The sequence below is a fragment of the Trachypithecus francoisi genome, unplaced genomic scaffold, assembly GCF_009764315.1.
Source record: "Trachypithecus francoisi isolate TF-2019V2 unplaced genomic scaffold, Tfra_2.0 Lachesis_group8, whole genome shotgun sequence".
Lineage (NCBI taxonomy): Eukaryota > Metazoa > Chordata > Mammalia > Primates > Cercopithecidae > Trachypithecus > Trachypithecus francoisi.
In genome coordinates this window covers 7,234,897-7,485,582 of record NW_022681473.1, presented here as the reverse complement: position 1 = coordinate 7,485,582, position 250,686 = coordinate 7,234,897, and the positions used below count along the sequence as shown (strand labels likewise).

The 250,686-nt window shown below is 48.7% G+C and overlaps 5 protein-coding genes and 1 non-coding gene across 19 annotated transcripts; 5 read left to right on the top strand and 1 right to left on the bottom strand.

Moving 5' to 3' along the window:
- The first annotated feature begins 11,117 nt into the window (after positions 1-11,117).
- Positions 11,118-103,507, top strand: CUNH11orf80 (chromosome unknown C11orf80 homolog). Of its 5 annotated transcripts, XM_033207664.1 has the most exons (16): positions 11,120-11,274; positions 14,337-14,475; positions 25,861-25,914; positions 53,561-53,670; positions 61,682-61,765; positions 64,121-64,176; positions 64,509-64,580; positions 67,799-67,994; positions 68,762-68,912; positions 71,088-71,234; positions 77,204-77,325; positions 78,120-78,230; positions 83,065-83,163; positions 98,161-98,236; positions 103,031-103,251; positions 103,351-103,504. In XM_033207664.1, exons 1-16 carry the CDS (start codon positions 11,245-11,247, stop codon positions 103,414-103,416), a joined length of 1,734 nt encoding a protein of 577 aa, XP_033063555.1. In that variant the 5' UTR covers positions 11,120-11,244; the 3' UTR covers positions 103,417-103,504. The 5 variants fall into 5 exon arrangements, with proteins under 5 accessions (XP_033063554.1, XP_033063553.1, XP_033063555.1 ...); XM_033207663.1 differs by having other exon boundaries at positions 11,118-11,274; positions 67,802-67,994; positions 103,031-103,507; XM_033207662.1 differs by having other exon boundaries at positions 11,118-11,274; positions 103,031-103,507.
- RCE1 (Ras converting CAAX endopeptidase 1) lies at positions 102,404-106,681 on the top strand. Of its 2 annotated transcripts, none has more exons than XM_033207667.1 (8): positions 102,404-103,818; positions 103,951-104,053; positions 104,141-104,224; positions 104,473-104,551; positions 105,048-105,215; positions 105,342-105,413; positions 105,675-105,737; positions 106,009-106,681. In XM_033207667.1, exons 1-8 carry the CDS (start codon positions 103,634-103,636, stop codon positions 106,242-106,244), a joined length of 990 nt encoding a protein of 329 aa, XP_033063558.1. In that variant the 5' UTR covers positions 102,404-103,633; the 3' UTR covers positions 106,245-106,681. The 2 variants fall into 2 exon arrangements, with proteins under 2 accessions (XP_033063558.1, XP_033063559.1); XM_033207668.1 differs by having other exon boundaries at positions 103,619-103,818; positions 104,145-104,224.
- A 1,858-nt stretch (positions 106,682-108,539) lies between these two features.
- On the bottom strand, positions 108,540-219,404 carry PC (pyruvate carboxylase). Of its 7 annotated transcripts, XM_033207654.1 has the most exons (24): positions 219,315-219,398; positions 218,867-218,994; positions 215,269-215,456; positions 213,119-213,157; positions 131,742-131,877; positions 131,406-131,590; positions 131,034-131,199; positions 130,772-130,917; positions 130,496-130,613; positions 130,050-130,201; positions 128,595-128,713; positions 126,037-126,199; positions 123,614-123,796; positions 113,265-113,409; positions 112,758-112,847; positions 112,450-112,671; positions 111,799-111,955; positions 111,046-111,286; positions 110,688-110,937; positions 110,234-110,478; positions 109,954-110,133; positions 109,628-109,876; positions 109,247-109,387; positions 108,540-109,164 (listed from the first exon to the last, which is right to left on the bottom strand). In XM_033207654.1, exons 5-24 carry the CDS (start codon positions 131,875-131,877, stop codon positions 108,916-108,918), a joined length of 3,537 nt encoding a protein of 1,178 aa, XP_033063545.1. In that variant the 5' UTR covers positions 213,119-213,157; positions 215,269-215,456; positions 218,867-218,994; positions 219,315-219,398; the 3' UTR covers positions 108,540-108,915. The 7 variants fall into 7 exon arrangements, with proteins under 7 accessions (XP_033063545.1, XP_033063546.1, XP_033063544.1 ...); XM_033207655.1 differs by lacking the exon at positions 215,269-215,456; XM_033207653.1 differs by lacking the exon at positions 218,867-218,994.
- LRFN4 (leucine rich repeat and fibronectin type III domain containing 4) lies at positions 116,027-120,351 on the top strand. 2 transcript variants are annotated; one of them, XM_033207660.1, is made up of 3 exons: positions 116,027-117,168; positions 117,608-118,966; positions 119,511-120,351. In XM_033207660.1, the coding sequence occupies exons 2-3, from the start codon at positions 117,618-117,620 to the stop codon at positions 120,067-120,069; spliced, it is 1,908 nt and encodes a 635-aa protein (XP_033063551.1). In that variant the 5' UTR covers positions 116,027-117,168; positions 117,608-117,617; the 3' UTR covers positions 120,070-120,351. The 2 variants fall into 2 exon arrangements, with proteins under 2 accessions (XP_033063551.1, XP_033063550.1); XM_033207659.1 differs by having other exon boundaries at positions 116,027-118,966.
- Positions 184,293-184,354, top strand: LOC117081837. Its single transcript, XR_004436314.1, has one exon. It is a non-coding gene; the product is annotated as a U7 small nuclear RNA (small nuclear RNA).
- Positions 219,405-237,761: 18,357 nt separating the features above from the next.
- On the top strand, positions 237,762-239,584 carry CUNH11orf86 (chromosome unknown C11orf86 homolog). 2 transcript variants are annotated; one of them, XM_033204751.1, is made up of 2 exons: positions 237,762-238,202; positions 238,761-239,584. In XM_033204751.1, the coding sequence occupies exons 1-2, from the start codon at positions 237,927-237,929 to the stop codon at positions 238,830-238,832; spliced, it is 348 nt and encodes a 115-aa protein (XP_033060642.1). In that variant the 5' UTR covers positions 237,762-237,926; the 3' UTR covers positions 238,833-239,584. The 2 variants fall into 2 exon arrangements, with proteins under 2 accessions (XP_033060642.1, XP_033060641.1); XM_033204750.1 differs by having other exon boundaries at positions 237,770-238,202; positions 238,758-239,584.
- Positions 239,585-250,686: the final 11,102 nt, after the last annotated feature.

Sequence of the window (250,686 nt, the reverse complement as noted above, 5' to 3'; positions counted from 1 at the left end):
TTTTATTGTTGATGGTGGTGTTTTGTCTAGACCTTTTCTTATTCTGTGCACTCTTCCTGGGCCATTTTATCTACTGTGCGGCTAGAGTAGTCTCTTTAATACAACAATCTGACAGATCATTCCTCTTCTGAAAACCCTTTAGCGACTCCCCACTGCCCTTGGGACAAAGTCCAAAGCTGTTAAGACTTTGTTAAGACAAAGTTTGCACACCCCGTTTACCTCTCCAGCCTGGTTTCTCACCACTCTGCACTTGGCACTCTATGTCCTCGCCATAAGGAACCTCTTGGAGTTTCCCCAATGTTTATGGGATTTTGAGCATGCTCTTCCTTCTGGTTGGAATCACTATTCCTCTTCCATTCACCCAATGTTTACTCATCCTTCAGGTATCAATTTAGATGTTACTTCCTCTGGAAAGCCTTCCTTGAGCTCCAAGTCTGGGACAGGGACATTCTGAGAGCACTCCACACTGGATCGTCACTGCCCACTGGTTGTGTTCCCTCTTAGAGCATGAGCACCATGAGGGAAGAGAACACAATTATTTCACAGTTGTATCCCCAGCAGAGCAGACACATAGATATCTGTGCAGTAAACTAATGATGGAAGAAAAGACCTTGGGAGAGAAGAGGACTCTTTACTGTAAACAGATGAAACGAAATGTTTTCATATCGAATTATGTGTTTCCCTTTCTTTTATCCCTAATCTATCTCCATCACTTAAGCAGCAGCAGCAGCAGCAATGGCAACAGCAAGTGCTTTGTAGATGCACTGCCGTCTGCATAGGGATGATACAGAGAGATCAAAGTTAAATTCTTCGCTTTGGAACCCTTAACTAGACCCTTTAAAATCTATAGCAGAGAGCTGGGCACGGTGGCTTACGCCTGTAATCCCAGTATTTTGGGAGGCTGAGGCGGGTGGATCACCTGAGGTCAGGAGTTGGAGACCAGCCTGGCCAACATGGTGAAACCCTGTCTCTACTAAAAATACAAAAAATAGCCAGTCATGGTGGCGCATGCCTGTAGTCCCAGCTACTCGGGAGGCTGAGGCAGGAGAATTGCTTGAACCCGGGAGACGGAGGTTGCAGTGAGCTGAGATTGCGCCACTATACTCCATCCTGGGTGACAAAGCAAGACTGGGTCTCAGGAAAAAAACAAAACAAAACAAAGCAAAACAAAAACATCAGGAGAAGGGGGCTGGGAGGAGAATCCTAAGAGACTGAGAGACTGAGTTTAAAACTTGCAACGACTGACGGCTGGGCATGGTGGCTCACGCCTGTAGCCCTAGCACTTTGGGAGGCTAAGGCAGGAGGACTGCTTAAGCCCAGGAGTTCAAGACCAGCTTGTGCGATAATAGTGAGACCCCTATCTTTACAAAAAATTTAAAAATTATCTGGGCATGGTGGTGTATGCCTGTGGCCCCAGATACTTGGGTGGTAGAAGTGGGAGAATTGCTTGAGCCTGGGAAGTCGAGGCTGCAGTGAGTCATGACTATGCCACTGCACTCCAGTCTGATCAACAGAGTAAGACCCTGTCTCAAACAAACAAAAACAAAACAAAAAAAACTTGCAATGATTGCATTATTTATTTTTTAATCATCCATCCCAAAATGTCAGATTACGTTATCTTGATTGGTGAGGTTAATTCTTTTTCAGCTATCAATAGAAGTGAAAGCTGACAAACTAAGTTGAGAAATAAAGAAAATGACGTATTTCCTCACCTGAGTCTATGACTTGAAATTGTAAACAAGTATGCTGCACAAGGTCAGAAAGGTGGCTTGCTAGGGGAGCTTGATACCTTCCGAGGACTGACCTGATTTCCTGTGATTACTTAGACCATGATGTCAGCTTGGTCTTGGCCAACTTGGGGCATGGTTTGCAAAGGATAATGAAGTATTTGAAAGCAAAAGTCTGCAAGATAAAGTGTCACATCAGATGAGGAATTCTGATGGGGAGGTAGGTGGAGGTGGGGTACAGAGGACCAAAGGGAGTCATGCCTCGAGCTCTCTTACACAGTGTAGAAAAGTGTGGGTTCTCAGAGCCTCACGGAATGTTCTATGCTGAGCAATGCTGTGAGTGCATGCTGCTGTTGACGAAATTGGAGAAAGTAGAACCGATTTGAGAACACGGAAATATTCTATCTATTTATCTTTGTCCAGTTGGGACTCAAACCAGCACTTATTTATGGACCATCCCTCTCAAACTATTTTCAACTTTCAGACCTAAATGCCATTAAAAACTGGGCCCATATGAATGATTCAGAGTCATCTGGGAGCAGTCTGCAACCAACCATGATTCTCAATACCTTTGACTTTACCAGTCAATAATGAACCACTTTTTCTTCCAAGCTCATGCCCCTAACCCCTGGGAATACATAGACCTTTGAGAAAGTGTCTTAATTTGTTCAGCAGCAATAAGAAAAACAAGAAAAGAAAAAGTGTCTGATTACACCCATCTGCTTACAATAAATTTTAATGGCATCTGTTTAATACTAATAACTGAGGGGAAGGCTTCAGGGTTCCTCAGTTGAATCACCCTGGAAACTGAGTTGTACTAGCAAACCCAGAGCACCCAGAAAAGAATAGGTTTTATGAACATCTTTGAAGCTATAGACATTTGAGGTCAGTTTTCTATATCTCAGCCTAATTTACTTGTGCTGTGGCACACAGCTAGTAGCTAGTCATGTCAACTATTATGGCTTCTGAAACTTCCAGGGTGTGAAGATATCAGATCTTGTTTGAATTCTGGTCCATCTTTTTCTAATTGTGTGAACTTGGACAAGGTATTCAACTTCTCTAAGCATGGGCTTCCTCATCTGTAAATCAGGGATAATTTTACAGAAGGAAGTTGTGATGAGAAATTAAATACTGCATGTTAGGTGCATGACATCTGGTGCCAGATAAGGGCTCAATAAGTGTTAGCTATTACTGTTATCATTATTTTATTTGTTTTGTACGTAGGCAAACCTTGCCTTAGGTAAAGCATAATGTACAAAAATCTAGATTTGTATAAAATGTTAATGGGGGAGATTATTTGCATTACAAAAGGAGTCTTCAGTTTATGAAAGAACTGATAACAGGGTTTCTTTTAAACAGTCAACTTCCCAGTATGTCTAAAATGATTTGATTCACACAAAACTTGGCTTATACAATGTTTTAGGAACACAGCTAGCATACAAAGCACAGGATATCTGTAATACAATCATTCAGGCCAGGTCTGAGCCACTGTGACAAGTTAACAATTACACTCCTGGGTATTCTTCACGCCCCTTTATAAAGGGATTAGATGGATTCTCTATGGGCTCAATGGGCAGATCTGGGACCAATGGGTGGAAGACATGGGGTAGAGAGAGGGAGTAGACTTTAGCTTGAAATAATGAAAAACTCTCTACCAAACCACTGCTGCCCAAAGCTGGAATGGGTTGCCTCTGAGGCGGCAAATTTCCCAACACGAGATATTCAAGTAAAAGCTAGATACCAACTTGTTATAACTGTTAGAATGATTACTGCATGAAATAGGGAGGTGAAGTAGGTCAGTGTTTCCCAACACTAAACACACTAAATATACTATGCAAACTGGACCAATGTTCTACCTTGGATACCACAAAGAGGTTGAGGAAGGAGGCAGAGAGGCTATTCAGGAGAAGAGGTGGGGATAAAGGACATGAGTTGAAAAAAACATTGCTTCTCTGGCTGGGAAATGCTAGATTAAATGACCTTTAAGATTTCTTCTAATTTAGGCCAGGCACGGTGGCTCACGCCTGTAATCCCAGCACTTTGGGAGGCCGAAGCAGGTGGATCACCTGAGGTCAGGAGTTTGAGACCAGCCCGGCCAACATGGTGAAACCCCATCTCTACTAAAAATATAAAAATTAGCCGGGTGTGGTGGCACATGCCTGTAATCCCAGCTACTTGGGAGGCTGAGGAAGGAGAATCACTTGAACCCACAAGGCAGAGGTTGCAGTGAGCTGAGATCGCACCACTGCACTCCAGCCAGGGCAACAAGAGTGAAACTCGGTCTCAAAAAAATAAAAAAGATTTCTTCTAATTTAAATATTCTAAAACTCTGATTGTTTCATAGACATTATTTTAATTATATTTCTGAGAGAATTTTCCTATTTTAGGTATGGAAAACTAAAACATAACACCTAAAGAAAGAGGTAAAGTGGGAAAAGAATTGAGACATCCTGACCCTTTCAGACCTTTGATCTCATAGTCTCTTTCCAACTGGTGAGAATGAAAGTTGGGGAAACAGAAGTCAGAAGTGGCCTTAACGCCAGAATAGATGAAAATTAAATTGACTTTATTATTTTTACATTATTATTATTATTATTATTTATTTTATTTATTTATTTATTTTTTGAGACGGAGTCTCGCTCTGTCACCCAGGCTGGAGTGCAGTGGTGCGATCCCGGCTCACTGCAAGCTCCGCCTCCCGGGTTTACGCCATTCTCCTGCCTCAGCCTCCCGAGTAACTGGGACTACAGGCGCCCGCCACATCGCCCAGCTAGTTTTTTTGTATTTTTATTATTATTATTATTACTGAGGCAGAATCTCTGTCTCCAGGTTGGAGTGCAGTGGTGCAATCTCAGCTCACTGCAACCTCTGCCTTCTGGGTTCAAGCAATTCTCCTGCCTCAGCCTTCTGAGTAGCCAGGACTACAGGCGTGCACCACCACGCCCGGCTAATTTTTGTATTTTTAGTAGAGATGTGGTAGAGATTTTAGTAGAGATCCATGTTGGCCAGGATGGTCTCCGTCTCCTCACCTCGTGACCTGCCTGCCTCAGCCTCCCACAGTGCTAGGATTACAGGCGTGAGCCACTGCGCTTGGCCATTATTATTAATTTTTGAGACAGGGTCTCACTCTGTTGCCCAGGTTGGAGTGCAACAGTGCAATCTCAGCTCACTGCAACCTCCGCTTCTCAGGTTCAAGCAATCCTCCCACCTCAGCCTCATGAGTAGCTGGGACTACAGGTGCTCACCACGCCTGCCTAATTTATTTTTTGTAGAGGCAGGGTTTTGCCATGTTGGCCAGGCTGGTCTTGGGCTTCTGAGCTCAAGTGATCTGCCCGCTTTGGCCTCCCCAAGTGCTGGGATTACAGGCGTAAGCCAACGTGCCGGGCCTAAGTTTTAATTTTTTTTTTTAAGATGGGGTCTTAATGATGACATAATGATGCTGTCCAGGCTGGTCTTCAACTCCTGGGCTCAAGCAATCCTCCTGCCTAGGCCTCCTCAAATGCTGAGATTACAGGTGTGAGCCACTGTGCACAGCCAAGTCAACTTTTAGAGATCAGTGAAAAATCAGCTCAACTAAGGTTTCAGATAACTAGCTTTAAAGACTGTACACCTGTATCCCTGGCAAAGTGCTTCAGAGTACTGTAATCACACACAGTCAGGATGTCTCAATTCTTTTCCCATTTTACCTCTTTTTAGGTGTTATGTTTTAGTTTTCCATAGCTAAAATAGGAAAATTCTCCCAGGAATATAGTTAAAATAATGTCTATGAAACAATCCGAGAGTATTAGAATATGTGGCGTCAGTGTCCTCTTTAATGGGGCTGCTGGAAGAAGAATTTTTGTCTCAATTAGCCTACTTGTCTTTCAAATACAGTTGATCATCTGGTCTTTGGATCAATAGGTTTACTTGGCCATATGTGACCAGATTACACTGCTGTTTGCATTCCCAAGGCTTCTAAGTCACAAAGAACACTTCTCTTCCAGTGGACATCAGCTGGTAGGACAAATCCAGCCCTACTTAGAGACAAGGTAAAAAGCCAGTTATAGCCTGGGCACGGTGGTTCACACCTGTAATCCCAGCACTTTGGGAGGCTGAGGCAGGTGGATCACATGAAGTGTTCGAGACTAGCCTGGCCAACATGGCAAAAACCTGTCTCTACTAAAAATACAAAAATTAGCCAGGTATGGTGGTGCATGTCTGTAATTCCAGCTGCTCCTGAGACTGAGGCAGGAGAATCGCTTGAACCCAGGAGATGGAGGTTGCAGTGAGCCGAGATCGTGCCACTGCACTCCAGCCCAGGCAACAAGAACAAAACTCTTTCTAAAAAAAAAAAAAAGCCAGTTACACAAGGCAGAACCACTTTGTGACGTAGATTTTATTGGTTATCTAGGCAGAGGAAAAATTGGACAATAATAGGAAAGGAATGAAATCTCCTGGGCTGGCCCAGCACCTGCTACTGGTCGATGAGAAATCAGACTTTGTGCAAAGGGTGACTTGGCCAGGAAAAACAGGAAGTTAGTCAGTATCATAGTCAGTTATTCTAAGAAGAGGAAGAAAACAGGGAATGGGATGAAGAAGGAAATACTCTAGTTATACAAACTTTGGTACTATCCCAGGAAAAGAATCTCTCTTTCCCCTAAGTCTTAGAAAGAGGAAGAACAGATGCCATAGTCCAAGAACGGCACAAAAGTCAGCACCACTATGGCCTCTAGTTGCCCCCATTAGCCCAATAATATTCCTCTGCTAGAACATCCCTGTCTGACCCCTGATAAGAAAGCAGAGGGAGGTGAGTGGTGAAGCTGCCCCAGATTCTGTCCTCCAGGTGGAGAAGGCCTCAAGAAGGTGAAGGGATGAGCTAATCTGAGCCTCATGGCCCCATTTCCAAGGATGTGATTAGTGGAGAGGCACCTGGGACCTGCTCCATTTCAGGAAACCCGGTTATGGGAACTGGTAGGGGACAGACTTTGCTCAGGACCCGAGAGAAGCAGTTAACCCTTTCCTACGACCTGGATGGGAAACAGCTTCATAGTTGCTTGGTAAGGGGGACTTCTTTCCCAGGGGAGGGAGTCTTCAAATGGACTTCCTTTTGCATCAGCTTGGTAAGGGGGACCTCAAGGATATCTTCTACTCAAGTTCCTAGGGTCAGCCTCTTTAGGGCATCTGAATGCTCTAGGGGAGCCTAAGAAACAAGGTGGGGCCTAAGAAGTGTCTAGGAGACACAGAGAGGGCACATTGAAAAGGAAAGAAAGCTCAACAGTCCCTAAAATGTCATTGTTCATCTGGCAGCATTCCCTAGGATGTTCTGGTTCCACTCAAACCCTTGAGTTTGGGTCAGAATCAACCTCGGGCTCTTCTTGTAGGGGGGCAGGGAGTGTGTCTCAGACAGAGGGTTTCTTTTCAGAATAAACAGGATATCCAAAGTAGACATGTGATATAGTTTGGCTGTGTCCCCACCCAAATCTCACCTTGAATTGTAGCTCTCATAATCCCCATGTGTTGTGGGAGGGACCAGGTGGAGATAATTCAATCATGGGGGCAGTTTCTCCCATCCTGTTCTTCTGATCGTGAATGAGTTCTCAAGAGATCTGATGGTTTTATAAGGGGCTTTCCCCTTCAATGGGCACTCATTCTTCCCCTTCCTGCTGCCATGTGAAGAAGTATGTGTTTACTTCCCCTTCTGCCATGATTCTGTTTCCTGAGGCCTCCCTAGCCATGATGAATTATGAGTCAGTTAAACCTCTTTCCTTTATAAATTACCCAGTGTCGGGTATGTCTTTATTAGCAGGGTGAGAATGAACTAATACAACATGAAACAGTAGTCTAAATTCTGAGGTGGGTGCAGAAATGAAGGCAAAATCAATATGTCACCCAGTCAAAGGACTGGAAAGAACTGGCTCTCTACAGACACTGCCAATAAATGAGACCTGCAAGGTCAGGGCTGAAAATATCGAGAGCCATACCCAAAGCCTCTCCTTGGTTGGCCCAGTTAACTAAGGTGACCTTAACCAAGGGCAGGTCATTTAGTTTCTTTGGGCTTCAAATTTCTTCATCTTAATAGATAACTGATAATTTCCAAAGTCCCTTCTGCCTCTAACATTCTAGTGTTCTGAGGATGGGGTCTGAGCAAAAAGCAGTTTTTAAAATTTTAATTTTTTTTTTTTTTTGAGACAGGGTCTTGCTCTGTCACTAGGCTGGAGTGCAGTGACATAATCATAGCTCACTGCAACCTCCAACTTGAGGGGCTCAAGATCCTCCCACCTCAACCTCCCAAGTAGTTAGGACTATAGGCATGCATCACTGTACCTGGCTAATTTTTAAATTTTTTTGCAGAGAGAGGGTCTCACTATAATGCCCAGGCTGGTCTCAAACTCCTGGCCTGAAACAATCCTCCTGCCTTGGCCTCCCAAAGTGCTGGAATTACAAGCATGAGCCACCATGCCTGATATATTCATACAACTTCTTGGATCCTCATTTTTATCATTTCTAAAACAAAGATAACATCTCTCTTACAAGATTACAAGATTGGGAGAACTGCTTAAGATGAATAAGAAAAACTGAAGAACACTTAGCACAGAGTGGATTCTTACCATATATCAAGCCTATACTGCATGCTGCCTGAATACATGGGTTTATGCTATGGAAGTCCTGATGGCAAACCCTCATATCAAAGGCTTCCCTCCTTGCTTCTCCCTACATCCAGTAGGGAGAGCAGCTGCATCCCTGGCTACCTTTGAGAGGCCTCCACTGCCTCTAGGGTGGTATTGGGTGCTCCATTACACCTTTATCCCTGAGGCTCATTCCAAGGACAAGGGCTGAAAGCTAGAGGCTCATTTCCAAGGACAATGGCTGGAAGCTAGGAAACCGACTCATCTTCATTCTCAATGCCATTCTCAAGGTGGAGTATTTTCTGCTGGGCCAACACTCACAGTTTTTTTTTTTTTTTTTTTTTTTTTTTTTTTTTTTTTGAGACGGAGTCTTGCTCTGTCGCCCGGACTGGAGTGCAGTGGCCAGATCTCAGCTCACTGCAAGCTCTGCCTCCTGGGTTTACGCCATTCTCCTGCCTCAGCCTCCCGAGTAGCTGGGACTACAGGCGCCAGCCACCTCGCCCGGCTAGTTTTTGTATTTTTAGTAGAGACGGGGTTTCAGCGTATTAGCCAGGATGGTCTCGATCTCCTGACCTCGTGATCCGCCCGTCTCGGCCTCCCAAAGTGCTGGGATTACAGGCTTGAGCCACCGCGTCCGGCCTTTTTTTTTTTTTTTTAGACAGAGTCTCGCTCTGTCAGCCAGGATGGAGTGCAGTGGCACAATGTCAGCTCACTGCAACCTCCACCTCCTGGATTCAAACAATTCTCCTGCCTCAGTCTCCCAGGTAGCTGGGACTACAGGCACATGCTACCACGCCTGCCTAATTTTTGTATTTTTAGTAGAGGTAGGGTTTCACCATGTTGGCCAGGCTGGTCTCGATCTCCTGACCTCAAATGATTCACCCACCTGGGCCTCCCAAAGTGTTGGGATTACAGGCATGAGCCACTGCGCCCAGCCTTGATGGGAAATATTTTAAAGAACCATCCTCAATACCTTGGTTTCTCACCCCTAAAATAGTGATGATAACAATTTTCTTACAAGATAGTTGAGAGGATGATATCAGTTATGTAAAGAGCTAGTGGTGTCCGACAAGAAGCAGTCATTCAATAACGTCAGTGGTCCCTTCCCCTTGGCAACTCCTCTTCTTAAAAAGGACAAGACACGGGGTGGGGATAGGGAGCTCTGCGGGTGGTGATGGGGAAATGAAAGGAAGACTCCAATGATTCCTCAAATGCCAGCTGTTTATCAAGTTTGATGGTTATGATGGATTTTCCAGAAATAAAAGCTACCTTGCTCCAATAGGTCTACCTGTGAGCAACTGAGATGGGGAGGAATGGGGAGGAGCGCTGGGCATAGTCTCGTGAAGGGTATGATTCAGGTCTCGATAGACAATGTTCTCTGGAGCAGCACTAACGTTGTGTACTGGGCAGGCACTCCGCCAGCTCCCCAGCCTGTTCTGTCCAATCCTGGCGTCTTGGGGCTGGGGTGGAAGAATTTTCCCTGAAGGAAAGCAGCCAACACCCTGTCCCACCCTTCTCCGTGGGCAACTCTTTGCCAGGCAGGAATCTCTCATCAGGGTTTTCTTTTGGCTGTCAGATCACCAGCAGTTATGGGCTTAAGCCCCTGTCACCCTGCCTCTCCCAGAACCTGGCAGAGAGTAGCAGCTGGGACTCTGCAGGACCACCTTTCTTCTTCCAGCTAGGAATGCACTTGGAAAACCCCAGAGCTTCTCCTGTCAGCCAGAGTTCAGAAAAGCCAGCTCCTTGTCTCGGCACATTCAGTGCAGAGTCAAACGTGGAAAGGGTCCTAGATGGGGCCAGGTCGACTTCCAGGTCCCACATTTGCGGGGGAAGCTAATCCCCTTGGATTAGGCTGGGAGATGCTTGGGGCTGGTTGCCAGGTGAAGGACGGGGGGTCGTTTTTTCTTTTTTTGAGACAGAGTTTCACTCTTTTTTGCCCAGGCTGGAGTGCAATGGCACGATCTCGGCTCACCGCAACCTCCGCCTCCCAAGTTCAAGCAATTTTCCTGACTCAGCCTCCCAAGTAGCTGGGATTACAGGCGCCCGCCACCACGCGTGGCTAATTTTTGTATTTTCAGTAGAGACAGGGTTCCAACACGTTGGCCAGGCTGGTCTGGAACTCCTGACCTCAGGTGATCCACTCGCCTTCGCCTCCAAAAGTGCTGGGATGACGGGCGTGAGCCACTGCGCCTGGCCCGGGGCGTCGTTTTTAATTTCAGATTAATAATTTTTTAGTATATGTCCCAACAATTGCACAAGATATGTGTATAGTTATAAAAAAAATTCGCTGTTTATATGAAATTCAATTTTAACTTGCCGTCTTTTTCTTTGCTAAGTCTGGAACCCGGGGTTTGGCCTGGGGTAGCCCCCGCAGCAGGCAGGGCTGTTGGAGGGGCCAGGAACCCGCTTGGTAGTGCCGCGCCATCACCGTCGCCCCTACCGGCAGAGGGAAGGGTCTTGGAAAGCGCGAAGGGCGGCCAAAGCCCGGATAAGGCCTAAGGGCCGCATTTCGCCGCCACCGTGGGAAACTGTCTTCGAGAGGAGGGAGGAGTCGTGGCCTGGCCTCAGTCCCGCTTGCCTCCAGCCTCAGCCGCCTCTCGCGGGCTCTTCCCCGCCCAGAACCGCCCACCTGCGGGCCCACTAGCACCAGCGGCGCTCACAGGCTCTAGGCGGCTCCCGGCGGCGGCTCCTGGCCTCGGGGCGGTGCAGCGTCGAGTGCGCAAGCGCGGCGGTAGGTGGGCGGAACGTGCGCGCGCGACCTGCGCGCGCGGGTAGGAACGGGCTTGTGCAGCCGGGCGTAGGCGTAGGCGTGGGCGTGGGCACTGGAGGAGTTCCAAGCCCGAGCTGAGGAGGGGGCGGCGGCCGCGGGCGGGCACCCTTCGACTGGGCGTTGCCGCTATTCCCTGCGCGGCATGGAGGGGACGGCCGTGGCCGTGTTCGAGGTGATGCCGGGAAGGGAGAGAAAGCGGAGGACACTTTCTGAGGAGACGGGCTTTGTGAGGAGACCGCGAAGTTTGGGCAGAGGGGTCGGGCGTCGCCTAAGGTGAAGGAGGAAGGTTCGGGAATCGAGGCCCGTCTCCCACGGGGAAGCGAGGAAGTAGGAGCAGATGAGGGCTCTCGCTCGCGGGGTACTCTGGGTGGGGGGGAACGACGCCTTCTCCAGCGGACGGCTTAGAAGGCTGCGGCGTTTACCGAGTACCGGCGGACACCCAGAGGCAGAGCCTGACGCAGCCTCGGAGGTGCCCGCCGGAGTCCGGCACTTTCCATGCGCCGGGTGCTGGGAGGGGGCGCGGAAAGAAGGAAAGGAAAGGTGCAAGCCCTGGGGTGGGGTGGGGGAATCGGGGCGCCAGAGCAGAGGCAAGGAGGGACCCAGTGCAGACCGGGAGCAAGGGAGACAACTCCGGTGCAGGTGCAGGTTTCTGGGTTTGGAGCAGCTGGACGTGAAAGGGCGAGGTTCAGAGGCCACACCTGTGCTTGGGGAGCTGCTCTGGAAGAGGGCACTGAGCACCTGGCGCCGGCCACGCCCCGTGTGCTCATTTCATTACCCACTCTCACCGCCGGTGCCCAATGAGACGCTGAGCTGCAGTTTGTGAGGGGTACTGTGCAGGTGACAGAAGCACAGGCTCTGAGGGCACCTGAGAGAGTGCCCCCGGGCGTCCTGCCTGTTTGTTGTCATCAAAGAAGGCTGCGGGATTCCATTTTACGAATAACAGAATCTAAGCTAGAACCCAGGGCGCTGACTCGTAGGCCAGTGTTCTTTTCCCAACTGCGCTGTCATTACCGATATGGGAATATCTTTGGGGTTTTTGTTTGTTTGTTTGTTTGTTTTTTGAGACAGAGTCTGGCTCTGTTGCCCAGGCTGGAATGCAGTGGCGTGATTCCCGCTCACCACAACCTCCGCCTCCCGGGTTCAAGAGATTCTCCTGTGTCAGCCTACCGAGTAGCTGGGGTTACAAGCGCTCACCACCACACCTGGCTCATTTTTGTGTTTGTAGTAGACACAGGTTTTCACCATGTTGGCCAGGCTGGTCTTGAACTTCTGACCTCAAGTGATCCCTCCGCCTCCCCAAGTGCTGGTACCCGCGTGAGCCACCGTACCCGACCCGATATGAGAATATCGTAACAGGACGTGTGAAGGAAGAGTTAGACTCTACATGTACCTGGAAACCATTCTTGTTAACTGGTACAAATGAGGATCTTAGTTCCCAGATCTCCCTGCCTTTAAAAAGGGAGTAATAATTTTCCTTGTGTTGCCTCCCTGTAAAAGAAAAAAATCTGTTTGCATGAATAATAATGGGAGTTGGCTGGTTGCGGTGGGTAGCCTGTATTCCCAGCACTTTGGGAGGCGGAGGCGGGCAGATCACTTGAAATCAGGAGTTCAAGACAATCCTGGCCAACATGAGGAAACTCCGTCTCTGCAAAAAATACAAAAATTAGTGGTGGCTCACGTCTGTAATCCCAGCACTTTGGGAGGCTGAGGCAGGTGGATCACCTGAGGTCCAGAGTTCGAGACCAGCCTGACCAAAATGGAGAAACCCCGTCACTACTAAAAATACAAAATTAGCCAGGCGTGGTGTCACATACCTGTAATCCCAGCTACTTGGGAGGCTGAGGCAGAAGAATTGCTTGAACACGGGGGTCGCAGGTGTTTGGCACATCAGGTATTCAAATCCAGGTATGGAGTGCAGTGGCCTGATCAGGACTCACTTCAGCCTCAACCTTCTGGGCTCAAGAGATCCTCCTGCCTCAGCCTCCCCAGTGGCTGAGACCACAGGCACACACCACCACGCTGGGCTAATTTTTGTTGTTGTTAGTAGAGATAAGGTCTCAGTATGTTGTCCAGGCTGATCTCCAACTGGTGAGCTCAAATGATCCTCCGACCCCGGCCTCCCAAAGTGCTGGGATTACAGGCGTAAGCTACCACGCAGGGCAGCATTAGCACTCTTTTTTTTTTTTTGAGATGGAGTTTCGCTCTGTCGCCCGGGCTGGAGTGCAGTGGCCGGATCTCGGCTCACTGCAAGCTCCACCTCCCGGGTTCACGCCATTCTCCTGCCTCAGCCTCCTGAGTAGCTGGGACTACAGGCGCCCACCACCTCGCCCGGCTAGTTTTTTGTATTTTTTTAGTAGAGACGGGGTTTCACCGTGTTAGCCAGGATGGTCTCGATCTCCTGACCTCGTGATCCGCCCGTCTCGGCCTCCCAAAGTGCTGGGATTACAGGCTTGAGCCACCGCGCCCGGCCAACACTCTTAAATAGTATTCTGACCCTCAAAAGTGTTGATTTAATGAAAGATTAAGATGATTCATAACCAGATGTCACTCTTTTTTTTTTTTTTTGAGACGGAGTCTCGCTCTGTCGCCCAGGCTGGAGTGCAGTGGCTGGATCTCAGCTCACTGCAAGCTCCGCCTCCCGGGTTTACGCCATTCTCCTGCCTCAACCTCCCGAGTAGCTGGGACTACAGGCGCCCGCCACCTCGCCCGGCTAGTTTTTTTTGTATTTTTTAGTAGAGACGGGGTTTCACCGTGTTAGCCAGGATGGTCTCGATCTCCTGACCTCGTGATCCGCCCGTCTCGGCCTCCCAAAGTGCTGGGATTACAGGCTTGAGCCACCGCGCCCGGCCCAGATGTCACTCTTATTCATAGTCTTCATGTTGGCTTTTATTTGGGGCAGGAAAAAAGAAACAAGAAAAACAAACTCCCACTTAATTTTTCCCTAATTATTATTTCCAGATGAATTTATCTTCTGAATAAAGGAATGTATTGTCTCAATTTCCTGTCTTACGGGGCATTGTGTTGAGTTTCACTGTCTCCTTTCTTATGTCATTCTCCTAGCTATTTATTTTGTTTAGACATAACACTCTGAACAAACCTAAATCTGACATTTTAGAAGCAAGAATACAATTTTTGGGGGAAATTAGAGTTACTAATTTAGCTGGGTCGTAGAGATATATTATTACTGTGATTTCTAAAGAATATTATGTTTTCTTTGAATTGTGCTCTTTTCAGATTTTGAGATTTTTAATAATTCACTGGAAGTGTAACATAGATGTATCAAAGGGAGCATTGCTAGAAGGGCAGCTAGAGATTTCCATAGAAGGATTACATTCTAAGCACCAAGCAAATGCTCTTCATTGTGTAACAACTAGTAAGTAGAGAAAGAAAAAATACTGATTTTCTGTCTCTTTTGTCATGGTTTATGTCGTAGCTTATTTAAAAATTTCAATTAGTCATAATCTTTTATGTTATTCCAGGATTGTTTCATAATTATAAAATGAAATGATTATGTAATAAGTATCTGGTGGTAGATTTACAAATGTATCATACAGGAAAGGTGAGTAGAATGACTCTTACCATAGATTATTTATTTTACTGGTTTAAGTTAAAATTGCTCCAAAACAATCTTATTTTTCTCTTGATTTTAACCTACTTTTTCACAGCAAAATTGTATTACATTGAGCTTTACCTACTTTTTTTTTCCAAGTGTAAATTTTGGCAGTTGCAAAAAAAAAAAATTATGAATAGTGCATACTTCATTCTTTCTTTTTTTTTTTTTTTTTTTTTTTTTCTGAGACGGAGTCTCGCTCTGTTGCCCGGGCTGGAGTGCAGTGGCCGGATCTCAGCTCACTGCAAGCTCCGCCTCCCAGGTTTATGCCATTCTCCTGCCTCAGCCTCCCGAGTAGCTGGGACTACAGGCGCCCGCCACCTCGCCCGGCTAGTTTTTTTTTTTTTTGTATTTTTTAGTAGAGACGGGGTTTCACTGTGTTAGCCAGGATGGTCTCGATGTCCTGACCTCGTGATCCGCCCGTCTCGGCCTCCCAAAGTGCTGGGATTACAGGCTTGAGCCACCGCGCCCGGCCGAATAGTGCATACTTCAATAATCATGACCTGTGATTAGTTTGAAAATATCTCTTCCGTTTGGCTTTCATGCTTTTATCATTTTTGCCTGTTGTCTTGAGGGAAACCTGATGCATTAAGTGGCTCTGAAACATGAATTTTCTCAAATTTGAAGATTTAGCTTTTTTGTGTGGTGTGTGTGTGTGTGTGTGTGTGTGTGTAGGTTTATTGAAGGGTATTTTGGAATGAAGTTGTCCTTTCAGGCTTAGAGAAGTTACTTGGGCATCAAGTTGAGATTGGATAGTAAACTAGGCTTTACAAGACATTTGCTTACCTGAACAGGAATGACCTGTCTTCTCTTTGTATGTTAATATTAAACATTTTCAAGAGCAGTATGACAGGTTGGTTTGCTCTTACTCTGCATGAACTCCACTCTGGCAGGGTTCCCACTACTCATGAGGGAAATGCTTGGCTACATGTCTAGGGTGATGGTTGGTCTCTGTGTGGTTGTAATAATCTAATCCAATAAACTGGCCAGGTTAGCAAGGTTGATTTAATTCAAAGCAAAGGACTTCAGCCACGATAGTTTTTGGCAAGAAGCTCAATTCTGCATTTTGAGCCTAATGAACTTCTTTAGCCCACCTAGAATAGGGGGCATTTCTTTTCTCTTTATTGTTTCTGAGCTTTACATAATTATGGTTATAATTATTTATTTATTTAGAGGTGGAGTCGCACTCTGTCGCCCAGGCTGCAGTGCAGTGGCGCAATCTGGGCTCACTGCAACCTGTGCCTCCTGGGTTCAAGCGGTTCTTCTGCCTCAGTCTCCTGAGTAGCTGAGATTACAGGTGGCTGCCACCATGCCTAGCTAATTTTTTTTTTGTATTTTTAATAGAGATGGGGGTTTCACCATGGTGGCCAGGCTGGTCTCAAACTCCTGACCTCAAGTGATCCGCCTGCCTCAGCCTCCTAAAGGGCTGGGATTACAAACATGAGCTACTGCATCCAGCCTATGTTTATATATATATATTTTTTGGTAGGAAACATGGTGATACATGCTTGATAAAAAACATTACAGAGACATATATTGTGGAGAGTGAGACTTTCTACACATCTCACCCCTTGAGATGATTATTAACATTCAGTATATATTCTAGATTTTCCTTTTTTTCCCCTCTTGCCAAGGATAATCTATCTTCTAGATTTTTCTATGCATATGTTCATAGTTATTAATATCAATTTTTTAAAACTAGGACTATACTATACATATGACTGTGCTATGTACCAGTGCTTTGTGGGCAGCATTTCATGTTAGCATAAGGGATCTATTTCATTTTTTTTGTAAAAGTACATTTATTTAGTTTTAATTTTTGTCAGTTATACACACATGGTTTTGGCTGGGTGTAGTGGCTCATGCCTATAATCCTAGCACTTTGGGAGTCTGGGGTGGGCGGATCACATGAGGTCAGGGGTTCGAGATCAGCTGTCCAACGTGGGGAAGCCCTGTCTCTACTGAAAATATAAAAATTAGCAGGGTGTGGTAACACACGCCTGTAATCCCAGCTACTTGGGAGGCTGAGGCATGAGAATCACTTGAACCTGGGAGGCAGAGGTTGCAGTGAGCCAAGATCTCGCCACTGCACTCCAGCCTGGGTGACAGAATGAGACTCCATCTCAAACAAAACAAAAAACCCGACAGTACCCTGCTTGCTTCCCCCATCTCCCCCTTCCCATCTTTCTCCCTCCTAGAGGCTAATACTTTTAACTCTCTTAATTATTTAATATTTATCTTCGATCTAAGTAACATGTTTGTTTGTGTTGTTATATCCTTTTTTTTTTTTTTAATTTTCAAATAGGGTCTCACTCTGTCACCCAGGCTGGAGTTCACTGGCATAATCATAGCTCACTGTAACCTTAAATGCCTGGGCTCAAATGATCCTCCTAACTCAGCCTCCTGAGTAGCTAGGACTACAGGCATGTGCTACCATGCCTGGTTGTTATATTTTTGTATTTTTGTAGAGACAGGGTCTCTTGGTATGTTGCCCAGGCTGGTCTCAAACTCCTGGGCTCAAGCAGTCCTCTCACTTTGGCCTTCCAAAGTGCTGGGATTGCAGGTGTTAGCCACCGTGCCTGGCCAAGATGTTATTTATTTATTTATTTATTTATTTTGAGACAGGGTCTTTCTCTGTCACCCAGGCTGGACTGCAGTGGTGCAGTCACTGCTCACTGCAGCCTTGACCTCCTGGGCTCAGGTGATCCTACCACCTCAGCCTCCCGAGTAGCTGGGACTACACACACGTGCTACCATGCCTGACTAATTTTTGTTTTGTTTTGTTTTTGTGTTTTGAGACAAAGTCTCGCTTTGTCGCCAGGTTGGAATACAGTGACGTGATCTTGGCTCACTGCAACATCTGCCTCCCAGATTCAAGCGATTCTCCTTTCTCAGTCTCCCAAGTAGCTAGGACTACAGGTGTGCACCACCACGCCCAGCTAATTTTTGTATTTTTAGTAGAGACCAGGTTTCACTACGTTGGCCAGGATGGTCTCAATCTGTTGACCTCGTGATCCACCCACCTCTGCCTCCCAAAGTGCTGGGATTACAGGTGTGAGTCACCGTGCCCAGCCAACAAATTTTTTTTTTTTTTATGCAGATGAGGTCTCCCTATGTTGCCCAGGCTGGTCTTGAAGTCCTGGACTGAAGCAATCCACCTGCCTCAGCCTCCCAAAGTGCTGGAATTATAAGCATGAGCCGTTGTGCTCAGCCCTAAATTGTTATATCTTGATCTTCCTTTTTATAGGCATTTATTGATTTTCCGCCATAAAGGATGACAGCTCTCTTTAATATCTTCACCTCTACCATGTGTCTTTCTTTTAATATAATTTTCCAACCATGTAGATCAATATTTACTTGTTATTATGACCATTAAATGCAGTTTAGCCATATAGAAAACTTTGATTACTTTTCTTTATAATTTCCCTTCAGTTAATACTTAATTTGTTTTCTGTTTTTATCATCTAGTCGACTCCCAAACTTCCAGCATTTGTCTAAATCTACTCAGTATATTCCAGTACATCAGATAATATATCAGTTTCATCCTCCTGAAAAACTCTTTTCCAGTGTTTCCTGACCTGCTCTAATTTTGACTTGATGCCTTTTGTATCTGGTGCACAGCTGTTGTCTTGGAATCTTCCCTTCATTCAGAGTGTTTCTGTAGTTTTTTCTCTTGCATTAGATTTTGTGCTTCCGGAATCCCCCTCTCTTTTTTTTTTTTTCTTGGCTTATTCCTTGCTTTTTCCTTATGGATCTTTCCTGATGGATCTCAGGGTCCAGCAGCTTCCTTGGAAAGAGTGTTTGGAAGGTAAATTTCTTGAGACCTTACATCTCTGAAAACATCTCCACACATACCCTAATTGATAGTGTGGCCATATAGGATTCTAAGCCAGAATTCATTTTTCTTTCAGAATTTTGATGACATTGCAGCATTATTTTCTAACTTCAGGTGTTGCTATTGAAAATTGTAAAAATCTTTCTGATTGCTCTGTATGTGACCTGTTTTTTCTTTTTTCTTCCCCTCTCTGTAAGCTTTTATTTTTATTTTTTTTGAGATGGAGTTTCACTCTGTCACCCAGGGTGGAGTGTAGTGGCATGATCTCGGCTCACTGCAACCTCCGCCTCCCAGGTTCAAGTGATTCTTCTTCCTCAGCCTCCCAAGTAGCTGGGATTACAGGCATGTGCCACCATGCCCAGCTAATTTTTGTATTTTTACTAGAGTCAGGGTTTCACCAGGCTGGTCTCGAACTCCTGACCTCAAGCGATCTACCCACCTCGGCCTCCCAAAGTACTGGGATTACAAGCATGAGCCACCATTCCTGGCCTCTCTCTAAGCTTTTAGAATCTTCTCTCTCTTTTTTTTTTTTTGAGATGGAGTCTCGCTCTGTCGCCCAGGCTGGAGTGCAGTGGCCGGATCTCAGCTCACTGCAAGCTCTGCCTCCTGGGTTTACGCCATTCTCCTGCCTCAGCATCCTGAGTGGCTGGGACTACAGGCGCCCGCCACCTCACCCGGCTAGTTTTTTGTGTTTTTTAGTAGAGACGGGGTTTCACCGTGTTAGCAGGATGGTCTCGATCTCCTGACCTCGTGATCTGCCCGTCTCGGCCTCCCAAAGTGCTGGGATTACAGGCTTGAGCCACCGCGCCCAGCCTAGAATCTTCTCTTTATCTTAGTATTAATTACAGTAAATAAGGGTAGGTGCTATAACAAATAAACCCTAAAATCTCAATGACTTGGCCAGGCACGGTGGCTCATGCCTGTAATCCTAGCACTTTGGGAGGCTGAGGCAGGTGGATTGCCTGAGCTCAGGAGTTTGAGACCAGCCTGGGCAACACAGTGAAACCCCATCTCTACTAAAATACAAAAACTTAGCGGGCGTGGCGGCATGCGCCTGTAGTCCCAGCTACTCAGGAGGCTGAGGCAGGAGAATTGCTTGAACCCCGAGGCGGAGGTTGCAGTGAGTCAAGATCACACCACTGCACTCCAGCCTGGGTGACAGAGTGAGACTCTAACAAAACAACAACAACAACAACAACAAAAAACTCGGTGGCTTAACACAGAAAATGTTTGGTTTTCTTGTATCTCACAGTGAGATGAATGTGTGTATGCAGGCAAGCAGGCAAGTATCTTGTTCTATGCTATTTCTGTCTTGGGGGTGTATCCTTCTCTAGGTCCTCTAAGTTCATTCAGCTGAGGATGGGAAAAGTGAGCAAAGCTTATAAATGGAAGACTTCTATGGGGTAGGCTCAGGAATTATGTATATTACTACTGCTCATGTTCTATTGGCGAGGACTTAGTCTTTTATTTTTTATTTATTTTTTTTTTGAGTCAGAGTCTTGCTCTGTCACTCAGGCTGAAGTGCAGTGGTGCGATCTCGGCTCATTGCAAGCTCTGCCTCCTGGGTTCATGCCATTCTGCTGCCTCAGACTCCCGAGTAGCTGGGACTACAGGTGCCCGCCACCGCGCCTGGCTAATTTTTTGTATTTTTAGTAGAGACACGGTTTCACTGGGTTAGCCAGGATGGTCTTGATCTCCTGACCTCGTGATCCACCTGTCTTGGCCTCCCAAAGTGCTGGGATTACAGGCTTGAGCCACCACACCTGGCCATATTTTTATGTTTTTTAAGACAGAGTCTCACTCTGTTGCTGCAGTGAAGTAGCACAATCTCAGCTCACTGCGACCTCCATCTCCCGGGTTCAAGCAATTCTCCTGCCTCAGCCTCCTTAGTAGCTAGGATTGCAGGTGTTAGCCACCACACCCAGCTAATTTTTGTATTTTTTAGAGTTTCATCACGTTGGCTAGGCTGGTCTCGAACTCCTGACCTCAGGTGATCCGCCCAGCTCAGCCTCTCAAAGTGCTGGGATTACAGGCATGAGCCACCACGTCTGGCCAACCAGGACTTAGTCTTATTGCCACAGCCGTGCAATTGCAAGGAAGACTGAAAAATGTAGTTAAATAATGTGTTCAGGAAGAAGGAGAATGGGGTATTTGTTTGTGAGTACTAGCAGGCTCTGCTGTGGTCTCCACTGTCACAATGATGTGCCTGGGTGTGGGTGTGTTTTCAGACATTGTGCTCAGCACTCAGCAGGACTTTTAAATCTGGAAACCCTTGTCCTTTGGTTCTGGGAAATTTTCCCTTGTATTCTCTCTCTCTCTCTTTTTTTTTTTCTTTTGAGACCGAGTCTCACTCTGTCACCCAGGCTGGAGTGCAGTGGTGCGATCTCTGCTCACTACAAGCTCCACCTCCTGGGTTCACGCCGTTCTCCTGCCTCAGCCTCCCGAGTAGCTGGGACTACAGGTGACCACCACCATGCCCGACTAATTTTTTGTGTTTTTAGTAGAGACGGGGTTTCACCGTGTTAGCCAGGATGGTCTCAATCTCCTGACCTCGTGATCCACCCGCCTCAGCCTCCCAAAGTGCTGGGATTACAGGTGTGAGCCACCGCGCCCGGCCTCTTTTTTTTTCCCCCTTTCTGGAAGTTCTATTATTTAGATATTAGATTTCCTAGACTGGTTCTTTTTCCTTTTTAAAATCGTTTCTCTCCTAATTTTTATCTCTTCTACTTTCTAGGCATTATCTCATCTTTTTGAGTTTATAAAGATGTTTTTTTAAGTTTTCTTTTCTCCACCTAGTTCCTGTTTCCCTTGTATTGCTTTTCTTACTCAGTCGGGTGTCTGTTTTCATGTTGGAAGCTTTCTTCAAATATCTTAAAATTATTGATTGCTCATTTTTAAGAGAGACTTTAAAACTGATTTGAAATCGTTAGCATCACTGAAAGGTGATCTAATTGAGCTTTTAACTGGGGAACTTTCTCTTCTCTTCAATATCAATATCTTTAGGTCTTTGCTCTTGGAATGGCCAGATCTTTCAGTCTCCTACCAAGTCGGTAAAAGCCAGACTTGATTCTGGGAATGAGAGAGAAAGGGGGGTGTTGGGTATCTCAGCATTCAGGGATTCTGTTCACTAACTCCACTTGTTTTTAGTACAACTTTGATTCTCATCCCAAAGATCGACACCTGGACCATTTTGAAGTATCTTCTCCCCAGTCCACGCAAAAGTTAGGGAGGAGCCAATCCCTTGAATGCTGAGTGGAGGAGGGAATCTAAAGATTTATTTAGGCCGGTCGCGGTGGCTCACACCTGTAATCCCAGCACTTTGGGAGGCCGAGGCAGGTGCATCACAAGGTCAGGAGATCGAGACCATCCTGGCTAACACGGTGAAACCCCGTCTCTACTAAAAATACAAAAAATTAGCCGGGCGCGGTGGTGGGCGCCTGTGGTCTCAGCTACTTGGGAGGCTGAGGCAGCAGAATGGTGTAAACCCGGGAGGCGGAGCTTGCAGTGAGCTGAGATCCTGCCACTGCACTCCAGCCTGGGCGACAGAGCGAGACTCTGTCTCAAAAAAAAAAAAGAAAAGATTTATTTAAATTCATTTTTCAACTGACTCTTCTTAATTTATCTTCTACCTCACTCATACATTCAGAGGTTCCGATACTGCCATGCCTGAGTCTTTCCCTAAACACTTTCCTACTAGTTGTTCTGCTTTGTAGTTTCTAGTTTTTTGTTTTTTGTTTTTTTTGAGATAGAGTCTCACTCTGTCACCCAGGGTGGGGGTGCAGTGGTGTGATATCAGCTCACTTCAACTTCTGCTTCCCGGGTTCAAGAGATTCTCCTGTCTCAGCCTCCTGAGTAGCTGGGACTATAGGCGTGTGCCACCATGCCCGGCTAGATTTTGTATTTTTAGTAGAGACGGTTTCACCGTGTCAGCCAGGCTGGTGTCGAACTCCTAACCTCAGGTGATCCACCTGCCTCGGTCTCCCAAAGTGCTAAGATTACAGGCATGAGCCACTGCACTTGGCCTGTAGTGTCTAGATTTTTATTACAATCATGTTTGTCTCTTGTTTTCTATCCTTGTGGGTTGATGCCCTTAAAAATCTCTTCTCTTTTCTATTATTTTATTGAGGTTTCAGGAGGGAATGAAAATAAATTGTGTGTGTGTTCAATCAGCCACCTGCCTGGAACTGTGCAGTGGTATCTTGTAAGTTTGGTTTGAAATCTCTGTTCTCTAGGGCTGCTGTAACAAAGTACCACAAACTGGATAGCTTGAAACAAAATATATTTTCTCACAGTTCTGGAGGCTAGAAGTCCAAAATCAAGGTCTTAGTAGGGTTAGTTCCTTCTGGAGGCTCAGAAATCTGTTCCATGCCTCTCTCCTAGCTTTTGGTGGTTGCTGACAATCCTTGGTATTTCTTAGATTGTAGATGTATCACTCCCTGCCTTCACATGACATTCTCCTCTGTATTTCTCTCTTTCTTCACATGGCCTTCTTACAAAGACACCAGTCATTGGATTCAGGACTACCCTAATCCAGTCTTAACTTGATTGCATCTATTTCCAAATAAAGTCATAGACACTGGGGCTACTACTTAAAACTATCTTTTGGGGGACATAGTTCAACCCACAACAAACTAGCAAATTTGATATCTGAGATGATTCATCTATCAGAAGCTGAGAGATGACTAGTTTTTTTTCCATCAGTAATTATTGAAGGCTTTAACAAATATGATTTTCATGATGTTTCCCAAAATGTATGCCACAGAATATTTATATGAGTTATAAGAAAGGGGTTATGTAGTCATTTAAATTTGGGAAGTGTTAGTTAAAATGAATTTTTAAACTGTAGGTCTATTCAGGACCTCTCATATACCAGTGTGGACTGTGAAACATACTGTTTGGGAAATGCTACATACAGTTAACCTCCTTCCCTTTTTTTTTCTCAAGACAGAGTCTCGCTGTGTTACCCAGGCTGGAGTGCAATAGCACGGTCTCGGCTCACTGCAACCTCCACCTCCCAGGTTCAAGTGATTCTCGTGCTTCTGCCCCCGACCCTGGCCCCCACCGGCCCCACTAGCTGGGATTACAGATGCCCACCACCACGCCCAGCTAATTATGGGTGAGGAGTGCTTCCACCTGCTCCACATCCTATCCAGCCCTCAGTTTTCAGTTATACTTCTAATGCTTTTATATAAAAGCAATAAAATTCTATCCTCCAGATACAAAGATGACAGTAGAGACTTATCTATAAAATACGTATTTTAAAGCAAGCATTCCCCCAAATCCCCTCTATAGAACAGAAGATTATCTTTTTCAAACAATGTAAACAAAATTTTTTTCTGAAATGGGGCCTTGCTCTGTGTTGCCCAGGCTGGAGTGCAGTGGTGCCATCACAGCTCACTACAACCTGTTTCCCCGGCTGAGCTGATCCTCCCACCTCAGCCTCCTGAATAGCTGGACTACAGGTGTGTGCCACCACGACCAGCTAATTTTTTTATTTTTTTGTAGAGATGGGGTTTTGTGATATTACCCAGGCTGGTCTTGAATTCCTGAGCTCAAAAGATCTACCCACCTCAGCCTCCCAGAGTGCTGGGATTACAGGCGTGAACCACCATGCCTGGCCAAAAGATGGTCTTTATAAAGGGGAGGGTGGGGGATGGGGGTGGGTGCAGGCATGATGGCTCACGCCTGTAATCCCAGCACTTTGGGAGGCCGAGACAGGTGGATTGCTTAAGGTCAGGAGTTCGAGACCAGCCTGGCCAACATAGTGAAACTTCATCTCTACTAAAACTATAAAAATTAGTCGGGCATGGTGGCTCACGCCTATAGTCCCAGCTACTCAGGAGGCTGAGGCAGGAGAATCGCATGAACCTGGAAGGCAGAGGTTGCAGTGAGCCGAGATTGCACCACTTCACTCCAGCCTGGGCGACAGAGAGACTCTCTCAATTGAAAAAACAAAACAAAACACAAAAGACTATCTTTTGTTAAATGTTCTAGCTGCTTGGACTTAGGCCTTTGGAAGTGTGTATCATTTATCCAGAATCACTTAAAATCTGGAAATCTAGAGCATTACTATCCAATAAAACTTTTCGTGATGATGGAAATGTTCTCTATCTCCTATTTAGCAGACTAGCCATTAGCTGTATGTGGCTATGGAGCACTTGAAATGTGGCTAATGTGACTGAGGAACTAAAATTTTTTTTTTTTTGAGACAGAGTTTTGCTCTGGTCGCCCAGGCTGGAGTGCAATGGCACGATCTCAGCTCACTGCAACCTCTGCCTCCTGGGTTCAAGCGATTCTCCTGCCTCAGTCTCCGAAGTAACCAGGATTACAGGTGTCCACCACCATGCCCAGCGAATTTTTGTTGTTTTTAGTAGAGACGGGATTTCACCATGTTGGCCAGGCTGGTCTCAAACTCCTGACCTCAGGTGATCCACCCACCTTGGCCTCCCAAAGTGCTGGGATTACAGGTGTGAGCCACCATACCCGGCTGGAACTAAATTTCTAATTTAATTTAGCTAAATGTAAATAGCCACATGTAGTTTCTGGCTACTGAACTGGACAGCAGTTTACAGAATGATGTTGCCTCTCACTCTAGTTCCATGATTCTCAACCTTTTTTCCCTGCTTGAAAGATGCACATTTTCTGAGGGATAGATATATTTCTATTGGATCCTATGGCAATGATTCTTAGATTCTGAACTATGAGGTCACGTTTCTCTGGGGAAGGGCATATTCAGTTTGAAAATAAAAAGCCTCTAGGTAGTTCTGATCTTTTTGTCCCCTTCTTGGTGCCTGCTTCCTTATTCACTGTCTGCCCTGAAGAATTATTGCTCTAAAATTTCTAATATTTATAGTTAGAACTCTAGGTAAGAGAATTCTTACCTGATAGCCTGGTATTTTCTATTTAAGGGTAAAGTTGATTAAAAGAAGAGCCAAAGTTTTAATTGAATCTTATATTAGGATATGAGTTATTGACATGATATATTCTGATTACTAGCTGCAATTTTCAGTCTTCGCATAATCTTTTTCTGTCAAGTAGAGTATCATCCAAAGAGGCAGTCCTGATGTTGATTGTGGGTGGATGTTGAATATAGGTGAAAAGACTTGCTATTTGGTTATCTCTAAGAAGGTATTTTTCTCCAAAACAGTCATTGGACCATTATAGTGTTTCTTCGATGTTTCCATTTTTACCAAACTTATTAGTAGTGGTCACTTTTCAAATGTTCTGTGTCTATAAGCAGTTTTTTAGACTCCCATTTGATTCTTTCAGTAGAATACATTTACTTATTTGTGATATTTCTTTGTTTCTTACAGTTGCTTCTGCAGGAAGCCTTTTTGGTGGCATGGTCCTCAAGAAGTTCCTAAAAGGTAAAGAATTACCTAACTTCCATGAGTCTGACTTTCTCCCAACAATTAATTTGATATTTTCTGAAACAAATTTATATTGAAAGAAAGAGTTGACAGATTTATAAATACAAATATAGGACACCCACTTAAATTTGAATTTCAGATAAATAATAATTTTTTAACATAATTATGTCTCATGCAGTACTTTATCCTACATTTTATCTGGCTTCTTTACTAAAAGATGATCTATTAATATAAAACTGTATAGCATTGACAAGATACCTAGATCACTGTAGCTTTTCTGTATACTCTCTCTACAACTTCAGAGAAAATTTTCCCAGATGTAAAATAAAAATTTTAGTAGATATTTGTTTCTATCTACTTCAAAGAAAGAACGTGTGGAGAATGCTTTTACTATAAATGGTTGACTAGCAGTAATAATGTTTTCCACATTATATGCCAAAGTTGGTATGGTTTAGGAATTTTTGCTGACCTTAGTTTTAAGAATTTATTTATTTATTTATTTATTTATTTATTGAGATGGAGTCTCACTCTGTCACCCATGCTGTAGTGCAGTGGTGCGATCTTGGCTTACTGCAACCTCTGCCTCCTGGGTTCAAGCAATTCTCCTGACTCAGCCTCCTGAGTAGTCCTGGGACTATAGGTGCATGCCACCATGCCCGGCTAATTTTTTGTATTTTAGTAGAGACGGGGTATCACTATGTTCATCACTGTGTTGCCCAGGCTGATCTCGAACTCCTGAGCTCAGGCAATCCGCCTGCCTCAGCCTCCCAAAATGCTGGAATACAGGTGTGAGCCACTGTGCCTGGCAGAATTTCTTTGTATTTTTTTTTTGACTTAAGAATACTCTGCAAGCCGAAGGCCATAACATTTATTTTAAGGAGGCCAAAATGATCTTAGAACTCTAATGCTTTCATTTTTATTTCTTATGGTTGTTTGCTTCGTAAGTATTATCCATTGGCCTATTTTTTCCTAATGAATTGTTAATTTACGAGTTTTACAGAATAATTTTTTTTTTTTTTTTTTTTTTTTTTTTTGAGACGGAGTCTCGCTCTGTCGCCCGGGCTGGAGTGCAGTGGCCAGATCTCAGCTCACTGCAAGCTCCGCCTCCCGGGTTTACGCCATTCTCCTGCCTCAGTCTCCGTAGTAGCTGGGACTACAGGCGCCCGCCACCTCGCCCGGCTAGTTTTTTTGGTATTTTTAGTAGAGAGGGGGTTTCACCGTGTTAGCCAGGATGGTCTCGATCTTCTGACCTCATGATCCGCCCGTCTCGGCCTCCCAAAGTGCTGGGATTACAGGCTTGAGCCACCGCGCCCGGCCAGAGTAATTTTTTAAAACAAACTTTCCCAGACTAAATCTGGAATATTAGTAGATTTTTAAAAGTTTGCATCTGTCCTTGCTTTAAGAAAATATACTGTGGCCAGGCCCAGTGGCTCATGCCTGTAATCCCAGCACTTTGGGAGGCCAAGGCAGGCGAATCACCTAGGTCAGGAGTTCAAGACTGGTCAACGTGATGAAACCTCATCTCTACTAAAAATACAAAAATTAGCCAGGCATGGTGGTGCACGCCTATCTATAGTCCTAGCTACTTGATGGGGCTGAGGCAGAAGAATCACTTGAACCCAGGAGGTAGAGGCTGCAGTGAGTCAAGATCATGCCATTGCACTCCAGGGTGACAGAGTAAGAGTCTGTCTCAAAAAAAAAAGGAAAAGAAAAGAAAAGAAAACATACTGTGTATTAAAATGGCAACAACTGGCCAGGCACAGTGGCTCATGCCTGTAATCCCAGCACTTTAAGGAGGCCAAGGCAGGCGGATTGCTTGATCCAGTAGAACTTTTTGGAGTTCAAGACCAGTCTAGCACCATCATGAGACTCCCTCTCTACAAAAAAAAAAAAAAAAAAAATTAGCCAGGCATGGTGGTGCACAGCTATAGTCCTGTAGTCCCAGCTACTTAGAAGACTGAGGCGGGAAGATTGCTTGAGCCTGGGAGGTCAAGGCTGTAGTAAGCCGTGATCACACACCACTGTACTCCAGCCTGGGAGACAGCAAGACTTGGTCACAAACAAAAAAATGGGAGCAACCAAAAAGCTACATTGGAAAGGTATAATGTTATAAAATAAATGTTTATGAAATGTATTACCATTTTTTAATGACAAGTTTTCTTCGTGCTTTGTAAAATGCAAATCAATTAAAATTTAAATTTATACCCAAATTTATAGCAACTCAATTATTAAAGCACCTTTCTTTTTTTTTGGAGGACATAAACCCATTTTTTTTTTTTTTTGAGACAGAGTCTCGCTCTGTCGCCCAGGCTGGAGTGCAGTGGCCGGATCTCAGCTCACTGCAAGCTCCGCCTCCCGGGTTTATGCCATTCTCCTGCCTCAGCCTCCCCAGTAGCTGGGACTACAGGCGCCCGCCACCTTGCCCGGCTGGTTTTTTGTATTTTTTAGTAGAGACGGGGTTTCACTGTGTTAGCCAGGATGGTCTTGATCTCCTGACCTCGTGATCCGCCCGTCTTGGCCTCCCAAAGTGCTAGGATTACAGGCTTGAGCCACCGCGCCCGGCCATAAACCCATTTTATTGTCTATCGTGTTATACAAAAATCTAGAAACAATCGATTTGTATAGAAAAAAATTATAGGGCGGGTGCGGTGTCTCATGCCTGTAATCCCAGCACTTTGGGAGGCTGAGGTGGGCGGATCACAAGGTCAGGAGATCAAGACCATCCTGGCTAACACTGTGAAACCCCATCTCTACTAAAAATACAAAAAATTAGCCGGGCGTGGTGGCGGGCGCCTGTAGCCCTAGCTACTTGGGAGGCTGAGGCAGGAGAATGGCGTAAACCCAGGAGGCGGAGCTTGCAGTGAGCCAAGATAGCGCCACTGCACTCCAGCCTGGGCGACAGAGCAAGAGACTCCGTCTCAAAAATAAAGAAAGAAAAAAAAAGATAGTAAATGAGTGTGCAAAACATAGAATTTAAATTTGGTATTTTTTCTCCATGATATTAGGATGATAATCCTTTCAAAGCACATGTCTAGCTTCATAGTAGGATGTGTTCACTGGAAAGCCATAAAACTATGGCTTTCAGTGTCTGTCTGCTCTACTGGCTCTTGACAAAACTTTTGAGGTCTTCAAGAAAAGTAATGTACGCCTGGTGCTCTGGGGCTGTGCTGAGCTCCACCAACTCATCTGCAAAAGTGTTGTCCACCCCTTGGTCCGCAAGGAAATCCATCAGGTGGTAATATAAGGCCCAGTCCAGGGAATCTGTTTTGAGTGTATAATTAGTATCCTTACATTCAAACTCACTAGTGGACTGAAAGCTAACTTCCCTGATAGAGAAGATGTCGCTCAGCCTCCTCTTGTCCAACCTCATCAGGATCTTCTTGCCATCATTCTTTATAACTTCAACCACGAAATGGGGAGTTGATGTCAATTCAGGTTCTTCAACCTTCTGCCCTTGGGAGGGTTCCTCCTCATCATCAAATGTTGGTGGGATGCTGTTGTTAATGTTGAAAGTGACAGTGATCTTTTTCCCCCTGGCAACTTTCCGCACTAATTTAGCATCTGTCCCATTCAGTTCCGGCTCCGAAACTCCAGACATCTTAGGAAGGGTTTTATGCTTCTGTATTTTCCTTTCCTCCTTAATTTCATCACTCAGGAAATCAGTAAAAGCTTTGTCTCCTTCGCACGCCGCACCCCCAGCCGCAGGCTCAGTGCCCGCGAGGCGGCAGGAGGCCGGGCCGCCGAACCCATGCAAACTGAGCAGCCCAACGGGCCGGGCGCACAGCGGGGCGCGGGCTACAGGCACAGGCGGTGTGGAGGCCAGCGGCGCAGAAGCCCAGCACATGGGGCACGCAGCGCCGCAGTGACAGCATGGTGGAAAGGACCGCGAACACGTGCGGGTGCAAAGGACAACCCAGGGCTATGCGCCCAAAGTACCCTTTTCTTTTCTTTTTTTTTTTTTTTTGAGGTGGAGTCTCGCTTTGTCGCCCAGGCTGGAGAGCAGTGGCTAGATCGTGGCTCACTGCAATCTTCCGCCTCCTGGGTTAAAGCGATTCTCCTGTCTTAACCTCCTGAGTAGCTGGGATTATAGGTGTGCACCACCACACCCAGCTAATTTTTGCATTTTTAGTAGAGACAGGGTTTCACCATGTTGGTCAGGCTGGCCTCGAACTCCTGATCTCGTGATCCGCCCGCCTCGGCCTTCCAAAGTGCTGGGATTATAGGCGTGAGCCACCGTGTCCGGCCAGTATCTTTCTTTATCTTGGTCATATCAAAGAAAACAAACTATTTTTACAACTCAGTTGCAAGATGAATACTCTAAAGACAGAAATATATAGGAAACAATTCAACCTTTCGAAACTTCTTTTCTGAAGTAATTTTTAATTGAAGGATGGAGACAGGCCAGGTGAAGTGTCCCACACCTATAATGCCAGCGCTTTGGGAGGACAAGATGGAAGGATCGCTTGAGCCCAGTAGTTAGAGACTAGCCTGGGCAATATATTGAGATACCCATCTCTACAAAAAATTAAAAAATTAGCCATGCGTGGTGGCGCATACCTGTAGTCCCAGCTACTCAGGTGGCTGAGGCAGAATTGTTTGTACCCAGGCATTTGAGGCTGCAGTGAGCTATGATCACGCCACTGTGCTCCAGCCTGGGTGACAAAGTAAGACTGTTTCTAAAATAAAAAATGAGGACTTAAAAATGCTTGCTTGCTAAATGAAGTGATCAGAGGTATTCCCCTTTTCCTTTGTAAATTGTCTTGGCCCTCTGAATCTACCTTCCAACTGTCTGTATCCTTGGACATTTAACAGACTTCTGCTTTTGCTCTGTGACCCTAATTTTGTTTAGGTTCTACCTGGTGTGAGTACATTAATTTTTTTTTTTTTTTGAACGCATTTAAAAACTAATTGTGGAAGAAAAGTAAACAAAAAAAATGAGATTTTAGACATTATTATTATTATTTTGTAGAGATGAGGTCTCACTATGTTGCCCAGGCTGGTCCTGAACTCCTGGGCTCAAGCAGTCCTCCCACCTCGGCCTTCCAAAATGCTGGGATTACAGGCATGAGCCACTGCACCTGTCCTGTTACTATTTTTGAGACAGAGCCTTGCTCTGTCACCCAGCTGGGGTGTAGTGGTGTGATCATGGCTCACTGCAACCCCAAGCTCCTGGGCTTGAGCTGTCCTCCAGCCTCAGCCTCTTGAGTAGCTAGGGTCACATGTGCACACCTCCATGCCCAGTTACTTTTTAAATTTTTTTCTAAAGATGGGATCTCACTTTGTTGCCCTAACTGGTCTCAAACTCCTGGCTGGTCTCAAGCTCTCATGCAGTAGCCTCCCAAAACACTGGGATTACGAGTGTGAGCCACCCTGCCCAGCTAAGATTTTTATTTTAGCTCCAGAACATTCTGTATTTGGTAAGAATGTTCTGCCTTTAGTATTAATCACAATGATGATTTATTGAGCATTTACTATGCATTAGGCCTTGTGCTCGACTTAAAGACGGTTATAGTAGTGAACAAGATAGATTTGGTTTCTCCCTTTATGCCCATACTGAAGATATCTTAATTACTCTATTCTATTGCCTCCTTAAGCTTATGCCTAGAAGAAAGGGAACATCAGCTATTGTCCTGAAGAGTTTGCTCTGATTCTGAGACTTTTGGGAGATCTGAATCCAAGTTCAAGAATCATGGGCTGACTGCCTTCAAAACATCTAGATTATTTATAAGTTTTTCCTTACTCTTCATTTTTGAATTACTGTCTTTGGGTTGATGCAGAGAAGGGAAAGATCATTCCTAGTGGCCCTGCTCCAGTTAATATCTGTGAAATTGCTTTGAAAGATGTGAAAATCGGCCAGGCACGGTGGCTCATGCCTGTAATCCCAAGCGCTTTGGGAGACCAAGGCGGGAGGATCACAAGGTCAGGAGTTTAAGACCAGCCTGGTCAACGTAGTGAAACCCCGTCTCTACTAAAAATACAAAAAAAAATTAGCTGGGGGTGGTGGTGGACACCTGTAATCCCAGCTACTTGGGAGGCTGAGGCAGGAGAATCGCTTGAACCCAGGAGGTGATGTAGTGAGCTGAGATCATGCCACTGCACTCCAGCTCCGGCGACAGTGCAAGACTCCGTCTCCAAAAAAAAAAAAAAAAAAAAAAAAAAAAAAAAAAAAAAAAGAAGTGAAAATCTGACTAAAATCCCAGCACTGTGGGAGGCTGAGGTAGGCAGATTGCTTGAGCCTTGGGCAACATGGTGAAACCCCATCTCTACAAAAAATACGAAAATCAGCCAGGCATGTGAAAATCAGCTGAGCATGCCTGCAGTCCCAGCTACTGAGGGCTGAGGCAGGAGATCCATTTGAGCCCAGGAGGTCAAGTCTGCAGTGAGCTGTGATTGCGCCACTGCACTACAGCCTTGGTGACAAGAGTGAGATCTTGTCTCAAAAGAAAAAAAAAAAACTATATAAATAAAAGGGAATATATTATTAGCACTAGGGAAGGAGATAGGAGCATTCCCTGCAAAATAAACCCACACTTAATATGCTTGTACAAGGAGTGGTCAGATCATATATAAGGCTATTCGTTTGACTAATGTTTGTGAAAATGCTTTGAGAAAAGTGAAAAGCCATGTAACTACAAGGGAATAGTTTTATTATCATTGTTACTCTTAGGGAGTGGGTATTGAGTTGAGTATCATTTATGGAATAACCACATATTATGCCGGTACTACAAACTCTAGACAATTTTTGTCATGGTGACTTAGTTTTAATTGAACTGTTATTTTAAAAACTCAAAGCAATTTCATTTAATCCTTATTGTGATAAATTGTGAGTAGCTAACACTTTGTACAAAGAGGAAGTACTGCACATCAAGTACACGATTAAAATTGAATCATTTGCTCATGGTCAATCACATTTAGTAGCCAACTGCAGCCTAAGTCTTCTCTCCAGCTGTTAGGGCTCTTAATATTAACCTCCACTCAATAATGCTACTTACTCTTTTTGTTTGTTTGTTTTTGAGACGAAGTCTCACTCTTGTCACCCAGGCTGGAGTGCAGTGGCGGGATCTTGGCTCACTGTAACCTCTGCCTCCTAGGTTCAAGAAATTCTCCTGCCTCAGCCTCCGAAGTAGCTGGGATTACAAGCGCCTGCCACCATAGCCAGCTAATTTTTATATTTTTAGTAGAGTTGGGATTTCACCATGTTGGCCAGGCTTGTCTCGAACTCCTAACCTCAGGTGATCCGCCCGCCTCAGCCTCCCAAAGTGCTGGGATTACAGGCGTGAGCCACCATGCCTGGCCTAGTTATTCTTACTAATTAGTAACAAAAATTACTCAGTGAACCTCACAAAGGAAATTGGTGAAGACTAAGACAGGAATCCCTTAGCTCCCTGGTTTATGCACTATTAATTATGCCTTTTTTACTGTTATTATTTAGAGATTCTGACACTATTAAACTAGTAGCAAGCTGCTTTAAATTGCTCCATTTACTGATCTTTCACTGTTTAATTAGCTTCATCAGGAAGTCTCTGGCAGCTGGATTCATTACTCATCAGTTTTCTAGATGCTAAAAAATTATATATTTATACAAAATTAATATATCTCTGAATTCAGTTTATGTTGTCTTCATTATTTGGCTGATTTCTCTCAGTGTCTAAAACAAGTGGTCTGATCCCTCTTCAGGGGAGCTGAACTGTTGAAGAACTATCAGCTTCAGTTTCCTTTACTCTTCAGTCTATTCTACCAGGGTTGTATCCAGGTACTTTTTTCTCTGGATCTGGAATACTTTAGATCAATTCCTGTACAAAATAGGCTCATATTTCTGGGTATTTTATTTATGCTGGATTAACAAACAATGACCGTTGTAATCTCCTTACTCACCTACTTCTCTACTGGTTTATTTTCTCTTTTTTCCCCTTTCTTCTCTAGTCCTTAACTATTTATGCTTTTATTCAGTAAACTTTTATTGAAACATCTACCTTGCCACAAAGAAGTCACAGGAAATAGAGGCAGCTTTGCAAATAAAATGCAGTGTGATTAGTACTGTAATGGAGGTGTAAGTTCAAAGAGCTTCTCTCATAACCCAGAGGATATTCCCCAAAGTTCAGTCACTAAGGTGCCTTTCTTCCCTTCATTATTCTGCATCATTATTCTACATTCAATTCAGACAGCTTTTCTACTTTTTTTTTTTTTTTGAGACGGAGTCTTGCTCTGTCGCCCAGGCTGGAGTGCAGTGGCCGGATCTCAGCTCACTGCAAGCTCCACCTCCTGGGTTTACGCCATTCTCCTGCCTCAGCCTCCGTAATAGCTGGGACTACAGGCGCCCGCCACCTCGCCCGGCTAGTTTTTTTGTATTTTTAGTAGAGACGGGGTTTCACCGTGTTAGCCAGGATGGTCTTGATCTCCTGACCTCGTGATCTGCGCGTCTCGGCCTCCCAAAGTGCTGGGATTACAGGCTTGAGCCACCGTGCCCGGCCTCTACTTTTAAGACTTTAACTAACATTAACTATGCTGATGAGACTTATTTTTCCCCCTCTTGATCACTGACACATCTCCTAAACTCCAAAGGAATAGCTTTGAATGTCAATTAGGCTGTTCCATTTGAGAGTTCCTCTGAAATATCATGTGTAACATGTCTAAAATAGGGTTCATTTTCTTGAAATGAACTTACTGTATAATGTCTGCATTCCTTTCAGTGATATTGACATACTCATAATTCTCCAGTGTTAAAAATCTTGGTTTTTATGGTGGGGGAGGGGTTTCTCCTTTTTTGTTTCCTCATTATGTAATTGATTTTTTGTTAATTCTGCCTTTATAATATATAATTCTTATTAATTTAAACATAGCTTACATTCTTCCTTTTAGTGATTCCTTATTTATTATTATATTAGGTCTGAGTACCTCAGGCCAGATTTAAGGCCTTCTCTCAAGAGGATAGGCCCCTCTACTTTGAAGAATAATGCCCATTAAGATAGATAAGTTCTTAATGTGTTTAAAAAATTGTCACTGTGTCATACTAAATGTGTACTACTAGTCTGCGTTGAATACTTATCCACGTAGGTATAATTCCATTTATATATTCATTTATGTGTATACTTATCCATTTATATAGAACTGTTTCTATCATAAATGTCTGTCAGTGAAACATGATTGTTTCAGTGTGTCCTCCTTGCTCAGGTCTGCTTCCTATCATGTCTTTATTCAAGTGAGGGAAGGAAAGTGGATGGAGCAATATGAAAAAAATCCATGTTTGTAGATCTCTATTTTGCTACTGTTTCCTCTTTCTTCTATTCATATGATTTTTATTTTTATCTTTTTAAAATAGTTCCTTATTTCCATGTTTATTGACATAACTTAGCTCTTTATACAGTATTGCCAGTTATTTTAAAAAGATGTGCAAGTGTTTTTCCCAAATACAGTTTACAGCCTTCTTTTTCCTTCATAAGACTAGATAAGAATACCTGTCCTTGGCCAGGCACGGTGGCTCACGCCTGTAATCCCAGCACTTTGGGAGGCTGAGGTGGGTGGATCTCGAGGTCAGGAGATCGAGACCATCCCGGCTAACACGGTGAAACCCTGTCTCTACTAAAACTACAGAAAAATTAGTCGGGCATGGTGGCGGGTGCCTGTGGTCCCAGCTACTCAGGAGGCTGAGGCAGGAGAATGGTGTGAACCTGGGAGGTAGAGCTTGCAGTGAGCTGAGATTGCGCCACTGCACTCCAGCCTGGGCGACAGAGTGAGACTCCGTCTCAAAAAAAAAAGAATACCAGTCCTTGTAAACAGGGAGGACTGCTTTGCTGTTGATATATGGCTACATGGCTATGATAGTTCAGTTTTTGCCTCTTCCCTATACACCACCCTTTTGGTGTCAGGGAGACTTTTTTGTTGTTCATTGCTTTGTTTTTTGGAGACAGGGTCTTGCTCTGTTTCCCAGGCTGAAGTGCAGTGGCATGACCACAGCTCACTGCAGCCTTGACCTCTTGGGCTCAAGGGATCCTCCCACTTACAGCCTTCTGAGTAACTGGGACCACAGGTGTGTACCACCATGCCCAGCTAATTATTTTATTTTTTGTAGAGATGAGATCTCGCCATGTTGCCAAAGCTGGTTTTAAACTCCTGGGCTCAAGCGATCCTCCCACCTCGGCCTCTCAAAGTGTAAGGATTACAAGTGTGAGCCACAATCCCCTGTTTATTTCCAAGTTCACTTTTGTCCTCTTTGTTAATTTGTTGGGAAAGAAAGTGAGGAGTGGTGCTTTTCATGGGTTAGAGAGATTGACAGGTCCAGGCTTGCTCAACATTGAGTAAGAAACTCACAGTGGTGAACTCTTGAATGTCTGACATAATCACGTTTTTGTTTTTTTTTTAAGTCTGAGATTCTTGTATTCAAGAATAAAAATCTATTATAATTTTATATCTTACGAAATCAACAACTCTAAGGCTCAGAATTTATCTAACACGTTTCCCCCTGGGAGCTCATTTTGTAGACATGCTCTTATTCATTCTTGAGGAGCAGTCAGACATAAGGGTTATCATCATCTCTGTTTCAGAGATAAGGAAACTGAGACTTATCTCAGCCTCATATACTAAGAAAGAAAACGTTTGTAGACTCATAGATTGCTGGTTATCCATTAAACTATGAGAGACTACACTTAATTTTAAGCTTTTGATACATTCTAAACAGACTCTTGTTGCCAAATTTACCTAACACTTGGTGAGATTTTATAAAGGTTGGTTGAAGATCAAGATATGCTAAAACAAATAGATTTTTGTCTTTTTTTGCTTCCTTAGTATTTCTTTACTCTTTTCCTTGTTACATTTATCTAATTGCACTTCACTATTGAGAACATGTTCAAGATTTGATGTGACAGAAGGGGATGGAAAGGACAGAAGTGGTTTTCTTTTTTTTTTTTGAGACAGAGTCTCGCTCTGTTGCCCAGCCTGGAGTGCAGTGGTGTGATCTCAGCTCACTGCAAGCTCCGCCTCCCGAGTTCATGCCATTCTCCTACCTCAGCCTCCCAAGTAGCTGGGACTACAGGTGCCCGCCACCACACCCAGCTAATTTTTTTTTTTTTTTTTTTGTATTTTTAGTAGAGACAGAGTTTCACCAGAGAGCCAGGATGGTCTCGATCTCCTGACCTCGTGATCCGCCCGCTCCGGCCTCCCAAAGTGCTGGGATTATAGGCGTGAGCCACTGCACCCGGCTGACAGAAGTGGTTTTTACCAACCCTGACATAATCCTTTTCCTTTTCAACTTGGATAGATTAAACAGGAGGAAAAGGATAGCTCTTATTATTAGAGATCCTGGGAGCTGGCTCATGCTCTGGCTGAGTGGTACATAACTGCTTTTATTCAGCAGCCCATGAGAGCTAACCTGCCTTGTACCTAGCTGGCTTAAAATGCTTGAACTTTTACAATTCCTCATTGAGTAATCACCTGGGCACTTATTGTTCCAACTCTGTCCTTCTGGGTTACCACACATCTTTAGTCTTCTCAGCTGGGGACACAAGGAGAGTTATCTCCCTATAGTGGTATAGTGGAATTTGGCTGGAATGGGAAGAGGGGATATTGTGTTTTTTCTGGAGTAGACTTTATGGCCACTGACTTTATGGCTACATTCTGAAAAATGGACAGATGACATCACATACAAAAATTACCTCAAAAGGGATCAAAGAACTAAAACTATAAAACTGTTAGAAAAGGGCCGGGCGCGGTGGCTCAAGCCTGTAATCCCAGCACTTTGGGAGGCCGAGACGGGCGGATCGCAAGGTCAGGAGATCGAGACCATCCTGGCTAACACGGTGAAACCCCATCTCTACTAAAAACTACAAAAAACTAGCCGGGCGAGGTGGCGGGCGCCTGTGGTCCCAGCTACTCGGGAGGCTGAGGCAGGAGAATGGCGTAAACCCGGGAGGTGGAGCTTGCAGGGAGCTGAGATCCGGCCACTGCACTCCAGCCCGGGCGACAGAGCAAGACTCCGTCTCAAAAAAAAAAAAAAAAAAAAAAAAAAAAAAAAAAAAAAAAAAAAAACTGTTAGAAAAGAAAGAAAGGTTTAAATCTTCATGACCTTGGATTAGGCAATGATTTTTTGGGTATGACATTTAAAGCACAAGCAACCAAAGGATAAGTAGAGAAATTGGACTTAATCAGTATTAAAAACTCTTATGCTTCAAAAGATGATATTAAGAAAGTGAAAAGATTAATTATACCTAAAAAAAAAAAAAAAAAAAAGCTGGAAAATAAAGGTCTCTAGTTCCAAAACATAGAAAAAAAAAAGGTGAAAAAATAATCCACAGATAAGAAAAGTCTAGTATCCAGTGTACATAAAGAACTTATACAACAACAATTAAAGGACAAATAGCAAAATTCATATGGTAAAGCCCCAGCCCCCAAAGTGATAGTATTTGGAGATGGGGCCTTTGGGAGGTAAGTGGAGTTAGATTAGATCATGAGGGTTGGGCCTTCATGAGATTAGTGGTTTTATAAGAAGAGGAAGGGAGAGAGAGATTATTCTCTTTTTCCCTCTCCCTCCCTTGTATCCACTGAGGAAAGGCCATGTGAGCACACAATGAGAAGGCAGCTATCTAAAAGCCAGGAAGACAGCCCTCATCAGGAACCAAATCAACTGGCACCTTGATCTTGGACTTCCCAGTCTTCAGAATTGTGAGAAATAAATTTCTCTTTGTTTAAGCTACCTAGTGTATGGCAGAGTTGGGTAGTTGTGACAGTTGCAGCAGAAAGTATATGGCTCATAACATGAAAAATATTTACTAGCTGACCCTTTACCAAAAAAGTTTGCCCGCCCCTGATCTATGCCAGTGAAAGCTGTATCTGAAACTGAGCACTTCAATAATCAACCAGCATTTACTGAGCATCTTCCGTGCTGTTAGTCAGGTTCAGTGGAACCATTGTATAATCTAGATAAGACTTGGGTGAAATAGGAAACACGACATTATATGTAGCAGCATTATGTGTGACATAATAAAAACTTAAGTTGTACCAAATATACATTTAGAAAATAAGACAGGCTGGGCGCAGTGGCTCACGCCTGTAATCCCAGCACTTTAGGAGTCCAAGGTGGGAGGATCACCTGAGGTCACGAGTTTGAGACCAGCCTGACCAACATGGAGAAACCCTGTCTCTACTAAAAATACAAAAAATTAGCTGGGTGTGGTGGTGCATGCCTGTAATCCCAGCTACTTGGGAGGCTGAGGCAGGATCAGGAGAATGGCTTGAACCCGGGAGGCGGAGGTTGTAGTGAGCCAAGATGGCACCACTGTACTCCAGCCTGGTGACAGAGCAAGACTCTGTCTCAAAAAAAAAAAAAAAAAAGATTAGCTGGGTGTTGCGGCAGGCATCTGTAACCCCACCTACTTAGGAAGCTGAGGCAGGAGAATCACTTGAACCCAGGAGGTGGAGGTTGCAGAGAGCCGAGCTCGCACCACAGCACTCCAGCGTGGGCAAGACTCTGTCTCAAGGGGAAAAAAAAAGAGGCTGAGAAATTTAGAGGAACAGCATATGACTGTAACATTTAGAACCATCCTGGTTAGCCACTTACTAGCTTTGTCATGGGCAAGTTACATAACCTCCTTGTGCCTCAGTTTTCTCATTTGTGAAGAGGGAATAATAACACTTTGCGTTGTTAGGAAGACTAAAATGAGAAAATTTATTTTAAGTAATTCCTGTAGTGCCTGGAACATAGAGGGTACTGAAGGCTTCTGTTTATGTTTTTGACTGCTTCATCTCCCTTCCCCATATCTTCAGCCTCAATCTGTCCCCTAAGCATCAAATCCATTCTCCATACAGCAATCAGAGTAATTAAAAAATATAAAAGTAGATTGCATCATTCCCCTTCTTAAAACCCAATACTTAGCACTGAAACTGAAAAATCTACACCTCATCATAAACTGCAAGACTGAATGATCTGGCTCATTTCTGCCTCTCCAAACATTATATATAAAACTATTATTTCCTCAACTCACTTGTACTCCAGCCACATTGGACTAGTTTCTGTTCCTTGACACACACAAAGCCCTTTCTCTTCTTTGAGGCTTTGTACTTGTTCCCTTTACTTGGGATATTTCTCCCCTAGTTTTTTGTGTGACTGGTTGGTCCACTTCTACTTCTATATTTCAGCTTAAATGTCCTCTCTTCCGGGAGGCCTTCCGTGACAACCCTACCTAAGTAGTTTACCTCATTACTAGGCTTATTTCTTTTATAGTACCTATCATATTCTTCAGGAATTTTTTTTTTGTGGGGGAGGGTGTATTTGTTTGTTTATTCTTTCCTAATTAGAATGTAAGCTCCAGCCGGGCCCAGTGGCTCATGCCGGTAATCTCAGCACTTTGGAAGGTCGAGGCGGGTGAACAGCCTGAGGTCAGGAGTTTGAGACCAGGCTGGCCAACATGGTGAAACCCTGTCTTTACTAAAAATTAGCCAGGCGAGGTGGTAGGCGCCTGTGATCCCAGCTATTCGGGAGGCTGAGGCAGAAGAATCGCTTGAACCTGGGAGGTAGAGGTTGCACTGAGCCAAGATTCGCCACTGCACTCCAGTTTGGGTGACAGAGTGAGACTCCATCTCAAAAAAAAAAAAAAAAAAGAAAAGAAAAAGAAAATGTTAGCTCCATGAGGAAAGGAATATAGTTTGTCTTAATCACTTCTATATTTCCAGAGCCCAGCACAATGTCTGGCATATAGCGGGTGTTTAATAAATACAAGGCATACTTCATTTTATTTGTTTATTTTTTTTGAGACGGCATCTCACTCTTGTTGCCCAGGCTGGAGTGCAATGGCATGATTTGGCTCACTGCAACCTCCACCTCCCAGACTCAAGCAATTCTCCTGCCTCAGCCTCCCAAGTAGCTAGGATTACAGGTGCCCGCCACCACACCCAGCTAATTTTTTATTTTTAGTAGTGATGGGGTTTCACCATATTGGCCAGGCTGGTCTCAAACTCCTGACCTCAGGTGGTCCTCCCACCTTGGCCTCCCAAAGTGTTGGGACTACAGGTGTGAACCACCGTACCCAGCCCCTAGTCATGCTTTCAAAGAGATATTTGCCCAGCCCAGCCTGGGAGACTGCGAGCCTGTGGAGGTTGGTCAGGTGGTTGCCCATCTTCTTGATGAGTCTCACTTCTTCATCTAGGAAGTGACTCTCCAGGAAGTCACCGAGATAGGGGTCAGTGTAGGCAGAACCTAGGGCATGAAAATCCAAAAGGGCCTCGTTCAGGTTTTTCTACATGGCTGTGTTGGATTCCATGGCATCCAGGGTTTTAAAACCTACTCATCTTGAGATGGCTTATGAATGTCCTGGAATAGAATGTGGCTGCCCTGCTAGCTTTGCAACTTCAAGACATGCTCTACACCCTTACACTGCTCAGCCAATTTGTGGAAGAAGTGGCCCACGCCTTCTAGAGCCACATCATTGCGGTCAAAATAGAAGCCCAGAATGAGAGAGATGTAGGAGGCCTACAGATACAAATTGACCAAGCGATTGACAGCTGCCTCCAACTTGATGAAATAATTCTGATAAGTCTAGTTGGCAAGAAGGAGCTAACCACAAAAACAGTGCTGGCTGGTCCCAGAAGCAGGAGATGGCTGAGAAGATGATCCTAGAGGTTGCAAGTGGAGAGGAGATTGGAGGGCAGTTGGAGGCCGGAAGAGAGGGAGTCCCTGGGTTTGTTCCATCCAAGTACTATTGAAGCAAGAGACAGATGTGTGGGACTGCCAAATGCACTGCCAGAACATCCATGAATAGCCCATGGTTCAAGGAGTAATTTCAACTTTAAAGACATTATTTAATAAATACATTTTATAAGACTATAGCTGCCATAGATAGAGTATAGAGTCAATTGAAAACTTGGAAAGGAGTCACCATTCTAGATGTCATTAAGAGCATTTGTCATTCATCGGAGGAGGTCAAAACATCAACATTAACAGGAGTTTGGAAGAAGTTGATTCCACCCCTTATGGATGACTTTGAGGGGTCCATAAAGTGGAAGTGGAAGACTTAACTGCAAATGTGGCCTGGCCAGTAAGTGGTATTTTTTTTTTTTAAGAATTTCATTTTCCAACCGTTTCTTGCTAGTATTTGAAATACAATTGATGTTTATATATTTTTCAAGCTTGCTAAACTAGCCTGGGAAACATAGCAAGGCCCATATCTACAAAACATTTCTAAAAGTTAGTTGGGCCTGGTGCTGCATGCCTATAGTCCTAGCTACTCAGGAGGCTGAATCAGGAGGATTGATTGAACCCAGGAGTTGGAGGGTGCAGTGAGCTATAATTTTGCCACTGTACTCCAGCCTGGGAGACAGAGTAAGACCCTATCTCAAAAAATAAAAATCTTGGCCGGGCACTGTGGCTCATGCCTATAATCTCAGCACTTTAGGAGGCTGAGGCGGGCAGATCATCTGAGGTCAGGAGTTTGAGACCAGCCTTGCCAACATGGCGAAACCCCGTCTCTACTAAAAAATACAAAAATAGCTGGGTGTGGTGTTGCATGCCTGTCTTTCCAGTTACTCCAAAGCTAAGGCAGCAGAATCAGTTGAACCTGGGAGGTGGAGGTTGCAGTGAGCCAAGATCATGCCACTGCACTCCAGCCTGTATTGTTGGATTTGATTTGCCATAATTTTATTAAGAATTTTTGCATCTATGTTCACAAAGGATATGTTTAATTTTCTTTTCTTGTAATGTTTTTGTCTCGTTTTGGTACAAGTAATGCTGGCCTCATAGAATTACTTTGGACATATTCTCTGTTCTTCAATTGCCTAGAAGAGTTTGTAGAAGATATTATTTCTTCCTTAAATATTTGGTACAATTTCTTCCTTAAATATTTGGTGCAAATCATCAAGGAAGCCATCTGGGCCTGATTTTTTCCTTCCTGGGAAATATTTTAACTACAAATTCAATTTCTTTAATAATTATACGGTTGGTCTCTCTCTCTTTTTGCGACATGGTCTTTGTTGTCCAGGCTTGAGTACAGTGGGGCGATTTCAGCTTGTTGCAGCTTTGACCTCCCTGGCTCAAGCAATTCTCCTGCCTCAGACTCAGGACTATAGGCATGCACCACCATACCTGGTTTGTATTTTTTGTAGAGACAGAGTCTCACTGTGTTGCCCAGGCTGGTCTGGAACTCCTGGACTCAAGTGATCCGCTTGCCTCAGCCTCCTAAAGTGCTGGAATTATAGGTGTGTGCCACTGCACCTGGCTTCTTTTTTTCCTTGGTAAGCATGGGTAATTTGTGTCAAGGAATTTGTGCATTTTATCTAAGTTATTGAGTTTATTGACATAAAATTGTTCATAATTTTCCTTGCTATCTTTCTAATGTTTGTAGAATCTCTAGGAATATCTCCTTTCTTACTCCTGGTATTGGTTATTTATGTCTTCTCTTTTATTTTCCTTGATTAGTCTGGCTAGAACCAGGTTCTTCCTGTTGTTTTCTTTTTTTTTTTTTTTTGAGATGGAGTCTCGCTCTGTCACCCAGGCTGGAGTGCAGTGGCCGGATCTCAGCTCACTGCAATCTCCGTCTCCCGGGTTCACGCCATTCTCCTGCCTCAGCCTCCCGAGTAGCTGGGACTACAGGCGCCCGCCACCTCGCCCGGCTAGTTTTTTGTACTTTTTAGTAGAGACGGAGTTTCACCGTGTTAGCCAGGATGGTCTCGATCTCCTGACCTTGTGATCCGCCCGCCTCGGCCTCCCAAAGTGCTGGGATTACGGGCTTGAGCCACCGCGCCCGGCCCTTCCTGTTGTTTTCTATTTCATTCATTTACACTCTGATCTTTTATTCTTTCTTTTGCTTGTTTGGGGTCTTATTTGCTCTTCTGTTTCTAGTTTTATTTTTTTATTTTTTTATTTTTTTTTTTTTTTTTTTATTTTATTTTATTTTTTTTTTTTTTTTTTTTTTGAGACGGAGTCTGGCTCTGTCGCCAGGCAGGAGTGCAGTGGCGCGATCTCGGCTCACTGCAAGCTCCGCCTCCCGGGTTTACGCCATTCTCCTGCCTCAGCCTCCCGAGTACCTGGGACTACAGGCGCCTGCCATCTCGCCCGGCTAATTTTTTGTATTTTTAGTAGAGACGGGGTTTCACCGTGTTAGCCAGGATGGTCTCGATCTCCTGACCTCGTGATCCACCCGTCTCGGCCTCCCAAAGTGCTGGATTACAGGCTTGAGCCACCGCGCCCGGCCTATTTTTTATTTTTTTGAGGCGGAGTCTCGCTCTGTCGCCCGGACTGGAGTGCAGTGGCTGGATCTCAGCTCACTGCAAGCTCCGCCTCCGGGTTTATGCCATTCTCCTGCCTCAGCCTCCGAGTAGCTGGGACTACAGGCGCCCGCCACCTCGCCCGGCTAGTTTTTTGTACTTTTTAGTAGAGACGGAGTTTCACCGTGTTAGCCAGGATGGTCTCGATCTCCTGACCTTGTGATCCGCCCGCCTCGGCCTCCCAAAGTGCTGGGATTACGGGCTTGAGCCACCGCGCCCGGCCCTTCCTGTTGTTTTCTATTTCATTCATTTACACTCTGATCTTTTATTCTTTCTTTTGCTTGTTTGGGGTCTTATTTGCTCTTCTGTTTCTAGTTTTATTTTTTTATTTTTTTATTTTTTTTTTTTATTTTTTTATTTTATTTTATTTTTTTTTTTTATTTTTTTTTTTTTTGAGACGGAGTCTGGCTCTGTCGCCCAGGCAGGAGTGCAGTGGCGCGATCTCGGCTCACTGCAAGCTCCGCCTCCCGGGTTTACGCCATTCTCCTGCCTCAGCCTCCCGAGTACCTGGGACTACAGGCGCCTGCCATCTCGCCCGGCTAATTTTTTGTATTTTTAGTAGAGACGGGGTTTCACCGTGTTAGCCAGGATGTCTCGATCTCCTGACCTCGTGATCCACCCGTCTCGGCCTCCAAAGTGCTGGGATTACAGGCTTGAGCCACCGCGCCCGGCCTATTTTTTATTTTTTTGAGGCGGAGTCTCGCTCTGTCGCCCGGACTGGAGTGCAGTGGCTGGATCTCAGCTCACTGCAAGCTCCGCCTCCCGGGTTTATGCCATTCTCCTGCCTCAGCCTCCCGAGTAGCTGGGACTACAGGCGCCCGCCACCTCGCCCGGCTAGTTTTTGTATTTTTAGTAGAGACGGGGTTTCACTGTGTTAGCCAGGATGGTCTCGATCTCCTGACCTCGTGATCCACCCGTCTCGGCCTCCCAAAGTGCTGGGATTACAGGCTTGATGTTTTTAGTTTTATAAAGTGAAAGCCGCAATCATTGATTAGAGACAATTCTTTTCTACACTGAAGTCATAATGACATTTTATGTAATTTCTTTTTTCTTTTTTTTTGACACAGAGTGTCACTCTGTTGCTCAGGCTGGAGTGCAATGGTGCGATCTCAGTTCACTACAATCGCCGCCTCCCAGGTTCAAGTGATTCTCCCACCTCAGCCTCCTGAGTAGCTGAGACTACAGGCATGCACCACCATGCCCGGGTAACTTGTGTATTTTTAGTATAGACAGGATTTCACCATGTTGGCCAGCCTGATCACGAACTCCTGACCTCAAGTGATCTGCCTGCCTCGGCCTCCCAAACTGCTGGAACTACAGGAATGAGCCACCATGCCTGGCATATGGCTTACTTCTTTTCCTTGTCATATTGTATTGGATAGAATAGTACTAGTATTAAATAGAATAGCAGGGGTAATATTAGGCATCTGTGTCTTGCTTTCCTTAAACAAGGAAATTAAACAAGGAGGGATTATTTAAAAGTCTATCATTGGCCGGGACCAGTGGCTCATGCCTGTAATCCCAGCACTTTGGGAGGTCAAGATTGGAGGATCATTTGAGGCTAAGAGTTCGAGACCAGCCTGGTCAACACAGAAAGTCCTCATTTCTTAAAAGAAAAAAAAATTATTATTAAGTATATTTGCAATAGTTTTTGTACCTGCTCCTGTTAAGTTTAGGAAATTCTTTTCTATCCCTAATTTGCCAGCAGTGTTTGTTATGAATGAATGCTGTATTTCCTAAAATGCTTTTTCTAGGCCAGGCACAGTGGCTTATGCTAGTAATCCCAGCAGTTTGGGAGGCCAAAATGGGAGGATCACTTGACGCTGGTAGTACAAGACCAGCCTGGGCAGCATGGCAAGACCCAGTCTCTACAAAAAAATACAAAAATTAACTGAGCGTGGTGGTGTGCACCTATAGTGTCCCAGCTTCTTGGGAGCCTGGGACAGAAGGATAGTTTGGCCCCAAGAGGTGGAGGCTGCACTGAGCCAGCATCATGCCCATCATGTTTTTTTAATACTGTTGTAATCACAATATATATAATGTTGTCCTATGTCTTTTTTTAATTAACATAAGCATTTTTCATGTTATGACATAGTCTTCTAGTCATTATTTTAATGGCTAAATTATCCATCAAGATGTATCATAAATTAACCATTTTTCTATTAATAGACATTTAGATTTGTTCTTTTTTCCCCCATTATTATGAATAGCAGGATAGTTATAGTGGCTAGGAGATTATACGGTGTGGTCTTGAGCAAGTTTTTGATCTTTTGAAAGCACCTACCTCATAAAATTGTTTTGAGGATTAAGTGAAGTAATATGTATAATGCATGTAGCGCAGTGGTTATTCTGAATACACGGTTCTCAATAAGTGCTAATTAATATCACTGGAATGAATATCTTAATGCGTATAGCCTTTTACTATATTGAAAATTTTTGGATTAATTTTCTGAGATAGAATTAACTTGATCAAAGTTTGTGTACATTTTTATGGCCCTGAAATTGCTTTGTAAAAAGTCATGTCAGCCAGGCGTGGTGGCTCATACCTGTAATCCCAGCACTTTGGGAGGCTGACATGGGCGGATCACTTGAGGTCAGGAGTTCAAGACCAGTCTGCTAACATGGCGAAACCCCATGTCTACTAAAAATACAAAAAAATAGCATGTAGTCTCAGCTACTCGGGAGGCTGAGGCAAGGGAATCACTTCAATCTGGGAGGTGGAGGTTGCAGTGAGCCGAGATCGCACCACTGCACTCCAACCTGGGCATCAAAGCAAGACTCCATCCCCCCAAAAAAAGTTGTGTCATGTAATGCTAACATTTGTAGTAAAGTTACCAACTTCACCGTACTTTGCTGGCATTGGGAATTTCAATTACTTAAAATATTTAAGCTAATTTACAAGTTAATGAGATGGTTAAAAGTTTTAATTATATGTGTCTGAACCTTTTAATAAGTGTTTACCACCTCTATTTTCTGTTTTCTGAACTTTGTGTCTTTTCTTTTCTTTTTTTTTTTGAGGCGGAGTCTTGCTCTGTCGCCCGGGCTGGAGTGCAGTGGCCAGATCTCAGCTCACTGCAAGCTCCGCCTCCCGGATTTACGCCATTCTCCTGCCTCAGCCTCCCGAGTAGCTGGGACTACAGGCGCCCGCCACCTCGCCCGGCTAGTTTTTGTATTTTTAGTAGAGACGAGGTTTCACCGTGTTAGCCAGGATGGTCTCGATCTCCTGACCTCGTGATCCGCCCGCCTCGGCCTCTCAAAGTGCTGGGATTACAGGCTTGAGCCACCGCGCCCGGCCTGTGTCTTTTCTTTCTTTCTTTTCTTTTCTTCCTTTCTTTCTTTCTTTTTTTTTTTTAGAGACAGTCTCAAACTCCTGGGCTCAAGTTATTCTCCTGCCTCAGTCTCCCAAATTGCTGGGATTACAGGCTTGAGCCACTGCACCCAACCTTCTCTATGTCTTTAGGGACAAACTTATAGGATGAAATTTAGGATGAATTCAGTCATTAGCTTGATACCATGATGTACAAATCCCTGAATTTCAATTTCATTGTTAAAATGCCATTGTTTCAAGATGCTCAGTTGGCTATGGAAAGATAGGTCATCTATTCCAACTACTCAGGGGGATCTTTTGAGCCCAAGAGGTCAAGGCTACAGTGAGCCGCAATCACAGCACTGCACTCTAGCCTGGGCAGCAAAGTGAGACTGTCTCAAAAAATAAAATATAAAGTTTATATGGAAAGAAAAAGACCCAGAATAGCCAACTCAATATTGAAGAATAAAGTCAGAGGACTGGCACCACCTGACTTCAAGACTAATAAAGCTACAGTAGTTAAGACACTGGTATTGGCAAGAGAATAGGTAAATACTTTTTTTTGCTCAATTTTGAGTATTTTTAAATATTCAAATACTTATAATTCCCTACCTTATGAGATTATTTTTGCGCTGAAAAGTTAGCTGTCAAGAAAAATTCAAGGAAAAAATAGTCTTTTATATTCACTTATTTATGATTTCTGGTGCTCTTCATTTCTTCCTGTATAGCTGGGTTTCTATCTTCAGCCTGAAGAAAATCCTTTAGCAAATCTTCTAGCAACAGATTATTTCATCTTCTATCTTAAAATGCCTTTACTTTAACCTCATTTTGAAGGATATTGCACTGGAATATCTGGCTTGATAGTTTTCTCCTTTTTAACATTTTGAAAGATATTGTCAGTTGTCTTCTGTGCTTTATTTATTTATTTATTTATTTATTTATATTTTTTTGGAGACAGGGTCTCACTCTCTCACCCAGGCTGGAGTGCAGTGGCGCAATCTCGGCTCACTGCAACCTCTGCCTCCCGGGTTCAAGCCATTCTTGTGCCTCAGCCTCCCGAGTAGCACTGGGGTTACAGACATGCACCACCACACTTGGCTAACTTTTATATTTTTAGTAGAGACAGGGTTTTGCCATGTTGACCAGGCTGGTCTTGTACTCATGGCCTCAAGTGATCACCTACTTTGGCCTCCTGAAGTGCTGGGATTATAGGTGTGAGCCACCGCGCCTGGACCTGGCCTTTATTATTTATGGTAAGAAGTCAGCTGTGATTCATATTATACCTCCACTATATATAATGTGTGCTTTTCCTCTGGCTTCTTTAAATATCTTTATCTTTGGTTTTTATCATTTTGACTATTCTATACCTAGATGTGATTTTCTTTGCATTTATCCTCCTTGGGGTTTGCTGAGCTTTTCACATCTTAATATTTTTCATGAAATTTTAGGGAATTTTGTCCATGGTTTCTCGATGTTTTTCTTGTCCTATTCTCATTTTATTCTCCTATCCTCCTTCTGGGACTCCCATTACACATATTTTAGACTGGCTGATATTTTCCTACAGGTTTCTAAGACTTTATTCATTTTTCTTCAGTCTTTTCGTCTTTATTCTCCAGATTGGATAGTTTTTGTTATTTGTCTTCAGTGATTTTGCTGACTCTTCTGTCACCTCTAATCTGCTATTAAACCTATCCAATGAATTCTTCATTTCAATGATTTAACTTTTCAGTTATAGAATTTCTTTTTGATTCTTTTTGTATAGTGTTAATTTATCTGCTGACATTTCCTATCAGTTCACTCATTAAGGCTGCCTTTTAAGCCTTTGAACATATTTATAATAGATTCTTTAAAGTCTTTCCTAAATGTAATATCTGTACCGTATCCGGTTCTGTTTCTTTTCTTTTTTCAGAGACAGGGTCTCACTCTGTCAGCAGGCTGAAAAGTGCAGTGGCACAGTCATAGCTCCTGCAGCCTAAAACTCTTGGCCTCAAGTGATCCTTCCACCTCAGCCTCTTGAGTAGCTAGGACCACAGGCATGTACCACCACACCCGGCTAATTTTTAATTTTTTTTGTAGAGACAAGAGTCTTGCCATGTTGCCTAGGCTAGTCTCAAATTCCTGGCCTCAAGCGATCCTCCTGCCTTGGCCCCCCAAGTGCTGGGATTATAGGCATGAACCTGGCCCTCAGGTTCTTTTTCTATTAGTTGCTTTTTTTTCCCCTTGACTGTGGGTTATCATTTCCTATTTCTTTGCATATTTAGTAAATTTTTATTTTATACTGGACAATATGATCATATTCTATATTATGTTATCTATCTCTGGAGAGTATTAATTTTTGTTCTAGTAGGCTATGCACCTTGACCTTGTGCAGGCTTGTTTTTATGCATTTTAAAGGGTAGGTTTGTAGAAAGCCAATGCATTTTTCAAACTCTTCTAATTTGATACCATTTAGCCTCCAAACTCTGTCTCTTCTGTGGATTTTGTCAACACATGACCTTAGACTTTTTTCGGGTGGGTCTAGAGCAGACCTTCATCTACAGTATGGTTTTCATTACTAGAGCATTATCTGTGGGGCATCTCAGCTAGACACTAGCAGTTTTAACAAGGTCTCCCCATTTCTAACTAGGCCTGAAGGCCAACATTTTTCAGCACTGGAAAATCTTGCTAGTATCTTGTTACATTCTCAACTCCATAGCACCTGCTCTTTGGGGAATCGTATGTAGTCTCACTCTCTGCATGGATAGTCCAGACCTTGGCCAAGGACTCATGGGGAGCTACTACACATACTTTAGTACCCTACTCTGTGCAGCTCCCTCTTCTCTAGTGCCCTGCCCTGCAGATTCCAGGTACTTTCACAACTCCAAAATCTATTCTCTGCCTCCTCAGCTTAGTGGGACCACTGTCCTCTGCTTGGGTTCCATGTCCCAGTTCTGTAGATAGGAAAATTTCCCCAGGCAGACACCCAGGGCAATCACAGGACTAACCTGGTGACTTTCCCTTCTCTCAAGGGATTGTAACCTTGTGCTATCTGTTGTCCAATGCCTGAAAACAATTGTCTCATATATTTTATCCAGTTTTATAGTAGTTTTTGGTTTGAGGGCTCATTTGGTTATTTCATTAATGCTGGGAGGAGAAGCCCCAGTACGTGGTTTTGCCATGTGTTCATAATGTCATCTGATTGAAAATTTTCTATCTATTTCATCTTTAACAGTTGAAAACCTATGTGAAGAGGTAGCTTGATACTGATAATAATCTCTCATTCTTTCTCCTTGTCCCCACATGATCTCAGCAAAAACGTAAACTCATGTTTAAATGGACATGGTGGTTTGTTTAGTGGTTATTTGAGTGAGGACTTGTAGTTGGTAAACATTTTAAGTCTCTCATTTTGTAATGGTAGTTTGGCTCTCTTAAAAGTTCAGATTTGGCTGGGTGAGGTGGCTCATGCCTGTAATCCCAGCACTCTGGGAGGCTGAAGCAGGAAGATCTCTCGAGACCAGCCTGGGCAACATAGTGAGACCCTGTATCTACAAAAAATTACAAAAATTTCCCTAAGCAGTTTAATATAAAGAAAAAAAATTAGCTGGGCATTGTGTACACCTGTAGTTCTAGTGAGTCGGGAGGCTGAGGCAGGAGGATCCTTTGATCCCAGGAGTTGGAGGCTGCAGTGAGCTATGATCACACCACTGCACATAGCCTGGGCCACAGAACATGATGCTGTCTTGGATAGACAGACAGATAGATGATTGATTGATTGATTGATTCATTGATTGATAGATAGATAGACAGAGTAAGTAAAAGAGTCCAGATTCAAAGTTATTTCAGATCTTTGAAGATAGTACTGGATTATCTTCTGGCATTTAGCATTGCTAACTCATGGGGTGTTTTTGCTGATTTAATTTTTTTTTTTTGGTAGCTTGTAGAGTTTTCTGCGTATCCTTGTTATTTTGGATTTCATTGTGATGTGTTAACTATGTGGCTTTTTAAATTTTTTCTTTTGCCTTGTTTTTTAGAAAATTATCGTGCTTGAAGTTTGGTAAAATTGTTCAAATAGCACTTATATCTGTCTTTGTTTTATATTTCTCAGTCACTATTTCTTCTGGATCTATTTTTAATATCTCTTGCCTTTTCTTCTTTTAATTGATATAAAATTCATATACCATAAACAAAACCATTTTAAAGTATACAATTTAGTGGTTTTTAGTATATTTTCAGCATTGTATAACTAAAATTTTTTTGGCAGGGTCTCACTGTGTCACCCAGGTAGGAGTGCAGTAGCTTGGTTATGGTTCACTGCAGCCTTGACCTCCTGGGCTGAGGTAATCCTCCCACTTCAGCCCTCCGAATAGTTGGGACTAGAGCTGTGCACCACCACGCCTAGTTAATTTTTTGGTATTTTTTTATAGAGATGGGGTTTCGCCACATTGGCCAGGGTAGTCTCAAACTCCTGGGCTCAAGCGATCCTCCCGCCTTGGCCTTCCAAAGTGCTGGGACTATAGGCATCAGCCACTGCTTCTTGCCTGTATAACTGTTATCACTATCCAATTCCAGTACATTTTCATCCTGAAAAAGAAACCGTGTACTCATTAGCAGCCACTCTGCTTACTTTCATTCTCTATGCCTTGGCAAACACTAATCTACTTTCTGTCTCTGTCGATTTGCTTATTTTGGACATCTCATATAAATGGAATCATACAATATGTATAGCATTTTGTGTGTGGGTTCTTTAAGTATTATGTTTTCAAGGTTTATCCATGTTGTTTCATGTCACAGTACTTCATTTCTTTTTATGGCTGAGTACTCCCCATTTGGTTAAGCCATTCATCATTTGATGGACATTTGGGTTGTTTCTACTTTTAGCCATAATGAGTAATCCTGCTGTGAGCATTCATGTACTAATTTTTCTTTTAAATTTGCTCTTTTACTGTGTCCAGTCTAACCATCCATAGAGTTTTAATTTCAAACACTGTATCTTTAATTTCTAAGATTTCTTTTCTCTTTTTCTTTTCTTTGTTTTTTTTTTTTTTGAGAGTTTCGCTCTGTCACCCAGGCTGGAGTGCAGTGGCACAATCTCAGCTCACTGCAACCTCCACCTCCCAGGTTCTAGCAATGCTCCTGCCTCAGCCTCCCAAGTAGCTGGGATTACAGGCGCCTGCCACCACGCCTGGCTAATTTTTAAAATATTTTTAGTAGAGACGGGGTTTCACCACGTTGTCCAGGCTGGTCTCGAACTCCTGACCTCAGGTGATCCACCAGCCTTGGCCTCCCAAAGTGCTGGAATTACAGGCATGAGCCACCATGCCTGGCCAATTTCTAAGATTTCCTTTTTTTTTTTTTGAGGCAGAGTCTCGCTCTGTCACCCAGGCTGGGGTGCAGTGGCGCAATCTCAGCTCACTGCAAGCTCTGCCTCCCGGGTTCACGCCATTCTCCTATCCCCGCCTCCTGAGTAGCTGGGATTACAGGCACCCGCCAGTAGTCCCTAAAATCCCGATTTTAGGCGGATCACCTAGAGGCATGGTGTTGCATGCCTCTAATCCCAGCTACTTGGGTGGCTGAGGCATAAGCATAGCTTGAACCCAGGAGGCAGATGTTGCAGTGAGCCGAGATAGCACCATTGCACTCCAGCCTGGGTGACAGTGTAAGACTCCAACTCAAAAAAAAAAAAAAAGGTTCATGCCTGAGAGTCATTCTTGAATTTTTCAGCCCTCAGCTCTAAATTAGTTCATGTACTAGACTTGTGTTTATTACATAATGAGTTGATTAATTAAAAAATACAAGAATATCAGAACTATCAGTTCTGAAGCTTTCAGGCATTAAACATGACCTTGTGGAAATTAACAGAAAATAAAAATTGATTTAGCAAATGTAAAATATTGAAAAGATGAGGTTAAATGTCCTAATCTCATAAAGTAATTCTAAATGTTCAAGCAATTTGCTGATGCATAGCCATTTCCAGTCATATTTTAAATCTTGTAGATAATCTTTTCATTAGAGAAAAGCCTTCTTGTCTCACCAGTTTAATAAACAAATCCAGAAATCCTGGTTCTTACCCACACTGCTTGTTTGACTTTGTTTCTATTTTTTCTCACACAGAAATACAGTCCACACTGCCCGGAATCTCTGCAAAGCTGACTTGGACTTCAGAGGAAGGCAGCTCTCCTCAGGATATGACAGGGGTAACACCCTTCCAGATGACTTTTGAGGCAGGTTTTGTTGTAGTCTTATAAATTACTAATGATTTTATTCTTATTTTTCTGCAAATCTAATAACAGGAAAGAAAAGCCTAGGTCCCTCAAAGTTCCAAGCTGAAATGAAATAAGGCATTGGGTTCCCAAACTTGCCTGTGCAGACATTAGATCACCTAGGAACTCCCAAAATACTGTGGTCTGTGTCCCACTCTGAGTGACTGTGATTTAATTGGTCTGGGTGTTGTACTTATTAGTCTTCTTGGGCTTCGATAACAAAATACCACAGAATAGATGGCTTAAGCGATAGAGATTTATTTTCTCATAGTTCTGGAGGCTAGACGTCCAAGATCAAGGTGCTGTCAGGGCTGGCTTCTGGTGAGGCCTCTTTTCCTGGCTTGTAGACTACTGCCTTGTTACTGTGTCCTTACATGGCTTTTTTTCCGTGTGTGCATGAAAAGAAAGAGATCTCTAATGTCTCTTTATTTTTATTGAAATTTTTTTGGTAGAGATGTGGTCTTGCTATGTCGCACAGGCTGGAGTGCAGTGGCTATTCACAGGTACAGTCATAGCACACTACAGACTTGAACTCCTGAGCTTAAGTGATCTTCCTGCCTCAGCCTGCAAAGTAACTGGTAGCTGGGACTACAGGTGGGAACTACTGGCACCTGGCTCTGGTGTATCTTTTTATAAGGACACCAGTCCTATTAAGACCTGGGGTCAGGGCCCTACCCTTATGGCCTCATTTAATCTTAATAACCTCCTGAGGGCTCTACCTTCAAACACAGTCACTTTGGGGCTTAGGACTTCAGCATATGGATTTTGAGGGACACAATTCCATCCATAACAGGTATGGCCTAGGCTTTGGAACATTTTTTAGATCCCAGGTGATTCCTAATATGCAGATGAATTTGAGAACCACTGAAATAAGCCTTTATTTGAATTTGGATCTCCTGATAAAGAAAATAAAAAGTGACTCCCAGTGCAGATCCTACTTGGATACATTTTTATTAGTTTGGTTTAGAGATCTCTTTAGCGACTTATTTGTAGTCCAGATTTATGAGGGTGATAATTCACTCTCCATTCCCTTTAACAGTTCTCTTATCTCCTATTTTCCTTCCTTGGAGTTGGTGGAGACATAACAAATTAGAGTGCTTTAAACATTCTCCTAGAAGCCCTTGGGCAACCTTTCTCCATATTTGAATAATGATATGCTCATTCTGAAAGGAATGGGTATGGTATCAGGACAACAGATATCCCTAGCTGTGCCTTATCTTCTTTAGGAGAATGGAGGGTAAACAATCTGGAGCAATTAATGATTAGTCAGCTCTGAAACTATTCATGTCAAGTAGCAGTAAAATGGTGATTCCAGTGAACCAAAAAGGGCAATTCTAGGAAATGAGGTTCTGTGTTTCAGTCAGCCTGAGCAAGCAGTACTTTGTATACATAACATTTAGATATATTGTTTAAGCATCCTGACAAGTCTGTGAAGGGGGTTGGATGAGGATTATCACCCCATTTTACAGATCAGAAAGTTGAGATTCAGAGAACTTGACTGACTCTCCCAGTGTCATACAAAAGTTAAGTGGCAGAATTAGAACTTGAACCAAAGTCTGACTCATATAGATCAGGGCTATTTCAATATTTACTTATTCATCCAGACACGTGTGTTTGTTCAAGTCAGTGTCAGTGAGCTAGATACTATCTGTAGGTACATTGTCTTAAGATATATTACTTGATCCCAAGGAACTTGGAATATAAATAGAAAGATCAAGAAGTAAACACATAATTACAATACGGCGTGATTCCCAGGATGGATGATAGAAGTGAGCCCTGAATGCTATGTTAGCATGGAGGAAGGGCACCTAATCTGTGGGAAGAGGTCGAAGTCTGGAGGTCTTGAAAGACTGAAAAACGGATTTGCTGGCTGTAGGAGATTCTGACACTTGAAAGAATAGGAAGTTGTTATCAGAGTGATAAAGTTTCTCTTATTTTTTTTCTTTATTGCAAGAGTAGTGTTTCCCTCAGAAAAATCAAAGCATGATCAAAACAGACATTTAGAATACACATAATTTGGCCTTTCAGGGCAGCCATTATTAATACCTTGGTATACATCTTTTCACAATAGAGTGGGGCATTTCAATTTAAGATATTCAGAATGGAACAGTTCCAAGCCGTGGCCATGGAAATAGGTGGCTGGGAATGAGTGGAGGTCAAGGTCATTATTGTTGAAGAGGTCAGGGAACTGCGAGACTAAGTTATTGCTTAGGCTGGTTATCTGCTTGGATATGGATGTTAGTCAAGATGATGACAGCATTTAGCGTACAGAGGAAAATTGTGAGCTTAGTGACCAGGAGTCAGCTGGTGATGGAGATGAAAAGTAAAAGAATCGTGTAGTCAAATGGCATTAGCCTCAAGGGAACAAGGATTTCCTCACGGATTTCTTCCATTATATCTCATTGTTTTTGGTACTGTGCAGCTATGTAAACAATATTTGAATGAAGAGAATGGGAAGAGATAAATGGGAGATTGTAAAAGATTTCATCATGAACCCCTCAATTGAGGAGAAAAGTTAAGTAACAAGGTTCACAGCAAAGACTAATAGAGATATCCATGGAAAAGCTATAATAAATGATCCATTCATTTGGGCCTGCGAGGAAAGTTAATTGCAAGGAAGACTGAGGAAGACATTTCTTCATTTAGGAGAAATATTGGGTTTTGTGTTTACGCCCACAGCTAGTCTTACATCTTGGGGTTCATTAGGCTGGGTAACATGTCCCTCCAAAAGCAATCTGATTTTTTTTTTTTTTTTTTTTTGAGACAGAGTCTGGCTCTATCGCCCAGGCTGGAGTGCGGTGGCCGGATCGCAGCTCACTGCAAGCTCCGCCTCCCGGGTTTACGCCATTCTCCTGCCTCCGCCTCCCAAATAGCTGGGACTACAGGCGCCCGCCTTGTCGCCCGGCTAGTTTTTTGTATTCTTTAGTAGAGACGGGGTTTCACCGTATTAGCCAGGGTGGTCTCGATCTCCTGACCTTGTGATCCGCCCGTCTCGGCCTCCCAAAGTGCTGGGATTACAGGCTTGAGCCACCGCGCCCGGCCGCAATCTGATTTTATAAGATCTTCTCGACAGCTTTATCAAGTTTAATATTTATTTTTGTAATAATACTAAGTGATCAAGTGAATGGAGTTATACATATATACATACAAACATATATGCACAAACATATCTATATATTTATACATCTGTACTTCTGTGTGTATGTATCCAAGGTAAGATAGGAAGAACTGAGACTTTCTTCTAGAAAGTAATATAAGGGCTCATGACTGCATAAGTTCATATTTAAAAGCATACTTCTATATTCTGTCATATAATTAGACATATTTAAAGGTGAAGACTAAAACCGTATGATTCAATAGTGGTTTCTGTTCTGCAGGGCTGGCAGCATCTATTTTTTTCATAACAGTAAATAAGTAAGTTCACTGCTTCTGTAGGTATGTCAGGCTGGGGTACTGGGTCTCTAACACCCAACACCCAACTGTAAAAGGCTTTGTCGTCTGTCTCTTCCTCTCTCTAATAATTATTTCTTTTTTTGTTGTTTTTTTTGAGACGAAGTCTTGCTCTGTCGCCCAGGCTGGAGTGCAGTGGCGTGATCTCAGCTCACTGAAAGCTCCACCTCCTGGGTTCATGCCATTCTCCTGCCTCAACCTCCCGAGTAGCTGGGACTACAGGTGCTTGCCACCATGCCCAGCTAATTTTTCATATTTTTAGTAGAGGTGGGCTGTGTTAGCCAGGATGGTCTTGATCTCCTGACCTCGTGATCTGCCTGCCTTAGCTTCCTAAAGTGTACATCTTTAGGATTACAGGCGTGAGCCACCACGCCTGGCCTCCTCTCTCTAATAATTTTATGAGTAGACCTTAAAAGGGGCCTCTAACCCCTTTTAAGGGGTTAGTTGTGTTGTATTAACTATCCTCTCTGACCTGACATTAGTCACTTTATCCTAAGTCTGGGTTAGGTTCAGTCCTTCTGCTGTATTCCTTTAGCACCTCATTTATGTAAATTTCACATTGTCATCTAAATTAGTCTGTCTCATCTACTGAACTGTGAACTCTTCTAATTCTGAGATTGTCTTATTTATTTTTATAAGTCCAGATACATAATAAGACACATTAATATTTTATGAGTGAGTAAATGCATATATTAAATAGTCATACATAAGCATTGCTTATTAGGCTCTATAAAAAATAATGATGGATTATATATTACCCCATTCAGATAGCTACCTGTATACACAGAAAATGAACATTTTTGGAGAGGCAGCACTGCATTAGAATGTGGACTTTGGAGTTAGTCAGCTCTAGTTATGAATCCCACTGCTGCCACTTAACTAGCTGTGTGTGACCTTGGACAAATTAATTAGCTTATTGAGTCTCATTATCCTCTTCTATAAAATGGAGTTATTTCTTACTTGCATAGAAACTGCTTGGCATGTAGCAAGTATTCAGGAAATATCATCATTATTCATTGTAGCCTCTCTCCAGTAGTTGCTCAAGGAACTTTCACTTCGCTTGTCTTACTGTTAGATATAATTAGCCCTCTCTATGATACACCCTATAATCACCAAGGTTACAAAGCTTTGAAACTGTTCCAAGAAGTTGTTTTGGAAGTGGTAAGTACAGAAAACGCTTTAAAGACTATTGCTTTTTGGTTTAAACATTTTATACTAAAATTTCAAAAATGAAGGATGTGACTATGATATGTATGCCGACTGCAGTTATTATTTAATTACCACTGTTTACATGCCTGAATAATCCTAGACATGTTTACAGAATTTTCTAATAATCCCCTATTGATTTTGGTAATTTTTTTTTTTTTTTTGAGACGGAATCTCACTCTGTCACCCAGGCTGGAGTGCAGTGGCACAATCTCAGCTTACTGCAACCTCCATCCCAGGTTCAAGCGATTCTTGTGTCTTAGCCTCCCAGGTAGCTGGGATTACAGGCGCGTGCCATCATATTCGGCTAATTTTTTTGTATTTTTTTAGTAGAGGTGGGGTTTCACCATGTTGGCCAGGCTGATCTTGAACTCCTGACCTCAAGTGATCTGCCCACTTCAGCATCCCAAAGTGCTGGGATTACAGGCATGAGCCACCCTACCCAGCCCATTTTTGTAATAATTTTTTCAAATACTTTTTCAAATAATTTTTTTTTTTTTTTTTTCCGGACAGAGTCTTGCTCTGTCACCTAGCCTGGAGTGCAGTGGTGTGATCTCAGCTCACTGCAACCTCCGCCTTCCAGGTTCAAGCAGTTCTTTGTCTCAGCCTCCCGAGTAGCTGGGATCACAGGTGCCTGCCACCACTCCAGGCTCATTTTTGTATTTTTAGTAGAGACGGGGTTTCACCATCTTGGCCAGCCCTGGCCTTGAACTCCTGACCTGAGATGATCCACCTACCTTGGCCTCCCAAAGTGCTGGGATTACAGGTGTGAGCCACTGCACCTGGCCCAATTTTTTCTATTTTTAAATCCCAACCTATTGCCACAGTTTTTGACTTCTTTTTCAGTGTACTTATAAAAAACATTAAAAGGCCAGGTGCAGTGGCTTATGTCTGTAATTCTAGCACTTTGGGAGGCCAAGGTGGGAGGACTGCTTGAGGCCAAGAGTTTGAGACCAGCCTGGGCAACATAATGAGACCCTGTCTCTGCAGAAAATTAAAAAATAAAAATTAGCCAGGTGTGGTGGTACGCACTTGTAGTCCTAGCTACTTGGGAGGCTGAGGTGGGAGGGTCGCTGGAGCCCAGGAGTTCGAGGTTACAGTGAGCTATGATCATGCCACTGCATTCCAGCCTGAGTGACAAAGTGAGACCTTATTTCTAAAAAAAAAAAAAAAAAAAAAGTAATAAATAAAATAAAAATATTATAATAGCTTATCCTTCTATATTTGTGTGTTTCTTATTTTTGTGTTACCAAATTTTGACATCTGGGACCTTTTTTTTTTTTTTAAACATATACCTAGTACATGGCTCTGTATTCTCTGAGCCAACAATAAAAACCTACTGATTTCTGATTGTATTTCTTCTTTCACTTTTTTGGACTTCTGCATTTTCTAGGAGACTGTTTCTAACTTTGGTTTTAGGAACACTACAATAGTGAGTCAGTATAGGTAAGTGGTTAATGCTAAAGATTTAGAGCCAAATCGACCTGGCTAACGGACAAGCTGTTTAACCTTTTTGAGACTGTTTTGTAAAACACTTTTTTTTTTCCCTTCATTTTTAAAAATCCAGATCCTGCACAATCTTTTATTTATAAAATTTGGGTACCTAATAGAGTTTTTGTGAAGGTTAAATGAGATAATATAAATAAGATACCTTAGTACCATTCCTGCAGTAAAGTCTTCACCTAGTGGTAAATCTTATATTTGTAGGGAAGTGTTTGTAGTATATTGGCAAGAACATGGGCAATTGGTATTACAAAGACTTAAGGTCACTCAAAAAAACAAAAAAGAAAGACTTACAGTCAAGTTCTGGCTGTACCACTGAACAGCTAAGTGACCTTAGGCATGTTGCTTAACTTTACTGAGCCTCTTAAAAAAAATCTACAAAGAAGGGGCCGGGCACGGTGGCTCACGTCTGTAATCCCAGCACTTTGGGAGGCCGAGGTGGGCAGATCACCTGAGGTCAGGAGTTCGAGACCAGCTGGCCAATATGGTGAAACCCCATCTCTACTGAAAATACAAAAAATCAGCCAGGCATGGTGGTGCGCACCTGTAGTCCCAGCTACTCAGGAGGCTGAGGCAGGAGAATCGCTTGAACCTGAGAGGCAGAGGTTGCAGTGAGCCGAGATCATGCCACTGTACTCCAGCCTGGGCAACAAGAGCAAAACTCCATCTCAAAAAAAAAAAAAAAAAAAATCTACGAAGAAGAGATTGTAATACGTACCGTTCAGGATTATTGTGAGGTAGTATATATATAACAACTGCACAATACTTGTCACATAGTAGGTATTCAATGAGTGATATCTATTATTGTTACCATGTATAATATACAGTTTCTTTTTTTTTTTTTTGGAGACGGAGTCTAGCTCCGTCACCCAGGCTGGAGTGCAAGGGCACCATCTTGGTTCACTGCAACCTCCACTTCCCAGGTTCAAGCAGTTCTCCTGCCTTAGCCTCCTGAGTAGCTGGGATTGCAGGCGCATGCCACCATGCCTGGCTAATTTTTGTATTTTTAGTAGAGATGGGGTTTCACCATGTTGGCCAGGTTGGTTTCGAACTCCTGACCTCAGGTGATTCGCCCACCTCAGCCTCCCAAAGTGCTGGGATTACAGGCATGAGCCAACATGCCCAGCCTACACTTTCAAATATATGGATCCTTAAAACAGTTCTGTGAGGTCAAAGGGCTAGGTTTTATCCCTGTTTTGCAGATTAGGAAATGAGGTCCAGGGCAGTGATTTTTTTTTTCCATGAGCATTTAATTTTTCTTTTTACAGAACCAGTACTAAAACACAGGTCTTCTGACTTTTGAGCTTTTTGCTCTACAACTTTTCATTATAAATAAATGTTTGGATTAATGGATTGATGTCAAAAATAGGTTCCTTTTAGTGTTTGACTCCACTCCACTTTGACTCCACTCAAAGGATTCTTTTTTAAAAATTTCTTTCTAAAAAAGCATAACTCAGATTCTTAATACAGATTGTTCCAAAGCACATTAGGATGGTGGAGTTATTCTTATCAACTTCAGTCTGAATTACTTTTAAATTTGTCCCCAAAAGTGGTTTTGACATTGAGTTTTACTCTGATCTTTGTTCTCGTGTCTCCTGAAGTTCCATGTAACAGATACTCTAACCCAAGAAGTGATAGCTATTTAGATTTTCTTTTGCATACAATTCTCATTCCCAAAGATGTCTCCCTTTGGTTGCCCAAAAAGCTTTCTGAGGTATAGTTACTTTTAGAAGAGAAAAAATATCATAATTCAATTCATTTGTGCTCTTGAGATTGTGTATGTGTGGTAGGTGTTTTTGTTGTATTATTACAGGTTGATGAAAAGCCCAGAACCTTGATGACAGATTGTCTGGTTATAAAGCATTTTTTACGTAAAATCATCATGGTGCACCCTAAGGTAAGCTGTTGCTTCGTACAATAATGATTCTCTTGTTTAAGTCATTGTTTTCCAGAGACCTTTACTAGGTAGGACATGGACAGATATGATTGGTTTTTTTTCTTTCAATGAAGATGATTAAAATGTTTAAAATTTGAGGTCATGGTGACTCATACTTGTAATACCAACACTTTGGGAGGCCGAGGCGGGAGGATTGCTTAAGTTTAGGACCAGCCAAGGCAACATGGTGATACTCTGTCTCTACAAAAAAAAATTTTTTAAATTAGTCAACTGTGGTAGTTGGCTCCTGTAATTCCAGTTCCTCAGGAGAGTGAGGTGAGAGGATTGCTTGAGCCCAGGAGGTTGAGTCTGCAGTGAGCCATGATTGTGCCACTGCCCTCTGGCATAGGTGACAGAGTGAGACCCTGTCTTGGGGAAAAAAAAAAAAAAAAGACAACTTTCAACTTTCAATATTGCATTGATTTGGTTTCTATGTCCTTAAGACAGTTTTTTTTTTTTTTTTATAGAGACAAGGTCTCACTATATGGCCCAGGCTAGTCTCTAACTCCCAGGCTTAAACAATCCTACTTTGGCCTCCCAATGTGCTGGGTGCCCAAGGTGTGAGGCACCGCATCTGGCCCAAGGCAATCTTTTTTTTTTTTTTTTGAGACAGACTCTCACTCTTGCCTAGTGAGTGGCGTGATCTCGGCTCACTGCAACCTCTGCCTCTCAGATTCAAGCCATTCTCCTGCCTCCGCCTTCCTAGTAGCTGAGATTACAGGTGTGCACCACCATGCCCCACTAATTGTTGTATTTTTAATAGAGACAGGGTTTCATTATGTTGGCCAGGCTGGTCTCAAACTCCTGACCTCAGGTGATCCACCCACCTCAACCTCCCAAAGTGCTGGAATTACAGGTGTGAGCCACCACACCCGGCCAAGGCAATCTTTTTTATTTTTATTTTTTTTGAGACGGAGTCTCGCTCTGTCACCCAGACTGGAGTGCTGTGGCCGGATCTCAGCTCACTGCAAGCTCTGCCTCCCGGGTTCACGCCATTCTCCTGTCTCAGCCTCCCGGGTAGCTGGGACTACAGGCGCCGCCACCTCGCCCGGCTAGTTTTTTGTATTTTTTTAGTAGAGACGGGGTTTCACCGTGTTAGCCAGGATGGTCTCGATCTCCTGACCTCGTGATCCGTCCGTCTCGGCCTCCCAAAGTGCTGGGATTACAGGCTTGAGCCACCGCGCCTGGCCAAGGCAATCTTAATGATGGTTATGTGTTATAGCTGAGAAACCTCTGGATAGAGAGAGCTTTGTTTTGGGTTACAGTTTTTTTTATTATTATTATTGCTTTATTGTATCACTTTAGATACCTCTTCCCTCCTCTGTGCTTTGTTTTTTGTTAAACCTAGATAATAAACCTTGCTGTTTATCTCCTTTTCTAAAATGACTATAAGAACAAATAAGGATTTTTTTTTCCCCGAGACAGGGTTCTGCCCTGTCACCCACGCTGGAGTGCAGTGGCTTGATCTTGGCTCACTGCAGCCTCCACCTCCCAGGTTCAAGTGATTCTCCTGCCTCAGCTCCCTGAGTGGCTGGGATTACAGGTGTGCACCACCACACCTAGCTAATTTTTGTATTTTTAGTAGAGATGGGGTTTCGCCATGTTGGCCAAGCTGATCTTGAACTCCTAGCCTCAAGTGATCCACCTGTCTCAGACTCCCAAAATGCTGGGATTTTAGGTATAAGCCATCATGCCTGGCCAAGAAATTTTGATAGAATATCAAGAGCAAGACCCTGCCTCAAAAAATTAAAAAAAAAAAAGCTAACTGTATTCCATTGTGTATATACCACATTTTCTTTATCAACAGAAACACAAATACTATATGATTTCACTTATATGTGGAATCTGAAAAAATCAAATTCATAGTAGAGAATAGAATGGTGGTTACCAGAGGCTGGGTGGGAGTGGGTCAAGGAAGGAAATAGGGAGTTGTTAGTTAAAGGGTACAAAGTTTCAGTTAGACAGGAGGAATAAGTTTTTAGAATCTTATTTCACAGGGGGGTGACTATAGTCAATAATAATATATTATGTATTTCAAAATAGCTGAGAGTAAATTTCAAATGTCTCACCACAAAAAATGCTAGTAAGTTATGTGATAGATGTTAATCTACTTGATTTAATCATTCCACATTGTATACATATATCAAAACACCACACTGTACCCTATGAATGTATGCAGTTATAGTTTATCAATTAAAAGTAATACTAATTTAAAAATTGTTAAACTTATCCTTTTCCTTTAGGGATTAGATATGGAAGTTTTTAATCTGTATCTTGGCTCATGTTCAATCTCACTTTTAATTTATTGTTTTGCAGGTCAGATTTAATTTCAGTGTAAAAGTAAATGGAATCTTCTCCACAGAGATCTTTGGGTAAGTTCTTAGGTCTATGGCTTAAGATGATGCTGTGGCTCTGCAGTTTTTCTCAGCTATTATTGTCCTATTTTCAAAAGATTCACAGTTTGATATCTTGACCCAAAGTCACCTTGAAACTAATTTTCTGACACCCCCACATTTTATTATTTTAGTAGATTCATCCCTGTCTCTAGAGGGGGTAAACTTAAATATTACCATTTTTCCCTTGGCTAATTCGTTACGGAATTCTAGTAATCACTGGGGTGGTAGTAGTCATGGGCCAAAATTTGTGTCAAACAGATTGATTTTAGAATATTTGAGAGATGGCTTAGCTTTGCTTTGCTTTGCAGGGTAGAGAATGAACCCACTTTGAACCTTGGGAATGGAATTGCTCTTGTGGTCGACTCTCAGCATTATGTGAGGTGAAGGCGTAAAGCCTTGTTGTCCCTCTGCATGTTTTACTCTCCTCTCTTGAGTATGAATGTGGGTAGAAATTGGAAATCGTCTCACTTGTCATTTGTAAGTGCCAGGTGTCAGCTTCTCTATAAGAAAAGCAGAAGTAAAACTTTTTTTTTAATGTTGAAAACTACTATTTTAAGTTATTTATGTACTTGAATCTATTCTAAATGACCTGAAGACATGTGCCTTCTTCTCTCCAAGCCTTATTTTCTTCTGTAAATGAAACGAAACAGACCCTGCTAGTTCCAATCCCATTTAGGCATGAGAAGAGAAGACTGAATTTAAAACTTTACTTGAATTCTTGCCTAGAGAGATAGTATGAATACAAAGGAATTCATTGTATGTTATTTTTTGTGCATCAGCATTTTGCATAGATTTGGAAATCATCTCTCTGTCCATCTCCATCTTCTTCAGACTCCAAGAAAGTAAATCTAGTCAGGCACAGTGGATGATGCCTGTAATCCCAGCACTTTGGGAGGCTGAAGTGTATGGATCACTTGAGGTCAAGAGTTTGAGACCAGCCTGGCCAAAATGGCAAAACCCCATCTCTGATAAAAATACAAAAATTAGCTGGGCGTGGTAACACATGCCTGTAATCTGAGCTACTTGGGAGGCCAAAGCATGAGAATCGCTTGAACTCGGGAGGCGGAGGTTGCAGTGAGACGAGATCATGCCACTGCACTCCAGCGACAGAGCAAGACTCCGTCTCAAAAAATAGTAATAATAAAAAATGTAAAAAATCCATGGAGGAGGTGGTAAACAATATGGAACACACAGAGCCCTTCTGTCTTGCCTTCCTGTGCCATTTAACTACCACAGAATCCAAAGCGAAAATGAATTATATCAAGAAAAGACCTAACATATGCTTAAGTCCAATTAATTTATTCTTTCTTTTTTTTGAGACAGGGTCTCACTCTGTTCAATCCAGATGCCATCATAGCTTACTGCAGCCTCGAATTCCTGGGCTTATTTTCCTACCTCAGCCTCCCGAGTAGCTAGTAGCTAGGACCACAGAAATATGCTACCATATGCTGCTAATTTTTTTTTTTGAAACGGAGTCTCACTCTCACCCAGGCTGGAGTGCAGATCTCGGCTCACTGCAACCTCCACCTCCCGGGTTCAAGTGATTCTCCTGCCTCAGCCTCCTGAGTAGCTGGAACTACAGGCGCACGTGACCATGCCCGGCTAATTTTTTTGTACTTTTAGTAGAGATGGGGTTTCACCATGTTGGCCAGGATGGTCTCCATCTCCTGACCTTGTGATCCACCCGCCTCGGCCTCCCAAAGTGCTGAGATTACAGGCATGAGCCACTGTGCCCAGCCCATATGCTGCTAATAAAAAAAAAAATTTTTTTGTAGAGATGAGGGTGTTGCCTAGGCTGGTCTCAAACTCCTGGACTCAAGCAATCATCCTGCCTCGGCCTTTCAAAGAGCTGGGATTACAGATGTGAGCCACTGTGTCCAGCCCTAATTTAGTCTTTATTCATTAGTTTCTGCCTCTATTTATGTGCCCAGAGGCAACACTAGTAATCAAAGTCTCTTAAGGCTTAAAGAGACTGCCCTTGGTTTTTAGTCTGTTTTCTTATTCTCACCCAAAATTACATCTCAGATGAGAATATTTTTGTCATTTAATATACAGGTTATAATTTCCCCACCCCATATCTTTCTTTAGTGATCCTCTAATACTAAACAACCCTTACAGGTAGCAGCTTATCATCATAGTTGTACTGACACAAGTTTAAGCCTCTGAGCCAATTTTTGTAGATGTGTTTCCTTGGATGACCTGATTAGAGATAAAGGAAAAGGTTCATTAATATTTCCTCTCTTTTAATTAATTCATTCATTCTTTTTTTTTTTTTTTTTTTTTGAGACGGAGTCTCGCTCTGTTGCCCAGGCTGGAGTGCCCTGGCCGGATCTCAGCTCACTGCAAGCTCCGCCTCCTGGGTTCACGCCATTCTCCTGCCTCAGCCTCCCGAGTAGCTGGGACTATAGGCGCCCGCCACCTCGCCCAGCTAGTTTTTTATATTTTTTTTTAGTAGAGACGGCGTTTCACCATGTTAGCCAGGATGGTCTCAATCTCCTGACCTCGTGATCCACCCGTCTTGGCCTCCCAAAGTGCTGGGATTACAGGCTTGAGCCACTGCGCCTGGCCAATTCATTCATTCTTAATCAGCTCTCTCAGGTTGACTATTTTCTCTCTGTTTAGAAAAGAGCTATTGGAAAGTAACAAAATTTTACTAGATTCTTTCTAGGAGAGAAAGATGGCCTGATTTTTTTCTCATTGTTACTATCAAACAGCAACCTCAGACCTCTTCAGCGGAAGGTGTAGCATGTATGAGAGCAGACTTCTAAGTATCATGGGGCCAGTTTTAGGCCATTTGTGATTCATGGGCCCCCTCACACAATGCTGACGTTTGAATGAATTTGAAAATTTGTTCAGAACCAAAGATTAATTTTAGTGGAGGAAATATACTTGAGAATAAGTAACAGGCTGGTCATGATGTCTCACACCTGTAGTCCCAGCACTATGGGAGGCCAAGGCAGAAAGATTGCTTGAGGCCAGGAGTTTGAGACCAGCCTAGTAAACATAGTGAGACCCCATCTCTAATAAAATAAAATAATAATATTTATTTTTCGAGACAAAGTCTTGCTGTGTCGCTTAGGCTGGAGTACAGTGGCGCATTATCAGCTCACTGCAACCTCCGCTTCCCAAGTTCAAACGATTCTCTTGCCTCAGCCTCCTGAGTACCTGGGATTACAGGCATGCACCATCACGCCCAGCTATTGTATCTTTAGTAGAAGATGGAGTTTCACCATGTTGGCCAGGTTGGTCTTGAACTCCTGACCTCAAGTGATCCATCCGCCTCAGCTTCCCAAAGTGCTAGGATTACAGGCGTGAGCCACCATACCGGGTCTAAAATGCTTTTTAAAAGAGAAACTAAGAAGCATCCATTAGTGGCAGCAAAAGCAGGAGCCATGATACCATCTCTGAAATGCCAATTTTTCTACTATTTCCATTGCTGTGATTCCCTGAGTGAGACATAAGTTATTTATTCCAACAAAACTGATATGGCACGTTATATGGTTGTACATATGCTAGAGGTTATAAAAATAATTTTGAACGCTCTTTTAAATAATTAAGAGGAAAAAACGTTAAATTTGACTTGTCTGTTTTCTGACAGTAGACCAAATTTTGGTACAACTGAAGCACACTGCAGCAGAATTCACCCTGTGCTAGGACATCCAGTAATACTTTTCATCCCTGAAGACGTGGCTGGCATGGACTTGTTGGGAGAACTGATGCTGACTCCAGCAGCTGCACTGTGCCCCAGCCCAAAGGTTTCTTCCAACCAGCTTAACAGGATTTCTTCAGTTTCCATATCCTTTTGATGAAAAGTTCCATCCAATTATCTTTAAAATGGGTTTTTATATCCCAGTTTAGGAAAGCCTTTAGTATGTGAATTCTGCAACTACAAATATGTATGATTTGTGTAAAAACATATAATCTAATGTGAAAGCCAAGCTTGAAAATTTTGCCAGGGAACTGAAAACTGTCAAATGTGACACATGCCATGCATTTTTCATACAATCCAATATGACTGAAGCCTGAAATGAATGGTGCATGAGGAAGAGATGGGGCTAGAAAAGTAGTCTGGAGTTGAATATGGTTGATCTTGAGTGCCATACTAAGGATTGTGAACTTTATTCTCTGTACAGTAAGAAACCATTGAATGTGGCTGGGTGCAGTGGCTCACGCCTATAATCCCAGCACTTTGGGAGGCCAAGGCGGGTGGATCATGAGGTCAGGAGATCAAGATCATCCTGGCCAACATGGTGAAACCCCGTCTCTACTAAAAATACAAAAATTAGCCAGTCATGGTGGCATGCACCTGTAATCCCAGCTACCCAGCTACTTGGGAGGCTGAGGCAGGATAATCACTTGAACCCGGGAGGTGGAGGTTGCAGTGAGCGGAGATGGCGCCATTGCACTCCAGCCTGGGCGACAGAGCAAGACTATCTCAAAAAAAAAAAAAAAAAGTAATTTATGGGAGTGTAAACCAGGTCAGGGTTATATTTGTTTTTTATACAAGTGAATACATAGTCATAAGATACTAAAACTTGGCAGTTTTCTTTAGCAACTACACATATTTATATATGGACCTTTGGGTCTGCCTCTGATATTGTCAACTTGGGAGCAGCCAGTGACTACTTTCTTCAAAGATACCTCTTCTTTAATTGATTGGAAAAAATACCATTTGTGTATAGTACCCAATTTGGATCTCAAATTGGATAGAGGTATATCCTCCCTCTCTCTGCACAGGAATGAAGAAACTTGAAGAATATTAGAGAAATGAAAGGAAATATGAATAGAAAGTGTATATAAAAATATGACCAGAGATATGGCCCAGGTTGGGGTTTGAGGGTCAGGGTCTGGCCAAATGTGAGAGACCACTTGAAGTGAGGCAAACAGGTGTCAAACAGGCAAAGCTCTTTCAGAGCTTGTTTTGGCATTGCATGTTTTTTTGTTGTTTGTTTTTGTTTGTTTTGTTTTGTTTTGTTTTTTGAGACGGAGTCTCGCTCTGTCGCCCAGGCTGGAGTGCAGTGGCTGGATCTCAGCTCACTGCAAGCTCCGCCTCCTGGGTTCACGCCATTCTCCTGCCTCAGCCTCCCGAGTAGCTGGGACTACAGGCGCCCACCACCTCGCCCGGCTATTTTTTTGTATTTTAGTAGAGACGGGGTTTCACCGTGTTAGCCAGGATGGTCTCGATCTCCTGACCTCGTGATGCGCCCATCTTGGCCTCCCAAAGTGCTGGGATTACAGGCTTGGGCCACCGCGCCCGGCCGGCTAATTGTTTTTTGTATTTTTGGGAGAGACAGTGTTTCCCCGTTGGCCAGGCTGGTCTTGAACTCCTGACCTGAAGTGGCCCACCTGCCTCAGCCTCCCAAAGTGCTGGTATTATAGGTGTGAGCCACCGCACCCAGCCTGGCATTGCATGTTGATACTGGTTATCCTCTTACTTCCTCTGCTGCCTCCTCTATTCCTGGTCCTTCCGTTAGATACTTGTTCTGAAGAGTTCTAATGTACCTAATCTGTCAACTCTGGGCCTTTACAAAGGTAAGGGAGCAGCGATACTTCTGAACTACTGTGGAAGGGAAATGCCTCATAATGAACTGAGAAAATCACATAAAATTCCTTAGAAACAATTAAAACACACACTAGTGCAAGATGTAATAGTATTAGGCCTAGGAAGCGGACTGTAATATTCCCATAAGCTCTAACCACACCAGCTCTGGGTGAATCATGCTAAAAGTTGGAGGTTAATAACTGAACTAATAAAACTGTGAAATTGGAGTATGTGACCATGGGCTGATATCTAGGAGGGGTTGCAGTTTTGAGATTGACTGTCCTAACTAGAATCCTTTGAAATTTGGAAGGTAGTCTGGTCTTCTGGCTCCTGAGGAAGATGACCAATAGGGAAGAGGTATTCTGTGACTATGACTGGTATGAGAAGATTGAAGCCTACTGGGATGGGGCGGTATCTTAGAGGGAATGATAGACTCCACCGATTTCAAATAGAGATATGACTGGTGAATTTCTAGGGATCTCCATATCTCCTTTTCTCTTTCATTTTTGTTTTTGGGCTCTGCTGGTTTAGTTTTTTACCAATTCATGGTCCTGAACTTTCTCAGTTAACTTTGGAAATGAATAACATAGAAAATGTCCCCTCATCTCCCTCCCTTATTACTCTAAAGGACAGAACAAGGATCCACATGAAGGTACTTCTCTACATGGATCTGAAATATAGGACTATCCTGATTGTATTCTAAAGGATCAAGGTGCTAGAAAGTGACCACTGGGCAATGGATTACAATTGGGGATACAAATATATAGTAGTGGGGCTAAAAGCAGATTCTTTAGTCAGTCTAGCAAAATCTAGAACTCAGTTCCACCATTTACCTCAGGCTCACGCTGAATGAGGTATTTAACCTATCTGTGCCTCTTTTCTTATCTGTAAAAGGACATAAGAATAGGTCCTATCCAATAGTGTTGTTGTGAAGTCTAAATGTTGAAATAGTACATAAGCATTTGATGCAGTACCTGGCACGTAACATAAGTTAGCTGTTGTCATTACACTCAGGTGAATCTAACCTCTTACCAGCCATACCTGCCTTAGAAAGTTGTACAAGGAATCAATTAATTTATTGTGTAGTGCTTTTCAGTAATGTAAAGGAGTGTTGTTTGGTTTGCATTGTACATACGTAGTTACTATTTTAATGTTCTTCCTGTGAGTCATTATGATTTGCTTCCATCATGTGGATAGAGAAACAGGTTCAGGAGGGTAAATGAGTGTTTGAATTTAGATCTCCTATTCTCAGATCCTTCTTTGTTCAGAATACAGGTTCTGTAGTCACTTTGTATTTCGAGAGCTTTACTTATCTTAGAAATTCATGTAATATCTTGTCCTCTAGATTTGGTACTTCCAGATGTGAGTTATAGGGCGGAATCCAGTGAGGGGGATCAGTCTCAGAATATGGACCCTCAAGAACAAACTCTGCTGCTTTTTCTCTTTGTGGATTTCCACAGTGCATTTCCAGTCCAGCAAATGGAAATCTGGGGTAAGTATAAGAGAATGGGGTTGCCAGCTTGGGTGTGCCAAATGCTAAGAGAGAGGGAAACTTTGTGTAATGCACACATGTAAATTAGATATATTTCTGTAGAATAAAGAAGTTCAGTGAAAAACCCTGCTTAATAAAATAAATATATCCTATAGAAAAGATTCATATATTGATGCATTGCTTAAATGACGACATTTCTAGATCTGGTTGGCCAGAAATCAGCAGACACTTCGTATATATTGCTCCCTAGGGATCAGCAGTTCTCAGTGTTAGCTGCACAATATTACCTGAAGAGCATCTAAAATGCTCACTCTCCAGAGATTCTGATTTCCAGATGGACTGAGGTGGGGCTCAGGGCTCAGTATGTTTAAGAATTTTTTTTTATTTTTAGAGACGCTTTGTCGTCCAGGCTAGAGTGCAGTTGCGCGAGCATAGCTCACTGCAACATCAAACTCCTAGGCTCAAGTGATCCTCCCACTTCAACCTCCCAAGTAGCTGGGCCTATAGATGCATGCGACTGTACCTGGATAACTTTTTCAATTATTTTTTATATTATTGTTTTTTGTATGGAGGTCTTGCTTTGTTGCCCAGGCTGGTCTCAAACTCCTGGCTTCAAGTAATCTTCCTTCCTTGGCATCCCCAAATGCTTCTTGGTATGTTTTTAAAGTTTCTCAGGCCGGGTGCGGTGGCTCACACCTGTAATCTCAGCACTTTTGGAGGCCAAAGTGGGTGGATCACTTGCAGCCAGGAGTTAAAGGCCAGCCTGGCTAACACGGCGAAACCCCATCTCTACTAAAAATACAAAAATTAGCTGGCATGGTGGTGGCTTCTTGTAATCCCAGCTATTTGGGAGGCTGAGGCAGGAGAATCTCTTGAACCCAGGAGGCAGAGGTTGCAGTGAGCCAAGATTGTGCCACTGCACTTCAGCCCGGGCAAGAGATTGAGACTGTGTCTCAAAAAACAAAATAAAATAAAATAAAATAACTTCTCAGGTGATTCTGATGTACAGCAAGGCTTGGGAACTTTTCATCATCATGCTGCCTTTCCAGGTGGATTTTAAAAAAATGCACCCCTGTTCTTATTCAGGTATGCAACAAGGAACCTTTGGTGTTTATCTGTTAGATGGGTGATAATTTGTTATCAATCAGAAAGATTATCTATGATAGAGATAAAACAGTGGTTTCATTTTCTGGTCCGTGAAACATATGCATCAGAATCACTGGATGATGATGATGATGATGATGATGGTGATGATGGTGATTTTTTAAAGGTTCTAATTTTATTGACCAGGGTTCTTTTTTTTTTTTTTTTTGAGATGGAGTCTCGCTCTGTCGTCCAGGCTGGAGTGCAGTGGCACGATCTCGGCTCACTGCAAGCTCTGTCTCCCGGGTTCACGCCATTCTCCTGCCTCAGCCTCCCGAGTAGCTGGGACCACAGGCGCCCGCCACCTCGCCTGGCTAATTTTTGGTATTTTCGGTAGAGACGGGGTTTCACCGTATTAGCCAGGATGATCTCGATCTCCTGACGTTGTGATCCGCCCGCCTCGGCCACCCAAAGAGCTGGGATTACAGGCATGAGCCACCGCGCCCGGCCTATTATTATTATTTTTGAGACAGAGTCTCCCTCTGTCGCCCAGGCTGAAGTGCAATGACGCGATCTTGACTCACTGCAACCTCCACCTCCCGGTTTCTAGCGATTTTCCTGCCTCAGCCTGCTGAGTAGCTGGAATTACAGGCACATGCCACCACACCTGGCTAATTTTTGTATTTTTAGTAGAGACGGGGGGTTTCACCATGTTGATCAGGCTGGTCTCGAACTCCTGACCTCATGATCCACCCCTCCCCCACCCCCGCCCCGGCGCCCCAAAGTACTGGGATTACAGGTGTGAGCCACCGCCCCTGGCCATTATTATTATTTTTGTAGAGACAAGGTCTGAACTCCTGGGCTCAAGTGATCCTCCCACCTCGGCCTCCCAAAGTGCTGGGATTACAGGCATGAGCAACGCACTTGTCTCAAGTGATTCTTAAATATAGTAAAATTTGAAAACCACTGAGCATTAGCAGGAGTTGGCTTCTTCATTTTAATCCAGTAAACCCTGAGATGTAAATTTAAGTGTTTCTCAGTGCCCTCCTAATCTTTGAGGAAAGTTACAGGGAGAAGTGGAGCTTATACAAATTTGGGGAAAGGTTTGTAAGCCTCCCTTTTGGTGCTTCTGATATGTCTCTTTGTTCTCCTTTCTCTATGGGCCAGTGTGTTTTCGTGGGACTCTGTTCTTCAGGCACTCCAGTGCTATTTGGTGTGGCCCTGCTCCCACTGAGTCATAAGAAAAAAGACTGCTTACAACACCAGACCAAAAGAGCTCATATTGACTGGTGTCCATTATTTATTGAACAAACCATTGTTGGCTGTGGTATTCTTCCTGCTGCCTTCCTTCTGAGCCTCTCAGCAGTAAGATAAGGCAAACTTTTCCCTGCCTTTTCCCAAAACGTGCTATACACACTGTAGGAGAGAAGCACTGTTTCCTGGAACTCTGGCTTGTAGCTGTTTATTTGAGGAGCTAGTGGTCTTTGGTGCGCAGCCGTTCTGATGATTAATGCCAGGGGAATAGAAAATAGAAGATATCTAAACTAATGTGAGGATTCCTAGGGCTGTTCCCTGTGGCCTATGCTTACACAGACAGAGGCTGGTAAGAGCAGCAACTTATTATTGTGGAAAAGACATCAGGGTGGAATCAAGAGACCTGGGTTTAATTTTAGCACTGATACCAACTTCCTCAGTGATTTTTGGGAAGCACGTCACGTAAATATGAGCCTCCCTTTTCATATCTTTAACATGAGATTGTTAGGCTAGGCCCCATCAAAGGCCTTTCCAGGTCTAAAACCCTCTTAAGACTTAAGATCTGCTACCTTCTGGCAGGTTTTTTTTAAGGTCTGCCAGAAGGTAATCCTCAGATAATGTAAGCCTGATAACATGTTCTGAGCCCTAGTGAACATTCCTTAAGAACTCAGATTCCTCAGAAACACAGTATTATCATTCTTGTACTACTGTGATAATCTGTACACTTCTGTTTAGCTTGACAAGGCCTGCAGTATCTCAGTTGTTGTACTCAGTATTGGATTTAAAAGAAATTCATCAATGTATTAGTAAATACAGTAAGTCTCTCACATCTTACACATCTGGTAATTTAAGACTAGCCTCTGAAGAAGATGCACAGTGAGGGGAGGGAGGTAGATATAGACATAGTGATAATTTGACCTTACCTTCCCCCTTTTCTTTCTCATATCCTTAAAAGCTTTCTCTAGAACCTCTTCTTTTAGGAAACAGATTGTTCAAAGTTAGGCTGTTCCTATGTGTCTTTAAGAAAATTACTTAATTGGCCTTATGCCCACCTACCTTGTCATGATAACTTCTGTGATTAATTCATTTTTTTTTCTTGTGACTAACTCATTATTTTCCACAATGTCAAAAGCATTTTTTGATGGTCAAAATTTTAGGAATGAACTTTGACTTTTAAATTAAATGTCTGATGGGTGCAGCACACCAACATGGCACAAGTATACATATGTAACAAACCTGCATGTTGTGCACATGTACCCTAGAACTTAAAGTATAAAAAAATAAAAAATAAAAAAAATAAATTAAATGTCTGCTTTCAAAAGGGATCTGATTTCTTGAAACTATTCTTAAAACCAAACTATGGAAAATACCAATCTAGATGATATATTAACATAGCAATAGCAATATTTTGAAATTGTACAGTGTACATTTCAAAACACTTCATGGGCCAGGCACCGTGGCTTGGCATCTGTAATCCCAGTACTTTGAGGGGCCAAGGCAGGAGGATTGCTTGAGCCCTGGAGTTTAAGACTAGCTTGGGCAACATAGCGAGACCTCGTCTCTACATATAAAAATGTGCCAGGCATGGTGGCTCACACCTGTAATCCCCACACTTTGGGAGGCCAAGGTGGGTGGATCACCCTGAGGTCAGGAGTTTGAGACAAGTCCAGCCAACATGGCTAAACCCCATCTCTACTAAAAATACAAAAATTAGCTGGGCATGGTGGCAGGCAGGTGCCTGTAATCCCAGCTACTCAGGAGGCTGAGGCAAGATAATCACTTGAATCCAGGAGACGGAGGTTGCAGTGAGCCGAGATCATGCCATTGCACTCCAGCTCAGACAACAAGAGCAAAACTCTGTCTTAAAAAAAAAAAAAAAGGCCGGGCGCGGTGGCTCAAGCCTGTAATCCCAGCACTTTGGGAGGCCGAGACGGGCGGATCACGAGGTCAGGAGATCGAGACCATCCTGGCTAATACGGTGAAACCCCGTCTCTACTAAAAATACAAAAAACTAGCCGGGCGACGAGGCGGGCGCCTGTAGTCCCAGCTACTCGGGAGGCTGAGACAGGAGAATGGCGTGAACCCGGGAGGCGGAGCTTGCAGTGAGCTGAGAGCCGGCCACTGCACTCCAGCCTGGGTGGCAGAGCAAGACTCCGTCTCAAAAAAAAAAAAAAAAAAAAAAAAAGCCAGGCATGGTGGTGGTGCACACCTGTGGTCCCAGCTATTCGGGAGGCTGAAGTGGGAGGATCACTTGAGCCCTGGTGGTCGAGGCTGCAGTGAGCTGAGATCGTGTCACTGTGCTCCAGGCTGGGCAACAAAAAAGCCCACAAAACACTTCATGTACATTATTGCAGTTTATCTACACAACATACCTGTGAGAGCAGGTGGTATAAAGTCATTTTCTATATTGAAGAAAAGATTTCATCACCACTAGTTGATGGCAGAATTGACCCTAGAATCTATGTTCTCCCTGACTCCAGCTCCAGAATCCTTTTGAGCTTACCATATATTACCTTCCCTAACAGGAAAGCCTCATGGTGCCTTATGGTAGGAAATGTTCTTCTGGCTTGCATTTTTGATACAGTCCTGGAAAAAGCCAGCCACTTTTAGGCTGCTTCATCATATAATTCTGAACACTGTAAACAAAGAATAATCAAGAAGGATTTTCTCCAGGTGACCTGTAAATTTGGCTTCCTGTGCCTGCTGCATCAGGATCATTATATGGTGGCCTGTTGTTTGATGGCATAATTTTTTTGCCTGTTGCTCTCACGTTAGCTTTTCTGAATGAGGCTGAGCAGTGGTGCCCGTGGTTACTTTAACAGAGCTAATCCCCCATTTAAAAGGACCTCATACCAACAGTTCTGTGTCATCTTTGTGAATTTTAACCTTGTCTTTACCACAGTACATCTGAAAGCACTGCCACAGCAGTGATGTTCACATAGACGTAGAGTAGGGTTAGGCACACTCTATAGGACGTTTGCTTCTCCCTTTCTCCTCTCCTTTGGAGTCACTGGGATTGTTGTTTATAGTACATGGTACGTATATGAATTAAACAGGATCCCTTATTTATTTCTTTAAAAAATAATGTCATTCTTCACCTTAATTTTCCTGAGCTTTCTTAGATTTATAAGTGGGAATTGGTTAGGTTTGTAAGTTGCTGGGAGATTTTGTCTTAAAAAAGGTAATTATTTGTGGATATATAGGGGTCTCTTCTTCCAAGAGGCATCTTTTCCACTCCCAGTCCTGACTCAGAGCACATGAACAGCAATCTTGAAGTAGTTATCCTCACTTATGGTTAATTCTTGGATAATGCAAGCCTGATACCATGTTCTGAGCCCTACTGAACATTCCTTAAGAACTCGATTCCTCAGAAACCAGTGTTATCATTCTTGAACTACTGTGATAATTTGTACACCTCTGTTTAGCTTGACTCTGAGGGCCTGCAGTTTTTCAGTTGTTGTACTGATCTCAGTACAACATCTCAGATGTTATATAAGATTTAAAAGAAATTCATCAATGTACTAGTAAAGTGTCTTAAATCTTACACATCTGGTAATTTAAGACTAGCCTTTGAAGATGCACAGTGAGGGGAGGTAGATATAGTGATAATTTTACCTTCTCCCTCCCCTTAGGAGTCTATACTTTGCTCACAACTCATCTCAATGCCATCCTTGTGGAGAGCCACAGTGTAGTGCAAGGTTCCATCCAATTCACCGTGGACCAGGTCTTGGAGCAACATCACCAGGCTGCCAAGGTAATAAGGAATTCACAGCCTCTTTTCTCCTATTCTCTAAGAAAAAGATAGCAAGCATATATAGCAGGCACAGGGCCCAGGAGCCCTTCTTCCCTTAATGCCCCTTCCTCTGTTCTGTCACCTGGGTGATCTTATAACGCTGCATCTAGCCTACAACTCAAACTGTAGCTTAGATGGATCACTGTAACCAGCTTGGTTAGTCTTACCTCCTAGTAGGTGTGTTTGGGTAAATAAGGAAATAGTTAATAGGGGAAAATGGCTGATAACACATCTCTTCCTTATCCATATAATTCCCCTTCCCACACAGACTTCTGGAGCTGCTGCTTTGCTGTGTCTTACATTCCTCCCCTATTTTCCTAATTCTTTACACTATCACCTTCTCTTCTTACCTGATTTTCTAAATCCATCCATCCTGTGTACTTTTGGTAACACATTTCTTACCTCATATGGCCCACTTTTCAGGGAAAAAACAACCACACTAAGAGAGCGAACTAAAAGCTTTTTTTTTTTCAAATAGTGTGTCTGTTTTCTTGACCAGTGTCCTATTGCTTGTCTTCTCTAAATGTGTCTGTGTCAGTAAGTCACCTCTGTGAAATGCGAGAACATTTAAAAATGTTATATTAATTCCCTAAATGTTACGGTGTAAAAATATGTGAGGATCTCAGTAACTTTTGTTGATGGATAGGAAGAATTGTTGAAATCCTGCTCTGATGGAAATGTGTGGGCCCTCTGGGATTCTCTAAACCACATCCTGGGATTCACGCAGTCTTCCCCTTACTTGTTATGTTTCCCAGGCTCAGCAGAAACTACAGGCCTCACTCGCAGTGGCTGTGAACTCCATCATGAGTATTCTGACTGGAAGCACTAGGAGCAGCTTCCGAAAGATGTGTCTCCAGACCCTTCAAGTTAGTAGGAGATTGGGTATGGGGATGCTTAAAAGTGCCAGGGTTTGGGCTGGGTATGGTGGCTCATGCCTATACTCGCAGCACTTTGGGAGGCCAAGGTGGGAGGATTGCTTGAGCACAGGAGTTTGACACCAGCCTGGGCAACATAGAGAGACCTTGTCTCTACAAGTAACTAAAAAATCATCCAGGTGGGGTGGTGCATACCTGTGGTTCCAGCTTCTCAGGAGGCTGAGGTAGGAGGATCAACTGAGCCTAGGATGTTGAGGCTGAGCCATGATCATGCCACTGCACTCCAGCCTGGGCAATAGAGTGAGACCTGTCTTTAAAAAAAAAAATGTCCGGGGTGGTGGCTCATGCCTGTAATCCCAGCACTTTGGGAGGCTGAGGCAGGTGGATAACCTGATGTCAGGAGTTTGAGACTAGCTGACCAACATGGTGAAACCATGTCTCTACTAAAAATACAAAAATTAGCCAGGCGTGGTGGCAGTTGCATGTAATCTCAGCTACTTGGAAGGCTGAGGCAGGATAATTGCTGGAACCTGGGTGGGGGAGATTGCAGTGAGCCGAGATCGCCCCATTGTACCCCAGCCCAGGTGACAACAGCAACACTCCATCAAAAAAAAAAAAAAAAAGAGCCATGATTTTAATGACATTCTACTGCTTATCTTTGTAAAATGTACAGTATTTTTAGAAACATTATTTTATTTGCGCCACTGTGATGCTACATAGTACCAGGCTTAAGTTTTAAGAAATATTTGGGCCGGGCGCGGTGGCTCAAGCCTGTAATCCCAGCACTTTGGGAGGCTGAGATGGGCGGATCACGAGGTCAGGAGATCGAGACCATCCTGGCTAACACAGTGAAACCCCGTCTCTACTAAAAATACAAAAACTAGCTGGGCGAGGTGGCGGGCGCCTGTAGTCCCAGCTACTCGGGAGGCTGAGGCAGGAGAATGGCGTAAACCCGGGAGGCGGAGCTTGCAGTGAGCTGAGATCCGGCCACTGCACTCCAGCCTGGGTGGCAGAGCAAGACTCCGTCTCAAAAAAAAAAAAAAAAGAAAAGAAAACAAGTTATTTAAGATTTCTGCTTTAGGTCACACAGCTAGTTAAGAACAGAGCTAGGGTTGGGTGTGGTGTCTCACACCTGTAATCCCAGCACTTTTGGAGGCTGAGGCGGGTGGACTGCTTGAGGTCAGGAGCCCACGACCAGCCTGACCAATGTGGTGAAACCCTGTCTCTACTAAAAATACAAAAATCAGCCAGGTGTGGTGGTGGACACCTGTAGTTCCAGCTGCTCAGGAGACTGAGGCAGAATTGCTGAAACCCAGGAGGTGGAGGTTGCAGTGAGCCAAGATCACCCCACTGAACTCTATCCTGGGTGACAAAGTGAGATTCCATCTCAAAAGAGGAAAAAAAAAAAAAAAAGGAACAGAGCTAGGACTAGATCAGTGATTCCTAATCTAATTCCTTGTTGAAGAATGCTATCTCATGGCGACAGAATACACTGGAAATAACTGAGCAACCTTAACTATTACATGTATGTGGCAATACGGAATCAGAGGCTCACGTTCAAATCCTGACTCATTTACTTATTAGTTATGTTTAGGCCTGTAGTTCTGAGACTTGTCTACAAATTGGAAAAAATAATAGTACCTCACAGAGTTATGAAAGTGAGAGCTAAATGTGTGCTATGGTCTGAATGTTTATATATCCCCAAAATTCATATGTTGAAATCCTAACCCCTGAACTGATAACATTAGGAGGTATGAGGCCTTTGAGAAGTGATTTAGGTCATTAGGCCCTCATGAATGGGATTAGTGCCTTTATTTTTATTTTATTTTTTGAGTCGGAGTTTCGCTCTTGTTGCCCAGGCTGGAGTGCAATGGCACGATCTTGGTTCACCGCAACCTCCACCTCCAGGGTTCAAGCAAACCTCCTGCCTCAGCCTCCTGAGTAGCTGGGATTACAGGCATGTGCCACCGCGCCCGGCTAATTTTGTATTTTCAGTAGAGACAGAGTTTCTCCATATTGGTCAGGCTGGTCTCAAACTCCCAACCTCAGGTGATCCACCTGCCTTGGCCTCCCAAAGTGCTGAGATTACAGGCGTGAGCCACTGCGCCCAGCCGGATTAGTGCCTTTATAAAAGAGGCCCCAGGCCGGGCGTGGTGGTTCATGCCTGTAAGTAATCCCAGCACTTTGGGAGGCCGAGGTGGGTGGATCACCTGAGGTCAGGAGTTCCAGATCAACCTGACCAACATGGTGAAACTCTGTCTCTACTAAAAAAAAAAAAAACAAAAAAAACAAAAAAATTAGCCTGGCGTGGTGGTGGGCACCTGTAATCCCAGCTACTTGGGAGGCTGAGGTAGGAGAATCGCTTGAACCTAGGAGGTGGAGGTTGTAGTGAGCCAAGATCGCACCATTACACTCTAGCTTGGGTGACAAGGGCGAAACTCTGTCCCCCCACACCCCCACCGAAAAAAAAAAGGCCCCAGAGAGACCCTTACCCCTTCTGCCATGTGAGGACACAGGGAGGAAGTGGGCACCCTACAGCCCAGAAGAGGGCCCTCACCAGAACCTGACCATGCTGGCACTTTAATTTCAGATTCCCTGCCTCCAGCACTGTGAGAAATCAGTTTCTATTGTTTACAAGCCACCCAGTCTACAGGAATTTGGTATAGCAGCCCTAATGGACTAAGACAGTGTCAAAGTGCATAGCATATGGTAGATTCTTAATAAATGTTAGTGTTTCCCTTCCTTTAGGAATGTGTGCCGACCAACTGCTATTATCAATGCGCAATATATCATTCCATATTTGTTGCTTCATTTTTTTGGTATAGTTTTCTTGAAAAGCTAGTATAATACAAAAAAATTTTTAAATAATAAATAGTAAAATTTATCACTATAATTTTTACTCATTATCTCATATATAGTTGTAATCAAAGCATTCTATTTTCATATATAATTTGACATTTTCCCCATTTCAACAGTCTTAGAATTTTTAGTTAATATCCCACCGTATTGTTTAAATCTAATTTAATAAACGATTCCTCTGTTAGACATTTGTTTACATTCTTGATTATATAGTGTTTCAGTTAATACTTTTATGTAATATCTTCTTCCTTTTGAATTATTTTCTAGAACAAATTTCTGTAAATGGAGTTATGAGTCAAAGTGTATAACACATTTATAAGCTAGTGTATTTTATCATAACTTCAACTTTCTGGGTCATGTGAATAGCACAAGGTAGTGAGAAGAACACTATATTGGGAATTCTAAGGTATCCATTAAAGCCCTAACGTTTGTGCTAACTAGCTGTGAGATCTTGGGTGGGTCACTTCTTTTTTTTTTCTTTTTTTTTTTGGAGACAGCAGTCTTGTTGCCCAGGTTGGAGAGCAATGGCATGATCTCGGCTCACCGCAACCTCTGCCTCCCAGGTTCAAGTGATTCTCCTGCCTCAGCCTCCCTAGTAGCTGGGATTACAGGCATGTGCTACCACGCCTGGCTAATTTTGTATTTTTAGTAGAGACGGGTTTTCTCCATGTTGGTCAGGCTAGTCTCGAACTCCCGACCTCAGGTGATCTGTGCGCCTTGGCCTCCCAAAGTGCTGGGGTTACAGGCATAAGCCACTACACCTGGCCTTTTTTTTTTTTTTTAAACGGAGTTTTGCTCTTGTTACCCAGGTTGGAGAGCAATGGCGTGATCTCGGCTCACTGCAACCTCTGCCTCCTGGGTTCAAGCGATTCTCCTGCCTCAGCCTCCCGAGTAGCTAGGATTACAGGCATGTGCCACCATGCCTAATTTTGTATTTTTAGTAGAGACGGGGTTTCTCCATGTTGGTCAGGCTGGTCTCGAACTCCTGACCTCAGGTGATCCATCTGCCTTGGCCTCCCAAAGGGCTGGGATTACAAGTGTGAGCCACTGCGCCCAGCCCACTTCTCCTTTTTGAATTTAAATTTCCTCATCCATAAAATTAGTGTGTTGTATTAGGTTATTACCCTGGTCCCCTTTAATTCTAACATCCTATAATTATATATTTAAAAGTAGAAAGCTGTTACCTATTTCCTGTGGGTGCAAACTGTATTATTTTGTTCCTCTCCTCCCTAAAAGACTTGTCAGAAAAAAAAAAGAGTCTCATATCAGCCTCAGTTATGCAGTAGAACCTGTGCTGTCTTGGAAACTCTTCTTATAGAAGAGCAGTCTATATAACCCCTTCATGAACAGATGGATCTTCTGGATATTTATCTCCTACAGAGATGGGAGAACAGGCCAGGTGCAGTGGCTCACACCTGTAATCCCAGCACTTTGGGAGGCTGAGGTGGGTTGATCACCTGAGGTCAGGAGTTCGAAACCAGCCTGGCCAACATAGTGAAACCCATCTCTACTAAAAATACAAAAATGAGCTGGGTGTGGTGGTGCATGCCTGTAGTCCCAGCTACTCGGGAGGCTGAAGCAGGAGAATCACTTGAACCTGGGAGGCGGAGGCTACAGTGAGCCAAGATTGTGCCACAGAACTCCAGCCTGGGTGACAGAGTGAGACTGTCTCAAAAAAAAAAAAAAAAAAAAAAAAAAGATGGGAGAACAAAGACCTTCTTTGAAAGATCTTGCTTAGATGACAGAAGTGGGAAGACATATAGGAGTCACAACTGCTTGTCTTATACCAAGTAGCTCAGGCCTTCTTTTTACCTGTCCTACCTTCATGAAGACTAAGAAAACTCCTAACTTTAATGGCTTGCCTACTATCTGCCTCCTCTTCTCCCTGTATAAACTTTGTGTGAGAACTTCCCCCCTTGGTTTCCAGTATTGGAACTCAGCATGTTCTATTTCTGGCCCATTTTAGGCAGCTGACACACAAGAGTTTGAAACCAAACTGCACAAAGTATTTCATGAGATCACTCAGCACCAATTTCTTCACCACTGCTCATGTGAGGTGAAGCAGGTAAGTGTAAATAATCAGTACTTTGGTGGGAATCTTCCATTTTGATATATGGGAATCCTGAATTGAGGGTGGGTAGGTACAGGTGTTTCAGACTGCATAATCTGAGGTCAGCCTTTCAGCAAGGAAGTCTGTGAAACAAAATCATCTGTTTTCTATCTCTCAGGAATGACTATCCCACTGGTTGCCTGGTGTCCAATATCTTGAAAGCCGTTGTTTCATACGTTGTATCCAGGATTTTTGTTATTTCAGGCAGGAGGGTAGATTCAGTCCCTGTTACACCATCTTGTCCAGAAGACACTGTAGGATAACTTCATCTTTAATCTCTCTTATTTATTCATCCTATAATTTTAGTTCCAGATAAGTTGATCCTACTGACTGGAGCCAAGAGAGCCAGAAAAGTGGGCTTCAGTTAGACGACTACTACCAGCTACACCTGGAATCTGGAGAAACAGAATTTCCTGCTAGGATCTCCCTTCACTCATTAGAGGAGACCATCACAAAACCAGTTAAAAGCTATTTGACCTCCTTGAGGGTAAAGACCCCAACCAAGGAAATTCTAGATCTCCAGCATCCAAAAAGGTGAAAAGATAAAAGTGGATTTTCTTTTGGTTTTTTTTTTGGGTTTTTTTGGTTTGTTTTTTTTTTGAGATGGAGTCTCCCTCTGTTGCCTAGGCTGGAGTGCAGTGGCATGACCTCGGCTCACTGCAACCTCTGCCTCCCAGGTTCAAGCGATTCTTCTGCCTCAGCCTCCCGAGTAGCTGAGACTACAGGCGCCCACTAACACGCCAGGCTAATTTTTGTATTTTTAATAGAGACGGGGTTTCACCATGTTGGCCAGGCTGTTCTCAAACTCCTGACCTCAGGTGATCCGCCCACCTTGGCCTCCCAAAGTACTGGGATAACAGGCTCAAGCCACTGTGCCCAGCCCATAACTGACTTTTTTAAAAAAAATTATTATTATACTTTAAGTTCTAGCATACATGTGCATAACGTGCACGTTTGTTACATATGTATACTTGTGCCATGTTGGTGTGCTGCACCCATCAACTCGTCAGCACCCATCAACTCATCCTTTACATCCTTTACGTCCTTGCCATAATTGACTTTTTAAAGCACAAATAGTAACACTGTATTATAATATTTATTACCTATGGAGAAGTAAAATATATGACAATAATAGCACAAAGACCAAGAGGAAAGAAATGGAAATATACTATTGTAAGGTAGTATACTATATGTGGAGTGATATAATACTAATTGAAGGTAAACTGATAAATTAAAAATAAAAGGAACCAGCTGGACATGGTGGCTCACTCCTGTAATCCCAGCACTTTGGAAGGTCAAGACAGGTGGATCGCTTGAGCTCAGGAGTTCAAGACCAGCCTGGACAACATGGTGAAACCCTGTCTCTACAAAAAAAAAAAAAAAAAAAATTAGCCAGACATGGTGACATACACCTGTAGTTCTGGCTACTTGGGAGGCTAAGGTGGAAGGATTGCTTGAGCCTGGGAGGTCAAGGCTGCAGTGACCCAAGAATGTGCCACTGTACTCCACCTGGGTGACAGAGCCAGACACTGTCTCAAAAACAAATAAATAAAAGGAACCATGAAAATAACACAACAAGGCCGGGCGTGGTGGCCCACGGCTGTAATCCCAACACTTTGGGAGGTCGAGGCGGGCAGATCACCTGAGGTCAGGAGTTTGAGACCAGGCTGGCCAACATGGCGAAACCCCATCTCTACTAAAAATACAAAAATTAGCCAGGTGTGGTGGTGCGTGCCTCTCATCCCAGCTGCTCAGGCGAGTGAGGCAGGAGAATCACTTGAACCTGGGAGACGGAGGTTGCAGTAAGCCGAGATTGCACCATTGCACTACAGCCTGGGCAACAAGAGTGAAATTCTGCTTCAAAATAAATAAATAAAACAAAATAACACAACAAGGAGTTGTAAGTCAAAAAAGGAAATAAAAGGAAATAAAATGAGAATCATAAAAACTCAACCCAAAAGACAGAATGGCCAGGTGCAGTGGCTCACACCTCTAATTCCAGCACTTTGGGAGGCTGAGATGGGCGGATCACTTGAGGTCAGGAGTTCAAGGCCAACATTGTCAAACCCCATCTCTACTAAAAAAATAAAAAATAAATAAAAATTAGCCCAGCGTGGTGGCTCGCACCTGTAGTCCCAGCTCCTTGGGAAGCTGATGCAGGAGAATTGCCTGAAGCCCAGGGTCAGAGGTTGCAGTGAGCCGAGATCGCACTACTGCACTCCAGCCTGGGCAACAGAGTGAGACTCTGTATCCAAAAAAGAAGGCAGAAAATGAGGAAAAGAGAACAAAGAACACATGAGACTAACAGAAAACACTTATGAAGACGATATATTTAAACCCTATCATATCAACTATTCCATTAAATGTTAATGGTCTTGCCAAGCGCAGTGGCTCAGCCTGTAATCCCAGCACGTTGGGAGGTCAAGACAGGCAGATTGCTTGAACTCAGGAGTTCAAAACTAGCCTGGCCAACACGGTGAAACCCTGTCTCTACAAAGTATTAAAAAATTAGACCAGGTACGGTGGCTCACGTCTGTAATCCCAGCACTTTACGAGGTCAAGGTGGATGGATCACTTGAGGTCAGGACTTCGAGAGCAGCCTGGCCAATATGGTGAAACCCCGTCTCTACTAAAAATATAAAAATTAGCCAGGCATGTTGGCACACACTGTAGTCCCAGCTACTTGGGAGACTGAACCCAGGAAGCGGGGGTTGCAGTGAGCCAAGATCACGCTACTGCACTCCAGTCTAGGCATTGCAGCGATACTCCGTCTCAAAAAAAAAAAAAAAATTAGCTGAGGCTGGGCACAGTGGCTCATGCCTGCAATCCTAGCACTTTGGGAGGCCAAGGCAGGTGGATCACTTGAGGCCAGGAGTTTGAGACCAGCCTGGCCAACGTGGTAAAATTCTGTCTCTACTAAAAATACAAAAATTAGCGGGGTGTGGTGGCACATACCTGTTGTCCCAGCTACTGGGGAGGTTGAGGCAGGAGAATCCCTTGAACCCAGGAGGTGAAGCCTGCAGTGAGCCGAGATTGCGCCACTGCACTCCAGCCTGGGCGACAGAGCAAGACTCCATCTCAAAAAGAAGGAAAAAAAATTAGCTCAGTATGGTGGTGCACACCTGTAGTCTCAGCCACTTGGGAGGCTGAGGCAGGGAGGATCACTTGAGAATGGGAGGCAAAGGTTGCAGTGAACCAGGATTGCACCATTGCACTCCAGCCTCGGTGACAGGGTGAGACCCTGTCTCAAAAAAAAAAAAAAAAAAGTAAATGGTCTGAATAATCCAATTAAAAGGCAGAGATTTACACCTTATACAAAAATTAATTCAAGATGGATTAAATACTTAAATGTTAGACCTAAAACCATAAAAACTCTAGAAAACCATAAAAATTCTAGAAGAAAACCTAGGCAATACCATTCAGGACATAGGCATGGGCAAGGACTTCATGACTAAAATACCAAAAGCAATGGCAACAAAAGCCAAAATAGACAAATGAGATCTAATTAAAGAGCTTCTGCACAGCAAAAGAAACTACCATCAGAGTGAACAGGCAACTTACAGAATGGGAGAAAAATTTTTGCAATCTACCCATCTGACAAAGGGCTAATATCCAGAATCTACAAATAACTTAAACAAATTTACAAGAAAAAAAACAACCCCATCAAAAAGTGGGCGAAGGATACAAACAAACACTTCTCAAAAGAAGACATTTATGCAGCCAACAGACACATGAAAAAATGCTCATCATCACTGGCCATCAGAGAAATGCAAATCAAAACCACAATGAAATACCATCTCACACCAGTTACAATGGCAATCATTAAAAAGTCAGGAAACAACAGGTGCTGCAGAGGATGTGGAGAAATAGGAACACTTTTACACGTTGGTGGGACTGTAAACTAGTTCAACCATTGTGGAAGACAGTGTGGCAATTCCCTAAGGATCTAGAACTAGAAATACCATTTGACCCAGTGATCCCATTACTGGTTATATACACAAAGGAGTATAAATCATGCTGCTATAAAGACACATGCACACATATGTTTATTGTGGCACTATTCAAAATAGCAAAGATTGGAACCAATCCAAATGTCCATCAATGATAGACTGGATTAAGAAAATGTTGCACATATACACATGGAATGCTATGCAGCCATAAAAAAGAGATGAGTTAATGTCCTTTGTAGGGACATGGATGAAGCTGGAAACCATCTTTCTGAGCAAAACCATCATTCTGAGCAAACTATTGCAAGGACAGAAAACTAAACACCGCATGTTCTCACTCATAGGTAGGAACTGAACAATGAGAACACTTGGACATAGGGTGGGGAACATCACACACCGGGGCCTGTCATGGAGTTGGGGGAGGGGGGAGGGATAGGATTAGGAGAAATACCTAATGTTAATGGGTGTAGCACACCAACATGGCACATGTATACATATGTAACCTGCACGTTGTACACATGTACCCTGGAACTTAAAGTATAATAAAAGACACACACACACACACACACACACAAAGGCAGAGACTGTTAGACTGGGTAAAGAAACAAGAGCCAACAACATGCATGTACAAGAATCTCACTTTAAATATAAAGACAGAAAAAAATTCAAAGAATAGAAAAAGATACGCCATGCTTACCCTAATAAAATAGAGCTGAAGAAGCTACTGTAATATCAAAGTAGATTTCAGATCAAAGCATATTACCCAGGATTAAGAGAGTGATTTCATGGCCGGGCGCGGTGGCTCAAGCCTGTAATCCCAGCACTTTGAGAGGCCGAGACGGGCGGATCACGAGGTCAGGAGATCGAGACCATCCGGGCTAAACGGTGAAACCCCGTCTCTACTAAAAAAATACAAAAAACTAGCCGGGCGAGGTGGCGGGCGCCTGTAGTCCCAGCTACTCGGGAGGCTGAGGCAGGAGAATGGCGTAAACCCGGGAGGCGGAGCTTGCAGTGAGCTGAGATCCGGCCACTGCACTCCAGCCTGGGCGACAGAGCGAGACTCCGTCTCAAAAAAAAAAAAAAAAAAAAAAAATGATTTCATAATAATGAAAAGATCAATTAATCACAGACAATAGTCCTAAACATTCATGCACATTTTTTTTTCTTTTTTTCCTCTTTCATGCACATATTAAGAGAGCTTTAAAATACATGATACAGGCTGGGCACTGTGGTTCATGCCTGTGGGAGGCCAAAGTAGGGGGATCACAAGGTCAGGAGTTTGAGAGCAGCCTGGTCAACATGGTGAAACCCCATCTCTACTAAAATTATAAAAATTAGCCTGGCATGGTGGTGCACACCTATAATCCCAGCTACTCGGAGGGGGTGGGGGGGCTGAGGGAGAATTGCTTGAATACAGGAGGCAGAGGTTGCAGTGAGCTGAGATCATGCCACTGCACTCAAGCCAGAGTGACAGAGTGAGACTGTGTCTTGGGGAAGCGCAGGGCAGCGGTGGGGGGTGGAGGGAAACATGATACAGGCCACGTGTGGTGGCTACGCCTGTAATCCCAGCACTTTGGGAGGCCGAGGTAGGTGGACTACCTGAGGTCAGGAGTTCGAGACCAGCCTGGCCAACATAGTGAAACCCCGTCTCTACTAAAAATACAAAAATTAGCCGGGTGTGGCGACATGCACCTGTAATCCCAGCTACTTAGGAGGCTGAGGCGGGAGAATTGCTTGAACCCGGGAGACAGGTTGCAGTGAACCAAGATCACACCACTGCACTTCAGCCTGGGCGACAGTGAAACAAAACCATGATACAGGGGGCTGGGAACGATGGCTCACGCCTGTAATCCCAACACTTTGGGAAGCCGAGGCAGGTGGATTACTTGACCCCAGGAGTTCAAGACCAGCCTGGGTAACATGGCAAAACCCCGTCTCTACAAAAAAAAAAAAAAGAAAAATCAGCCAGGCATGGTGGCACATGCCTGTAGTCCCAGCTACTTGGGAGGATGAGGTAGAAGCATTGCATGAGCCCAGGAGGCAGAGGTTGCCATGAGCTAAAATCACATCACTACACTCCAATCTAGGTGGCAGCGAGACCCTGCCTCAAAAATAAATAAATTAGGCCGGGCGCGGTGGCTCAAGCCTGTAATCCCAGCACTTTGGGAGGCCGAGACGGGCGGATCACAAGGTCAGGAGATCGAGACCATCCTGGCTAACATGGTGAAACCCCGTCTCTACTAAAAAATACAAAAAAAAAACTAGCCGGGCGAGGTGGCGGGCGCCTGTAGTCCCAGCTACTCGGGAGGCTGAGGCAGGAGAATGGCATAAACCCGGGAGGCAGAGCTTGCAGTGAGCTGAGATCCGGCCACTGCACTCCAGCCTGGGCGACAGAGCGAGACTCCGTCTCAAAAATAAATAAATAAATAAATAAATAAATAAAATATACATAAAACTAATAGAAATATAAGGAGAAATAGACAAATCCAAAATTATATTTTGAGATTTCAACAATAATTCTCTCAATAATTGATAGTTTTGAAAAGTAGAGACAAAGTCAGAACAATGCTTTCAAACACTTTGACCTAACTGGCATTTATAAAAACACTCTGTTCAGCACAGAAGAAGAATATGCATTCTTTTCAAGTGCATAAGGCACTTTTAGCAAGATAGAACATATTCTAAGGCATTAAATATGTCTCAATACATTTTTTTTTTTTTTTTTTTTTTTTTGAGACGGAGTCTCGCTCTGTCGCCCAGGCTGGAGTGCAGTGGCCGGATCTCAGCTCACTGCAAGCTCCGCCTCCCGGGTTCACGCCATTCTCCTGCCTCAGCCTCCCGAGTAGCTGGGACTACAGGCGCCCACCACCTCGCCCGGCTAGTTTTTTTTTTGTATTTTTTAGTAGAGACGGGGTTTCACCGTGTTAGTCAGGATGGTCTCGATCTCCTGACCTCGTGATCCGCCAGTCTCGGCCTCCCAAAGTGCTGGGATTACAGGCTTGAGCCACCGCGCCCGGCCGTCTCAATACATTTTAAAGGATCTAAGTCATAAAAGTATGTTTCTGACTATAATAGAATTATTACAGCAAAATCAGTAACAGAAAGATATCTAGAAAATCCCTAAATATTTGGAAACTAAATGACACATTTATAAATAACCTATGAGTTAAACACAGAAATCAAAGCGGTATTAGAAATATTTTAATTTAATTAAATGGAAAAGCAAATTATCAAAATTTGTGGGATGCAGCTGATGTAGTATTTAGAGGGGAAAATGCCTGTGTTAGAAAAGAAAAAAAGGCTCAAATCCATGATACCACTTTCCAACTGAAACTGGAATAAGAAGAGCAAATTAAACACAAACAGAAGAAATGAAATAATAAAGATCAGAATGGAAATCAGTAACATAGAAACCAGAAAAACAATAGAGAAAAATCAATGAAACTAAAAGGGGGCTCATTCAGAAGATTAACAAAATTGATAAACATTTAGCCAGACTAATCAGAATAAAAAGAATGAACACAAATTGTCACTATCAGAAATCAGAAAGGTAGCATCAGATATTAAAAGGATTATCAGAATATTCTGAACAACTTTACATTTGACAACTTAGATGAAATGGACAAATTCATTGAATGATACGAAGTTCACTCAAGAAGTACCCCATGTACCTGATAGTACTGTATCTATTTTTAAAATTGAATGTTTAAAAATCTTACCATAATATTCCTCAATATATAAAGAACTGTTAAAACTCATTAATAACAACACAACCCAGTTTTTTTAAATGGGCAAAATATTTGAACACACTTCACAAAAGAAGCTACAGATACACAAATGGCAGATAAAGACATAAGATGCCGCCTGTAATCCCAGCACTTTGGGAGGTGGAGACGGGTGGATCACGAGGTCAGGAGATCGAGACCATCCTGGCTAACACGGTGAAACCCCGTCTCTACTAAAATATACAAAAATCTAGCCGGGCGAGGTGACGGGCGCCTGTAGTCCCAGCTACTCCGGAGGCTGAGGCAGGAGAATGGCGTGAACCCGGGAGGCGGAGCTTGCCGTGAACTGAGATCCAGCCACTGCACTCCAGCCCGGGCGACAGAGCGAGACTCCGTCTCAAAAAAAAAAAAAAAAGACATAAGATGCCCAACATCATCAGTCGCAACAAAAGTTCAAAGAACCACAATGAAGTAATCATTTCACACCACTGGAATAAAAGGACTGACTATGCCACATGTTGACAAGCATGTGGAAGAATGAACTCACATACACTGTGGAAATGAAAAATGGTACAAGCACTTCGGAGAACAGCAGTTTCTTAAAAAGTTAAATATACACCTGTCATATGACCAAATAGTTCTTTCACTCCTAGGTATTTACCCAAGAGAAATGAAAGCATATCTCCACACAAAGACTTGTACACAAATCTTCATGGCGCTTTTGTTATAGCCCCAAATGAGAACCCAGTATCAACGGAAATGGATAAACAAATTGTAATAGATTCATATAAAGGAATACTATGTGGCAATAAAAGGAAAGAACTATTGATACACACAGTGACATGGATGAATCTGAATAGCATGGCGAGTGAAAAAATGGAGAAATAAAGGAGTACATACTGTTTGACTGCACTTACATATAATTCTATAAAATGCCAACTAATCTATACAGGTCAGTGGTTACTAGAGGATGGGAGGTGGAAGAGTTGGAGGGAATTATCATAAAGGACAGCAGGACACTTGCAGGGAGATGAGTATGTTCATTATGTTGACAGTGATGGTTTCACAGGTATGCACATGTGTACTTAAAAATTGTACATTTTCGGCCAGGCACAGTGGCTCAAGCCTGTAATTCCAGCACTTTGGGACGCCGAGGTGGGTGGATCACAAGGTCAGGAGTTCAAGACCAGTCTGGCTAAGATGGTGAAACCCCGTCTCTACTAAAAATATTTTGAAAATTAGCTAGGCGTGGTGGCAGACCACTATAATCCCAGCTACTTGGGTGGCTGAGACAGGAGAATTGCTTGAACCCGGGTGGCAGTGGTTGCAGTGAGCTGAGATCATGCCAGTGCACTCTAGCCTGGGCGACAGGGTGAGACTCTGTCTCAAAAAAAAAAAAAAAAAAAATTGTACATTTTCTATATATGCAGTTTACTCTGTTAGTTTATATCTCAATAGTTATAAAAACTATAGACACTATTTCTAAGAAAATGAGTAACAGGGCCTTTGGTACCTCTACTGCATCTACTCTGCCCCTTGTACTTCTGCTTGCCTGATTGGGTGGGGAAGTTCAGGTGCCCAGGCACCCAAGAATCAAAGCATCTCGTGGACTTGACCATCTTCCTTTTCAGTGTGACCAGAGAGGCACAGAGCAGCAGTAAAGCCGTCAGTGCTCCCTTCACCACACCTTTCATGGCTGGCTGTGCTTTCTAGGATGCACTTCCCAGGAATGCGTCTACTGTTCCTTTCAGCTGCTTCACGGCACATACTCTTGCCAGTTTCCCTCTGACTTGGAAAGCTGCTGTCCATGCCTTGCGCAAATAAAGCTAAAATCCATTGTATCAGTTTCCTGGGAATGCTGTCAGAAATTAACATCAACTTGAAGGTTTAAGAACAACCCAAATTTATTCTGCCACAGTTCTGGAGGCCAGAAGTCCAAAATCAAGGTGTTCATAGGGCCACACTCCCTCCAGAGTTTCTAGAGGAGAGTGCTTCCTTGCCTTGCCTCTTCTAGCTTCTGATAAAAACTGTTCCTTGGTTTCTTGTAGCTTGCATAACTCCAAACTGCAACTCCATCTTCACATTGCTTTCTCCCTCTCTCTCAAATCTGTGCTTTTGTTTTTTTTTTTTTTTTGAGACTGAGTTTTGCTCTGTCGCCCAGACTAGAGTGCAGTGGCACCATCTCAGCTCACTGCAACCTCTGCCTCCTGTGTTCAAGTGATTCTCCTGCCTCAGCCTCCTGAGTAGCTGGGATTACAGGCCCCTGCCACCATGCCCGACTAATTTTTGTATTTTTAGTAGAGACAGGGTTTTGCCATGTTGGCCAGGCTGGTCTTGAACTCCTAACCTCAGGTGATCTGGCTGCTTTTTGGCCTCTCAAAGTGCTGGGATTACAGGCGGGTAATTAGGGATTTAGGGCCCACCCTAAATCCAGGCTGATCCCATCCTGCGATCCGGAATTACAATTTGAGACTTTTCTCAAGCTCACATTCACAAATTCTGGGGGTTAGAATTTGGACATATTTGGGGTGGGGGAAAATGCAGTTCACTACAGCCATCCGCATCTTCAGCTTTCTAGGGACAGGTTCAGGGTAAGGCATGTGCTGTTATCATAGGACCCAGGATATATGGGCAGAGGGACTCTTCAGGATCTAGGAGTGTTTCAGCCTCTGAATTTCTTTTACTTGGGCCTCTGTAGTATCCCAGTAAGACCTAAAAAAGGTAATCTGGGCCAGGCGCAGTGGCTCACTCCTGTAATCTCAGCACTCTGGGAGGGCAAGGTAGGTGGATCACTTGAGGTCAGGAGTTTGAAACCTGCCTGGCCAACATGGCAAAACCCTGTCTCTACTAAAAATAAAAAAAGTAGCTGGGCCTGCTGGCACACGCTTTGTAAGTCTCAGCTACTCAGGAGGGTGAGACATGAGAATTGCTTGAACCTAGGGAGGTTGCAGTGAGCCAAGATCATGCCACTGCACTCCAGCCTGGGTGACAAAGCAAGACTCTTGTTTCAAAAAAAAGAAAAAATAAAAAAGATCTGACCTCTTTTACCCTGTTCTTTTGCTATAGTCATGGCTCATAGCCTCAGGGCCATTCATAGCCCAATTAATTTGGCAGATGGCTAGTGAACTCAAGGTCTTACCAGCAGTCATAGGTCTTGGAAAGAAGGAACACTTACTGAATCCCTAATCTGTGCTGAGATTTTCATTTTAATCTCTGCAAAGATGTTATAAGTTAGGTCATAGTTTTCCCACTTTAAAGATGAGGAAACTGATTATAGAACTTTCATAATTTGCCCAGAATCACATAGTCAGTAAATAGCAAGGCTAGAATTTGTACTGAGATCTCCTGGCTCTGAAGCCTGGTAATATTGTTAACACAGAGGACTGGGTTGCAAGCCCAGGGCAGATGAGTGATCCAGGTCACTGAGTAGAACCGATGCTTCTCCACTCAACATCCTCATCAGGTTTCCCTCTGGTAATGGCCATTTAGTGATAACTAACTTGTTAGTGGTACAAGAGTGGCACCCAGTGGCTTCAGCTAGAACTACAAGACTAAGGATGATAGGTCAAATTCTTTCATCTCTGGGCCATTCTGTTTTCTAAACAGGAAAGGTAGAATAGCTGACCTCTTGAGTAATAGGGAAGAAAATCATCTATTATATGCTCTATTGAGGAACTGAAAAAATGAGGGAGTGTGTATTTACAGTGAATATATTCAGGGAAAGGTCATGCAGGAATGGAAAGGGTATTAGTTTTGTTTTTATTTTTTTAGAAACAGGTTCCCGCTATGTTGCTCAGGCTGGAGTGCAGTGACTATTCATAGGTGTGATCATGGTGCACTACAGCCTCGAACTCCTGGGCTTAAGTGATCCTCCTGTGTCAGCCTCCTGAGTAACTGGAACTACAGGAGTGCATCACTGCACCTGGCTAAGAGTGGATATTCTAAGCTTGAATGTTGGAACAGAGACAGTGGGCCAGGATGGAGTGAACAAGATAGTACTCCAGGGTTTAGTGTCATAGGTGTATGTAGGGACTGAGAATTTAAACCCAGAATGAGCAGGAGTAGTAACAAGGAGGCAATTTTCTAAGGAAAGGCATTGTTTCTGGTGGGTGGGGGGAGGGGTAGACTAGAAATAAATGTCCCATAGAATGTTAAATCCAAGGAAGTGTATCCTGAGGTCAGGGCTGTCTTATCTGGGGAACCAGGTGATTAATGAAGGGTATGCAAGGCTCCCAGAGAGGCCCAGAGCTTCATATCTCAAATGTGGGTAGTTCCTTGATAAGACCAGTTTCAAGATAGGAGAAAGATTTATCTATGACATGAGATTTTCCAAGCTAAAGCAAAAAGAAAAAAAAAAATTATCTCTCAAGATAAAAATGTTTAGAAAATATCCTGTTTCTTCACGTCTTTAGGATTACTTTTGCCCTTCCTATGTTCCTCGGAATGTAATTACTTGGGAACTAAAACTTATTTTAGTAAACAATATATGATAGGTCTCCTATGGAGATAATTCATATACCATAAAATTTACCACTTTAAAGAATAAAACTCATTAAGTATATTCACTGTGCTGTGCAGCCATCACCACTAAATTACAGAACATCTCCATCATGCCATTAGCAGTACCTGTTCACAGTGAGTCCCAGTTCCCGTCTCCCTTCAGTCCCTGGCAACCACTAGTATACTTCCCATCTCTGTGGATTTGCCTATTCTGGACACTTCATATAGATGGAACCATACAACATAGGGCCTTTATGTGACTTCTTTCATTTAGCGTGTTTCTAAGGTTCATCTGTGTTGTACCATATAACATATAACAACTTCATCCATTTTTATGGCTGAATAATAGTCCGTTGTATGGATATACCACATTTTATCCATTAATTAGTTGATTAACACAAGTTTTTTTCCACTTTTTAGCTATTATGAATATGCTGTTATGAACACTTTTGTGTGGACATGTCTGTAACTCTCTTGGGTATCTATCTAGGAGTAGAATTGCTGAGTCATATGGTAACACTATGTTTTAACTTTTTAAAGAACTTTCTAGCCGATTTCCATGGTCTGCACCATTTTACATTCCTGCCAGCACTGTGTGATGCTTCCAATATCTCTATACCCTCATTAACTGTTGTCATTATTTTTCTTATTGCCATTCTAGTGCATGTGAAGTAATTTCGTGGTTTTGATTTGCATTTCTCTAATGAATATTGATGCTGAGTATCTTTTCCATGTGTTTACTGGCCATTTGTATATCTTCTTTGAAGAAATGTCTATTCAAATCTTTTGCCCACTTTTAAATTGGTTTGTTAAATTACTGAGTTATGAGAGTTCTTTACCCTGGGTCAGGCATGGTGGCGCAAACTTGTAATCCCAGCACTTCGGGAGGCTGAGGTGGGAGGATCACTTGAGCCCAGGAGTTTAAGACCAGCCTGGGCAACACAGTGAGACCACGTCACTACAAAAAATATACTTTTTTTTTTTTTTTTTGAGACGGATTCTTACTCTGTCACCCAGGCTGGAGTGCAGTGGAGTGATCTTGGCTCACTGCAACCTCTGCCTCTCGGGTTCAAGTGAATCTTCTGCCTCAGCCTCCTGAGTAGCTGGGATTACAGGTGTGAGCCACCATGCCTAATTTTTGTATTTTAAGTAGAGACGGGGCTTCACCGTGTTGGTCAGGTTGGTCTCAAACTCCTGACTTCATGATCCGCCTGGCTCAGCCTCCCAAAGTGCTGGGATTACAGGCGTGAGCCACCGTGCCTGGCCTATAAATAAATTTTTAAAAGCGTTCTTTAATTTGGATAAAAGTTCCTTAACAGGTATGATTTGTAAACGTTTTCTCCCATTCTTGTGGATTTTTTCACTTTTGTTCCTGGGAAGCACAAATGTTATTTTATTTTTATTTTTTTTGAGATGAAGTCTTGCTCTGTCGCCCAGGCTGGAGTGCAGTGGCGCCATCTTGGCTCACTGCAAGCTCCGCCTCCCGGGTTCACGCAGTTCTTCTGCCTCAGCCTCCTGAGTAGCTGGGACTACAGGCGCCCGCCACCACGCCTGGCTAATTTTTTTTTTTTTTTAATTATTATACTTTAAGTTCTAGGGTACATGTGCATAACGTGCAGGTTTGTTACATATGTATACTTGTGCCATGTTGGTGTGCTGCACCCATCAACTCGTCAGCACCCATCAACTCGTCATTTACATTAGGTATAACTCCCAATGCAATTTTTTTTTTTTTTGTATTTTTAGTAGAGGTGGGGTTTCACCGTGTTAGCCAGGATGGTCTCTATCTCCTGACCTTGTGATCCTCCCGCCTCAGCCTCCCAAAGTGCTGGTATTACAGGCTTGAGCCACTGCACCCGGCAAGGAAGCACAAATTTTTAATTTTCTTTTTTTTTTTGAGATGGAGTCTGACTCGTCACCCATGCTGGAGTGCAATGGCGTGATCTCAGCTCACTGCAACGTCCACCTCCCAGGTTCAAGCAATTTTCCTGCCTCAGCCTCCTGAGTAGCTGGGATTACAGGCGCCTGACACCATGGCCAGCTAATTTTTGTATTTTTAGTACAGGCGGGGTTTCACCATGTTGGCCAGGCTAGTCTCGAACTCCTTACCTCAGGTGATCCGCCTGCCTTAGCTTCCCAAAGTGCTGGGATGAGCCACCGCGCCGGGCCACAAATTTTTAATTTTGAGAAGAGGATATCTATTTTTATACATCTGTATTCTTGAAAAGGAGCTGGGAGAATTGGGTCCTAGTCTCAGTAAGAATCTCTTTTTCTCTGTGCAAATTATTGAACTAACCAGTGTGGCAGGGCTCTAGGAGGCTACAGATGATACACCCTGTGGCTTCCCAGGTTTGCTTTCTCAAACTTACCTTGTGTAAGGCACTCAGGTAGCTGTAAAGTGATACAGGCATGATGGCCCTTGCCATTGAAGGGATTTAGGGTGTAGAAAATGGACATATGCACATTACTTGATGAACGGGCACACAGGATACTTGCAGAGTACGCAGAGCCCGAGGAATGGGCAGGCAGTAGCCAAGAGACTGGAGCTCAGAGAAGAAAGGATGTACCGTGAGTGGCCAGAGTGCAGAAGGATCCACAGAGGGAAACCTTGAAGACTGGAGGGTGGCTAGGGGGATTCATGAGCCAGGAGGAAGAAGGAGTTCCAGGTGAGGGCAGACAACCTTGTGAGTTCAGTGAAGCCACCAGGCACACTCCTGTTTCACTAGGGCTCATTCATGTTTCTGCAAAACTCACTTAGGACTTCTAATTTTTTTAAACAGCTAACCCTAGAGAAAAAGGACTCAGCCCAGGGCACTGAGGATGTACCTGATAACAGCAGCCGGGAGCTCCTAGCAGGTAAGGTTTTAGCTTTTCAAGTAAGCCCTGGACTGCAGCTGGGGAAGTAAAAAACGTGAGTTCAAACTTTCAAACTATTCCACTGTACCTACTACTACAGCGGCGTCCTTCTGCAATTTAGTGGGCTATTGCTGCCACTGTGGGTCTTCAAGGCAGCAGCAGTTATTCCCTCCAGAAGATGTTAGGACAGGACTAGAAATTTGTAATACAGTCTGTGCAGTTACAGATAGCTGCACACGATGGGATGCAGATAGGTAATATGCAGATTCAGTGCCCTGAATCCAGGTGGTTCCTTCACATCTTTTCTTGATCACTGGGGTTGACGCTGCAGCTCCCCTCATTTTGGTTACTATTATGATTTGGGATTTGGAGGCTGCTCCCAGGAGCAGGCACCACGTCACTCTTAATGTGTGTTATGGGGAAGTGTCAGTGCGTGTGTTGTGATGGCAATTATACCGAAGTCTTTTCTCCATACATGTCTCACAATACTTAAACAGCCTTCCCAGCCTGCAGCAGCAGGGGTACAGCAGCTCTCACGTTCAGTCACTAGCAGAGGTGCCAGGTACTATTCTGAGCTTTTAAAATGTACTAATGCTCTTAGTTCTCAAAACAATCCTAGGAGCTACAGGTACTGTTATTAACTCTCATTTTACATATGAGGAAATTGAGGCCCACAGGTATCAATAAACTTACCCAAGGCTACACAGCCAGTAAATGACAGAGCCAGAATTCAGACCCAGGCAGCCTAGCTCTGCTGTCTCTGGAAGAGCTGAATTAGCAGGGATGCCCTCCTACAGATGCTGAGTCCTTCAGATAAAACAGTATCTGGGTCAAGGGAAGTTGGGGATTGTGACTTCAGCACCAATGCTTGGTTGGTAAATCCCTCTTTCTAGGGTCACAACTACAACACATACACGTTTATGCTTAGGCCTAAGATGTGTCCCTGAAATCATTGTCAACTGAACCATGTTTTAAATGTTGTGGGGGCTGTTGCTACTGAAAAGAATCCTGCTGTGAACGCTTGTACAAAGCAAAGAATCTATTTTTATAAGTTTAGATTTGGAGATTTAAAAAAATGCAAGTATGATACATACAATTCAGTATTTATGCAGTCAGAAGAGACAAAAGAATAAGTATCTTCCCATATAAGGAAAAAAATTAACATTTAATTCTGTGGATGCTGGGAAGATGCTGGGGTCTTCCACAGACCATACCTCGTTTAGTCTTTACAGTGCCCTTCTGGGGGCGAGGGGAGGCATGGATCCTAACAAACCAGAGGACCCAGGCTCAGGTCAGGCAGAATGCTTAGCAGGAGGTAATGACTTTCAGCTTGCCGCCTCCAAAGCCCGTGTTTTCTCCAGTGCGCAACATGAGCTTTAAAATCTAGGCGTTTATAATCTGGTGGAACCCCTGGAGGATGACGGGCTATTCTGCCCTACAGACCTGTGGCTCTCATCAGCATCCATTCTGTGACTCACATGGGCAGCCCTGCTGAAGAAAATCGCCAAACTGGGTTGATGCCACCATCCATCCGGGGTCCACTCACTCAGGAGCCTTTGGTTTGTCAGTCCTTCCCCTTGCCTTTCTGGCCTTCGCCCCTCAGTGGCTACTCCATTCTTTAAAAAATCTACCCAGTCTCTGCCTCCTGCTTCCTACTCACTGATCTCTTTTCTCAGTAAACTCACCCAACTTGCACCCTCCCACTGCAGAACCTCATCAGTGTGGGATCACAGTGGGATCATCCTCCTGCTTTCTCGGGACCTGCTTGCATCAGTTATCACTGCTGCACCTTCAGCTCTCCTCTGAGTTCCTTTCCCTCAGGAGGTCAAGCTCTCATTTTGTCAGAAGAAAATCTCCCATGACCTTGAATTTCCTCCACCTCTTTCCATCACATCTCATCCAAGGGTCTCAAAACCACAAGCTGCATGAACCCTGTCTCCCTTTCTTCCTCTCATTCTCTCCATCACTTAGGGTACTTGCTTTCTCTGTGGCCTCTGAAACTTCTCCCCTTAGGGAAGGCCTCTTAATTACCAAATTTTGCATTTATCTTCATTGTATCTGAACTATGTGCAAAATTTGGCACTGTAAGGCTATGACTCACCTGGTTTTTCCCTCTGGGCTTTTCTCTTCACCTACTTTCTTCTGGTCATGCCTAAATAGTACTTATCCTGCTCTCCCACCCAGCTATCTTCCATCCCAGCTGCTGACCCCTGCCTCTGGGCTCAAGACTCTCAAATTGGTGTGACCAGCTAAGGCCTCTGCTGAGCGCCAGTTGGGAGATTCATTTGCTCACTAGGCAGCTCCTCATGGAGGTCCCATTGGTACCTCAGTTTCCTCTCTCCTGACTAAAGAGACTTTGGTCTCTGTCATGATTAATAGCACACTATCCAATTTATCACATCTGAAATCTTGGATTAATTCAAGAGGCCTCTCATTTTTTTTTTTCTTTTTTTTTTTTTTTTGAGGCGGAGTCTTGCTCTGTCGCCCAGGCTGGAGTGCAGTGGCCGGAACTAAGCTCACTGCAAGCTCCACCTCCCGGTTCCCGCCATTCTCCTGCCTCAGCCTCCGGAGTAGCTGGGACTACAGGCGTCCGCCACCTCGCCCGGCTAGTTTTTTGCATTTTTTACTAGAGACGGGGTTTCACCGTGTTAGCCAGGATGGTCTCGATCTCCTGACCTCGTGATCCGCCCGTCTCAGCCTCCCAAAGTGCTGGGATTACAGGCTTGAGCCACCGCGCCCGGCCTTCTTTTTTTTTTTGAGACAAAGTCTCCCTCTGTTGCCCAGGCTGGAGTGCAGTGGCGTGATCTCAGCTCACTGCAACCTCTGCCTCCCAGGTTCAAGTGATTCTCTTGCCTCAGCCTCCGAGTAGCTAGGATTACAGGTGCCCACCACCATAACCAGCTAATTTTTGTATTTTTAGTAGAGATGGGGTTTCACCATGTTGGCCAGGATGGTCTTGATCTCCTGACCTTGTGATCTGCCCACCTCGGCCCCCCAAAGTGCCGGGATTACAGGCGTGAGCCACCTCACTCAGCCAAGAGGCCTCTCCCACATCCAGGTGCTCACCAAGGCCTGTCACTTAGGCCTGATGAACACTTCTGATTCCTGGTGACGCCTCCATCCCCACTGTCTTCACTTTTGTCGAAGTGGGCTCTTTTTTTTTTTTTTTTTTTTTTGAGACGGAGTCTCGCTCTGTCGCCCGGTCTGGAGTGCAGTGGCCGGATCTCAGCTCACTGCAAACTCCGCCTCCCGGGTTTACGCCATTCTCCTGCCTCAGCCTCCCAAGTAGCTGGGACTACAGGCGCCAGCCACCTCGCCCGGCTAGCTTTTTGTATTTTTTAGTAGAGACGGAGTTTCACCGTGTTAGCCAGGATGGTCTCGAACTCCTGACCTCGTGATTCGCCCGTCTCGGCCTCCCAAAGTGCTGGGATTACAGGCTTGAGCCACCGCGCCCGGCCGAAGTGGGCTCTTAAGGTCTTCCTGTCTCTAGTTTGATCTAAGCCACGCCTTTGAAAGAACAATCTTTCTGAAGTACAAAATTACCAATATATTTCACCAGTGCTTAAAACTCTTTATTGGCTTCCTGTCTCTTACAGATGAAAATCTGTTTCTAGCCCAGCATGGTGGTGTGTGCCTTTAGTCCCAGCTACTCGAGAGGATGAGGCCAGGAGTTCAAAGCTGCAGTGAGCTATGATCGTGCCACTGCACTCCAGCCTAGGTGACAGGCGAGACCCCATCTTTATAGAGTAAAAACTTATGTAGGAGGTTGTTTTATGCCTTTGCATAAAGATTACTTGCATAACTTTCAGCATGAAATTCACTTTCTCTCCCTTGTCTTCTGGCATATCACTCTTCATACTTCAAAACCCAGCTCTGGGACAGGAGTGGTGGCGTATGCCTGTAATACCGTCACTTTGGGGAGCTGGGGCGGGAGGACAGCTTGAGACCAGTCTGGGCAACACAGTGAGACCATCTCTACAAAAAGTAAAAAAATTAGCTGGTGTGGTGGCACGCGCCGGTGGTCCCTGGTACTCGGGAAGCTGAAGCTGAGGCAGTAGGATCACTTGAGCCCAAGAGGTCAGGCTGCAGTGAGCCAGGATTGCGCCACTGCGCTCCAGCCTGGGCAACAGAGCAAGACCCTGTCTCAAAAAAACAAAAAAGCCCAGCTCAGGTTATCTCCTCAGGGAAACCTTTCTTCACATGCAGAAGTGGTCAGCTCCCTTCTCTGTTCTAACCCTGGGATTTGTACACAGGTTTGCATCCCTCCTAGCATCTGTGAGCTTCTCTCAGTGAAAAGCTCACTGATCTGCATCCCCAGGACCTGCTCTGGAAGAATCTATCCATCTAAACTCGCTTTAAGTTGACAAATGAATTAGTTAAGAGTAGGAAAGCTGCCTATGGGCACTGCCCAATGCAACGTTAGCAACTAAGGGAGACGGAACTGAGGCCAGAGAGGTGAGGGGGGGACAGGCTGGCAGGGAGGGGAGCTTGTCAGTGCAGACTCCAAAAGAATCTGTGTGCAGAAAGCTACTCAGCGGCCCGAGTCCCCCAAGTGAGGGCTCGAGACAATCTCCTGCCTGGGTGAGAGAATAGGGAGGCCCTGAAACCTCTTTGAAGCCTCAGGCTGCTCCTGAAGCGCCCGGAGCTGCAGGGTTTTGGTGTGGATGGGACCTGCTGACAGGGATGCGGTGGGAAGAGCCCCTCTGCACCCCTTCTCCCAGGCTTCCCCCTACCCAAAGGTCTTCCTAACACAGGGCCATGAAAGTAAGATGAAGGTGGCTTGTTTTCTCCTAGGTACCAACGGGCAAGCAGAAAACAAGAGGCTCAAGAGGGGCAGCCTCCGCATGGAGGAGATGCGAGCTCTGCACTCCGCCAGGGCCCCGAGCCCGTCAGAGACCGCTCCGCGCCGCCCAGAGGCCACCGCGGCCCCCCTCACTCCTAGCGGAAGGGCGGCCCTCAAGGCTCACGGCAGAGCCCTGTCGCCGGGCAGGGTGAGCCTTGGGAGCCGCCTGGAGGTAACTGAGCGAGCGCTGCGCAGGGAAGGGTGCGGCGGGAGGTGCGGGCCACGGGCCGCTGCCGAGGGGTCCTCACCCTGGGCCCCGTTGTTCCCGCAGGACGTGCTGTGGCTGCAGGAGGTCTCCAACCTGTCGGAGTGGCTGAGTCCCAGCCCTGGGCCCTGAGCCGGGTCCCTTTCCGCAAGTGCCTACCGATCCGGAGGCTGCGGGCAACCGCTGTCCGGTGGTTTAAATAAAGCTGCTCCGCGCTCACGGAGTCCGCTTCCGCGTCTGCTTCCGCGTCGGGCCCGGGTGGGGCGGAGCCTGGAGCCGCGCCGCGGCGTGACGTCACCCACACCTCCCTGGGATTGCGTCACTGGTGCGCGCCGCGGGTCAGGGCGCAATGGCGGCGCTGGGCGGGGACGGGCTGCGCCTGCTGTCGGTGTCGCGGCCGGAGCGGCCGCCTGAGTCGGCGGCGCTGGGCGGCCCGGGCCCCGGGCTGTGCTGCTGGGTGTCAGTGTTCTCCTGCCTCAGCCTCGCCTGCTCCTACGTGGGCAGCCTCTATGTCTGGAAGAGCGAACTGCCCAGGTGCGGGGGCTGCGCGCGGCCGGAACCCGCGCCCCCGCGAGGCGGGGTTGCAGGCGGAGCTTGGGCGAGCCGGGGGCGGGGCCGAGCTGATGGGCAGCCATGGGCCCCCTGAACTTACTGTCCCCTCCGTAGGGACCATCCCGCCGTCATCAAGCGGCGCTTCACCAGCGTCCTGGTGGTGTCCAGTCTCTCACCCCTGTGCGTGCTGCTCTGGAGAGAACTCACAGGCATCCAGGTGCGAAGGAGGCAGGGCAAAGGGGGAGACAACTCTGGGGTCTTTGGGGGAGGAAGCAAGACTGATGCCCCCTTTCCTGTGGCTCAGCCAGGCACATCCCTGCTCACCCTGATGGGCTTCAGGCTGGAGGGCATTTTCCCAGCGGCGCTGCTGCCCCTGTTGCTGACCATGGTGAGTGCTCCTTTTGTATTTTTTCTTCTGGTCTTTGTTAGCCTGATGCGCAGTGCCTTGGACTCCTCTTGATTGTATTCGGTTTTTGGCTGATGGGAGACAGGGCTTTTGAGATGGCCCCAGGGTTCTCCGGTATGCATGGTCTGGAAATCCTGGCTGAGAGGATTTCAAGCTTGGAGTCTCAGGGGCATGGGCAAGGGTCTGGGCAAAAGCGGTGGGTTGTGGTGAAAGTGTTTTCTTGCCCTCAGATTCTTTTCCTGGGCCCACTGATGCAGCTCTCTATGGATTGCCCTTGTGACCTGGCAGATGGGCTGAAGGTTGTCCTGGGTGAGTCTTAACGGCTGAAGGGAAAGTAGGCACAGGCACTCCAGGACAATGGGGCAGTCAGCGGGCTCAGAGTGTGATCTGGACACGTGAAATGTTCTGTCTCTGGGTGTGTTTTCTCATCAGTAAACTGGAAACAGAGCTAGATGGCCTCTAAGGGTTGATTCCCAACGTCCAAGGAGTTCCCTGGGAACCCCCAGCTGTATTTGGTGTGGACCAGAGAGCACTGTCCCCTGCTTCCCCAATCAGTGCTGGTCTTGGTTAAATTTTGGTGTGTCCAGAGTTTACTTCCAGGATGCCCTGCCTCAGCTAATGCCTTCCCTTCAGGTCGTCTCAAGACATTGGGTTTATGTTGGGTCCACACCCCTGTCCTCAGGAGTACTGATGCCTAACCTGAGTTTGACCAGGGTGAAGTTGTGAGAGAGGAGCCCTTGGAGCCTCTGGGGTCTCATTGTCCAATAGCCCGTCACTCACAGCTTATCCTGAATTCCTTCTGCAGCCCCGCGCTCCTGGGCCCGCTGCCTCACAGACATGCGTTGGCTGCGGAACCAAGTGATCGCCCCCCTGACAGAGGAGCTGGTGTTCCGGGCCTGTATGCTGCCTATGTTAGCACCTTGCATGGGCCTGGGCCCTGCTGTGTTCACCTGCCCGCTCTTTTTTGGAGTTGGTGAGTCTGGCCAACTTGGTCCTGGTGTGTTCTCAGCATGAGCTGAGAAGGGGGCTTGAGGTGAGGGGCAGGCCTAGAAGGGAGGCTGGGAGGAATGAATGACTGTGATTGTCACCTTTTTCCCAGCCCATTTTCACCACATTATTGAGCAGCTGCGTTTCCGCCAGAGCAGTGTGGGGAGCATCTTCTTGTCTGCTGGTGAGTCCTGGCTAGCTGGCCTGGGTTAGGGTGTGTGATGATGTCCCTAATGGCCACTCTGGAGAAGGAATTGGGAACTGAGGGCTACAGTATTGGAGGGGCCACTGACCGTGGGAGTTGGGGTGCAGGACAGCTGTAGGTGGTGGGGCAGGCAGCCACTGCCCTGGGTGGAGGGGATGGTGGATCTTTGGCTGATGGGTGTGTAGTGCGGGGGCAGGAAGGGTGTGCAGGTGTGGTCACTCGCGGCCTCCCCGTCTCCAGCGTTCCAGTTCTCCTACACAGCCGTCTTCGGTGCCTACACTGCTTTCCTCTTCATCCGCACAGGTTGGTCCTCAGTCCCTCATGGGTCCCTGGGGGCCCACAGGAGCGGGTGGGAGAATGGGAATACTGTTTGTTCTAGGAACAAGTTCTTCTATTCCAGTCCTTGAGACAGGCTGGTCTGAGAGGGGGAAAGGAACAGAGGCCGTGGTGTGTGGGTGGATGGCTGGGGTAGTGGGATCTTGATCTCCTGTTTCAGGGGATGAGGGTCACTAACCCTAGAAGGGCCAGAGGAGGTGGTAGGGCTGTTCCCTGAGTTGCTGTCTCTTTTCCCCAGGACACCTCATTGGGCCAGTTCTCTGCCATTCCTTCTGCAATTACATGGGTTTCCCGGCTGTTTGCGCGGCCTTGGAGCACCCGCAGAGGCGGCCCCTGCTGGCAGGCTATGCCTTGGGTGTGGGACTCTTCCTCCTTCTGCTCCAGCCCCTCACGGACCCTAAGCTCTACGGCAGCCTTCCCCTTTGTGTGCTTTTGGAGCGGGCAGGGGACTCACAGGCTCCCCTGTGCTCCTGACCTGCGCTCCTGGATACGATATGAACTCTCACCGGCTCCCCAGCCCTCCCCACCAAGGGGTACTGCAGGGGAGGGACTGGCTGGGGTCCCCGAGATCTCAGGAATTTTTGTAGGGGATTGAAGCCAGAGCTAGTTGAATCCCAGGGACCAAGAGAAAGGAGCAGATATCCAAAGGGTGCAGCCCCTTTTGAAAGGGGTGTTTACGAGCAGCTGTGAGTGAGGGGACAAGGGGCAGGTCCCAGGAGCCACACACTCCCTTCCTCACTTTGGACTGCTGCTTCTCTTAGCTCCTCTGCCTCTGAAAAGCTGCTCGGGGGTTTTTATTTATAAAACCTCTCCCCACCCCCACCCCCCAACTTCCTGGGTTTTCTCATTGTCTTTTTGCATCAGGACTTTGTATTGGGATATTAAAAAGAGATTTAACTTGGGTAACATGGCCTTGGACCTTTGGGAATCAGTCTATTTGGGATCTTGTGTGAGAACTCTAGGCAACTCTGAGGAGTGTGCCCACCACCTGTCCCAGCTACCTTCAACAGTGACATCTGGACGGTGCATCCCGGCAGGTAGTTTCCCTGGAGTACAGACTGGGCTGGGAGCTCTGGTTGCTGGGGCCTGTGGCTTCCTCCTCCCTGAGCCATGCCCCAAAGTCCTAGTGTGGGTGGGTCTGAGACTGCAGGTAGCAGCTGTAAGCCCTGCTCGTCCTGGGGCCTGTGGCTTGGCTGATGGGTCAGGGAGGGAACCATGGCCATGGCCCTGGCCCTGACCTCAGCAATGGAGCCTCCGAGCTGTCTCCCCTGAGGGGAGGAGGATTGGCCTGAAGCCTCTGCCAGGACCTCCACAGTCTGCCCGTCTTGTTTTTCACAAGAGTATGGAAATAGGTCCCAAATGGGAGAGAAGCCTACTCCTGAATCACCAGAAGTAGAGGCTTTTCTGGTTCCCTCCACCTCGGACCTCTGCCCCAGAGGAACCCAGAACATAGGCTGCAGCTCTGAGGGCGGCGGCGGCGGCGACTTGGCCAAGCAACACGGTGACTCCAGGGTCCTTCTCAGCACCTACGAGTGTTCTGCCTGCTCTCCATCATTTTTGGAAGGGCTCTCATTTCCCTGCCTGTGCCCTTTTAAAGTTAGAGTCTCGAACCCGGGAGGCGGATTGCAGTGAGCCAAGATCACACCACTGTACTCCAGCCTGGGCGACAGAGCGAGACTCCGTCTTGGCGGTGGGCTGTGGGGGGCAGGTAGGAAATATTAGCCTTTTAGGTCCCCTTCCAGGCTCAAGGAAGTTGTCCCAGGGTCCCTTCCCTGAGGCTGGCCGCTGAGGGAAAGAAAAGGGATGTGCAGTCACTCCCCCACGATGCCTGCAGGCTGGCCGTGACAACATCCACCCAGATGGAAGGGGCAGCATCGCAGTCACTTGCCTCCTGGGGTACATCTGGGACCTGGCGGTCCAGAAAGGAAGAGGCTCAAGCCCACTGTGACTTGGCCATCCCAGAGGTTGGACTGGCACTGGGAGCACTGGGCAGAGACCTGCTGGGCGCTTCCTATTCCAGAGGCTGGTGTTTCCTCCATCAGCCTCCCCACTCCTACCCCTCCATCTCAGGAACTGCCCAGCCTCCTGCTCCCTTCCCCATCCTCCCCCTACCTGTGGGCAGGAGGGCAGTGGTGCAGGCAGGGTTAGTGTCCCCGCTGTAGGAAAGGCAACTGAGCAGGGGTCTGGAGGGGTCGTCATGGGGAGCGGCAGGGTTAGAACCTGAGACCCTGGACTCCCCCTCACCTCCCGCCATCATTCTCACATCCAGAGCACACACAAGACTGCCGGATCCCCATTCCCGACGGTCTCACCCACTGCCCAGAAGGTGGTACCTGCTTGCATTTACCTGCTAACTGAGGTGGGATGCTGGCCTTGGGTTTTAGAAAGTAAAGCAGCGGGGCTGGGAGACGAGTCTGCCAACGGCTTGGGTTTCATCTCTCTCTGTCTCTTACTACTTGTGGAGTCCTGGACAAATTATTTAATCTTCCTGTGACTTGATTTCTGTGTCCATAAGAGGATAAAGTTAATTCCCTGAGTTAATAGGTATTAAATACTTAGAACAGGCCCCACCCCTCAAGTAAGTTCAGTACTACTAGTCCTGTCGGGGGAGTATACACAGTAAGCACCCAATAGTGACTTAAAACAGGGCCACAGCTGTCATCCTCACTACCCTCTGAAGAGGATGACACAACTGACCTGCCCACCCACTGCTGAGTGGTGTGGGCGGGGGGCTGCACTAGGCTGGGGGGCTGCACAGGATCCAGCATGGAGGGCAGGGGAAAGCCAATTTTATTGAGCAAACTTCCCAGGACCTGGGACATCTTCAATCTCCCTTCCCCCAGGAGATAGGACCCCTAAACCTCCCCCGGGTCCTAGGACCACCTGACCCACCACTTGTAGTCTTCAGTGAGGAGGGGACCCTTATTTGGCAAGAGATGAACATGTGAGCAGCTATCCGCCAGAGGAAAGGATGACGGCTGAAAGGAATGAGCCGCTGCAGGCGGTGTCTCTCCTGTCCAGCTCTGGACAGGACCTCCACGGCCCGACCTTGGTGGCCTCGGGCGATGGCTGGCCTGGGCCTGCTGTGGCAGCACAGCTTCTGTTGAAGGCTTGGGGATGGCCAGGCTGCCAGTCTGGGGCAAGATCACTCGATCTCCAGGATGAGGTCGTCGCCTTCCAGTGTCATGTCCTTGGTCACGTGAACCTTGCGGACAGTGCCCTCCATGGGCGAGGTCACCACAGTCTCCATCTTCATGGCACTGAGCACACACAGGGGCTGGCCCTTGGTCACCTTGGCCCCTGCCGCCACTTTGATGTCTATCACCTTCCCAGGCATGGGCGCCCCGATCTGGCCCTTCACGTCCTTCAGGGCCTTGGGGTGGAAGTGCATCTCCTGAAGACACAGGCCAGAAGGGACATGAGCTCCTGGGCCTAGACAAGCCCCACCGCCCGGCTGGCCCTGGGGGAGACAATACCTTCATGGCCTGGGTGTCCTTGACCAAGATGGACCGCAGCTGCCCATTGAGCTCAAAGAAGACCTGCCTCTGGCCGGCCCGGTTCAGGTCGCTCACGGCCAGGGCTTTGATGTGCAGCGTCTTGCCCCGCTCCAGCTCCACCTGCAGGAAGGGTGTGCAGACTCAGGGCTGGAGGCCAAGGTGGGAGAGCAGTCCCCCGGCCCTGGCCATAGGAAGTCCCCACACTGGGCCTTGGCTCCCCGTTCCTAACGGCCTAGCTCCCGGTCTCAAGAGTCCTTTCTGCTCCCAAAGCTCGTGAGGCTGAGTGACAGCCGAGCTAAACTCCAGTGCTCTGGGGCAGGGGGCCAGGGTGGAGTGTGGAGAAGCAGCAGAGCCACTGACCTCAAACTCCTCTGCGATCCTGGGTCCCTGAAGGAAGAGGCGAGTATTCAGGCTATCCAGGGGGCCAAAGGTGGCAGTGAAGTCCTTGAAGTGGGCAAACACATCAGGGTACATAGCTGCTGAGAGCACATCTTCCGGGGTCACCTCCTCCCCATGCCGGTCTACCAGCTCCTTCTCCAGTGCCTGCAGATCCAGGGGAGGCAGGGAGGCTCCAGGCCGCCCCTCCACCCTCGGCAGGTCCTTCAGTACCTGGGGAGCAAAGCGGAGTGTCAGTCCCAATTCCTGCATCCAGCCCCCACCCTCACATCATGCTGGGCCTTCCCTACCTTAGAGCGAAAGGGTTCGGGGAACCCCCCGTGGGGGACGCCGATGTAGCCCTGCAGGAACTCCACCACGGAGCGGGGGAAGGATAGCTCTTCTGCCTGAGCTTCAGCCTCTGCCCGGCTCAGTCCATTCTGTACCATAAACTGGGCCAGGTCCCCCACGATCTTGGAGGAGGGCGTCACCTGAGAAGGCCCTGGAGGTTAGGGTGCCAGGCACCTCAGGCAGCCAGCAGCAGGTGCATGCAGGGCTGGGTCAGGTAGGAGAGCACTGGGCCGGGCTCACCTTGATGAGATCGCCCAGCATCTGGTTGGCCTCCACATAGGCCTTCTTGACCTCCTTGAACTTGGAGCCGAGCCCCATGCTGTGGGCCTGGAAGTGCAGGTTGGTGTACTGGCCCCCTGGGATCTCATTCTCATACACGTCCGAGTTGCCAGACTTCATGGTGGCCGTGCAGTCGAAGGCCGCGTACAGTCCCCGAGCCCCCTCCCAGTACTCACTGTAGTCAAACACTCGCTCCATGGGCACCTCTGCAGGGAGGCCAGAGTCAGAGGAAGCCTTAGAAATGCATGACTCCTCCAGGACCCAGGGCTAGCTCAGCTCCCACGTCTGACTCAGGTGAGAGAAGGCGGCCAGGCCAGAGCAGGGCATCTGGATCCTAGGCAGGTCCAACACTACTGGGACTGGTGGTGGCTGCGGATTGGAGAGGGGTGTGGCCACGGGCTGCTGTTCTTCCTACCTGTATCCAGGGGAGTCCCTCTGGTACAGGCCACCAGGGCCCCCATACTGGGCTGTGACGTCATCCCGGACATGGAATCGGCTGCCACATCCACCACATCAGCTCCAGCCTGGGCACAGGCCAGCATGGCTGCCACGCCTGCCCCTGACGTGTCGTGGGTGTGGATGTGCAGTGGGAGGTCGGGGAAGCGGTCCCGGAGGGAGCTGACCAGCATGGTGCAGGCTGTGGGCTTCAGCAGCCCAGCCATATCCTGGGGGAAGTCGGGGAGAGAGATGGTAGAGGGGGCAGGACATGTGCCTGTGGGTGGGGGGGACATGGCCGGGACAGAGAGGGAGAGATGGACAAGTGGCCCAGGCACCTTGATGCACAGGATGTGGGTGCCAGCTCGCACCAGCTCTTCGGCCAAGCCCATGTAGTACTGCAGTGAGTACTTGGTGCGGCTGGGGTCGGACACGTCGCCGGTGTAGGAGATGGCAGCCTCCACCACGCCTCCGGCACTTCCTGCCGCCTCCATGCCCAGCAGCATGTTGGGCAAGTAGTTGAGGGAGTCAAACACGCGGAAGACATCCATGCCATTCTCTTTGGCCACCTCACAGAACCTGCGAGGGTGAGAGAGCCCAGGGCTGAGCCCCACCCCACCTCCCTCTGAACAGTCTTCCCTGGCTCCTTCCTGACCCACTCTACTGCCCCAGGGAATGAGATCTGAGGATCTGGCCTGGCAGGGGGTGTGGTATCCACAGGTCGGGGTGGGGGGGCACACAAGTGTGGACCAGGCCCTGGAGGATCAGCTAGGCCAGCGGCAGGCTGTGGAAGAGGGCACTGAGCAAGGAGTCCTGAGGCCTGGGTTCCAGTCCCAGCCCTGCACTGAGTGACCTGAGCAAGTCTCAGGCCTTCCACTGCCCCAGGAGTGAGGGGGTAATTTAGAATCCTGTTCAGCTCTGCAACTCCAATTCTACACTTCTCGATTATTTCCAAACAGCAGCCCCTGCTGCGTGTGGCCACAGAGAGACTTGGTGTCAGGCCCACTGTGGGGAACAGAGGCCATCACCACGTGGCTTGGTACCCTCTGGGCCACAACAGGTAGTATCCGCCCACCCCACCCCAGGCTCACTTGAAGACCACGTTGTCTGGGTAATTGGTGTAGCCCACAGCATTGGCCCCCCGCAGCAGCATCTGGAAAGGGATGTTGGGGATGAGCTCCCGGAGCTCCTGCAGCCGCCGCCAGGGGCACTCATACAGGAAGCGCATGGCGACATCAAACGTGGCTCCTGCACAGGAACCAAGAGGCCCAGATCAGCTCTGCGTGTCTGGGGAACTCCGCCAGGCCTTGCAGCCAGCTCTGCAGCCCAAGCCTCTGGCCCCAATACCAGATCCTGCTCATCTCTGCCGTCCCTGTGTTCCCTGCTCCAACCCCCACCAATTTTTCCCTTGGCTGATCTCTCAGGGGGAGACCAGGCTCATTTGTGTCCCTTCTATGCCCCCTTTATAATCCCACCTTCTGTGCATCTCTGTGCTATAATTAACTAACAGGCAAGTGTCTCCTCCTGACCCTGGGCCTCCCAGGATGCACCTGGTTTCAGCTCTGCAACCTCGTGCCAGCACCAGGCCTGGCTGGAGAGGGGGCTGTGCCTTCTTCAGTTCTTCCTCTTTGGTGTTCTTGGTGTTAACGTCTCTAGCTTGTCCCCAGTGGCCTAAGCCTTTGGGATTGGCCACACAGTGGGCACCCAATTCCTGCCAGGCGCTGCGCAGCATGCCAGCCTACCTCCCCAGTTCTCCATGCTGAAGAGCTTGCTGAAGTTGTGGGCAACATAGGGGGCGATCTTTTTGAGATCGTGGGTTCGCACACGAGTGGCCAACAGTGACTGGTGGGCGTCCCTGAAGGTCGTGTCCATCAGCAGCAGCCCCTGGTGGTTCCGCACAGCTCGAGCAAAGCCCTCGGGCCCCTCTCGCAGCAGGATGTCTCTGAAACCAGCCGGGGGCGGGCCTAGGGTAGACAGGGGCATTGGTGCCCGTCCTGCAGGTGGCAATCTCCTATCTCCCCCAGGAGTTGACAGAACGGACCTCACCTACCTATGGGCACTGCAGGGACAATGGGGTCCGTGGGGCTGGGGCTGGCCTTGACGGGAATCGGGGTGGTTGGGCCGTTTACCATGACATGGCCTGGGGAGAGAGTGGGCAGTGGGTCAGGGTGGGCTGGGCAGAGGCTGAGTAGAGGGCAGCAGTGAGAGTGGCTGGGCTCAGGGACAGGGACACATCCCTCCTGGATCCCCGGGTTTCCAGCTGGCCCCTGTCCTCTCCAAAGCCAGGGCCTCCTGGGACCAGGCAGTGGGGACCTCTTGAGGGCCACATGGATGGAAAAGTGGGGTCTCTCAGATCAGGAGCAAGGAGAGTGGTGAATGGGAGGGTGCGGGACAAGAGGACGCAGGGCCAGAATGAGGGCAGGGGTGAGGGGCAGAGGGCACTAGGAAGTTCTTTGGTCATGGGGAGTGGCAAGGAGGTAGGAGCAAGGGATTGGGAAAGGGAGGGGAAGGGTGGGGAGGGAAGGGAAGGGCAGGGCAGGGCAGTCTTGGGCCAGACCGAGGTAGTGCAACAGCTTTTGGGCCCGGTTCTGCGCAGGCCGCAGCTGGAACAGCTCTGGGTTCTCGTCGATGAACTGGGTGTCCACGGTGCCTGCCAGGAACTGCTGGTTGTTGAGCACATTCTGCAGGAAGGGGATGTTGGTCTGCAGGACAGAGGTGGGTGGGAGGGCGTCACCATGCAGCACAGACAGGGAAGGGAGAGGAGAAAAGGCTGAAGGTGCCATCCCAGGCCAGCACAGCTTCTGGGCCTCACTGCAGAGGGGCACTTCCCCATCCCTCAGCCCTCCCCTCACTCCGGCAGAGCCCCCTAAGCTGTCAGGGCGTGGGCCTGCTCCCTCCATACTTGCTTACCCCGAAGCAGGTGCTGAAGGCCACCCCCTCCTGCCTCCCTGCAGCCTAGAACAGGGCTCAGCCTTTCTTCCAGCAGCGTGACCCACAGCAGTCACCCTCAACCCCCGGCCCACGCTTCCCGAAAGAGGGCTCTGCCCACAACAGACCACACTCTGGCACTCTAAGTCACTCCTCCCAGCTGAGTCCAGCGGGCGCGCTCCCGCCTTGCTGCTCGTTCCCTGGGCTTCCAAGCCATCTTGCTCTCCTGTCCCCTTCTTCCCCAGCTCCTCACACATCACATGCTCCCAGGAGGCCCCATCCCGGGGCTGCAGCACCAGTGACAGACTCTGCCTCCAGGGCAAGACCCAGAGGTGCAACTGCCTCCCGGGCCCTTCCTTGTTCACCCCTCACATAAGTTCAGCAAGTCCACAGCCAGGTTCCTGCCTGTGCACCCAGTCCTCCTGTGCCCAGTGGGTGCCCCAATGTCCCCCCAGTTACCAAAACCTGCATCCCATCACCCTCACCACCCACTCCTCCATGTCACTGGTCAACCCAGAGGATTCGACCACAGCCATTTCGGGACCCTGTGACCTCTTCTCCATCTCCAGGCCACACCCTCCACCGCCTTCCTCATCATGGCCGCCTCCAGCCACATCAAACTTGCCTGGAGCTCCACACCTTTGCACTTGCCTGGGAAGCTCTCCTTGAACTTCTGAACTCAAAGGCCTTCGTCCTGGCCTCACACCCTCGGCAGAGCTGATGCTCACCTTTCCAGCAGGCCCCTGAGGAACGCCTGTGGGCAAGCGCACCCCTCGGCTTCACCTGCTCATCTGCCTGGGAACCCCTTGGGGGCAGGGTGCTGCCTGAGGCATGTGTCAGTGTGCTTTGTGCACAGGGGCCCTCGGTGCCACTCATTAAATGGCTGGGTGACAACATGAGGCTGGGCCAGAGCAAGTATGACTTAAACGGCCACATGGGGACATGGGGGCCAGCACTGTGAGAGGTGCTCCAAGGCCTGTGAAAGCATGGCCTGTGGCCGTGTAGCAACAGCCCTGGCTTCCACCTCAGAGAAAACATCTCCATGCGTCACTTATTCATGATCCCCGTTGGCACCTTCGACAGGGACTCAAGGCCACCTGGACCTCTCTGAGCTCGCCCTCTCCTCTTGGGCTCCCATCACCTGGAGGCCTGGATAGAAAGGTGCCTCCTCCCAGCCTGTCAGGTGCCCACCACAGAGTGGGGCCCTGCCAGCAGTGCCGCGCCTGTCTGCCCTTGAGCCTTGCCCCCGCCTCTCCTGAAGAGACGCTGACATTTCAGCTGGGCCAAGGCATGGCACTGGAGAAGGGAGGCAGCTAATGAAACCATCCAAAGAGCCCCGATTGCGCAGGGTGAGAAGGACCCTTGGAGGCCTCCCTTTCCCACACTGCGTCTCCCTTTTGTAGACGTCTCCCCTTTGTGACTGTCGGGCTGCCCACCCTCTCCTCTGTTCTGTAAGCTCTATGGGGGCAGGAACCAGGCCCATCCGGTTCCTGATGAGCCCAGCTCCCAGCACTGGGCGGCCATGGTGGATGCTGGTAAACATCTATATTTAGAGTGAATTAAAACTTTTGTTTTTCTTTGAGACACAGTGTGTCGCCCAGGCTGGAGTGCAGTGGCGCAATCTCAGCTCACTGCAACCTCTGGCTCCCTGGTCCATGCGATTAACGTGCCTCATCCTGACAGACATGCACTACCACACCCAGCTAATTTTTGTATTTTTAATATAGACGGGTTTTGCCATGTTCGCCAGGCTGGTCTCAAACTCCAGGCCTCAAGTGATCCACCCGCCTCGGCCTCCCAAAGTGCTGGGATTACAGGCATGAGCTACTGCGCCCGGTGGAAAACATTTTTGATGGGGAGAAGAGGAACAAAGCCATAGCTGGTGCCACTGCACATCAGAGTTGACCTGCACCAGGACTGAATCTCCCTCATTTTACAAACGCCACAGCCGAAGCCCAGTGAGTGGTGCCAGTGAGAATGGCTTCCGGCTGCCCATAAGCCCCTCACAAGCTGCAGCTGTCCTCCTCTCTCGCCCCTGGGAAATGCTTAAAGTTTGTACCATCCATCTCTCCTGACCTACAGGAGGAACTTGTTTTCAGTGGTCGGGTAACGTGCCCAGGACTACACTGCTGTGCCGACGGGATCAGAATTCCAATCTTGGGTTTCCCCGAGTTTCCTGCCACCTGGTCCATGGGGATCAGGGCTGGAGGAAGAACGAGGATGGCTGAGGTTTAGGTGGCCTAAGGACCAGGAGACACGGGGAGGTGGTGACTTCCCCTGTTTCCCAACTGGGCAGACCGCTGGTGGTGGCGGGCAGCTGGAAGGAGACCAGGCTCGCAGAGCCACCCAAGCCCCAGCTTTCTCCACCAGGAAGCAAGGAACCTCCCCCACCTCACACCGGGAGCCCTTTCTCTGAGCCGAGTTGGTTCCGAGCCGCTCTTCCAGGAAAATAGCCCGGCGCGGACAGAGCGGGAAGGAGGGGCCATAGGCGCTGCGAGGACGCACAGCTTCCCACTGCGTGCCCCCGGCCGTTGCGAAGCCGCGCCGCGCAGACCAATCCGGCCCGAGGCGGAGGCCGGTTGGCTCCGGAACGCCTGGCTGGCGGGGCGGGCGGGGCAGCTGGGGAGGGAGGGAGAGGCAGCAGAGACAGGGCGGGGCGGCAGGGGCGGGGCGCCTGCCCGGAGGCCGAGCCCTCTCGGCCCCACCCCGCAGCAGCCTTGCCAGGGGGACCGCCCCAGCCCCCCCACGATCAAACCCCGTGCCGGTTGGGGACCCTCCACGTGACTCGGTGATGCAGAACGGTTATGACCTTCAGCGTGTGTCTGTGAACGCGAGGGTCCCAGCAACAGTGCGGGTTTGCGCTCGGCCCTGCCCGTGGGTGCAGGGACGTGTGGGTGTGTGGGCATGTGTGGGTGTGTTGGGGAGGGTGCCCAGCGACATGTGACAAAGACTCCCGTCTCCGGGAGATGGTGAAGGGGTCCGCGAGCAGGCGCTTTGTCTGGCTGTCTGCAGAGTGAGGTTCGCGCCGCGGCGGCGGGCGCCCGTGCGGTGCAGGATGCCGGGGCGCCAGGGTGGCCGGGGGCGCGCGCGCCTGTGCCAGGGTGAGTGCGCTGCGGCAGCGCCGGGGGGCAGCGCGGCGGGCCCGCGCCGGCCTGGGCCTCGGGCGTGACTGGGTGCCACCCGTGGACGCTGCAGCAGCCGCGTGTCCCCGTGACCTCGGGAGCCGGCCCGGGCCCGGGTGGATGCCCGCGCGCCCCTCCCCGTCCGCCCTCCACGTGCGTGTCCGCGGCGCGCGCGCCCGCCGGCGCGCACCCGCTCGCCTGTCGCCGCCGCCACCGCGAACCGCGCCGGGAAAAGGTGCCGGGAACCGAGCGAGCCGGGGCCGCGGGCCCGAGCGCCATGGGCCCGAGGGTGGGCGGCGGGCGGCCGGTCATCCCCGGGCCTCGCCCCCGCGGGAGAGCGGCCAGAAGTCGGCGGGGGCCGGCCGGGCTCGCAGGGAGGCCGGCCCGCGCCCCCTGAGCGACGGACACCAGGTGAGGGGGCCGCCGGGCGCAGCGCGGGGGCCGGCCAGGGAGGGGACACGGACTCCACGGGAGGTTCGGGGGGGCGCCTTCTCTGGCGGGGGAGGGGATGGCGCGGAGGGGGGAGGGGGCTGGCGATTCCTGGGAACGCCTGGGAAAGGAAGTTCCGGGACCCTCCCTGCTCTCCGTCCTCCTCCGCTTCCTGCCTCATGTCTCACCTTGTGCCCAGCGCCTGGACTCCCCCTTAACTGCTTGGGAAATGTGACCTTTGCTCTGGGGGTCCTGGCCCTGCAGGCCCCAACCTTCCCTCATCCCTGGCGGCCCTCTTGGGCCTCTGACCCAGCCCCTCCCCGGGCCAGGCTCACAGAAGCTGGCTTCTGGGACTGTCCTGGGCCCAAGTGGGCACCTGCGCCAGCCCCACCTGTGCCCGGGCTGTGGCCCTTCCCTACAGGGCTCTCACCATGGCCCCGCCGCTCCTGCTGCTGCTGCTGGCCAGTGGAGCGGCCGCCTGCCCCCTGCCCTGCGTCTGCCAGAACCTGTCCGAGTCGCTCAGCACCCTTTGTGCCCACCGAGGCCTGCTGTTTGTGCCGCCCAACGTGGACCGGCGCACAGTGGAGCTGCGACTGGCTGACAACTTCATCCAGGCCCTGGGGCCCCCTGACTTCCGCAACATGACGGGGCTGGTGGACCTGACGCTGTCTCGTAATGCCATCACCCGCATTGGGGCCCGCGCCTTTGGGGACCTCGAGAGCCTGCGTTCCCTGCACCTGGATGGCAACAGGCTGGTGGAGCTGGGCACGGGCAGCCTACGGGGCCCCGTCAACCTGCAGCACCTCATCCTCAGCGGCAACCAGCTAGGCCGCATCGCACCAGGAGCCTTTGACGACTTCCTCGAGAGCCTGGAGGACCTGGACCTGTCCTACAACAACCTCCGGCAGGTGCCCTGGGCCGGCATCGGCGCCATGCCTGCCCTGCACACCCTCAACCTGGACCATAACCTCATTGATGCACTGCCCCCAGGCGCCTTCGCCCAGCTCGGTCAGCTCTCCCGCCTGGACCTCACCTCCAACCGCCTGGCCACGCTGGCTCCAGACCCGCTTTTCTCTCGTGGGCGTGACGCAGAGGCCTCTCCCGCCCCCCTGGTGCTGAGCTTCAGCGGGAACCCCCTGCACTGCAACTGTGAGCTGCTGTGGCTGCGGCGGCTGGCGCGGCCGGACGACCTGGAGACCTGCGCCTCCCCGCCCGGCCTGGCCGGCCGCTACTTCTGGGCAGTGCCCGAGGGCGAGTTCTCCTGTGAGCCGCCCCTCATTGCCCGTCACACGCAGCGCCTCTGGGTGCTGGAAGGCCAGCGGGCCACGCTGCGGTGCCGGGCCCTGGGTGACCCCGCGCCCACCATGCACTGGGTCGGTCCTGACGACCGGTTGGTTGGCAACTCCTCCCGAGCCCGGGCTTTCCCCAACGGGACCTTAGAGATTGGGGTGACTGGCGCTGGGGATGCTGGGGGCTACACCTGCATCGCCACCAATCCTGCTGGTGAGGCCACGGCCCGAGTAGAACTGCGGGTCCTGGCCTTGCCCCACGGTGGGAACACCAGCACCGAGGGGGGCCGCCCTGGGCCCTCGGACATCGCCGCCTCGGCTCGCACTGCTGCCGAGGGTGAAGGGACGCTGGAGTCTGAGCCAGCCGTGCAGGTGACGGAGGTGACCGCCACCTCAGGGTTGGTGAGCTGGGGTCCTGGGCGGCCAGCAGACCCAGTGTGGATGTTCCAAATCCAGTACAACAGCAGCGAGGATGAGACGCTCATCTACCGGTGAGGACATGGGCCCCACACCCGGCTGCACTCCCGGTACCCTCCCTCCGCCCTCTGCTCCCCACAAGGCTTTGCTTCTGCCCGTCCTCTCTCTGGGGCTGACAGCCCCTTCCTGACCATGGCTGCTGGACTCTTGGAGGAGCAGTGGCCTGGCCTGGCTGCCTGAGGGGGCTGGAGCTCAAGGGGTGGCAGGAGGACCCCACCCCATGAGACGTCCCAGGTGTCACTGAGCTGTGCAGGCCTCCCCCGGCAGCAGGTGGCGGCTGGGTCTGTCTGAAGCACATGGCCCGCGCCCGCACGCATTATTTCTGCCTCTGCTGGTGCCATCCCCCCATCCCATCCCCCTCGCTTGCCTGGATCCTGTGCCAGTGCACACACCCATCTCCTGGCCACACTCTTGAGCCTGTTTGCCTTCCTGAGTGAACGCAAGAGCCCGAGTGGCCCCCAGGGGGAGGGGTGTTTGGAGCTGGGAGCATGGGAGAGGGGAGGTGAGGATGGGGCTAGACCCCAGCCCCCAGCTCTGATCACCTGCCCTTGCCTGCAGGATAGTCCCAGCCTCCAGCCACCACTTCCTGCTGAAGCACCTGGTCCCCGGCGCTGACTATGACCTCTGCCTGCTGGCCTTGTCACCGGCCGCTGGGCCCTCCGACCTCACGGCCACCAGGCTGCTGGGCTGTGCCCATTTCTCCACGCTGCCAGCCTCACCCCTGTGCCACGCCCTGCAGGCCCACGTGCTGGGCGGGACCCTGACCGTGGCCGTGGGGGGTGTGCTGGTGGCTGCCTTACTGGTCTTCACTGTGGCCTTGCTGGTTCGGGGCCGGGGGGCCGGGAATGGCCGCCTCCCCCTCAAGCTCAGCCACGTCCAGTCCCAGACCAATGGAGGCCCCAGCCCCACACCCAAGGCCCACCCGCCACGGAGCCCCCCGCCCCGGCCGCAGCGCAGCTGCTCTCTGGACCTGGGAGACGCCGGGTGCTACGGTTACGCCAGGCGCCTGGGGGGAGCCTGGGCCCGACGGAGCCACTCTGTGCACGGAGGGCTGCTCGGAGCAGGGTGCCGGGGGGTGGGAGGCAGCACCGAGCGGCTGGAAGAGAGTGTGGTGTGATGCACGGGCAGTTTCTTGTGTGCTCCAAGGGATGAGCCGCATGGGGCAGAGGGCCCGGGGCGGCCCCCTGGCCTGGGAGTCCCTCCCTGGTTTTTACTCTCGGTACCTCAGGCTCCCCTGTGTGCTTGGCGGGGCAGGGAGCCCTTTCCTTGGTTCTGGCCTCCAGACCAGAGTAAGGGGCAGGTCCCTCCGACAGGTGCTCACAGCCACCAAGGCAGGGGCTGCAGCCACCAATTGGGAGTCTTGTTTTTATTTATAATAAAATTGTTGGGGACACCTCAATGCTAGTCTCTGGTCTTGTCTGGCTAGGTCCCCCGAGATGGGAGGATGGGACACAGGCCAGTGGTGGCACACAGACAAGGGCGGGGCTACTGGGCCCTGTGGGGACAGCCAGAGCAGCCTCGGGCCTCCCGGCTTCCTGTCCATGGGGGCGGCCCAGGGCTGTGCCTGGTGTGTTCTGGCCTGCAGGAGCATGGGCTCGGGCAGGCGGCCTCCCCTCACCTGTAAGTGCAAAGAATGCCCCTTCCTGCCAGGTGGGGCCAGGACGTGGTGCCCAGTGTAGAGCCTGGGAAGCACACGTGAGCGCCTTCCCCATGGCCTTCAGGGGCTGCAGGACAGACACAGGACTGGACTAAGCAACAGGAGGAGGTGGGGGACAGTGCAGCCCTTCTGGGAGAAGGGACCTGGGCTGAGCATACAGTGAAAAGTTCTCATGGCTCCCAGTGCTGACAGCTGTGTCTGCTACCTCCCAGGGCATCTTGTGGACTGGTAAAACGCCATCCCAAAGGAAGGGCAGGGAACCCCACTGCCCTGCCATCAGCCCGCAATCCTCTGGAAGGTTCCTGTCAGAACTGTGGGTCCTAGTGGGACAGCACCTCCCAGCTCAGATGTGCTCTGGGTCTTCCAGGGAAGGCGGCCTTTGCCCTCCCTCCCTGCAGGGAGGCAGCCAGATGGGCACACAAGCCCTGCTCTCCTTCCTCTGCTGGGACCCCTGGCCAGGCCCGGGCAGCCTCTGACCTGGCCCAGCCCCTGCAGCCTCCTGAACTATCTGCTTCTAGGCACTGGCTAGGGGGCATGGGCAGACGTGGCCCTCAGCCCTGCAGAGGGTCAGGCTCCCCCAGGTGCTGTATGAAAACTCAGAGGCAGCCCTGGCACCCCAGGCCACAGCGAACACGCTGCACAGACTCCCTAGTATTTTCTGTGTGAGGGTCAAGGCACTGCCGCCAGGCAGCCGAGGTGAGGCAGGTGCTCTAAGGCGTACACGTGTGTTCATGTGTGCACGGACCTGGCTCACATGCGTGTGCCTGCTTTCCCAGCCCCAGAACACACAGCTAGAGGTGGGCTTCGAGAGCCTGGTTTAGATGAATGGGAGCAAGATCCTCGACGGAGAAGGGTGTGGGGAGCGAATGCCATGGAGGAGTGGGCGGGGGCACGGGACAGCATGGGTGGGCATGGACGGCAAAGGGCCAGGAGGGCCAGGGCTGCCACGCTAGGCACTAGCATGAGGCTCAGGGGGCAGCTACAGCCAGCGGCCTGGTCTTGGTGTACATTTGGGGAGGACTTAGCACCCCCAGACACCAGAGACACTGATCCTGCTGCTGGCCCCGTGGTCACAGGCTCTAGTGCCCCTTTCTCCACCTGGGGGGCAGAGGACGGTCTGAGGAGGAGGATCTTCCCAGGCCCTCCAGGGTGCAGTGCAGGCGCAAGGTCCTATGGCCCAGGGACCAGTTTGGAACGTGGGGAGCTGCTGAGAGTGAGAAGGCAGCAGAGGAACTGGGGCACAACCCTGGGAGCCAGCCAGGACCATCAGAGCAACGGGCAGGGGCAGGCGAGGGGGATGGCCTGGGTCACCCCTGCGCATGACCACAGATCCCCTCAACACTGAAGCAGCTGAAGGACATCCCCACCAGGATACCAGGAGCCGCAGCAAAGTGCAGGGGGAGCGCGTGATGTCAGCAGCTGATGTTGCAACCCACCTCTGCCTGTGTGCACGACAGGGACCCCCAACAGCGAGGCTGAGAGACTCCCCACGGAAGAGTAACACTGCCTGGTCTCTGGGAAGTGCGCTGCTCCCTCTCAAGCTGGGAGACAGGCTGGCCACACACACAGGCATGGGCCCAGAAGCCTCCAGGGGCTCTTGTGACCAACCAGCCATGTGGACATGTAAGGAGCGACCGCAGGGCCCTGAAGGGACAGCATGGCCCACATGCCCCCCGACCTGCCCACCAGCTGCGCCTCAACAACAGGAAGGGCTGGAAGAAGCTGCAAGAAGGACGCGAGGCCAAGACAGAGGGGCTGGTGCCAGTGCCCAGGACAGTCTGCCCTGTGGGGACCCCCAAGAAGACGGGGTGGCAACTCCCACAGGGGCTGAGGGTCAGAGCCCCTGTCCTCCGGCTCTTTTTGCCGTGACACTGACGGTAGCACCCACGGGACACGTGCTGGCTTCAAAGGCCGAGGCAGCATTTCTTGGCTGTGGATTCCTCTCTAGCTATAGACACCAATAACAGAGCCCAGCAAAGGGCTCTTTGGATCCTAAATACCCATTTAGGGTCCTCATGCCAGACAGGGTACCCCCCAAGGCCACCCAAAGCTGAGCTGAGCTGCCAGCCCACCAAGGGCCTCCTAAGCCTCCTGCTTATGTTTCTGGCTGCGCCCCCGCCCTCAGCTGCCCCGAAGCACCCAACACTGTGTGCACCAGGCCAGGTGAGGAGGGCAGGGGGCTGGCGGGGGCCTGACTCGGCGCAAAGTGACCATATCGACACGGCTTGGGCTCTTGCCCGGGGTGGGGATCCACATTTTCCAGAAATTAAGAATTATCTGGGAGGCCAGGCACAGTGGCTTACACCTGTAATCTCAGCACTTTGGGAGGTCGAGGCGGGCGGAACATCTGAGATCAGGTGTTTGAGACCAGCCTGGCCAACGTGATAAAACCCTGTCTCTACTAAAACTACAAAAATTAGCTAGGCATGGCGGCGGGTGCCTGTATTCCCAGCTACTCGGGAGGCTGAGGCAGGAGAATCGCTTGAACCCGGGAGGCAGAGGTTGCAGTGAGCCAAGATCACACCACTGCATTCTAGCCTGAGTGACAGAGCGAGACTCCATTTCAAAAAAAAAAAAAAAAGAATTATCTGGGGAACTTGTTCAAAACACAGGTTCTGGGGCCTCTACCCCAACCTGCGGGATCAGGATTTCCAGAAGGGAGGCCTGATGATATTTAACACACATTCCAGGTGATTCTCACCCCAGAGGGGCAGGAAGCAGTGTGGGTCTCCCTGGAACAAGGTTAGACAGGAGGCATGTGAGGAAGAGCTCCGGCCAGGCCACTCGCAGGGACTCCTGCAGCAGGGTGCCCAGGTGCCTGCAGAGTCTGAAAACAGCTGGAGTCTGGTGTGCAGCTACAGCTGGGGAGAGCCACTGACCTCGACCCATCAGTCAGGGGCAAGGCTGAGGTGAGAGCATGTGCCGGGCCCTTGGTGGGGAAGTGAACAGCTAGGGGACCCTCCAAGGGCTGGGAGCAAAGGCAGGCAGGGACTGCAGCTCTCACCTTCACACCTCGGACGCGGAACTCCGCAAGGGCTCTGCTCATCTTGGTGGCGGCTGTGGGGTGGTCTTTGCCGTGGGCGATGACTTTGACCAGCAGGGAGTCATAGTGGGGTGAGATGATGGCTCCTTGGAAGGCGGAAGCATTATCCAGGCGGATGCCCATGCCCTCTCCGCTCCGGAACACCTGTGGGAAGGGTGAGGCGTGAGGACCTGCGCCAGAAACTGCAGTCGAAAAGGCCCCACCCATCCCGCGGCTGGCCAGGTGTGCGCCTGGCAGCTGCTGAGAGCCGAGCGTGCGGTGTCCACAGGTGAACCCCAGCTCTGGCTGGTCAGGTTTTGCTCTGTTTCTGCCACCAAACCCAGGAGTGCGTCCCTTCTGTATGTGCCACGGTCACTGCTGCTGGCTCCCTGTGAGGAGCTGGGAGGGGGCAGAGGAGGAAGGGAATGCCGGAGAGCAGGAGAGAGGCCTGGGCAGGCAGGGGCCGGCCCTGCGTCTATTCCCACGGACCTGCTGCACCTGCCTGAGCAACCCTCCGGCCTTTCAGACTCATCCACGTGTCCATGTGTTTGTTCCACAGCACGGATCGAGGTCTGACCCAGCCGCTAAAGGGCTTCGCTATGGACTCCCAGACAGCGAGGGGACGCACAGGCCGGCAACAGGGCCCCCGAAGGACAACGTGTGAGGCAAGAAGCGAGGCAGACCAGGGGGGTTGTTTTTGTTTCTAACAGGGTGGTGGGGAAGGCCTCAACATCCACCCACACTCCCTTCCTTTCCTTTCCTTCCAGAAGGGAGGATGGGAGGAAGGGAGGGAGAGGAGGCAACGAGGAGGAAGTGGGAGAGGAAACGAAGGGAAAGTGCCAGAGGCAGGAGAGCACCTGCCCAAGGGTCCACACCCAGCAGGGAAGCAATCCAAGGGCGAGGAGAGGACAGCGGGCAGCAGGACAGGGCCAGGGCCAGGGCCAGGGCCAGGGCCAGACAGCGACGGGAGGGGCAGCGGAGCGGAGGAGACAGAGGCGCCAACACTCACACACGCAGGGCAGGTGGCTCGTGCCGCCTGAATGAGCTCCTGCAGAGAAAGGCTCCCCAGAGGCGGGGGACCCGTCAGGCCCAGGTAAGGAAGAGGGGGAATAGGGGCACCACCCAGAGGGACTCGGGACACCCACTGCCCATTTCCGCTTCTCAGGGGTAGAGGCCTGTGTTCAATAAAAAGGAACTTAATAAAATATTTAAGGGTGAACACTCAGCTGAGAGCAGGAACTGTCGGCTAAAAATACTCTGTGGTGAGGCAGGCTCTGAAGAGCCAGGCCTTGGAAGTGGGATGGAGGGAGGCAGAGAAGTCAGGGGCTGCCGGACAGTACTCAGCCTGGGGCTGCCTCCGCCTACGGATTCCTCCAGAAACAGAATGCAGGCGGCCAGCTCCCTGCTGAAGCCACAAGCTCTGCTGCTTCCAGAATCCGGAGAGTTCTGGTTCCTACCCCCAGCCTCCCTTGTCTCAGAAGCCCAGAGCCTGGCCCACATTCATCCTTGCTCCCCTCACCGCCCCGACACAAGCCCAGGGGCCTCTACCCTGGACTCTTGAGCAGAGCTGGAGCTCCATCAATGTCTTGCCTCCTTTGGGGCTCAGGCCCCTGGATAGGGAGCAAGTCCCCAGCACAGCTGGCACAGTGCTGGTAGCACGTGCAGGGCTGGGAACAGGCACTGAGTAGGCCACAGGGCTCCTGCCAACAGCTGGGACCAGAGGCTGGGGAGATGGGATTTGGAGGTCAATGACTGGGTCCCGTTGCTGAGAGGAGGGAAGGTACAGGGAGCCCTCCTGGAGAAGGCACAAATCTTGCTGTGCTGGGGAGCCTGCCCCAGGCTGCCTCAGCGCCTGACACCAGCTCTTTCCCGCCACCAAGGCCGCCGTCTCACAGCCCTGAATCCGCCTCTTCATCTCCCTCCTGTGCCGCCATCTCCGACTCCCTCACCCATCCTTGATGGGCCCCTGAGCTCAGTTAAGACTCCACTGGGACCTCTGGGCCCAGTCCTTTGCTGCCCCCACCCCCAGGTCCTGCCTTGCTGGCCCTTCCTTAGATGGGAGGTGGAGCTTGGGCAGCAAGGCGTGGGGCTCCTGTGGGAGCTGGAGGGTCAGGGGCTGGCTTTGTGTCTGGGTCCCTGCGTTTTGCTCCAGCAAGCTGGCCTGCTCCCTGCTCCCGCCCTCATGGCTTCCTCCTGGCCTGGATGCCCGGCGGTCTCTTCCCCTGGGAGGCACCGTCCCTCCTCCAGGCACTGCCTGCCTCCGTGTACTCTACGCCCAATTCAGAGCCCACATGGGGGTCCTCCCTAACTGCCAGGCTGTGGCAACTTGGCGCCACAGCCCCAGGCACCGGGCAGAACCTGTGCACAGGTGAGCTGGCGTCTCCCTCTGCTCGAGCGCTGCCCACCTCGATGCGGCCAGTGTCCGGCTGGAAGCTGCGCGCGGGGTCCTCGGTGGTGACCCGGCACTGGATGGCACAGCCGTTGATGCGGATGTTCTCCTGCCGCAGGCCCAGGTCGGGTAGGCTCCTGCCCTCAGCCACGTGGATCTGAGCATGGACCAGGTCTACACTGTGGGGCATGGGGAGGAGCGGGGAGAGGACAGGAGAAGAAGGGGAACATGAGGCGGGGGATAGAAGAGAGGCACGGCGGATAGAGGGGCATCCACACACAGTGCGACCCCTGCCCATAGCTCTGGGCCAGCTTGAACAACCAGCTCCTCCTAACCAGTGGCTCCACAGCCCCCTGCCCTGCTCCCACCAGGAGCAGACTAAACTACACTGTGCCTGGCAGCTGGAGAGGGCCCGCTGAAATACCAGGACCGCCTGCTCCCGCACCCCTGACTCAAGACGCTGTCCACGCAGCCCTAAGCTCCTCTTCCCAGTACTCTGCCTCCTTCTTCCTTAAGGTCTGTTTTCCCTGCTCCCCTAAACTCCCTCTTGGTAAAGCCTAGATTTGAAGCCTCAGCAGAGCTCCAGGTCAGAGGCCAGGATAGCTCATTCTTGGGGCCATATGTGCTATGCTGTGTGGGTGGCTGTGAGGGGGGGCAGTGTGCAAGAGAACAGGTGCTGTGAAGGCTGGGCTCCTCGAAACGGCAACCACAGCTGTGAGAGGGCTGCACAGTGGGTGCTGGGTCAGGACCTGTCTTTCTGGGGCCTGTCTTCCCGCTGGGCTTGTGCCCAAAACCCCCTAGAGATGCTTGGAGAGTGCAAGCTTCCCCACCTCTGCAGGGTTTTCCAAGCTCAGCCTTACTGCTCCTAAGGGCAGTCACAAGTCCAAGTGGAACAGCTGTTTAAAAAAACGAAACAAAACAAAAAAACAGACCAGGCACCGCGGCTCACGCCTGTAATCCCAGCACTTTGGGAGGCCAAGGTGGGTGGATCACATGAGGCCAGGACTTCGAGACCGTTCTGGCCAACATGGTGAAACCCTGTGTCTACTAAAAATACAAAAATTAGGCCTGGTGGTGCACACCTGTAATCCCAGCCACCTGGGAGGCTGAGGCAGGAGAATCACTTGAACCCAGGAGGCAGAGGTTGCAGTGAGCCGAGATGGCACCACTGCACTCCAGCCTGGGCAACAGAGAGAGACTGTCTTAAAAAAAAAAACACTCAAGGTTTTACATGTATTGCCACTGAGGCTTGTGATGCAGGCGGCCTGGAACCTACGCTGGCAGGATTTCCCCGTGGTCCTGCTGCCTGCTGGACCACTTCACAGCAGAGATAGCTCCCACTCAGTGCCATGGGCCAGGCTGCACTCCTCCCATGCTTCATCTCTACCACAATGCACTGAGAGCCCTGTCATTCCCACCAGATGAGGAGCTCACCCAAGCTCCATGTGGCTCGGGACCTGAGAGCACCTGAGCCCTGTCTGACACAAAGCCTGTGCTCCAGGGCAGACAGAGTCCCATCCCTAATACGACGCTCTAGACAGACCCAAGACCAACGAGTTCACAGCCGCTTGAGGGGAAAAGTCTCACTGGGCTAAAGTGTTGGCCTTGTCTCTAAGCTTCTAAGGAGAGGAATGAGCCTCCATGCCCCTGGCGGGCCACAGCAGCCAGTCCGGCAGCATCCTCAGTCTCAGGTGGGGTCGGGACTGGGGGCAGAACTGGGGTCAGAGATACTCCACAGTGAGATGGGCTGGCCCAAAGCCAGCGTCAAGAAATTACATGGCTCAAAATAGAGACCTTGAAGGGGCGAGGGCCATCGTGACTGTCATTTAGAAACCAGGCACATTTTAAAAATGTCATCCGCAGTGCCTGCAGGGGGCATGGTAGTGCCACCTCTCTAGAGGGCTGTTCCGAGGGATGCTGCCTTCAATCAGATAATCCTGTTGAAGGGTTTACCCTCAGAACTCTTCAGAGCTGAAGCCAGACATTCGGGCACACAGATGATAACTGATACCCTTAATAACCACCAGAGCCAGACACAACCTAATTGCCTAACAATAGAGGACTATGTAAGAAATATACACAAGACGGAATAGTACGCAGCCACTGAAAGTATTCAGAGAGAATTATGGCCTGGGGAAATGCCTTCAACAAATATTAAATTTGAAAAGTAGAATAAAAATTCTATATAAAACATCTCAATTGCATTAAACTATGTCTCTAGTAAAGCAAGTAAACCGGGAAAGCAGCAAACCAAAGACAACCGGAGAGGCCTGGGTTCCAGCGCCAGCTGGGTGAGCCCGAGCAGCTCTCCAAATGTCTCTGAGCCTTGCTTTCCTCCTCTGACAGATGGCAGCACCTGGGCCTGAGCAATCGGCGGCGTCCTGACAGACAGGAGGGCTGTCAGTCATTTTTATTTGCTCCTTTGTGCTGATCTTTATAATAACCATGTAATGCTGTTAGAATAATGACTTTTAAAACAGTAAGTACCTGGATGCCCATTGCTCTCCGCCAATGTGGGGAGTGAGTGGGCAAAACCTAGAGGCCGCGCGTCCCGCCCCGCCCACCCGCACTCACTCGGTGATCTCCTCTGTGACCGTGTGCTCCACCTGCAGGCGGGAATTGACCTCGATGAAGTAGTGCTTGCCATGCCTGTCCACCAGGAACTCCACGGTGCCCGCGTTCTCATAGCCCACCTGTGGGGGCAGCCGCGTGAGCAGGGGGCGCACAGGCAGGACCCGGGCGAACTGACTGGACCCAGGACAGGGATTCCATCCCACCCACGGGGTTGGCTCTGTAAAAGAACGGACTGCGGCAAACCCTGCCCCCAAAGATGGCAGGCAGACCCCAGGGCTCGGGCCCGGACACGTCCCCCAAGGAGCCCACTGGGTTTCAGGGTTCCCGGAGCCACAGATGGCTACACCCAGCTCATCTGGGAAGAGACATGGGCAGAAGCCTCCACCCACCCCAGTCTCGGCACCTTGCCCTGCTGCCTCCAGGGCTTGCCCGCCAAGGCTGTGTCATCCACTCAGACCTGGAGACCCAGACTTCTCCCAGCACCTGCTTCTGCTTGGAGGTGTTTTCAGAAAGTCCCCTTCTAGTCTACTGTGCAGTCACCTCTGGCCACCACCACCCAAAGAAATTCATTTGAGAGGTACCAACAGATAATGACTCTAACTCAAGTTTCAGCCCTAATTCCAGTTTCACTTTTGGCCCCACCAAAACCACAAACCAGATTGAATCACCTCCCTCAAACCTGTTATGGAATGTGAAATAGTATAAGCCAGTGAATAAGACCTGATTCCTGAGGTAAACCAAACCTCAGCTCGAAACGTGACCCTGGTCAATGCCTCGCGTTAGCTGTGGCTGAGGCCTTGCTGCAGAGCGCACACCCCGGACTTCAGCCTGGGGAGGTGACAGCATCCTCCGCTGCCCATAGGCCGGGCAAGAAGAGTGGGCAGGGCCCCACTGCATGCCTGGCCACAGCAGATGCTCTCCAGGCCAGGCCTAGGGCAGGTTGCTGTGGGGAGATAGCTTGCCACCTCAGCCTCCTCCACAGCCCAGGACCCCCCGACCAGAGCTCCCAGAAGAGCAGAGATGGGCAGAGGGTGCACAGCAAGGAAACAGATCACAATACACATGACGTAGGAGACAGAAGCACATGAGGGAGGACTGCCTTTATAATGGTCCTCAATCTTGACAGAATCCACGGAATCTCATTCTCCTGATGACAGGGATGAGCCGGTGCCACAGAGAAGCCAGGTCTGTGTAGCAGCAGGGCTGAGGAGGCGGCTGGGGCTCCTTCCCTCCCTCTTCTCAGCCATCCTGGACTCTAAGCTTGGCCTCTGGGCCACGTGCCTCAACTGCACATGGAAAGGATGCCATGGACACATTTCTGGCCCGAGAGAGTCCTTCACCCTCTTCTCCCCTTCCCTAGTCACTCAGGGTCCCCTTCCCCCAACAACGCCCCACTGAGAGGCCCGCCGGCCTGTGAGCACAGGCTCCTGTCCCCACGGGAAGCCCACCCTTCACCTGCTTAGCGAGTTTCACAGAGTCACTGGTGAGCCGAGTCCGAAGCTGCGGGTCCAGGTGGGCGGCGGGGGCAATCTCAACCACCTTCTGGTGCCGCCGCTGGATGGAGCAATCTCGCTCGTACAGGTGCAGGATGTTCCCATACTGGTCCCCTGGGGAGGGAGGTAAACTGGGCTCAGCTTTTCCTGGAATTTACATGCCTCCTAAATGCCCCTACCAACCCCACATAACCACTGTGGCCAGTCAGTGCTGGCTGCCAGCAGTACAGAGGCTGCCAGGACAGACACCAGCACCACCAAGGCTGCGAGCACCAGTTGCCAGCTCGGCCCCTAGAGCCCACTTTCCAGAGTCCTCTGTCCTCAAGGCCAGCCGCTGTGACCCCACCAGGACTGGGCCTCTTAGCTCCTGCCTCCAGCTGCCCCAGGTGGGGTGTCAGGACGACTCACCCAAGATCTGTACCTCGATGTGGCGCGGCTTCTCGATGAACTTCTCCACAAACAGCGCCCCGTTCCCAAAGGCGGCCAGAGCCTCTGAGTAGGCCCGGGTGTAATTCTCCTCCAGCTCCTGTGAGGGCGGGCGGGGGCCAGGCAGACATGGGACCCCACAGCACTACCTCTCCCCTGCCACGAACCCCACCCACTTTCCAGATCCCTGCGTGGTCTGCCCCTGCCCCCACAGCAGGCTGCCCTGCCCTGCTCCCAGCCCTGGGCATCTTCACTCACCTCATAGCTGTGCACGACCCTCATGCCACGGCCTCCACCCCCATAGGCCGCCTTAAAGATAATGGGGAAGCCGTAGGTGTTGGAGAACTCGTGGGCCTCATGCAGGGACGTGATGGGGGCGTCTGTGCCAGGGACGACGGGGACACCTGTTGGGGGAGAGATGTGGGGGATCTCTGTAACAGGCAGGAATCCCTGCCACCTCTCCCTGCTGGACCCTCTCCAGGAGCTGCGTGGCCACCCCTTGCTTGGCCGTTATATTCACCCGCAGCGATGGCGATGGCCCGGGCCTCCACCTTGTCTCCCATCTTGCGGACCACTTCTGGGCTCGGCCCAATAAACCGGACCCCTGCATCCTGGCAGGCCTGGGCGAAGTCCGCTCGCTCAGAGAGGAACCCGTAGCCAGGGTGCACTGCATCCACGTTGTTCTCCTGTGGGTGGGAGTCAGGGAGAGGACGGTACCCTTCAGTCCCTTCCAAGGCCTCGGCCAGCCTCTTCCCCTGCCTCACCTGCTGAGCTCCATCCATATACCCACCCAGGCACAGAGACGCCGAGCACACCAGCCTCAAGAGACCCCCGCGGCCACTAAGACTCCCTGGTCCCTGCTGTCCAGGCGCAGCCAGGCTGCTGGGCTCACCTTGGCCACCTTGATGATGTCTGGGATGTGCAGGTAGGCCTGCACGGGGGCCAGGCCGCGGCCGATGAGGTAGGCTTCATCTGCTTTCTGCCGGTGCATCTGGCCCGTGTCCTGCTCAGAGTAGATGGCTACGGTGCGGATGCCCAGCTCCGTGCAGGCCCGGAACACGCGGATGGCAATCTCACCTAGAGGGCAAAGAAATGAGACGTTAGATTCCTAGGTCCTAGGAGAAGCAGAAAGGGGAGTGGGGAGCCAGGGCCTGGAGCAGAGTGGGAGAGGAACGTCAAGGCTGGGGCTGGCCACGAGGCTCCTCTCAGCGGCCCCACGGGTGCTCACCTCTGTTGGCCACCATGACTTTCTTGATGGGCTTATACTCCAGGCGCCGCACATTGGGAGAGGCAGCGGGGGCGGTGGAGGTTCGGCGGATTCCCAGGAGCCTCAGGCCCCCACGGACTGTTCGGAACTTCAGCATCTGGGGAGCGAAGTCAGAGCCCAGGTTAGTGCAGCCTCAGCACTGAGGTGCCCCAGAATGAGTGAGGGCCCTTCCCAACCCCACAGTGGCCCCACAGAAAGGCTAGCACCATCCACCTCCTGGATGCCTGGCCAAGCCCAACATTTCCTGGCTCTAGAGAAGCGAGCAAATCCAAACCCAAATGGAGCCCCCGGCTCACCCTGATGTTCTAACTGTGACTTTCTTGTTGTAGAGACAGGGTCTCCCTATGTTGCCGAGGCTGCTGGCAAATGATCCTCCCGCCCCAGCCTCCTGAGGCAGTGTTTTTGTCCATTCTGCGAATGGACATTTGGGAGCTCATTGAGGTCAATGGTGAAAAAGCAAGTATCCCAGGATAAAATGTAGAAGGAAGCTTTCTGAGACACAGCTTTGTGATATGTGCATTCATCCCGCAGAGTTAAGCCTCTCTTTTCATTCAGCAGTTTGGAAACACTGTTTTTGTAGAATCTGCAAAGGGATATTTGGGAGTGCACTGTAGTTAAGACTACAGGTGTGAGCCGCCGTGCCCAGCATAATATGCACTATAACTTTTTTTTTTTTTTTTTTTTTTTTTTTTTTTTTTGAGACGGAGTCTAGCTCTGTCGCCCAGGCTGGAGTGCAGTGGCGCGATCTCGGCTCACTGCAAGCTCCGCCTCCTGGGTTTACGCCATTCTCCTGCCTCAGCCTCCCAAGTAGCTGGGACTACAGGAGCCCGCCACGTCACCCGGCTAGTTTTTTGTATTTTTTAGTAGAGACGGGGTTTCACCGTGTTAGCCAGGATGGTCTCGATCTCCTGACCTCGTGATCCGCCCGTCTCGGCCTCCCAAAGTGCTGGGATTACAGGCTTGAGCCACCGCGCCCGGCCTATAACTTTTAAAAGTATCAGGTCGGCCCATCCTGGCTAACACAGTGAAACCCTGTCTCTACTTAAAAAAAAAAAGAAAAAAAACAAATTAGCTGGTCATGGTGGTGGGCACCTGTAGTCCCAGCTACTCGGGAGGCTGAGGCAGAAGAATGGCGTGAACCAAGGAGGCGGAGCTTGCAGTGAGGTGAAATCACACCACTGCACTCCAGCCTGGGTGACAGAGCGAGATTCCATCTCAAAAAAAAAAAAAAAGTATCAGTTCGGGTGCAGTGGCTCACGCCTGTAATCCCAGCACTTTGGGAGGCCGAGGTGGGAGGAGCACCTGAAGTCAGGAGTTCGAGACCAGCCTGGCCAACATGGTGAAACCCTGTCTCTACTAAAAATACAAAAATTAGCCAGGCATGGTGGCACACGCCTGTAATTCTAGCTACTCGGGAGGCTGAGGCACGAGAATCGCCTGAACCTAGAAGACAGAGGTTGCAGTGAGCTGAGATTGTACCACTGCCCTCTAGCCTGGGTGACATCAAGACTCTTTCTCAAACAAAAAAAGTATAAAACTTCAGGTTGGGCACAGTGGCTCACACCTGTAAACCCAGCACTTTGGGAGGCCAAGGCAGGTTTGTTTGAGCTCAAGAGTTTGAAACCCGTCTGGGTGGCCGGGCGCGGTGGCTCAAGCCTGTAATCCCAACACTTTGCGAGGCCGAGACAGGCGGATCACAAGGTCAGGAGATCGAGACCATCCTGGCTAACACGGCGAAACCCCGTCTCTACTAAAAAATACAAAAAAACTAGCTGGGCGAGGTGGCAGGTGGCTGTAGTCCCAGCTACTCGGGAGGATCCAACATTGGATGGACAACATTGTTGTGATCCAACAATGGCGCGATCTCGGCTCACTGCAACCTCCGCCTTCCGGGTTCAAGTGATTCTCCTGCCTCAGCCTCCCAAGTAGCTGGAATTACAGGCACCTGCCACCACACCCAGCTAATTTTTGTATTTTTAGTGCAGATGGGGTTTCACCATCTTGGCCAGGCTGGTCTCAAACTCCTGACCTCAGGTGATCCATCTGCCTTGGCCTCCCAAAGTGCTGGGATACAGGTGTGAGCCACCACGCCTGGCTGTATTTTTAATAAAGATGGGGTTTCACCATGTTGGCCAGGCTGGTCTTGAACTCCTGACCTCAAGTGGTCCACCCGCCTCGGCCTCACAAAGTGCTAGGATTATAGGCGTGAGCCACCACACCCAGCCCATCTGATTCATTTCTTAGAAAAAGTTTAAAACACTTAACTCAGCCATTTTGTTTTAAGTAAGGAACACAAAAACGTACTCAAGAAATGAAACAAATATTGTGAAAACCAGCCAGATGTGGTGGCTCACGCCTGTAATCCCAGCACTTTGGGAGGCTGAGGCGGGCAGATCACAAGGTCAGGAGATCGAGACCATCCTGGCTAACACGGTGAAACCCCTTCTCTACTAAAAATACAAAAATAAATTAGCTGGGCGTGGTGGCGGGTGCCTCTAGTCCCAGCTACTTGGGAGACTGAGGCAGGAGAATGGTGTGAACCTGGGAGGCAGAGCTTGCAGTGAGCCGAGATCAGGCCACTGCACTCCAGCCTGGGCGACAGAGTGAGACTCCGTCTCAAAAAAAAAAAAAAAAAAAAAAAATTGCAAAAACCTTAGTGCCATATTATAGCCAACAACATGGAAAAGGGGAAATAAAGACAGAAGAAAAAAAAAGAGAAGAAATAAGGAAGTAGGTAGAAGAAAGAGAAGAGGAGGAGGAGGAAAGACCCACAGCCCGGGAAGAGAAACAGAAAACGCCACTGGGGGCAGACCCTATGGCAGGCACAGTTCTAGGCCTCAGGAGTCGAGAACACAACAGTGAAGGGTTCTGCTCATGGAATATAAATGGCAGTGAAAGGAGCAAAGCAAAGAAAAACAAGACACAAATAAGAACATTTCCGATCACAAGAGCCTGGAAGATAAGAAACAGGTGACATTTCGCGAATTATCTGGGGTGGGTGCAGGGGTTTGGGGGCTGGATATTAGAAAAGGCCTCTCGGAGGAGGGGACACAGAAGCTGGGACCCAGATGGGGAGAAGTTGGCCATGCACAGATTCGCAGAGAAAGCTCCAGGAATAAGGGATAGCGACTGCGAAGTTCTCAGGAAGAACAGGCTTGGTGCCGTCCCGAGAGAGGGAAGTGTGAGCCCGGGGCCTGAGGTGGGGCTGCAGCCATGGACAGGGCCCAGTGGTCAAGGCCTCCCTTGAGTCACGGCAGGACAGGGACAGGAGGGGCGTGATCGATGCACAGTGGAAAGGATCTCTCTGGACTGGCGCGCAGCAGGGGCTGGCAGACGACGCATGTCTGGGGCAGTTCAGAGCCTGAGCTGAGAGACACGGAGCCTCTGACAGGGGGAAGCCATGGGTGGGGCTGGGGAAATGTCTGGGGTATGACAGACAAGATTCGTCGAGAGACCCACCATAGAAAGCAAGGTAGAGGAAGAAATCCTGCATGGGTGCGTGGAGATGACTTTTTCGGCTATAAGAAGGGCAAGAGAGAACAGGCGGGGCTGGGAGTGAGGCAAGCTCACAGAGGGGGAAAAGCAGGGCCAAGAACCTGGGTGGTATCACAGGCGCGGTGGTGTCTGAAGCCAGGGAGCGAACAACCTGGGAGAAGTGGGTCAGGCCTGTGTCTTCGGGCCCACTGGAGTTGAGAGTCTGGCCGAAGAGCCAAGAAGGAACCCAGGGGGGATGCCTGGAGGAGAGGGACGCACAGGTTGCTGGGCAGAAGCAAGCGGCTCTCAGGAGGATGGGGTACGAGCTGGGCGGAGCATGACTCCCAGAGGCAGGGTAAGATGGGGGCTGGGAAGGGGCCACTGCGGTGACCAGGAGGCACCCAGGTCACACCCGGTTGTGGTGAACGTGGATAGAGTAACCTTGCTGGGCTCTGGGCTCCTCCTCTTTCTAAAATACACCGTGTCCTTATCAATTGCACAGTGGAGAAACCTGGCGGACACCACAGTGGTCGTGAGATGAAGGTTGACCTCACTAGCACCGAAGAGACACCACGCACCTCCTGATGGGGCTCCTGCCACCGTACACAGCCCGAATTTAATCAGGAGAAAGCCAGGTGCAAACTCAAATTCAGGGCAACTCCAGAGAATAACTGGCTTGGACTCTTCAAACATGTCAAAGGTCGTGAGAGACAAAGACACAAGAACGGTTTCAGATGAAAGGAGACCACAGCAACAATGGTGAGAGCCACACACAATCCTGGATTGGATCCGGGTTTCTGTTGCTAAAAGGACATCAGGGGACAACAATACAATTTAAATAAGGTCTGCAAGTGAAAGAGGATTGCGTTGATGTCAGTTTCCTGATCTTGATCACTGGACTGTGGTTATGTTAGAGAACATCCTCATTCTTAGGGGAAAACACTGAGGAACTCAAGGGTCCAGGAGCACCACGCCTGCAATTTACACCCACTTACATGGTTCAGGCAAAAACGGGAACAACGAAGCAAATGCCAGTATTGGGGGAACTGGGCTCAGGGGTACGAGAATTCTTTGTCTTACTCTTGCAACTTTACTGGAAGTCTGAGATCATTTCAAATTGACAAGTGAAGAAAACCATACCCACCGCTAATACTGCTGGAGGAGATAACCTTAGGGAGTGCATGGCCCAGCACCTGCTGCTCAAGAGGTGCTGGAAGCTCCAGCGAGGAACTCAGGTGTGGAGACACACCCTGCTACAGCAGGATGGACGTCAGACGTTATCACCCTGCTATCTCCCAAAGGCAGATCTACAATCCTCTAAGCCCTGCTCCAGGTGGGTTATCAGATGCCGCCCACGAGGAGGACAGGTCTTTCCCAGCTGGGAGCAGGCGGCATTGGCACCAGAGAACAGGAGTGGGGTGTAAATCTCACCCTCCTCCTGGGCACCAAATGTCTACTCTGCTCAGGGCTGGGAAAGGCTGTGTCAAAAGAGCTCAAGTTACCACACAGGGCAAAGGCAGGAAGAGGCGAGGGGAGCCTTCCAGACAAGCACAGCAACAAAACCGCAAACACAAGTGGCTCCTGAACCCATGAGAAAGCAAGAGATTCAGAATACAGTGATGAGGTGCCACTCCCTCTACAAAGCCTGGGAAAGTTGTAATGCAGTGCTGAGCGCTGGGAAGGCCTTCAGGAGGCGGCCCACAGGCACTGCTGAGCATCAGGGCAGCTTCTCTGGGAAGCTGTTTGCAAAACTTATCAATAGCCTTTAAGACATTTATGCCCGGCCAGGCACAGTGGCTCACGCCTGTAATCCCAGCACTTTGTAGGGCTGAGACAGGCAGATCATTTGAGGTCAGAAGTTCAAAACTACCCTGGCCAACATGCTGAAACCCCATCTCTACTAAAAGTACAAAAATTAGCCCGGCATGGTAGTGGGCGCCTGTAGTCCCAGCTACTTGGGAGGCTGAGGCAGGAGAGTTGCCTGAGCCTGGGAGGCGGAGATTGCAGTGAGCCGAGATCATGCCATTGCATTCCAGCCTGGGTGACAAAGCGAGACTCCGTCTCAAAAAAAAAAAAAAGCCGGGCGCGGTAGCTCACGCCTGTAATCCCAACACTTTGGGAGACTAAGGGGTGGATCACGAGGTCAGGAGATCAAGACCATTTTGGCTAACACAGTGAAACCCCATCTCTACTAAAAAATACCAGAAAGTTAGCCAGCTGTGGTGGTGGATGCCTGTAGTCCCAGCTACTCGGGAGGCTGAGGCAGGAGAATGGCATGAACCTGGGAGGTGAAGCTTGCAGTGAGCCAAGACTGTGCCACTGCACTCCAGCCTGGGTGACAGAGCGAGACTCCATCTCAAAAAAAAAAAAAAAAGATATTTATGCCCCTGGGCCCAGTCATTACTATTCCAGAAATCCAACCCCAGGAAGTATTCCAAAATGGCAACCAAGATATACACAGAAAGATGTTCAAAACAGCATTATTTACAACAGCAAATCATGAGAAGCAATTTAAAGATTCCACACGCTGGCTCCTACAGATATTATGTAACCATTAACAATAACGTGTTTGCACAGGTTTTGATGACGAGGGAAATGCCTGTGATGTAATGTGAAGCCAAGAAAATTTAATGGTAAACAACATGATCTCATGAAGTTTTTTTAAAGCAATGGCAACAACTGTAGGACTGTTCGCATGCCACCCTCCTCACAGCCACGTGTTATGGGATTGCTGTAGAGTTGTGTTTTCCTCCTTCTTTATGCTTTTCTATATTTCCATATGGAAAATTTCCATATTTTCTCCAATGGGGATGCATTATTTATAATTAGAAAAAAAAAAAAGAAATATACAGAAGGGACAGGAAGAGCTCCGCAGGAAAAGGCAAAGGGAGCTCCCGCTACACCAACTCCTTGGGTGGGAGGACTTGGCAATGTGTCTCCCAGGAGCCCAGCACCCTCTCCCTCCTCACCTGCTGGCCTGCCTATAGGTGAGCAGCCTCACAGCTGGCAGTAGCCCACTGGCACTGAGATTCTCAAACCTCCAGGGCAGTTTCAAGCTTTTTCTGGGGGGCCCCAGTTCTTTGCTCCCACCTGGGTGGGTTTACCCTGCGACCACAGAGGCACTCACCCATGGTTTGGGGGTAAACAGGTCATTTTTGTTGCTCTCCTCCCCTCTCCCCACCACACTCGCTCCCCACTGCCTTTTCCAGGCAAAGAAAGAGATTTCCTCAGAAGGTATGCCGAAGGCCAGTCACCTCCAGAGCCTCTGGAAGGCTGCACCCTGCCCCACAGCGTGGCCATCAAGTGTCTCCTGAGCTCAGGCAGGAAAATGCTGGAGTGCTGACACACCGCCGCCCGCCTCGGCGGCCCCTCTCACGCACATTCTTGCATTGGATCCTCATTTTTCGTGGTGGGTAAAGGATTCCTTAGCAGGCCCACTCCACCAAGAGCCGGAGGCTGTGGGCAGTGGGGGGCACAGAGATGCCTCTGTGAGTCCTTGTGTCCCTCAGAGGGAAGCAAAAGCAGGCCTAGACTTGAGACCAAGAGGACTGTCCCCGGGGTACGGCAGCTCTTCGGGTGGCAGCGTGCCAGGCAGATGTTTATGGAAGGGAAAAGGTCAGGGCTCTTTGGCTGAAGTCAGAGCAGGGAAAAGTGGAGCAGAGAGCAGCCTCCTGTGGGGCACACTGGCCGGGGGCTCCCCTGGCTCCATGGTTTGGGCACCTCTGAGGCCGCAGCTTTCGTATCTGTAAAACGGGGTTCAGCCGCCCCATCCTAAGCAGGTCATCCTGGGTGTCAACTGAGACAGTGCAGCTGAAGCGCCATGCCTGGGTGATAAACATCAGCTGCTGTCACTATCTTCCCAACTCCCTCCCTTCCCAGATGAACGGAGGGCCAGGGAGGAAGTGCCCGGCCTCACATAGCTGGAAGGCCCACACACTCGCGCCCTCCCACTCGCACCACGACGCAGCTCCATGCTGATCTCCCCACAGGCACCTGTGCCAGGCCGTCCTGGTCTGAAGGCAGCATGGGGAGCCCACCCACCAAGCCAGGCTGACCACGCACCCAATGCTTAGCAGAGTTCACTGAATCAGGGGAGCCCGCGGGTGCGATGCCCACATACACTCGGAGCAAACACACAGGCCCGAGGACACCGCATGCTTTTGCCAATGCAGAAACCTGCTCCCAACATTCCTCTGCAAAGGAAGACCCACCCCAGACAAAAGTAGTTGGGAGTGTCAGGTATTGCAGAGATGGGGGCACCTGTCCCAGAGCACTCACCCTGCACCGGCCTTCAGTGCACAGAGGAGGGTGTCTGAGGAGCTACGGTCAGCTGCTCTTCTGCCTGAGGTCACTGGCCCAGAATACAAAGTTTCCCAACACGAGGCTGCTTGAGGCCTGGGCTGCTATCAGGGGAAGGGGCACCAGTGATCCTAGAGGCAGTGAACCTGAGGTCTAGAGGCTGGCATGGGCCACCGGCTGCAGAGAGGCGAGAGGTTGGGTCACGCAGAGAGGAGCTGATCCACAGCCCACAGCCTGCTCCCTCGGCCCCCCAGAGACCTGGCAAGATGATGAAGGAGGAGGTCTGAGGCAGGAAGCAGCCGGAGAGGGGACGGCAGGTTTCTGTGATGGATTTGGGATGTGCTGCCGAGTGAGGTGAGACATGGAAATGGTGGCCAGCAGGCAGCGTGGGGCCGGGGAAGGCTGTCAGGAGCTGCTTGTGAATGACGGAGGGTGAGGGCTGCACTGCTCCTCAGAACCCAGGCATGGCCCTGGAGCTGAGCTCACCGCTGTGGTCACACAAGACCCCTGCCACCAACCTGTCTCTCCCTGACCCTCACACAATGCCAGGTACGGATGGGGCCCAACAGACACAGATGTCTGTTGATGAATTGAACCACCCCTGCATTCCCAGGGCGCCTGCACCCTTCCTAGAACTTGGTTAACCCAGTTTTTCCTTATCGAATGGCACTACCTTCCCAGCTCTGAAACCCAGGCCTTTCCAGAATCAACACTGGCTGGGAGAAACCGCACTGTAAGATGGGCGTGGCCACCTCACACTGCCCTCTCTCTGGGAAGCAGGGTCTTCAAGATTGTGGTGGAATAAGCTGACTCTGGGTGTGCTGAGTTTGAGGGGTCTGGGATGGTTCGAAGAGAGGAGCTGGGTGGGCAGACTCCCCCTGCTCCCCAATACCAGACCATTCCCCAAAGCTGAAGGGAGCAGGGGCCTCTGCACAGCACTTGGGGTATACAGGAAGGAACCCCTGCAGCTGGAGACGCCTATGGAGACCCAAGGAAGTGGCAGCAGAAAGTGGGAGACGGCCTTCCTGAGACCCCCCAGAAGCCTTGCCTCTGCCATTAATGACACTCTCGGTCCTCAGGCTGTACGACACCAAGCCCAGACACTCTGGAGTATGCCAACCTCTCACCTCACAATGGCACATTCCCAGAAAGTGCCACCAGCCTGCAGCCCTTGTGGCTGGCACTATTCCAGGCACTTCCTGCCATCTTCACAGCAGGGCACAGAATAGGCGATGGCCAGGCGCGGGGAGCAGCGAGCAGCAGCGGCTGGGCCAGGCTCCCTCTGCGGTCCCGGCTCCCTCTGCGGTCCCATGCTGTGCCCTGCTTTTGGGTATTGGGTTGGTGGATGGCGATCAAGAAGTCCTCAAGGCTGTCAAGTTTGGCGGAGAAGCTTCCCTGGAAACGCAGAGGGCTTTACTAACAGAACCCACAGAGCCATTTCCTGCTCCTTAGAGCTGAGCCGCAACTCTTCAAGGGAGGCTGCTAGAGCCCCAGGTGTGAGGGGCATTCTGGGATGCTGCCAGGGCCAGCAGCCAGCTCAGGTTACAGTTACACGCCTCAGGGGCTGCCACTGTCTTGCTTACTGCTGGTGATACACACAAGCAAAGCTCTCCCTTTCTGACCTCAGAAACGGGGAAACAGTAGTGAGTGAGTGAGAGCAAACCAACCACCATCACCCAAAGATCCTTCACCCTGCTTTCCTCTCCCGAGAGCTGACAGCCCAGGGACCCACTTGCTATTTTCTGCAAATGCCAGCTGACAGATCCCTTTTCTTGGCCTCGGGTTGTGCATAAGAGACCAGGAAAGAAGACAGCTTTGATTGTCACTTGGGACGTGTAAATAACTCCTTGCAAGCAAGAATGAGCCACAGTGAAGCCAGTAGTGTGTGGGGCACCTGCTTCCTCCCCTGCTGCCTCTCAGGTGACTCCACAGCTTCCATTTCCCTCCCAGCTTCAGCTTCAGATCAATAACTCAGCATTCCTCTTCCAGAAGGGGGTCAGGAAGGCACCTACAACAACCTGCAGGCTGAGGCAGGGCAAGGGCCTGGCTGTCACCTGTCCCGCTCCTGATAGAGCCGCCGCTTCCACAGCACACAACACGTACACACTGACTCCACCTGCGTGCCCGGCCAGTGCCAGCGGAGGGGGACACAGTGGTGGGCAGTGACCCCAGCAGAGCCTTGCTCCTTGCCAGGCATGAGCCACTGTGGCTCTTCACGCAGACTCACTCAGTAACCCTCACAGCCCCTGATCACCTCCCTGTACAGGTAAGGAACCAGGTGCAGTGGGATTAAGTGACACACCCAGGCCGCCAGCAGAGCTGGCCTGGAGCCTGCTTCGTATTCCCCGCTCCAGAGCTGGAGCTCGGACCACAGAGTTGGCTTACGGACTCTTCACCCAACTAAAGGAGTAAGCCACAGCGTTCATCAAGAACACAGTGTGACAGGCACTTGGAAACCAAAATACCAAAACCAAAAACCCCCACTTCTGATAAAACTGTCACTGGCCTGGCCTTCAGCGGGGCCACCAGTGGCACTCAGAGTTTCCCACCGAGAGCCGACGAACAATGCCGGCAGTCAAATGTCCCAGATAAGCCAAAGCAGTTTCTTTTTTTTTTTTTTTTTTTTTTTTTTTTTTTTTTTTTGAGGCAGAGTCTCGCTCTGTCGCCCGGACTGGAGTGCAGTGGCCGGATCTCAGCTCACTGCAAGCTCCGTCTCCCAGGTTTACGCCATTCTCCTGCCTCAGCCTCCCGAGTAGCTGGGACTACAGGCGCCCGCCACCTCGCCCGGCTAGTTTTTGTATTTTTAGTAGAGACGGGGTTTCACCGTGTTCGCCAGGATGGTCTCGATCTCCTGACCTCGTGATCCGCCCGTCTCGGCCTCCCAAAGTGCTGGGATTACAGGCTTGAGCCACCGCGCCCGGCCGCCAAAGCAGTTTCAATTTGTCTAATAAATCATCAACATGTCCCTGAAATCCCACTACTTCAGACCTGAACTACATCTCCCAGGATGCCTCTTGCAACCAGAAGGAGCCCAGAATCCTGCTGTCAGGCTGTCATCGCCCAAGTTTTGCTCCAGACAGCGTGGCCCCAGTGCTGAGCAGCCTTGCTGGGGACCAGGGCAGGGCGCCACCTAACAGCTGCTGCAGCTGAGGCCCCGCATCGCCTCATCCTACATAGTCCTGTCCTCACAGCGTCTCCCGCAGCCTCAGAGGGCAGCACTAGGCGAGAGGCCACAGAGGAAGGGAAAGGCCAGGCCCTGCTTCAGGGGCGGGTGGCCAGCAAGTTGGTTCTGAAAGCCCAACAGAGCGCCTGGGTCCCTCGCAAATCCTCAGAGGTATGCTGGAGAGCAGCGGAGGGGAGAGAAGAAAGGAGTGTGGTTCAGAAACAGGCCCCAGGAACCTCCGAACCAACAAAGCTCCACACATCTACTTCCTACAGGCCCAGCTGCCCCCAGCACCAGCACCCGCACCAGGCTGTACCCCCACCCCCAGCCGGGCTCTGCAGCTGCCAGCGAAAGCAGGTCAGAACCAGAAAGAAAGAGCTCTTGGCAGAGCACTCGGGGCTGCGGCGGTGGCAGCTCTGACGGATGGGGCCACTCTCCCCAGGCGGCTCTGCTCTAAATGTGTCCGATGGGGCCCAGGGCTGGCAGCCAAGAGGGACAGATGAAAGGACAACTCCACCTGGCTCTCAGGGCTGCCACAGCCGATATCAAAGCACCCAAGAGAGGACAGACTAAGGCTGAGATTTCTGGGCAGGGGGGTGGAAGGGAGGATGCTGGAAACAATGCATGTGACAGACACAGAAGACAGGAGAGAGACAATACCAAAGACAGAAACAGACACAGCACGGGCACTCGCTGAGGCTCAGCTGGCCGGGCTCTGGGCCCCCAGGAGCACCGGCTGCTCCGAGTGGCACTGCCGCAACGAACAGCTGTGAACAGCGCCAGCAGGGCTCCTCATCGCCCTGGCAACCCTCTATTCAAAGGAGCAGCTGAGGGGGAAAGGGTGGCACCGAGGCGACTGGCGCCATGCTCTCGGGACTTGTGGACTGGGGGACAAAGAGGGCCTCAGAGAAAGCAGAGTGAGGGGGTCCCAAGGGCCTGCAGTGAGGTGGCTGCTCCATCCCAGCCTCATTGGAAAGCAGTGAGAATTTCAAGGCCAACACTGCCCCCTGGTGCACGAGGAGCCAGCTTCCCGCCAACCCCGCAGCACGAGGCGTGGGCAGAGCTCACATGGGAAGGTCACTTGTCCCCATTCCTCCACATGCTGTATGAGTAGCCTCAGGAATGCCTTCCCCATATTCCCTGGGCAGCCACCTCCCTCAGCTCGGTCCTTGTCCGTGCTCCACCCATTGTCCTGCTCAGGGGCTCTCAATGAGGTCTCCATGACGTCTGTGTCCTCAGCAAAGAGCATTTAATGTTACAAAGATTTGTTGACCCATCTTGTCTCCCTCAATAGACACTGTGAGGGCCCTGGGCACAGGATCCCTGGTCTCTTTTGTCCCCACATCTCCCTAGCACTCTGCACAGTGCCTAAGACCAGAACTAAATAAATGTTTGCGGGAATGGATCAGCGAACAAATACTTCAGGTTACAATGAGGTTGCAGAGTGGCATGAGGCTGCTAAGATTCACCGTGAGGCGTGGTGGCTCATGCCTATAATCTCAGCATTCTGAGAGGCCGAGGCGGAGGTATCACTTGAGTCCAGGAGTTTAAGATCAGCTTGGGCAATATATTGAGATCCTGTCTCTGCAAACTATTTTTTTTTTAAATCTTTTTTTAATTAGCTGGGTGTGGCCTGGCACGTGGCTCACACTTGTAATCCCAGCACTTTGGGAGGCTGAGGCGGGTGGATCACCTGAGGTTGGGAGTTCAAGACCAGCCTGACCAACATGCAGAAACCCCATCTCTACTAAAAATACAAAATTAGCCAGGTGTGGTGGCGCATGCCTGTAATCCCAGCTACTTGGGAGGCTGAGTTAGGAAAATCGCTTGAACCTGGGAGGCAGAGATTGCGGTGAGCTGAGATTGTGCCATTGCACTCCAGCCTGGGCAACAAGAGCAAAACTCCATCTCAAAAAAAAAAAAATTAGCTGGGCATGGTGGTGCCCATAGTCTCAGCTGCTTGGAAGCCTGAGGCAGGAGGATGGCTTGAACCCAGAAAGTTTAGGATGCAGTGAGCCATGATTGTGCCAGTGCACTCCAGCCTGTGCAACAGAGCAAGACCCTGTCTCAAAAAATAATTAATTAGTTTAAAAAAATATTTACCTAGAAATATTACGGAGCATTTAGACAAAGATTAGTAAGGCTTGGCCCCTCCTGGGAACAGTACACACATGCTAGTGGGACACACACGTGTCCCATGCATATCGATTAGAGCCCAGAGTGCTGTTGACAGGACAGAGAGAAGGTCCGAAGGACAAGGTCAGCAAAAAGCACCTCCCAGACCGCTGCAGAGCACGTCTGTGCCCCCCCACAGCCACATGAGGAAACCTTGATCGTGGACTTCCAGCCTCCATAACTGTGATAAATGAATGTCTGTTGTTTAAAAGCCACCCAACCTGTGGTATTGTGTCACTGCAGCCCAAAAGCACTCAAGACGCAGCCTGGGAATGGGAACCAGGAAAGCTGAGTTTCAAGGCTGAGAGGGGTGACAGAGGCTAGGGGCATCAAAGACTCAATTCTTTTTTTTTTTTTGAGACGGAGTCTCGCGCTGCTGCCCAGGCTGGAGTGCAGTGGCTGGATCTCAGCTCACTGCAAGCTCCGCCTCCCGGGTTCACGCCATTCTCCTGCCTCAGCCTCCCGAGTAGCTGGGACTACAGGCGCCCGCCACCTCGCCCGGCTAGTTTTTGTATTTTTTTTTTAGTAGAGACGGGGTTTCACCATGTTAGCCAGGATGGTCTCAATCTGCTGACCTCGTGATCCGCCCGTCTCGGCCTCCCAAAGTGCTGGGATTACAGGCTTGAGCCACCGCGCCCGGCCCAAAGACTCAATTCTAAACAGGACTGGACAATCTTTGCAGGGAGGAAGATGCCAGGACCCAGCAGACACTTGCAGGTGGCCCAGGACGTTTCCTGACCCTCTTCAGGCCACCTCACTCCCGCTGGAGAGCTACACAGGACCTGCTCCCCACTCAATCCCCCTCGTTCCAAGATGACAGGACATGAATGCTGGCCAGATTGGAGAGGGCCTCCCGGAGGCCTCGGGGACTTCGGGACCTGTCAAGCTCAGGACAAGCGGGTGTCACCTGGCCTTAGAGGTTGAATTGTGTCCCCCACCAAAAAAGATACATTGAAGTCCTAATGCTTAGCACCTAGGTCAGAATGTGACCCTATTTGGACCGGGCGCGGTGGCTCACACCTGTAATCCCAGCACTTTGGGAGGCCGAGGTGGGCTGATCACCTGAGGTCAGGAGTTCAAGACTAGCCTGGCCAACATGGTGAAACCCATCTCTACCAAAAATTACAAAAATGTAACCAGGTGTAGTGGTGGGTGCCTATAATCCCAGCTACTTGGGAAGCTGAGGCAGGAGAATTGCTTGAACCTGGGAGGCAGAGGTTGCAGTGAGCCAAGATAGCGCCATTGCATTCCAGCCTGGGCAACAGTGAGTCTCCGTCTAAAAAAGAAAAAAAAAGGTGACGTGACCTTATTTGGAAATAGGGTCTTTACCAGGGTAATCAAGTGAAAATAAAGTCATTAGAGCGGCCCGAATCCGATATGCTTGGTGTCCTTATAAAAAGGGGGAGGCCGGGTGCGGTGGCTCAAGCCTGTAATCCCAGCACTTTGGGAGGCCGAGACGGGCGGATCACGAGGTCAGGAGATCGAGACCATCCTGGCTAACCCGGTGAAACCCCGTCTCTACTAAAAATACAAAAAAACTAGCCAGGCAAGGTGGCGGGCGCCTGTAGTCCCAGCTACTGGGGAGGCTGAGGCAGGAGAACGGCATAAACCCGGGAGGCGGAGCTTGCAGTGAGCTGAGATCCGGCCACTGCACTCCAGCCTGGGTGACAGAGCAAGACTCCATCTCAAAAAAATAAAATAAAATAAAATAAAAAAATAAAAAGGGGGAAATTTGGACACAGACACACGCAGAAGGAAAATGTGAAGACAGGAGATGATGGCCATGTGACTGGAGTGAGGCATCTACAAGCCAGGGAAGGCCAAGGACTGCCGGCAAACACCAGAAGCTGGCAGTGGCCAGGCAGGACCCTGCCATCCAAGAGAGCACAGCCCTGCTCATACCTTGATTTGGGGCTCTTGGCCTCCAGATATGAGACAACAAGTCTCCGTTGTTTTCACCCAGCTTTTGGCACTCTGTGATGGCAGCTGTAGGAATCTAATACCCTAATGCCAGGAGCTGGAGAAGCGCAATGATGGTAAAAAATACCCCCTTCTCTCATCTGCTCATCCTGATGCAGGCCACAGCGCTGGTTTTCAGAGCATGTCGCTATTTGGGACTGTGATCAGCTGGCTGGGGCAGGCTGAGTGAGAGGCAGCAGAGATGAAAAGTGAAGGGTGATAAGGCGAGCCACGCCTGTGTGGAGAGCCGGGCAGTTAGCAGGACAGCCTGAAGGAAAGACTCCAGAGGGAAAAGAGGGGAGGGAGGGGGGCAGGCAGAGGAGGGGAGGAGGTCCAGGTGCTGGGGCGGCTGGAGCAAAGACAGATAAGGCAGGAAGCAAACAGCCTGGTGTGTCCCGCTGAGGCAGGGAGTGCATGCAGGGAGAGGAGCCCAAGGGCAGAGCCCTAGGCTCAGTCCAGAGCTAGTGAGCCCCACCAGCACCTTGGGCGGTGTCCTCAATGTCAGGATGCTATGGAAATACCAGGCAGCAGGGAGACAGATTTGCAACTGAGAGGGACCACTCTGGCAGCTCTGGGGAAGCTGGATTTGAGAAGGAAAGACGAGAAGTAGAAGGTCAGCTAGGAAGACGTTCTAATGTGGGCAAGAGACAATGAGGACCTGAACCAGGGTGGTGGGAGTAGGAATGAAGAGGGGACTGTGACAAGAAATACTTAGGAGGTAGCATCAACAGCATCCCCGGCCGGGCGCGGTGGCTCAAGCCTGTAATCCCAGCACTTTGGGAGGCCGAGACGGGCGGATCACGAGGTCAAGAGATCGAGACCATCCTGGCTAACACAGTGAAACCCCGTCTCTACTAAAAATACAAAAACTAGCTGGGCGAGGTGGCGGGCGCCTGTAGTCCCAGCTACTCGGGAGGCTGAGGCAGGAGAATGGTGTAAACCCGGGAGGCGGAGCTTGCAGTGAGCTGAGATCCGGCCACTGCACTCCAGCCCGGGCGACAGAGCGAGACTCCGCCTCAAAAAAAAAAAAAAAAAAAAAAAAAAAACAGCATCCCCTAGATAGGTGGCAGAGAGGCAGCAAGGAAGGGTGACCTTGGGTTTTAAGGTGAACGATGGCAACACTGAATTAAAGAATGTGAAGCCAGTGTGGGTAGAAACAGTGACTCAGCTTTGAACCTGAAGCGTATCCGGCTGGAAAGGACAGACAGCTAGACAGTGAGTCTCCTGTGTAAAAAGTTCTGAGCTGCAGGGACCTGGGAGTCATCCCAGCCCGCTCCAGAGACGAAGGCAGGAAGGCACGCTGCTAAGATGTGTTGGTGCCACAGTGCACACCCCTGGCTTCAGAACCTAGGGTCCTGCCTTTGACCACTGTGCCACAGCGCCTTTCCCAAGATGCAAAGCTTCAGCCCCAGCCATCAGGGCTGGCCCAGGTGGCAAGTGTCACATGGCTCTCGGGGAATGAGTGGCAGGTCCTCTCGGCTCCACAGAATGCTTACTGGGCTCTTTTCCAGGCAGCGAACTGGAAGCTTCCTTTCCAGGAAACCAGAAGCCCTGCAGCTACTGGCATGCGGTGGGCTCCCCAGGGAGCCCAGTCTCATCTCCCAGCGAGAGGATCAGAAGCCACCAAGCTCCACCCCAACCCAGACTGGCCAGTGGGTGTTGGTGTCTCATTTTTCTTTCTTTTTTTTTTTTTGAGATGGAGTCTCGCTCTGTCACCCAGGCTGGAGTGCAGTGGCCAGATCTCAGCTGACTGCAAGCTCTACCTCCCGGGTTCACGCCATTCTCCTGCCTCAGCCTCCTGAGTAGCTGGGACTACAGGCGCTGCCACCTCGCCCGGCTATTTTTTTTTGTATTTTTAGTAGAGACGGGGTTTCACCGTGTTAGCCAGGATGGTCTCGATCTCCTGATCTCGTGATCCGCCCGTCTCGGCCTCCCAAAGTGCTGGGATTACAGGCTTGAGCCACCAATGTGAACGGTCAGTGAACCACCACCAGATATTTGAGGAAATGACCAAAAAATTCACCAAAACAAACCGGGATTTTTTTAAAAACAGGAACGCTGAAGAGAAAAGTAATATAGAGAATAGATACTCAGAAAAACTATAATTAATCTCAGAGAAACAAGAAAAGCCATTGCATTCATTAAGCAAGAGGCGGCAGCTATTTTGAAAAGGCAACAAGAAAGAGCTCTAGGAATTAAAAATAGAGTTGCAAAATTTTTAAACATAATAAATAGAAGAATTAGAAGACAGTTTGGGACATTACCCAGAAAGACTAACATATGGAAAATAGGAGAAAAGATAAGAAAATAAGAGACTCAGTCCAGCGAGTCCAGCATCCAGCTGCCTGGGACTCCGGAAGGGGAGATGAGAGAGCCAGGGGCAGGGGAATCCTGCTGGAAAGTCTCCTGGGACTGAAGGATGCGCATCCACGTGGAGAGGTCTCGGAGCGCCTGGAGTGATGCTAGAAGTCCCACCCCGAAAAAAAGATCAGAAGGGGTCTCCTAACCTTCTTGTATGAGTTCCCTGTGGCTACGGTAACAAATTACCACAAACCTGGTGGCTTAAGCCAACAGAAACATACTCTCTTTCAGTTGGAAGGCCAGAAATCCACCATCAGTTTCACGAGCTGAAACCAAGTGGGGGCAGGGCTGCACCCCTCCAAGGGCCTCGGAGGAATCCCTCCCCAGCCTTTTCCCGCCTCTGTGGCTGCAGGCCTCCTTTGCTTGTGGCCACATCACTCCCCTCTCTGGCTCTATCTCCATATCGCCTTCTCCTCAGCATAGGTCTCTGTCCTCTAAGGACACTTGTGATAGCATTCAGGGCCCACCTGGGTGATCCGGGGTCACCTCCCCAGGTCAGAATCCTTCATCACATCTGCAAAAGCCCTTCGTCCTTCTAAGGTAAGAACTAGGACTAGGACCTGGGCACCTCTGGGGGCCATCTCCAACCCTACCACACTTCTGAAGACCAAGGGTCACACACAACTGTCTTCAGCAGTGACGTGGAGCCAGAAGCTTCTGGAGTAAAGTCCTCCAATTTTGGAGGGAAAACGCTTCCCAAGTTGCAGTCCTCTATCCAGTTAGACTACTAATCCAGTGGGGGTGAAATACCAATCTTTTGAGACATGCCAGGCCTTGGGAGCTGTGCCACCTATGTGCCTGTTTGCCCAAGAAGCTCAGGGATGGGCACTAACAAAACAAAGGAGTAAATAAACCAAGAACAAGGAAGGCAAGGGATCCAGGCACCTGGGCAGCCAGCACAGAGGAGGCAAACGGAACTCCCAGGGTGATGGGGAGGGAGGCCCAGGTCGCTTGCTGTCCACAGGCCTGGAGACCCCCCAGGCACCTGGGCAGCAGCTCCTGGGGATGTGGCCTTAAATAAACAAACAAAAAGGCAGATTACCTGGTGTCTCTGAAAGAATGAAGAGGAGATGGCAATGTACAACTTGTCTAGGGATGAACATCAACTCCAGGAAAATGAAAAGTTAATGCTACCACAGTAGACACTCTGTATTTTCAGATGTGAATATCAGCTTAATGCTAACAATGTAAAATCTTGGCCGGGCATGGTGGCTCACGTCTGTAATCCCAGCAGTCTGGGAGGCCGAGGTGGGCATATCACCTGAGGTCAGGAGTTCGAGACCAGCCTGACCAACATGGTGAAACCCATCTGTACTAAAAACACAAAAATTAGCCAGGCGTAGGGGTGCATGCCTGTAATCCCAGCTACTCAGGACGCTGAGGCAGGAGAATTGCTTGAATCCAGGAGGCGGAGGTTGCTGTGAGACGAGATCGTGACACCGCATTCCAGCCTGGGCGACAGAGTGAGACTCCGTCTCAAAAAACAAAACAAAACAAAACAAAAATGTAAAATCTGAAAACGTACTTAAAAGTGGTTCTATATAACCATGCAGGGTGAAGGGAGGGAAAGCTGGTACATGTGTGGGGCAGGGTTTGAGGTGGGGAGGGCAGTAAAAGTGAGCTCAACCTTTCATCAAAGGAGACCACTAAACAGAGTGATGCCGTTGGGAACAGGAGTCACAGGGCAGCCTCTGGGAGGCACTCATGGGGAGGGCAGTGGGACAGGGGTGGCGGGGGCAAATGAGCCTCAGGGCACAATCTGACTTTCAGAAGTGTCCACATGTATTATTATTATTATTTATTTTATTTATTTTTTTTGAGAGAGTCTCACTCTGTCGCCCAGGCTGGAGTGCAGTGCCGTGATCTCGGCTCACTGCAATCTCCGCCTCCCAGGTTCAAGCGAATCTCCCGCCTCAGCCTCCCAAGTAGCTGGGATTACAGGTACCTGCCACCACGTTCGGCTAGTATTTTTGCATTTTTAGTAGAGATGGGGGTTTCACTATGTTGGCCAGGCTGGTCTCCAACTCCTGACCTCAAGTGGTCTGCCTACCTTGGCCTCCCAAAGTGCTAGGATTACAGGCACGAGCTACCGTGCCCAGCATCACATGTATTATTTTGATAAAAATAAAAGTTAAACTTAACAAAAGGGAAAACCACACTCTGCAAACAGCTACAGTTCCTTTGTGGTTCTTCCTAATCCCATTCCGGGTCCTTTTCTCCTTTTCTCCCAGGGGGCCCACAATGCAGACTTACTGCTCCCCTTGTTGACTTCACCTGGGTATTTGTGGGCCCATAACCATATGTTTGAATTTCTTTCATAAATGATACACTCATTTTAACTTGCTTTTTTACCCAATATACATCTGAAATCTCTGCAAGTTGATACAACAGACCTACCTCACGCATGACTACACAATGTTGTATTAGACATACCATAATTTGTCCATGCCGAATGAGGGACTGCTACTGCCTGAATGGTTGTGTCCCCACGAAACTCCTATGTGGAAACCCTAACCAATGTGGCAGTGTCAGAAGGTGGGGCCTCAGGGAGAAGATTAGGGGCTGGGCGCAGAGCCTTCCTGTATGGGATTAGAACCCTCACAGAAGAGATTAGACAACTCTGTTTCCCCTTCACCCATGAGAACACAGGGATCTATGAACTGGGCAGTGGGCTCTCACCAGACACCGAATCTGCTGACACTTCATCTTGCACTTGCCGGTCTTTAGAACTGTGAGAAATGCATTTCTGCTATTAACGAACCTATGGTATTGTGTTACAGCAGCCCAGACTAAGGCAGCGACAAATAGATTGTTTCCATTTTTTGTTTGTTTTTTGTTTGTTTTTTTTTTTTTTTTTTTTGAGATGGAGTTTCGCTCTTGTTGCCCAGGCTGGAGTGCAATGGCGCAATCTTGGCTCACTGCAAGCTCTGCCTCCTGGGCTCAAGTGATTCTCCTGCCTCAGCCTCCCGACTAGCTGGGACTACAGGCATGCACCATCACGCCCAGCTAGCTTTGTATTTTTGTAGAGACGGGGTTTCTCCATGTTGGTCAGGCTGATCTCCAACTCCACTCCCAACCTCAGGTGATCCACCTGCCTCAGTCTCCCAAAGTGCTGGGATTACAGGCATGAGTCACCTCCCCCGGCAGTTGTTTCCAATTTTTAGCAATTAACAACTGTATTGTATAGGCTGGCAAAATGATCATTGTTGAAGCTGGGCGACAGGTACATGGAGTTCATTATACTATTTGCTCTATTTTTGTGTATATTTAAAAGTAATCAGTCAATTAAAAGTGTTAAAAAATGAAGAACCTTGACCCCATAAAGAAAATGTGGAAAAATTTCTCTAGGACATATACCTAGAATTGGAATTGCTGCGTCAGACAACAGGCACGGGTTTTTGTTTGTTTGTTTGTTTGTTGTTTGTTTTTGTTTTCGGAGTCTCGCTCTGTCGCCCAAGCTTCAGTGCAGTGGTGCAATCTTAGCTCACTGCAACCTCCGCCTCCCAGGTTCAAGTGATTCTCCTGCCTCAGCCTCCTGAGTAGCTGGGATTACAGGCATGTACCACCATGCCCGGCTAATTTTTTTAGTACAAACAGGGTTTCACCATGTTGGCCAGGCTGGTCTTGACCTCCTGACCTCAGGTGATCTGCCCACCTCGGCCTTCCAAAGTGCTGGGATTACAGGCATGAGCCACTGCGCAAGTTTTTTTTTTGTTTTGTTTTGTTTTGTTTTGTTGATGCCCAGGCTGGAGTGCAATGGTGCGATCTCAGCTCACCACAACCTCCGCCTCCTAAGTTCAAGCCATTCTCCAGACTCAGCCTCCCAAGTAGCTGGGATTACAGGCATGCGCCACCACGCCTGGCGACTTTTGTATTTTTAGTAGAGACGGGGTTTCACCATGTTGGTCAGGCTGTTGGCAAACTTCCGACCTCAAGTGATCTGCCCACCTCGGCCTCCCAAAGTGCTGGGATTATGGGCGTGAGCCACCGCACCCGGCCAATAGGCAAGTGTTTAATATCAATATTGCCAAGTAAGTCTCCAAGGTAGTTATCCTAATAATTTACACAGCCACTAGAAATACAACAGAATGTCTATTTCCCCACATCTGTACCAACTCTTCTATTGTTAGACTTTGATTTCTGTCAACCTTGTAAGTATAAAATGGTATCAGGCCGGGCACGGTGGCTCAAGCCTGTAATCCCAGCACTATGGGAGGCCGAGACGGGCGGATCACGAGGTCAGGAGATTGAGACCATCCTGGCTAACACGGTGAAACCCCGTCTCTACTAAAAAATACAAAAAAACTAGCCGGGCGAGGTGGTGGGCGCCTGTAGTCCCAGCTACTCAGGAGGCTGAGGCAGGAGAATGGCGGAAACCCAGGAGGCGGAGCTTGCAGTGAGCTGAGATCCGGCCACTGCAGTCCAGCCTGGGAGACAGAGCTAGACTCCGTCTCAAAAAAAAATTAAAAAATAAATAAATAAATAAACAAATAAAATGGTATCATTTTAATTTTCAGTTCCCTGATTATTCCTGAAGCTGGCTATTTTCTTATGATTGTAGACATATTTTTAGGTTTTTCCTTTTGTGAACTGCCTGTTCACATCATTTGCCCACTTTTCTGCTGGGCTGGTTATCTTTTTCTTACTAAGCTGCAATAAATCTTTATGTATTCTAGGCACGAATCCATTCTCTATTATACCCATGGCAGACACCTGGGAGGATGTTTAGCAAGTTATAGGAAGAGGAAGGGGAAGGAATTGAGAGGGAATGACAACTTGAAAAAGGAAGGGTGAGAATAAAAGGTGGGGTGAGTCCGGGAACAAGGCTGCGAGGCTCAGGTGAAAGACTGGCCTTGAACTAGAGGAATAACACTTCCTCTCAGACCAGAGAGACTAGGAGTTCTGGGACAGTCTCAGTTGTAAAACAGCCAGTGCTTGGCCACAGGTGTCACCCAATGCACTGACTCAGCCAGGGCCTGGGATGACTAAGAGCTTTTTCACTGTAACTCATCAAGGCTGACAAGCACAGACATCACATTCCAGAAGGCACAACCAAAAGGGCAAAGCAACAGTCCAGGCAGGTCAGCCTGTATAGACAAGACTTCCTACTGACATCCAAGGTACTCATGTGCCACAGCTGCTCCGAGGATGGGAATAATGAGTGCAAGCTGCATCAGAGATGACAGAGATTGAAATTTAAGAAGAATGTCTGACCAGCCTGATCAGCAAAAGATACGGATGAGAAAAAGCAGTGCCATTTCCCTCTGAGGGAGTTGTGTAAGAATTTAGTCTTCTGAATCAAGAGATTCTTCTGGAATGGTAACATGTTAGACTGAGTTTATAAGAGATTTCGTGAATTTCTGCTGTGATTAGCTAACCTTGGAGAAGAGACACGCAGCAGTTTTCAGTCTGTATTTTGGCATGCTCCTACATAACGCTCTTCTAACATTCTTTCTTTAGAGGAAAAAAGCAAAAGTTAGACACATTTGGGGTTTAGATATTAAGGATGTTTTCATTTAAAATATACCATGAATCAGAGATTTTGAGTCCTCAGGGGGCCTGACCAGGGAAAAACGAACAGCAAGGGTATTGCTTCAACCTCCTCCCATCCCCCTGACTCTTCCCAAGTAAGACAAGGCTATGGGGCCAAGCACTGAGAGATGAACACATTTATTTTTTTTTTTTGGAGACAGGGTCTTGCTCTGTCGCCCAGGCTGGATTGCAGTGGCATGATCAGAGCTCACTGCAGCCTCGACCTCCCAGGCTCAAGTGATCCTCCCACCTCAGCCTCTCTAGTAGCCCAGCTAATTTTTAAATTTTTTGTAGAGATGGGGGTCTCACTATGTTGTCCAGGCTTGTCTCAAACTCTGGGCTCAAGCGTTCCTCCTGCCTCAGCCTCCCAAAGTGCTGGGATTGCAAGCATGAGCCCCCACACTTGCCAGACTTAGCAAATTAACACGCAAAGCACTCAGTTAAAATCTGAATTTCAGATAAACAGCAAAAAATTTTAAGTATATCCCATACAACATTTGGGGCATACTTCTAGTACAAAATTATCTGTTGCTTATTTGAAATTGCAATTGAACTGGCATCCTATATTTCATCTGGTGACTCTAAGGAGCCAGCAGCATTGAGGTCCTGACTGGGCCTTAGGAGAAAAGAAACACGGAGAGAATCCCAGACGTTGCTGTCACAGGGCAGGGGAAATGGCTGCACCCCAGGGCCCAAACTTCCTGGGTTCAACTCAGGCTTCCACCAACTCTGGGTAAGTCGCTTAACCTTTGGGCTTCAATTTCCTCATGTGTAAAATCAGAGATAACCAGCCGGGCATGGTGGCTTATGCCTGTAATCCCAGCACTTTGGGAGGCCAAGGTAGGAGGACTGCTTGATGCCAGGAGTTCAAGAACAGCCTGGATAACACAGTGAGACCCCATTTCTACAAAAAGTTTAAAAATTATCCAGGCATGGTGGTGCGTGCCTGTGTAACACCTACTATAACAGCTACTCGGGGTGTTGAGGTGGGAGCATCGTTTGAGTCCAGAAGGTTGAGGCTACAGTGAACTATGATCATGCCACTGTATCCATTCTGGGTAACAGAACGAGACCTTATCTCAAAAATAAAATAAAATCGGAGATAACAAAAATAATTGCCTCATAGGGTTATTACAAAGATCAAATGAGTTGATGCATGTGAAGTTCTTTGAATAGTGCCTCACACATAAGCAGCCTTTATCATAAATGTTGGCTTTGGTCGGGCACAGTGGCTCATGCCTGTAGTCCCAGCACTTTGGGAGGCCAAGGTGGGTGGATCATGAGGTCAGGAGTTTGAGACTAGCCTGGCTAAGATGGTGAAACCCCGTATCTACTAAAAATACAAAAAAATTAGCCGGGCACCTCGAACCCGGGAGGCAGAGGTTGCAGTGAGCCAAGATGACACCACTGCATTCCAGCCTGGGTGACAGAGCAAGACTCCATCTGAAAAAAAAAAAAAAAAAAAAAAAGTTAGCTTTTAGTATTAACTGTGAGTGTTCAGTATTATGTTGGATCTGCTGCTGATGATGTGGGGGTGGGTGGAGGGGAGGCAGAGAAGGAAGAATCAGAAGGCAACAGAAGCCCAGGCTGAATGTCTGGGGCTGCTGCAATGGAGATATCTTGTTTGCTAAGATGCTACTTGGCAGCATGACTCAACCCTGACAGACCCTTAGAACAAGTCAGACGACCTGAGAGATGAGGTTCTGCTGTCCAGCCGCACCATGTCAGCGAGGACCCAGACTGTGACCCCAGGGCATGGCTCACCCCCACGGGCTTGCCTGACTCCAGCTCTGTGCTGTGACATCACGTTGGTAGCCTGACACGGGCCACAGTGGGCATATTTATGCCACAGAATTGGCAAACACTATAATCGAGGCCCTTTCCTCACTTCCCTAAGAACCACCCCTGACAGAGCAGCAGGTGGCACGCACATCCCAGAGGGGACCGGAGACAGGGAGTGAGGGGAGCAAGGTAGACGGAGTCCCTTCTCCACTCTCCCTTTTGCCTACAGAACCCAAATACAGCAGCCTTTTTTCTTTTTTATGGGCCTGGTGTCAAGTGGTAAATTTGATTGAAACATGAGGATGAGCTAAGGAAGACAGTGAACAGGCACTCGATCAGTGTCCTAAGGTAGTTCCAATGGCATTTTGCAACATGAATTAATCTGTGAGGGTATCAACATAAAACTTCTTTTGAGAATCTCATTTAACAACTGGAGGCCGGGCGCGGTGGCTCAAGCCTGTAATCCCAGCACTTTGGGAGGCCGAGACGGGTGGATCATGAGGTCAGCAGATCGAGACCATCCTGGCGAACACGGTGAAACTCCGTCTCTACTAAAAAACACAAAAAACTAGCCGGGCGAGGTGGCGGGCGCCTGTGGTCCCAGCTGCTCGGGAGGCTGAGGCAGGAGAATGGCGTGAACCCGGGAGGCGGAGCTTGCAGTGAGCTGAGATGCGGCCACTGCACTCCAGCCTGGGCGGCAGAGCAAGACTCCGTCTCAAAAAAAAAAAAAAAAAAAAAAAAACAACTGGAAAATTATTCTTTTGTCTTCTAAGGGACTGATTTCCTTACTCCTGCTCTCAACACCTTCTTTCTCTCTCTCCATCAACACAGGCATTTGGAGGTTGAGGCGTGGGGGTGTAAAATCATGCTTTTTTGGTGGACACGGCAAATGCCTATTCTACAGCAGAACTTAGCCCCCGCCTCCACCCCCTCACTCCCCCTCCCAAACTGCACATATACACCAAACCCAACCAGACACCTCCTCTTCCTTCCTTCCTCACCACCCTCTCCCTGGTCACTAAGGGTTAAGCTTAGGGTCATCTTTAGCTCTTCCCCTCCCTCACCTACCATCTGGTCAAGAGGTCTGGCCAGTTTTACCTCTTTGTTCCCTCACATCCTTCCCTCTTTTCATTTCTAATCAGAGGACCCTGAAATGTCCTCTTCTTACTGTTTAACTATTGTAAAAACCTCCTACTCATTACCACAGCTCTAGCTACCAATCCATACCAGGTACTAGGGATAGCTAGCATCCCCAAATACAGGCATGACGGCACTCTTCCTGAAAACTGGGGTAATTCTCTGACTCCCCACTGTCCGCAGGTGGAAAACTCAAGTCTCCTTGGGGACCTTCCCCAAAATTAGTGCACCCTGCCTGTCCAGCCTTATCCCCCCATGCCCCAGCCTCCCGGATCCTCCAGCTGCAGCCCAGCTGCCTCCTCTTTGTTCTCAGAAATCCTAGCACCTGCCCCTCTCCCTCAGAGCACTCCCTCTACCATGAGAACACCCTTCCCGTCCCAGATTTTGCCCATGCAAGTCCTGCTCCTGTCTCAGGTATGCATCTAATTTTTCTCACTCCCTTATGAAATCCCACTAGGATTTCAGCAAATAGATTTTTTTTTTTTTAAAGCTATGAACCCCCAAGGGCAGAACAGGAGAGAAGACAACAGCAACATGATTGCAGAAGCTGGAACATAGCTCGGGTCAGCTGACCTCACAGCCTGGGTCTGGAGCAGGCTGAGAACACCTGGGTTCCCACCATCCACCAGGAATCCTCCAAAGGCCAGGGAACTGCAGCTCCAGGTCCCCCCACCCCCACAATGGGCTGAACGAGCTGACAGCTGATGTGTACGAAGAGGGCAGGCTGAAAGCTTTCAAAAAGCAGTCAGGGCTGGGCGCAGTGGCTCACGCCTGTAATCCCAACACTTTGGGAGGCCAAGGTGGGTGGATCACCTGAGGTCAAGAGTTTGAGACTAGCCTGGCCAACAGGGTGAAACCCAGTCTTTACTAAAAATACAAAAATTAGCCGGGCGTGGTGGCATGCACCTGTAATCCCAGCTACTCAGGACACTGAGGCAGAAGAATCACTTGAACCCGGGAAGCAGAGGTTGCAGTGAGCCGAGATCGTGCCATTGCACTCCAGCCTGGGTGACAAGAGTTACAACTCCGTCTCAGGAAAAAAAAAAAAAAAAGGCAGTCAGACCCCTACCTCCCCCATCTCATGGCAGAGACCTCCCCTCTCCAGCCCTGGAAGAACAGAGTTTTACTTTCTGGGGGGGAAAAAGTGTGGGGTCTCTCGACTGGGAAATTCAAGGCACAGTTGAGGGCCTGTGGACCTTGCCAAAAATGGGGGTGGCAAGTTAAGTGACTCTTTGCATGCTACCCCCTTCCCCAACTGAGCTCCCAGATGTTGACACTGAGGTTCTCCAACAAACGGCCTGCCCAAGATTACCTACTGGTAAACTCAGAACTCGACCCCCACCTGCTCCAGCTCCCAGGCAGCATTTTAGATCCCTCCTAATAATTATGAGCAGGTAACCAAAGGTCCCCGGGCAGATTCATTCATAGAAGATGGAGACCAGAGGAAGGAGCAGAGAAAAGCAATTTGGAGGTAACTATGCAGGGAGAAGAAAACTTAAAGAAACAAACATGCCATTCACATCCTCACAGAAATAAGAAAAGATTACGTCAGTGAAAACACAGGATGCTACACACATTTTTAAAGAACCATTTGGGGAGCAAAAAAACTCTTGGAAACTAAAACGTATAACAAGACAAAGCAATAGAAGGGTTGAAAGACGAAAGGAAATCTTCTAGAAACTGAAGAAAAGAGACAAAGAGATGGAAAACAGGCAAGAAAGGGAAAAAAATTAGAGGGTCAGTCCAAGAGATCCAAAAACTAAATAGGAGTTTCAAAGACAGAACAGTAAAAAAAACAAAGGGCAAGAAAAGAAATATTTCAAGAAACTCCCAGCATAGGACATGAGTTTCCACACTGGAAGGACTCGCTGAGAGCCTAACGAAACAGATGAACACGGGCTGACACCAAGCCACCGTGTCAAATTTCAGATCCTGTAAGCTTTCCCAAAGGAGGGTAAGAAGAAAAAAAAGACAAAAGAATCAGAAATCAGAAAGATTTTAGACTTCTCAGCAGTTTCAGAAGTTAGAAAAGTGCAAAGCAATCCTTCAAACTTGTCAAGGAAAAATTATTTCCAACCTGAAATTCTCTCTTTTTTTTTTCTTTCCAGAGACAGAGTCTGGCTCTGTCACCCAGTCTGGAGTGCAGTGGTGCAATCTCAGCTCACCGCAACCTCCACCTCCTGGGTTCAAGCAATCCTTCTGCCTCAGCCTTCCGAGTAGCGCCACCACGCCCAGCTAATTTTTGTATTTTCAGTAGGGATGGGGCTTCACCATGTTGGCCAAGAGGGTCTGGAATTCCTGGCCTCAAGTGATCCACCTGCCTCAGCCTCCCAAAGTGCTGGGCTTACGGGCATGAGCCATCGCGCCTGGCCCCAACCTGAAATTCTCTATCCAACTAAACTATCAACAATGTATGAAAGTAAAATAAAGAGAAAAGGCAAAGGTCTTTGTCAGGAAGCTGCTGTCAACATGCTGCACCCAAACAAGGGAGCGAGCAAACAAGAAAGAGGAGGTGGGAACGAAGAAGAAAGACAGAGGGAATCCCTGGGAGAGGGCACGCCAAAGTAGCAGAGGGGCAAGGAGGATGGACAGCGCCACCGACTCCCTTCAAGGGGAACTAAAGGAAAATGAAGCCTCACTCTTACTGATGAGAGGGCCTATGGCCGAACCTGACCGCAAGACAGGAAAGCAGCATGAACGTAACACCTGGAGCCTAACCCACACCTTAGCAGGAGGCCCTGATCCCCACAGACCACAATGTGGAGGCTGTGAAAAGCTGCCTAGATGAGAAGCACCCACCTATATGTATGCACATACACTCACAAACGTGGACTACTTCTAGAATGACACTTCAGGAGCTGGTAACAGTGGCTGCCTCTGGGAAAGGTTTCTCTTTCACTGCTGATCCTTTTTTTTTTGAGATGGAGTCTCACCACTGTCGCTCAGGCTGGAGTGCAATGGCGCAATCTTGGCTCACTGCAACCTCTGTCCCCGGGGTTCAAGTGATTCTCATGCCTCAGCCTCTACAGTAGCTGGGATAACAGGCGCGCACCACCATGCCTGGCTGATTTTTTTTTGTATTTTTAGTAGAGACGGGGTTTCACCATGTTGGCCAGGCTGGTCTCAAGCTCCTGACCTCAGGTGATCCACCTGCCTAGGCATCCCAAAGTGCTGGAATTATAGGCATGAGCCACCACATCCAGCCTTGACCCTTTTGGATTTGCACCATGTACTTGATGATCTATTCAAAAAGTGACTAAGTCAGGGTGCAGTGGCTCACGCCTATAATCTTAGCACTTTGGGAGGCCGAGGCAGGCAGATTACCTGAGGCCAGGAGTTCGTCACCAGCCTGGCCAACATGGCAAAACCCCGTTTCTACTAAAAATATAATAATTATCTGGATGTGGTGGCGTGCACCTGTAGTCCCAGCTACTCAGGAGGCTGAAGCAGGATAATTGCTTGAACCCGGAGGCAGAGGTTGTAGTAAGCAGAGATGCCACTGCACTCCATCCTGAGTGACAGAGAGAGACCCTGTCTCCAAAAAATAAACAAAAAATGAATAAAATACAACATGCGAAAAGCTATCCTCCTTCAAAGCCCCTCTTCATTGCCCCCTCCCTGAGGAAGCCTTCCTCGGTCCCCAACCCAGGACCAAAGTAAGACAGGGACCCTCTTCCTGGCCTGCTTCTCCCCAGGCCCTGGTTAGAGAGTGCGGGTCATGTATCCAGCCTTGAGCTCTATGGGTGCAGACATAACTAATTCACCTTTATGTCAACTTGGTAGAGATAACTTGCTCCAGGAGAGCTGGAAAAAAACTTTCATTTCCTGCCTACGATATTCCAGGCATCTTCCTTCCAGCCCACTAAATTGTCACCACAATCCCATGGGGTATTATCAACCCTTATTTTACTGATAAGAAAATCGAGGCTGGGAAGGACCCACAGGAGTAGCAAACTCAAGAATAATCAAGGCTGTCCAGCTCCAGGGCCCCTGTCTTTTCGTGAGAGCAGCTAGCCTGGTGCCTAGCTCACAGTACAGTTCCAAAAATGTTTAACTCAACCAAATTAAATTGGAATTAAGATTTAACTAGAATTAAGATTTTCTAAGATTGCCTTCTGGAGCTGGGGTCTTCCCATGTTCTAAGATCCTGAAAAAGCGGCTGAGGGCCCTAAGTGGCAGACAGCGCCCCCACCCGGCCAAAGGGAGCCAGGGCCAGCGGTCACAGCCCGGTGGGAAAGTTTCCTCATTAAACCACAGTCTTTTAGCCTACTGTGCTGCCCTTCGGGGCCAGGGTTTTGTTTTTAACAGCTTTATTGAGATACAATTCACATACCATATAGATGATACATGTAAAGTGCAATTCAATGGCCAGGTATAGTGGCTCACACCTATAATCCCAGCACTTTGGAAGGCTGAGGTGGGCAGATCACCTTGAGGTCAGGAGTTTAAGACTAGCCTGGCCAACATGGCAAAACCCCGTCTCTACTAAAAACACAAAAATTAGCCAGGCGTGGTGGCAGGCACCTGCAATCCCAGATACTCAGGAGGCTGAGACAGGAGAATCGCTTGAACACAGGAGGCGGAGGTCACAGTCAGCCAAGATTGTGCCACTGCACTCCAGCCTGGGCAACACAGCAAGACTCCATCTCAAGAAACAAATAAAGTGCAATTCAATGCCTTTTTAAATATATTCACAGATATGTGCATCTACGACCACAATCCACTTTTAGAACATTTCATATCCCTTAGCTGTCATGCCCCAACCCCCTTAGCTCCCTCAGCCCTTGGCAACCACTAATCTACTCTCAGTCTCTATGGATTTTGCCTATTCTGGACATTTCTTTTCTTTTTTTTTTTTTTGAGATGGAGTTTTGCTCTTGTTGCCCAGGCTGGAGTGCAATGGCACGATCTCGGCTCACCACAACCTCTGCCTCCCAGGTTCAAGCGATTCTCCTGCCTCAGCCTCCTGAGTAGCTGGGATTACAGGCATGCGCCACCACACCTGGCTAATTTTGTATTTTTAGTAGAGATGGGCTTTCTCCATATTGGTCAGGCTGGTCTTGAACTCTCGACCTCAGGGGATCCACCTGCCTCAGCCTCCCAAAGTACTGGGATTACATACGTGAGCCACCATGCCCAACCAATTCTGGACATTTCATATCAACAGAATCATAAATTAGGGGGGTTTTGGGTCTGGCTTCTTAGCATATTGCCCTCCAGGTTCATCTGTGTTGCGGCGTGTGCTAGTACTTCACTTCCTTGTATGGCTAAATAATATCCCATCATACGACTATAGGTATGTGCCACACAATAATGTTGCAGTCAATGATGAAATGCATATATGATGGTGGTCCCATAATATTATTGATTTTACTTGACAGACAGAGTCTCACTCTGTCGCCCAGGCTGGAGTGCAGTGGTGCGACCATAGTGCACTGCAGCCTCGAACTCCTGGGCTCCTGAAGCCATCCTCCTGCTTCAGCCTCCCAAGTAGCTAATTTTCTGTTTCTTTTTTCACTTTTTGCAGAGACGGGGTCTTGTGACATTGCCCAGGCTGGTCTTGAACTCCCAGCCTCAAGTCATCCTCCCACTTTGGCCTCCCATGTGAGCCACTGTACCCAGCTAAGAGTTCTTGATGTAGTCTAGATATAAGTTCCTGGTTACATACATGATTTCCAAAATGTTCTCTCACTTTGTGGGTTGTCTATTCCCTTTCTTGATAGTGTCCTTTAATGTAGAAAAGTTGATTCTGATGACGTACAGTTCATTTTCTTTTATTGCTTGTGCTTTGGCATCGTATCTAAAAAAATCATTGCCCAACCTAAGGTCACAAAGAATTACACTTATTTTTCTTCTTATAGCTCTTCTTACATTTAGGTCTTTGGTCCATTTTGAATTAATTTTTGTATGTGGTATGAGGTGGGGTCCAGTTCATTCTTGTGCATGCGGATATACAGTTGTTTTAGCGCCACTTGTTGAAAGACTATTCTTTCCCCCATTAAATTGTCTTGGTGTTCTTATTGAAAATCAATTAACGGTTAATGTGAGGGTTTACTTCTGGGCTCTCAGTTCAATTCCATCGATCTATGTGTCTATCCTTACCCCAGTACCACACTGCAGTTAAATTCTGAAATCAGGAAGTGTGAGTCCTCCAACATTGTTCTTTTTTAAGATTCTTTTGGTTGTTCTGGTTCCCTTGCATTTCTCTGTGAATTTTAGGACTGTTTTGTCAATTTCCGCTAATGAAGGCATCTTGGATTGTGACAGGGATTGCAGATCAATTCAGGGAGTATTGCCATCTTAACAATACTAAGTCTCTCTGATCCATGATCATGGGGTATCTTTCCATTTATTTGGGTCTTCTTTAATTGTTTTCAACAATGTTTTATAGTTTTCAGAGTATAAGTCTTGTACTTTTATTAAATTTATTCCCAAATATTTTATCTTGATGCTATCTTAAATGGAATTGTTTTCTTCATTTTCAATTTGCCTACTGCTACTAAAATACAATTGATTTTGGCATACTGATCTTACGTCCTGCAACCTTGCTGAACTCACTCAATTCAAATAGATTTTTAATGGATTCCCTAGGTTTTTCTATACAAGATCATGTCAGCTGAAAAGAAAAATACTTTTACTCTTCCTTTCCAATCTGGATGCTCTTTATTTCATTATCTTTCCTAATTGCCCTTTATGATCAAATTTTGAACTAGTAACTAGTTATGATTTGGCAGCCCCTTCCCAAAAAGCAGCAGCAGCAGCTGCTCTGACCCTAGGATGCCAGAGCTCTCATCCCCACTGCTTTCCACACCTGCTGAGTGGATGCCTCCTCCAGGGCTTCACCTTTTGGGGAGAGGCTGCCTGGTTGGGGGCTCTGGCTCGCCTCCCTGTATGCCCTTCTCTGGACCCGGGGAGGCTGAGCCCTGTGGGTGGAGGCACCTGGGCTCCCTTGCTGGCTGGTTTCCTGTGGGTCCAGCTGATGAGAGGCACAGGCAGGAGACAAGGGTAGGTAGGAGGTGGAGAGAGAATGTGGGGTGTGTCTTCCTCACTCTTTACCAGCTTTGATGCCACCGTCCTGACCCAGGCTGTGTCTTGTCGCTATGACAGTCCCTGCTGGCATCCCAGTGTCCACTATTTAGCCCTCACTGGTGTTTGCAGGAAGCGATATATATATATATATATATTTTTTTTTGGAGACAGAGTCCCGCTCTGTCACCCAGGCTGGAGTACAATGGCACAATCTTGGCTCACTGCAACCTCTGCCTCCCGGGTTCAAGCAATTCTCCTGCCTCAGCCTCTGGAGTAGCTGGGATTACAAGCACCTGTCACCACACCTGGCTAATTTTTTTGCATTTTTAGTAGAGATAGGGTTTTGCCATGTTGGTCAGGCTGGTCTTGAACTTCTGACTTCAGGTGATCCGCCCGCCTCAGCCTCCCAAAGTGCTGAGATTATAGGTGTGAGCCACCACGCCCAGCCAGGAAACGCTATTTCTTCTCCTGACCCCTTCAAGTCTAGTGGTAGTAACGACTTTCCACTGTTGCTTGGTGCCTCAAGTTCCCTTGTTGGGTGTCTGACTTTTCTTGGCTGATTAATTCCATTTATTAGAAATAGTGTGCAACCCTCAACCATTCCTCAGTAGTCCTGACTGCTATTCTGCTAGATGACACACCCCGACATCCTGTGGAGGAAGGCACTGTGGAACCTAGGTCAATGTGAAAGCTTGGTTCTCTGGGTAAACTGATTACCAAAGTACCCAGTCCAAGAGCCAAGGAGATAGTAAAGAAATCCAATGGCAAACAGCTTCGGTTCCTGGAAGAGGAAAGTAAACAGCAACCCAGGGAGGACATGACCTTGGCTGTAGTTGCTGCTGTTTTCTCTCCCTATTCTCGACTCCTAGGAGAACATACCTTCGTAGCCCCATGATCTGACCTTTCATTCTATGCTTTGGGGTTTGAGCACAAACACTGACTGGCTCAGAGGTTTCCTGGAGATGGAGTTCTGGGCATCCACTATTGCTGAGTTTATTGTGACGGCCACGTGGCAAGTGTCGGAATCACTGACCGTTTGTGTGAGCTACTGCTGAGTGCCAGCCACTGCACTGAGTGACTTCTACGATCTCAATCATCAGAGGACTTGTAAGGGGAACATTACTGTAAGCATGGAAACAGACACCCAGATGAACAGCTTGCCTATGGCCTCAGAGCTCAAAGCCATGTAGACCCCTGTCTGCCCATCATGCCCAGCTGTGCCTCAGGTCCTGCCCTGCCACCCAGGAGTCCCTTGTAGACAGATTGTCAAGATTGATCATGCTAGTGATTAGCAGTTACCAATCTCTCCTCCCTGCCTCCTCCACCATCACTCTTGCCCTGGCCAATTTCCGGCCTGTGATCACACCCTCCTCCTCCTCCAGCTGTATCACATCACAGTCACACCTGTGTGTCCCTCAAACTCTGACTACAGCCCTTCCCCCAGGCTTTCTGTGTAACCACAGTCGTGCTGCCCAGCCAACCCCCAGCTGAGTGGACATTTTGTTTTGTTGTTTTGGAGTTCTGCAAACAGCAAGAGCTCCCAGTTCGCCTTTACCCTAAAATGTACACCCCAGGGACAGGAGGGAAGCATGACAGCTGCAGCAGGCCAGGCTGTCAGGAGGCTAGCCACTCCACCACTGCAGCCCATCCACCTGCTGAGCAGCTGCTGACTCGCCAGGACTTACTTTTCTGCTCCACATTAGCAGGGGGGTGTTCATCCAAATATAACAGTTCCTCCTCAAGGATGAAATTAGATTGCTGAAAACCCCCATGGGGAGGAAGGAGGCATGCAGGGTCCGGGGACCTGCGGTGGTGAGGGGATCTACAAAAGCCCTGGGGCCAGACTGCCTTTCCCATCTTCTAAATCCCAATCCAAAAGGGATGCAGTCTCAGCACTGCCAACTCCTTTCCCCAGTCTGAAGGAAGAGGTCACGTCTTATAATCATCATGAAAACAAGAATAATAATTCATAGTAGTTGGAGTGCCAGGCCCTGGGTGAGGCACCATCCTGATTATCTCCTCAGTACTCACAAGGCCAGTACGGCTCTATCCAACCATGTTGTTGAGTTCGTCCCTACAGACTATAATTATTATTATTTAAAAAAATACATTTTTTGGCTGGGCACGGTGGCTCACACCTGTAATCCCTGCACTTTGGGAGGCCGAGGCAGGCGGATCACCTGAGGTCAGGAGTTCAAAACCAGCTTGGCCAACATGGAGAAACCCCATCTCTACTAAAAAAAAATTAGCCAGGCATGGTGGCAGGTGCCTGTAATCCCAGCTACTGGGGAGGCTGAGGCAGGAGAATCACTTGAACCCAGGAGGTGGAGGTTGCAGTGAGCCAAGATGGTGCCATTGCACTCCAGCTTGGGCAACAGAGTGAGAGACTCCATCTCAGAAATAAATAAATAAATAAATAAATATTTAGAGACAGAGTCTCATTTCATCACCCAGGCTGGAGTGCAATGGCGTGATCTCAGCTCACTGCAACCTCCGCCTCCTAGGCTCAAGTGATTCTCCTGCCTCAGCCTCCCGGGTAGCTGGGATTATAGACACCCACCACCATGCCCAGCTACAGACTATAATTATATTTAACAACAACATTGCTAGTGCTCTGCAGTTTAGAAGGCACTTCAGCAGACACTCTCACTTGCTGCTAAGAGTAACCTCGCCTACTAGGCAGGACAAGCACCATCTTCATTCGACAGAAGCTTTTACACAGAGCACGGGACTTTCTGGCCTGTCTCCCACCCTTAATGTCCCACACCAGTTCCTGATCTCCTGCCCCACCTCTCCTGCACCCTGCCCCTCAGGTGACTCACTGTGTCAACATCCTTGAGGAAATGATTTCTGGTTCATGGCCCCAGAGCTGGAGCTTTGGAAGGATAAAGAGAAAAGCAGCCAGAGTCTCTGCCCTCAAGAGACAGGCATTCTAAGGCTGGGCACGGTGGCTCATGTCTGTAATCTCAGCACTTTGGTAGGCCGAAGCAGGCAGATCACTCGAGCCCAGGAGTTTGAGACCAGCCTGGGCAATGTGGCAAAACTCTGTCTCTACAAAAAATACAAAAATTGCCCTTGCGTGGTAGCACATGCCTGTAGTCCCAGCTACTTAGGAGGCTGAGGTGGGAGAATCACCTGAGCCTCCCTGGGAGGTCAAGGCTGCAGTGGGCTGTGATCGCACCACTGCACTCCAGCGTGGGTGACACAGCGAGACCCTGTCTCAAAAAACACACACACAAAGACACAAATTCTAATGAAAGAGAAAGGACAAACACAAATAAGAAACTGTATAACTAAGTGGGAAGGAAGGCCTGGCAGGGGCCACCTGGCCAAGTCTGGACCACAGGCTGCTGCGATTCTGTGGGAGGGGAACGGCATTTAGAGTTAAACCTTGGGTCCAAGTTCTGGCTTTGCTACCACCCATCAAATGACCTTGGGGAATTCACTCTACCTCTCTGGACCCCTTAGTCCGTCTACAAAACAGATTTATCCCTCTCAGCGCAGAGGGCTGAAAATTAAGGGATCTGTTTTATGGGAAACTTCAAATTGTCTCCTCGGTTTCATAAACTGTAAACCGCAATACACATGCAAAGGACTGTGATTAGATTTCACCTCATCAGAGGCATCAAGTATTTACTGAGCAACGAACTGCCTGTAACGCACACTTGAGGGACGGAGAATCATATAAAACATGGCCTCTGCCTTTAAGAAAATCACTATCTGGTGATGAAGCAAGACAGGCACAGCCAACATACAACAAACACATAGTGTGTGCAAAGGCACTGCTGTGAGAGAAAAGGGAGAGGAGGCAGGCCGAGCAGCTTAGGAGAGCTAAGTGAAGGCTCACGGAGGAGACGCTTGGGCCTGGCCCTTAGGAAGGGCGCCAGCGCCTGCTGTGTGAGTGCACTGGGGTGAGAGGGAGAAACAGGGCCAACTGTCCTCATCTCCACGTGTGGACTCCAAGCTGACTCTGTTCAGGGTCAGGGGCCAGTGGAGCCAGTTCAAATGCTGATCACAACCCCCTAATGCTAATTAATCTGGTTACCTAGAGGAACTAACTTTTCTGAGACTCTGTAAAATAAGAATAATTATTTGACTTTGTTCATTGGGAGGATTAAATATGAGAATGCATGTGAACTGGTCTGTATTAGGGATGTAATACATGCTACAAATTAATAATCATCGACATCAAAGAAGGTCTGACTGCCAGGGTGAGACCAGATTTTGGAAGGTCAGAAACCCCAATAAAGAAATGTAGAAACAATGATTTGGGGGTGATCAGCATAGAAGTGACAGCCAAAGCTATGAGAAAGAGCTTGGCCTCGGCAAGGTGGGGAGGGCTGCTGCCCACAAGCCCAGCTCTGGCCACCAGCATGCACCCTCCCCACCAGAACCACGGGTGCCTGGGCTGCCCAGGCCCTGGAAAGCTCAGCCCAGGGCGTCACCACTCGCCCGTTTTCCTGAGACGAGCACAGGAGCAGAGGTGGAACAGCAGAAATGTGAGGAGGAGAAACTGAGGCAGGAATGAAACGGAAGGGATGGTCTTAAGAGGCGCAAACAAATACTGCTAGTATGTCATAGCATAGGAGCCCAAAAGAGAAGTTTCAGGCAGAGGTGGGCAGGCGGGGAGCCTGCGGTACCATGAACTCTCAAAGTTGTGGGGAAGGGCAGCACCAAGCAGACAATGACCAGGTGAGAGACTGACACAGAAACAACAGAAGATGAAGCAGGAAGTTTAAGGGAACAATATGCAGCCCCCCCAAAAAGTATGCATTCATTCATTCAATCACTTCTGAATGCGCCTTTACAACATGCCAGGCACTGTTGGTCATCAGAGAGAAAGCTGCGCAGGAGAGAACAGGTCCCTGTCATCATGAAACTGACATTTCATGCCAGCCAGGAAACCGAGCACACAAACAAGACCATTCCAGATCCATCCTGATTGGTAAGTACTGTCTTCCGGCCTCAGACCCCCTCCTGATGGCAGGTCTCCCTTGGTGTCACAGAGAAAGGTACCACCTGACAGAGAACAAAGCCGCAGAGCTCAATCCCTCCATCCCCGGCCTAGAACTCCCGGGGATGGGATGGGGGTAAAGGCACGTTCTTAACAATTGCTAATCCCGACCGGGCGCGGTGGCTCAAGTCTGTAATCCCAGCACTTTGGGAGGCCGAGACGGGCGGATCACGAGGTCAGGAGATCAAGACCATCCTGGCTAACACGGTGAAACCCCGTCTCTACTAAAAAATACAAAAAACGAGCCGGGCGAGGTGGCGGGCGCCTGTAGTCCCAGCTACTCCGGAGGCTGAGGCCGGAGAATGGCGTAAACCCGGGGGGCGGAGCTTTCAGTGAGCTGAGATCCGGCCACTGCACTCCAGCCTGGGCGACAGAGCGAGACTCCGTCTCAAAAAAAAAAAAAAAAAATTGCTAATCCCAAGCAGTTTGGGACTAAGCAGAGGGAAATATAGCTGAAGCATACATAGATGTCCACGTCACCTCCATCCCCGCAGCCTTTCCTCCTACAAGCATGTGCATGTACACACACGTGCACACTGGCTCTCTCCCCTCTCCCTGGATTGTTATCCCATGACCTGGCAGGGAGCCCGGCCTGTCTGCAGTTAAAGAACCAGAGGCCATTTGGAACCTGATCAGTTTCTCCTCCTCCTGAACTGAGGAAAAGGTTTTCTTCAAAATGGGAGATGTTCTCTCCCCTTAAATGTGAGCAGTGAGTCCTACTCAAACGCCAGAGGTCTGGTCTCCCAAAATACAGGTAGTAACATGTTTTTCCTTTGCTGCTGTCTAGGAGGCCTCACATGTTGAACAGAGCATGACCTCACCCCTCCAATTTCCCAGATTCCTAAAGGAAAGCCGGGCCTTTCTGTTCTGTAACTTCAGGGCATTTTGTGAAGGACTGAGCTGGCTGGGGAGCTGGAGCACAGCAGCGCATGAGGGGCCGGCCAGTGCTGAACTAAGAGCAGGGCCTCCCCATGACCACTGGCAGCCACGCCATTTACACAGGGAACCATGCAGCCTTTCCCCCAACTGTCACCATCATGCAAGGGCATTCTGGCCCAGAGTTCTCAGATCCATGGCCAAGGTCTTCTGTCCATGGTCTCAGGCAAAATCTGTTCTCGGCCAGAAATGGTGGCTCACGCCTGTAATCCCAGCACTTTGGGAGGCCGAGGCGGGCAGATCACTTGAGGTCAGGAGTTCAAGACCATCCTGGCCGGCATGGTGAAACCCTATCTCTACTAAATATACAAAATTAGCCGGGTGTGGTGGCACACACCTGTAATCCCAGCTACTCGGGAGGCTAAGGCAGAAGAATCGCTTGAACCCAGGAGGCAGGGGTTGCAGTGAGTCGAGATCATACCACTGCACTCCAGCCTGGGTGACAGAGCAAGACTAAAAAACAAACAAGCAAACAAACAAAACAACAACAACAAAATCTGTTCTCAGGTCAAGTAGGGTTTGCCTACCTCCTGCCCCCCCAGCTTGCCCATGCCTGACGAGAACGGTCCCCAGAGCCCTTGAGAAACGATCTGGTCCAACCCTCCCTTGGATTCCTGTTCTCTAAGGACTGTTGCCATCCTTCTACCCTCTGCTCTTCCAAGAGCTAGAAGGCTGCCAAGTCCCAGAGGGAAGAGTAACAATGGCCAGGATGTGTGGGCACCCCTACCCAGGACAAAGTGCCTGGAGGCCTCTGAAAGTCAGTCCTCTTACCATGGCAGTCGGTCTGCAGAGTTCCAGGGAGGCCACAAGTCTGGAACACCCAAGTCTGGGCCCGAGGCCTGCTGCCTGTTTATAATTGATGTTCTAGGTTAATCCCCTGTCAATGACTTTCCAGAACTGTCCCCTCCTTTACCGCTCCCAGGAGAGAGAGGCTGCTTGGGAGCCAATCTCTGGCTTAGGGGTGGGCCTTGAGTAGACTGAGGAAAGGATAAAAAAACAAACACCAGGTCAGGGGTGAGCTGGAAGAGCGGCGGTCAAAAGCCACTGCTCACAAGTTCTGGTGGAAAGATGAAAGGGCAGTGGTGTTTGAGTTTCACAAAGAAGGGAGGGCCAGGGCCAGGGCTGGGAAAGCCAGCCAGGAGAGAGATAGGGCATCTGGCCTAAGGAAAAGAGCAGAAGATTCAATGGGGAGAAGAAAAAAGAAGGAGTCTAATGTCTTCCTCTTTCCTGCCAAGACCTCACTATACCTTGGGTGGTCTACCTGAGAACTGGTGACATCATGGGCCTGTCTCCCCACAGGGCCAGAAGACTGGATCCCTCACCAGGGCACATGTTACCTGGTGATTAGTGTGAGCTGGTGGCCCAGTACGATTTATCAGCAAGCAGATGTTCACATGTGTGAATATACTACGAAACCACCCAGCTCAGTTCATTTAACAGTGTTATCCTAAAGGCCACTCCAGTCAGAAGCCAGAACAGAGTTCCCATCTACTGGGCACCACCCCACCATCGCAAGAAAGCAAAACACCAGGCCGAGCTCTGACAAGCTCCTTGGAAGGAGGCACAGTCAATAGCTCACTGTTAGATCTTTTGCTTGGCCTCCCGAACCCGAGGCTAATTGGTCGGAGGTCTTTCATGGTTCGGCACGCTCGGTGTATGACAGGAGACGGCATCTGAAGAGAGCGGGTGGGCTGAGCCTGCTACGGGAATGTAAGTGCACCCTGATCCAAGCCAGGCAGAGAGGTCTGAACACCCCAATGTCCCCAAGAACATGCGTTAACTGAAAAGTCAGGGTGGAGGGATCCTGCACATTCCTTCAGGTCCAGGATCCTGACCAGCACCAGCACCTGTTTCCGCCTCTTCTCCATCTTTTCCCAAGATGACAACAAGCAGCTTTCTGTTTCCCTTCCAGCCCCCGAAGGAAGGGGGCGGCTACCCGGAAGGTGAGCCCAGAATGACACTCAAACCAGGGGCCCTGCCTGGGAATAAAGAGTAGAGGATCAGCTGGAACGGCAACGCGGGAAATGGTGGAAAGTCCTCATGTCCAGTGCCACAGCTGCTAGTTGTGACAATTCTTGTCCTTATCCAACACCAGGATAGGCACCGGGTGCCTCTTCCCCAGCTGGAGGCAGAGAGGTGCCACCAACTCCCACACTCGCCTTGAGATTTGCCCTCTGGCTGGCGAGCTGCTGGGGGCGGGGGGGCGGAGCTGGAGGAAGTATCTGCATGGAGCCTGCACCTGGCCTAAGCCTCATCCAGGAGTGCCATTCCCAGTGACTTGCCCAGTGTCATACTCGTCATGGGCCCCAGCCATCTCCACTCGTGCTTCATTCCTTAGCACACAGAGGTCATGCAGGACATGATCTTTGGAACAGGTGTCCCTACCGCTCCCCACAGAGGAGAAGCTGCCTGAGAGTTGGGTCACAGCTTACCCAGCTCTTCCTGCAGTGAGCATTTCACAGGCTACTACTGGACTGGACCAAAAATGTAATCACCACCACATGTCCTATTTGGTTCAGTGCAGCCTGCCTGAGTCTCCATCGGCATTGCGGAGCCAGAGCTGACAAGACACAGTCCCTGCCCTCCAGGAGCTCACATCGGGAAAGGCACTAGACACATAAACAGAGAAGAGAAACCAAGTGTGGTGGGGGCCAAAGGAAGCAAGCACCAGCTCTGAACGAGCGGTGGGAGGAGGGGACTCAGGTATTAGGAAACCATGGGAGCTGAGACTCACAGACAAGGTGAATGACAGAGGACTGGCCGGAAGGGAAAAGGGAAGACAGTGGTGTGGCCAGGACACTGGCCATTGTGTGGTCACAAACCATGCAGTTTGGCATGGCTGGAACATGGGGTATGAGCAGAAGGGGACGCAGGGGCCTGACCACTCACTGTAGCATGATCCATGCTGTCTTCAATTTACACAGAAAGCCCAGTGTCAAAAAATTCAACAATTAACCTTCTATGCAATTGTAAAATACCCTGAAACCAACAATTACTACGACTTTATAATGGGTTTCTTCATCTGAGAAAAACACAAGCGGGCGGAGTAAGTGTCTGGTTTAGTTAAATGGTAGCAAGGTTATGCGCTGCTGCCCTGGCAAATGAGTCACTCACATGCTCAACAACACTGTTAGTCCTGGGTGACAAACAGAACCAGGCTTCCAGCTGGAGGTTCCAGGTGGAGAACAAGTTGGTCTGTGCTCAGCTCTGGGTAGTGCCTGCATCTGTCCCGTCCTTGTCTTGGCTCAAGGTCCATCCTGCAGAAAGCTCCTTGTACCATCAGGGCAGCTGGATGGACCCTTCTAACAGCCCTGGTCCCCCATTCTCCTCGGCCACCCCAAATCTAGCCACACATGCACGGATGTTGTATGACTTCTATGGAGCAAAGTAAGCAAGCAGAGTTTCTTTCATTTACTCAGAAAGCCTGTAAGGACTGTCCACTATGTAACAGAAAAGAGGCTAGGTGCTATGGGGAAGCAGAGAGGGTGATGGACCCACACTTTAAGAACTCACCATGCAGCCGGTGGAGGCAGGATCTGCATGTGGCAAATTAGCATCCACCCCCAGAGTCAACTGCCAAAGAATAAGGCTGCAGGGCAGGGGATCACAGGGGCTAAGGTTTCCAGGCCTCTACTGTCCATGACCCCTAGAAAGATGCAACAAACCAGCTGGGCGCAGTGGCTCATGCCTGTAATCCCAGCACTTTGGGAGGCCGAGGCGGGCAGATCATGAGGTCAGGAGATCGAGACCATTCTGGCTAACTTGGTGAAACCCCGTCTTTACTAAAAATACAAAAAATTAGCCAGTCGTGGTGGCGGGCGCCTGTAGTCCCAGCTACTCGGGAGGCTGAGGCAGGAGAATGGCGTAAACCCGGGAGGCGGAGCTTGCAGTGAGCCGAGATCGCACCACTGCACTCCAGCCTGGACGACAGAGCGAGACTCTGTCTCAAAAAAACAAAAACAAAAACAAACAAACAAAAAAATGCAACAAACCAACTACTTTGTGATACCGGCTCCAGGCCAGAGAGCAAAGGCTCTGGACTGATCCAACCCAACCCTGGTGTTGACAGTCTTATAGTGTCGCAGAATGCCCGGTGTCCTTCCTCCTCCACACAAATCACATAAACCCACTGTTCTCCTCTCCCAGCACTGCAGTTTGAGTTCTGGGAACTGTGTTTAACTGCAACTCCAACACTTTAAGTCACTCTTCAACTTGGGAATTTACATCACCTTCTGAACTTTAGTTTCCTGATCTATAAAATGCAGAATGATCTGAGCCATCTTGTGGAGTTGCTATGAGAACCCAATGAGGTAACGTAGTTTTGAAATACCTAAGAGAGTCTAGCACAGTAGAGATGTCCCAAAAAATGACCCCAATGGTCAGCCCTTGTGATAATAGCCTTAGTCCTTCTCTCTTCCATCATGCCCTAGGGCCTCAATATAAGACAGGAAGAGATCTAGACACAAGCCCAGGGAGGCTAAAAACAGAATGTCAGTCCCTTGTAGGATGGTGACTAGAAGGAGCTGCGTGCTGTGAATCAGACAGTCATGGCCCTATCTCTGCTACTGTTACCAATGCTGTGCCAAGAGGCAAGTCACCCCGCCATCCTGGGATTCAGTTTCTTCCCCTACTAGACAGGGAAAATAATTACCAGCCTCCTTCACAGGAGCAGCCTGGACAAAAAAAAGAAAAAACCATAACCCAGGTGCCAACGGCAGATGCCTGTGGTCCCAGCTACTCTGGACGCTAAGGCAGGAGTTTGAGGCTGCAGTGAGCTATGATCACACTTGTAAATAGCCACCACACTACAGCCTGGGCAACACAGCCAGAGCTTGTCTCTCTCTTTTTTTTTTTTTGAGATGGAGTTTCACTCTTGTTGCCCAGGCTGGAGTGCAATGGCACGATCTCGGCTCACTGCAACCTTCACTTCCTGGGTTCAAGATATTCTCCTACCTCAGTTTCCCAAGTAGCTGGAATTACAGGCATCTACCACAATGCCCAGCTAATTTTTTGTATTTTTAGTAGAGACAGGGTTTCACCATGTTGGCCAGGCTGGTCTCGAACTCCTGACCTCAGGTGATCCACCCACCTCGGCCTCCCAGAGTGCTGAGATTACAGGCGTGAGCCACTATGCCCAGCCCAGAGCCTGTCTCTTTAAAAAAATAACAATAAATAAGACACATCCCTGTCTTCAGTCTAGTTAAGAAGGAAGGCATAAAGAGGAAGACATTAAACAACATAAAGTTAAATTAATAGAAGGACAAGCATTGAAAAGAATACACACTCAGGAATAAATTTAACGAAAGAAATGCAAACCTTAGGCCGGGCGCATGCCTGTAATCCCAGCTACTAGGGAGGCTGAGGCATGAGAATCGCTTGAACCTGGGAGGCAGAGGTTGTGGTGAGCCGAGATAGTGCCACTGCACTCCAGCCTGGGCAACATAGTGAGACTCCATCAAAAAAAAAAAAAAAAAAAAAAAAAAAGAAGAGAAGAGAAGAGCAGAGCAGGCCGGGCGCGGTGGCTCAAGCCTGTAATCCCAGCACTTTGGGAGGCCGAGACGGGCGGATCACGAGGTCAAGAGATTGAGACCATCCTGGCTAACACGGTGAAACCCCGTCTCTACTAAAAATGCAAAAAAATTAGCTGGGCGTGGCAGCGAGCGCTTGTAGTCCCAGCTACTTGGGAGGCTGAGGCAGGAGAATGGCGTGAATCTGGGAGGCGGAGCTTGCAGTGAGCCGAGATCGCGCCACTGCACTCCAGCCTGGGCGACTGAGCAAGACTCCGTCTCAAAAAAAAAAAAAAAAAAAAGAGAGGAGCAGAGCAGAGCAAACCTTATACACTGAAAACTATAAAAGACCCTCAAAAGAAATTAGAAACCTAAAGGAAAGAAAAGATACCACATGTTCACGGGTCAGAGACTGCATGTTGCTAAGACGGGAATACTCCCCACACTGACCTACAATCCCCATCGCAGTCCTAGATGTCCCAACAGTTTTGCCCACCACTGCCTTTGCACCATTGGTGCCAATGTCAACACAGAGGAAAAGGCAAAGAACCTCTTGGTATTATTATGGAAATCCTTTTGACTCACAGACCCCCCTGGAATGGTCTTGAGGAGCTGCAGGGGCCTGGGGACCTCACTTTGAGAACCACCAGTCTAGGAAGACGCTCCCTGCTGGCCTGGGAGAAGGTAATGCCAATTCTGGAGTAAAATAAACAATCTTCTTCACCTTGGGACACAAGAAGAGGCAGGGAGGTAAGCGGCGTGATTCCTGCACTGAGTAGGTGGGAGGGCTGACCTCAGCGCTGAGTGACTGACAGCCGTCAAGGGTAGAGTTCAGCTGAGCAGCCGCTTCCTGTGGGAACTTCCAAATCTAACAACCTGCTCTCCGCTGGTTTCCTCTCCACCCTTTCCAATCCTTTGACCTCCTCAACACAAAATAGGCAGCTTTGATTCATGGGATCCTTTTCCTGCTTCTCCACTAGAGTGGGCCAAGAGGGAATGGGGATGGTTGGGGAAGGAGGGCAAGAAGCAGGAAGGGAAGAGGATGGCAAATACTATCAGCTCCTGCCTCTGTCCAGCTGCCCCCAGCCTCAGTTCACCCTGGGGTGGGGAGGGGTCTCCCAACAATTCCCACCACACTCCCTTCCTGCCAATTAGCCTCCTAGTTCAGCGTCAACGAAGGGCTTCCTCCTGCCACAGCGGAGGTCACTGGGTAGGGAAGGCTCCCTCGCTCATCACCGCAGTTGTAAGCCCCCACCCAGCAACCCACACAAGACCCCAGGTTGGCTCAAAGCCCAGTCCTCACAGGATATTCAGTAAAACAACGTGAAATCCGGGTGGGAACTAATTTCTCACTGGAGAGGAGAATGTTAGAACCGCAGCAGCAGTAGTAAAGCTGCTTGGCCTGTGGCGCCAAAGGCGGAAAACAAAGTGACATTCAGGCCCCAGGGACACACAATAGGCCCTTATGCTCTTTTCTGGTTTGGGCCCAGAGCTGCTAAGCTGAGCTAGAGGGTCCAATGGGTGGCCCCTGGGCAGGGGTGACCCTAGGATGCATGGGGCCCCAGACAAATACATTTTGGGGACCCATCTATATAAAAACTTAAGTCACTCAAAATTAGTGCATCGGCACCATTCTGGCAGCCCAATCTCACATGATTCCCACTAAAGAAATACTTCAGGCTGGGCACAGTGGCCCACACTTGTAATCCCAGCACTTTGGGAGGCCAAGGTGGGTGGAATACGAGGTCAGGAGTTTGAGACCAGCCTGACCAACATCTCTACTTAAAAAAATACAAAAATTAGCTGGGCGGGCCTGTAATCCCAGATACTCGGGAGGCTGAGGCAGGAGAATCTCTTGAACCCGGGAGGCGGAGGTTGTAGTGAGCCAAGGTCGCACCACTGCACTTCAGCCTGGGCAACGAGAGAGACTCCGTCAGAAAAAGAAGAGAAGAGAAGACTGGAGGACCTGGAAAATTTGGAGGAAGGTACCCCTCAGGTGTAGAGTCTGAACAGGGGCCACATGTGCCCAGGCCTAAGGCTGGTACTGACCTGAGGACACACAGCCACAAAGATGGGTTTGAAGGATTAAGAACGTTGCCCTCAAAAAAGAAATCTAGGAACTCAAAGCCAAGGTACGTCTCATTTCCTCCTCTCTGGGGTTATCAACCTACCCGGGCAATCCAAACACTTCGGTAAGTCAGCAGGTCTCTCTCTATCTCCCTACTGGATAAAACAGGGTGGTCTGTTTTGATTTTCACACCGTATTCCTGCCCAATCTCTCTCTGTAAGGTCAACAGGTAAGAAGCCAGGAAAAAAGAAAGCCTTTGCAGCTGGGTGCGGTGGCTCACGTCTGTAATCCCAGCACTTTTGGGAGGCCGAGGTGGGCAGATCACCTGAGGTCAGGAGTCCGTGACCAGTCTGGCCAATATGGTGAAACCCCGTCTCTACCAAAAATACAAAAATTAGCTGGGTGTGGTGGTGGGTGCCTGTAATGCCAGCTACTAGGGATGCTGAGGCAGGAAATCGCTTGAACCTGGGAGGCGGAGTTTGCAGTGAGCTGAGATGGCACCACTGCACTCCAGCCCAGGCAACAAGGGCGAAACTCTGTCTCAAAAAAAAAAAGAAAGAAAGAAAGACAGACTTTGCCGGGATCCCTTTGAGGGAAGGACTGAGTTTGGCCCATAGTAAATGCTCAAAAAATATGAGTAAAGAACAAACACAGATAATCTACAAAATGATAATTCACTGCCAGGCAAGGAGGCATTTAATTCAACTCCAAACAGGCCCTGTCCCCTCGAGGCATTTCTGCCATCGTCTCCAATTACACTACCAGGGACTGTTTAGTAGTAGTGCCAGGCAGATTGTGGTGGCTCACACCTGTAATCCTAGCACTCAGGGAGGCCAAAGTGGGAGGATGGCTTGAGTCCAGGAGTTCAAGACCAGCCTGGGCAACACAGCGAGACGCCACATCTGGAAAAAATAAAACATTAGCCGGGTGTGGTGGTGGGTGCCTATGATCCCAGCTACTCCAGGGGCTGAGGTGGGAAAGTCACTTTGAGCCTGGGGGAGTTCGAGGCTGCAGTGAGCTATGATGGTGCCACTGCACTCCAGCCTGGGTGACAGAGCAAGACCCTGTCTCAAAAAAAAAAAAAAACTCTAGTGTCAGCAGGGTCCTAGGGTGCGCCAGTGGGGAGGGCTCACAAGGTAAACAGACAGCTCCAGCAACCAGGCTCCAGCCAGGGAGGCAGGGAGGATGCTGCTGCCATAAGCTCCTCCCACCCTCCACTCCATTTCAGAGAGAGAGCATGGTGGATCTCTGAAACCTGCCTAAGGTTCCCCACGTTCTGTCAAGCTCCATAGCCAGACGCTGCCTGCTGCGGGCGGCAGATAACCACAGTAGGAGGGTGGCTTCCCCTGATGGGCCAGCAGGGTTAGGGCGCTCTCATTACCCACTGCCTGTGCAGCAGTGATCACAGCTGCAACCAAACAGGGAATGGCCTTCTGCCAGTCCCCCGTGATGACAGGAGATGGCTGGGGCCTTCTCCCTGCTGTGTCTTCAGCATGAAGCATGCGGCCTAGAACACAGTCCTGCTTGGTAAACAGTTATAGAGCAAAGGCAAGTCTCCCTAAACCACACGGCAGCCCCTGGAGCTGAGGGCCAGCTGCGGACCACTCCGTGCCCTGTGATCCTGCACGTAGCAAGGGCTCCAGGGGTGATTCTGCTCCATCCATGGAGGGCTGTACCAGGGCCCTGCCCTCAGGGGGAGCTACCAGGGGAGGAACTACAGGCCTCAGAGGTGGCATGCCAGGTTCGGAGACATCCTCGATTTATCCTAAAGTCTCACGCTAACATTAACAGAGAAGGCAGTCAGGCAAAAAAATCCTGGCCCTGACAAGCACATGCTGTTGGGGGAAGCCTGGTCCCAGTCCTCTGAGGTCCCAGGTTTGGTTCTGTCTCCCTTCTTTCTTTGTCCTTTACAGGCAACAGCCACTGCCTCTTTCAGCACTTTGAGATCAGTACTAACTACCCTCCCATAGTCTCAGTCTTTCCTACAACGCTCTTTACAGCCTCTGCTCCCTCTGCTTTGGTCCTTCCTCCTCCTTACCCTCCAAAACAAACACACCAACTGCGTTTCTTTCAGCCACTGCTTCTGCTGGAACTCCCCTATTCCCCAAGGGGCTGAGCAGGAACGAATGCCCTCTGTGCGGGGACCACGTCTCTTCCCCAGCTCTCACTCACCACACTCGGCGCAGCTCCTGCGGCCTTTCCCTTAGCATAGGTCAGGCCAGGCCCACGGCTGTAGACAGCAAGCCTGTTCTGCTTGTTGCCAAGCAGTTCTACTATTATTATTATTTTGTAGAGATGAGTTCTTACTGTGTTGCCAGGCGGGTCTTCACCTCCTGGGTGCAGGGGATCCTCTGACCTCGGCCCCCCACAGTGCTGGGATTACAGGCATGAACCACCACGCCTGACCTGCCAAGCAGTTTTGTATGTGCAGTTTGTACTCTGAACAGGGTTAAGGAGGACCTCACCGTCTAAGCAAAGCACTGGGCTTACAGGCAGCAAGTTACTCACTTCAATTTCCAGGGGCCCTGAGTTCCTAGGAGCCGCCAGTCCTGAGACCATGGCTTAGTCACCTTAGTCTCCCCAAAGGCTAACAGAGCAGTGATCCAAGAAGGTACTGGGTAAATATAGGGAACCAATAAACCTGAAGGGAGAAAAGCATGACACTGCAGAAAGTACACAAAATTTTGGAGCAGAAAGGCCGGGCGTGGTGGCTCACGCCTGTAATTCCAGCACTTCGGGAGGACGAAGCAGGTGGATCACGAGGTCGGAGATCGAGACCATCCTGGCTAACACAATGAAATCCCGTCTCTACTAAAAATACAAAAAATTAGCTGGGTGTGGTGGCGGGCGCCTGTAGTCCCAGCTACTCGGGAGGCTGAGGGAGGAGAATGGCGTGAACCTGGGAGGTGGAGCTTGCAGTGAGCAGAGATCACGCCACCGCACTCCAGCCTGGGCGGCAGAGCAAGACTCTGTCTCAAAAAAAAAAAAAGATTTGGGAGCAGAAAACCTAGATTCCAGCTCTAGTTTGTCATGACCCTGAGCAAATCATCTACAAACCAAGAGCCCTCACCCCATGCAGAAATGTTTTTGTTTTTGCTCTTTTGAGACAGAGTCTTGCTCTATCACCCAGGCTGGAGTGAGTGGTGCAATCTCAGCTCACTGCAAGCTCTGCCTCACAGGTTCAAGGGATTCTCCTGCCTCAGCCTCCTGAATAGCTGGGATTACAGGGGTGTGCCATCACACCTGGCTAATTTTTGTATTTTTAGTAGAGATGGGGTTTCATCGTGTTGGCGAGGCTGGTCTCAAACTCTTGGCCTCCCAAAGTGATCCACCCGCCTTGGCCTCCCAAAGTGCTGGAGGCCCAAAGTGTGAGCCACTGCACCTGGTCCTCCCTTAGAAATGTATATTAAAGCACTCTACTTATCAGAAGGGTCTATGCAAATTGGCATAGGTTTCCAGAGATCACCCTTCACCTTTTCCTACCTAGGATGGAGTTCAAGAGCATAAAGAATTGACAAGCTAAGAGGTCTGAACTTCTAGAACTAAGCTCCAAGGAAAACTAAAACCAAGCCGGGAGGACTGATGCTATTCTGTAGGCTGAGCTTGTTGCTTTGGACGCTGTCCTCAAGCTTGTCTTGTGTATGTGTGTTGCCTTAGCTAGATTTAAGCTTCAGAATGGGCCGGGCGCGGTGGCTCACGCCTGTAATCCCAGCACTTTGGGAGGCCGAGGCAGGCGGATCACGAGGTCAGGAGATCGAGACCATCCTGGCTAACATAGTGAAACCCTGTCTCTACTAAAATTACAAAAAATTAGCCAGATGTGGTGGCGGGTGCCTGTAGTCCCAGCTACTCGGGAGGCTGAGGCAGGAGAATGACGTGAACCCAGGAGGCGGAGTTTGCAGTGAGCTGAGATCACGCCACTGCACTCCAGCCTGGGTGACAGAGCAAGACTCCGTCTCAAAAAAAAAAAACTTCAGAATGTCTAACACCTACACGATGCCTGTTCACTGCTCTGGTGGACGTGACAGTTACTGACAAGGGGAAACGGTCTGGAAAACCCTTGGCATTTTGTATAATAACAGAGAAATTTATTTGGTCTGAACTTGGGTTACCTAAGGGTAAGAGGCACCTGAGCCCAGCCTCAGCCTTCTGGGATTATGGCACTCATACCCCAGGGTGAGCTGCAGGGAATGACATCGGTGGGCAGCCTAGAGCCTGGGATGGTCCATGAGGACCTCCTGCTGCAGGAAGGGGACAAACTGGAAGCTGGTTAGCTTTCCCCTAAGTTAGCACATACCCGATAGAGCACCCACCATAAACTGCAAAATCTATAGTCAAATGCCCAAGTCCCTTCCCCCACAGCAGCCTATGAGCCCTCTAGGTGGTGATGGAAACAGCAAAGAAAACCCTTTTTCATCCTCTTAAAGAATTTTGCATTACAGAAAAATTCATATGCAAGGCAATTAAAATTCCTCTTTCCATTCCCAAGTCCTATAGAAGGGAGGTTCACAAACTATGTTTTGAGTCCACTAGAACCAACTCTGTAATTAACATTCTACTTCTAGGCTGGGCGTGGTGGTTCATGCCTATAATACCAGCACTTTGGGAGGCCGAGGTAGGAGGACTGCTTGAGCCCAGGAGTTCAAGACCAGCCTGGGCAACAGAGTGAGATCTTATGTCAAAAAACATATATAAAATATATATATATATATATATATTTTAAACAGAGTCTTGCTCTGTTGCCCAGGCTGGAGTGCAGTGGTGCGATCTCAGCTCACTGCAGCCTCCGCCTCCTGGGTTCGAGAGATTCTTGTGCCTCAGCCTCCTGAGCAGCTAGGATCACAAGCATGCACCACCAAGCCGAGCTAATTTTTTGTGTTTTTGTAGAGACGGGGTTTCACCATGTTGGCCAGGATGGTCTCGAACTCCTGACCTCAAGTAATCCGCCCACCTCAGCCTCCCAAAGTGCTAGGATTACAGATGTGAGCCACCATGCCCAGCCCAACAAAATCTACTTCTGCCATTCTCTTTTTAGGGGTGTGGGTATAGAGATAAGTAGGGAGATAAGAGGCAGAAGAATAAGTAAAAGGCTTCCTCACCCCCTAAGCCACGCTGAACACATGTGACCTCCAAATAGTCTTCTTACTCTGGCCTCAAAGCAGAGCCCCAGCCCAGTGAAGAAGGCCCAGGAGGAGGGGGCAGCAGTATTCAGAACTTCTCCCTGAAAGATTTCATCTGTCCAGCAGTTCCTCTACTAAGGCAGCTCAGAGAGGAATGAAACCAAGTCCTGTTAAGTTTCCAGCACCCATATCAACAAGAGCGTTTCTGGAGAGTCCCTGAAGACTCCAGGGACTATGGACCCAGGTGGACTATCTCACGCTGTCTGGGTTAGCCTCAAAAGGTGAAATGAATGGAAAAAAAATCACATTTTCAAATTCTCTCTTCAGACCAGGTGTGGTGGCTCATGCCTGTAATCCCAGCATTTTGGGAGGCCAAGGCGGGTGGATCACTTGAGGCCAGGAGTTCCAGACCAGCCTGGCCAACATGATGAAACCCTGTCTCTACTAAAAATACAAAAATTAGCGAGGTGTGGTGGCACATGGCTGTAATCCCAGCTACTCGGGAGGCTGAGGCATGAGAATCACTTGACCCTGGGAGGCAGAAGTTGCAATGAGCCAAGATCGAGCCACTGTACTCCAGCCTGAGCAACAGAGTGAGACTGTCAAAAAAAAAAAACAAAACAAAAACCCTTCGCTCACACCCTTAAAGAACATTTTTGCAGAGCCCTGGGTGGGGCCTGTGTCTCTGAGATCTCTAGGACCTTGACAAGCTGGGAAGAAATGAGAAGCCATTGGCTGGCGAGGAGGGGCAGGGGGACAGGGTAGTGACAACAGTCAAATGGGCTCCAGCCAGAGGCAGTGAATACACCAGAGCTGAAGATCTGTGCTAGGAACAGCAAACAGATAACAAGTGAGGGGAGAGGGATCTAACTCACTGAGAAAAGAATGAGGCCTGGTAGTGAGGGGCTGGGTTCAGGCATCCTCTTTGCATGAAGTCAGAACTGAAACTTAGGCCTTAGTGTTACAGCTGTTTTCGAATTTGTCTAGCAGGCTTTCAGATCTTTGCCAGAAAGCCCCATTAAAAACAAACAAACAAAAAAAAACCTAAGTCTTAACTCTTGGAGAAGAGGCACAGAGATGCTGTATCACTCAAGAGGAATGCCTGGGTTTAGAAAACGGGCATCAGGTCAAAGGCACATCAGTGACCCAAACTTCTGCAAATGGCTTGCTAATAGCAGTTACAGCCTTGAAATGTAGGTTACCATGGTGCCTCACACTAAACGGTTGTTGAATGAATGAATGAATGAATGGACTCAGAATGAGGCTGGCTCATTCTGGTGATCAAACACAGAGAGAAGGCTGTGTAAGTGATGAGGGAGGACCCAGAGTATACCACGCCTCTTGCTGGGGCACAGAGGAGGGGAGGAGGGGAAAGACTAGAGAGATGGTGTTCTCAGACTCCACAGGCCAACACGATGAATCCAGTTGGCTCAGAAGACACCCTGCACAAAGGTGCCAGGCTACTCATTGGCAGGGAACTTCCGATGAGTGTTCACCCAGCACCCCTGTCACCCTCCTATGGGCAACAGAAATCTCTCTCTTCTTTTTCCTGCCACAAGCCCCTGCCTAACAGCAGAAACTGTTAGCAAAGCCTTAAACTTAAATTCAACTTTGGAAAGAAGCCCCAGCTCTCAGATGATAATAAGGCTAGGACAAGCGGAGGGGGACAGGAAAATGGACATGGACCTAACACTGGAGAAAGTGGCAGCCCCGGGAAGGCCTGTCCCCTGGGGACCTGTTTGGAACATCAGAAAGGACAGAAAGCCAACCCTAGAAGCAACAGCTTCCCAGCAACCCCAAGAATCGCCAGGCCATTTCTTTGTCTTTGCCACACCCTCCTCCAAGCAGCCTCCCTGCCTTGGCTCCTTCCTTCTGTGGGGTATCAGAACTCCAACCTCCTCAGGGAACACAGCTGGGCCTGGATGCAAATGTAACATGTTCAAGACATAGAAATACAGGCATGAGGCCAAGCGTGGTGGCTCATGCCTATAATCCCAACACTTTGGGAGGCCGAGGCAGGTGGATCACCTGAGGTCAGGAGTTCGAGACCAGTCTGACGAACAAGGTGAAACCCCGTCTCTGTTAAAAATACAAAAATCAGCCAGGCGCGGTGGCAGGTGCCTGTGGTCCCAGCTACTCAAGAGGCTGAGACAGGAGAATTACTTGAACCCAGGGGGCGGAGGTTGCAGCGAGCCGAGATCTCCAGCCTGGGTGGCAGAGCAAGACTCCGTCTCAAAAAAAAAAAAAAAAGAAAAGAAATACAGGCGTGAGACAAGGGCAGTGTGGCTGAGGACGAAATGCCTTACTTGGCCCTTGGCTCAGCGGCCACCTGACTGCATCCATTTGTGCATCGGTTGCCTCGGTGTTGTGAGGAAGACAAACCACTTTCACTAGGGCAACGTGGGGCGTGGAAACCACCCCACTAAAACCCAGCTGCTTGCTAAAAACACTTCTCCTTAACATTCCTTCAAATCCTTGGGCAGGATTATCTTTCTCTTCACGATAGCCTTAAAGAAGCAGTATTTCAGGGAGGAAATACAAGGAAAAAGAGAACAGAGGCCAAGGATAATTTTGTAAAACAGATGAAAACCAAAATGTCTAAGCAAAGAACCCTGCTTCCTCCCAGACCCCAGGCGTCACGTCAGATGCTGCCGGGGTAGGAAAAATAAAATGAAGCCAAAGACTCTGCAAAAGACACAAGCACAGAAATGACAAAGCAAAAACCTGGAGCCATTCAGGGAAATAAAAGCACAAACACGTGGCCGTCTGGGGGTGGTGGCTTTGTTCTGGTGCAGGGGAAGGCAGGGGCATGGGCGGTGGGGTGGCAGACAGGAGCCTGGATCTGAGCTCTGCCACTCCCGGGCTAGATGACCCTGGACAAGTAGCTCACCCCTTGGAGCCTCAGTTTCTTCAAGGTAACACCTTTTACCTCCAGAGCTGTTGTAGTAAGTAGAGATAATACATGAAGAGGCCCCAGGAGAGCAGAACAAACTTAGTTGCCGTGATTATTCTACTGTTGTATTCTTTTATATAAATTTAGTTCTAGATGAGGAATACCCAAAGAGCAGATCCAAAACTACCCAAGAATCCTACTCTCGTTTTCCCCATACTTTGAAACTGTCCCTGAGAATCTGACTGTCAAGGCTCTACAAAGAGAAAGATGCCCACCCCTCATATCACTCACGAGGGGTTCTCTCCCTCACCCGATCTTCCTCATGACAATTCCCCCGTGCTTGTGAATGAGGCCAGGGGTCCCTTTATCTCTGTACGGCCCAATCAGCACCTACAATCCCAGAATAGATTTACTGAAATAGTAAAGGGGTTTCGGAAAGTCTTTTTTTTTTTTTTTTTTTTTTTGAGACGGAGTCTTGCTCTTTCGCCCGGGCTGGAGTGCAGTGGCCGGATCTCAGCTCACTGCAAGCTCCGCCTCCCGGGTTTTACGCCATTCTCCTGCCTCAGCCTCCGGAGTAGCTGGGACTACAGGCGCCCGCCACCTCGCCCGGCTAGTTTTTTGTATTTTTAGTAGAGACGGGGTTTCACCCTGTTAGCCAGGATGGTCTCGATCTCCTGACCTCGTGATCCGCCCGTCTCGGCCTCCCAAAGTGCTGGGATTACAGGCTTGAGCCACCGCGCCCGGCCCGGAAAGTCTTAAATAAGAGAGGAGAGTATGGAGCTGGAAATCTAAACAGAATAATGACAAGGATGAGGAGACAGCTACAGATGTACTTTCATTCAATAAATAACTGCACCATTCTAAGATTAAAACAGTCTTTTAGTCATCAGCATTGGCTGGGAAAAGCAATGAGCCTAGGCCGGGCGCGGTGGCTCAGACCTGTAATCCCAGCACTTTGGGAGGCCAGGGTGGGTGAATCACTTGAGGTCAGGAGTTTGAGACCAGCCTGGCCAACATGGCGAAACCCCATCTCTACTAAAACTACAAAATTAGCTGGGCGTGGTGGTGCATGCCTGTAATCCCAGCTACTCGGAAGGCTGAAGCAGGAGAATCGCTTGAACCCAGGAGGTGGAGGTTGCTTGTAGTGAGCTGAGATCGAAAGAGCAAGACTCTGTCTTGGGGAAAAAAAAAAAAAAGCAATGGACCTAGCTAGCACTTCCAGAGGTGCATCCACGACTCCAGGGGTAAGTACCTGGTCTTCCTCCACTCTTTCATTTCTGTCTCTGACCCACATCCCTACGTGGCTACCAGCAACACAGGCACAAGTTGTTTACCATCCACAAGGAAGCCCAGAGCCATAGACAGCTGGAGAAGACGAGGCTTCTGCATCACTGGGAAGGCTCATGAGTTTCACTTCATTTCCTAGGCTTTAACCCTGACTCTGATGAACTGTCTTGTCCAAGCTTGCTGTTAGCTAAAACAAGGGTTTCAGACAGGGAGGCAAAGGTATGAGATCATCCTTGTTTCTGGAAAAATGACTTCGAAGAAAAAAGCAAGGCATAGTCAATAACAGTAGCTTCATCAACAGAGAACGGCCCACCACTGCTGCCACATCCCATCTTGAGGTGTGCTGAGCAATGATGGCGCAGCAGGGAAAGGTGAACAGACAGTAATGTGGGGTAAGAGGTCAGGCCAGGCACAGCTCCACCGCACGAAAACAGGGAAAGGGAAAAGAGACCCATCAGTTCATTCCTTCCTTACAAAATAGCTACAGAATACATAGAATTTGCGTTTGCTTTTGTTGTTTCTGATTTTGAGACAGAGTTTCGCTCTGTCGCCCAGGCTGGAGCGCAGTAGTGGCATGATCTCGGTTCACTGCAACCTCTGCCTCCCAGATGCAAGTGATTCTCCCGCTTCAGTCACCCGAGTAGCTGGGATTACACGTGTGCAAGTGCACCACCACACTCAACTAATTTTTGTATTTTTAGTAGAGATGGGGTTTCACCATGTTGGCCAGGTTGGTCTCAAACTCCTGACCTCAGATGATCTGCCCACCTTGGCCTCCCAAAATCCCAAAGTGCCGGGATTACAGATGTGAGCTACCACGCCCAGCCAATACATAGGGTGTAAAAGGTCACAGAAAAGCACACAGCTTCAAAATGTCAGAAGACCTCAAGGCAAAAAAAAAAAAAGAGAGAAAAAGAAAAAAAGTGGCCAAGCACAGTGGCTCATACCTATAATCCCAGCACTTTGGGAGGCTAGGGCCGGGGGATCACTTGAGACCAAGAGTTCGAGACAAGCGTGGCCAACATGGCAAAATCATGTCTCTACTAAAATACAAAAATTAGCCAGGTGTGATGGCACACACCTGTAATCCCAGCTACTTGGGAGGCTGAGACACAAGAATCACTTGAACCCGGGAGGCAGAGGCTGCAGTGAGCTGAGATTGCACCACTGTACTCCAGCCTGGGTGACAAAGCAAGACTCTGTCTCAAAAAAAAAAAAAAAGAAAGAAAGAAAAGAAAGGAAAAGTTGAGCCAGGCATGGTGGCTCACACCTGTAATCCCAATGCTTTGTGTGGCTAAGATAGCAGGATCACTTGAGGCCAGGAGATCAAGACCAGCCTGGGTAGCATAGCAAGACTCCATCTCTACCAAAAATAAAAAATTAGCTGGGCATGATAGTGCACACCTCAATTAAAAATAAAGGAAAAAAGTTAGAAATTAAGGATGCTGACTTAGCAGAACAAATGGCACACTATTCTTCCTCCTTTTTTTTTGGCACCATCTCAGCTCATTGTAATCTCCTCTTCCCAGGTTCAAGTGATCTTCCCACCTCAGCCTCCTGAGTAGCTGAGACTACAGGTGCGCACCACAATGCCTGGCTAATTTTTCATAGAGACAAAAAATTAGCATGTGTCAGGGTTTCACCATGTTGCCCAGGCTGGACTTGAACTCCTCAGCTCAAGCAATCCACCCATCTTGGTCTCCCAAAGTGATAGGATTACAGGCCTTGTGAGCCACTGCGCCTGGCCTATTATTCCTTCTTATTTGCAAACAAGATAGACATGATCTTTGGACAAAAGGACAATGCAGGAGGGGAGGGGAGTTAAAAAAAAAATAAAAGGCCGGGCGCGGTGGCTCAAGCCTGTAATCCCAGCACTTTGGGAGGCCGAGGCGGGCGGATCACGAGGTCAGGAGATCGAGACCATCCTGGCTAACACGGTGAAACCCCGTCCCTACTAAAAAATACAAAAAACTAGCCGGGCGAGGTGGCGGGCGCCTGTAGTCCCAGCTACTCGGAGGCTGAGGCAGGAGAATGGCGGTAAACCTGAGAGGCGGAGCTTGCAGTGAGCTGAGATCCGGCCACTGCACTCCAGCCCGGGCGACAGAGCGAGACTCCGTCTGAAAAAAAAAATAAAATAAAATAAAAGAAGAAGGCAATGGCATCATACATTGTAGGCTACTGTCCAGCAGAAGGTATCTAAGAAGTTTTTTGGAAGAAAATGAGTCAAACAAACTCAAGATGCAGAGAAGATACTGATGATATGGCAAAAAGATAAGAAGCATGTTTTTTTGCAGATGTGGAACTGCTTGGAGGACTGTGATAAAGGCCACTGTCCAGGCAAGGCCATTATCTGAATCTCTTATAATTAGCAGATATTACCTTTGTGATCAGAAAAGGCAAGCAAACTATTTCTATCTGAAATACACCACTTACAAACGTAAAATGTACAGCTCTTACTGAAAGGCTAATAGTTTAAGGAATATTGTCTTTTGAAATAATCTGGAACAGAAAGTAAGTATCTACACTAATGAAACAGGAATAGCAAGCATAGATAACTCAATAAATATTTACAGAGTACTTCTTAAGTGCCTAGCATCACGTAGGAAGTAGAATTTTTAAAAAAGCGTATCAGACTTTGAAAGTAAGGCTTACCATTATCAATGATCACAAAACCCTGGAAATAACCCAAGTACTCAATAGTAGGCAAATGGTTAAACAAATCCTGGCAAGTCAACACAACCGGGGACTAGGGACATGACCAACTAGAACTGTTTAATACATAGGCCTAATAATGCACATATTCTAGTTACCAGTACTATACAGTTCAGTGGTTTTTAGCATATTTATAATGTTGGTAACCATCACCACTATCCAATTCCAGAACCTTTTCAATCACTCCAAAAAGAAACCTGGTACCACTAGCTGTCATTCCCCATTCCCACCCACCCCCAGTCCCTGGCAACCAGTAATCTGCTTTCCATCTCTATGGCCTATTCTGGATATTTCCTAGAAATGTCATATAATGTGTGACCTTTTGTGTCTGGCTTCTTTCACTTAGCACAATGTTTTCCTGGTTCATCCATGTTGTAGCACGTGTCAGAATTTTACTCCTTTTGATGGCTGAACAACATTCCACTGGATGGGTAGGCCATATTTTGTGTTGCCATTCATTGGTTGATGAACATCTGGTTTATTTCCACCTTTTGGCTCTTTGTTTGTGTTTTGAGATGGAGTTTTGCTCTCAAAGCCCAGGCTGGAGTACAATGGCGCAATCTCGGCTCACTGCAACCTCTGCCTCCCGGGTTCAAGTGATTCTCCCACCTTCAGCCTCCTGAGTAGCTGGGATTACAGGCATGCACCACCATGATGGGCTAAATTTTTTTGTATTTGAATAATGCTGCTGTGAATGCTCATACGTACATTACGTTTTAAATATGTAATTTTTAACTATCCAGGCTGGCCTCCCCTAGTCATGCTTTAATTAGTCAAGGACTTGAACTCAGCAGTGTGACTCTAAAGCTCGACTCCCAACCACACCAGTGTACTCCCGTACCCCTCTGGTTTTCATTCTCTGATAGGAAACACACACAGCAGCCTAGGAATGCGCTGGATGGCAGTAGAAATTTAAAAGTCACTGTTAAAAATCAGCCAGGCAGGCCGGGCGCGGTGGCTCAAGCCTGTAATCCCAGCACTTTGGGAGGCCGAGACGGGCGGATCACGAGGTCAGGAGATCGAGACCATCCTGGCTAACACGGTGAAACCCCGTCTCTACTAAAAAAAAAAAAAAAAACTAGCGGGCGAGGTGGCGGGCGCCTGTAGTCCCAGCTACTCGGGAGGCTGAGGCAGGAGAATGGCGTAAACCTGGGAGGCGGAGCTTGCAGTGAGCTGAGATCCGGCCACTGCACTCCAGCCTGGGCGACAGAGCGAGACTCCGTCTCAAAAAAAATAAAATAAAATAAAATAAAAAATCAGCCAGGCAAGCCGAGGGCAGTGGCTCATGCCTGTAATCCCAGCACTTTGGGAGGCTGAGGTGGGTGGATTGCCTGAGGTCAGGAGTTTGAGACCAGCCTGGCCAACACAGTGACACCCCATCTCTACTAAAAATACAAAAAAACTGCCGGGTGCGGTGGGTCACGCCTGTAATCCCAGCACTTTGGGAGGTCGAGGCAGACAGATCACAAGACAGGTGATCGAGACCAGCCTCACCAACATGGTGAAACCCTATCTCTACTAAAAATACAAAAAAATTAGCCGGGCGTGGTGGCAGGCACCTGTAATTCCAGCTACTCAGAAGGCTGAGCCAGAAGAATGGCATGAACGTGGGAGGCGGAGCTTGCAGTGAGCTGAGACGGCGCCACTGCACTGTGGCCTGGGCGACACAGCGAGACTCCATCTCAAAAACAAAAAAAAAAAAACAAAAAATCAGCTGGGCTTGGTGGCAGGTGCCTGTAATCTCAGCTACTAGGGAGGCTGAGGTAGGAGAATCGCTTGAACCCAGGAGGCAGTGGTTGCAGTGAGCTGAGATCGAACCATTGCACTCCAGCCTGGGCAACAAGAGCGAAACTCCATCTCAAAAAAAAAAAAAAAAAAGCTAGAAACTGGGATACTAACTTTGGGTTCTGCTTTCCCCACTTGAAAGGGCTGGATGGTGTCAAGCCTACTCAAGGGGAGAGGGTAGTAAGGAAGCCTGGAGACTAGATCATGGGAAACAGGAAAGGTTTGTAGAATTGGGACTAAGAGAAATAAGAAAATAATATAAAGGAGAAATTTACATGAAGAGACAGAGAGGGAAATAAGTTTTGAGATGAACAATACCAGCAAATATAACAATATACATCTGCTCGTAGATTTTGGCCACAGACATGAAGTCACAAAGGGACGTGTGGATTTCAGATGCTTATGTTGTGCTACTGCTTGGCTCCAAGGTCTATCACCTTCAGAAGCCCACCTGTGGCAGGCCGGGTACAGTGTCTCACTCCTGTAATCCAGCACTTTGGGAGCCCGAGGCGGGTGGATCACGAGGTCAGGAGATTGAGACCATCCTGGCTAACACGGTGAAACCCCCCATCTCTACTAAAAATACAAAAAAAATTAGCTGGGCATGGTGGCGGGAGCCTGTAGTCCCAGCTACTGGGGAGGCTGAGGCAGGAGAATGGCGTGAACCTGGGAGGCGGAGCTCGCAGCAAGCCAAGATCATGCCACTGCACTCCAGCCTGGGCAACAGAGCAAGACTCCATTTCAAAAAAAAAAAAAAAAAGCCCACCTGTGGCAGACGTGGCTACCCTGCCAAACACATAAGAAAGTATGACTGACATGCCAAGGCTAAAAGACCACCCCGGCTGATCAAATGAGGCACCTAGAAATTGTCCACTGCAGATTCAGGCAGGGGCCTGCAAACCCAGGAGGGCAGCAACTACAGTTCATCTTAAGGACTTCAGTGATTAGTCACATCATAAATGTTCTAGTTTAAACTTTTAATTGTAAAAAGAATGTCTAAAATGGCCCTGAGAACAGACGGGTTCGGTGAATGTGATAAGGAGAGCAGGGCAGGCTGATAGCGGACCAGGGGCAGAATCACTACAGAGCCAGGAAGGCCTCTCCCTGGCAAACGAGGGGAACCTGGAGAGCAGAGTGAACATGGGAAGAGAGACCTTGTGTGAACAGGGCGAGGAGAGGAGGGCGGCTGACTGAACACTGTACAAGGCACAGCTTCACAGCACAGACAGAACATGCTAGAAAGGGGGTGGCTACAATCGCTGAACTCAGAAGGCAACTTGGAGAACTGAGACAATGAAATCTACAAAATTCATGTGGAAAAAGTGGAAGGCGAGAAGGGAGCACTAGAAAAGAGAGAACATGAAGAAAGAACAGGCATTCTGAAGGAAAGTTTCTTTTTCATGTGTGAACACAATTAGGAATAAGGTAGATATCTATTAAAAAATGCTGATCTGGGAAATAAAACCTGTGTATTTACGAACACATCAATAGGTGATGGTCCCCTCGTCTTCTCCTCTGCAGAAATGTGCGAAATGGAAGGCCGACTACTCCTGGAAGTGAAGTTCATTCACAGCTTGGTGTCCAAGGGGCAGCAGTGAACCTCCCTGAGACTCAGGGGCTGAATGTTGTGACATGGGGCCAGTCCTTTAAAACGTGGAAGGCAGGCAAGCATTGAATGAGATCAGACACATGAAAGTACCTTGGAAATGGTAACGCACTACAAAAAGATAGTAATCTCTACGTAGATTAAATAAAGCAGGTACCCTTTTCTGTATTCAGACAATAGGACGACATAAAATGGCTTGAAAAAAAATTTTTAAAAAAAAGAATCAGGCCAGCCTGAAATCAGCACCTACCAAGATGAACTTGGCAGCAGAATGACCATGGGGTGTTCAGTCTATCTAGTAGTGCAAAAAAAGAAAGCATTAATTACTATTATTTTTGAGACAGAGTCTCAAAAATCTCAAAGTGCAATGGAGTGATCTCGGCTCACCGCAACCTCCGCCTCCTGGGTTCAAGCGATTCTCTGTTCTCAGCGTGCCGAGTAGCTGGGATTACAAGCATGTGCAACCTTACCTGGCTAATTTTGTATTTTTAGTAGAGATAGGTTTTCTCCATGTTGGTCAGACTGGTCTTGAACTCCCGACCTCAGGTGATCCACACACATCAGACTCCCAAAGTGCTGGGATTACAGGCATGAGCCACTGCGCCCAGCTGTGAGCATTAATTATTATAGGCAATTTCAGAAATCAAAAGGATAAAATAGCAAAATATTTGGGAAGGGAACACTACATGAAAGTGAGAATCTGCAACCAGGGACAAGGAGGGTCAGGGTCTAAAATAGGGTCATATCGTTTTCAAAAAGGGCCTGTGTACAATTCCTGCTCTCTAAGCAACCCTATCTGTACTACTTATTGAATGCTAGAATGGACTTAGCCACCACCTAAGACTTACCTGGTACCGATGGGTCAACCACAGATCTTTAAACCAGAGGAGGCTGACCCCAGAGATTCTATCTCCCATTATAAATCCATAAAGTAGCCTTCCGGGACAAATCAGTGTCATGTGAGTTTGAAACATGAGTCAGATTTCCAGGCCCAAACACAGTACTAAAATTTTGGGGGAGTGGCCGAACCCACTTCCGTCTCATCACTGTGGTGCCGGCAGCCTTACTTCTCAAACGTGAAAGCCAGCAAGCCCTGAGAATGGAAGCCATAACCCTAGGGATGCAAAGGCTCATCTTGAAAGTGCTACTTTATTTTTGTTGTTTTTTTTTTTGAGACAGAGTCTCGCTCTGTCCCCCAGGCTGGAGTGCAGTGGCACAATCTCAGCTCACTGCAAGCTCTCCCTCTCAGGTTCAAGCAATTCTCTTGCCTCAGTCTCCCAAGTAGCTGGGACTACAGATGCCTGCCACCATGCCTGGCTAATTTTTGTATTTTTAGTAGAGACATGGTTTCACCATGTTGACCAGGGTGGTCTTGAGCTCCTGATCTCAAGTGATCCACCCACCTCGGCCTCCCAAAGTGCTGGGATTACAGGTGTGAGCCATGGTGCCCGGCCTTTTTATTTTTTATATATTTTTTTGAAATAGAGACGGGAGTCTCACTATGTTGCCCAGGCTGGTCTCAAACTCCTGGGCTCAAGTGATCTTTCCACCTTGGCCTCCCAAAGTGTGAGGAATAGAGGCGTGAGCCACCACACCTGGCCAAATTAAATTTTGTCTTAAAAGCATAGGCAAGAAAATAAGGAATACTCAAGCTAAAACCCTAAGAAGGAGAAACCAGGGAGACAAATTAACACTGAAGCTTTTATCTAGAGTGCATTTGCAGAACTAGGTAAACCTGAGCTTCAGTTTTCAAAGCCTCAACAGGTCACAGAAGCACCGCCCAGAGCCCAGCCATGGTGGGAAATCTCAAGAGATCTTGCCGCTAGAGAAGTTGGGACTTCCAAAGGATACTCCCTTAACCTAATAGTGAACCACAAAAAACGTGATCTACCCTTCCCTGTCCCCAAGAACTACCTGCAAGAAAAATCAACTGTCTAAATCCTTGGCACTGAGCAGGTAGAAAAACAAAAAACTCCCCCCAAGAAGCTTCAATCACAAAACAGCCCTCACACAGACTTGCAGTCCAAAGTTGTACTACCTGGGTAATTAGAAAATACTCTGTCTATACTGCTGTATATACTGTTAGTAGCAGAAGGGCAAATTAGTTTTCAAAACCTCAAAACTTTGGTTTCGGATAATCTAGAAGAGTTAGACATGCCAGCAACTCCACTCCTAGTTTACACCCCAGAGAAATTCTTGCTCATGTGTTCCAGGAGCCATGTGCAAGAATGTTCCTGCCAGGTACGGTGGCTCACGCCTGTAATCCCAGCACTTTGGGAAGATGAAGCGGGCGGATCCCCTGAGGTCAGGAGTTCAAGACCAGCCTGGCTAACACGGCGAAACCCTGTCTCTATTAAAGATACAAAAATTAGCTGGGCGTAGTGGTACATGCCTGTAATCCCAGCTACTTGGGAGGTTGAGACAGGAGAATCATTTGAACCCGGGAGGCAGAGGTTGCAGTGAGCTGAGATCACACCACTGCACTTCAGCCTGGGCGACAGGGGAAGACTCTGTCCTAAAAAAAAAAAAAAAAAAAAAAGTTCCCAGCAGGGTTATTCCTGAGAGAGAAAAAAAAAAACAAAAAGCAGACCAAGGGCGTCTTGGCAACAGGGCAACAGAAAGGATCAACCCACTGTGGATATTCATTCAATGGAAAGCTCTATGGCAGTGAACATGAACAGAGCCATGTGCATCCACATGGATGAATCGCAAATGTAATGCTGAGCAAGTCACAGAAATCTACTGTAGGATTCCAGGTCCAGGTGCTCAAAACCAGGCAAAATTCAACAATAAGTTATTCAGAGGTTGGCTATTGGTGGGAAAACTAACAAGAACAAAATAATAAATATCACAGAAGTCAGAATAGCTGGGGTGCCAGGTGTGGTGGCTCACACCTGTCATCCCAGCACTTTGGGAGACTGAGGCGGGCGGATCACCTGAGGTCAGGGGTTCAAGACCAGCCTGGCCAACATGGCGAAACTTTGTCTCTATTAAAAATACAAAACTACAAAAATTAGCTAGGCATGGTGGCACACACCTATAGTCCCAGCTACTCACAAGGCTGAGGCAGGAGAATCACTTGAACCCAGGAGGCAGAGGTTGCAGTGAGCCGAGATGACACCACTACACTCCAGCCTGGACAGGAGAGTGGCGAGATTCCGTCTCAAGGGAAAAAAAAAAAAAAAAGGAATAGCTGAGGGAAGGGACTTCAACCAGGGAGGGAACATAGGGGGCTTATATGGTCCTTACCTTAACCTGGGGATGGGAACACAGATGTTCATTTTACTATTTTGTTTTAACATACACATATGTTTCAAATATGTCTTCTGTAAGTGTGGGATTTTGCAATAAACAAATGGTAAAATGAAAAAAAACCCCATGCAATGGCACACAGAGTACTGCAGACTTTTTATCTGTGCTGACATGGGACGATTTCCAAGATACACTGATAAATGAAAAGGGCATGGAGCAGAAAGGACACAGGAGAAAACAAACAATAGAAATATGTTTCTACATATTTAGAATATTACAGGCGCGGTGGCTCACGCCTGTAATCCCAGCACTTTGGGAGGCCAAGGCAGGTGGATCATGAGGTCAGGAGATCAAGATCATCCTGGCTAACATAGTGAAACCCCGTCTCTCCTAAAAATACCAAAAAAATTAGCCAGGTGTGGTGGCGGGCGCCTGTAGTCCCAGCTACTCGGGAGGCTGAGGCAGGAGAATGGCGTAAACCCGGGAGGCGGAGCTTGCAGTGAGCTGAGATCCGGCCACTGCACTCCAGCCTGGGCGACAGAGCGAGACTCCGTCTCAAAAAAAAAAAAAGAAAAAGAAAAAAAGAATTATGTTTCTATTTCAAAGAGTATACCACCTCCAAAAGGATAGACAAGATAATTTAACCAGAAGTGGCTCCTGGGAAGGGAACCGGTTTACTGGGGAGAGAGAAAAAATGAGACTTTTATACATTGCAATGTTTGTTCTAGGTGCAAGTATTACGTAGCTGAACTGAATACCTTTTTTTTTTTTTTTTTTTTAAGTTAAACACTAACTTTTTGGATTACCTCTTGGTAACCTGCTAGAAGACTATTAGGTTCAAAGGCAGCATCTCTGAGGAGTTACCTAGGTCATACCCGGGCCTCCTTTGCCCCATCAGTAACTGGTACATCAGACCTGTTCTCAGCATGGAAGGCACTCTACCACCTCAAATGATTTCAATGGCAGGGTAGAACTCCAGCCCACCCAAGCCCAGGGTTCCACAGAGACCCCTTGGTTGGACTCTGTCAGTGACTAAACCTTTGGGCTTACGCTGCTGGGCTGGCTGGTCTGGGACAAAAATCTCGCAGACACAGCGGCTGAAGTGTCCTTTTGAGGCCATAAATCCACTAGGAATGGCTGCATTTGCCCTTTAGCCCAGAAGTATCCTTAACTTGGCCCTGGGGGAAAAGCCTCTTTAAAGTTCTCTCCAGCTGGAGAAGCTAGCCATCCGGGGGAAGAAAACTGATTCAGAACTGCAAAAACAACAAAGAAAGAAGCCAGATACAGGACCAGACACAGATCTTTTCTTGGAAGGTAAATCCCTTATCTTGTGAATTTAGTCTCAGTGTATGTCCCCTGTCGGCAGCACATGCCCTGTCTTTTCTGCACACCAAAACGCATTGCAAAGTCCCAGCACAGGAACTATGGGTATCAAGACGTAGTTGGGAGAAAAACAGAAACAAGAGTTCTTAATTCATATTTTGTGTCTGCTAGGAGAATCCTTCTCTCTAAAATACCTCTCCCACCATGCACCTACAAAATCCAACAGAAAACCTAAACCTTTTAAATCTAACACCTACAAATACATTGTTTTGGTCGGTGTAAATCTGTTTGCTAGAAGGCAGTTTCAGCTTCCACCTATCCTGTCCTGGAAGCAAGGGGGAAAGCTCCAAGTACCCTGAAGGTGTCTCTCTCCTGACAGCTCTTGCAGAGGCCTCAGCCCTTCAGCCCAGGCTTACCAAACAGCAAGCGGCCTACCACAGATGAGATGCAACTGTCTCAACCAGAAACCATCAGATCAGGAGAAATGGGAGGCACTAAGAGCCAAGAACTGGGGAAAATCAGCTCAAGAATCTTCAGGCCCTACCAGACCTTTCTCCTCTCTGGGTACATTTTCTCCGGGTAAGTCTCAAAGCCCATTGCTCTGGTCTCAAGCTGTCTCAATTTTCTCAGGAAATGCTGAGTTGGGTTTAAAAGCCCACCATCCCCAAAGATGATGCCCTGGCCCAATTCTCTATTTATTTTCTATTTGTCTCTCCACTTTTCCTGACCTCAGGTCTTGGAGTCAGCTCCCTTTAGCTAAATAAATGGGGCGGCTTTTTCCACCTGCATTTCAAGATAAAGACTGAGCTGCAATTTAGAGATCTCCAGTCCCTCCCTCTACTTGGCCCATGACAACTTTTCTTCTGTGACACTTTATATTTGCCGCCTCCTTCCCATTGCAACCACTTCCTTAACCTCCACTTGCATCACTCCGGAATGTCCGAGTTATTCCCTGCTGAGCTAGTCCCCACCCAACCTTTGCCTCTTCCCATTCCCAGGCAGCCACCCACTCCGTCCAGAGGTTTTCCAAAATCCCATTCACCTCTGGGTAGTCCTGGCTCAAGTATCTCAGGGGCTTCTTATTGTCTCAAATCCCAACACGCAGCTGGAGTTCACAGAATGAATTTCCAGCCCTAATGCTCACTATGCCCCATCAGCACATTCCAACATTGCTTCCAAAGCGCTAGGCCCTGAGGATTCCACAGCGGTCAACGCAGGCACAGCCTACACCCTTGCCGGCTTCCCATTACCTTCCTCCACGCCAGCAAGGCTGGGGCATCACCCTCTGTCTCATCACCATGGCCTCACTCCCTTGCCACTGCCCGGGGGCACCCCCCTCCTATGAACTCAAATATCACACACGCGAGGACCAGCTCTCCACTCACCTGAGAGAGTCCCCTCATCTCTCAGGACTTCAGACTCACATATTCTGCCCTCAAGGGGTTCCCTTCTAACTGCTCATCACTGGTCCCAATAACAGAGCCACCAATACAGTATGTCCAAAGTGTCAGGCACATGACTGTGTTATTTCATTTGTACAGAATGAACCTGTGTTATTTCATTTGTATAAAAGTTATTGCATTTGATCTCTACTCAACAGGCCCCACTGGTTGGTTTCCTCATCTATAAAATGAGGGCATTAAGACCTTCCTTCCTTGTATTACTGCCCCCATTTTATAGATGAGGAAACCAAGGCTTGAAGAAGCTAAGGAACTTGCTAATCGGAGCTAAGCCTGAATTCCACCCCGTCCTGCACTCCAGGGTCCATGCTCTTAACCCTGCTATGCCACTCCCCTGGTAATTTCCTATGTGTGTTTTGTTTTTGTTTTTGAGATACAGTCTCACCCTGTTGCCTGGGCTGGGGTACAATGGCATGATCTTGGCTCACCGCAACCTCTAACTCCTGGGTTCAAGTGATTCTCCCGCCTCAGCCTCCCACCACACCCAGCTAGTTTTTTGTATTTTAGTAGAGATGAAGTTTCACCATGTTGGTCAGGCTGGTCTCGAACTCTTGACCTCAGGTGATCCACTCGCCTCGGCCTCCCAAAGTGCTGGGATTACAGGTGTGAACCACTGCGCCCGGCCCCCTGTGTATGTTTATGCATTTAGCATCTCACCTGGCACAGAAGCAGGATCAATGAGGTCATTACTACTCTTCTACACTAGCCAGTCACTATGCAAGCATATATTTGGTCCAGCACGTGTATTCCTTCTCTCCCAACCACAGATAAACGACTCAGGGCAAGGCCGCCTTGTCAGACCCTCCTGTAGCCTCGCAGCATGCAGTAAGGAGCTGTGCATACCACAGACGCACAGTAAATGCTGAAGGAAAGAACCATTTCTTGGAATACTACACAGTAATAACTTGTCCTCCTTAAGCCACTCAGTCAAGTGAGGAAACTCGGTATTAGAAAATGGGGAATTCATTCTGCTAGATACTGAAATTGCCACTTAAGAATATCAGAAGTAAAAATGGACAGAAAGATGGCTCAGGTCAGCAAAAACACAAATAGCTATTTTGCAACCAGCTGGAATGGGGTAGTCAAAAGCCAGGAGGGCTGAAGAAAACCTTACAGTCCTACTGAAACAGCCTTGGGCAACATGGTAGGGAGAAGAGCCCTGCCTTAGATGGAGGTAGACTCCCAGTTGGCCAGAAGCCATGTGACAACAAATGGCTCTTATGATAAAAGCTGTAAACGTCCATAAAGTGATCAACTTCAGAAGGAAAGGGGAGGGTCTCAGGTTGGTCTTTTCAGCCCTGTGCACTGTAACACTCTGCCACACCATATCATAACATCCTGTGGAACAGCAGCATATTCTGAGAACCTCAGGCCAGAATCTAGTTTGCTGCTGTCAGAGCTTGGCTATAACTCTTCCTAGTGAAGCTGAGAGAGACATTGAATCTCTCTGAACCTCAGGTCTGTGATCCACAAACAGCAAAACCACAACCATAACCAGTTCCAGGGAAAACTGGTTAATAAAATAAAACTAGCCAAGTGCTGTAGCTCATGCCTGTAATCCCAGCACTTCGGAAGGCCGAGGCAGGAGGATCGCTTGAGCTCAGGAGTTTGAGACCAGCCTGGGCAACATGGTCTTTACAAAAAATACAAAAATTAGCCAGGCATGGTGGCACATGCCTGTAGTCCCAGCTACTCAAGAGGCTGAGGTGGGAGGATCATTTAAGCCTGAGAGGTCGAGGCTGTAGTGAGCTGTGATTACACCACTGCACTCCAGCATGGGTGACAGAGTGAGACCCTGTCTCAAAAAAAAAAAAATCAGCCGGGTTGGTGGCACATGCCTGTAGTCTCAGCTACTCGGGAGGCTGAGGTGGGAGGATTGCTTGAGCCCAGGAGGTGGAGGCTGCAGTGAGCTTGGATGGTGCCACTGTACTCCAGCCTTGTGACAGAGCAAGACCCTGTCACAAAAAAAAGGAGAGAAAAAAATGAAATAAAACTATAAAGTGCTACACACACATAAAGGATATTATCAACAACAGAACATCAGCAGTCAGCTCCATATGGTGTCCTGGAGTAACACTAGTTGAGATTAGACCTCAGTATTTGCTGATCCCCTGACGGTTAATGGGCAGGGGAGAGAGGCCACCATTATTGTTATTGGCAATTGCTCTATTTTTCTTGAGGTAAAGGGTGAATTCCCCTTTGCGAGCAAAACATCTTTTTCTGTATTGTAATTCCATTCTGCTATCTCCAAGCATTCAGTAAAATGTTGTGAAATGCCTGACAGCCCGTTTGCATCTTTAGGGCAGTAGGTATGAAGGGTGAAGCAACAGCCCTGGGGCAGGGATAACTAGGCAACATGCAGAAGAGAACAGCTGGCCAAGGAAATAACCAAGCCAGACAGATGGCATTCATTTAACATATGTTTTTCACTCCCTCACTATGTTCCAAACTTGGTGGAACACATAAGCATCCCTGGGGTATTTCTAGAAAAACCTGGGGAAGGGAACTCTGTAAAAGACAGTTCTTTTTTTTTTTTTTTTTCTTTTTTTTTGAGATGGAGTCTCACTCTGTCACCCAGGCACCCAGGCTCCCAGGCTGGAGTGCAGTGGCACGATCTCGGCTCATTGCAACCTCTGCCTCCCAAGTTCAAGCGATGATTCTTGTGCCTCAGCCTCCTAAGTAGCTGAGACTACAGGTATGCACCATCACTCCTGGCTAATTTTTGTATTTTGGTAGAGATGGGGTTTCACCATGTTGGTCAGGCTGGTCTCGAACTTCTGACCTCAGGTGATCCACCCGTCTGGGCCTCCCAAAGTGCTGGGATTATAGGCGTGAGCCACTGTGCCCGGCCTAAAGACAGGCCTTCCTACAGGTCGAGGAAGCTTGACTAATGGTTATTAGGGATTATTAGGGATTAAATTGAAAAACTGTCCCTGAAGACAAAGAGGTCAGGGCCATCTAAGACTCAAAAGTCCAATAATTACAGTTGAAGGTTTTGCCTTCAACAGGGTTCATCCCACTGCCTTCTGGCTCCCACGGTTTCTGAGGAGAAATGAGCTGTTAATCTGATCAAAGATCCTTTGTACAAGATAAGTTGCTCATCTCTTGCTGTTTTCAAGATTCTTTGTCATTTGACACTTTAGTTATGAAATATCTTGGTGTGGATCTCTTGATATTCATCCTCATTGGAGTTCACTGAGTTTCTTGAGTGGGTCAGTTATTGTTTTTCATCAGCTTCTGGCCATTCTTTCTGATCCTTTCTCTCCTCTCCTTCTAGGACTCTCATCATGCATATGTTGATTTGCATGACGGTGCACCATGGGTCTCTGAAGCTGTTAACTTTCCTTCATTCTTTTTTTTTTTAGACGGAGTCTCATTCTGTCCCCCAGGCTGGAGTGCAGTGGCGCGATCTCGGCTCACTGCAAGTTCCGCCTCCCAGGTTCACGCCATTCTCCTGCCTCAGCCTCCTGAGTAGCTGGGACTACAGGCACCCGCCACCGCGCCCAGCTAATTTTTTGTATTTTTAGTAGAGACGGGGTTTCACCATGGTCTCGATCTCTTGACCTTGTGATCCACCCGTCTCAGCCTCCCAAAGTGCTGGGATTACAGGTTTGAGCCACTGCACCCAGCTTCTTCATTCTTTTTTCATTCTCAGCCTGAAAAATCTCAAGGTATCCACCTTCAAGCTTGCTGATTTTTTTCTGCCTGCTCAAATCTGTTCAGCCTCTAGAGAATTTTTCATGTCAGTAACTATACTGTTCAACTCCAGAATTTCTGGGGTTTTTTGGTTTTTTTTTTTTTTTTTGAGATAGAGTCTTGCTCTGTCACCCAGGCTGGAGTACAGTGACGCGATCTCAGCTCACTGCAATCTCCATCTGCCAGGTTCAAGCGATTCTCCTGCCTCAGCCTCCCAAGTAGCCGGGACAACAGGTGCGTGCCACCACACTCAGCTAATTTTTTGTATTTTTAGTAGAGACGGGGTTTCACTGTGTTAGCCAGAATGGTCTCGATCTCCCAACCTCGTGATCTGCCCGCCTTGGCTTCCCTCTATTTGGTGAGGCATTCCTCTCACATTTTCCTTAAGCTCTTTAGACATATTTAAAATAGTTGATTTAACATCATTGTCTATGAAGTCCAACATCTGGGCTGGAAAAAACTGTGTCTTTCCCTGTGTATGAACCATACTTTGTTTCTTTGCATGCCTCATAACTTTTTGTTGAAAACAAGGATAATTTTTTTCTGCAATTTTTCCTGAATAAATGTGTCTTAGATTATTGCAAGCCTTTGGTTAATATCTCGAGTTCTGAAAAAGTTGGTTTTGATCATTTTTGCCAGTTTTCTCATTTCTTTTAATAGAGGAACAGCTTTTATGAAGTCCTCACTCCACCACTCCCCAGCAATCTGTATCTCATATGGCATTTACAAAGAGGTTTTCATCCCCCAAAACAATTTTTTGGAAAAGAGGGGTAAAAAAGTAGAACTCTGAGAGTTAAGTACCTAGTACTCGACCTTAAGCCCCAAGTAGTGTTATGAATTGCACCCTTCTCTACTTAGATTTTTTAAATTGATAACTTAAAATTAAAACATACTACAAAGAAAAAATACTACATAGAAAATTTTTTAAACACATAATTTCGTAACTCCAGCAACCTGAACAAATTGTTGGTATAGCATTCCAAAATAACAAAAAATGAGATATTACACATTCTGTTTTATAATATATATTTTTTGTGTAAAGGCATCATAGCTCTTGTCCCGTGGTAATAAATTTAGAGTGACAGCTTGATTAGGATACATGAGCTATTTTTAAAGGCTACATCATACGACACGGAACAGACTTCATATGTAGCAACCATTTTCTGATGTACGTTTTAGTGGTTTCCCAACTTCTGCTATCACCTCATATGTTTGCATGCTTGTCCCATGATGCCACAGGTTACATTTCTAGAACTGGAACTGCTGTGTTAAATGACTTTAAGTTTTAGGTTTAATCTTCTCTCCATCCCCCAGGCATTTAATACCAGTCCTATGGTGAGGCACATTTTCCTTTCTCTCTGAGAGCAGAGTGGCCACTCACTGACATCACTGCCTTCATTTACTATACGGTCAGCCCTCTGTATCTGTGGGTTCCACATCCACTAATTCAACCAACTGGGGATCAAATGTATTCAAAAAAGCAAAATAAAAAATGACAATACAACAATAAAAAATAACACACATAAAAACAATACAGTATAAGAACTATTTACATGGCATTTACATTGGATTGGGTATTTTAAGTTATCCAGAGATGATTTAAAGTACATAAGATGATATGCATAGGTTATACGCAAATACTATGCCATTTTCTATCAAGCACTTAAGCATCTTGGAGGATTATGGCATCTATAGAGGCTCTTGGAACCAGTCCCCAGAGGATACCAAGAAACAACTGTGCTATTAAATACTGTATCTCACAGTGCTCCTTTACCACCTGAAAGGGGAACACAGCCACAGGTGAGGACAGACTGTACTTAAAACTCCTGCAGAAGCTGGACATGGTGGCTTATGCCTGTAATCCCAATACTTTGGGAGGCCAAGGCGGGCAGATCACCTGAGGTCAGGAGTTGGAGACCAGCCTGATCAATACGGAGAAACCCCGTCTCTACTAAAAATACAAAGTTAGGAGGGCGTGGTGGTGGGTGCCTGTAGTCTCAGCTACTCAGGAGGCTGAGGCAGGAGAATGGAGTGAACCCAGGAGGCAGAGCTTGCAGTGAGCCGAGATCGCGCCACTGCACTCCAGTCTGGGTGACAGAACGAGACTCCATCTCAAAATAAAATAAAATAAAATAAAATAAATAAAAATAATAAATACATAAATTTCTATTGCTTATAAATTACTTAGAATAAGGTTATTTTTGTTATAGCAGCCCAAAGGGACAAAGACCATGTATTTTACCACAATTTTTTTAAATGTGGGACAAAAAACTTGTGCAGTGCAAAAACCTTAGTCAGTCTCCTGCCAATTTCTCCCCCAAATGTCCTTTTCTTGTCACTCTACAAACCTCTGCTCTTACTCACACGGGGCCACATGTGCATCAGACATCAAAGGAGAGGTCAAATTGCATTAATGATTCTCAACCAGGTCCACTCACCACCTACAAGCTTCCTGGGGCCATCTCCAGTGACCAGGACAGGAAAGCAATTCTGCATCTAGTTATTATCCAAGATGCAGATTTCTAACAAGAATTTGATGGCAATGGCCTCTCCAAAGATTGGTAGCTCTCCACCGGGAGGTTAGAGAGAGGCCAGAATTCTCACCATTTCCAAGGGGGTAAACTGAAGAACATGAAAAAGGTGGCACTGGTTCCAGATGCCGTAATTTCTTGGTAACCAGGCGTGATCAGAAAGCAAGAACTCGTAAGTACCACTCTCTCTTTCTATTTGCAAAGGTTTAAGAGATGGGAGGAAACTCCAGACATGGACTCAGAAGGCTGGGACTCAAATTCTAGCCCTAGTGGGTCACTGACGTGATTTTACAACTAGTCCTTGGTCGGAGAAAGCCTTGGGAGATACAGAGAATCTACAGAAATCTAAACTGTATCTATTTTGTATTTAGTTCCACCTATTTTTGTGACCATACTGCATAACAAAAAGGAAGCCTTAAATAGATTAACTGAACTCAAATGGTTTGGGGTGGGGGTCAGAACAGAAGAGTCACATTGGATGAGAAGAGGAAGAGATTAGTAATGTGACACTTCTATTTGAGGCACAGGGGCTGTGAGATCATCACCATTTGGAGGCAACATGGTGGCAATGGAGCAGGCTCTGCTTAGCAGTTAGATTCAAAGTCCAGTCTCATTCCGGCCAGGGGTCTCTTTAATTATAAAGAAAATGTCATCCGGTTGAGAAACAAAGGCCAAAAGTTGATTAGAAAAATAATTTACTATACTTTAAAGTAATGTATTGATTTCCTTATTAGGTAAGCTTCTCTAATTCCAGGAAGATATCAGATTAAATACAGACAAGGCTAGGAAAATAAAAACCATAGTATTTATATTTTTGTGTTAAGAAATCTGTGTGTTGGCCGGGCGCGGTGGCTCAAGCCTGTAATCCCAGCACTTTGGGAGGCCGAGACGGGCGGATCACAAGGTCAGGAGATCGAGACCACCCTGGCTAATACGGTGAAACCCCGTCTCTACTAAAGAATACAAAAAACTAGCCGGGCGATGAGGCGGGCGCCTGTAGTCCCAGCTACTCGGGAGGCTGAGGCAGGAGAATGGCGGGAACCCGGGAGGCGGAGCTTGCAGTGAGCTGAGATCCGGCCACCGCACTCCAGCCTGGGCGACAGAGCCAGACTCTGTCTCAAAAAAAAAAAAAAAAAAAAAAAAGAAAATCTGTGTGTTATCTGTTACTTTACGTACTCTAAGAGAATATGGTCTGTTTCGAATAGCAAATCAGTCTTGAGATTCCAATTAAAACATGTAACTGAGGCCAGGTGTGATGGCTCACATCTGTAATCCCACAATTTTGGGAGGCTGAGGCAGGTGGATCGCTTGAGACCAGCCCTGGCAACAGAGTGAAATCCCATCTCTACAAAGAAAAATTTTTAAAAGGCCAGGTGCAGTGGCTCGCGCCTGTAATCCCAGCACTTTGGGAGGCCAAGGTGGGTGGATCACAAGGTCAGGAGTTTGAGATCAGCCTGGCCAATATGGTGAAACTCTGTCTCTATTAAAAATACAAAAATAAGCTGGGTGTGGTGGCCCGCGCCTGTAGTCCCAGCTACTCAGGAGGCTGAAGCAGAATCCCTTGAACCCGGTAGGCAGAGGTTGTAAGTGAGCCAAGATCATGAAACTGCACTCCAGCCTGAGCAACAGAGTGAGACTCTTAACAAAAAAAAAAAATTTTTTTTTAAATCAGCCAGGCATGATGTGCATGCCATGGTCCCAGCTAGTCAAGAGGCTGAGATGGGAGGATCGCTTGAGCATGGGAGGTCGAGGCTGCAGTGAGCCATGATCACATCAGTGCAGGCCAGCCTGGGAGACAGAGCAAGACCCTGTCTCAAAACAAAAAACATATAACTGAGTAGTTAGTCCAGACGTGTGATTTTACATAGAAATTTTACTAAGTTTAAAATCAGTACTGGCAGATGACAAACACATGAAAAGATACTCAACATCATTATCATTAGGAAAATTGAAACCATGAGATACCACCATATACCTTTCTAAATGGCTAAAATTTAAAAGACTAACCATACCCAGTGTCGGGGAGGATGAAGAGAAACTGGGACTCTCATACACAGCTGGTAGGAATGTAAAATACTACAAATATATCAGAAAATTTGGCAGCTCAAGTTAAACATACATACAGCTACCACAGGATCCAGCCACTCCACTCCTAGGCATTTACCCAAGAGAAAAGGAAATATATGTTCACACAAAGACTTATACGCAAATGTTCACAGCAGCTTTATTTGTAAATGCCAAAAAGTAGAAGCACCTGAGATGACCAACAAAGGTGACTCGATAGACTGTAATACCCATAAACAAAATCAGCAAAAAGAAGAAGAAGAAAAAAAAAAGGCTGGGTGTTGTGGCTCATGCCTGTAATCCCAGCACTTTCGGAGGCCCTGGCGGGGGGGATCACGAGGTCAGGAGATCGAGACCATCCTAACTAACACGGTGAAACCCCGTCTCTACTAAAAATACAAAAATAAAAATTAGCCAGGTGTGGTGACAGGTGCCTGTAGTCCCAGCTACTCGGGAGGCTGGGGCAGAAGAATGGCGTGAACCCAGGAGGCGGAGGTTGTAGTGAGCTGAGGTCACACCCTTGCACTCCAGCCTGGGTGACAGAGCGAGACTCCGTCTCAAAAAAAAAAAAAAGACAAGCCTAAGGAACGCAGCGAGGTCTCATCTCTACTAAAGATTAATATACATATAATACATATAATATATATATTTATATATAATATATATATGCCAGGCGTAGTGGCACACACCTGTAGTTCCAGCTACTCAGTGAGATGGGAAATCACTTGAGCCCAGAAGATCAAGGCTGCAGTGAGCTATGATCACACCACTATATTCCAGCTTGGGTGACAGAGCAAGAATCTGTCTAAAAAAAAAAAAAGAAGGAAATGAACTATCAATACATGCAACAATATGGACATATCTCAAGATAATTATGTTGAGTAAATGAATGCAGAGAAAAAAGAATATATACTGTATGAGTCAATTTATGTGAAATTCCAGAAAATGGAAACTAACCTATAGTAACAGAAAGCAGTTCCATGGTTTCTTGAAGAGTGCAGAGGCAGAGGGAGGGATTCCAAAGGTGATGAATGTGTTCACTCTCTGGACTGCGGTGATGGTTTCACAAGTGTATATATATGTTAAAACTTATCAAATTGTACACTTTAAATATGTGCAACTTAGCTCAATACCCCAATAAAGCTGTTGAAAACACTAAAATGTATCACGCCTATAATCCCAGCACTTTGGATAGGCCAAGGAGGGCTGATTGTTTGAGCTCAGGAGTTCAAGATGAACCTGGACCATGTGGTGAAACCCTGTCTGTACAAAAAGTACAAAAATTAGCTGGGTGTGGTGGCTTGAACCTGTAGCCCCAGCTACTCAGGAGTCTGAAAAGGGAAGATCACCCGAGCCTGGGAGGTAAATGTTGCAGTGAGCTGAGACTGTGCCACTGCACTCCAGCCTGAGTGACAGAATGAGACACTGTCTCAAAATAAACAAAAATAAATAAACATGGCCGGGCGCAGTGGCTCAAGCCTGTAATCCCAACACTTTGGGAGGCCGAGACGGGCGGATCACGAGGTCAGGAGATCGAGACCATCCTGGCTAACACCGTGAAACCCCGTCTCTACTAAAAAATACAAAAACCTAGCTGGGCGAGGTGGCGGGCGCCTGTAGTCCCAGCTACTCGGGAGGCTGAGGTAGGAGAATGGCGTGAACCTGGGAGGCGGAGCTTGCAGTGAGCTGAGATCCGGCCACTGCACTCCAGCCTGGGCGACAGAGCGAGACTCCGTCTCAAAAAAAATAAAAATAAAAATAAATACATAAATAAACAAACAAAACATAAAACAGTATAGGAAAGTTTAAGAAAAGTGTAACATTCAGTTTCATTTATTAGATTTACAAGAGTCATTTAGGTATGAGAGGTTTTATTTTAATTAGACAAATGGAAGTATTATTATTATTGTTATTATTATTTTGAGATAGAGTCTTGCTTTGTCACCAGGCTGGAATGCAGTGGCACAATCTCGGCTCACTGCAAGCTCCACCTCCCAGGTTCAAGTGATTCTCCTGCCTCAGCCTCCCAATAACTAGGACTACAGGCGCCCGCCACCACGCCCAGCTAATTTTTGTACTTTTAGTAGAGATGGGGTTTCACCATGTTGGCCAGGATGGTCTCGATCTCTTGACCTCGTGATCTGCCCGCCTCAGCCTCCAAAGTGCTGGGATTACAGGCATGAGCCACCCACCGTGCCCGGCCAGAATTATTAAAATAGTTAATGAAAATTGAATATAATTTATAAGTTCAATTGAAAAATTTCAGACGAGTTTCATTACATTTGCAAATGGGACCAACCATTAATGAAAAAGCCCCTAAGGCCGAGCGCGGTGGCTGACGCCTGGAACCCCGGCACTTTGGGAGGCTGAGGCAGGCAGATCACTTGAGCTCAGGAGTTCGAGACCAGCCTGACCAACATGAAGAAACCCTGTCTCTACTAAAAATACAAAAAAACTAGCCAGTATGGTGACACATGCCGGTAATTCCAGCTACCCGGGAGGCTGAGGCAGAAGGAGAATCGCTTGAACCAGGAGGCGGAGGTTGCAGTAAGCCAAGATAGCGCCACTGCACTCCAGCCTGAGTGACAGAGCGAGACTCCATCTCAAAAAAAAAAAAAAGCCCACTGAAAGTGACTGTTAAAATATCCTAGAATTGTAAACAGATCAGAAAGATTTATAGGCTACACTTACAAGCTAAACTTAAAAGACTAGCCCTTAAAATAACTAGGTTCTGAATTCATAATTTTAGCACATTGAAAATCAATTGTTTTTGACCAAATTAATTTCTGTATAACGTTTGCATTACATAAAAATCCAGGGGTAAGAGTGGGTGTGGCATCCAAACCTTCCTCAGACATGCCACGCACCAGTCACCCGAAACTCACCAAGTCACTTAGTCTCTAGTCTCTCTGAACCTCTGGCTCCTCACCCATTGCAAGAGAGAAATATTTTCCAGAATAAATAATACAATTATTATTAATTACTTAGTATTAATACATTTCATATTGATACACAGCATGTGCGTGAGAAGAGGCTCTCAGAGAAGCATAAAGTGATGTGCAAATGTAAGAAATGGGCAGCATGTGTCACTTCGTAGCAATTGCAGCGCCCAGTGACAGACATGGGAAAGGTGACACACATCCCCAGAGGCTAAGTATGACTCAGCACAGCCAGGTCGTGGAATTTTCCCAAAGCATCTTCGTGATGTCATGGTGGATGTCGTCAGGAGAGGAGCTGCCACAGAAGCAGTCAGGCCCTTCCACACACAGGCAGTGGAAATGTACTCCCAGCCGTCCAGTGACCTCCCCGCCCCACCCCTTTCTCTGGTCTCGAGGCAAATCAGGACAAAGAGGTAACACAAGAGCAAGGAACCCGAGATAGTGCTGGGAGTACCTGGGGTGATGCCTTCAGGCATAACACTTAACAACACAACAAAGGGCCACATCCATGTCCCCCCAGGAGAAAGCTGAAGAGGAGGGGAGGGTGACAAGCTCAGACCACAGAGCCTTAGTCCCTAGGCAAAGCTCAACTCAGCAGAGCCTTGGGAATGGAGGAGCCAAACAAGCTTTGACAAATTACATGACCTGGAAGAAGAGGTCCCTTCTTGGTGACTGATTTTCCCTCTCTACTGATGGATCAAAGGGAAGACATCAATAAAAGATGGCAATCTTAAAAGAAGAAAAAAAAAAAAAAATGGGATCAGCATCTTGGATTCTGCTAACCAGCCTTCTCTAGGCTTCGGTTTCTTCAGTTCCGTAAGACAAGTGGTTTGGGGGGATTCTCCAACACGCCCACCTCTCATTGTAGGGGCGCAAGTAAGAGAAATAACATCCATCTCTATCAGCCAAGAATAAGAGGACAGAGCAAGCAGAGAGAGAACAAGGGGGTGAAACTTGTGGAGGGTGGAGTTCTTCCACGTTATGACCATTCCCACCACGAGCCCATTGCCCTTACTCAACAGTAGCCTGCAGACGGCGCCTGCTGGCCCAAGACCTAGGTCCAAGGGAGGACTGTGGGAAATCTCACACAGGAAACCAGCTCCTGTGTCATGAAGGGTGTCTGAGGAAAACCGAAAAAACTCCTGTACCACTCAGCACTGGACATGAGCTCTGGAGAAAGTTGTCCCTGAGCCACAAAGTCCCCAAGGCCACAGCGGGCTTGAAGGGAAGAGCATTATTGTCACAAATGCTGGGAGAGCACCTGGCTCCCTGGCTCGGCTGCTCCGGCAGATCAGCAGGGGAAGAGGGGACTGGACTAGCAGGGGACCAGCTGGAGGGGTGTGGAATTTAGGCTGAGGGGAGGCCACTGAATCTCCCAGGCACCTGCCACCAGGGAAATCCATGTTGGTGGAACCTTAAAAGCAGTAGAGGCCAGGTGCGGTGGCTCACACCTGTAATGTAATCCCAGCACATGGGGAGGCCAAGGAGGGCGGATGACCTGAGGTCAGGAGTTTGAGACCAGCCTGACCAACAAGGTGACATCCCATCTCTACTAAATACAAAAATTAGCTGAGCGTGGTGGCACTCACCTGTACTCTCAGCTACTCTGGAGGCTGAGGCAGGAGAATCACTTGAACCCAGGAGGCGGAGGTTGCAGTGAGCCGAGATCACGCCACTGCACTCCAGCCTGGCAACAGAGCGAGACTCATCTCAAAAAAAAAAAATCAGCCAGGCGTGGTGGCACATGCCTGTAAAATTTGCAGGGGAAGAAGGGGCAGGTTCCCTTTTCCCCGTTGTTACTGTGACTGGCAAAGGCTGAGCGTCACCCTCCGGGAACCCACGTCAAGTGACTTTACAACCAGCTGGCAGAGCCACCTCGCACCCCAGCTGCCTGCTCTCCACGCTGACTCAAGGGGTCTTCTTAGAGGCCCCTTGGGATTCTTCCTGCCCAGCTTCCCCAGCTGATCATACCCTTCCAGAAGCAGGGCATTCTGCTTAGGCTGGCCAGATGCCAAATGGGGCCAGCAGGGAGCCAGATGTCACTTTCCTGTAAAAATCAAGAGCAACTGGAAACAGACAAGACTGCTTAAATGGATATTATCCAAAAATCAGAGCACAGCCTTTTTTTATTCATTGAGCTTAAGACCTGACATGCCAAACTGCTGGCATCCACAGCTGCTCCTGGGGAAGACCCCCACGCATCCCGCCAGCCTGGATTCAGGCACAGGACTTACCCTTAGTGTTTGGTCAGCTCTCCAGAAGGCAGACAGTATCTAAAGCAAAAGAAAAAAACAGCATTACCCTCACTGCTCCAAGAACTTCCCAGAGAAAACAGGAGTGGCAAGAACATAGTTGATTTTTTGTTTGTTTGTTTTGTTTTTTTAAGACAAAGTCTGGCTCTGTCGCCCTGGCTGGAGTGCAGTGGCATGATCTTGGCTCACTGTAACCTCTGCTTCCCGGGTTCAACTGATTCTCCTGCCTCAGCCTCCTGAGTAGCTGGGATTATAGGCGCATGCCACCACGCCCAGCTAATTTTTTCATTTTTAGTAGAGATGGGGTTTTGCCATGTTAGCTAGGCTGCTCTCAAATTCCTGACCTCGGGCGATCTGCCCAACTTGGCCTTCCGAAGTGCTGGGATTACAGGTGTGAGTTACCACACGCAGCCAAGAACACAGATTTTAGAACCCAGAGAACTTTTTCACTCTTGTTACCCAGGCTGGAGTGCAATGGCACGATCTCGGCTCACCACAACCTCTGCCTCCTGGGTTCAAGCAATTCTCCTGCCTCAGCCTCCTGAGGTAGTTGGGATTATAGGCATGCACCACCACGCCCAGCTAATTTTGTAATTTTAGTAGACACAGGGTTTCTCCATGTTGGTCAGGCTGGTCTCGAACTCCCGACCTCAGGTGATCCGCCCGCCTCGGCCTCCCAAAGTGCTGGGATTACAGGCGTGAGCCATCACGCCCGGCCGAGAACCGTTTCTTTGCTTCCATCTTGGGGGAGTCTCTGAGGGCACCAGGAGGGTACAGGGCTAGAAGCACCAGCTCTGCTGTCCCGCTGCCTGGACTGCACCCCTTGTTACTCTGACAGCAGCTCTGTAATCACTCCAAGTCTGTGTCCTCATCTGTAAGATGGGAATAATAACAATGCCCATCTCACAGCGTTCTAGGGAATGCCCAATGAGGCTGCACACGCACAACACTGGCACAGAGCACACACTGGGACGTTAACCGACAGGCTTGGTGGGAAGCACTTAAGTAAAACCCTTTTCTGACACCCACTAGACATGAACAAGAAGTTCTAGAAACAGCTCTTGTTTTATCTGAAGTGCTTTCTCTTCCTGCCCACTCCATCCAGCCTCAGGCCCGCTTTCTCTGCATCTCCGCAGAGCTGTCTCTAATCCTTCAGGAGCTCCCTCTGAATACTGGGACTCTGGTTCTTCTCTCACTCTGCAACTTGACACTAATAAGGAGCTGTCTTACGTGACCTGAAATGTGTTCCCTATTTCCTGGCTGTTTCCTCAAATCCTTTCCTGCAGAGACCCCTCCCTGCCACCCTAAGAGCACACCTCGTGTTTATGCCCACGGGAGCCCACAGCTGCTATTGTGTGTTCACTTTTTGGAGTTTTATCGACTGCTTATTTCTGAAAAAGCCACACCTGCTGTGGCCACTAGTCAATGAACAGCAAAATGGAAACACAGGCCAGCAAGCTCAAATCCCTGTTCAGAGAAAACCAGCTGCCTTGGCAGATAATGTCAAGACTGAAATTCAATGTCTGGGGCACTCAAGTCAATAAAATATTTACTGAGCACATGCCTTACACAAGGAACTGTATGTACACTCAGGCCTTGCCCACAAAGTGCCAAAAAGCAAGTTGTTGGGGGCTTGCTAAAAGAAGCAAAAATGGGATAGCACGTGAGACGCACTCCAGCAGTGAGCCTGCCTAGCCTGCCTGGCTGCGTGACTCTGGGCGAGTTATTTTACCTCTCTGTGTCTCACCTATGAGAGTCCACCATTTGTAAGAGATGGATCTAATAGGACCTTTGTAATAGGGTTGTTGTGATAATCACATTATGTGTATGTAAGGGGCTCAGCAAGGCCGTCACCACCACACAGGAGTTGGCTTTTATTATTCATAACAATAAATCATTACTTATCACCATCATTGTTATGAAAAGAGAGCCCAGTCCAACGGAATAGGTTGGCAAGCCTTCATAAAGTCCCATGTCTCGAAGAATAATTTAATTTTGACAGGACAAGATAAGAGGCAAGGCCCTGCAGAAAACAAAGTCACCAAGAACAAGAGCAGAGGGGGGACCGTGAGAAGTGAGTTTGGGGCAACAGTGACTAATCTCACTATGGGGGCTGACACAGAAGAGGGTACCTGCGGGGTCAAATGGAAGAAAGAGCCCAACAGGTGAAATCATATGAGAGAGTCTTGAACGCCAAGATGAGGCAAGCTTTTCATTCGGTAAGTAAGAGGAAATGGCTTATTCTTTTGGCCATTTCCCATCTTCCACCGTCAGGCCCGACTCCTTTGGCAAAGTGTCCACAGGTGAGACTAGAAGGCAGCTAAGAGAAAGAGAGGAAGGCATGGTCAGTCAGGCCCAGGTGAGGTTTCAGAGTGAGCAGGCAAAATGCCCCGCTGCTGTGAAGGACGCCTCTGGGTGAGAAACCTGCCCCGAAGTGGGAACTTTCAGGAAACAAGAATCGGTGCCCATTCAGATGGGGGCAGGACAATATTGGGAGGCAGCCAAAGAGAAAGCCATGCTCATCCTCAATGAAAATGTTGACCAGAGGCCGGGCGCGGTGGCTCACGTCTGTAATCCCAGCACTTTGGGAGGGTCAGGAGTTCGAGATCAGCCTGGCCAACATGGTGAAACCCCATCTCTATTAAAGATACAAAAATCAGCCAAGGCGAAAGGGTGGCACCTGTAATTCCAGCTACTCGGGAGGCTAAGGCAGGAGAATCGCTTGAACCCGGGAAGCAGAGACTGCAGTGAGCCAAGATGGTGCCACTATACTCCAGGGTGGGCAACAAGACTCCATCTCTCAAAAAAAAAAAAAAAAAAAACAGAAAATGTTGACCTGAATGAGGCCTCCAGCCCATGCAGAAGGTGCCAGTGAGAAATGTGGACTGCCAGATTTTCTGCCATACTGACCATGGTGCTGGCCATCCCTGCCACCCTGAAAGGTAACTCCTTTCCGTATTCCCCATCTTTCACCCTTCTCTCCTCACTGGCTCCCCATTTGGCCCCTTTTCAACTAATTCACCCAAAACATTCATTAAGCACCTACTTGTTCCTGGCACTGTTAGGGACTGTGAGGACAGACAGAAGAGGGATACAGGGAACTGTGGCTTGGGATGAGAGTAGTGAATCTGAGGTCCTACCCTGCCACTGGTCCCAGAGCCCCCATGAGTGGTGGTCTTGAGAGGACAGGTACCTATCACAGCACCTGGCGCACGCACCGGAAGTGAGACCTGGTGAAAGCAAGGAGCAGGACAAAAAGGGGCAAAGGGCCTGGGGGACCCACTGTGGGCTACCAGAGGCAACCTTCCAGGGGAGATCCTGGAGGTGAGGAATGACACAGGGAACCGAGTCAGCCAGGCTGCAGCGGGCTTCAGTAGAAAGACAGAAGGCAATATGGCACATGAGGGTACACTGGGGTAAACTAAGGAAACTTTGGATGACAGCCTAAATTAATTCAAAAAGCAGATACTGAGCAACTGTAGTGAACAAAGCCCCTTCCCTAAGGGCAGAGCATGGCAGGGTAGAGGAGCCATTAGTAAACAAATGTCGGCTGCTTTCAGGGAGCTTACCAGAATACCGTGGGATACAAACCACAGCTCAGGCCTGCAGCTGGGCCCTCAGAGCCCTGTCTGCCTTTCAGGCTTTTTTTGTTTTGGTTTGGTTTTTTGTCTTTTTTTGTTTTTTTGACAGGGAGTCTCACTCTGTCGCCCAGGCTGGGGTGCAGGGGTGCGATCTCAGCTCACTGCAACCTCCACCTCCCAGGTTCAAGCAATTCTCCTGCCTCAGTCTCCTGAGTAGCTGGGATTACAGGTGCCTGACATCACGCCTGGCTAGTTTTTGTATTTTCAGTAGAAACGAGGTTTCACCATGTGGGCCAGGCTGGTCTGGAACTCCTGACCTCAGGTGACCCAACCGCCTCAGCCTCCCAAAGTGCTGGGATTAAAGGCATGAGCCACTGCGCCCAGCCTGGTCTACCTTTGCATCTAATCTTGCTTCCTCAGGTTGGCTTCCAGTCACTGACTTACCAGCACCTGAGCAAATCCTAGTGCCCTCACCTGGTTACATCTCCTGTAGAGGCCTCTGCCCAGTGACCAATCAAGTTTCTTACACCCAACAGTGAAGTTGTATCCTCTACATTCTCCTTCCACCTTCCTCAGCCTTCCTCTTCCAGTTCTAATTGCTTGAAACCTCTGTAACTGGCCAGGTGTGATGGTTCATGCCTATAATCCCAGCACTTTGGGCTGTCGAGGCGGGCAGATCACCTGAGGTCAGGAGTTCAAGACCAGCCTGGCCAACATGGTGAAACCCCATCTCTACTAAAAATGCAAAAATTAGCCAGGCGTGGTGGCATGTGCCCAGCTACTCAAGAGACTGAGGTAGGAGAATCGCTTGAACTCGGGAGGTGGAGGTTGCGGTGAGCCGAGATCACACCACCGCACTCCAGCCTGGGTGACAAGAGCGAAACTTCGTCTCAAAAACTTCTTTAACAAAACCTCTCCAGAATAAAACTTTCTAGCTGCTCAAATCCAATCACTGCTTGTCCACTGCCAGTGACATCAAAAAGAAGTCCACCACTCACCTCCTCCACGAAGCCTTCCTAAGCCCATCTCCTTCCAGGCCATTTCTCCTGTCTTGCTTTAGTGTGTGATTTACTGGCCTCTACTGAACTTCCTCTTCCATGTCCTCCTAGGGCCCATACCTCGCCCACTAGGCTCTCTACAAACATCTGCAGCAGGCTGTCTTGCTGCTTAGGTTTTATTTTTCTCTCCCCCAATCGGTTTGCCAGCAGTTGTAGGACAAGGATTGACCTCATCGCCCACGCTGTCTCTCAGCCCCGTGTAGGGATAGGAACACTGTAGGTGTGCAAAAGAATGTGATTAAGAGTTCAACGGTTAAGGAGAGCGTGCAGGCAGGAAGCTGTAGCTGCAAGTGAGAGAAATGCTGAGCACATCCACCCCCAGCACAAGTGTTTGCATCACATACAAGGATAGGGTGCCTTGGGGGAGGCCAGCCAGGGCTGCTGGTGGCAGTGGGTACGGGAGCAACAGGGAGGCAGATGGCAGGCACTCTGGAGATTCTGGTTGTCATCAGCAAGTGTTGGTACTTCTCTGAGCCTGTTTTCTCAGCTGGAGAAGGGGTAAGGAGCCCTGGCCTACCTCTTCTCACAAAGTAAGACACAATCTGATTTTTAAGAATTTCAGGCCAGGCACGCACTGAAATTTCAGGCCAGGCACGCACATAATCTCACCACTTTGGGAAGCCAGGGCAGGCCCCTCGCTTGAGCGTAGGAGTTCGAGACCAACCTGGGCAAAATGACGGAAGCTCGTCTCCACCAAAAAATACAAAAATTAGCTAGGTGTGGTGGCGCCCGCCTGTAGTCCCAGCACTGGGGTACTGTGGCAGGAGGGTCGCTTGAGCCCGGGAGGTCGAGGCTGCAGTGAGCCGAGATCGTGCCACTGCACTCCAGCCTGGGTGGGTGATAGCAAGACCCTGTCTAAAAAAATAAAAGAATCTCAAAGTTGCCAGGGACCTAGGGGCTTGGCTTCCGACTCTGATGCGCTTTGTAAACTACTAAAAGCTGGAGAAATAAGGGGCTGAGCTCAGCTCCACCTCCCGCCTTGGGCGAATCACTGCGTCTGGGCGCCTGGAGCTTCCCCGTCTGAAACAAAGTGGAAGATCCTACGGGAGGCGGAGTGCGAGCGCCGAGAACAAGGAAAGCCCTCGCCTTACACGCCGCGGCTTCCTGCAGAGCTGAGCCACATCCAGTACGATGGGGACAACTTGGGCTCCCGATCCTGACAGCCTTGGGTTCGAACCCTCAGGGACCTCGCCCGAGGCGCTTTAGTCAGTTTCTCCATCTGCAAAATGGGCCGGAGAGCAAGAATGAGGCAGCCCGCGGGGGGACGCAGCAGACGGGCGCTTGGGGGCTGGAGACGGGGGCGGGTCCGGGGGCGGGTCCAGCCGGCCGAGCCCCCGCGCGAGGGGGAGGGGCGGCGCACTCCGCGTCGCGCACCGCGCGCCGCTCGCCGCCGTCTCCTCCAGCCGTCACTCGCGGAGCCCGCACCGCCTCTGCGCGCGCGACCCTTACATAAACGTCCCTCGCGGCGGCGGCGGCGCACGTCCACCCGCTCCGACCCGCGGCGGGAAGAGAACCATGCGGAGCGCGGCGGACACTCACCTCCTCGCCGCTGCCAGTCCTCGCCGCCGCCTCCACCGCCGCTGCCTCCACTGACAGAACAGCTGCGGTCTCCGTGCAACCGAACTTGCTGCAGTCCCAGCCCCGCCTTACGGACTTCTTATTGGCCCAGGCAGCCCAACCCCTCCCGTTATTGGGCAGTGTTCTCCGTCACTCCTCGCCCCTAGGCTGTGGACTCCTCCCTGCGCCCGCCTGTCCGTCACGTTTAAGCCTTGGCGCCCCACGTCAGCCCCGCCCCTCCCGTCTCCGGCAAGCGCCTGGATTAGTGGCGAGGCTGGGAGAGCCCGCCCCTGGCGCACCACCGCCTACTCCCTTGTCTGGGGAGCCTCACGTGGGCAGCCGAACCCTGGCCGACGCCCGCAATAGGCGGAAGTGGCCGGGCTGCGACTTGCAGTTATTGGCTGTCGGCGGGGGTGGGGACGTTCGATTCATTCACCCGAGTAGCACGTGTTTCCCGAAGCTGCAAGCATAACAGATCGCACTGGGGCTCAGGCATCCCGGCTAGACGCAGATATGCGCTGGCGAGCGGAGAAGAGGTCGCAGGAAAAGCTAACGTTAGCGAAGGGCAGGAGGAAGGAGAAGGCGCTTGTGCCACACGGGTTACATGACTGTGTCCTTTAGCAGCTACGTAGGTGATTATGGGGGTCTGGAGTCCGTCTGTGTGACCTTGGGCAAGCCAGTTAACCTCTGAGTCTCGGGTTTGTAATCTGCAGAGCGAAGCTGCTCAGGACCTAGGGGGTTTGGAAGGCTTGAGACACGAGAGGAAAGCTTTGACAAGTGGAACGAGTGACTGAAGCATAAGCCTCTATCATCGAGGCTTACTAATCCAGTTTGAGGGCATGCTCGGGAAAAACACGAACCACAGACACCTCCGTGGTTGTTTTTCCGAAGAGGTTTTCGGGAGGTTTAGTATTTATGCATTTCCTTAAAGGGGGAGTGAGGGGAAGGCATGTAGGAAGAAGGGCAAGTAGGCGATTAGGACAATAGTTAACATTCCTATGGGACTTTAGCTAGTGCCCGGTAAATCCACTTAAGATAAGATGAATGTCTGAAGAGAAAAAGAGAGTAAAGGAAGAGTCACTTATGCAGATGTCTCTGAGTAGGTAGAGTCTTGACTTTGTTCCGCACCTGGGAAAATGAGGTTGTGATGACATTCTTTTTTTTTTTTTTTTTTGAGACGGAGTCTCGCTCTGTCGCCCAGGCTGGAGTGCAGTGGCCGGATCTCAGCTCACTGCAAGTTCCGCCTCCCGGGTTTAAGCCATTCTCCTGGCTCAGCCTCCCAAGTAGCTGGGACTACAGGCACCCGCCACCTCGCCCGGCTAGTTTTTTTTTTTTTTGTATTTTTTAGTAGAGACAGGGTTTCACCGTGTTAGCCAGGATGGTCTCGATCTGCTGACCTCGTGATCCGCCCGTCTCGGCCTCCCAAAGTGCTGGGATTACAGGCTTGAGCCACCGCGCCCGGCCGTGATGACATTCTTATTGTGGAGTTTTTAGGAGCTAAACTTAGACTGTAGACCTGCAGCTACAATTGACCTGTCCTTGTTTATGGGAGGCCAGCAAGAATTGACTTGTGAATGATCTGTGGGGGCGGCCCTTCCCAGATGCCTGAGGCTTTTTACCTTTCCGTGTGGATCTGGCTGATGCCTAATGCTAGTAACAGCTATTCTTTTGGAAGAGGGTGTTGCAATGACTCAGCTTCGAGACTTAATCTTCACTTTCGCATGAATTGGGGCGGGGTGGGGGGAGGTCCGAGATTTTTACTTTCATTTACCACTTCGTAAACTGGGATCAGTGCCAACCAGGGATAAGGGAATGAACAAACACACCAAAATCGTGCCTTCAAAGGAGAGCAGACAGATTCATATATATTAATTAATAGTGATATGTAGTATAATACATCAGATGGTAATAAGGGCAAGGAAAAAAAATAACCTGCTTCCTAAAAGGAGAGTCAAAGACTATGAGACCATCTTGCTAACTAGAAAGTTTATTGAGCCTAAAGAGATCTGACTCTTCTCTCAGACTCCTGTATAAGTAGTTTCTCACTCCAACTTCCCTGTCCTTCCTTCCACCTGTTCTGAAGAACCCCAACCTTCGGTTGGATCCAACACAGCTATTTTAGTAACAGAACAAGGATTAAAATCCCAGTTCACCTTTGGGAGGCTGAGTCGGGGGGAATACTTGAGCCCAGGAGTTTGAGACCAGCGTTGGCAACACAGTAAGACCTCATCTCTGTCTTTTAAAATTTTAGCCGGGCGCGGTGGCTCAAGCCTGTAATCCCAGTACTTTGGGAGGCCGAGACGGGCGGATCACGAGGTCAGGAGATCGAGACCATCCTGGCTAACACGGTGAAACCCCGTCTCTACTAAAAAATACAAAAAACTAGCCGGGCGTGGTGGCGGGCGCCTGTAGTCCCAGCTACTCGGGAGGCTGAGGCAGGAGAATGGCGTAAACCCGGGAGGCGGAGCTTGCAGTGAGCTGAGATCCGGCCACTGCACTCCAGCCTGGGCGACAGAGCAAGACTCCGTCTCAAAAAAAAAAAAAAAAAAAAAATTTAAAATGGGGCCGGGCGCTGTGACTCACGCTTGTAATCCCAGCACTTTGGGATGCTGAGGCGGGCAGATCGCAAGGTCAGGAGTTCAAGACCAGCCTGGCCAATATGGTGAAACCTCGTCTCTACTAAAAAAATACAAAAATTAGCCGAGTGTGGTGGCAGTCACTTGTAGTCCCAGCTACTCGGGAAGCTGAGACAAGAGAATCACTTGAACCCGGGAGATGGAGGTTGCAGTGAGCCGAGATCATGCCACTGCACTCCAGCCTGGGTGACAGAGTGAGACTCCGTCCCCCACCAAAAAAAAAAAAATTAAAAATGGGCTGGGCGCGATGGCTCATGCCTGTAATCCCAACACTTTGGGAGGCTGGATCATCTGAAGTCAGGAGTTCAAGACCAGCCTGATGAACATGGTGAAACCCCATCTCTACTAAAAATACAAAAATTAACTGGGCATGATGGTGAGCACCTGTAATCCCAGCTACTTGGGAGGCTGAGGCAGGAGAATTGGTTGCAGTGAGCTGAGATTGTGCCATTGCACTCCAGTGTGGGCAACAGAGCAAAACTCCATCTCAAAAAAATGAAAATTGGCCCGGTGCAGTGGCTCAAGCCTGTAATCCCAGCACTTTGGGAGGCCAAAGTGGATGGATCACTTGAGGCCAGGAGTTCAAGACCAGCCTGGCCAAAATGGCAAAACCCTGTTTCTACTAAAAATACAAAATTAGCTAGGCGTGGTGACACATGCCTGTAATCTCCAGCTACTAGGGAGGCTGTGGCAGGAGAATTGCTTTAACCCAGGAGCCGGAGACTGCAGTGAGCCGAGACTGTGGTGAGCCGAGATTGGGCATTGCACTCCAGCCTGGGCAACAAGAGTGAAAAACTCTCAAAAAAAAAAGAAAAGAAAAGAAAAGAAAAAGAAAAAGCATTTCTCAGTGTGGGCTTCTGTGTCACTAGCAACAGAATCTCCTGGGGACAAGGTGGGAAACACAGATTCCTGAGCCCCATCCCATTGCTCTTATGCATATTAATCACCAACTCAGAGGTCTTAGAATCAGCAGCAGAATACCTGAGTCACCTTTGCCTCTTCAATCCATCCCTGGGGACTGAGACTGAAACTGATGCAATAGTCCCGGAGACAGTTTTTTTTTTTTTTTTTTTAATAAACATAGAAATGGACCCTTTTGGTCTTAAAGCTTAAAACTTAACATTTGTTTTATCTGAGTTCCTTCGTCAGGAAAGGACACTCAGGCCTCTCAAAAAAAAGTATCAGAGAACTGAAACTCATCAGATCAAGGCATCCAGACAACAAGATGCCAGAACCCACATTCACCCTGCTTGCTTCCTTACTTCTCCGTAATTCCTGTTTTCTTTTTATTTTATTTTATTTTTTTGTGAGATGGAGTCTTGCTCTGTCACCCAGGCTAGAGTTCAGTGGCATGATCTCGGCTCACTGCAACCTCTACTTCAAGAATTCAAGCAATTCTTCTGCCTCGGCCTCACAAGTAACTGGGATTACAGGTGCCCGCCACTACACCTGGCTAAATTTTGTATTTTTAGTAGACCATGTTAGTCAGGCTGGTCTCGAACTCCTGACCTCGTGATCCACCTGCGTCGGCCTCCCAAAGTGCTGGGATTACAGGCATGAGCCACTGTGCCAGCCCCTAGTTCTTGTTATCTTACACATTTCTTCCCTCTATGTTAATTCTTAATTTTAGTCACTCAGGGAGATGGATTTGAGACTGATCTTGTGTCTCCTAGGCTGTAGCACCCAGTTAAAGCCTTCTTCATTGGCAATAATTGTTGTCTCAGTGGTTGGCTTTCTGCGGAGAAAGCAGCAGGACCTAGATGAAGACCCTGGTGTTTCAGAAACAAGACCCCCTGCACTGCAGGGCTAGTTTTAGAAGCTCTCCAAGGCCGGGCGCGGTGGCTCAAGCCTGTAATCCCAGCACTTTGGGAGGCCGAGACGGGCGGATCACGAGGTCAGGAGATCGAGACCATCCTGGCGAACACTGTGAAACCCCGTCTCTACTAAAAAATACAAAAAACTAGCCGGGCGAGGTGGCGGGCGTCTGTAGTCCCAGCTACTCGGGAGGCTGAGGCAGGAGAATGGCGTGAACCCGGGAGGCGGAGCTTGCAGTGAGCTGAGATCCGGCCACTGCACTCCAGCCCCGGCGACAGAGCAAGACTCCGTCTCAAAAAAAAAAAAAAAAAAAGAAGCTCTCCAAGTGGTTTTAATGGAGTCAGTGTGAAGACCAACGGAGAGGCTAGAGAAATACTATCTAGGCTTCCTGGATGGTAAGAATCTTCCAGGTCCCTTTAAAAACAAAACCATATTCCTGGACCCACACCCACCCCTGTAGATAATGATTCAGTAAATTTGGGGTGGGGCCTAGTAATCTTTTCAATGATTTTTTTTTTTTTCCTTTTAGCAAGCTCTCAATTGATTCTTGAGATCTGGGGAGCTTGGAAAACTTAGCTGAGCTCCTGGGAGGATGCAGCAGAAGCTGAAGCCAAACAGAGGAGCTGAGACGTGCTATGGAAGGCTGGCCAAGGTTAAGCTCTGGTGCAGAGAACACAGGCAGCAGGACTCTGTTGGGAGGGAAATGATGTTCCCGGGGGCCTTACAGAGTAGCTGAGGGGCTGCCCTAGGGTAGGAGTGTAGGCCTGCTTTATTATTTCTTAATAGCTAACACTCTAAAAAGTTCTTGGGCTGGGCCGAGCACGGTGGCTCACACCTGTAATCCCAGCATTTTGGGAGTCTGAGGCAGGCGGATCACTTAAGGTTAGGGGTTCGAGACCAGCCTGGCCAGCATGGTGAAACCCCATCTCTACTAAAAAAGTACAAAATCAGCAGGGCGTGGTGGCATACGCCTGTAATCCTAGTTACTTGGGAGGCTGAGGCAGGAAAATTACTTGAACCTGGGAGGCAGAGGTTACAGTGAGCCAAGATCGCACCATTGCACTCCAGCCTAGATGACAAGAGTGAAACTCCATCTCAAAAAAAAAAAAAAAAAAAGAAAGTTCTGGGCGGGGTGCAGTGGCTCACACCTATAACCCTAGCACTTTGGGAGGCTAAAAGTGGTGAGGAGGTTCTTCCTCTTCCTCTGCCCCATCCTGTAGGCATTGGCCCTGGTATGGACCTGGCACCATGATAAAGGGATGTGGCCATGGTGAAGCATCTCCCACAGGCTTTAGGGGCATGAGACTTGAGCAAGTGTGCTTTGAAACAGGAGTGGGAGCTGGGTGTGGTGGCACATGCCTGTAATCCCAAACTTTGCGGGGGCCAAGGTGGGTGGATCACTTGAGCCCATTTCTTTTTTTTTTTTTGAGATGGAGTCTCGCTCTGTCACCCAGGCTGGAGTGCAGTGACTCGATCTCGGCTCACTGCAACCTCTGCCTCCCAGGTTCATGCAATTCTCCTGCCTTAGCCTCCCAAGTAGCTGGGACTATAGGCTTGCGCCACCATGCCCAGCTAATTTTCTTGTATTTTTAGTAGAGATGGGGTTTCACCATGTTAGGCAGGATGGTCTCAATCTCCTGAATGTGGGGCCTCATCTCTATTAAAAGTTGAAAAAGAGGCCAGGCGCGGTGGCTCAAGCCTGTAATCCCAGCACTTTGGGAGGCCGAGACGGGTGGATCACGAGGTCAGGAGATCGAGACCATCCTGGTCTACATGGTGAAACCCCGTCTCTACTAAAAAATACAAAAACCTAGCCGGGCGAGATGGCGGGCTCCTGTAGTCCCAGCTACTCGGGAGGCTGAGGCAGGAGAATGGCGTGAACCCGGGAGGCGGAGCTTGCAGTGAGCCGAGATCGCGCCACTGCACTCCAGCCTGGGCGACAGAGCGAGACTCCGTCTCAAAAAAAAAAAAAAAAAAAGTTGAAAAAGAAAGACCAGGCACAGTGACTCATGCCTGTAATCTCAGCACTTTGGAGGCTGAGGTGGGCGGATCACTTGAGGTTAGGAGTTTGAGACTAGCCTGACCAACATGGTGAAACCCCATCTCTCCTAAAAATACCAAAAATTAGCCAGGTGTGGTGGCTGGCAGATGCCTATAATCCCAGCTACTCGGGAGACTGAGGTAGGAAAATCACTTGAACCCTGGAGGCAGAGGTTGCAGTGATCTGGGATCACACCACTGCACTCCAGCCTGGGTAACAGAGACAGATTCTGTCTCAAAAAAAAAAAAAAAAAGATTGAAAAAATCTGAAAAAAAAAAATCAGCCAGGTGTGGTGGGGTGTGCCTGTAGTCCCAGCTACTAGGGAGACTAGGTGAGAGAATTGCTTGAGCCTGGGAGGTGGAGGTTTCAGTGAACCAAGATCGTGCCACTGCACTGCACTCCAGCCTGGGCAACAGAGTGAGATCCAGTCTTCAGACAAAACAAAACAAAAACAGGAAGTTGCAGCTAAGAGGCTGGGCTGTGGGTAGGTGAAAGGACTGGCTTTGGTATTACCCCAATAACTCTGGGGAGCACGTTGGGAGTAGCTAACCCATCCCTTTGCTTCTTAGGGACATGTTCAGAGGCTCGGAGACAGAAGAGGGCAGATCTCATAATTGACAGAGACTTCTGCAGTCTAAGAACACAGGGGAGACACTAGCCCTTGGTCCACCTCGGCCGGTGGAAGGTCTGACCATCTTGTGGCGATCCCATGATGGGTTCCACGAGCCCAGTGGAATTGTCCAGACTGAACGGCCAAAGTAGGAGGAGGCTGAAAAGACAGGGCTGTTTCTAGGGGTGAGAAGCCATGGGGTTAAAGGAGCCTGGGAACACTGTGGGGCAAACATTGGAATTTAGGCTCGCTACAAGCCAAAAATAGTACTTGAGTGGCCACAGGCAAGGGCACAGGGCCACCAAACACACTTGCAGTTTCCACACCGCAAACACTCCTGGCCAATGCCTTTCCTGCTCAGTCCCTGCTGGCGGGAGAAATCTTTCTTTTGTCATCTCTGGAGGGGGATCGGGGACATCAGGGTTGTCCTTATGAGATCCTCAGGGTAAAGCCAGGCTTCTGGATTCTGAACACAGAGGGGTGGGCTGTTTCCGGTCTCATGGTAACTGCTATGTTTTGAGGGATCTGTAGCTTTGTTTGTTTTTTGTTTTTTTGTTGTTTTGTTTTGTTTTTGTTTTTGTTTTTAGGCGGGGTTTCACTCTGTCACCCAGGCTGCAGTGCAATGGTGCGATCTTGGCTCACTGCAACCTCTGCCTCCTGGGTTCAAGTGATTCTCCTGCCTCGGCCTCCTGAGTAGCTGGAATTACAGGCACCTGCCACCATACCCGGCTAATTATTATTATTTTTTTTGAGACAGAGTCTCACTCTGTTGCCAGGCTGGAGTGCAGTGGCGCCATCTCGGCTCACTGCAATCTCTGCCTCCTGGGTTCAAGTGATTCTCCTGCCTCAGCCTCCTGAGTAGCTGGGACTACAGGCTTGTGCCACCACGCCAGGCTAATTTTTGTATTTTTAGTAGGGACGGGGCTTCACCATGTTGGCCAGGCTGGTCTTGAACTCCTGACCTCAGGTGATCCACCCACCTCAGCCTCCCAAAGTGCTGGGATTACAGACATGAGCCACTGCGCCTGGCTAGGATCTGTAGCTTTGTCTGGGAGCTCCCATCCATCTGGATGTCTCCAGCCTTGTTGTTCCTAACTGCCTTGGCCTTGGCCACCATGCTGTCTGAACTTGCTGGTACACTGTCCTCCCTACACCCCAGTGGTATGAGGTATCATCGTTCCTCTACCCCGTTGTGCCTTCCTGCCTCTGCTTGGACTGTTTCCCTCTGCATGGGATTCCTTTTCTCAATAGATTCACCTGATAAACTCTTCCTGTCATCTCTCTCTCTCTTTCTCAAGACTTAACCCAGTCGTTGTCTCCTTCAGGAAGCCCTCCAAGGCCACTCTCATGGTATAAGGGTCCTCCTAGGACTCCCATAACACCCTGGGCATTATTTCTAGCGTAGCACCACAGTGCTTTGAAATGGGGTGCTTTGAGGTCCACCCCCCAACACTAGTCTGGGAAAGTAGCTCATTTTTCATAGTGCTGCAGAAATGGCTCAATATCCTCCCACCACCTCGTCTTCCTTCCTGGCCCAGGGACACCATCAAAGCCTCAGAAATTCCTCAGCATTTGCTCCTCTCAGTCCACGCCCCCAGTCTGACCTGTTCCAGGTATCATCTCTTTAACTTTTCCCTCCCCCATGGATGTGGGGTCCACTGGACTCTGTGGACTCTGCTTGGCCTCTGGGGCACTCCTATTCACTGACTATTAAACATTTACTATGTGCTAAACTCAACTCTTATACAGGTGTGAGGAGGGAATAAGGGACAGAAGATAAACACAAGAAAAAAAATTTTTTTTTTAAACAAGAGTCTTGCTCTGTCACCGAGGCTAGAGTGCAGTGGCACGATCCAGGCTCACTGCAACCTCTGCCTCCCGGGTTCAAGCGATTCTCTGCCTCAGCCTCCCAAGTAGCTGGGATTACAGGTGCCCACCACCACGCCTGGCTAATTTTTGTATTTTTAGTAGAGACAGGGTTTCACCATCTTGGCCAGGCTGGTCTCGATCTCTTGACCTCGTGATTCGCCCCCCGACCCTCGCCCACCTCCCAAAGTGCTGGGATTACAGGTGTGAGCTACCACACCTGGCCAATTTTTAAAATTTTATAGAAATGAGGACTCGCTTTGTTGCCTGACCTGGTCTCAAACTCCTGCCCTCAAGTGATCCTCCCCTGCCTCAGCCTCCCAAAGTGCTGGGATTACAGGTGTGAGCCACTGCACTTGGCCCACAAACAATTTTAAATTAAATAAATGTATATCTGCACAGTCGCTCATCTTACTTCTGGTGGGCATCATATTTTTTTATTAATTTAAAAAAATTTTTTTAGACAGAGTCTCAGTCTGTTGCCCACGCTGGAGTACAGTGTCACGATCTCTGTTCACTGCAACCTCTACCTCCCAGGTTGAAGCAATTCCTGTGCTTCACCCTCCCAAGTAGCTGGGATTACAGGTGTGTGCCCCCAGCACCAGGTGATTTTTGTATTATTAGTAGAGATGGGGTTTCACCATGTTGGCCAGGCTGGTCTTGAACTCCTGACCTCAGGTGACCCAACCCACCTCACACTCCCAAAGTCCTGGGATTTACAGGCATGAGCCACCACGTCCGGCCTCAAGGCTAATTTTTGTACTTTTTTTAGAGACAGGGTTTCACCATGTTGGCCAGGCTGGTCTTGAACTCCTGGCCTCAAGTACTCTGCCCGCCTCGGCCTCCCAAAGTGCTGGGATTACAGACATGAGCTACCGCGCCCAAACTGGGCATCATATTTTCAAGGAGAAAGTCTAGTAGTACTAACTGCTAGGTTTAAAATGTTGTCTAATCCTCCTAGAGGATATGTGAAGACTCAGGCCCCACCCATGGAGGGTAGAACACACATTTGCTGAAGACTCTATGTGCTGGCCTGACTCAACTGGGCTGGATTCCAGGCCCATCATTGACTATACTTCTGTCATTTCAACCGAGAGAAAAAGATATGAGTATAAGCTCTTGGAGGGGTGCAAAGATGAAACACACTCACAAAGGTCAGTCTCCCAGGGTAGAGGGCACGTCCCACCCCTGCTGCCTTCCAAGGTCAGTCAGACTTTCAATGTCTGATTCTCAAGGTTCTGGAGAGTGGGCTCTCGAGGCTGAGCTCCAATATCACCTCCTCCAGGAGGCCTGCCTAGATCCTCCCCTCCCCCAAGCCAGATGTGGTCTCTCATTCTCTTCTGTTCACCAAAACAAGGTCTTGCCCACAGCAGGTAGATGTAGATCACTTTCATTGGCTCACTCATAAGGAACATGCTAGCCTGTCCCAGCTTGCAGCCTTCCAGTTTATCTAAGCCTCACCAGAACTTTAAATGACATCAGCCATTTACCTGAATAGATACAGGAAATATCTCTTTCCTACTTCACTTCAGGAAATAGATACTACTGTGTTTTGTTACTTTCAAGGCACACTTTTTTCCTCCACATTTTAACCTCTCTAAAACGGGGCTGTAGCTTCCAAGGAGTGGGTAATGCGTTTCTTTCTTTCTTTCTTTCTCTCTCTCTCTTTCTTTCTTTCTTTCTTTCTCTCTCTCTCTTTCTTTCTTTCTTTCTCTCTCTCTCTCTTTCTCTCCTTCTCTCCTTCTCTCCTTCTCCCTTTCTCCCTTTCTTTCTTTATTTTTTTTCCTGAGACAGGGTCTCACTCTGTTGTCCAGGCTGGAGTGCAGTGGCTTCAATCACAGCTCACTGCAGCCTCAACATCCTGGGCTCCAGCCATCCTCCCACCTCAGCCTTCCAAGTGGCTGGGACTACAGGCACATGCCACCAGGCCCAGCTAATTTTTTTCTAATTTTTGTACAGGCAGGGTGTCATTAAGTTGCTCAGGCTGGTCTTAAACTCCTGGGCTCAAGCAATCCTCCTGCCTTGGCCTCCCAAACTGCTGGGATTACAGACGCGAACCACCGTGCCCAGCCCAGATACTCTTTCTTAATGGTATATAAACTACTGCCACCTTTCCATAGATGTCCTCTTAGATTTTATGAAATAAAGCATGATCCCCGTGTTATAATGGAGAAATTGTAGACACATGAGGTTAAGCCACTCACCCGAGGCACATAGCCAGTACATGAAAGGGCAAGGCTTTAAACGCAGGCAGTGGAGGAAGCCTGGAATCCTTGGTGTCTGTGGTAGGCCATCTCCAAGATAGTCCCCAATGATCCTAGCCTCCTGGTGTTCACGCCCTTGTGTAATCTCCATCCCTTGAGGGTGGGCTGGACCTGGCGACTCGCCTCTAAGGAACAGAATAAAGCAAGTGATGGGTTGCCATGTTCTCTGGTCAGCAAGTCCGTGTAAACCTATCCCCAAAACCCAAGGAAGCTGAGGCCAAAGAAAGAGCCTGACAAATTCAGTTTCTTAGAAAAAACATTTTTTTGTTGTTGTTTCTTTTTGAGACGGAGTCTCGCTCCGTCGCCCAGACTGGAGTGCAGTGGCACCATCTAGGCTCACTGCAACCTCCGCCTCCTGGATTCGAGTGATTCTCCTGCCTCAGCCTCCCAAGTAGCTGAGATTACAGGCATGCGCCACCACGACCGGCTGATTTTTGTATTTTTGGTAGAGACCAGATTTCACCATGTTGGCCAGGCTAGTCTCAAACTCCTGGCCTCAAATGATCGGCCTGCCTTGGCCTCCCAAAGTGCTGGGATTACAGGCATGAACCACCACACCCAGCCAAAAAGAAACATTTAGTACAGATTTCAGAACAGCAGCCAAGTCTGTGTCTCACGCTGCGGCAAGACGTGTTGGTGGATCCCCACGCTATAGACACCCAGACCCAGGGCTTATATACCACAGGGCAGGAATGTGTAAGATAATTGAAGTTTGAGACCTCAGGGAAGGGCAAGAATGTGATATGGATCTGCCTATGGGTAAGATTTATGGTAATAGTAGATAGAGTAGAAATCTGTAATCCCAGCACTTTGGGAGGCCGAGGCGAGCGGATCACGAGTCAGGAGATCAAGACCATCCTGGCTAACACAGTGAAACCCCGTCTCTACTAAAAATACAAAAAATTAGCCAGGCGTGGTGGCTGGTGCCTGTAGTCCCAGCTACTCAGGAGGCTGAGGCAGGAGAATGGTGTGAACCCGGGAGGCGGAGCTTGCAATGAGCCGAGATCGCACCACTTCACTCCACTCCAGCCTGGGCGACAGAGTAAGACTCTGTCTCAAAAAAAAAAAAAAAAAAAAAAGGTAGAAATCTTAGAGGTATTCCCAGAATGGGGGTTAATAAGAAGTCAGCGTGGTGGATTAACATCCAAGATGGAGCTGCTCTGGCCTCCACATGTCACTTCTGCAGTTAGTCTCCAAAGATCCTGGCTTGTCTTTCTTGCCATCTCTTGCTCTCACTCGCTTGCTCTGATTAAAGCCAGCTGCCACTTTGTGAGATGGTCTTTGGAGAGGCCCAAGTAGCAACAATCAAGAAGCAGAGGCCCTCAGTCCCACAATCCAAAAAGAATTAAATTATGCAAACAACCACAAGAATGAGCTTGGAAGCAGATCCACCTGAGAAGGACCTGGAGAAGACTTGACTGTAGCCTCTGAGAGATCCGAGCCAGAGACCTGCTAAGCCGCGCCCCCATCCTGACCCACAGAAACTGAGATAATAAATGTGTGTTGTTTTAAGTCTCTAAGTTTTGGGGTAATTTGTTAGATAGCAATAGACAACTAATAGTCTCCAATATTTAATACCAGTTATTTACTGTATTTACTGTAGGTCGTGGGGACACAGAGATGAAGGTGTTTTTCTAGCCTTCAGGGGGTACCTAGTCTGGTGAGGTAAGGCAGACATGTGTGATTGTGTTACTGTGTGTATTGGGTTATCGGGTGGGCTGTAGAGGGGACTGCCTATCTTACACAGCCTGGAGGTGTCAGGGCAGGCTTTTTGGGGAGGTGTCACTCACAAAGCAGAGTTTTGAAAGGTGAGTAAGAGCTTGCCAGATGCTATAGTTTGAATGTCTGCTCCAAAACTCATGTCAAACTCTAATTGTCATTATGACAGTTATCAAGAGGTGGAACGGTGAAGAGGTGATTAGGTGACTGGATTACTGCAATTATCAGGAAGTGAGTTCCTGATAAAAGTGAGTTCAGCCCCCTCTTGCCCTTGCCCAATTTTGCTCTTACCCTTCTAGCTTCTGCCATGGGATGACATAGCACAAAGGCCCTCATCGGAGGCTGATGCCATTCTTTTGGACTTCCCAGCCTCCAGAACCATGAATCAAATGAATGATTGTTTAGAAATTAACCCGTCTCTGTTACAGCAACACAAATCAGTCTAAGATACCAGGTGAAGAAGGCAGAGAAGCAGTGAGGAGGGAAGGAGGAGAACACAGATTTTCTTCCTCTCCTCAGTGGATTTGGGAAATTGTTTTAAGACTGCATGCTTGGCAAGAGGGTACTCCACAGCTATGTTCTTGACGTAAGAGCGAGTGATTCATCCCACCACATCTCAAAAGTCTGTGAGTCAGCCAGTTCTTCCTGGGCTCAGACCTTTGTGAGAGTGGGGATTTGAGTTGACTACGTGTGTTGAAGTGAGGGCGTTGAAGATTGTGTAATGGTTTTGTTGCTTTTTAACCAGGGTCAGGACTGACCTTTGGAGTGTTGTCAGCATTGAAATTAAAGGACCTGGGTACAAATCAGAGTCAGTGTTAGGGACAGGCTGGGGCAGAAGGTCAGGGCTCCTTTTTTCCATTCGCTTCACACTGGCCCTGTCATAGCTCCTCTGGGAGCTGAGCCTGGCAGATTTTAAGCAACCCTTCACCTAAGGAAGATTCAGAAACTGAGCAGAAGGGATGAGGGCAAGGCCAGGCCCTGGGGGACAAGGTTAGTGTGAGCCAAGAGCTGCAGCCAGCACTTCCCTGGCCCTGGATAGGGGTGCCCTCTGCAGCACCCCAAACATGGAGGAGGCAGGACAGCTGGCTTCCAGTCCTGCGTCTGCTGTCTAGTCTGGGGAAGGAGACCTGAGTGATTGAAGCATAGGTTTTTAAAGCCCGGCTGACCAGGGTGGCTGACCAGCTCTGCCACTTAGTGGGCATGCTCTCCAGCCAGATGCTGAATCTCCCTGATCCTCAGTTTTCTGATCTATAAAATGAGATGACAATCTCCACATCATAGGACTATCGTGAGGTTTAAATGAAATCTGTGAAGGGGTTGACTCAAAACAGTGGTTAAAACAAAAAGGAGCTGGGCATGATGGCTCATGCCTGTAATCCCAGCTCTTCAGGAGGTTGAGGCAGGAGGATCACTTGAGACCAGGAGTTTGTGACCAGCCTAGGCAACATAGAGAAATCTTATCTCTAAAATAAACAAAGAAATACATAATCAAAATAAAACAAAAAGGAGCATAGAACAGATGTATGGGATCCTTTCAGCACTCAGATTCTACCATTCTGAGGCCGGGTGTGGTGGCTCACCCCTGAAATCCCAGCACTTTGGGAGGCTGAGGTGGGCAGATTGCTCGAGTGCAGGAGTTCGAAACCAGCCTGAGTAACAGGATGAAACTCCATCTCTACAAAAAATAGAAAAATTAGCCAGGCCTGGTGGCACGTACCTGTAGTCCCAGCTACTCAGGAGGCTGAGGTGGGAGGATCGCTTGAGCCCGGGAGGTCAAGGCTGCAGTGAGCTGAAATCATGCCACTGCCCTCCAGCCTGAGCAACAGAGTGAGACCCTGTTTCAAAAAACAAAACAACCATTCTGAGGAATCTGCTGGCCCAGCCCCAGGCTTCCTGTCTTGGGGGAAAGAGCTGCTGATGGTAGTCTCACCTTTAGAAGCATCCACACTCATGATTTCGTCTTATATTTGAACCAACCCATTTTACAGGCTGGGTGCAGTGGCTCGTGCCTATAATCCGGCACTTTGGGAGGCCAAGGTGGGTGGATCACGAGGCCAGGAGTTTGAGACCAGCCAGGCCAACATGGTGAAACCCCATCTCTACTAAACATACAAAAATTCACCAGGCGTGGTGGCACGTGACTGTAATCCCAGCTACTCAGGAGAATCACTTGAACCTGGGAGGCAGAGCTTGCAGTGAGCCAAGATCACACCACTGCACTCCAACCTGGGTGACAGAGCAAGACTCCATCTCAAAAAAAAAATAAAAAAAGAAACTACCCATTTTACAGATGAGACTGACCAAGAAGGGAAAGGATTTGCCCACAGCAGTGAATACCACTGATGCAGTTTGGATTTGTGTCCCCACCAAACTTCATGTTGGAGGTGGTTGACTCGTGGGGGTGGATTCTCATGAATGGTTTAGCCCCATCCCCTTGGCGCTGTTTTCATGATAGTGAGTGAGTTCTTGTGAGATCTGGTTGTTTAAAAGTGTGTAGGTTGGGCACGGTGGCTCATGCCTTTATTCCAAACACTTTAGGAGACCGAGGTGGGCAGATCACTTGAGGCCAGGAGTTCAAGGCCAGCCTGGGAAATAGAGCAAGACCTTGTCTCTACCAGAAATGCAAAAAATTAACTGGGTGTGGTGGTGGGCACCTGTAGTCCCAGCTACTCAGGAGGCTGAGGCATGAGAATCACTTAAACCCGGGAGGTGGAGGTTGCAAGGAACTGAGATCGCGCCACTGCACTCCAGCCTGGGTGACAGAGTGAGACTCTGTCTGGAAAAAAAAAAAAAAAGTGTACAGCCCCTCCTGCCACACTCTCTCTTTCTCCTGCTCCTATCATGTGAGGTGCCTCATCCCCGCTTTGCCTTCCACAGTGGTTGGAAGCTTCCTGAGGCCTCCCCAGCAGCAGAAGCTGGTATGCTTCCTGTGTAGCCTACAGAACCATGAGCTAATTAAACTTCTTGTCTTTATAAATTACCCAGTCTCAGATATTTCTTATTATTATTATTATTAATTTTTTTTTTTTTGAGACGGAGTCTCGCTTTATCGCCCAGGCTGGAGTGCAGTGGCCAGATCTCAGTTCACTGCAAGCTCCGCCTCCCGGGTTTACGCCATTCTCCTGCCTCAACCTCCCGAGTAGCTGGGACTACAGGTGCCAGCCACCTCGCCCGGCTAGTTTTTTGTATTTTTTAGTAGAGACGGGGTTTCACCGTGTTAGCCAGGATGGTCTCGATCTCCTGACCTCGTGATCCGCCCGTCTCGGCCTCCCAAAGTGCTGGGATTACAGGCGTGAGCCACCACGCCTGGCCTATTACTATTTTTTGAGACAGAGTCTCGCTCTGTGCCCAGGCTGGGGTGCAGTGGCGCAATCTTAGCTCACTACAACCTCTACCTCCTGGGTTCAAGCAATTCTCCTGCCTCAGCCTCCCAAGTAGCTGGGATTACAGTTGCCCACCACTATGCCTGGATAATTTTTTGTTCTGTTTTGTTTTGTTTTTCGAGATGGAGTCTTGCTCTGTTGCCCAGGCTGGAGTGCAGTGGCATGATCTCGGTTCACTGCAACCTCTGCTTCCTGGGTTCAAGCAATTCTCCTGCCTCAGCCTCCTGAGTAGCTGGGATTACAGGTACATGCCACCATGCCTGGCTAATCTTTGTATTTTTTCAGTAGAGTTGGGATTTCACCATGTTGGCCAGGCTGATCTCAAACTCCTGACCTTGTGATCCGCCTGCCTCAGCCTCCCAAAGTGCTGAGATTACAGGTGTGAGCCACTGCACCTGGCCTAATTTTTGTATTTTTAGTAGAGATGGGGTTTCACCATATTCGCCAGGCTGGTCTTGAACTTCTGACCTCAAGTGATCCAGCCGCCTCGGCTGCCCAAAGTGCTAGGATTACAGGCATGAGCCACCGCTCCCGGCCTCACCTCTTTCTTTAACAACAGCAGGAGAATGGACTAATACAACCACCAACTCTCTTTGTTCGAGGGCTTGCTGTGTGCTAAGCCCTGTGGATCACATTTAATACGCACAACAATTACCCAAGTTATTTGTCCTTCTTATGGATGAAGGAGAAAAATGTGCCCAAGGTCACAAGGCTGCAAGGAATGAAGCTACAGTTTACGCAGAGGTAGTCGGTCCTCAGAGCTTGAGTGCTCAAGGGTTGTGCTGTGCTGCTGGGACATTAGGGGCAGCGTTGGGCCTGGAAAAAAATCCAGGCCTCCTGACTCCTAGCCTGGAGCAGTCCTGTTTCCTTTTGTTTCTTAAATTAAAAAAAAAAAAAAAAATTCTCCAGTATTGTAGAACACATATAACATAAAATTTACCATTTCAGCCATTGTTGTGCAACTGATCTCTGGAACTCTTCACCTTATGAAAGCTGAACATCTACAGCCATGAAACTCTTCATTCCTCCCTCCCCCAGTGCCTGGCAATGGCCATCCTCCTTACTGTCGTTGTGAATGTGGTTGTTCTAGGTTGGAGCCATACTGATTCTTTTTTCAAAAACGTATTTCTTTTTGAGATGCAGTCTTGCTCTGTCACCCAGGCTGGGTGCAGTGGTGCGATCTCCGCTCACTGCAACCTCTGCCTTCCGGGTTCAAGTGATTCCCATGCCTCAGCCTCCCGAGTAGCTGGGATTACAGTTGCCTGCCACCATGCCCGGCTAATTTTTTGTATTTTTAGTAGAGACAGGATTTTACCATGTTGGTGACACTGGTCTGGAACTCCTGATCTCAGGCAATCTGCCTGCCTTGGCCTCCCAAAGTGCTAGAATTACAAGCATGAGCCAACAGGCCCAGCCCAATTCTTTTTTTTTTTTTTTTTTTTTGAGGCGGAGTCTAGCTCTGTCGCCCGGACTGGAGTGCAGTGGCCAGATCTCAGCTCACTGCAAGCTCCACCTCCCGGGTTTCCGCCATTCTCCTGCCTCAGCCTCCCGAGTAGCTGGGACTACAGGCGCCCGCCACCTCGCCCGGCTAGTTTTTGTATTTTTAGTAGAGACGGGGTTTCACCGTATTAGCCAGGATGGTCTCGATCTCCTGACCTCGTGATCCGCCCGTCTCGGCCTCCCAAAGTGCTGGGATTACAGGCTTGAGCCACCGCGCCCGGCCCCAATTCTTAAAAGGCTGTCTCTGTTTTTCTGTTAAGCCATGGGTGCTCCGTGTCAATGGATGCCAGGGTCATAGAAATTCAGAGGAGAACAAACTCTTGAGGGATGAGGTAGTCAGGGAAGGCTGCCTAGAGGAGAAGGAGGAGGAGGAGAGGGAAGGGGAAAGGAGGAGGAGGGGAGGAGGAGGGGGAAGGGAGGAGGAGGGGGAAGGGAAAGGAAGGAGGAGGGGAGGAGGGAAGGGGAAGGGAGGAGGAGGGAGAAGGGGAGGATGAGGAGGGGAGGAGGGGAAGGAGGGAGTGGCAATTTCCTCCCCTTGTCCTTCACTCCTTGACCCAGAAGGTGGGGAGGCAGAGTGGTGAGATGACTCAGGGATGCTTGACCCTGTGGCCTGCCCTTTGATTTATGAAAGCCACCTTGGCAGTACCAACCTTTGCCCCCAAGTGATCTCTTGTAAGACAGGTGGAGGCACTGGGCCACCTCAGAGGGCCGTGTCTTGCTGAGGGGCTGGAGCAGTCCTGTGCCTGCAGCCTCCAGAGCCATGGGAACAGGGCTGCGAAGCCAGTCCTTGCGAGGGCCCCGACCCTCCTATGGAAAGCTGCAGGAACCCTGGGGGAGGCCCCAGGAGGGCCAACTCCACAGGGCGCTAAGCCTCAGACAGGGGCGAGAGAAGTCCAGGTCCCAGGGCCTCGACAGAGGCATAGAAGGACCAGATGCCACTGCCCAGGAGTGGGTGCCAGGGAGCCTGGGGGACACAGAGCAGCTGATCCAAGCCCAGCGAGGAGGCAGCCGGCGGTGGCTGAGGCAGTCCCAACAGGTATGGCTGTGGGCTGAAGGATGGAGGGTACCACAGCAGGTGGGTGGGGACTCCAGGGCATCAACAGTTCAGAGGCAGAGCCAGCCCAGGCTGTGTACCAAGATGACAGCCAAGCTGCCTGGAGATGAGGGTGCAGGGAGAGATACTCCCGAGCCATATTTCAGAGGGCCCTGTAGGCATTTGGGATTTATCCCATAGGCACTGGGGAACCACTGAAGGTTTTAGAGGAGGAGGGCGATGTGGTGAGTGCTGTTTTTAGCTGATTAATCTGATAGTATGTTGGACAGGGGAATGGAGCAGGAAGCAAGGAGATCGGCCAGTGCAACTTCCCAGGAAGTACACTGTGTGACCCTCTCACCCCAGGGAAAAAGGGGAGATCCGGACCCCTTTGTGGGGAGCTGCGGGCTCCTGGCTCCTGCCTCCTTCCTCTAAGAGACAGGGTCTCCAGTGAGCAGTGCTTCTCTCCCTCGGGTCTACCCCCACCTCGTGGCTGAGGGTGGAACAACATCTAAGCCCACCACAGTCCATGGGACCTCCCCCACCTCTGTCTTCCAGCAGGTAAGAAGAAGGTGGGAGAGATTTGTCGCCATCTTCCCCAGCGTGACTCTGCATCAGCTGGCCTCCCCGTAGCCCACACTGGACACTATCAGCTAAAGGTGCCGGAAGCCATGGTGGCCCCTGCTGTGCCTGGACCAGCCTGCCATGCCTGCTGACCTACCTCTTCACGGCTCTCTGGACGATGGCTGGGTGGCCCAAGGAGGCTTCTGCCACCAGCTCACTGGAGTCGCCACGTGGCTGCCCCTCTTAGCTGAGGCCCTCCCACCCCAACACTAGCTCTCTTCGAATACCCAAGCAGGGTCAAAAAGAAGGAGGCTCAGCTGTCTGCCCTCTGGGCTTGGGTAGGGCCCTTGGACTATGATTCTGTGAAGGTTTAGAAGAAGCCTGCCCAGAATGCGGGCGGTGGACGCTCCTGCCCCACACGACCAGCTGTCAGCTTCCAGGACGGAGCCTGGTGAAGCCAGACCCATGGCTGACAGGCTCACTGATGTTGCCTGGTCACTGGGCCATGACCCAACTGCCCTTCTCATCAGTTGCTGATGGTGGGCCGGGGCCAGGTCTCCCTCCCAGATGGTGAGCCCCCTGGGGCAAGGACCACAGCTGGGCGGCCCTCCGGGCTGAGCACCCCATCCTGAAAACCTTTGAACCTCGCGGTGTCCTGATGAAGGAAGCAGAGGAAGACTTCCTCCCTGTGTGGCACAGGGGCACACTGAGGCCCAGAGTGGGGAAGGGATTTCCTGTTTCTGGCACCTCCGGCCCCACCCCACCCCATCCAGTGTCCAGCACTGGAGTCGAACACAGTAATAAAGATGCTGAGAAAAAGTTGACAGTTTGCCTGGTGACTAACTCGCTGGCTCAGACCCCCACCCCTGCTGACCCCTGTGAGGCAAGCTAAGCCCAGAGCATCCCAGCATGGTTGCGGGGGGTGCACCAGGGCCCAGGGCGGGGCAGATCCCCCAGCAGGCTAGGCCTTTCCTGCCACTTCTCTGGACATTTCTCCCTAGAGGGATTGCGCCCACCCTGCGCTGACCTCAAGGCCAGCTTCAGAGGATCTGGCTCTCAGTGTCCTGCCTCTATGCCCACCCCACTAAGGTGGGGTTCCTTCTGAGGCTCAGAAAGGCAAGGGCCACACAGAAGGAGAGGGTCTGACCCCAAAAAGCCTGAGCTCTTCGAGAGACACTGGCACTTTTTGCAGGGCCCCTGGGGGTCTCCAGGCTCAAGCAGGCCCAAGGTCAAAGGTGAGGGAGCAGCTAAGCATTCTGGTCCAGGATCTGTTCAGGGGGGCATTGTCCAGCAGACAGAGGGGAGGCTTCGTTTCCCCAGAGACCAGGCCCCATCAGGGCCATTCAGAAACAAGGGGGACACTGGGAAAATTTTGTTCCAGGAAGCCTAGGGTGCCTAGCTGGGAAGCTAGGCGGTAGGAGCCCACCAGAAGCCTCGAGCCCTGCTGGTCTTACACTTCAGATGCCCTTCTCAGCCTCCTCTGCAGTAGTCTCTGAGGTGCCTCTGGGAAACCCCAGGACTCCAAGGGACAGAATGGAAATTCACAGCTCTGACCCACCTCTCAATGTCTGGAGGAGGAAAATGGGGCCCAGAATGGGGCAGGACTTCTCATCCTCCAGGACGCTGCCCTCCAAAGTTCGTCCCAGCCTCTTTATCCTCAGAGAATCTCTAGCCCAACTCCCTGCAGCAGTTCTACTTGTCACACTCTGACCAGTTTGTCTAGTTACGTGCTTTTTTCTTTTCTTTCTTCTTTTTTTTTTTTTTTTGTCTAGTTATGTGCTTTTTTTTTGAGATGGAGTCTTGCTCTGTCACCCAGGTTGGAGTGCAGTGGTGTGATCTCCACCCACTGCAACCTCTGCCTCCCGGGTTCAAGAGATTCTCCTGCCTCAGTCTGAATTCTCCTGCCTCAGTCTGAGTAGCTGGGATTACAGGCCTCTGTCACCACTCCTGCCTAATTTTTGTATTTTTAGTAGAAACGGGGTTTCACTATGTTGGCCAAGCTGGTCTCAAACTCCTGACCTCAAGCGATTCACCCTCCTTGGCCTCACAAAGGACTGGGATTACAGACGTGACCCACAATGCCTGGCTTTGTTCTTCCATTACACTGAGAGTTGCACGGAAACCTGGTCTGTTCACTATCAGGACCCCAGTGCCTAGTTCTGGGCCTGGCACATAGTAGGTGTTTAATGAATTATCATTCAGTGAATGAGGGACTGGCCCAAGGTCACCCAGTGAGTTGATGGCTGAGCTGAGCCTGCAGCTCATGGATTTGGAGGGTTCCTGCTCAGACAGAGGAATTCTAGCCTTGTCAGCAGCCCCATCAACAGGGACTACATCTCTGGGGTCCTTGGCTAAGGCCTCCCCCAAACATTCACACACTCTGGTACGTTGCTTCCAAAGATGTCCATAACCATCTCTTCCATCACATCTCTCCATGCATTGTCTTGTCACACCTCTCATCTAGAGTGGAGTCTATGGGGGGCCAAGGTAGGAGGATCTCTGGAGCCTAGGAGTTCAGGGATGCAGTGAGCTGTGATTGTGCTACTGTACTACAGTCTGGATTAGAGAGCAAGATCCCATTTCTTTAGAGAGAAAAAAAAAGTGGAGTATATTTTCCCTTTCCTTGACTCTAAATGGGCCATGTGACCTGCTTTGGCCAATAGAATGCATTGGAAATAATGTTCTGGGACTTCCCCACCTAGGCCTTGCAGCTTCTGTTTCTGCTGTCCTCTGTTTCTACCTCTAGAAGCCAGATGCCATGTAAAGAACTCTGGGCCATCCTGATAGAACGGCCATGTGGAGGTCAGGGGCCACATGGAAGAGAACCAAGGCACGCCAGCCAACAGCCAGAACCAACTGCCTGTCATGTAAGTGAGCCACCAGCCCGGCTCCTAGCTGACTGCAACCTGGCTCACCCCAGCTGACATAACATGGAACAGAAGAACCACCCAATTGAGCCCAGCCAACCCATGGAATTGAGATCTAAGAAATCTTTTTGCTTTACACCTCTAGGTTTAGGGTGTGTTAGCTTTCTAGGACTGCCATAACAAATTATCACAAACTGGGTGGCTTAAAACAACAGAAATTTGTTATCTAATACTTCTGGAGTTCACAAGTCCAAAATCAAGTTGTTGGCAGTGCTGCACTATTTCTGAAGGCTCTAGGGAAGAATTCTTCCTGCCTCTTCCTAGCTTCCCATGGTTGTGGGCAATCCTTGACATTCCTTGGCTTTCAGATGTATCATTCCAATCTATGCCTCCATCATCACATGTCATTCTCCTTGTGTGTCCGTGGCCAAATTTCTCTCCTTTTTTTTTTTTTTTTTTTTTAACAGAAAGCATCTTTCTCTGTCACCCAGACTGGAGTGCAGTAGCATGACCATAGCTCAAGTGTAACTTTGAACTCCTGGGCTCAAGGGATCCTCCCACCTCAGCCTCCTGAGTAGTTAGGACTACGAGCATGTGCCCCATGCCTGGCTGATTTTTTAATGTTAATTTTTATTTATATATATTTTTTGAGATGGACTCTCACTCTGTCACTCGGGCTGGAGTGCAGTGGTGCCGTCTCAGCTCACAGCAACCTCTGCCTCCTGGGTTCAAAGGATTCTCCTACCTCAGCCTCCCGAGTAGCTGGGATTACAGGCACCCACCACCATGCTCACCTAATTTTTTTTTTTTTTTTTTTTGTATTTTTAGTAGAGATGGGGTTTTACCATGTTGGCCAGGCTGGTCTCAAACTCCTGACCTCAGGTGATCTACCTGCTTTGGACTACCAAAGTGCTGGGATTACAAGTGTGAGCCACCGCGCTCAGTGCTTTTTTTTTTTTTGAGACAAGGTCTCACTTTGTCATGCAGGCTAGAGTGCGGTGGCACGGTCTTGGGTCACTGCAGCTTCAGCCTCCCAGGTTTAAGCAATTCTCTTGCCTCAGCCCCCCAAGTAGCTGGGACTACCACCTGGCTAATTTTTGTATTTTTTTGTAGAGATGGGGTTTTGCCATGTTGCCCAGGCTGGTGTTGAACTTCTGGTCTCAAGTAATCCTCCCATGTTGGCCTCCCAAAGTGCTGGGTTTACAGGCATGAACCACTGCACCTAGTCAAACCTTCTCTCTTCTTCTTCTTCTTCTTCTTCTTCTTTCTTCTTCTTTTCTTCTTTCTCCTTTCTTCTTTTCTTCTTTCCTCCTCCTCCTCCTCCTCCTTCTTCTTCTTCTTCTCTTCTTTTCTTCTTTCTTCCTTCCTCTTCTTCCTTCCTCTTCTTTCTTCCTCCTTCTCCTTCTCCTTCTCCTTCTTCTTCTTCTTTTTTTTTTTTTTTGAGACAGAGTCTCTCTCTGTTGCCAGGCCTGAGTGCAGTGGTGTGATCTTGGCTCACTCCAACCTCCGCCTCCTGAGTTCAAGTGATTCTCTTGCCTCAGCCTCCAGAGTAGCTGGGAATACAGGTGCCCACTACCACGCCCAGCTAATTTTTGTATTTTTAGTAGAGACGGGGTTTCACTGAGTTGGCCAGGATGGTCTCAAACTTTTGACCTCGTGATCCGCCCACCTCAGCCTCCCAAAGTGCTGGGATTATAGGCATGAGCCACTGCGCCAATTTCTCTCTTCTTGTAAGGACAACTGTTGTATTGGGTTTAGGGCCTACTCTACTCCGGTATGACCTTAACTTGATTATATCTGCGAAGACCTTGTTTCCAAATAAGGACACATTCACAGGTTCCAGGCATGCATGAATTTTGCAGAGACAAAATTCCACCCAGTAGAGACTGTAGTTTGATATGTGCAATAGGCAACACACACCTCCTTCCCCTGACCCTGGTGGCAGGGTAGCTCTCAGCTGGGGCACAGCGGCCTGAGGACAATGCCAAGAGAGGAACAAAGCGTTTGATTATAACCTTCCTAGAAGGAACAAAGTTACACGGTGCTGCAAACTGGTTGCCACAGCTGGGTATAACCTTTACAACAGGCTCTGAGGTCCATTAGAAAACTTGTCTCAGCCGCCGGACGCAGTAGCTCACGCCTGTAATCCCAACACTTTGGGAGGCTGAGGTGGGCGGATCACCTGAGGTCGGGAGTTCAAGACCAGACTGACCAACATGGAGAAACCCTGTCTCTACTAAAAATACAAAAAATTAGCCGGAATGGTGGCACATGCCTGTAATCCCAGCTACTTGGGAGGCTGAGGCAGGAGAATGGCTTGAACCTGGGAGGCGGGGATTGATTACGGTGAGCCAAGATCGTGCCACTGCACTCCAGTCTGGGCAACAAGAGTGAAACTCCATCTTAAAAAAAAAAAAAAAAAAAGAAAAGAAAAGAAAAAAAGAAAACCTGTCTCAGCCAGGTGCAGTGGCTCACACCTGTAACCCCAGCACTTTGGGAGGCCAAAGCAGGCAGATCACTTGAGGTCAGGAGTTGGAGGCCAGCCTGGCCAACATGGTGAAACCCAGTGTCTACTACTAAAAAAATTAAAAAATTAGCCAGGCATGGTGATGGGCACCTGTAATCCCAGCTACTCAGGAGGCTGAGGCAGGAGAATCACTTGAACCCAGAAGATGGAGGTTGCAGTGAGCCGAGATCTCCCCACTGCACTCCAGCCTGGGCAACAGAGCAAGACTCTGTCTCAGAAAAAAAATTTAAAAAATGAAAGAAACGAAAACTTGTCTCTTTGCCAGTAACTTGGAAAAGGGAGAAAAAAGGCAAAAAAAGAAAGAAAACTTGTCCCCAGTCTGGAGGAGGCCAGAAGGGTGACCAAGGAGTTTCTAAATTGAGTGACCGCTTTTCTTTCAATAATAGTCCCTGAAGAATTTTTAAACAGAGGAAGACAGGAAGAAGGAAAATAGTGTTTCTGGATCACTCATGGGGTCCACGCCTTCTGCTGGGCACTCGGCCAGGGCCATCTGGGGAGACAATAGGATTCAGTGGTTAAGCATGCTGGTGCTGGAGCCAGACTACCTGGGTTTGAAACCGACTCCACCACTTGGTGGTTTATAACCCTGAGCAAGTCACTTATCTTCTCTGCCTCCGTTTCCTCATTTGTAAAATACAGCTAATAACGGCACTCAGCTCCTATGGTCACTGAGGGGCTCTCATGAATATAAAGTCCTCGGCACTGCCTAGAACAGAGGAAGTATCCTTCTGATGTAATCATCCTTATGGCAGCCACACACAGGGCTGGCATCATTGTCCTTATTCTACAGGTGAAGAAATGGAGATTCATTCTTTTTTTTTTTTGAGACGGGGTCTTGTTCTGTCACCCAGGCTGGAGTGCAGCGGCACAATCCGGGCTCACTGCAAGCTCCGCCTCCTGAGTTAAAGCAATTCTCCTGCCTCAGCCTCTCAAGTAGCTGGGATTACAGGTGTCTGCCACTGCACCTGGCTAATTTTTGTATTTTTAGTAGAGATGGGGTTTCACCATGTTGGCCAGGCCGGTCCTGAACTCCTGACCTCAAATGATCTACCTGCCTCAGCCTCCCAAATTGGGGATTACAGGTGTGAGCCACCACGCCCAGCTAGAAATGGAGGTTCAAAAACTGACGTGGGGGGCACACCGGCTACTTGCTCATACTGTTCCCTCTGCCTAGAACACTTGACTCCCCCTTTTTCTAGTTTATAGTTTATTCTCTCTTCATCTTTGGCTGAAGTGTCTCATCCTCAGGGATGTCTCCCTCTCCTGCTCCCCCAGACTGAGCTGGTCTCCCTGTCCTTCACCTTCCCAGAACCCTGGCTTCATCCCCAGGGCCCCAGGCACTTAGACATCGGGTGTGGAGGGGTCCAATGGTGGCCCCAAGGAGATTTGCCCATGTTTTAACCCCTGAACCTGTGAATGTGACCTTATTTGGAAAAACGGTCTTTGCAGGTGTGATTAAGTTAAGATCTTGAGAGGAAGAGATCACTGTGGATTACCCAGGTAGGCCCTAAATCCAGTGACAGGTGTCCTTGTCAGAGAGGCACACAAAGGAAAGACACAGAGGAGAGGCGACGCAAAGATGGAGACAGAGATTGGAATGATGTGGCCACAAACCTTGGAGGCCAAGGATTGCCAACACCACAGAAGCTGCAAAAAGGGAGTGTGGTCCCATTGGCACCTTGACCTTGACCTCAGGCTGCTGTTCCCCAGAACTACGAGAGAACCCATTTCTGTTGCTTTCAGCCACTGGGTTTGGTGTCATTTGTTACAGCAACCACAGGAAACTCACAAGGTGTGCTCGTACAATTCACCTGGAACAGAGTCACCTGCCACCCATTTGGACTGTGACTTGGGTGCAAAATAGGCCTTCATCATGATAAGCCACTAATTCGGGGGCTGCTCTTTATAGCCATGAGCCTACCCTGACTCATTCCATGTTAGTAACATGTGGCTCCCTCAGGAGACTGGAAACTCCTTGAGGGCAGGGCCATGTCTCCCACTCACCACGAGCAGCTCACCCTGCACAGTGGCCACCACATTGTAGGAAGAAACATTTGTTGAATGCATTGAGGCTGAGACTTGGAAGATGAGCAGGAGTTGGCCAGATAAAGGGACGGGATCAATCGTTCAGGTAGAGGGAAAGGTGGAACGGCATGGGAAAGGTCCAGAGGCTGGAGAGAACAGAGCTCACCTGGGAAGTGCCAACCCATTCAATGGTCTAGGATGCAGCAGATGCCCCCTGGCCCAGGCTCTGCACACGTTTGCTGCAAATGATTCCCCATCTCTTCTCCCTGCTCCCTGCCCCACTCAAGACTTCTTCAGGTCTTGCCCATCCTGGTTTCGTCTGCACATAAGAATTTCTCGGTCATGGGGCAGGTGGGTGGCTGGGAAGGACACTGGCTGGGCCTCAGGCCAGGCTCCATGACTGCCGCCCACACACTCATGCCCTTGGGCCTCCATTTCCTCCTCTGTCAAAGGGAGATGATAACTTTCCTTGCCAGCTCTTAGGGTGGGGTGAGGTGATGGGAGGAGGCGTGGACCGCACTGAGCTGGGCCAGAGCCATAGCAGGACTGGGTTCAAACCTGGTGAGAGGAATAGGGATAAGACAGCTTCCTGGCAGTGAACCCTCTGCCAGCCATGAGCCAACCCACAGAGAACCTGCCCCCAACCACAAACAGACCTTGCTGACATTGTGGACACGTGGAAGGGGCTCTGGTGCTAGTGGAGGCTTCCCCAGTGTTGGTGGGCAACATGGCCCATGCAGACAGATGGCTCCACCAGGGCGAAAGCCTTGGGCTCTCTGTTTATCCACCCTTAGGCCGGTGGATGCCCAATGGTCCCATGAAGACATCCTGGTCGAGTTCATTTCTATGTTCTATTTCAGCCGCCCCCAGTCGGCAGAGCAACCCAGTCCTCTCCCATGCCATGGGGTCTCAGGTACCCCTTGTGGGGTCCTACAGACAGGATCTGGAGGAGCCTGTAACCCCCTCAGTCCCACCCCACCAAGCAAACTCTCTCCTGCTCAACATCCCAACATCCCTCACTCAGCCTCTCCTCATGCTTCCAGGGCTGGGGAGCTCACTACTTATCAGGCTTTGATCTGCCCATATGACCCCTTCCCTCAAGGAGCTCACTGTGGCTGCAGAGGCAGACAGACCGACAGACAGATGACTGGGTGCTCTGCTACGAGGCAGAATGGAGTAAGTGCTCACTGGGGCGGCAAGGTGAAGATCACACAGAGGTCCCAATTCCTGAACCAGTGTGACATTCTGGGCCTGGCCAGACATCTTCCCCAGCTTCCTGCGCGCTTCTTGTGAGGGCAAAGCCTTCCAGAAGTAGAAAAAACCATCTTGCAGGGGCAGTGGGCCCGCTCGACTGCACTAATAGGGGAGGCGGCAAAGCAAGCAGGGAACGCTGTGCCCCGCCCACTGCTCAGAGTGGAGACTGCAAACTCAGGCTGGAAGGGCCCTAGGAGTCCAACAGATGCAGCCCATTTATTTTACAGATGAGGAAACTGAGGCTGCCCCAGCAAACCAGAGGCAAAGCTGGAGGTCCCCCTCCAGAGCTCCTACCTCCCAGCCCAGAGTTCTCTGCCTGCACTGGGTATCCAAAGCCCCCTTCCCTGGGAGGCACCAAACTCAAGGTGTCCAGCCAGTCAGGAGAGACAGGAGGGGGCTCAGGCTTGGGTGGAAGCCCGAGTCCAAGCCTCCAGCCTGCAACTAGCTTGCTGAGTGACCCTGGGGACATCGCTGCCCTCCTCTGGTCTTCATTTTCTCCTCCGTAAAATGGGATCATGATCTTTGTTTCTCCTTTGGGCTGAAGGTCAGATGAGATGCCGAGTGTGTAAATGCTTTGCAAACTGCAGCATGCTGTGTCCGGAGAGGCAACACCACCATCACCCGCTCCTCACCATCCTCTTCATCATGCTAGAGAGTAAAACTCCGTGGCCAAAGTGCCCGGGTTTGAATCCTGGCTCTACCACTTGCTAGCTAGGTTAAATCAGGCAAGTCATTTAACCTCTCTGTGCCTCGAATTGGTTGTCCCTCCTTATAAGGTTGTTAATACATGTAAAACACTTGGAGCGGTTGGTCCTTGGTTCTTAGGAGCCAGTTCCAGGATGTTCTCCCCATGCAACCCAGGGCAGGTCTCATCTCCCAGCCTCAGCAGCCTCCTCTGAAAAATGGGGATGTTAATAATAGCACCTGGCTCAAGGCGACCTGGAGGATGGAGCAGGGCCAAGGCACACACTGTGCTGAGCCCAGGGCCAGCCCACAGAAGCGCCGGCTCAATGAGTGCCTCGGAAGCCTGGCATTTGGAGCCCAGCGTGTCCTCAGCTCACCTTGGCTGGGCTTGGCCTTGGCAGGGCCATGGGCGGCAGGGAAGGGCCATTAGGATCTGGGAAAGTGGGTCCAGCCCCAGACCAGATGGCCACCCTGGGGCCTCCCAGGAGGTGGGCTCTCCTTCAGTGACCTGCATGGTTGTGGGTTTGGGAGGAAGGAGCTTTCTCCCCACTCCATACTCCCACTGTGGCTGCCAAAGAACCCTCCCTGCCCCACTCCAGCCAGGCCATGTCTCCCTTCTCTGAGCTTCAGGTACAAGCAATCAGTTCATCAATACTTGGCAAGGCTCACTCAGAGCCCTGCTAGGGCGAGGACATCAGCAAAGATGAGTCGTGCCTGCTCACTGAAGTTCAGCCTGGTAGAGGAACCACACTCCAGCAGCAAAGGTGCCCTGAAGAAGGCAAGGTTAGGTCTTGGAGGGTGGACACCAGAGACGGCCTCCTGAGGAGGGGCCGGCAGAGCGGAGTGTGGGCCACCCTAGTGGAAGAGTTGGAAGGGCACAAGAGGCAGAGCGAACAGCAGGTGCAAAGGCATGCGATGTGGAACAGCTGGAATACTGGGAGAACAAGGCAAACTCAGTTTCCTGGGGAAAAGGTGGAACCGGGGGATGTGAGGACAGAGAGGTTGGCAAGGGATAGAGCTCAAAGGACCAGGAAGGGCCAGGCATGGTGGCTCACGCCTGTAATCCCAGCACTTTGGGAGGCCAAGGTGGGTGGATCACCTGAGGTCAGGAATTCAAGACCAGCCTGGCCAACATGGTGAAACTTCCATCTCTACTAAAAATACAAAAATCAGCTGGGCGTGGTGGTGCACACCTGTAATCCCAGCTACTCAGGAGGCTGAGGCAGAAGAATCACTTGAACCTGGGAGGCAGAAGTTGCAGTGAGCTGAGATCATGCCATAGCACTCCAACATGGCGGACAGAGCAAGACTCCCTCTCAAGAAAAAAAAAAATTTTTAGCTGGGCATGGTCATGCACGCCTGTGGTCCCAGCTACTTGGGAGGCTGAGGTGGGAGGATCGCTTGAGCCAAGGAGGCGGAGGTTGTGGTGAGCTGACATTGTGGCACTGCACTCCAGCCTGAGAGACACAGCCAGACCTTGTCCGAAAAGAGGAAAAAAAAAAAAAGACCAGGAAGACAAGAACAAGAGTTTGAACTTGGCCTGAGGAGCACCAGGGAGCCATCGCAGTGTTCAGCAGAGGAGGGAGAGCAGTAGCTTAGAAAGATTCCTTGTGGTCATGTGAGCATGGAGCATGGGTGGGGCCTACTGGGAGGAGTGCAGACAGAGGCTCAGAGGGAGGGGCGGGCTTAACTGGGCCACACACAGCTAAGTGCCCTATACCCAACACCCCATCTGGCCTCCTTGGCATAGCTTCACCTTCTGTCTTGTTTCCCTCTGCCTGAGTTCCACTTGCCCCAGTAGCTGTTCCCAGAGGCCAGGAGCACTTGGTCCTCCCTTCCCGGCAAAGGCATCAGCCCTGACAGCAGGAGGCGGATGTGTCAGTGATGGCTGCTGGCACGCCTGCGCCCCTGCTTCTGCCTGCGCCTGTGTGGGACGCTTCCTGGGCCTTCCCCCGCTCTGTCCCCGCACCCAAGCTGGAGCCACGGGTCCCACCTCTCCACCCTCACCCTCATGGTTGTCACCTCCTGAACACAGACAACAGACAATGTCTAGTCAGTGTGATGACATTAAATGTTCACAGACAAGAGACAGTTGGACGGATGGAAACATCCATGGTTGGTGACACTTTCTGGACTAGTTGCTCTGCTACAAAGCAGAACAGAGTTAAGTGCTAACTGGGGCAGTGAGATGAGGGAGATTAAACGGAGGCCCCAATTCCTAAACCAGTGTGACACTCAGCCTGACCAGACACCTTCCGCAGCTTCCTACGAGCTTCCTGTGAGGACAGGGCCTGAGAGATGGAAATAAAAATCCTGCCGGGAAAATGGGGCTGCTCGGTTGCACTGATGGAGGAAGCAGAGAAGCAAGCAGCATACACTTCTCCTGGCGCTCCGCATCCACACCCACCACTAACCTTGTCAGCCTCATCTTCAAAATAAAATATATCCACACTCTGAGCTCCTCCCCTCACCCTCAGCACCACAGCCCTGGGCTGAGCCATCTCTCACTGGGATCATTTCTGCAGCCTTCTAGCTGGCGGTCCATGTTCACCTTCACCCTCTGCCA

Coding starts and splice junctions, on each gene's coding strand:
- RCE1 (XM_033207667.1), top strand. CDS start 103,634: ATGGCGGCGCTGGGCGGGGACGGGCTGCGCCTGCTGTCGGTGTCGCGG. Junction 104,225..104,472: donor TGCCCCTGTTGCTGACCATG/GTGAGTGCTCCT, acceptor TCTTGCCCTCAG/ATTCTTTTCCTGGGCCCACT. Junction 105,738..106,008: donor TTTCCTCTTCATCCGCACAG/GTTGGTCCTCAG, acceptor TCTTTTCCCCAG/GACACCTCATTGGGCCAGTT.
- CUNH11orf86 (XM_033204750.1), top strand. CDS start 237,927: ATGGGAACAGGGCTGCGAAGCCAGTCCTTGCGAGGGCCCCGACCCTCC. Junction 238,203..238,757: donor GGCTGAGGCAGTCCCAACAG/GTATGGCTGTGG, acceptor TCTGTCTTCCAG/CAGGTAAGAAGAAGGTGGGA.
- CUNH11orf80 (XM_033207662.1), top strand. CDS start 11,245: ATGGAGGGGACGGCCGTGGCCGTGTTCGAG. Junction 25,915..53,560: donor CCTCAAGAAGTTCCTAAAAG/GTAAAGAATTAC, acceptor TTTCTCACACAG/AAATACAGTCCACACTGCCC. Junction 98,237..103,030: donor CAGCCGGGAGCTCCTAGCAG/GTAAGGTTTTAG, acceptor GTTTTCTCCTAG/GTACCAACGGGCAAGCAGAA.
- LRFN4 (XM_033207660.1), top strand. CDS start 117,618: ATGGCCCCGCCGCTCCTGCTGCTGCTGCTGGCCAGTGGAGCGGCCGCC. Junction 118,967..119,510: donor GATGAGACGCTCATCTACCG/GTGAGGACATGG, acceptor CCTTGCCTGCAG/GATAGTCCCAGCCTCCAGCC.
- PC (XM_033207651.1), bottom strand. Junction 110,479..110,687: donor AGGGACTCCCCTGGATACAG/GTAGGAAGAACA, acceptor GCCTCCCTGCAG/AGGTGCCCATGGAGCGAGTG. Junction 110,134..110,233: donor TGCTGGGCGATCTCATCAAG/GTGAGCCCGGCC, acceptor GGGCCTTCTCAG/GTGACGCCCTCCTCCAAGAT.